Source organism: Jaculus jaculus, chromosome 16 (genome assembly GCF_020740685.1).
Source record: "Jaculus jaculus isolate mJacJac1 chromosome 16, mJacJac1.mat.Y.cur, whole genome shotgun sequence".
Taxonomy (NCBI): domain Eukaryota; kingdom Metazoa; phylum Chordata; class Mammalia; order Rodentia; family Dipodidae; genus Jaculus; species Jaculus jaculus.
Genome location: NC_059117.1, coordinates 29,735,039 through 30,023,396, shown reverse-complemented (window position 1 = coordinate 30,023,396; position 288,358 = coordinate 29,735,039). Strand labels below are relative to the sequence as shown.

Genomic DNA, 288,358 nt, shown 5'->3' with positions numbered 1-288,358 from the left:
GCCCTCGAAGCAACTCACCCAGAAAACAGAACAAATGACACACAGAGAAAACTCAAATAAATACACAAAAATTGCTATTTTGTCAACACATTGTAAGTTCATGTAGAAAATCAGGAATAATTATGGATGCAGTGCATGTTGGCTCACATCTGGAATCCCAGCACTGGGAAAGCAGAAGCCAGAGGACTGATATAAATTCAAGGCCAGCCAATGCTACAAAGACCTTGTCTCAAAAGACAAAACAAAAGTAATTTGATTGCCTCATAAGCCCAAATAAAAAGTAAATGCTTAAAAAAAAAGAAGCAGGACTGGAGAGATGGCTTAGCAGTTATGGTGCTCGCCTGCAGAGCCTGAGGACCCAGGTTCAATTCCTCAATACCCACTTAAGGCCAGATGCATGTGGAGTTCATCTGCAGTGGCTGGAGGCCCTGGAGCACCCATTCATCCTCTCTCTTTCTCTCTCTCTCCCTCTCCCCCCATCTCCCTTTCTCAAAATAAGTAAATAGCATTTTTTTTAAAAAAGCAATCTCTGGGGCTGGAGAGATGGCTTAGCAGTTAAAGTGCTTGCCTGCAAAGCCAAAGGACCCAGGATCAATTCCCCAGTACCTACATAATCCAGATGCACAAGGTGGTGCATGCATCTGGAGTTCGTTTCCAGCGGCTGAAGACCATGGTGCATCCATTCTCTCCCCCACTTCTCTCTCTCTCAAATAAATAAAAATAAAAAAAAAAATAGGATGTATGTCTTCTGTGTTTCAGATATAATTTCTTGGATTGTCACTAAAATATAAACATTGTTTTATCCAAAAAATGGCCAAACACTTCAGAATTTAATTCAGAACAAAATGCAAATTCTCAACTCTCTAAAATAAGTAAGTATTAATAGCTATAAGCTTTCTTAATATTAAGTCTGAAGAGCACACCGCTAAATTCTGAGCCAAATATTATTGAAAGAAGCCACTGAGTTCAGTTTTACTGAATTTGCAGGAGAAAACCAGGACTACACTGAGCTCGCAGGACGCTGCATCAGGTCATATGTTACCCCGACAGACACCCTTCATATTAGATGGGCAAACAGGCACCAGGCTTTCTAGAAATCGCTTTCTGGGAATTAGTTTCCTTATGGTGATATTAAATGAGTAGCAACCACTAAGATAGTAATCAACAGTAAGAAAAAGCAGCACCAGTTTAGGGTTAAAAAGTCCTGATTATTATTATTATTATTTTTTTTTTTTTTGCAAAGGATACAAAAAACAGCAACACTTGGTGGTGTTTGACGGCTCCAATGAGCCCCACCAGTGCAATGAGAAACAAGAAGATGCCCACAGCGATGACCACGCCCACCACTCGCAGGCTGGAGATCAGCCCAAAGCCGATGCCCCAAGCAGCAATTCCGATCAGCAACAGGCTCACCAGCTGGGGAAAAGAAAAAAGTTGTTTGTGAAATGCCAATAGCAGGTTCCGTACATCTCAGGATCATACACACAGCTGCAACCGTCCATCAGTAGCCACAAGAGAGCGGTTTCAGAACCCCCCACATATACCAAAGTCAAGTTCCATTTAAAATGGTGGCCTATTTTCATAGACCCTCGGTACATGTACACTTCTGTAAACCTCAGAACACCTCTGCATGACACAAAGTAGCTAATAAAATGCCAGTGCTCTGCCAAGTATCTGCTGCACTGCATTGTTAAGGGAAGACCAGATAAAAATAATTGCCAATGTTGCATTTTTTTTCTGAATATATGTGGTCCAGTGGGTTAAATCCATGTATGTAAAACCCAATAATAAAGAAGGTTTGCTGAACATACACGAGGGGTCTCAGGGGATGGTGCTGGGTTTGTTTGTTTTGCATGTTCATGTCTGTGTGATGTGTGTCCATGTGTGTACGTATATTCATACATGTATGTGGATGTGCATACACATGTGTCAGTAGAGACAGGTGGTCGACATGAAGTTATCACCCTCAGTCATTCTACTTAATTCTTTCAGGGTTTCTAGTCAGCAAGCCCTGCCTCCAACTCCCCAGTGGTGAGATTTTAGGTGTGTGCCACTGTACCTGACACGTAGGTGCTGGGGAAGCAAACTCAGATCCTCAGGCATGCACAGTAAGCATATTACCCACTGGGCCATCCCTCTATCCCCATATAATGCTGGCTTTCATTAAGATCCTTTTCTAAAGAATACAAGACTAACAATTATCTAGAAAAGAAATGTGGCGCCCCACAGGTCTGGTTCACGAAACCTACACGCATTGCTACTTAAGCTGTTGAGGTGAGAGTGAACGTACAACTGGGCACCCACACAGCTCGGCCTGCCGTTCAGTCTGTTTATACAGAAATCATCTTCTCTTTCAAAGCCCAGTTGGACTGCAGCCTCCTCTGTCCTCCCACTCCCCATGTGGCTGTGCCAATCTCTCCCTCCGCAGCGATGTGTGTTCCCTGAATGGGGTTCTGCCGTGCCCCTCTCGCTGCTCACACAGTCTGCTTTCACACCTGTCTCCAGGAGACAAGACAAGCTGAGAAGAACTCTCACCTTCTTACCTCTGGGTATGTCCAAAACTTATCACAGGCCCTGAGCCGTGGGCAACACCCACACAGTGTTCACACAACTGCTGTTAAGTGAACTCCCTCCTGTCTACGTCACTGTCTAGACCAGCAGGACTCACAGAGGGCTGAGAGGCCATTAAAACAACAAGACGCACAGTCTAAGAAATCTTAGCTCTTTAGAATGAAATAGAATTTGAACAAGAAATCATTTCATACTCCAATCATTTTATTTATATTTATCAAACACTAACAGAAGAACTTAGAAACCATGGCTAATGTTTAGGATGGATAAAATGCAAAGTTAAAACTGAGAGATAAAAACAAAACTGCTAAATATTGTGCATACATTTATATTTTTATCCAAGATACTCGTGTCCTGCCCAAAGATTAAAACCTGAGAATACAGGAAACCACGTGTAGCGTGGCAGAATGGAGTTACAGGGACGGCCTCCTCCCGTTCTCGGCGCTCCTTACCGACGGGCCCTCGGCCGATTTCACTTTGGTCACCCGCTCACAGCCCTCTCACAATTTTAAACGGCTCTGGGGTGCGAACAAGTCCTCCAGCCCTTCACAAGGTAGCTGGTTTCTGATGCTGTAACATCTAAATATAACACATTTCCTCTCACGCGCTGTAGATGGCAGAAGCCTGCAGGAGGTGTGAGGAAGAGGGGCCTCGCTCAGCGCCGCTGCGTCTCGGGAGCAGGCCCCGAAGGTGGTGCGGGGGCACACAGAGCAGAGCGACTGGCTGCGGGAGTTAGTGGGTCTCCAGCAAAATGGAGCCAATAGAAAATACCTATGCATATATCTATTTGAAGACAAGAAAGGCTATAAAGAATTGGCTCCAGGGCTGGAGAGATGGCTTAGTGGTTAAGCGCTTGCCTGTGAAGCCTAAGGACCCTGGTTCAAGGCTTGATTCTCCAGGACCCACGTTAGCCAGATGCACAAGGGGCACACACATCTGGAGTTCGTTTGCAGCGGCTAGAGGCCCTGGAACGCCCATTCATTCTCTCTCTCCTTTATCTATCTATCTGCCTCTTTCTCTCTGTCTGTCACTTTCAAACAAATAAATAAATAAAAAATAAACAAAAAAATTAAAAAAAAAAAAAAGAATTGGCTCCACAAGATGGCTTAGCGGTTAAGCACTTGCCTGTGAAGCCTAAGGACCCCAGTTCGAAGCTCAATTCCCCAGGACCCACTTAAGCCAGATGCACAAGGGGGTGCATGCATCTGGAAGTCGTTTGCAGTGGCTGGAAGCCCTGGTGCACCCATTCTCCATTCTCTCTCTCTCCTTCTCTCTCTCTTTGTCATTCTCAAATAAATAAAAACAAAAAAAATTTTTTTTAAAGAACTGGTTCCACATGCAAGTCAAAAATTTGGAGGGCATATTATTGAAGACTCCACATACTTGGGCTGCAAAGCCACTGAGAAATCTTGCTGGAACTGAACTGATAACCTCCTCCATGTGAACCAGCTGACAGAAAGCTGGAAGAAGCCATTCTACATGTAGTTCAATGAGAGAAAGAGATACCACCAGTGAAGATACTCAACAGTGGACACTACAAGCCTTATAATAGGCCAGCCAGGCCAAATGAGTCAACAGCAACAATAGTGGCACATCTATCATGGTGGAAACCAACTGCCCTCCAATTGGACTGGAGGCCCGCTCCATGGAGGAGAACACATCTCTGATACTGAAAACTTAAAACAGGGGTAATCATAAGCCCTAAGGGTGTAACATCTGCTGATGTCTGGATAAATGTATATACTATGCTTATCAAACTGCCCAGTAAGCACTTCTCTTAATATTCATACCCTTATATTAACGCTACTCTCACTTTGGGTAGAGAATCTTCTCCTTTCAGATGGCATTGATCTTGGGATGACTCAGAAGGTATCATAGTGCTGGAAAGAAGTGACTCGAGTACTGAGTAACATCTCAATCACACCTTTCAAGGCTCAGGGTCTAATGTGGAAGAGGTGGCGGAAAGAATGTAAGAGCCAAAGGAAGGGTAGGTCTCCTTACAATGTGCTCCCTCCAGACAGAAAATGGCCTGGATATCCATGACCTCATAGCGCCTGACACTACCTACACAAGACCATCATAGGAGGAATAGATCATGACATCAAAATAAAAGAGAGACTGATTGAGATGGGGAGGGGATATGATGGAGAATGGAGTTTCAAAGGGTAAAGTGGGGGGTAGGGAGGCTATTACCATAGGATATTTTTTATAATCATGGAAAATGTTAATAAAAATTGAGAAAAAAAAAGAAATCCTCCCCCCCAAAAAAATTTAGAGGGCAGACCAGCAGGCTAGACTCTCAGGCAGAATTCCTTCTTCCTTGAGAAGCCACAGTGGATGCTCTTAAAGGTTTCCACTGACCAGAATAGTTCATTCACACAGTCTATGAAGGCAAGCTTGATTTACTTAAGGCAACTGGCTGTAAATGTCGGTCACAGCTACAAAATACCCTCAAAGTACTATCCACACTAGTGTTGGACCAAAACACATGGGTACCAGAGCCTGTCTCTAAACATCCATGAAATTAACCGTCCACCCACCAACATCTAGTAATGGATGTAAAGGTTATTTACACATTTAGTTAAACTCATGGGGCAAGACTATCATTACTGTGTCCATGGTTTGAGCCCTTTGTGTGGTGGTTTGAATATATGTGCCCTGCAGACTCAGGTGTTTTATTAAAACCTGTAATTGGACCTCCAGCTGACTGGCTGAAGGAGGTGTCACTGAGAGCGGATCCTGGAGTCTAGCCCTGAAGTGTGTCTGGGAGCAGATCTGAATTCCAGCCTGAAGGCATGCAGAGAGCTTTGAGCTCTGGAGGGGGAAGCTTGCTTTTTGGTGTTGATGGCTGCAGTTGTCTCTTTCTACCTGAATTTATGAAGGAGAGCCAGCTTCTCCCACCACTGATGGAACTTCCCCTGGATCTGTAAGCTTGATGTAAATCCCTTTCTCTCTCCCATAAACTATGTTTGGTTTGTATGTTCATCCTCAGCAACATGAAACTGACTACTGCACATTTAGAGGAAAAAAAATCAGAAGCACAGATAACCTTATATACAAATTTTTCTAATCCCTTAGTTTTAAAGAGTCCTTCCACATTCATTCCAAATCCTTACATTAATGAAATTTGTAAACATTCAAGACCATAAGGAAGTTAAACATTCTTGTACATTTTGGGGCTGTTTTTGTGGGGGAGAGACAGGTGTCATTCTAGCAGCTCAGGCTGACCTAGAACTCACTTTGTAGTCCAGAATGGCTCCATCTCAGCCTCTCAAATGCTGGGATTACAGGCATGAGCCACCATGCACAGCAGCAGTTAAATATTCTTCTTCTTCTTATTATTATTATTATTAGAGAGAAAGAGAGAGAATACAGATAGAGAATGGGCACGCCAGGGCCTTCAGCCACTGCAAACGAACTGGTGTGCATCTGGCTTACATGGGTCCTGGGAATCAAATCTGTTTCCTTTGGTTTTGCAGGCAAACATCTTAACTGCTAAGCCATCTCTCCATACCTAAATATTCTTAAACATAGTACTAACTACCCATAAACAAATGGTTATGGTGCTAAAACCCAAAGATAGGACATATCTCTTAGAAGTCAACCAAAGTTCTTTTCAGAGGACTGAATATTTGTTACCTGGCTTTGGAGATGACATGGTCTCTGCCACAACTGTTCAATTGTGATATTGCACACAGAAGCAGAGATGTACAATGCGCAATGCACAGCAAAGGCTGGGTTATAATACCCCCACCCCTGGGTTTACATCTTGTTTTGTTGGGGAGTGTTTTGTTGGCTGGCTGGTTGGCTGGGCCTTTTGGTTTTGAGATAGTCACATAGTCCAGGCTGGCCGCATATTTACAATCCTCTTGCCTCACTGTCCCAAGTGATGGGATGGGATGATAATGTGCTACCTCAACCAGCAACACCTGATTTTTAAATAGTGAAATGTGAATTCATATACTTTTCACATTTCACAAAATATTCTTCCTCTGATTTTTTTTTTTTTTCTCATTTAAAAATGTAAAGCTGGGCTGGAAGAGATGGCTTAGCGGTTAAGCGCTTGCCTGTGAAGCCTAAGGACCTTGGTTCGAGGCTCAATTCCCCAGGACCCATGTAAGCCAGATGCACAAGGTGATGTATGCATCTGCAATTCATTTGCAGTGGCTGGAGACCCTGGTGCACCCATTCTTTCTCTATCTTTCTCTCTCTGTTTATCGCTCTCAAATAAATAAATAAAAATAAACAAAAAAACTTTTAAAAAATGTAAAGCTACGGCCATGATAGTCCATGCCCTGAATCCCAGCACCTGGGAGGCAGAGGTAAGAGAATCACTTTGAGTTCAAGGCCAGCCTGGGACAATAGAGTGAGTTCCAGGTCAGCCTGGGCTAGAGTGAGAATCTACCCCAAAAAAGAAAACCAAAACTGTAAATCTACTGTTCACTATCATGCTATACAAATATAGACACTGTGATGGCCTTGGGTCATGGGTTGTAACTGACTTTTGTTCTCTAAGTCACTAGAAGAAAGAATTCCTGCTATATCAGGGTTGTTTTTTGTTTGTTTTTTTAATTTGAGAAAAGTGTTTCTTACAAAAGGGCAACATCACAGGCTTTTACAAAGTGATTCAGAGTACAAGTCAGTTTAAAAAAAAAGTAGCTAGAAAGTGAAAACCAGCTTCTGTGGTCATCAGCCTGGGCAGCAAAGGGATGGACACTAAAGACGACACTACTTAAGGGTCTCAGAGGAGAAGCTGGTCATAAATGCCGCCGTGTGCGTCCTTATGAGGAGGACAGACGGAGGCTCCCTCCTGACACCTTCACGTCTCCGCAGCTGTGGGAGAAAGGTGGTTTCAAGCCCCCCGTGCTTTCGCTGGCTTGCACAGCAGGTGAAGGGAAGAGACAAAGAGACAAAACGTGGGGAAGTGTTGGCTGTTACAAGGTCGGTCTGATGTTTGACCCGCAGTGAAGTCTTTACTGGCGAGCCACAGTGAAGCACTCCGCAGCCTCAAGAGCCCCCACGCAGCAAACTAAACCCCCAATGTCGGGAGGTCCAGGGGGAGAATCTGGTCCCTACTTGGTCCATCCTTTTGCGGCCATCGACATCCTTCAGCTGATGACTACACCAGTGCTCTGCCTTTCTCTCATTAGCATAGTCCTTTGTTCTCTTCATAACCCCCCACTATGAGATGGGGGTCTCACCATGCCTCCTAAGATAACTCGAAGCCCTGGGATTCAAACAAACCTTCAGGGCAACAGGAGTATACACCAGTGTGCCCAACTCCAAAAAAATATGTTCTGCAATCAGAGGGTGGGAAGCACAAGTCTCATTCTCTGACTGGCCATGAGGCTCTCACTAAAAATATTATTCAGAACATTCACAAGTATCTCTGTTCTTTTTGTTCTCCTTTTATTTTTGATAAGGAAAGGAAAAGGCTGCTTCCTTCTACAAGCCTGTCAAAGGAACCCCTTGCCAAGTTGACTCTGCTGTGTCTTCAACATGGTTTTCAGTCTACCCTGATTATTCCAACAAGGCGGCATTTAAAAACCACTGAAGGTTTTCTTTTATTCCTCTTAAGAGGAACAGTGGTTTAAAACAGGTACCGTGGTTTAAAACAATACCATGCCAGGCGTAGTGGTGTGCACCTTTAATCCCAGCTCTCAGGAGGCTGACATAGGAGGATCACTGTGAGTTCAAGGCCAGCCTGAGACTACACAGTGAGCCAGGGCCAGAGTGAGACCCTACCTTGAAAAAGCCAAAACACCAGCTTACTCTAGGCGATGGAGGGCAGAAATCCAACATGTATCTATCTTCAGCTGCATAGGCTCCAGAAGCTCCATCTGTTTTTAGTTCCTAGAGGCCCTTGTATTCCTTGACATCAGGCCCCTTCCTCGGCCTTCAAAGCTAGCAGAGTGTCAACTCCACACCACGCAGACCCCCGCCTGCTCCCTCAGTACAACTCCTTTGCTGACCGGAGCCTCCCTGCCTCTCCTAAGGATCTTAGTCATGTAAGGCTTATTCAGATAATCCAAAATAACTCCCATTGTGAGAGTCTTGATTTAATCTAATCTCAAATTCCTAAAACTAAGATGCGGAAGCCTTTAGGGACAAGAACAACAAAGCCGTCCACAGGGGATTTTGAAAACATGTAGAAGCTTTCCTAAGCAGACACTAGTTGGGGGGAAGCTGAGGCAGGAGGACTGCCAAGAGTTCAAAGCCACCAAGGGCTACATAGCAAGTACCAGGACAGCCAGAGCAGTCAGAGCTATGTACGGCAAGATCCTGTCTTTAAAAGAAAAAATTTTAAAAGGGGACTGAGGATATGGCCCAGCAGTTAAAGGTACTTGCTTTGCAATACCTAATGGCCCAGGTTCAATTCCCCAGTACCCATATAAAGCCAGATGCACAAAGTGGCACATGCATCTGGAATCCATTTACAGGAGGCTCTGGCACACCCATGCTCTGTCTCTGTCTTAAATAAATAAAATATTTTTTTTTTTAATTCCTGCACCTGGTGTGGTGGTGCACACCTTTAATCCCAGCACTTAGGAGGCTGTGAGTTTGAGGCCACCCTGAAACTACATGATGAGTTCCAGTTCAGGCTGGTCTAGAGTGAGACCCTATCTTGAAAAAAACAACAACAAAAAGTTCCTGCTGCAATACATTTTCAAACAATGAAAAGGGTTGTAACATCTTATTTTGATATGCAGCTGAGCACAGAGACCCATGGGAATTACCACTGACCTACAATGAAAGGACAACTTGAAAGCCTATAGCACTCAGCTGACAGAGAGGCCGCCCTGAGGAGGAACGGAGACGCCTGCATAGCTGGGAACTGCAGACAGCTATTTTCCCAGTGTTGGAAAAAGAAAAGAAAAACACCCAACAAAACCAAAACACCAATGACTACACATCTAGGGAAACCACAAAGGCAACTGAGTTTCTTTTTAAAAGTCATCTGCAAGAAAGAAAGGTACCAAGGCTCTTCAGAGATCAGCTGCATGCCACCCCATTCACTAAGCAGTTCAGATGAGAACACATCACCCACTGTAATGGCAGTTGAGAGAGGAAAATTCAGGAAAGATAGATACTTCCAAATCCCAGCCTCCACACCAGCACCAAATTTTCAAAATTACAAATTTTAGGGCTGGAGAGATGGCTTAGCGGTTAAGGCATTTGCCCATGAAGACAAAGGATCCAGGTTCAATTCCCCAGGACCCACGTAAACCAGATGCACAAGGGGGTGCACACATCTAGAGTTCATTTGCAGTGGCTAGAGGGCCGGGCACACCCATTTTTCTCTGTCTCTTTTCTATTTCTCTCTGCAAATAAATAGTTTTTCTAATTATAAATTTTAGATCAGGGGAAGTGACTCAGTTGGTAAAGCCCTTTTTGTACAAGCATGAGGACCTGAGTTCAGACCCTTTGTACCCATGCAAATGTCAGGTAGGCATGGTAACCCACCCACAATCCCAGTTCTCAGGAGGCAGAGACTGGAGATTCCCCAGGGGAAGCTGGCTAGCTAGACTAGCTAAATCAGGAAGCTCTAGGTTCAAATGAGAGCTTCGGTCTCAATAAATGAGGGGTGGAGTGGTCAAGGAAGACAAGAGCATCAACCTCCCACCTCCATTCAGGTGTGCACACACAAACACACACCTGCATGACTGCACCCACATGCACACCACACATGCACATACAAATGCAAAAAAAAAAAATTATAAACTGTCACCAATCAAAATCACAAAGCTCACTGGGAGTGGTCATATAGGCCTTTAATCCCAGCACTTGGAAGGCAGAGATAGGAGGACTGCTATGAGTTCAAGGCCAGCCTGGGACTACAGAGTGAGTTCTAGGTCAGCCTGGGCTACAGTGAGGCCCCTACATCAAAAACAAACAAACAAAAAAGAAATCACAAAGCTCCTAAGAAAAAGAAATGCATGAGAAATACACAGAGCAATCTGAGGGCTCCCAAGAACCTAACATAACAGAAAGGAAGGAAACCAAAAAGGCAATACCTTAACTAAAGTAAAAAAAAAAAAAAAAAGGAAAAGAAAAACTTGAAAAGCAATCATTTTTAAACACTCAGACTTAAAGAGAAGTCAAATAAAATAAACCAGAAGAAGAAAAAAGATAAAGATGAAGAGAAATCAAAACCCAACCCTGAAACCAGGCATGGTGGCAGATGGCTATAGTCCCAGAATTTCTGGAGGCAGGGGTAGAAGTGAGTTCGAAAAAGCACCGTGGCTCACCTTAGCTGCGAAGTGAGTTTGAGGCTGGCTTGGAGTACACGAGATTATGTCTCAAAAAATTAGAGGGCTGGAGAGATGGCTTAGCAGTTAAGGTGCTTGCTTGCCTGTGAAGCCTGAGGACCCAAGTTCGATTCCCCAGTACCCACATAGACCAGGTGCACAAGGTGGCACATGCATCTGGAGTTCATCTGCAATGGCTTAGAGGCCCTGGCATGCCCACTCTCTCTATCTGTCTCATGCTCGTTCAGTCGCTCTTGCTCTCTCTCTGTCTCAGCCTCAAATAAAGTAAACTAAAATATTTTTTAAAGGATAAAAGTGTTTCTTAAAAAGAAGAAAAAAAGGACAGTTCCCCAGAAAATTGACTTGCAGTGCCATTCTCTCTTGCCATCTGCTGCTGCTTCTCCCTCGCTCGCTCTCCCTCTCTCAAATAAAGAAATAATACTTTAAAATTCTGGAAAATGAAAAATACAGGAGGGCTGGGGAGATAGCTCAGCAGGCAAAGCCTGCAGGCCCAAGTTTTATTCTCTAGTACCCATGTAAAGCCTGATGCACAATGTAACATACGCACCTGGAGTTTGTCTGCGGTGGCTGGAGGCCCTGGCGCACCCATTCTCTCTGTCCCTTCCCTCCCTCTTTCTCGGTCAAATAAAAAAATAAAATATACTTAAAAAATTTTTAAACAGAAATCACACTATGGTCAAAGGTAGGAAAGGAGACTCCAAAAGGCCTAATCAATACATGAAAGCTATTAACTAATAAAAAAAAAATTAAGTCAATGATACATAATCTCCTATGCAAAACCAGGCCTGACACTACCAAAGGCAAGGGAGCCTAGAACTCACATCCAAGCAGAAGCAAGAGGTCCTCAGGCACCTTACAGATCATGAGCCGGGCCGCAATGTGGAAGATGCACACTCCTCACAAGCCCAGAGCTGTTTCCCTGTGAATCCTCGAGAGAAAGACACACAGCCAGCCAGCCCCACGCCAGGACACTCCTCTGTTACAGGGGAGAAAAAAAAAAAAACAACAAAACAAAAGACCAACCTCAAACATGACAGGGGTTCCTAACACTGCTATAGTCACATTATAGAATAGATTGTCCTCTGTTCCTGTGAAATCAACAAACTTCAGAAACACAAAATAATAAATAAAGACAAAATATGTGATCTATGTCAACTTCCAAACACAAAATGACAACACTACTTTCTGTGGGTGATTTGTATGAGACTGTCACAGATGTCACAAGCATGCACGGGGACAGGATATCAGGAGGAGAAACGGGGCTGCAGAAGGACCTTCAGCATTGACACCTTAGGCAGAGAGACAGGGCAGGACACTGCCTGTGTGAAACTGAGTTAATACGCCCATAGGACTCTACCATATTGTTTCTTGTGCAGGTGAAATATTTCCAAATTAATAAAGTACATAATTTTAATAGCGCTTTCTTACAAGCGCAATGAGTCTAAATTCTGCTTTACTTTTCTCCATAAATTGATCTAACCTGTCCCAACCAGCCTTCTGTTTCCCAAACCTAGCAACTTCAAATGAAGATTTTCTCTGTGTGAACATGAGCTTCTTGGAATGAGCCATTTTTTGATTAAACTCCAAAAATACAATGGCTTTTTTTTTTTTTTAATTTAAAAGGCCGAAACCAGGGGCTGGGGTGGTAGGTCAGTGATTAAAGCCACCTGCTTGTAAGTCTGCTGGCCCAAGTTCAATTCCCCAGCATCTATGTAAAGCCGGACACAAAGTGACACACACATCTGCGATCCTAACATACTGGAGGTAACGGAAGGTGGAGAGCCAAAGAAATCCAGAAGCTCCTGGGCCAATCACACTGGCACATATACAGTGGCAAAATCAAATGAGCGCACACCTCAACAACACAGCGGCAGGCTGGGAAGATTGCCCAGGGCCTACATACAGGTGCCCACAGAGACGCACCTGTCTGGTGTTTGGATAAGACACCCTCACAGCTCACTTTCTGTGTGCCTCTTTCTCTTTCTCTGTCTCAAATAAGCAAAACTATTTTTAAAAAAAGGACACACGAGCCGGGCATAGTGGCGCACACCTTTAATCAGCACTTGGGGGGCAGAGGTAGGTGGATCATCATGAGTTCAAGACCACCCTGAAACTATATAGTGAGTTCGAGGTCAGCCTGGACTAGAGTAAGACCCTACCTCGAAAAACCAAATAACAAAGAAAGAAAGAAAGAAAAACACACACCACACACAGCATTTTCAAACACCCTGAGGCTGTCCTCTGACCTCTACATATATGTGGTATACACACACCATGCATATACAAATAACAACAAAAGTAATAAAAACATGTGTGCTTGTATACAATTGGTATTTCTAACACATAACAAAAATCTACCAAATATTCATAATTAACTTTTCAACCTGGAAATAACACTGAAGAGCTGGGAAGATGGCTCAGCAGTTAAAAGCACTGGCTTGCAAAGCCTGGCAGCCTCGGGTTCAATTCCCCAGTTCCCACATAAAGCCAAGATGCACAGAGTGGTACATGTGTCTGTAATTTATTTGTAGCGGCAAGAGATTTTGGTGTGCTCATTCTCTCTCCTCTCTTCTCTTTCTCTGCTCACATATAAACAAATAAATGTTTTTTAAAAAGAAATAAAACTAAAGATTTCTAAAATGCCTCTAAGATTCGATTATCAGTGTTTAACTTTTACTAAAATGGAGTCTTTTGAGGATAATAATGAAACAACTTATTTCTAAGTAGTGATAATTACATGTTACCACTGGTAATAATTTTGAATAGAATGAGATTACAAGTCCCAAACTAGTGATCTAAAAATTATTCACTCAAATAAAATTAATCCTAAGTGCATAATTAAAGCGTAAACCCATCACTGTACCTTGGTAGACAAAGCAACTGTGAAGACTTTTGTTCAAGTATAATAACAGTTTCCTTATTATGAAACCAATTGTAAGAGAAAGTAAATTTAGACCCATGACAAATAGTTTCCTTCCTCTGGGAGACAGAAGGCTGATAAAAACAGGTTATGGATCTGTTAACTCCTGGATAGCACTGTCTTTATGAGCAGGAAACACCAACCTTTCCTGTTTTCTCTCTACAACAAAGCAGACCTGATCATGTAAAAAGAGATTTTTAAAAGGAGTTAAAAGAGCCATAATGGAAAAGGTATACAACAGTAAGATTATAAAAGTGTCTAAAATTGGCACAGCTTCCCGGGACAAATTCTCAGGAGGTGGCAGCAGTAATGATGACAGTCCACCTGAGAAAGGACGCGGCTCACAACAGCACAGCCAAGAGAACGCTAAGGCCCCAAGGTACTGACTGGGTCAGTGGCCTTAATCGGTTCCCTTCATTTTTCAGGTGAGGGCATTCGAGTGGCAAAGTAAATATGCCAAATAGACAGTAATAGATTGTGGAACTTTCTGCTTAGTGTATTCTTTTCTCCCTATAGGACTGTATCATTGTGCCTAAAAACACATAATTTTTTACATAAAGCCAACAACTTTTGTATATACATACACACACACACATAATTAAGCTGTAATGTATGTATACACACACAAAATCATACAATATGTATATTTTTTTCAGACAGGGTTTCATGTAGCCCAGGATGGCCTTGAACTCCTCCATAGCCAAAGATGACTGAACTTTTTTTCCAAGTCTTATTATATAGCTCAGGCTGGCCTCAAACTTGCTATGTAGCAGAGGATGACCGTGAACTTCTGACCTTCCTGCTTCTACCTCTGGAGCGCTGGGATAACGGGTGTTCGCCACCACACCAGATTTATTCAATGGCTGGGGATGGAACTCAGAGCTTCATGCATGCTAGGCAAGCACTCCATCAATGGAGCTACAATCCCAGCTTCACAGATACAATATTAACAGGATAAACCATACAATGTATAGGAAATGGTAGTTTCTTGCTGTGAGCCCCATCAATACATTGAGATAGCATCTGTTTAAGGCCCTATGAACTCTGGCTGCACAGTGATGTGTACAAGTACGGCAAGATCTTCACATGTGACCAGTCTCATCAGTTACATGCCACATGCTAGCTCATTCTTTTGAGCTTTTCTTTCTCTGAACGAACTTTTTCCCTACTCCCACAGACAACCACAAGCACAAAGCACACGGTGCTTTCCCTAGAGTAAGGGAGCAAAATACTCAACTAAGGGTGAAGAAATAGCCTCAGATCACTCTAGTCAACAGAAACGTTTACACACACACACACACACACACACACTTTATGATCTAGATTAAGTATTAAAAAGTTAACCACTACTACATTGATCCAATCAAATGATGAAGGAGGACATGACAAGAAAGGTGAGGAGACCTTTGTGTGTGACAAATATATTCAAGATCTTGAATATGGTGATGGATTTCTAAGTATACACATATGACCAAACTTATATGCTAGACTTTAAATACGTGTGGCACATTAGATATCAAAAATACCTTAATAAAGCTAGATGTGGTGGCACACGCCTTTAATCCCAGCACTCAGGAGGCAAAGGTAGGATTGCCGTGAGTTCAAGGCCACCCTGAAACTCCATAGTGAATTCCAGGACAGCCTGGGCTACAGTGAGACCCTACCTCAAAAACAAAACAAAAAAAAACACTTAATAAATCTGTTAGCCACCAAATAGCAAAGCCTTACCAGGAAAAGCCTTTAGGGCACTATCTTCCTCCTGGCATGGGGTGATGCTGGTGCCTACAGTTTGTAGATACAATGAGGTGCCAAGAAGAAATCCCCACAGTCGGGTGAGAAACCAGATGGAGGTTGGGCCATGACAACCTGCTTTGGTTGGATACCTGGCCTGGGGTACTTACTTTGGACTTCTGCACAAAATTGACAAATTTGAGAATATTAAGGCTTGGCATGGCTAGGCTCCTGTTATCTGCAAGGGGACTCTTCCTGGTTGCTAGGTTCTGAAGGTGTCCCCCCTCAAAAGTCTCAGTCTGCCAGTGTATATGTTGATGGTATTTGGAGTTTTGTTTTGCTTTTTGCTACAAGGCCATTTGGGTTGGACGAGGTCTTGAGGAAAGGCTTCTTAAGAGGAAAGGGAGCTTGCACACTCCGCTCGGGCGAGGTGGTGCCTCCCCTCCATGCGACCACACATGTCAGGTGCAGCCCGTAACCATAGGCATTCTCCCTCCAGAGCCGTGAGGAATATTTTCCTCATAAATCACTCAATCCCTTGTATTCTGTGATAGCAGCAGAAAATGAAAAGAGATATAGTGGCCTTTTTCTTAGTTTACTGCTGTGCTGGCCATCCTTTTAATTTTATTGAGAATCTTATGTTTTTATTTTTAATTTTTCAATTAATTTTTTATTGACAACCTCTATAATTATAAACAATAAACCATGGTAATTCCCTAGCCCCCCCCCCAACTTTTCCCTTCACAACTCCACTCTCCATCATATCCCCTCCCCCTCTCAATCTGTTATTGAAAACTTTAATACATGAACATAATGTAATTTGATCGTATTCCTTTCCTATTACCCTCTCTTGGCCCCCTCCTCCGCCTCTATTTTGCTGGGTACCTCCTCTTTCCAATTAGTCCTTCTGTTTTGATGTCTCATTCTTTTTGTCCTCCTCCATTCTCAATTTCAAAATATGCTGTCTCCTATGTTTTTCTTTAAGGATAAAGTCTACACTCCTACGGTCTCAAATCGCAAATGATGAAAGCCCTGGATTACCTCTGGCAAGTCATTAGCGACCAATTCCCCCCACCTCAACCATACTTGGAATTCTTCAGAGAAGCCCTCTACACTTTAAATGCCATATAATGAAGGCAGTGTTGGTCTTATATTTATTTCCAGCACCTGGCTAAGTGCCTAGTTCAGAAGATGGCAATAAAAAGGCTCTTGATACTCCTCCTTAAAGTATGAGCAAATGTTTAGTCACAGCCTGTACAATATTTAAAGTAAAGAAATTCAGTCTGATAATGTCTCAAATGATTACCTATCCACATTATAAACAGAATCACATTCTCTCATCAACTATCCGCCACATGCCATGAACACGATTAAGACAAGATTCAATTGTTTCTAAACCAGCTACATTTTTTGACCATTAAAAATTGGATTAGGGCTGGAGAGATGGCTTAGCGGTTAAGCGCTTGCCTGTGAAGCCTAAGGACCCCGGTTCGAGGCTCGGTTCCCCAGGTCCCACGTTAGCCAGATGCACAAGGGGGCGCACGCGTCTGGAGTTCGTTTGCAGAGGCTGGAAGCCCTGGCGCGCCCATTCTCTCTCTCTCCCTCTATCTGTCTTTCTGTGTCTGGCGCTCTCAAATAAATAAATAAATAAAATTGCATTAGAGGGAGCTGGACATGGCGGCACATGAGCCAGCACTTGGGAGGCAAAGGTAGAAGGCTCGCTATGAGTTCAAGGCCAGCCTGAGACTACAGAGCGAATTCCGGGTCAGCCTGGACTAGAGTGAGACCCTACCTATTAAAAAAAAAAAATGGATTACAGGGTTGGAGAGATGGTTTAGTGGTTAAGGTGCATGCCTATGAAACCTAAGAGCTAGGTTCAATTCTCCAGGACCCATGTAAGCCAGATGCACAAGGTGGTACATGCATCTGGAGTTCTGCAGTGGCTAGAGGCCCTAGCACACCCATTCTCACTCTATCTCTCCCTGTGTCTCAAATAAATAAATAAAAATAAATCTATGAAAATGGATATTATAAAAAAAAGAAATAAAAAAACAAAAAAAAGAAAAAAGAAAAAAGGGAAAAAAAAAGAAAAGAAAAAAGAAAAAAAGAAAATGGATATTATAAATTAGTTATTCAAAAATGTTTTGGCCAGACCATAGTGGTGCAAGTCTTTAATCCCAGCACTTGGGAGAATGAGATTGGAGGATGGCTGTGAGTTTGAGGCCAGCCTGAGACTACCTAGTGAATTCCAGGACAGACAGCCTGGGCTACCCCAAGTCCCTACTGACACCCCCCCAGCACCGCTGCAAAGAAGTCTGTTAGCACTAAAGCAAGAGCAAAATTGTGATGGTGGCACATGCCCATAATCCCAACACTTTAAGGTAAGAAACAGAAGGACTACTGCAAATTTGAGGCCAGCCTTATCTATAATAAATTCCAGGCCAGCCGAGCTATATAGCAAAACCTTGCCTCCAAGTAAATAAATAAATAGTTTTTTTTTTTTAAATCTCGTTTTTTTTTATTTTTTTTTTAATTTTTATTTATTTATTTATTTGAGAGCGACAGACACAGAGAGAAAGACAGATAGAGGGAGAGAGAGAGAATGGGCACGCCAGGGCTTCCAGCCTCTGCAAACGAACTCCAGACGCGTGCGCCCCCTTGTGCATCTGGCTAACGTGGGATCTGGGGAACCGAGCCTCGAACCGGGGTCCTTAGGCTCCACAGGCAAGCGCTTAACCACTAAGCCATCTCTCCAGCCCAAATAAATAGTTTTGATGGGAGTGGAAGACAAGAAAATTTAGGACATTAAAGAGATGGTAGAACTGTACATGCTGAACTGTAATAACCTATGACTACCTTCCTCTGTGTGCTTCAATTTGAGAGCGACAGACATAGAGAGAAAGACAGATAGAGGGAGAGAGAGAGAATGGGTGCGCCAGGGCTTCCAGCCTCTGCAAACGAACTCCAGATGCGTGCGCCCCCTTGTGCATCTGGCTAACGTGGGACCTGGGGAACCGAGCCTCGAACCGGGGTCCTTAGGCTTCACAGGCAAGCGCTTAACCGCTGAGCCATCTCTCCAGCCCTGCTTCAACTTTTTAAAATCCACATGTGCATATCTGCATGTATGTGGGAGGGCACTTGTGAGTACATACATGTGGAGGGCAGGGGACAAGCTCAGGGGTCTTTTCGCAATAATGTCGACCACCATTTTTGAGAAAGGGTCTCACACTAGCCTGGAGCTTGCCAATTAGGCTACACTGGCTAGCCAGCGAGGCCCCTGGGTCCTCCTGTCTCGGCCTCCTCAGCACTACAATTACGCACCGCCATGGATGGCATTGTACGTGGATAGCAGGGATTGAACTTAGGGCCTCGTGCTTGTGAAGCAAGCACTTTATTGACTGATGTATCCAACCAGCCCTAAACTTTATAATGTAGAAAACTGAGGATCATTTAAAATATATTTTTAATTTATTTAAGATAAAGAGATTTAAGAACAAGCCACATGGAAACTGACTGTTTTTGCTAGCTGATAACATCTATGTTAAAAAAAAGAGAGAGAGAGAGAGAGAGTTACTTTAGACAAACATATCTTGTGGAAGTGGATAATGTTATACCCAGACTGTTATCAGGAAAATTTCAGTGCCAGGGGTGAGATACCTTCCAGTGAATTATTGACCAGGGAGGTCCCTGATGTCCCCAAAACATTATAGGCTATTGCCAAGGCTCTTGGTCGCCCACCAGAACTAGGTGGTAAGATCCTATACTGAAGACTGCACATGCTTGGCTGGCAGGTTACTGAGAAGTCAAGTTAAAGCTGAGCTGGAAGCCTCCTACCTGCTACCTAGCTGTCAGGATGCTGGAAAGAGCTACGCAGCCTGTTGCAGAGAAAAGTCACCAATGGTCTTAACCAGCAGGCCAATTGCTGCAACGGTGGCATGTCTGTTATGGGAGAAACCAACTGCTCTCTGATTGGATTTGAGATCTCCTCCATGGGAGGGAATTTCCTGCCTGGTACTGTGTAAACCTAATCAAAAGCCTATGGCTGGAGGGTTATAAACCCCCTGGGGCAGGGACTACTACTGGTATCTGGCCAAATGGATATATTCTATGCACCAATATATTATATGCCCTACAAATACTTATGTTTATGCTAATGTAGTAATGCTACTCTCACTTTTGGTTAGAAAAGCTTATTTTTTCAGATAGCAGTGACCACTAGGAAGACTAAAAACTCACCAAAGAACTGACAAGTGACAGTGGAGTGCTCAGCACTATCATAGCCTCCAAGGCTCAGAGACCATCATGGAAGAGGTGGTGGAAAGAATGGAAGAGCCAAAGGAAGGGGAGAAGTGCTTATAATAGTGTCTTCCAGACACAAAGTGGCCTTGAGATTCATGACCCCACAGTGGCTGACATTGCCTACCCCAGGCCTGCATCATGGAAGGGAGGGAAAGGATGACATCAAAATAAAAGCGAGACTAGTGAGCAGAAGGGATTCAGCGTAGGGGATTTGGGAAGGGGAAAGGCAGAGTGGCGAGAGGCACCTATAATCATGGTATAGGCTTTGTATTTATGGAACTTGTCAATTAGAAGTTTAAATAAATAAAATCTGACAAGAACAAAGAGAGAGAGGGAGAGAGGATGGGAGAGAGAGAGAGAGAGAGAGAAGACAGGCATGCCAGGGCCGTTTGCCTCAGCAAATGAACTTGGGCATCTAGCATTAAATGGGTCCTGGGGAACTGAACCTGGGCTGGCAGACTTCGCAAGCAAGATCCTGTAACTGCTGAGTCATCTCCCCAGCCTCTAATGAGTACTTTAAAGATCAAACATGTCATTTTCATAGGATACCCAACATCTGGACAGAGATGTGAAAGTGCTATGAATAATCTCAATACTGCTAAATTTATCCTTGAACCCAAAACCTCAGTTCTTTTTCCTTTACCATTCTTGAAACGACATTAAAAGCCTGAAGTTTTCTTATATACATTTCTCTTCATTATGGTTCTCCATTGCATCAGTGATTTCTTTTTCTTCCTAGGCCAAAAAAAAGCAATGCATATAACTCCCAAAAAGAAATTATATAAAAGGAATTTAACGTAAGGGACCCTGGGCTGGAGAGATGGCTTAGTGGTTAAGCACTTGCCTGTGAAGCCTAAGTACCTGGGTTCAAGGCTCGATTCCCCAGGACCCACATTAGCCAGATGCACAAGGGGGTGCACATGTCTGGAGTTCGTTTGCAGTGGCTGGAGGCCCTGGCACACCCATTCTCTCTCTCTATTTGCCTCTTTCTCTCTGTCACTTTCAAATAAATAAATAAATAAATAAATAAATATGAAAATGAAAAGTAAGGGACCCTGACTGGTCATTTTTTGTTGCGCCCCTCCCGCCAGCAGGAAGAACAACAACAACAGGATTCTTCTCAAGCACACTTTATTGGGAGCTCCAGACTGAAAGAGAGAAGGACCCTGACCCTACAGAGCCCCAAGCTTATATACTAGTGGTCAGATGATTGTGCAGTGTCGTCTGATTGGCATAAGTCTCATCAGTTGACTATGCATCACCCAATCGGGATAGGTGAGCAGCCATGTTAGGATAACATCATGTGCTCATGCACAGACAATTAGGATACAAAAGCAGTAAACAAGCTGACACAGCAAAGCCTGATAAAGCCAGCAAGGCTTCCCACAGTAGCTGACACAGCAAAGCCTGATAAAGCCAGCATGGCTTCCCACAGTTCCCCCTTTATAAAATTGTTTTGAACCTCAGGATACCCGATCCAGGACCGGCCCTCATGATGGCCAGTCCGATCAAGGGTAGAGCCCAAGACCAAAAGCCTGCTTCAGCACCTTCCCGAGTGCAATGGAAAAATTCCTTCAGGGTGCAAAGGCTGCTCATGCAGGAATGTAAGCCTTCCAAGGTGCAATGACAACAAGGTCACTTGGTGTGCAAAGGCCTTACAGTAAGCAGGGTGGAACTAACCATTTTGTAGGCTTGCCAGCCACACTTGTGGAGATGCTCCTTGATCCAAGGCCATAAGTGCCTGAACAATCTTTATGTTATCCTGGTGACGTTGTCGTCTGATTCGACAGATAAGCCAGAGACAGAACACCATACCACACAAAAGGGCTGCTCCGAACATAGCCATCCCCACCCATTCCTTAAAGAAAGAAAATGCAGAAGATAACCAAGAAGTAAAATCTCCCAAAGAGATTGGCTCTAAATGAGTTCCATTCAGCTGTACAATCTGGAACAGTAACTTCCGAGATAGCTGTTCTCCTTCACGCGTCCAGTTTCCTGCCAAAAATTCAGCTAGCTTGCGACTCTGATTAAAAGAAGCAGTAAAATTAAATTGTAAAGGAGTAATACACAAATGTTGATACTGAGACACACATCCAAGTTGTATTATTTTATATAATTCCTCTACTTGATTTTGCACCAAATCTACTCTTTGATTGACTAGATGAATACCAGCAAGAAGGTGTGTATTAATTGCTTTTTGTGTTTCTAATGCTGTAGAAGTCTTTTCTACTATATTATTAACAACTTCCACAGTTTGGGCCTGAGATGTCATGGCAATAGCAGCAGTAGTTGCTGCTGCAGCTGAAATGACGATGGCGGAAATGATTGCTGCAGTAATACCAAAATCTCTTTTATGACGAATAAGTCCTACTAAAGGAAAGGTATTTGGATCCGCCTCTACTGGAATGGGGACAAAAGTAGGTAATTTTACTATTAAAGCTAGATTAACTCTAGCATTCCAGCACTCTGCAAGCCAACATGTGATATTTCTACAATCTATCAAAGAGATGTTAGTGCTAACATTTGCTGTCAGAAAAAAGAATGGAGCTTGTACACAAATTGAGGCTGGATTGAAGCTACTATTAATCCATTGGTGATTTTTATTTATGTCTTTAATATAAATTTTATCATTTATATTAACTCTAACTGCTGAAACATTCCATAATGCATGTTTAGTTCCCAATAATCCTGCTAAAGCTGACACATCTGCCATTGCACCGGCCTCATTGGACAGAAGCCATTTATACCAGGGCCAACCAGCACTATTACTAAGAGTATCATCTCCTTTACTTTTAAATTGGTAACGCCTTAATGGAGGGGTCATTTGAAATCCCTGTAAGATCTGTTTCTGGATTTTATCTGAACTCTGACATGGAGTAAAAATCGGAGGAAATGCATAATTAGGTTCACACCAGGGAGCACCTTTTACATTACTAGCATTTATCTTAAGATTGGGCTGTCTAGAAGGGACAGTCACTTCACTCTGTATCAATAATGTGGTAATATTAACATTTGTAACATTACCTCCCTCTCCTGACCCATTTTGTTTTTTCTTAGTAATCTGAGTTAAAGTTGCAAGTATTATACTCATATCAACTTTAGACTTTTCTAATGGGTCCTGCCAAGCACTAAGATTTTGTTTTTGTAATACAATACATGGGGGAGCTAGGTTCTTATTACCCTGGAAAAAACACAAAGTGCCATTCAGATGAAAAGAAGTTTGATTATAAATTGTTGGTGTTTGTATAGGATCCCTGATGTAAGGCATTTCCCCTTGGCAAGATGTGGAAAATAGAGTAGGTAAGACACTAGAATATGAATGAACTGGCATAGGGACAGGCCATGTTCTGGCCACAGCCCAAAACTGCATCTTAATTCCCTTTATCATCATCGGCAGGAACAGGCTCAGGATCATCAGTAGTAATACGGAGGTTGTCATTCCTTGTTGTCTCATGACGCACGATTCGAGTCAACCGCTCTGGCACCCAGATAGGATCAGCTTGGCCCGGTACCGCCGCTCCGTGTGTTGAGTTCTGAATCCTCCCTCGGAAGTATCCTCAGGGGTCCTCTCAATTGGCCGTTTGTTGACAAGTTCCCGGGTTTCGGCACCACTTGTTGCGCCCCTCCCGCCAGCAGGAAGAACAACAACAACAGGATTCTTCTCAAGCACACTTTATTGGGAGCTCCAGACTGAAAGAGAGAAGGACCCTGACCCTACAGAGCCCCAAGCTTATATACTAGTGGTCAGATGATTGTGCAGTGTCGTCTGATTGGCATAAGTCTCATCAGTTGACTATGCATCACCCAATCGGGATAGGTGAGCAGCCATGTTAGGATAACATCATGTGCTCATGCACAGACAATTAGGATACAAAAGCAGTAAACAAGCTGACACAGCAAAGCCTGATAAAGCCAGCAAGGCTTCCCACAGTAGCTGACACAGCAAAGCCTGATAAAGCCAGCATGGCTTCCCACAATTTTTCCAAGGTTAACTCATTTGAAATGGCACAGCTGTACCAACCCCTCCCTACCCTATTCTTCTTTGAAACCATTCTGAGAAACAAGAAGTGGGGTTACATGCAGAACAGCCTTGCCCTGACGTCTGCATTCAGTAGCTAATGCCAAATTTATGTTAGGGCTGTTCTAGTTTCTCAGCCAAGACCGACAATTGGGGCATGGTCTTCATTGCTGACGCATACAGAAACTGAAAGTGCGGTGAAAGCACTTTTCAATGACTTCCTCATGGCTAAATTCAAGAATGAGTCTTAGCCTGCTTAGCAGCACTTGACCCAGAGGACCAAAGCCATGTCCTAGACACACTTGTACTGGCTTTTTGGACAGGAAGCTCCACCAGGTTTTCCTCGTACCTAGCCAGTGACTCCTCCTCGGCCGCTTTGCAGAAAACAAATGCCTCGACTGTTAGACCTCTTCACGAATGTCACTGCTTCTGTCCATGGGCCACTGCCCTTCTCTTATTATCATCAGCAACTTACTGACGACAGCAAACCTCAATTCTGTTACCAGTATTCTTTAAACTGACAATGTCCTAAGTTAAATCGGATAGCCTTAAGCAGGCGTGGTGGTGCACACCTTTAATCCCAGCACTCCGGAGCCAGAGGTACAAGGATCACCATGAGTTTGAGGCCACCCTATGATTATATAGTGAATGCCAGGTCAGCCTGGGCTAGAGTGAGACCCTACCTCAAAAAAAAAAAATTATATATATATATATATACACACACATACACACACACACACACACACACACACGTGTGTGTGTGTGTATAATGGTCTTTTCATCCAAAGCCCAAAGCTGCTAGTCTCACTATGTGACAGCTCTGCTTGGGTAACCACTAGCATGACATCTAATACTGAACCTTCCCAGTCCCTTGACCAGCAACTCCATCCTTAGGCCACAATCATGACTCACTTGTCACTAGTCTCTTTCGCTCACACCCCACTCTATCAGAAATCCTGATGGCCTCACCCTCAAGAGATCCTGAATTTGTCAATTTCTTTCACTTTCAGTGCTGACACTGTCCCAAGCCTCTCGTTCATGCCTAAATGACAGCGATAAATTTGTGACTGCTCTTTCTTCCACCGGCCCATCCCTACTCTATTCTCTTTATAAGGGACATGAGAAAAGAAACCCCCCACCCCCCCCATCTCCACTATCTGATTTCTGTCTCTTGCTGCCTGACACCTGGGAATTTTAGTGTAATTAACCAGACTACCTACAAAAGAACTGTATTTTATACAGTTTATACTGTATAGTATAGTGAGATCGCTATATAGCTAATGACCTCTGCCTTACGTCCAACCTCCTTATAATCTAAGTAATGAACCCTTTGATCAATGTGACATCTCCACCAGCATTCCCTTCTCCAGCTTCAAGCCTGCACAGTGATCTAACCTAAGTCTACTCTGACAGAACAGAATTGGGGACTGGGAAGGTAGATGAGTGGGGTAAAATGCCAGGCAAGCATAAAGACCTGAATTCAATCTCCAGTACCCACATAAAATGCAGGCCACGATGATGTGCACTGTAATCCCAGTGGTGGAGAACTGGAGACAGCAGGCTCCCAGGAGCTCACTGACCAGCCACTGCAGTGGAGCTGGTGAGCTGAACAATACGAGACCAGGTGGACGCCATTCCTGAGGGTGAGACTTCCACTCCACCACACACACACACACACACACACACACACACACACACACACACACACACTGTTGCAGTCCGGTTCGCATTGCTGGTAGAAATCACCCAACCAAGAGTAGCTTCTGGGAAAAAGAGATTTATTTTGGCTTACAGGCTCCACGATGGCAGGGGAAAACGATGGCATGAGCAGAGGGTGGACATCACCCCCTGGCCAACATAAGGTGGGACACAGCAACAGGAGGGTGTGCCAAACACTGGCAAGGGGAAACTGGCTTTAATACCCATAAGCCCGCCCCCAACAATACACTCCCTCCAGGAGGCGTTAATTCCCAAATATCCATCAGCTGGGAACCTAGCATTCAGAACACTTAAGTTTATGGGGGACACCTGAATCAAACCAACACACACACACACACACACACACACACACGGTGGGAGCAGGAACGAGCAGAATTCTATGGACAAGAAAAAGAAGTATACCAGCGGCACATACTTTCCCTAGGAAAAAAATCCATAGATTTTTACCTATACCTTACCTACAGATTAAGCAGTTTCTAAGACCCAAATCACATGCAGAGCTACTGCTGGGGTACGCAGGAGCATACGAGCCCAGAGCCTCACACGTCTCTTCAAGTTCATCGCTCTACTGTGCTTCATCAACACAGTAACACTGCTTCACTGTGACTCCTCATGAAGTTCTTGTTCGTGGTCAAGGTCAAGGATGCACCTGAGTAGAGGTCTCTGGAGCGCTGAGGAAGGTTCCTCCGAGCGCACTGCCCACAGCACTGTATTCCCACTGCAGGGACAAGTCCAACGGCCAGATGACCTCTTACATAAACATCGACCATGCCATCCCTCGGGCCCAAACTCACCCACAGCTGTCCGCTTCACTTGCCCAAATCCCAGTCCCTGGAATCTCTCCGGGCCTCAGAACTCCTCCAGCGGCGTTTCCTGCCACTGCACTGCTTGCGCTCTCTGACAGAGGCCCTCCACCAGTCTTTTCAAAGGCCATTATTCGCCTGAAACACTGTCCCCAGCCATTTGCCATTCATCTGCTTCACATCTTGCCTAAAGCATGCTCCAGCCAGGCGGGCCAGGTGTGAGCGCCGTAGATAAACCATGGCCTCGCTCTCCCAGACTCCAGTGCCCCGGCACTCTGCATTCCCATCACCCCACTTCATTTGTCTGTGTGACACCTGTTCTGTTCTAATATGATGCCTAACATGAGCCTCTGCTTGCCATCTGTCTGTTCCTACCACGTGAGCTCCAGGAAGCCAGGCCATTTTCTTTTGTTCTCTTCATTGCTATTGGCCCTCAATTAATACTTAGGATTGCAATGAATAAAAAGAAGAAAATGGGGGTGGAGAGATGGCTTAGCAGTTCAGCGCTTACCTGTGAAGCCTAAGGACCCCCGTTCGAGGCTTGATTCCCCAGTACCCACGTGAGCCAGATGCACAAGGTGACACATGCATTTGGAATTCGTTTGCAGTGGCTGGAGGTCCTGATGCACCCATTCTCTCTTCTCTCCTCTCTCTCTCTCTCTCTCTCTCTCTCTGTCGCTCTCAAATAAATAAATAAAAATAAGCCAAAATAACTTTTAAAGAGGAAGAAAATGACTTTGCCTTCTACGATGCTTTGACTCATACCATAAATTAATAACCCCACACAATTACAATTATAGTACAATTTACAATTCTAAAAGCTCTTCATGTAACAGGCTGCAGGAAATTGTTAGAGATATTTAAAAGACCAGCCATGAATTGAACAAAATATCTCAAGAAGTATTACATTCTACAGTGGATAGAAAAAGTAATTCTGAAGCAAGGCGTGGTGGCGTATGCCTTTAATCCCAGCACTCGGGAGGCAGAGGTAGGATTGCCATGAGTTCAATGCCACCCTAAAATGACAAGAGTTAATGCCAGGTCAGCCTGGACCAGAGTGAGACTCTACCTCAAAAAGCCAAAAAAAAAAAAAAAAAACCAGAAAGAAAGAAAAAAGAAAAAGTAATTCTGGGCAGCTGGAGAAGATGGTTTAGTGATTAAGGCCTTAGTGGTTAAGGTTCGCCTGTAAAGCTAAAGGACCCTGGTTCGATTCCCCAGTACCCACATAAGCCAGATGCACAAGGAAGCACATGCATCTCGAGTTCATTTGCAGTGGCTGGAGGCCCTGGGGTGCCCATTCTCTCTCTCTCTCAAATAAATAATAAAATATATTTTTGTAAAAAAGTAATTCTGGAGAGATGGCATAGTGGTTAAGGCCTGCAAAGCCTAAGGACCCATCTTTGACTCTCCAGTTCCCACATAAGCCAGACGCACAAAGGTGAGGCAAGTGCAAGGTTGCACATGCCCACTAGGTGGCCCAAGCATCTAGGGCTTGACAACTGCAGTGGCTGAGACCCTGGCATGCCAATTCTCTCTCTCTCTCTCCTCTAATAAATAAAAATTTTTTTAAAAAAGTTAAAGAAAAAGTGACCAGGCCAGGTAGCACAGAATTTATAATCCCAGATGTTATGGGACCTAGATTATAAACAGTCTTGGGGAACTACAGTGACTTAAGCTTCTGTGCAAGTGAAATGGGGAGCTGTTGGTAAGTTTGGGACTGAGTGGTGGTATGGCCTGATTTTTATATGAAAGATCTGAGGCTCAGGAAGAAAGATGAGAAGTTCAAAGCCGGGCTAGGCAAGTTGGTGAGACTACAGTGTCGCAAATAACAAGTAAAAGTAGGGCTGGACATATAAAGCACAGAGGTCAAATGTTTACCTAGCACACACACAGCCACAGGTCAACCTCTAGCACCACTGATTCATTTTCTAAAGATGTCTGGCTGTGGACTGAGGTGTAGCTCCGCGGCAGTGTGCTTGCCTCTTTTGTTCAAGGTCCTGGGTTCAGTCCCTAGCACTACAAAAACAATAAATCAGTTGTGCTCCCAGACTTTTTTTTCCTTCTTTTTTCAGTGGTGGAGATTAAACCAAGCTTTCATATGCTCGGCCAGTAAGTCATCACTGCTCTACACTTTTACTTCAGTCACTGTAATATCATTTTACACACGTTTTCCTTCTGGAAGTTTTACCTGTGAAGGGAAGCAGGCATCCCATTCTTGAATCTGCAAATTCAAGAAGTATTTGGAAGACGTAAGCTCTATGTTAGAAAAATAAAACAAAGCTGGGTGTGATGGCACATACCTTTAGCCCCAGGGAGGCAGAGATAGGAGGATTGCCTTGAGTTTAAAATCACCCTGAGACTACATAGCGAATTCCAGGTCAGCCTGAGCTACAGTGAGACCCTACCTCAAAAAACCAAAAAACTAAAGAAAGAAAAAGAAAACAACTAAGAACTATACACAGAACAATACAACAATAGAAAACTAAAATCCCAGGGCAAACTATGATCTCTGCTAACAAGCCAATGGCCTAGCAAGAGGGAAACGGGCCCATGGCTGTTCATAATACAGAGCACGGGATTGGTCTATGGCAAAGACAGTAAAATCTACACCACCAACTTTAGTTCTTAGTGTCACCTAGCACCAAGTAGAAAATTAAATTTAAAAATAAAGATCACAGGCTGGAAAGATGGCTTAGTGGTTAAGCGCTTGCCTGTGAAGCCTAACGATCCCACTTCAAGGCTCGATTCCCCAGGACCCACGTTAGCCAGATGCACAAGGGGGTGCATGCAGCTGGAGTTATATTTTGCAGTGGCTGGAGGCCCTGGCGCTCCCATTATCCCCCCCCCCGTCACTTTCAAATAAATAAATAAAAATGAACAAAAATAAAGATCGCATTCCCTTAACCTCCAAGTTAGTATAGGATGGCAGTCACATATTTGGATGCCAGACAGAAAATGTGAAAGCAAAGATTTCTTCCTGAATGTGAAAAATCTAGAAGACATTTCCCAGAACAGAGACAGGCACAGTATTGGCAAAGACATCAAGGCAGGAAAGAGGAAAACGTGTGGGCAACTCAAGGCAGTTGAATGACGTGCCACAGTACTTAGCTTTACTCTCACAGAGCTTTGGCACGTTAGCACTAATGGGCTTGCTAGTCACCTGACTCTGTGGAATGACCACCTGGGCATGAACTCAGGTGAAATACTACAAAGAAGGTGAGGGATCAAACCTGGTCTGCCTTCATGAGAAACTCAAAACATGTCTGAACTGATGGCATCCACTGCACACTGAATTTAGGACAACCAGATGTTCAAATCCCAGTTTTCCACTGTTTCTTTAGAACCATCTTTAATAATTTTGTATTTAAACTCTGTGTGAATAAAAATAAGATCAGGGATGGAGAGGTGGTTTGGTGGTTAAAGGCATTTGTTTGTAAACCCTGACCACTCAGGTTCAATTCCCCAGTGCCCACGTAAAGCCCGAGGCACAAAGTGACACATGAGTCTGGCATTTGCAGTGGCAGAAAGACCTGGCATACTCACGTGCCCTTCCCTCCCTCCCTCCCCCCACCTCTCTCTATCTCTCTGCCTCTTTCTGTCTCTGTCCAAATAAATAAATAAATATGTAAAAAATAAGATCATTCCAAGTGAAAAAGCACAAAGATGATTCTGTAATGATATTCTTAATGTAAAGTTAGAAAACTCAGCACAAAAGTAGATTTAAGTATCAGCATAATGATGTCCTTTGAAAATTCCAGGTTCAGTTCATAACTGTGGTGGTTTACAGTGACTATCGACTTTTCAGCATGTAGCATCTCCTGAGAGATTAGGCTGGCCTCTGTGCATGTCTGTGAGGCATTATCTTGAGTAGGTTAATTAAGGTGGGAGGACCAACCTGAACTGTGGGTGGCACAATTCATTCCATAAACTGGGGTCCCGGACTACGCAAACAGCTGGCTGAGTAGGAGCCTTCATCACCGCTTTACTTCCTCCCTGCTCATGTGAGGTGCTGACTACTCATGCCACGAACCCTCTGGAACTGAAAGCTAATTAAGCCCTTTACCTTCCCTATGCTGCTTGTAGTCAGGTACATTGTCCCCAGCAAAAGAAGGCAATTGATACAATAGTGAATCGTTTTCTTAAAGTGAAAGTAAGCACTCAGCAACCAACTAAATACCTCCAGTGGTTTGAATGACAGAACGACACTACGTATCCAATCACATATTAAACTATTAAACTCGGGCTGGAGAGATGACTTAGCGGTTAAGGCGCTTGCCTGTGAAGCCGAAGAACCCAGGTTCGCTTCCCCAGTGCCTATGTAAGCCAGATGCACAGGGGGCACATGAGTGTGGAGTTTGTTTGCAGTGGCTAGAGGACCTGATGAACCCATTCTATCTTCCTCTCTCTCTCTTTCTCTCTCAAAATGAATAAATAAAATATTAAAAAATATATTAAGCTAGAATAATGGGAAGAGCCAGGCATGTTGGCACATATCTATAATCCCAACACTTGAGTGGCAGAGGCAGGAGAATCTAAAATTCCAGGCCAGCCTCAGGCTATATAGCAAGACTCTGTTTCTGAAAAGCAAAATAAATACACTGTGATAAACTGACAAGTGGCAAATTCAATTGTTTGAAAGGAACTGCAGTAAGTAGATGTTCCTTTGGCTGAGGTACTAGTGGTTTATTTTTATCCATTTATTTTAGAGATTTTAAACAAAAATTATAGTATACCAACATTCTAATGACCAGATTAGGACTCAAAAATGTACAGCTAAATCTAAAATCTGGGGTCTGGGGATACAGGTCAGTTGGTAGAGTGTTTGCACTGTATGCATGTTTCCTAGGTTCAATCCCTAGCAAAATACACACACACACACACACACACAGAGAGAGAGAGAGAGAGAGAGAGAGAGAGAGAGAAAGAGAGAGAGAGAGAGAGAGAAATTCTAAAATTCAAAAAATACAATTCCATAGTTATACTTAACACAAACACATTTAGTCATTTTTCTTATAACTGAAAGGCTATCATTTTTATTTTGTGGATAAGAACTCTTGCCTTCCAGGAGCCTGTTGACTTACTAGGAGCCTGTACATGTTAAAAATCCCAATAGCAACCGGGCGTGGTGGTGCACACCTTTAATCCCAGCACTCGGGAGGCAGAGGTAGGAGGACTGCCATGAGTTTGAGGGCACCCTGAGACTCCATAGTGAATTTCAGGTCAGCCAGGGCTAGAGTGAAACCCTACCTTGAAAAAAAAAAAAAAAAAATCCCAATAGCTTGCAAAATCTTTCCATTACAGCATGCAGGCTTATAATTGAGAAGTTTAAAATATTCCATCTTTTAATACTTGAAGCTGTAGGAACTAAAGTTTCTTTCTGTAGTATATCCAAAGCATTTTATACACATTACTTTACCTTCACTTTAATTCTATGATGTTCAAAAAATATCAACTGAAACTGAAGATCAAATAAAATATGCATTTTGATTTACAATTGAAAAAGCTGTTTTCATCCTATCTAGGGATTTTCCCCATAAATTACGAGAATGTGTTTGCATTTAATCTAATAGAAAATACCTCCAAATTTTACACATGCTAACATGCAAATTAATTTGTCTTAAAATGATATAAATCAGATGAATTTTTGATGCTCCACAATAACTTTTCTTTCAAAACAAGAAAGATTTAGAGGGGAAAATTACTTTTGAAAAATATTTATTTATTTATTTACTTGAGAGAGATGGAGAGAGAGAGACAGAGAGGGAGAGGCAGATAGAATGGGCATGCCAGGGCCTCTAGCCCCTACAAACGAACTCCAGATACATGCACCACCTTGTGTGTATGGCTTATGTGGGATCTGGGGAATCGAAACTGGGTCCTTTGGCATCTCAGGCAAGCACCTTAACTACTAAGTCATCCCTGGAGCCCATTATCTTAGTTTTCTAAAATAATTTTTTGGAGGGCTGGAGAGATGGCTTAGTGGTTAAGGCACTTGCCTGCAAAGCCTGAGGACCCTGGTTTGATTCCCCCAGAACCCACATAAGCCATACACACAAGATGGTGCATGTATCTGGAGTTCCTTTACAGGGGCTAGAGGCTCTGGCACACCCATTCTCTTCTCCCCTCTCTCTCTAATAAAGAAAATACTTTTTTAAAAAGAGGGTAAGCTGGGCTGGAGAGATGGCTTAGCAGTTAAGCGCTTGCCTGTGAAGCCTCAGGACCCCAGTTCAAGGCTCTATTCCCCAGGACCCACGTTAGCCAGATGCACAAGGGGGTGCACACATCTGGAGTTTGTTTGTAGTGGCTGGAGGCCCTGGCACGCCCATTCTCTCTCTCTCTCTCTCTCTCTCTCTCTCTCTCTCTCTCTTTCTCTCTCTCTGCCTCTTTCTCTCTCTGTCTGTCACTGTCAAATAAATAAATTAATTAAAATGATAAAAAAAAATAGGGTGAGCTTAATCCCAGCACTCAGGAGGCAGAGGTAGGAGGATCACTGTGAGTTTGAGGCCACCCTGAGACTACGCAGTGAATTCCAGGTCAGCTTGAGCTAGAATGAGACCCTATCTCAAAAAAAAAAAAAAAAACATAGGGTGAGCTAATGGTGGCAAGCAGTTTTAATCCCAGCACTTGGGAGGCAGAGGTAGGAGGATAGGCATGAGTTTGAGGCCACCCTGAGACTCCATAGTGAATTCCAGGTCAGCTAAGCTAGATCAAGACCTCACCTTGAGAAAAACAAACAAACAAACAACAACAAAAAAAGCTAGCATGTTCTAGGGAGAGAGCACACCATTTCAAAGGGCCTGCTTGCCAAGCCTGACAGCCTGGGCTCAGTTCCCCAGTACCCACAAAAATCCAGATTCACAATGTGGCACCTGTGTCTGGAGTTCATTTGCAGTGGCAAGAGTCCCTGGTATAAAAAACAAACCAAAAAAAAAAAAAAAAAATGGGGGCTGGAGAGATGGCTTAGCGGTTAAGCGTTTGCCTGTGAAGCCTAAGGACCCCGGTTGGAGGCTCAATTCCCCAGGACCCATGTTAGCCATATGCACAAGGGGCGCATGCGTCTGGAGTTCGTTTGCAGTGGCTGGAAGCCCTGGTACACCCATTCGCTCTCTCTCTCTCTCTGCCTCTTATCTCTCTGTCTGTTGCGCTCAAATAAATAAATAAAATAAACAAAAAAATTTTTTTTTTAAATAGGGGCTAGGGTTAAGGGTGCTTGCTTGCAAAGCCTAACAGCCGAGGTTCAGTTCCCCAGCCACCCACATAAAGATGAACAGGTGTTCCTTGCAGTGGCAAGAGACCCTGCACATACACACACAGAGATACATAAATAAATAAAAATTAATTTTTAAAAGCAGATAAATAAACTTGGCTACTTAGGAAGAAAAGTAAAAGAGTGTAGTCTAGCTGGGTGTGGTAGTGCACGTTTGTAACCCTAGCATGAGGAGGCTGAGACAGTATAATGGCTAGCTGAAAACCAGCATGAGCTTCATAGCCAGACTCTCAAAAAAAATTTTAAAAAAAGTAAAAGAGAAAAATTTGGAGACAATTTGGAAGTATGAAAATGCATATGCACACAGTAAACAAAGCTGCAGCATCTGTAGTTGGCATGGCACACGCCTGTAAACCCAGCTCTTGGCATTAGGTAATACCAAGGGGTAAGAGGATCACTGTGAGTTCGAGATCACCCTGAGACTACCCTTAAAAAGGGGGGGGGGGGCTGGAGGGATGGCTTAGCGGTTAAGGCACTTGTCTGTGGAGCCTAAGGACCCTGGTTCGATTCTCCAGGTCCCACGTAAGCCAGATGCACATGGTGGCACATGTGTCTGGAGTTTGTTTGCAGTGGCTAGAGGCCCTGGCGCACCCATTCTCACACTTTATCTCTCTCTCCCTCTTTCTGTCTCCAATAAATAAATAAATAAAAGTGAAACCTTTTAAAAAAAAAAACAACTCTGCAACTTCTGAAATTTCTTCCTGATTTTAAGATTAATCAAAAGTTATTGGGCTGGAGAGATGGCTTAGCGGTTAAGCACTTGCCTGTGAAGCCTAAGGACCCCGGTTCGAGGCTCGGTTCCCCAGGTCCCACGTTAGCCAGATGCACAAGGGGGCGCACGCGTCTGGAGTTCGTTTGCAGAGACTGGAAGCCCTGGCGCGCCCATTCTCTCTCTCCCTCTATCTGTCTTTCTCTCTGTGTCTGTCGCTCTCAAATAAATAAATAAATAAATAAATAAAAATTTAAAAAGTTATTTTCTGTTCCTTACATTCTTAGTTAAAATCCATATATATTAAAGCATTTATACTATATATTTTTATTATATACATAAAATCATACATGTGGTTTAAATCATATGACTAGTGATATTAAATCATTCATACATCAATATCGCATTCATATATTTATGTATAAACTGGCAGAGCTATTTTTTTTCCCTGATTGAGGGGATGGATGGGACTGAGTCTCCCTTTACAGCCCAGGCTGGTCTCAAACTAATGATTACTCTACCTCAGCATCCTGAGTGCTGGGATCACAAGTGCGCCAACACACCACAACGCCTGGCGGGCAGTGCAATTCTTTAAGTCATTTTTGGTCTTATTTTTCAGTGTTCCTATCTAATTAGGTCACCTACCCAACTGTTTTTTGTTTGTTTGTTTTTTAACTTTTAGTACGACTCCCTTCTCTGGGTAAGCAAAGAAGATACACTATAAAATTTCAAAATGTAGAGCTGAGAACACAGCTCAGTGGGAGACCACTTGCCTAGTATGTATAAAGTCCTAGGTACAACCTGATACCAGAGCAATGGGAACCTTCAAAATACTACGTATTTTAATACACTTAATTCACATTTCCTAAAAGTTTCTTCCATCAATCACTATGTACTGTTATTTTCAAGCTGTCTTCACTATTTGTCAAAATACTTTTAACTTAAAACATTTGGGCTGGAGAGATGGCTCAGCAGTTAAGGCATATGCCTGCAAAACCTATGGACGCTAGTTAATTCCCCAATACCCACATAAAAACCAGATGCACAAAGTGGTACAGGCATCTGGAGTTCATATGTAGCAGCTAGAGGCCCTGGCATGCCCATTCTGTCTCTCTCTGCTTGCAAATAAATAAATATATTTATATAATAATATGCCATATTACAGGGCATGGTGGTACACTCCTATAATCATATGCCTTGAGAGGCTGAAGCAGTAAGATCTCAAGTTCAAGGGCCAGCCTAGGCTATAAGAAGAACCTGTTAATCAGTCACTTTCCATGCCACCTAGAATCTGCATTTATATTCCGAATGATGTAAGAGATCCACACACTATTTCTACCTTTGCCCAATTCATTCACACCTTCTTTTTTGCTAATCCACAAAGATCTTACCCAATCCTAAATTTTATCACATCTAAACCCATATACACCATTATATTTCCCCAACTAGATCCTTCCCACAGGGTATTCATCCATCTCAGTGTGTATTTCTGACCCATAGGTCTCAGTACAGTGCACACACCAGACAAATGTTTACTGGCCAAATACAGTTCCTGAGATTACATGCAAAAAAGACAGCCAATAAGACACTTCATAAAATCATGCTGATTTTAAAGCCATTCAGCTTCTTGCTGTATTTTCCAGACTGGCAGTGTTTGCATATAGTAGGCACCCAACCAATACTTGCTGAGTGAGGATACTCAGTATCATTCAATGCAGGAAGGTCTGAAGCAAGTCGTCCTTTAAGCCCTTACGTCACAATTAAAGTACATTAAGAGACTCTGGCTTCTCCATTTTCTTCTCCACTTACAAATTGTTAACATATACTACACTAAAGGTTAAGTACTAGGGGGCCCCTAGTTATAAAAAAAAAAAGCAAGACAAAAATCAACAAAATCAACCATTAACCTTTTCCATGGCAAGTGTGAAGATGTTCTTTCCAACTTGACTTAGTGACCTGCTTTCTGGACAGATCATGAATACAAGCAAATCTCAGGTGCATCAGACCACTGTGGATGCACACAGTTCAGCTGGTACAGTCCCAAGTCCCTCAGAAAAAATGCTTCTAAACAACAATGATGACGTCTAGGGCAGGATGTGGCCTTTATACCTGCCACTCCCATATGCAATCTTGGTTCAGCTAATACTTTTAGAAATGACCTCAGCCCTGATTCTGCAGCCTTGGGTGGATTTCAGAGGCATTCATCAAGGTAAGATTAGAACCTGCAAAATCTCCTTTCATTCATGCCCTATGAAGACATGCCTTCCCAGTCCCCAAGCTTGACTTTACCTTAACCACGTTTTTTCATGTTAAAATGTAGAGGACAGCGTGCTAGGGAGACTGCAGAGTGCTTAAGGCACTTGCCTACAAAGCCTAACGATCCAGATCCAATTCCTCAGAACCCACGTAAGACAGATACACCAGGTGGCACATGCATCTGGATTTTGTTTGCAGTGGCTGGAGGCCCTGGCGTGTCCATTCTTTTTTTTTTTTTTTAAATTTTTATTTATTTATTTGAGAGTGACAGACACAGAAAAACAGATAGAGGGAGGGAGAGAGAGAATGGGCGCGCCAGGGCTTCCAGCCTCTGCAAACGAACTCCAGATGCGTGCGCCCCCCCCCCCCGTGCATCTGGCTAACGTGGGACCTGGGGAACCGAGCCTCGAACCGGGGTCCTTAGGCTTCACAGGCAAGCGCCTAACCGCTAAGCCATCTCTCCAGCCCATGTCCATTCTTTATATATCTGCTCTTTCTCCCCTCTCTCTCAAATAAAGTGTTGTTTTTTTTTTTATGTAGAGGATGATTATGCAGGAGCTAATTTACAGCCACACCTATATATGAAGTAATCTAGCTTCACCTGTCAATCACCCCCACCTTAAACTGCGGAACTTATTGCTGTAACCTATTTACAATACATAAGAAGCAGGTAGCCACTACCTTATTTTAAGACATGTCCCCTTATCCAAAAGAGCTAAGGTTTTAAAATGGCAAGCCATTTTTATAAACACGCAAATTTTCATTTAATAAGTTTTACTGCATAGATGTTGAGAATTAATAGAATGAAGGTCAATACTTCAGAACGGATATTAAATAAGCTTAACTAATAAAGGGAAGAGAAAGGAAGGGAGGAGGGTACTTAATAGGTTGATATTGTATATGTTAGTACAATGATTGAGATGGGGAGGTAATATGATGGAGAATGGAATTTCAAAGGGGAAAGTGTGGGGGGGGAGGGAGGGAATTACCATGGGATGTTTTTATAATCATGGAAAATGCTAATAAAAATTTTTTTAAAAAGCTTAACTATTTCCTTTAGAATGAACCTTTCTCCTTGTTTCTATGATATGCTGCAAATACAGATGGAAGTAATAATACCTTGAAAGCAACAGTACTTGACTTGAAAATAATTTACTTTAAAAAAAAAAGTAGGCAGGTGTGGTTGCATACATCTTTTGCTTAAAAAAAAAAAAACACAGAACGCATCATGAGTTTGCATGTCATCCTTGCACAGGGGCCACGCTAACATTCTCTGTATCATTCCAATTTTAGTATATGTGCTGCCAAGTGAGCCCGGTGCACACCTTTAATCCCAGCACTCCTGGAGGCAGAGGCAGGAGGATCGCCTCATGTTTGAGACCAGCCTGAGACCTACATAGTGAATTCTAGGTCTGCCTGGGCTAGAGCAAGACCCTATCTCAAAAAACCACAACAACAACAAAAAAAAGTTTATATTGGGACTGGCAGATGGCTCATTACTCAGTAAAAGTCCTTCCCGTACAAGCCCAAGCACCTGAGTTCTGATTCCCAGAACCTATGTAAAAGCCAGATGCTGTAGAGGGAGTGTGTAGTCCCAGCACACCGAGGGCAAGAACGGAAGCAAAGACAGGAGAATAGGCTGGAAGCTCTTAGGCCAGCTAGCCCATGAACAAGACTCAGCCTCAAACAAGGTGGGAGACAAGCCCACAGCCAAAAGGGGCCCTCTTACCGCCACATCAAAAGGTACATATTGAACATTAATGTATACAGACCTCTCAGGCAAGTAAGCATGGCGAGAAGGAGACATTCTACTTGTGTGTAAGCAGACACCGAAGGATTAAGTGTCTGGTGAGCAGATGACTAAATCATTGACAAGGGGAAAAAGCAGAAGTCAGGGCAACAAAACAGAGAGAGAAAGAAGTTCTATACAGGCCATCAGTGCCAATAGGAGAAAATATTTCAAGCAGTGATAAGCATTTGCATAATACACACTATCATAAGCATGTCTCAATGAGACGGGTGAATTTCCAAGTATTCTAAAGCTTGACTTGGACCTCCAGTTACAAGAAGCTCTATCACCAGGTGATAGAATTTTGTCTCCCAGGTCTACCATTAGAACCCAGGTTGACCAGAGTCCTCGAACTAGCCAGAAAAAGCAGACCAGACGCTGTTGGTTCCCTGCTTCAAAGACATCATGTTCACATACAAAAAAGAAAAACAATAATAATGGTAAAATGAGCTGCCAGGGACAGACCCACAGGCAGCCTCTCTAGTCCAAAGATGTAACCTAAGCTCACACAGATGGCCAGGCTCTCCTAATGCAGGGGAGCTGGGTTTGCTTTCTGGGTGGGGGCCTCAAAGCACCAGGTGTATTTATAGAAGGGAACATGGAGACTATGATGGAGGGATGATGACAGTGGAGGAAGTTTCCTCCGCCCAAAGAGAGGGAGACTGGAGAAAGTTCTGGATTCCACAGCACACGTTCTACTCTGGACCCACCAACTACCAGTTATGAAAACTTATTAAAAAACCCTTTTTGTCTGTTACCGTATAAAATTTAAGACAACTGCCCTGGTATGGGATGGGTGACAGAATAACCAAAAAATGTGTATGCAAAAGCAGGATGAAGGGGGGGGGGTTAGTTATCATAGCCAATCAATAAACGTCAGCTTGTCTGCCAGGATTTAATGCCTTAAAAATCAAGAAGGGCAGGGTGGCGCACGCCTTTAAATCCCAGCACTGGGGAGATAGAGGTAGGAAGGTCTCTGTGAGTTTGAGGCCAGCCTGGGATTACAGTGAATGCCAAGGTAGGCCAGGGTTAGAGTAGACCCTGCCTCAAAAAAAATACAATAAAATAATTTTTAAAAAAAGAGACTACAGTGTTAAAAGTCGGAGGCCTAAGTCTGTTTCACAAGGGAGGGATATAGACTTGGGAGACTATTCACTGGAATACTTCGCTTAAAATGGAGTTAGGCTATTGATAAAGGTGGGGAGGGGAACGCATGAACTAAAGCATGAGCAAGCCGGGCAGACATCATCAGAAAGCCGTCCCTTTATGTAAGCACGAAACAAAACTTCGGGAGCTGCGGATATCCTGCGAACCTGCTCGGTGGCCTCGATTCAAAGGACACGAGCAGCGCAGCGCCGGCCGGGAGGGCACGCCATCCATATGCCTCCCGGTCCGCTTCGGGCCACGCCGTTCTGCAAAAGTGTCCCCGAGCCCCGGGCGGCTCTCCAGCCCTCCAGATGGGCTTGCAAGCCGGGAGTGAGCTGCAGCAGGGCTCGGGGTGGGTGATCGGGAAGGTTCGGATAAATGTGGTTGGTCGTGGGGGGGAGACCAGGAGGTGGGGAGGGTGGGGGCGGGGTGGAGCAAATGCGGCCGGCGAGAGACCGCGGCTGCACAATGAGAGCAAGGGAAGGAGACTGCGACAAGCGGCGGGTTCGGGTCCCGGGTGGGGACGGACGGCGAGGATGGGGATCGGGGCGGGGCAGGTGCACCGCGGCGGTCCCCGGGCACCGAGCCGGGTACTCACGGTGTACAGCAGGTTGAGGGCGCACAGGCAGTTCTTGGAACACGCGAAGCCCCCGCAGACCATGTCGGCGGCGGGGCTGGGCGGCAGCTCGCGGAAAAAGACAGGCCCGGCGGGAGGCCGCTTTGTCTGGTCTTCGAGGCCTGCCTGGCCCGGGGCCGGGGCTGTGCAGCGCACCGCACGCACGCACGCCCGCCGCAGCCGCCGCCGCCGCCGCCGCCGCTCACAGCCGCTCTGGAACCTGCGGCCGCCGCAGCCCCGGGCGCCACCGCAGCCCCGCCCCGCCGCCCGCCTCGCCCCGCGCGCTGATTGGCCGCGGGCCGGGAACAAAGGTAGCGATATGCAAATCAATGCGCTCGGCCGGCGGCTCCGGGAGGGGAGGGGAGGGGAGGGGCGGATCTGGGCGAGGGGGAAGGGGGTCGCGGCCCTGCCAGGGGGGAGCCCGAGGCCCGAGGCTGGGGACCCAGGCCACGCGGTCGTTTGCAGGTGAGCCGCACAGGGCGGGGCTCCACGGAGGCTGCGAGGGATGTGACTGCGCCTCTCCGGTCTTGGCCCCGGCGGATGACGTGGCACCATTTTGAATGAGGTTTGCTTTAAAAAAAAAAAGAAAGAAAGAAAGAAAATTAAGCACCTGGCCTCCTTTGAATGAAAGAAGGAAGGAAGGAATAAAAGAATGACAGATTCAGGAGAGAACGAAATGGTGCAAATGAAAGGAGGTAAATACGGGAGACGCTAAAAGGAGAGAATGAAATTTCTGTTTCTCTCCGAACATAGGTAAAGGGATGTGGCCCGATTGTGACAGGTTTCCAATCAAGAAAGCTTTATCCTATACGGATTTGCAAAATATAAATAAACCTTATAATTCATGCGTGCCAAAGAAAATGCAGAGTGGTTATTTCTGTGGTTCAGTCCTGAATTTCAGTAAGCACGTTTGGTACAAATGATAGATGGAAGGGGGAGTTGACTTCTAAATAACAGGTTCTCAGTTAATTCACTATCACGTTATTGCTTCTGTACTATGGAAATGGAGCCATGAATCCTCGGTTCTTCACCTATAATTACAATACTCAGCAGGGTATGGTGCGCAGGCTTTTAATTCCAGCGCTTGGGAGATAAAGGTAGGAGGATTGCTGAGAGTTCGAGGCCACTCTGAGACTAATGAATTCCCGGTCAGCTTCAGCTAGAGTGAGACCCTACCTCAAAATAAATAAATAAATATAAATAAATAAATTAGAATATTAAAAATATGACAAGCAAATTTGATACACCCTGGCACAGAGGAAAAATGCAATGAATATCAGCTAGGATTAGGAGATCTAACCTGTTTTCTTTTTTTATTCCAGGTAAGGTATCACTCTAGCCCAGGCTGACCTGGAACTCACTCTGTAGTCCCAGGCTGGCCTCAAACTCACAGAGATCCTCCTACTTCTGCCTCCTGATTAACCGCTAAGCTGGGATTAAAGGTGTGAACTACCATGCCCAGCTTGATTTAACATGCTTTCTAAATTTAACATGTTTCTAGATTTAACATGTTTCTAAATGCACACTATGTTCAAGAGATTAAGCTAAACCTACAGTAAAGACTTAGTCATTTTATAGTACCTTCTGCCAACAGAAAATCTTAGAGATTTTCTAACATATCATACATCTATCAAGCCTAAAGTTCCATATTATGTGAATTCAAACGCTGAATGTATAAATAAAATACTTGTTGAAGCAAACAAATTAAAATAATTCATCATCAATGGGCTGGAGAGATGGCTTAGCGGTTAAGCGCTTGCCTGTGAAGCCTAAGGACCCCGGTTCTAGGCTCGGTTCCCAGGTCCCACCTTAGCCAGATGCACAAGGGGGCACACGCGTCTGGAGTTCGTTTGCAGAGGCTGGAAGCCCTGGCACGCCCATTCTCTCTCTCTCCCTCTATCTGTCTTTCTCTCTGTGTCTGTCGCTCTCAAATTAATTAATTAATTAATTAATTAATTAATTAATAAAATAATTCATCATCAAAAGCTGTGCTCCCTCTTCCAGCCACTTCTGCCCTTCTCCAACTTCACCACACCAAGTAGGCTTCACGGATTCTGTCATTTATAAACCTCACTATCCTTTTATATATACCCAGAAATATTCGAAAACTTGATTGGGAAAAGGATCCTCAAATACAAAATTACACTTTGATACTTAGCTTTCTTTTTTAATATTTTTGTTTTTATTCATTTATTTGCGAGAGAGAGAGATACAGAAATAGGCAGGCAAACGAACTCCAGATGCATGCACCCCCTTGTGCATCTGGCTTACGTGGGTCCTGGGGAGTTGAACTTTGGTCCTTTGGCTTTGCAGGCAAGTGCCTTAACCGCTAAGCTATCTCTCCAGCCCCTTAGCTTTCTTTTTAAACTCCATAAATGAACAAAAGTGAGGTTGGCAAGAAGAGTCTGAGGCACTCACAACCCTGAACCATTTTCTGATGGTAAATACCTACTCAGCTTAAATCCTTCATACAGACAGCTGAGAATTCTGAAAGAGTTGGATGGTCAAGAAAATTGCATCTAGGGGCAGGTCTTAATGATGTGTGCCTGTGATTCCAACACAGAGAGCAGAGGCAGGAGGATTGAGTGTTCAGGGCCAGCCTGAGCTACACAGTGTAATCTGTATTAGGGGAATAAAAGCGAAGCAAAGAAGAACTGATTTAGGTCATTACTTGATTGCTTTTTACTGGCTGAATCCATCTGAAATATGAAGACAGGCTTTATGAATCAAGCTTTCATAGAAAGTTCTACATACCAATTACGATCCTTTCATGAAGGTGTGAGTCCATTCCATGTGTGTCAGCCTCAGCAGATTATGCTAATGACCTGCTGAGGTCATTGTCCCTGATGCTGTTTAGCCGTTTGGGCCATTACTCCTTGATTTCATTTGATTCAAAATCAGAACTGGTAGGAAAACACTTCTTAGTGAATAACGTTTTTAAGTGACAAAAATTGGTTTAGAATGAAAAGACTTTTTCGCAATGAGGCAATTGCTAAATCCACTTCTCTCCCTTCCCGCCTCCTTCGTCTCCTCCTGGCCTCCTTTTTCTCCCCTTTCTTCCTCTCCCCCTTGCTCTTCTTATTCCTTCTTTTTCCTGATTTGTTTCTATTAATGTTATTTTGATTTTGTTTTATTTCTTCTGAGACAGAGCTTTTACTATGTAACCCAGGCTAGCCTGAAACTGGATCCTCCTGCCTCAGATTTCCAAGTTCAAGGGCCGTGACACTCAGCTTTTCTGGTGTGTTTCTGAGTCTTGACAACCAAACACTCTTATTACATTAGTTCAGATCTTTAGAGAGGTCAAATGCCAAGAATGGGTTAGTGTGATAGTTAAGGTGTTGTCAACTTGATCTGTTAGTAATCCACAGGCTGCTTCTAGGAAGGATCAACTAAAGGAGGAGGTCTTTCCCCCAGGGTGAGCCCTTCCTCCAGAGTGGGCAGCCCCGCTGAGAGGGGGACTTGATATAAGGAAGCTCTGGGTAGAAGAGTCCCTTTTTTCCTTCCTTCCTTCCACTTGGCTGCCGGAGCTGCTCCCTACCTTCTAGCGTGGATTGAAGACCAGTGCGGACTAAAGACCAACATCAACTGAAGACCCGCGTGGATCAAAACCCAGCGGCTCCTCAGGAAGCCTCCAGGCTTTCCGGCACCATCTGCAGTGCCAGGTCGGGACTGCTGAGGCATCTGGCCACGTGGACTGAGCAACTACCAGGTTCGGTGATTCTCGGGCCTGCAACTGCTCTTGGACTACTGTAAGCTTATCCAATAAATCCCCTTTTAAAATAATTCATTCTAGCAATTCTGTTCCTCTAGAGAACCCTGCCTAATACAGTTAGAGATACAAGAGATAAATTGGGAGAAATGTCACCTTGAGGGAGCAATAGGAAACTGGGAGTTCTAGGCAGCCTTCCAGTGTGATACCTATACAAGAAAAGGGGAATGAGGGACTGGGAAAGGGGGCAGAAAGGACAGAGGAAGGAAGGAAGAGTATAAGAATGTGGTGAGGTTTTTAAGAGCACAGGCTGCTATCGGTTGTATAAAGTTACAGGCCTACTTCCTCCCCACCAAGATTTCATGGGTTGAAACTGAATCCCCATTGTGAGGTTTTATTAAGAGGATAGACACTCAGACATAGGTCCTAAGTGTAGAGCCCCCACGATTGTATCCCACTGGCTTTATAGAAAGAGGAAGAAGAATGCCTCCAAAACATTATAGGCCATTGCCAAGGCCCTTGGTTTCCCACCAGGAATAGATGGTAAGACACTATTGCTGAAGACTCCACATACTTGGGCTGCGAGGCCACTGAGAAATCCTGCTGGAGCTCAGCTGATAACCTCCTCCATGTAGACCAGCTGACAGAAAGCTGGAAGAAGCCATTCTGCATGCAGTTCAATAGGAGAAAGAGAAATCAAATACTCAACAGTGGACACTGCAAGCCTTATATTTGGCCAGTGTGGTGGTTTAAATAGATGGCCCCAATATATTCAATTTTTTATTTGTTTGTAGTTTGCATCTGTAGCCACCTGGCTGGAGGCAGTGTCATTGGGTGGATCTTAAGGTGTGGCAGTGGGTTTCAGATTTTAATCTGGCAAAGTGTGCCTAGCTGGAGTTCCTAAAGTGTGCTATGTGGCTTTTCACTTTTTGGCTTGTGCTTCTATCTCTCTGTGAAGAAAGCAGGTCAGCTTCTTCTGCCATTATGGAACTTCCCCTGGATTTGTAAGTTTCAATAAATATCCCTTCCTCAATAACTGTGTCTGGTCTGGAAGTTCATCTCAGTGAACCTAAAGCTGTCTGCTATAGCCAGCCAGGCCAAATGAGTCAATGGGTGCAATAGCGGCACATCTGTCATGGTGGAAACCAACTGCCCTCTAATTGGACTGGAGGCCGGCTCTATGGGAGGGAATACATCCCTGATACTGAAAACTTTAAACAGGGGTAGTCATGAGCCCTAGGGGTGTAATGTCTGCTGCTGTCTGGCTAAATGTATATACTATGCTTATCAAACTGCCCAGTAAGCATTTCTCTTAATATTCATACCCTTATATTAATGTTACTCTCACTGAATCTTCTCTTTTTAGATGGCAGTGACCTTGAGATGACTCAGAAGGCATCATGGTGCTGGAAAGAAGTGACTGGAGTGCTCAGTACCATAATATCTCTATTACACCTTCCAAGGCTCAGGGTCTAATGCAGAAGAGATGGTGGAAAGAACGTAAGAGCCAAAAGAAGGGTAGGGCTCCTTACAATGTGCTCCTCCTAGACACAAAATGGCCTGGATATACATGACCTCACAGTGTCTGACACTACCTACACAAGACCATCATAAGAGGAAGAAAAGATCATGACATCAAAATAAAAGAGACTGATGGAGATGGGGAGGGGATATAATGGAGAATGGAGTTTCAAAGGGGAAAGTGGGTGGAGGGAGGGCATTACCATGGGATATTTTTTATAATCATGAAAGTTGTTAATAAAAATTTGAAAAAAAATGAGTAATTGGGAGAAAAAAAAGAGAGAAAGAAGTGCCAGAACTGTTCATGTATGCCTTTAATCCCAGCAGTGAGTTGAAGGCCATCTTGGGACTACAGATGAGTTCCAGGTCATCCTGGGCTAGAGTGAGACCCTACCTAAAGTCAAGGCCACACAGATGCATTGTCTCTGGCCTGTGCTGCCCAGGAACTCCACAAAGAAGGTAGTCACCACATGCAGCCTCTCCATCTAAACCTGCACAATGGAAACCCAGATAAACCTCTTTTTTTTTACTAACTCACTCAGCCTGTGGAGTTGAGCTACTAACAACAGAACATGAACCAACCAAAACAATAGAATGTCTTTGGACCAAATTCAGATGTCTCAGAAATCTTGCATACCTCCCTACGGTGAGCTGACCACTCTCAGACATTCACTAACCATCCCCACAAATGCTGTGACTGATTTCACAGTGAGCATGGGATTATGTTCCCTGCAGTAGACCGGAGAAGTCCACTTCCTTTCCCTTTCTGTATGTCCTACATGTCTGGAGTTCATTTTCACTGGCTGAAGGCCCTGGTGCACCCATTCTCTCTCTGTCTATCTGCCCTTCTCTCTCTTTTTTCTTCTCTCTCTGTAAACAAATTAAAAAAAAATTTTTTTAAAAATGGGCTGGAGAGATGGCTTAGTGGTTTAGGTGCACTCGTCTACAAAGCCTAAGGACCCAGGTTTGATTCTCCAGGTACCTCGTAAGCCAGATGCACATGGTGGCACATGTGTCTGGAGTTTATTTGCAGTGGCTGGAGTCCCTGGTGCACCCATTCCCTCTCTCTCACTTGCTTGCTCACTTGCTCTTGCATTTGTTCTCTCTCTCTGACTCTAATAAATAAATAAAAATAAAATTTTAAAAAAAAAAACTTCATGAGCTGGGGAGGTGACTCACTGGTTAAAGGTGTTTGTTTGCAAAAACCTGCCAGCCTGGGTTCAATTCCCAACCACCCACATAAAGGCAAATGCAAAATGGCACATTCACTTTTTGATTTTTGTTTTTTGTTTTTTGCTTTTCAAGGTAGGGTCTTGTTCTAGCCCAGGCTGACCTGACCTGGAATTCACTATGTACTCTCAGGGTGGCCTTGAACTCACAGCTGTCTACCTTACCTCTGCCTCCCAAGTGCTGATATTAAAGGCATGTACCACCATGCATCGGGGCACATTCATCTTTAATCGCAATGTCCCATTGACAATGGGAGGCAGAGCCAGGAGAATCCAAGACTTGTGCGCCAGCTAGTCTGAGTTCCTTTGCAATGGCGAGAGACTCTGACTCAAAAAAGGTGGAGCACAGCCACCTAGAAGTTGTCCTGTGACCTCCACATGTTCATCATGGCACAGGAGCCCCCACACACTTAAAAAAATAATAAAGAATAAAGTTTTTGAATAACTTCATGATTTAGCTTGATAGTTGTTTTTTTTTTTTTTAATTGTGTGTATTAGCCGGGCATAGTGGCACACACCTTTAATCCCAGCACTCGGGAGGCAGAGGTAGGAGGATCACCGTGAGTTCAAGGCCACCCTGAGACTCCATAGTGAATTCCAGACAGCCTGGGCTAGAGTGAGACCCTACCTCAAAAAAATGTGGATATATATGCATATATGCGTGTGTGTGCGTGTGTGTGTGTGTGTGTGTGTGTGTGTGTAAAGGTGCATGTGTAGCCGGGCCTGGTGGTGCATGCCTTTAATCCCAGCAGTTGGGAGGCAGAGGTAGGAGGATCGCTGTGAGTTCGAGGCCACCCTGAGAATACAGAATGAATTCCAGGTCAGCCTGGACTAGAGTGAGACCCTACCTCGAAAAACCAAAAAAACAATAAATAAATAAAAATAAAGGTGCATGTGTGCACAACATGAATGTGGAGGTCATAGGACAATTTCAAGGCTGTAACCCTCTCCTTGCACCTTGTTTTTTTTTTTTATTTAATGTGCTTTATTTATGTATTTTTTGTTTTTCATAATTATTATTAACGACATATTTTGTATGGATGCATCATGCGTTGGTACCCTCTCTTCCCTCTCCTGTCCCCATTCTGCTGAGGACTGTCCTCAGAGGGGCTGTGGGTTGGGCCATCTGGGAGCAGCAGTCACTTGTTTGGGGGGGGGATGTGAAGCTCTGGACCTGATGTCACAGCATATGGCTCTTACAATCTTTCCGCTCTGCCCCCGCCCACTTTTTCGCAAAACTCCCTGAGCCCTGGCGGGTGACTTATAAGTCTACTTCAGTGATTGAGCTCTGAGGAGCCTCTGGATCTCTGCTTTGGTAGGTGTTGAGTATCCTCAGCGTCTGTCTTCTGCACCCCGGGGCCGATTACCAGGTTCACGATGGAAATAACACTCTGGCTTATCTCCCCAGTTCCTCTGTGGTTTCAGCTGTGGCTTGGCTGAAATGCGAGGGGTGGTTTATCTCCTCGGTCTCACTACCTTCTGAAAGAGAACAGATTCTCCAACAGAGAGTGAAGTCAGCATAATTTAAATGGGATAAACATTATTAATTTAGGGATAATTTGATGTATGTAACCCCTCTTTTAGCCAAAGACGAGTTGTACCTTGTTTGACAAGGGGTCTCTCTCACTGTTGCTTTATTTGCCCCTGGGAAGGCCAGCTTGGCTTCTCCTGAATTCTCCCGGATGGCCTTCCCTCATTGCCCTAGAGTATTGGGACTACACACGCATGCCCCACTGTGTATGTGGCTTTATATGGATGCTGGGGACTGAACTGGGGTCAGCATGCTGGAGAAGCAAGTGGCTTTAACCACTGGACCATCTCTCCAACCCCCTCAAATGTTTTCAATCATCATCATTTGATTTTGTTCAGTGAATCCTAAACAAAACAATTACTCACAAACCCCTTCAGCACTGGTAATGATTCTACCAAAATACTTTCTAGTGTTCTTGGACATGTGAACACAAAATTAAATAAGCATAAACTGGTTCATGCACAACTTATAGTCACATAAAATGTCAACAATATAGTGGGCTGAGGAGATGGCTCAGCAGTTAAAGGCACTTGCTTATAAAGCCTGCTGGCCCAGGTTCAATTCCCCAGCACACACATAAAGCCAGATATACAAAGTATTTTCAGTGCCCATATGCCTCCCCAACTCTCTCTCTTAAATAAATAAAATCTTTTAAAAATGTCAGTGATGTAGTAAATTTCAAATTCTATTGTTCTATATCTAAATCTTAGTGTCATATTTCCATATCCATCAAGATATTATTACTAGACAAATTGCCCATTTTTAAAATGTCAGTGGTCTTCAGTGAAATTGACAGGGTTAAATTATTCCTAATGTCAAACTTTTATTACAGTTCTAAGGTCCATTGTTCCTCTGAGATTCCTCTGTGCACGAGGAGGATGAGACTTGCTGCCATAATGATTCGCAAGCATCTGCATAGAACGAGGCACAGGCAGAGACTCACCTGCCCAAGCCTGAGACACAGAAGCTGCCCATCGGCAGTCTCCCTCCTTCCACCACCAGCTCTCTCTCTGGGTTCTGTTACCCTATTCTTTCTGATGTGATGCCAGACTTTCGCAATTAAATGCAACGCATTCCTCATTCCTTCAATAATACTCAGTCTCCCTTTTGCTAAGCAGGATGTTTAACTCCTCGTGCCAGAAGACTTCAAACCACAGCTCAGTTTTTTAAAATGTCTTTCTTCAAACACAAATCAAGTTGGAAGGTTGCTTTTTCCCCCCTTCCTTTCTTACTTTGTGTGTGTGTGTGTGTGTTTTTTGTCATATATTCTAAAGTACATGCATATGCATGATTATCTTGATATATATGATCTCAGCATTCACATTTCAATTCAGAATTCCAGTAAGTGGGAGTTTTTGTGACATACTCAACTATGGCAACATGGCATACCATTTCAAGGCCCAAAGAGCCCGAGGTACACACACATGACCACTGACCACTTACAGAGGGGAAGCAGTAAGCTTTAATAACAGATTAATGTGCTTACCTTGTATCTCTTCTAAATCTTCTTTTAAAAAAATAATCTTTTTAAATATTTTATATATTTATTTGAGTGAGAGAAAGAGAATGGGTGTGCCAGGCCTTGTAGCCACTGCAGGTGAACTCCAGACTCACACGCCACCTTGTGCATCTGGCTTACTTGGGTACTGGGGAATCAAACCTGGGTCCTGAGGCTTCACAGGCAAGTGCCTTAACTGCTAAACTATCTCTCCAGCCTGCCAACTCTTCTTCATACTACATTCTTCATAGTACGATGCACCAATGAGGCATCCGTTTACACTGAATTTATAATATTTGCAATATTTTACCGTACATCTACCATATTTGGATTCTGAGGCCTGGATCTATTTCCTTTTCTTTCTTTCTTTTGTCTTCATTTCTTCATTTATTTATCTTGTGTGTTATTGGAGATTGAATCCATGACCTTATGCATGGGAGGTAGATGCTATACTGTTGACCTATATCCCATCCCTGTGTTTTCATTGTTAAAATTACAGATCGGTATGTGTTGTATTAATTTATCCAAAAATTATTTTAAAAACTACATGGGGGCTGGAGAGATGGCTTAGCAGTTAAGCGCTTGCCTGTGAAGCCTAAGGACCCCAGTTCGAGGCTTGGTTCCCCAGGTCCCACGTTAGCCAGATGCACAAGGGGGCGCATACGTCTGGAGTTCATTTGCAGAGGCTGGAAGCCCTGGCGCACCCATTCTCTCTCTCTCCCTCTATCTGTCTTTCTCTCTGTGTCTGTCACTCTCCAATAAATAGATAAAATAAAAAATTAAAAAAAAAACTACATGGGTCTTTTATCTAAAAGCCAATAACACAATCTTAATTTATATATTAAAGAATGAATGAGAAGATGGAAGTAAGCCTAATATTTATAAAGGTGGTTAAATGTTTTTAACTTTTATTAAAAATTTGTTATGCCTTTTACTTATGAACAGCTTACAAGACCTGTAAGTTAGAAATGGTGCTGTCTGATTCCATTTTGAGTGTGCTGGTAATCCTTCAAACTAGGAAACAACTCAAATACACGCCAACAGCAAAAATAGATAGCTAAATCCTGAAAACTTATTGAACAAAAACCCACCCAATGTCACATGAAAATAATATAGTCTCCTCCACTTTCTGGCTATGTCTTAATGAGCACAGAGCAGAGAAAAAGGAACCAGAAATACATGTGGGTATTGTATAATTCCATTCACATAAGTAAACATATATATGTTAGTGCTAATATTTAGAGATGAAACTATAAATAATAGTGAGGCATTGGGAACCACTAAAGCCTAGTGAGAAGTGTTCATGTTGGAGGGAAGGGAATGTGGAAATAATGACTGGGGAATGACCAGAGGGGATTCCTGGGTAATGAGACTGTACCTAGATTACGCTGTAAAAGAGATAAGTAATTTACAGCCTAATGTACCAATAATCTGAACCCAACTTCAGATTACATGAACAATGCTTTTATAGGAAAAAAAATAGATCGCCTGCATGTTCTTTCAAATAGTTCCCCACACTAATTTTTCTTGAAAATGGTACTTATTCACTAGGAAATGTAGCAGGTAAGATAACTCTGTCATTCTCTTCAGATCATTTTTGTATATTAGCAATTACTACCCAAAGTGCCAATTTTGTCTTCATGGTATTTCTGGCAAAGGCTACTGGCATAATATAGGAAAAAGAGACATCATTTCTGGTAATAAAAGTATGTCAGTGTTAAATCATATCTTGTTTACACAACTTTTTTTTTTAATTTTTATTTATTTATTCATTTGAGAGCGACAGACACAGAGAGAAAGACAGATAGAGGGAGAGAGAGAGAATGGATGTGCCAGGGCTTCCAGCCTCTGCAAACGAACTCCAGATGCGTGCGCCCCCTTGTGCATCTGGCTAACGTGGGACCTGGGGAACCGAGCCTCGAACTGGGGTCCTTAGGCTTCACAGGCAAGCGCTTAACCGCTAAGCCATCTCTCCAGCCCCTGTTTACACAACTTTAAATACCTTAGAACATACTTACTGTTGGTACTTTCCCAAAACAAGTACATGGTAAGATATTTTAAGACTTTATAAACCAATTGGAAGATTTTATTTTTAAACACCTTTCTGATGTCATTGAGAGTTTCACAGCATATACCATTCTGAGTTAGAAATTATTTCTGGTTAAAATCTAGAAATTTTTTTTCTCCATTACATTTTATCTTTCAGTGCTATTGAAAAGTCCAAAGCCATTCTAATTCCTGATTAATCCTATGTAACAATTTGTACCTTTTCTTTCTCTTTGGAAGCTTATAAAAGCTCCTCTTTGGCTGCTGGAAAAGATATAAATGTGCAAAAAAAAATTAGATATAAAAATAAATGAAGGGAAGAAAAAGGAAGGGAGGAGGGTACTTAATAGGTTGATATTGTATATATGTAAGTACAATGATTGAGATGGGGCGGTAATATGATGGAGAATGGAATTTCAAAGGGGAAAGTGTGGGGAGGGGAAGGAGGAAGTACCATGGGATTTTTTTTATGTTTATTTATTTATTTGAGAGCAAGAGACAGAGAGAAAGAGGCAGTTAGAGAGAGAGAGATAGAGAGTGGGCGCGCCAGGATTTCCAGCCACTGCAAATGAACTCCAGACGCGTGCGCCCCCTTGTGCATCTGGCTAACGTGGGTCCTGGGGAACTGAGCCTCGAACTGGGGTCCTTAGGCTTCACAGGCAAGTGCTTAACTGCTAAGCCATCTCTCCAGCCCCGGATTTTTTTTATAATCATGAAAACTGCTAATAAAAAAATTTTAAAAATGTGTATTTAGTGGAAAAACAACCAACTACAATATTTATTTATTTAGGTTTTGTTTTGAGGCAGGTTCTCTAGCACAGGATGACTTAGAACTCACTCTAGCCCAGATTGGCCTGAATCTCACAGTGACTCTCCCACATCAGCCTCCTAAGTTCTGGGGGTTAAAGACATGAACAACTGTGTTCACCTTATAACTTTTTTGGGGGGTATAAGTAATTGAGGTAGGGCCTCACCCTAGCCCAGGCTGATCTGGAACTCACTCTGTAGTTCCAGGCTGTCCTCAAACTCATAGTGATCTTCCTACCTCTGCCTCTTGAGTCCGGAATTAAAGATGTGAGCCACCACACCCGCCTCTCTTTCGCCTTACAATTTTTAAACTAGATAAATCACATACAGCCAAGCATGGTGGCTTTTATTCTCAGTACTTGAAAGGCTGAGATAGGAGGAGCACTGTGAACTCAAGGTCAGCCTGGGCTACAGAGTGAATCCCGGGTCAGACTGGACTAGAATGAGACCCTGCCTCAACAAAACCAAGATAAATAAATTAGTAATTTTAATACAAATCTTCCTAAACTCAGAAGGTAATTATGCAGTCTTTATTAAGTGCCTTATAATAATATAACTAGCTGCCTCTTATAGATAAGTAACATTAATACATTTCCCCACATTTTTAGCAATTTACTCTTTAATATCTTCTTTTTTTTTAATTTATTTATTTATTTATTTGAGAGCAACAGACACAGAGAGAAAGACAGATAGAGGGAGAGAGAGAGAATGGGTGCGCCAGGGCTTCCAGCCTCTGCAAACGAACTCCAGATGCGTGCGCCCCCTTGTGCATCTGGCTAACGTGGGACCTGGGGAACCGAGCCTCGAACCGGGGTCCTTAGGCTTCACAGGCAAGCGCTTAACCGCTAAGCCATCTCTCCAGCCCCAAATAATATCTTCTTTATAAGACAGTTTTCTCATAGATTGTAACAGAAGCAGAAAGCCAAGACAGTCTTTCTCCCAACACAACTGATAAAAATTTATTTTGGGAGCTGTTATAATGTGAATCTGAAATGACCCACACAGGTTAGTATTTTATACACTGTTCCCTAGCTGGTGGCCCTGTTTGGGAAAGCTGTAGAACTTCAGGAGGTGGGACTTAACTGGAGGAAATAGGACACTAGGGGGCTGGAGAGATGGCTTAGCGGTTAAGCGCTTGCCTGTGAAGCCTTAGGACCCCGGTTCGAGGCTCGATTCTCCAGGACCCACGTTAGCCGGATTCACAAGGGGGCACATGCGTCTGGAGTTTACAGTGGCTGGAAGCCCTGGGGCGCCCATTCTCTATCTGTCTCTTTCTCTCCCTCTCTCTCTGTCACAAATAAATTAAAATGAACAAAAAATATTTAAAAAAAAATAAGACACTGGGAAAGGGCCTTGGAAGGACACAGTGGGTCCATGGTCCTTGTCTTGCTACCTGCTTCCTGGCCTGCCATGACGTAACAGCCTCCACCACATGCTTCTGCCGCCATGAAGTGCACTGCTGTGCCATGCCTTCCTGACATAGTGGATTGAACCCACTGAAACCGTGAGCCAAAATGAATCTTTCCTCCTGTAAATTGTTCCTGTCAGGTACTGTTACCACAGTAACCAAAAAGTAGCTAAAAAACAAAGCCTGAAGGTATACCTTAGTGGTAGACCACTTGCCTGTCATGTGTGAGGAGGCCCTGGGTTTGATTCTCCAATACAAAAATGATTATTTGTTACATTATTGCTATTATTAGTATTATTTTGGTCTTCCTATGTAGCTCTGGCTGGCCAAGTGTTGACTACATACTTTTAATCTGTAGCAATCTCTAGTCTCAGCTTCCTGCCACTGGGATCACAGGCATGTGCCACCATGACTGGCTGACAACTATGTTTTTTGGTAGTATTAGAGATTGAACCTAGGAGTTAACACCACCACACCTAGCTTTGGAATTTGGAATTACAATTCTTTTTTTTGTGTGTGTGTGTGTGTGATTGTTTTTCAAGGTAGGGTCTAGCCCTAGCCCGGGGTTAACCTGGAATTCAATATGTATACTCAGGGTAGCTTTGAACTCACAGTGATCCTCCCACCTCTACCTCCCCAGTGCTGGGATTAAAGGTGTGTGCGACCACGCCCAACTGGAATCACAATTCTTTGTAGAAAATGCCATGGAAATCCAGGTGTGGTGGCACACACCTTTAATCCCAGCCCTCAGGAGGCAGAGGTAGGAGGATCGCCGTGAGTTCGAGGCTACCCTGAGACTCCATAGTGAATTCCAGGTCAACCGGGGCTAGAGTGAGACCCTATCTAGAACCCCCCCTCCCCAAGAAAAAAAGAAAATGCCATAGAGGCCGGGTGTGGTTGTGCACGCCCAGACTGGATGGGTCCAACTTACATATGGGGTTCCCCTTTTCTTGCATTCTCAGGACTTTTCTCTGTGGTCTCCCTGCACAGCGCCTCATTGTTCTAAGACACAGTAGAACCTGCTGGAATTCATGAAGACGAGCCTCCGCACAGGCATTGTGTCACCTCTGCTATACTCTGTTGGACAAATTAGTCATAGTGAGGCAGGATAAAAAGACAGAAAGTTCTTGAGACGTGGAAAAGAAAAGGAGTCTGGTTAAAGCCTCTCACAAGCTTAGAATCACAGATAACCAGCACAATTAACATTTGCTGTAAAGATTGCATGTGTAGAGACAGTATCCCTTTTCTATAAAGATCTTTCCAAATAAAATTTAGAACTAGCAATGAGCCATGCCTAAAAGTCTGAGCATACACAATGGTGAATGTGGCCTTATTCTTTTCCCAAGTATTTTCTGGAATTTACACAAACAGAGCTATTAACTTTTGTTTATACTAAAAATATCTTAACTTCCCAGACAACTCTTATGATCTAGGGTATAATCTTATCAACTGTAGACCTGCCCGGTGTACCTCAGGAGCCACCCTATGATCTCATTTAAGTCTCTCAACAACCCCTTAAAGATAATAACTTTGGGGCTGGAGAGATGGCTTAGCGGTTAAGCATTTGCCTGTGAAGCCTAAGGACCTCGGTTCGAGGCTTGATTCTCCAGGACCCACGTTAGCCAGATGCACAAGGGGGTGCACGCGTCTGGAGTTCATTTGCAGTGGCTGGAGGCCCTGGCGCGCCCATTCTCTCTCTCTCTCTGTCTCTTCCTCTCTCTGTCTGTTGCTGTCAAATAAATAAATAAAAATAAACAAAAGAAACTTTAAAAAAAGATAATAACTTTGGGGCTGAAGAGATAGCACAGCAGTTAAGGTGCTTGCCTGCAAAGCTTAACGACCTGAGTTTCCCAGTACACACTTAAAGCCAGATGCACAGTGGCGCATGCATCTGGAGTTAGTTTGCAGTGGCTGGAGGCTTTGGCACTCCCATTCTCTCTGTCTCTCTTCTTACAAATAAATAAATAAAATATTTTTAAAAATAACAGTAGAGCTGGGCATGGTGGTACACACCTTTAATCCCAGCATTTGGAAGCACAGGTAGGAAGATTGCCATGAGTTCAAGGTTACTCTCAGACTACATAGTGAATTCCAGGTCAGCCTGGGCTAGAGTAAGGCCCATCCTCAGAAAAACAAAACAAAAAATAAATAAATAAAAATTTAAAAAAAGATAATAGGATTGGAGAGATTGCTCAGTGGTTAGGGCACTTGCCTGCAAAGCCGAAGAACTCAGGTTCAATTCTTCAGGACCTACGTAAACCAGATGTACAAGATGGTGCACGCATCTGGAGTTCATTTACAGTCTCTAGAGGCCCTGCCAAGGCCATTTTCCTTCTCTATCTGTCTTTTTTCTCATAAATAAATAAATGAGCAACTATAAAATATTTTTCAAAAAGATAATATCTTACTGTCTTGCTTCCCTAGAGTGTGTGTTCTACAAAGCCCTAGGACTTCTCAGGTTTTAGTCTCAGATGTCACCCAACCACTTGTACCATAATCTTCTAGTCAAAACCAAGTAGTACAGCGAAACATAGATTTAAAGGAAGGAAGCTATGCAAAGACTGGAATAACACTGAGGCCCAGCTATGAGATTAGCCATCATACAGATTTCTTTCCTTCTTTCTTTCTTCCTTTCTTTCCCTTTTCTTTTTTGGTTTCTTGAGGTAGGGTCTCACTCTAGACTAGGCTGACCAGGAACTCACTCTGTATTCTCAGGGTGGCCTCAAACTAACAGTGATCCTCTTACCTCTGCCTCCCAAGTGCTGGGATCAAAAGTGTGTGCCACCATGCCTGACACAAATTTCTTTTTTAAAAATATTTATTTATTTGAGGGCTGGAGAGATGGCTTAGTAGTTAAATGCTTGCCTGTGAAGCCTAAGGACCCCGGTTTGAGGCTCCATTCCCCAGGACCTACGTTAGCCAGATGCACAAAGGGGCACATGTGTCTGGATTTCATTTGCAATGGCTGGAGGCCCTGGCACGCCCATTCTCTCTATCTATCTGCCTCTTTCTCTCTCAAATAAATAAATTAAAATAAACAACAAAAATTTTTAAATATGTATTTATTTGAGAGAGAGAAAGAGACAGAGTAAGAGAAAGAATGGGCACATGCCAGGCCCTCAAGCCACTGCAAACCAGCTCCAGACGCATGTGTCACCTTGTGCATCTGGCTTTACATGTTGTGCTGGTGTGGTGGTTTAATTCAGGTGACCCCCATAAACCTAGGTGCTCTGAATGCTAGGTTCCCAGCTGATGGAGAGTTGGATATTAATGCCTCTGGTAGGCAGTGTATTTTGGGGGGCAGGGTTGTGGGTATTATAGCCAGTTTCCCCTTGTCAGTGTTTGGCACACTCTCTTGTTGCTGTTATCCACCTTATGTTGGCCAGTGGGTGATGACCACCCTCTGCTCATGCCATCATTTTTACAAATTGGCACCTCACCTGGTATTATGGAGCATAAGAAATACGGGGGTGGGGGGGAGGTCACTAAATTTGTAACACTGCCTTGTGGTTTGGAAACGGCCATGGGCAGTGTGAAGCCGTTGTTTTTGGATGTCCATGGACTGTGGGTTGCAGGGGAGGCCCAGTGGAGATGCTGGGACTAGAGATGGCTGCTGAGGAGAGCTGCTGGCTCTGTTTGAAGTTTTCCTGGACTGTGAGTAGCCTAGCTGAAGGGGCAGAATTGGAACTCCAGAGACTTATTGCTGTTTAGAATTATCAGTGTTGGAGATTTGTCACTGACTAGAGTTGTTGGACTTGGAGCTAAAGAGTTTGATGTTTCTGTTTACCCTGCTTAAATCTTGTATTGGTTGAATATTTCCTTACTGTGCCCAATGTCATCTTTGGCAGTGTAAATGTTTATCCTATGCCATTATGGGTTTTTTGAGGGGTTTCTTTTTTGGTATTATGGCTCAGTTAAAAGATCTTAGACTTTGGGAATGTTTGAACATCACTGGGATTGATTACAAAAAACCTATGGAAACTTTCAAAGTTGGACTGAATGCATTGCATTTTACATCATGGATTATTATCAGTTTATGGGGGGGGGCAGGGTCAGAATTAGGCATCCCCCATAAACTTAGGCATTCTAAATGCAAGGTTCCCAGCTGATGAAGATTTGGGAATTAACACCTCTTGGAGGCAGTGTATTGTTGGGGGCAGGCTTATGGGTATTATGGCCAGTTTCCCCTTGCCAGTGTTTGGTACACTCTCCTGTTACTATTATCCACCTGTTGGCCAAGGGGTGATACCACCCTCTGCTTATGCCATTGTTTTCCCGGCCATCATGGAGCTTCTCCTCGAATCTGTAAGCCAAAATAAACCCTTTTGTCCCCACAAGCTACTCTTGGTCAGGTGATTTCTGCCAGCAATGTGAACCTGACTGCAACAACTGGGAATCAAACTCAGATCCTTAGGCTTTGCAGGCAAGTGCCCTAACCCCTGGGAAATCTCTCCAACCCCATCATATAGGTTTCTTTACAATTTCTGCCACTGCCCCTGTGTGCCTCATGGAATGACCTGACTCAGTGGAGACAGGAGTTTTCCTGGACGCCATTCTTGGATGGTGCTGGCAATGATGTATCAATATATGGATGAAAGGAGAAAGAGGGAGCTGATGGGGAGGAGAAAGTAGAAAGAGAGGGTGATCAAGTGTATATGACATGAAAATAAATACAAGAGGGGACCATTGGAGGGTTAAAGGGCCCAAAAGATAGGAAAATATAATAATATGTATGAAACTGTCACAATGAAATGCATTACTCTTTTTGCAGAATACATAATTCTATCACACTTCATTCAAACTAACAATTTCCCAATTCAATTTATCCTAAAAAAAAACCCAAATGTGTTGATAGTCTCTAGAAAGCCACCTGGCAGGAGAAGAAACATGGCAGAGGAGAATTTGACATAGAGTAAGTTGGCAGTCTTAACTAATTAGGACTAGAGTACCTTGCATTTGCAAGTTTTACAAAAACACTGGGCTTTGCAAATGCAAGGGTAGAATCCCTCTCACACTTTATAAGAGACCTGATTATACTCCGGAATCCCTTGCTGTCCTCCACCTCAAGGCGCTGACTCATTTCAAGTAGCTTTCTTCAAACGTGCTTCAAAGCATCTGTAACCAAGTTTCTTACCACAAGTTTTAGTATCCTTCCATCTAGTCTCTACCCAGCATTAAGTGATCACTCTGGGCCTGGACAGAAGGCTTAGTGGTTAAGGCCCTTGCCTGTGAAGTCTGAAGACCCAGATTTGACTCCCCAGAACCCATGTAAGCCAGATGCACTTGGTGGTACATAAATGTCTGGAATTCGTTTGCAATGGCTACAGTCCCCATTCTCTCTCTCTCTCCCCCCACCCAAAAAAATAAATAACTACAATATTTAAAAAAAAAAGAGTGATCATTCTGTAATCTAAATCTGACTTAAAAATCTTCAAGGGTTTTTTGCATTTTAACAGTTTCTTAATGACTTACAAGGTTTTTCAAAGCTTGGATCTTACCTATCTTTCAGAATGAATCTTCCAGTCAACCTTTGGTTACTCTTTGATCTAATAACATTGAAATGCTTTTTCTTTCTTTCCTTTGGTTTTTCGAGGTAGGGTCTCACTCTCAACATTGAAATGCTTTTAATTGCCTGGTGTTGCTTTCAGTCTGTTCTTCCCTAATCACCATGTCTGTGGCAAACAGTGCATTAGTCAAGATATGGAAGGCTAACACTTAGAAAATTGGACTCTGAAGTTGTGTTGTTGTAATAGTGCAAAGTCTGTTCAAACGCGTGGAAAGCTGAGAGTCAGAACAGCTGTCCTTGTGCTGACCCAGCAGCAACCCAAGCAGCTGCTAAGTCATCACACAGTGGGAGGGAGCCTGGAGAACACACACACACATGCACGCACACATACGCACATGCACACACACACGCGCCGTGCGTGTGATCTGAAATCTCCTGCCTATAATCCCAGGATTCTGCAGGCTAAGGGACCACTTGAGTTTGAGGCCAGACAGAGCTATAAAAGTAAGTTGCAGGTCAACCTGAGTCCCTGCCTCAAAACAACAATAACAACAAAAAATGCTCCCCTCAAAAGTGCTGGGCGTGGTGGCTCATGCCTTTAATCCTAGCACTCAAGAGGCAAAGGTAAAAGGATTGCTGAGAGTTCGAGGCCACCCTGAGACTACATAGTGCATTCCAGGTCAGCCTGGGCTATAGTGAAACCCTACCTCAAAACAATAAAAACCACAACAACAAAAAAGTAATCCATGGACTGGAGAACTTGCTCAGTGGTTAAGGCACTTGCCTGCAAAGCCTAACAACCTGGGTTTGATTCCCCAGTACCCACATAAAGTCAGATCCACAAAGGAGAACATGTATCTGGAATTTGTTTGCAGTGGCTAAAGGCCCTGGCACCCATATTCATATTTTCTCTCTCTCTCTCCTTGCAAATAAAATATTTTAAATGTAATCCACAAGGGTCTTGAGGCATGATCCAGTGATTATTTACCTAGCATGTCTGGGTTCATTCCTCATCACTGGGATGGGAAGTGATCTTACGCGACTTCTGCTCGTTGTACCTTGGCTGGAATAGTAAGATGGGTAGGGTAGGCAGTGCCACCAGGGGTGGTATACACTTGCAATCCCAGCATCCAGGAAGCTGAGGCAAGAAGGGGATGGTACTAGTTTTAGGAGGACTATATGGTTTTTAGTGTAGAAAAACTGAAAGGCATAGAGCTACAAGTTATGGAGACTTAGTGTATCTGAGCTCTAGGTACAATGGAGCAGTTCACGTAACACACACACACAGTACACTCAGACATCCACAGAGCAGATTTCATGACCCTCAGTAGTAGCTTAACATTATCTTTGGTTTGTTTATGTATGAATACTGGTTGTTCCCAAAATTCTCAAATTTGAGTATTCTGGTAATGTCTTACATAATTTCATTTTTATTTCATGTATTAATGTTTGTTGAATTTGTAATACCATCTTAAGGAACATCAGGTTTTTTATTTACTATATTAAGTTTAACAAGCAACAATAGTACATGATATCCATCTTTTAAACAAATTTTAAACTACTTTTAAATTATTTGGATAAAATTACAACTAATAAAAACCCCTGGTCAATTTTCAGAAAAGACCTGTGGCAATTTTCTAACTTACTACTTTTTCTCTAAAAAGTTGCAAGGTATTTAGTCTTATTTCAAGGTTTGAAGATTGGTTGATCCTGATTTGTATATTAATATTGAAATTATTCAATTAAATTTGAAAACTAGCAGGGAAAAAATTTAGTTCAGAAACTGCTTCTATAAACTAGGTATCAAAAATTCTCACAGTGGGCTGGAGATGGCTTAGCGGTTAAGCGCTTGCCTGTGAAGCCTAAGGACCCCAGTTCGAGGCTCGGTTCCCCAGGTCCCACGTTAGCCAGATGCACAAGGGGGCGCACGCGTCTGGAGTTCGTTTGCAGTGGCTGGAAGCCCTGGCGTGCCCATTCTCTCTCTCTCCCTCTATCTGTCTTTCTCTCTGTGTCTGTCCCTCTCAAATAAATAAATTAAAAAAAAAATTCTCACAGTGATTGAGATGGGGAGGTAATATGATGGAGAATGGAATTTCAAAGGGGAAAGTGCAGGGGGGAGGAGTATATTACCATGGGATATTTTTTTTAAATTTTTTTTTGTTCATTATTTATTTATTTATTTGAGAGCGACAGACACAGAGAGAAAGACACATAGAAGGAGAAAGAATGGGCGCGCCAGGGCTTCCAGGCACTGCAAACGAACTCCAGACGCGTGCGCCCCCTTGTGCATCTGGCTAACGTGGGACCTGGGGAACTGAGCCTCCAACCGGGTCCTTAGGCTTCACAGGCAAACACTTAACCGCTAAGCCATCTCTCCAGCCCTAGGGATATTTTTTATAGTCATGGAAAATGTTAATAAAAATTGTGAAAAGGAAAAAGAAAAAAAAAAGAAGGGGAAGGGAGAGTTCAAATGAGTCTGACCTATATAGACAAGTTCAAGGCAAGACTAAGATGCATAGTGAGACCTTGTATCAACAAACCAAGCCAAAGCTCCAAACTCTGCCACCACCACAACGACAAAACCAGTGGCTGGGATAATTTGTGATCATCAGTCACCTCGTCATAACCATCTCAATGACTCGCATCCCAGCTTCTCCCAAACCACCATCATCCCCATCTTCCCCATGACCCAGGTCCTCACCATCTCTAAGACATAGTAAACCCCGTGAAAGGAAGAAGCAGACAGGTGTGGCAAAAAATTTTGTCCTCTTTTAGTAAGTAGCAAATTCCAGGTATCTAATGAATGTTTGCTGAAGAAAAAAAAAAAAAAGTAAACAAAGTATTTAAGTTATAAAATGTGTATTACGAGGCACAATCACCTGAAATGAATTATGAAACTCACTTATACACATTCCTTTCCTTCACTTGTTGCTGTTTGGAGGCGCTGGGGCTCTGAGCCAGGTCTCTGCACTAGCTCCATACAGCCACGGCCCCAGTCATTAATTGTTTTCTTTTTTGCTGTTGTTTGTTTGTTTTTGTTCTCCCCTCCCCTCCCCCCCCCCCAGGTAGAGTCTTGCTCTAACCCAGGCTGACCTATTCACTATGTAGTCTCGGGCTGGGATTAAAGGCATGTACCACCATGCCCAGCTCAGTCCTTAGTTGTTTTTTTTAATTATTATTATTATTTAGCTATTTATTTGAAAGAAGGAAAGAGACAAAGAGAGAGAGAGAGAGAGAGAGAGAGAATGGGCATGCCAGGGCTTCCAAATACTGCAAAAAATGAACTCCAGATGCATGTACCACCTTGTGCATCTGGCTTACATGGGTCCTGGAGAATTGAACCAAGGTCCTTTGGCTTTGCAGGCAAATGCCTTAACCACTAAGCCATCTCTCCAGCCCCAGTCCTGTTTTTTGATAGGAATTTGAACTTCAGCTCCTCCTGCCTCTGTTTCCCAAGTGTTTTACAGGCATGATCGTCATGCTAAACCACTTTGTTTTAATTATTATTATAATACTCCTATGAGATTCAGGTTACTTCTGTTAAGAATTCCATTAAAAAAAAAAAAAAAAGAGCCGGGCGTGGTGGCGCACGCCTTTAATCCCAGCACTCGGGAGGCAGAGGTAGGAGGATCTCCAAGAGTTTGAGGCCACCCTGAGACCCCATAGTGAATTCCTGGTCAGCCTGGGCTAGAGTGAGACCCTACCTCGAAAAACCAAAAAAAAAAGGAAAATAAATAAATAAATAAAAGTTCTTTTTAACAAAAAAAAAAAAAAAAAAGAATTCCACTTTAAAGATCATGAAGTGGAGGTTTAGGGATTACAGAGGGTTTGTTAATAGAGCAGAGCTGCTGTGTTCTGATCCTAGGTTCCATCCTACATCTGGGCAGAAATGGGTTAATGCTGCACGGTTGAGTTGCAGAAACCCTGCACATTCCAAAGGAAGGGCCTTGAGGACTGCACTTGGCCATTTCCCTGGTAGTGACCCCTGCTCTTGGAATCTTCTGCCTAAATAAGTGTGAAGTGTTTCGCATACCTGAAGCCTTGGACCATGCGGTATTTACGGCGAATGCCTGTTGCTCCGGTGGGGAGCTGGGCCAGCGGGATTAGCATCTGAGCAGCTGCGGTCAGTCCTGCCGGTGCTTTCAGGATACGTGAGTGTCCTCCAGCAAGACACTTGCCAGCAAGGATGGAAGAACTTTCTGAGTTTATAACGATTCGTAAGAATTGTCAGGCTAGTGCTGGGAGAATGATGTGTATGCCACGGGATTCCAGTGGGGTGGGACAGCTACTCGAATTCGGTTATAGTCTACTCAAGGCCTTTCCCTATGAGTCTTTTCTTCTGCTCATTTTCTTTCTTTTTTTTTTTTTTAATACTCATTAGGGGCTGGGTGTGGTGGCACATGCTTTTAATATATTTTTTAAATTTTTTATTTATTTATTTGAGAGCGACAGACACAGAGAGAAAGACAGGTAGAGGGAGAGAGAGAGAATGGGAGTGCCAGGGCTTCCAGCCTCTGCAAACGAACTCCAGATGCGTGCGCCCCCTTGTGCATCTGGCTAACGTGGGACCTGGGGAACCGAGCCTCGAACCGGGGTCCTTAGGTTTCACAGGCAAGCGCTTAACCGCTAAGCCATCTCTCCAGCCCTCTTCTGCTCATTTTCATCTGTATCTTTTCATCCTAACAGACTGTCAGCAACTGTGTAGCAGCTTTGATATGGCCTGTGAACTCTTCTTTTGAGCTCTACTGAGTCGGCAAGCCTGAGCACAGGCTTGAGGAACTTCCAGCACGATCTTTACTATGCCCTGACAACAAATGCTATCTCTCGCTCTCTTCTTCTTCTTCCTCCTCCTCTTCTTCTTCCTCCTCCTCCCCCTCCTCCTCCTCCTCTTTCTCTTCTCCTTCTCCTCCTCCTCCTCCTTCTTCTCTCTCTCTCTCTCTGTTGAGGCAGGGTCTTGCTTTTGCCAACACTCACCTGAAAATCACTCTGTAGCCCAGGCTTGTGTAGAACACACAGTAATTCTACTGTAGCCTCTTGAGCACCATGGGCAGAGAAAATAAATATTTTTGTTTGTTTGTTTTTGTTTTTGTTTTTTCGAGGCAGGGTCTCACTCTGGCCCAGGCTGACCTAGGATTTACTATGGTAGTCTCAGAGTAGCTTCGAACTCATGGCGATCCTCCTACCTCTGCCTCCCGAGTTCTGGGATTAAGGGCATGTGCCACCACGCCCGGCCCAAATGCTTTTTAAAAATAATCTTTTAGGTCTGGAGACATTGCTTAATGGTTAAGGCTCTTGCATTAAGTGTGAGTAACAAACATCAAAAATATCAGGAGACATTGCCAGGCATTGTGGCGCATGCCTTTAATCCCAACACTTGGGAGGCAGAGGTAGGAGGATCACCATGAGTTCAAGGCCACCCTAAGACTACATAGTGAATTCCAGGTCAGCCTGGGCTAGAGTGAGACCCTACCTCGGAAAACAAACAAACAAAAGAATCAGCAAACATTAAAGTCATATGTGAGCATAAATTCTCAAGTCATAATGACAAAGCCATATTCTCAGTGTAGCTAAATTATACTCCTCATCTCTGCTCTTAGGTAGAACTTTTCTAAAAAGAACTTTTTAAAAGTTGTTTATTCTTCTATGTGTGCATGCACATGGATGTGCCAGGGTCTCTTATTGTAAATAAATGCTGGACACATGCACCACATTTTGCATCTGGCTTCATGTAGGTGCTGGGAAATTGAACCTGTCTTTGTAAGGAAGTGCCTTTAACCACCGAGCCGTCTCCCCAGTTCCAAGTAGAACGTTTTTGTTTTTGTTTGTTATTTGTTTGCAAGAAATGCTTATGTTAAATAGAGAGCAAGAGGAGAGTATGGACACACCAGGGTCTCTTACCGCTGTCACCAAACTCCAGATGTATGCTGCACTTTGTGCATCTGGGTACTGGGGACTTGAACCGAGACTATCTGGTTTGCAAGTAAGTGCCTTTAACTGCTGAGCCATTTCTCCAGCCCAAAAACTATTTGTTTTAATAGTGGTTACTTGAATAGTTAACCATGAGACTCATAGTTAATAGCCTGAGTTTTACTTATGAGTGTAGTAAGTACTTATATATTATTGTTATTGATGATGTTTTGGCTAAATTTGTATCTCTGGATATCCTAGAACTCCAGACCAGACTGGCCTCAAACTCAGTGCAGTCCTCAAGCTTTGGTCTCTTGAGTGTTGGGATTACAGGTATTCTGTAGGACAAAAGCAGGTCTGGGGAAGAAAAAGCTTATATGTTGTTGAGTTTGAATGTAAACTGTCCCCAATATACTCATGTGTTTGAACATTTGGTTCCCAGCTGTTGGCATTATTTGGAAAGGTTAAGGAATCTTATTTTTTTCTTTTCTTTCTTTCTGTTTTTTCTTTTCTTTCTTTTTCTTTTTTCTTTTTTTTTTTTTTTTTGAGAGAGCAAGAGAGAAATGAGCAGAGAGAGAGAGAGAGAGATTGAGAGAGAATGGGTGCTCCAGGGCCTCCAGCCACTGCAAACGAACTCCAGATGCAGGTGCCACCTTATGCATCTGGCTTAAATGTATTCTGAGATATCGAACCATGGTCCTTGGGCTTTGCAAGCAAATGCCTTCACCACTGAGAAATCTCTCCAGCCTGGTTATGGAATCTTTAGCAGGTGGATCCTTGCTGTGGGAAGTGGGTCGTTGGTGGGGGAGGGGCATAACCAGGCCCTCTTTGCTGTTCTTCCCCTGCTCGCTGACCTGTACAACGTGATGCCAGCTACCTTTTCCTGCCACCACGCCTCCCTGATATGAAATCTCCCCTCAGATCTTTAGCCAAACTAAACCGTTTCCTTCCATACTTCTGGTCATGTCTTCATTCACAGTGCTAAGAAAATAACTGAAGCATATATCTTAGTTTATAGCCTGAAAAGTGACTAAAACTGGATCATGAAGGAGAATGTGTACCATATAAACCAGCAGCCAATCTCCTGCCGATATGGATATTTCTTTATAAATAGCCAATAAGAGCACTTGAAACTTACAATAGTGCATAGGTAACCTTAGGCTATAATATGGTGAGCAAGAAAATCAAGTCAGTGTGGTTAGAAATGATGTGGCAATGTTAACCCATAAATCTCATGGATCAACAAAACTAGAGTTGATTTCTTGTTTGTGTGCTCATCAGAGACAGGAATGCTTTGTGGCCCACACCATCTCTGGGTCCAGTCAACAGTGACTTCACCTTCTCATTATCTCATTACAAAATTCCTAAGATCATCATATTATAGGGAAGAGCATGAAAAACTTGTACCTGCCCTTAAATATCCAGTCACTCTTCACAGTTCATTTCTTTTCTTTTCTTTTCTTTCTTTCTTTCTTTCTTTCTTTCTTTCTTTCTTTCTTTCTTTCTTTCTTTCTTTTCTTTTCTTTTCTTTTCTTTTTTTTTTCCTGAGGTAGGGTCTCACTCTAGCTCAAGCTGACCTGGAATTCACTATGTAGTCTCAAGGTGGCCTTGAACCCATAGCGATCCTCCTACCTTTGCCTCCCAAGTGCTGGGATTAAAGGCGTGTACCACCACACCCAGCTGATTTATTTTTAAAAATATACTTTTTTGTTAGGCTGGAGGTATGGCTTAGTAGTTAAGGCATTTTCCTGAAAAGCCAAAGGACCCAGGTTTGATTCCCCAGGACCCACGTTAGCCAGATGCACAAGGGGACACATGCATCTGGAGTTCGTTTGCAGTGGCTAGAGACCTTGGTGCACCCATTCTCTCTCTCTCTCTCTCTAGCTCTCTCCCCCTCCCTCTTTCTCTATCAAACAAATAAATAAAAGTAAAATATTAAAAATATTTTTATTCACTTATTTTCAAGAAAAGAGAGTGAGAGAGAAAAAAAAAATACACGTTCGGGCCTCTGGCTGCTGTGGCTGACAAACTCTAGACACATGTGCCACTTTGTGCATCTGGCTTCATGTGGGTACTCGGGAATGGAACCTGGGTCGTTAGGCTTCGCAGGCAAGCACCTAACAGCTGAGCCATCTCTCCAGACCCACAGTTCATTTTCTGAAGTAATTATTGTCAGATCGTCTGGAATTGTCCTGAGAACCAAACATAGTGAGTAGTAGTCATCTCTACACTAGATGCAGCACAGTCCAACGCGTCATAGCACTGCACAAAACTCCTTGCTGGGACAGAACTCCTGACCAGAAGCAGCTTAGAGAAGGAAAGGGTTGGTTTCTGCCTTACAGCTTTGAGAGGAAGTTTTATTATGGGGGGAAAAGGACACCTAAGTGTCACATGTGCACATCAGCAGAGTGGTTTAGAGAGGGTAAGCTGGCCAGCCCGGGCACGTGGGGCTCGATTACAGAATCCGAAGGCCATCCCCACTGACTCGCCTCCTCCAGAGAAGCTCTGCCTAGCTGGGAATCCAGTATGAGGCTTAATCATAAAGACTGGAGGTGATGGGACATTTATACTCGGACCTCAGCACTGACGCAAGCCAAGTCCTCCGTAGCAACTGCTAGCACTTACCCATGAGTGTGTCGTACATTATGTTTGGTGGGATTTCATTGAATATATATTGCCCACTCTGTTGAGTGCTAAGCTAGTCTCCATTTATTCTTGCAGCCACCTTCTCCCTGGCTAAGAGAAGCACTACTTTACCAAAGCAGCACGTGTGACTCAGCAGAGTTGAGTTACCCATCTGCAAGGATGGGCCTCAGGTAGCTGCTTACAGCAGGTGGATGTAAACCAGGGAAGGCATCACCAAAAGAAAACCAATCTGAGATGACATAGAAGGCATAGCCAGTGGAATGAAGAAAAATGGAGCCCAACCTCTTGGATTCACAACTATGAAGCAGGGTCCTTCCTTGCGGGTAAATGAGCCATGCATGTCTTCACAAGGCTGCACAGTAAAGACTCAGATCCGAGCTGGGTGTGGTGGAACATGTCTACAAACCTGGCATTTGGGAGGTGGAGAATGGAGAATCAGGAGTTGTAGGCCAATCTTTTGTCTACATAGTGAATTCAAGCTCAGGAGATCTTGTCTTAAAAAGCCGGGCGTGGTGGCGCACGCCTTTAATCCCAGCACTTGGGAGGCAGAGGTAGGTGGATCACCCTGAGTTCGAGGCCACCCTGAGGTTACATAGTGAGTTCCAGGTCAGCCTGGATTAGCGTGAGACCCTACCTTGAAAAACCAAAATAAATAAAATAATAATAATAATAATAATATCCTGAAAAGATCTACAGATCCATAATAAACAAAAATTTGAAATAGCTATAGTGAAGTGACCAATGGTACTGCATTCAAAGGTCTAGATAACACCAGGTTTAATCCAAACAGGGATTAAAAAAACAGGTTTACATGGAAACACATGTGCTTGTGATCTTAAGCAGCCTCGAATTCATGGCAGTCCTCCAACCTCTGCCTCCAGAGTGCTGGGATTAAAAACACGCACAACTCTCGGCTCCCTTTCTTTTGTTGTTAACATAAGTTATTAGCCAGTGAAAAAGCAGGTTTTCACACAGCTTATTTACAATATCATCAATTTTGACAAACTCGCCTCCCACAGCCTTCTCTCCTCCATCCCTCCCCTAACCCTGCTGCATCTTTCCACTCCCAGTATTCTCACCTCTGCCAACATCTCACTCTCCCCTCCGTGGACCCTTCCTAGCTTACGGGCCTCTACTACTTACTTTTACTCCAGCTCACATACAAATTTAAATATTTGAAGCCACATGTGAGAGAGAACATGTGTTTGGCTTTCTGATCCTGGATTACCCCATTTCGTATAATCCTCTCCAGCTCCATCCATTTCCCTCAAAATGTAATTTCCTATTTCTCTACAGCTGAATAGACCTCCAGTGTGCAAATATCATTCATCAGTTGATGGACATTTAGGCTGGATCTATTTGGCTTACATTTGGAAGGAAAAACATTAAAGTGTACGTTGAAGGGTAGGATGTATGTGTCACATGTTAAATTTGGTTTTTGAGGCTGGGGAGATGACTCGGCACTTAGAACTTGCTTGCAGAGACGAAAAGCATGGGTCCAATTCCCCAACACCTACATAAAATTAGACTTAAAGTGCCATGCCATCTGGCATTCTTTTGCAGCATCAGGAGACCCTAGTACCCCCACCACATGTACACGCACACACACACACACACACACACACACACACACATTAATTAATTAAAATTTAAAATATTTAAATAATCACGAAATTAAAATTCTTTATTTATTTTTTGTTTTTATTTATTTATTTGAGAGAGGGAGAGAGAGCAAGAGACAGAGAATGGGCTCACTAGGGCTCTAGGCACTGTAAACGAACTCCAGATTCATGTGCCACCTTGGGCATCTGGCTTATATGGGTCCTGGTTCTTTGGCTTTATAGGCAAGTGCCATAACCACTAAGCCATCTCCCCAGCCCAGAAATTAAAATTTTTTAATTCAACACTATACTCAGTAAACAAAGGTCAAAGAGGCAGAAAAAAATAAGAAAAAGGAGGCGGAGGGAAAAGGGAAATGGTATAAAAGCATGTTACCTATACATATGAGACAAAGAATCAGAGTAATTTTGGTTGGGACAAAAAAGAAAGAATCATATTTGTTATATTTTCTGTCAGCTACTCAGATTTAGAATAAAGCCCACTACAAAATTAGACAAATATTTGTTTATAACAGGTACAAAAGGAAAAACAGCTGAGTAGACAGAGTAAATGGGAGAAGATAGACAACCATAGAATAATGAGCAAGAATAAGAAACAAACAGCACATTCCTAAAATTGTAGAGGAGAAAGTGGATGAATAGAGCAAAAACAGCAAGAATGAGAGCCGGGTGTGGTGGCACACGCCTTTAATCCCAGCACTCAGAGGCAGAGGTAGGAGGATCACTGTGAGTTTGAGGCCATCCTGAGACTACAGAGTGAATTCCAGGTCAGCCTGAGCATGAGTGAGACCCTACCTCAAAAACAAACAAACAAGCAAAAAAAACCTGCAAGAAAGGGTAGAAGAGAATAGAAAGGGTCCTGGGCTACATGGTTAACCTGGTTTGTATGTTGCATCTCTAAAGAAATGAGGGAGCCTCTAAGAGGTCTATTATCTTTGACCTTTGAAATGCTGACTTATTGATGAAAGTCTTTCCCCAGGCTATTTATTCTTTGTTATAGGGAACTTTCAGGAAAAAAAAAACCTGGCAAGAGCAGCTCAACAAGGGGGGAATTATCCTTTGGTTGAACTGACAATGAAAGATGAGGATGAGGCCTTACCCGTCTTTGGCTATGCTTTCTTTAGAAGGAGTAAAAGACGCTGGGTGAACCTTACATTGCTGGAATGAACTTCTAAACCAGGCACAGTTGTGAAGGAAGGAATATGTATTGAAGCTTACAGATCCAGGGGACGTTCCATCAGGGCAGAAGACCCAGGTCCAAGCAGAAAGAGAAAAGGCCACCACCAAAAAGCAAGCAGGCACACTTTAGGAACCGCAGGCAGTATCTGTAGACTGGAGTTCCAGATCTGCCCCCACACCTTAGCGCTGGACCCTAGGATCCACTCATTGTGACGCCCTTTCCAGCCAGGTGGCCGCAAATCTAAATTACAAATTTTAATAACATCCTGAATATATTGGGGAGGGGCATCCATTCAAACTACCACATTGGGTATCTGCTATGTCTCCTTGGAAAAGAAATGTCGGATCGTAGCAGTAATGCTGTCCTTTCCATGTGGCTCTTCCTGATTGGCTGATGTCACTTTCAGCCACTCGTGCATTGTGGACGTCTCTGAGTGTTCATTATTAGGAGTTCACTTAAACCTTCAAATTGGGCCATTTATTAGCTCAGTGTGAATTTTTGTGTCGTTGTCCCAATTCTGGAGATTTAAAACCATGTACTAACGAATAACTATTGATACAGGCATGCTGGGTGTTTTGGGGAGCAACAGAGCTTTGCTCAGCTCTTGGCTGTAACTCAGGAGTTAGGGTGCCAGATGCTCATGGCTGCACAAACATCCACTGAGTCATTGGCATATGGGTTCTTGTCTTGTGAATTTCAACAAGTGAAATCCATAATCAGAGTGAAGTTTAAAAAGGTTTTATTATAGAGATTATAGGCTGAAGAGCAGAAAAGAAGGCAGAGCTCCTGCTATAAGGCAGGAAGGGGTTCCCAGAAAATGGAAAAGCCCACCTGGAGCCTCTGATTGGGGTCTTTTAAGGGTTTATACTGGGTGGGGACCGAGTTGGTCCGTTCAGCCTCCATCTCAGGTTTCCACGAAAGGGAGTCATCTCATATCTTAACTTTCTCTTCTAGGAAAGAAAGAGGTAAGGAAAAGCCAGATTCCCCTCTGCAGCCTCAAGGGAGTTCCTTGCTTTAACTTTTGGGGGGACCATGCCATCCCTAAACTGTCTTCAGTACTCAGGTAGGGGAAATGATTGAAGGAATAGCTGGAGAGGAAGGGACTGTAATCATTGCTTATGTGAACTCTAAGATTCAAGAGAACAAGAGACAAAAAAAAGAGCGTGAAAAGCCAACATTTAATTTTAGTGCTCCTCCCCTTCTTAGATAATAGTATGTAATCCTTGTTGCTTGTTAGAATCACTGGGGCATCTTAAAAGGAAGAAAAAAGAAAGAAAAGAAAACCTCCCCAGATTTTCATTCAGTTGCTTCCCTGAGGATCCTAGAGTACCAGCTCTCTCTCTCTCTCTCTCATTCCATTTTTACTGATCACCCAAGACTGATGAGCCTTTCAATGCAGCTGAACTTTTGAAGTACACTGCAGTCATTGCTCCCTCCCTTCCCACCATGCACTTGCACTTGTCTTTGAAATATATATATATTTTTGAGCTGGGGCTTGAACCCAGGACCTTGTGTATGTTAGGCAAACATTCAGCCACTGAGCTATTTCCTTGGCCTCCATCTTGGAAATATTCTTAATCTCTACAGACCATCTCTACAATGGACTCTTCCTCCGCTACCTAGAGACAGACCGCAGCCCGACCCTTTCTTGTGAACGTTTACCTTTTAGCAGCATCAATCACAGGTTTCTTTTGTTGTTGTGTTTTGTTTTGTTGTTATTGTTTTGGTGCCACCATTGTGAAAGGCAGGATGATAATGGCAGTGGAACCCCCTGGTTAGTGGGTAGTTTCAGCTTTGCAAGGTTAAGCGGGTTCTGGAGATTGGTTGTACAACAATGTGAATGTATTTAACACATTGAGATGTTATACTTTTATTTGTTTGTACCTGTGTGTGTGTGCACATGCATTTGATGGTGGTTTTAAAAATTTTTATTATATATACATTTTTTCTTTTATTTATTTATTTTTCCTTTTTGGTTTTTCGAGGTAGGGTCTCACTCTAGCTCAGGCTGACCTGGAATTCACTATGTACTCTCAGGGTGGCCTCAAACTCACAATGATCGTCTTACCTCTGTCTCCTGAGTGCTGGGATTAAAGGTGTGTGTCACCATGCCTAGCTTTTTTTTTTTGTTTGTTTATTTTTATTTATTTATTTGAAAGTGACAGAGAAAGAAAGAGGCAGAGAGAGAGAGAGAGAATGGGCATGCCAGGGCCTCCAGCCACTGCAAATAAACTCCAGACTCATGTGCCCCCTTGTGCATCTGGCTAACATGGGTCTTGGGGAATTGAGTCTTTAGGCTTCACAGGCAAGAGCTTAACTGCTAAGCCATCTCTCCAGCGCCCCCTCTTTTTGAGACAGTATTGCTCTGTAGCCCTGTCTGGCAAAGCTGGCCTCTAACTTGCAAGATTTATTTGGTGCTTGTGTGTGTGTGTGTGTTGCAGTCAGGTTCACATTGCTGGTAGAAATCACCCAACCAAGAGCAGATTGTGGGGAAAAAAAAGAGGTTTATTTTGGCTTCCAGGCTCAAGGGGGAAGCTCCATGATGGCAGGGGAAAACGATGACTTGAGCAGCAGGTGGACATCACCCCCTGGTCCACATAAGGTAGACAACAGGAACAGGAGAGTGTGCCAAACACTGGCAAGGGGAAGCTGGCTATAACACCCATAAGCCCGCCCCCAACAATACACAGCCTCCAGGAGGCTTTAAGTTTCAAATTGCCATCAGCTGGGGAACCTAGTGTCCAGAACACCTAAGTTTATGGGGGATACCTGAATCAAACCATCACTCTGTGTGTGTGTGTGTGTGTGTGTGTGTGTGTGTGTGTGTACGCACAAGCACACACATGATGCAGCATTTGGAGGTCAGAGGACAACTTTCTGGTTGATCGTCACTTTACACTGTGTTTCGAGGTAGTCTCTTATTGCTGTTTCGGTTAATGGCCAGGAATTTCCCCCATCTCTTTCACTGTTCTTGCCACAGGTGCACTGGGGTTGTGGAAGCCCAGCCCAACTTCTGGCTTTATTACGTGGTACTGGAGATCTGAACTCAGGCACTCAGAGTTGCATAGCAAATGCTTTATCCAATGGACCATCTCCCAGCCATTAACATCTCAGTTTAATTTTTTTCTAATTAATTGATTGTTTATTAACATGCAAAGAACTTATATTTCATTATTGAGTTTTCACACGAACATTGTTTCTGTTCCCCACTTCTTTCCCCTCCTGCCGCACTCCCTCTCAACATAGACTCTTGTCTGCTTTCATAGCACGTGTTTCCTGAGGTCCTTCCCCCACTTCTTATCTCTTGTTCCCCGTTCGTGATCATACTCGGTTTCACATCCCCTTATTTACATCCATACCAACATTAAAAGTTAGAATCCACGTAGGAGGCATGTATGAAAACAGATTCTTAATTGCTCTAAGGGCTGTATTTATGATAAGAAAGGAATTTGATGCTTTTGCCTTATGGTAGTATAATTACTGAAATAACAACTACATTTTTCTAGTTACTATGTATTTATTTGATTTCAATATATTTAATTTGGCAAATATTTAAATTTGATCTAAGTGACATGAGTCCCAACATTTTAATTTATTTTTATCTTATTTATTTTTTGGTTTTTCAAGGTAGGGTCTCACTCTAGCCCAGGCTGACCTGGAATTCACTATGGAGTCTCAGGGTGGCCTCGAACTCATGGCAATCCCCCTACCTCTGCCTCCCAAGTGCTGGGATTAAAGGCATGCACCACCACGCCCAGCTTTTATTTATTTTTTAGAAAGGGTTTCACTATGCATCCTAGGTTGGCCTCAAACTCACAGTCCTTCACCTCAGTCCTCCAAGCGCTTTGATTATAGGCCTGAGCTCCCATGTCTAGCAATTCTCAGGCATTCATGGTCTCAGTGCATATTTAATAGGATTCATCCCTTGGTTAAAAACAAATCGTGATCATTTTTAGAATGTTCATAGTTTAGATATTATATCCTATGTTCTTGAAAAATTTAAAGGAAATTTTATGCAAATTTGACTGAGTGACTAGCAAGAGTTTTTTAAATTAATTTTTTATTTTATTGTCTATATATTATAACAGGCTATCCTCTTTTATCCCTTTGCCTCAGTTCCCGTTACTCTGGAGGCCCTCTTCAGTATGGTTGTGGTACTCACTGTGGAGTCATGAAGGCCTCATTCCGTCCCTGTGGGGTAGGGGGAGTGGGGACTATATTGGAGGTTTAGGGGGTGATATTGGAGGTGTAGCTGGTAAAGATTTTCTCCCATTCTGTGGGATATCTGTTGATGGTTTTCCTTTTCTGTATAGAAGCGTTTTAGTTTCATGAAGTCCCAGTGGTTGAGTGTTGACCTAATTTCCTATATTCCTCAGGGTATTCCTACTCACAACTGTGGCTCTTGCTGTTTTTCCACTCCCTATTCCACAATGTTCTTTGAGCCTTGGCAGGTCTGTTGGCAGTCTGATTTAGGGTTGAGTTCTCTGTAGCCTCTGGATTTCTGCTTTGAGAGGCTTAGATTGATCACTGTATCTGTCACTATCACCCTAGAGGTTGTTGTCAGGCTAGCAGTAAGAGCAGTGCTCATGTTGCTGCTTCCTCTGCAATTTCTCCTGTGCCTTGGCAGATGTGGTAGAGGTGGAATATTTGTGGTGGGAAGTAAGATATCTTCTCATTTTATTGATGAATCTTGGTTCTCTTCCGTTTTCTATGCCATCTGTAAAATAAGGCAGATTCTCCAAATAAGAGTGAGAGTATCTTGGATTAAAGGGTATATTCAGGGCTGGGAAAATGGCTTAGCAGTTAAGGCACTTGCCTGCAAAGCCAAAGAACCCCAGTTCAATTCCCCAGGACTCACATACGTCAGATGCACAAGGTGGTGCATGCGTCTGGAGTTTATTTGCAATGGGTGTAGTCCCTGGCATGCCCATTCTCTCTTTCTCTGTATCTGTCTCTTCTTCTCTCTATCTCTCTCAAACACATAAATAACTAAAATATTTAATATATATATATTTTTAAAGGGGATATTCAAATTTGTTTGAGAAATTCTGAGTGTGTGTGCAAGCTCACTTATATTCGCCAGAGAGCAGTGGAGGCTGCTTTCTGAAGTCTGGGTTTCCAAACTATGGGATTCTGACTTGGTTTCCAACACCAGATATGAATTCTGTCCCACTGAGTGGGCCACATGTCCAATCAGAACAGCTGGTTGCCTACAGAGGCTGCTTGCCACTATTGAGCAAGTGTCACTCCTTGTCCAGCCGGTTGATTATGGAGTCTGCTTATTCATGCTCTTGGTCACCATTGTCTTCCAGTGTCTCTAATAGGGTTTTCCAGCACTATGAGGGCTAGCCAGGTAGTCTCTGTATTATTTAAGTGGTGAATTACATTGATCAATTTCCATATGTTGAACCATCCCTGCATCCTTGGGATGAAACCTACTTGACAGAGGTGGATGATGCTTTTGATGTGTTCTTGGATTTGGTTTGAGAAGATTTTATTAAGAAATTTTGCATCATAGTTCATTAGGGATATTGGTCTATAATTTTCTATTCTTGTATCTCTGGCTGGTTTAGGTATTAGAGTAATGCTGGCTTCATAGAAGGAGTTTAGGTGCTTTCCTTCTTTTTCAGTTGTGTGAAATAATTTGAGAAGAAGTGGTTTTAGTTCTTGACTGAAGGTTTGGTAAAACTTAGCAGTGAATCTATCTGGGCTTGGACTTTTTTTGTTGGGAGTTTTTTTAATTACTTTTTCAATTTCGTTAGAAATAATAGGTTTATTTAGGAAGTCTATCTGTTCTACTTTTTGTTTTGGAAGGCTATATGAGTCAAGGAATTCATCATTTCTTTCAGGTTTCCAAGTTTGTGCAATATAGATTTTTGAAAAGTGCCCTGATAATTCTTCCAATCTCATTGGTGTCAGTTTTGACATCTACATTTTCATTTCTAATATTGTTAACTTAAGTCTTCTCTCTCTTTTATTTTCTTTCAATCAGTTTTGCCAGTGATTTATCAATCTTGTTAACTTTTTCAAAGAACCAGATTTTGGTTTTATCAATTTTGTCTTGTTTTGTTTTTCAAGGTAGGCTTTCACTTTAGCTCAGGCTGACCTGGATTTCACTATATCGTCTCAGGGTGACCTCAAACTCACAGTGATCCACCTATCTCTACCTCATGAGTGCTGTGATTAAAGGTATGTGCCACCATGCCTGGCTGGTTTCATAATTTTTAAAATTGTTTCTTTATTTCTAATTTGTTGATTTCTGCTTTGATCTTGATAATTTCTTTCTATCTGGTACTTTGGGCTTGGACTGTTGTCTTTCCAGCACCTTCAAATGAATATTTAGGCTATTTATTTTAGATCTCTCTATTTTTGTAATATAGGCATTTAGTGCTAGAAACTTACCTTTCAGCACTGTCTTCATTGTGTGCCATAAGTTTTGGTGTGTTGTGTTTTTACTGTCATTCAATTTGATAATTTTATTGATTTCCTTTCTGATTACTTCACCAACCCGTTCATTGTGTAATAGTGAGTAGTTCAGTCTCCAGGAGTTGGTGTGCTTTCTGTTGTTACTGCTGTTACTGATTTCTAATTTTAATGCATTGAGGATGATATAATGCAAAGAACTATGTCAATTTTTTTGAATTTGTGGAAATAATGGTTTGTGACCTAATATATGGTCTATTTTGGAAAACTTTCCATAAGAAGCTCAGAAGAACATATATTTAGTATAGTTAGGGTGGAGTGTTCTTAGATGTTTGCTAAGTTCATTGGTTCTATGATATTGTTTATCTGCATTGTTTCTTTGCTTCTTTTCTGCTTAGACTGTCTGTATGTTGATGATATTGGGGTGTTAAAGTCCCCTACTATTATTGTATTGGGATTTATATTTGTTTTATTGTCTAGTGGTGCATTATCTTCTTGCTATATTTTTCCTTTAATGGGTATTAAGTAGCCTTCTTTGTTTATTGCTTTTGATTACTTTTGGTCTAAAGTCAATTTCATCAGAAATCAGTACAGCTACTTCTTGCTTGCTTCTTGTTTCCATTCACTTAGAAAATCTTTTTCCATCTTTTTACCTTAAGGTGGTATTTATTTTTAATTATAAGTTGGGTTTCTGGAAGATAGCAAATGGATGGATCCATCTGTTTGATCCAGTCTATTAACCTGTGTCTTGATTGGGGCATTGAGGCTATTTATGTTCAGAGTTATAATTGTGTGTGAGTTAAATCCCTGTTACGTTGAAGGTTGTGTGGAGTTTAGTGTTTTCTTGGTTTTCGCATGCTTTATGCCACTATAGGTCTGATGCTTCTTTTTTTCTTTTCATGTGCCTGTTGGTTCATCTGAGTGTGGAGTATTTCATGCAGTATTCTCTGTGGGCTGGCTTTATACTCAGGAAATCATAAAGCTAGTTTATATTGTGAAAGATTTTTCTTCCACCTCCTATTATGTGGGATAATTTTGCTGGTTATAGCAGTTTGGGTTAGTAGCCATGGTCTTTTAGCTTTTGAAACACGCTGTTCCAATCTCTTCTAGCTTTAAGAGTTTCCACTGAAAAATCTGAGCTAATTCTGATGGGCTTTCCTCTGTATATTATGAGCTGTTTTTCTTTTACAGCTTTTGACACTCCGTGTTTTCTGTGCTTAATGTTTTGATTATCATGTGATGTGGGGTGCCTCTTCTCTCGTCCTATCTTTTTGCAGTTCTGTGCTCCTCCTGTACCTGGATAGCTCTCTCTTGTGTAATGATCAGAAAATTTTCATCAATAATTTTGTTGAAGATATTGGCCCCTGTTTCTTCTCTTTCGTGTATGCCTATGATCCAAACATTTTGTCTTTTTAAGGTGCCCAAAGGTCCCTCATGTGCTGTTCAGACATTTTTTTGAACTTCACAGTGTTTTTGGAATCCTGATCAAATTCTTCTGACTTGTCCTTGAGTTCTGAAATTCTGTCTTCCATGTGGTCTATTCTACTGGGGAGGCTTTCTTGGAAGCCTTTAAAGAGGGTTGTTGCATTTCTGCGTTCCGTTGTGTTTTTCTTCAGCACTTCCATCTCTTCCTTGAATTCCATTTTCTTTCTTTTTTCTTTCTTTCTTTTTTTTTTTATTTTGCTTTATAGAGCAAATGTTTTATTTAATAAGTTATGAAATGTTTTCCAATTGGCATTTGATTCCAGTTTGGCCTCCACCACGTCTATACCTGTGGTCCTTTCACAGTGAGCTTTGTCTCCTCTGGTTCCCACCAACACCTGTTTCCCCAGCTGCCATACCTTGGTGCTAGGATCCCCTTCACTACCCCCCCCCCGTACCCTCCCCACCAGGCACCCAGGGCGGCAGCAACCAAGTTCTCAAGAATGAGCAGCAGAATCGCCAAGTCAGCAACTGGGACCACTCCCATCTTTGGCTTTGCTGTGGACAATGGCCCTGGTGCATTAACTTCATCCCCAGGCCAGGCCATTTTCATTTTAAGGTTTTTTTTTTTTATATATATTATTTATTTGAAAACAGGGAAAGACAGAGAGAGAAAACTCAACCCCACCCTCCACACCCCCATCCCCATTTTCTTTTTTCTCTTTGGTTTTTCAAGGTAGAGTTTCACTCTAGCCCAAGCTGACCTGGAATTCACTCCCGAGTCACAGCGATCCTCCCACCTCTGCCTCCCGACGCTGGGATTAACGGCGTGCGCCACCACACCTGGCTCCCCTTTTCATTTCTTCATTTGATCTTTTTATTGTGTCTTGGCGTTCATTCCTGCACTTGGATCCGTCCTCACTGAGCTTGTTCCATTGGCCCATCAGGTCATTTATTTTTTTGATTCTCTTCAAATCCCTTTAGCCTTCTGTTGATCTGTTTTTGATTGACTTTGATTTCATTAAGTTGCTTTTGGAGTACTGTCGCCTGATTCTCTTTGGTTTTCTTCAGCCATCGATTGACTTGTTCTTGTTAATTATCTTCCATTCATCTATCCTTTGAGTTCATTTTATTGCATTTCTTCTTAATTCATTGAGCCATGCTTTGACTTGTAACTATTTTTGCTGCTTTTCTTCCATTGCCTTCAGCCATTCTTGGAGTTCCTGTTGAATTATTTATTCCTTGTCCAGTTTTTTCCTATTCAACCGGGTGTTTGTTGATGGTCGCATTAAATTTGTTTAAAATACTTGCTGAGATTTCATTTTGAGCCTCTCTCTCTTGGGTTTCCTCTACACTTTCATTGTGGGAAAAAAAGAGGTTTATTTTGGCTCATAGGCTCGATGGGGAAGTTCCATGGTGGCAGAGCAAACAATGACATGAAGAGCAGTGGACATCACCCCTGGTTCACATAAGGTGAAGGCTTCCATTGTGGGATGAGTTAGTCTTGGTGGGGTTCCCCTTGCCTGGTGCTGTATGCGATTTGTTTTGCACTGAGGTCTGCCCACCTCTAGATCAGCTGTCTTACCGAGGATGCAGCAATAGCAGCTCTTGTATAGCTCGTGTTAAGTGGTCTGGTCTAGGTTGATTACGACTGGTGTGGGACTGAAGACTGTACACTGAATTAAGGCGGCTGTGCTTGAGCCTAAAGAGGGTCTACTGTGTGCCTGCTACCTCGCAGCAATTCTGTGCAAGATCATGGGAGCCTGGTGTTGCAGTCTGGTTCACATTGCTGGTAGAAATCACCTGACCAAGAGCAGATTCTAGGAAAAAGAGATTTATTTTGGCTTACAGGCTTGAGGGGAAGCTCCATGATGACAGGGGAAAGCGATGGCATGAGCAAAGGGTGGACATCACCCCCTAGCCAACATAAGGTGGGCAATAGCAACAGGAGAGTGTACCAAACACTGGCATGAGGAAACTGACTATAATACCCATAAGCCCTCCCCCAACAATACACCGCCTCCTGGAGGCATTAATTCCCAATTACCATCAGCTGGGAGCCTAGCTTTCAGAGCACCTAAGTTTATGGGGCACACGTGAATCAAACCACCACACCTGGCTTGCCTGTTGACCAAGCTAGGTTCTGATCTTTCAGATCTACTCGCTGTCTGGCTTTCTGGACTGAGAACAGACAGATTCAAGCTTCTCCTGGGCACTGGAGCCAGTTCAGTTGCCTCTGGTTTAGCCCTTTTTCAGATATATTTTTTTTTCTTTTTGCAGGGGCTGGGGGCATGACTTTCAAGCTGGGTGTAAGAAGTAGAATCCAAGTTGGTCAGCTGCTCACCTTTGACCTTCCCCTGCCTTTAAGCCCCCCAGGTATTTGTCCTGGTATGTTGTCTGGCCCTGATGCAACCTCTGGACTCAGTGCAGTCTCACAGTGGCACACAGCCCTGCTTCCCTCTGACCTTCCACTGTTTCCCCCCTCCCCTCCAAAGTAGACACCTGAAATGGCATCAAACCCTGGTGAGCAGCCATGGTGCTTGGCCCAGTCTCCCACTAGTGCCCAGCCCTCAGCATAGAGGTTTTGTATCTGCTGTTTGTTTTGTTTTATTTTGTTTTGTTTCAGGGTAGGGTCTCACTTTAGCCTAGACCAACCTGTAACTCTGTAGTCTCAGGCTGGCCTTGAACTCAGAGCAAACTTCCTACCTCTGCCTCTCAAGTGCTGGGATTAAAGACATGCATCACCACTCCTAGCTGGGGAACAAGTTTTTCCTTTTAATATCTATTTATTTATTATTTATTTATGTATTTGTGTGTGTGTGTGTGTGTGTGTGTGTGTGTGTGTGTGTGTGAGAGAGAGAGAGAGAGAGAGAGAGAGAGAGAGAGAGAGAGAGAGAGAGAGAGGGAGAGGGAGAGAATGGGCACACCAGGACCTCTAGCCCCTGCAAACAAACTCCAGATGCACACGCCACCTTATGCAACTGGCTTACAAGGGTTCTGGGGAATAGAAGCTAGGTCCTTAGGCTTTAAAAGCAAATGCCTTAACCACTAAGCCATCTCTCCAGCCTAGAGAACTAGGCTTTTTTTTTTTTTTTAACTGCTGTCTTAACTCAGGGCATTCTAACAACATATCACAGCCTGGCCGGCCTAAACAGATGACAGTTGTTTCCCACAGCTCTGGAAGCTGGGAAGTGAGATCCAGGTTCTGCAAGGCTGTTGCAGAGAGTGCCCTCCCTGGCTGCGTTCCCACCTGGTAGAGGAGATGTAGTAAGCTCCCTGGTGTAGCTTTTTAATAAGGACGTTAGTCCCATCATGGGAGTCACCTCTGATGACCTGGTCTAAATTTAATTACCTCCCAAAGGCCCTCTCTCCAAATACCATCACCTGTTAATAAGGATTTAAGCATATGAATTTGGGGATACATACACATTCAGCCCATAATATTTATGTAAGTCTGCTATGACAAGGTAACATAAACTGAGCCACTTAAGTACCCACCATTGGTGGGGACTGGACAGATGGCTCAGCGGTTAAAGACACTTGCTGACAAAGCCTGCTAGCCTGGGTTCAATGCCTCAGCTACTCATATAAAGCCAGGTTCAAAAAGAGTGCAGGGCTGGAGAGATGGCTCACTAGTTAAGCCACTTGCTTGCAAAGCCTAATGACCTGGGTTCAATTCCCTAGTACCCACTTAAAGCCAGATGCACAGAGTGGCACATCTAGCTGGAGTTTGTTGTGAAGTTGTGACTAGAAGTCCTGATGTGCCCATTTTCTCTTTCTTTTCTGTCTCTCTCTGCATGCAAATAAATATACTTTTTTAAAAAGAGGTGCAGACATCTGGCATCTGTTTACAGCAGCCAGAGACATTTGTGCCCCCCACATATACATAAGAATATAATTTATTTATTTATTTATTTTCATTTTTTGTTTTTTTCAAGATAGGGCCTCACTCTATCCCATGCTGACCTGGAATTCACTCTGGAGTCCCAGGGTGGCCTTGAATTCACAGTGATCCTCCTATCTCTGCCTCCTGAGCACTGGGATTAAAGCCGTGTGCCACCATGCCCAGCAAGAATATAATTTAAAACATTATTATTATATCCCAGTTATGATGGCTGAAGGTCTGGAATGCATGCGTCAACAGGAGACTTTCCATCATGTGACGCTTCCAGCCTGAGCAGCTTGCCGGCAACCTTTGCCACTTATTAACTTCTACTGCATGACTCCAATCTCTGCCTCTGATATCTCCTGCACTCCTGTGTGCAGCCATACTAGATGGGGAACCAGTGTACTCAACATTGCAATGGCTTTGTTCTCAAATTGATTGATTGTTGGATATGAAATATTACTTAGCATTAAGCATTCCTAGAATGAATATGAGGAAATGATTTTATATTCTTATGAAATTTAATATGTGATGTTATCTAAGTTTTCTCACTTCTTATCTGTTATGGCTAACCTTCATTAACTTGATTGGAATTAGAATCACCTAAGAAGGGTAGAGAGATGGCTAAGCGGTTAAGGCACTTGCCTGCAAAGCTGAGCAATTGGGGTTTGATTCCCCAGTGCCCAAGCAAAGCCAGATGCACAAAGTAGCACTGCATCTGGAGTTCACATGCAATGGCTAGAGGCCCTGGTATGCTCATTCTCCCTCTCCTTCTTTCTCTCTCTCTCTCTCTCTCTCTTTTTTTTTTTTTCCAGGTGTGGTTGTGCATGCCTTTAATTCTAGCACGCTGGAGGCAGAGGTAGGAGGATCACTGTGAGTGCAAGGCCACCCTGAGACTACGTAGTGAGTTCCAGGTCAGCCTGGAATAAAGCGAGACACTACCTCAAAAAATAATAATAATAATAACAAGGTTAGAATCACCTTGGAGATGCACCTCTGGACGTGTGTGTGAGGGCGCAGATGGGGAGGGCATGGCAGTGAGGAGGCTATAACACAGGGATGGATATTGATATGAAACTTTCTCCTTTTTTATTCAGTCCGGGACCCCAGTCCATAGGAGAGTGCTGCCCCATTCAGTGTGGCTCTTCCCCCGTCAAACAGACACCTCTGTGGAAACACCCCACAGGAACTGACTGGTTCATTCGTGACCCCGTAGTGATTACAGATACCTCCACTGAGGAGGGACCTTAAGGGAATGGTAGTGGCAAAGAAGGGACTTAAGGGGATACCTGATGGTAATATGACCTATTTGTAATATGTTCGTACATTAACGTTCCCAATTAAAAAAGGGCATTTAATTTTGCATAAAGCAGCTTTCACGACAGAGCTTTATTTAAAAGTCACTGCTGAATGATTTATGTACCACTTAGGGTATTAAAATGATCTAGAAAGAACTGGCAACTAATCTCTTACAGATTTGGCTCCATAGACATAGTAACTCAGGGACCATTCAGACCGCTTCCTGTCTTTGAGTCTGAATCCAGCTTTAAAGAAAACCGCCAGCTAATGAGGTCTCCAGTGAGATCAAAAGCTACTGGAGATGCTGGAACTATTTTTAAATGTTCACTTAATGTCCAGAGAAAGTCAAAGCTCTAGGTTTTATCAGCTCAAAGGAAAACTGGTGAGGCCCATACCCATGGAAATTTTTAAGACCTAAGTAATAATGTCAGCAAAGAAAGAACACTCAGTTATCTAATGCCAAGGCCCTCCAAAGCCTTGATGACCAGGTTAGCTCTGAGCACATCAGAGACCTAATCTAGCAAACTCCAGCCCTGCACAGCTGCTCTGGGAACTCCTTGAGAACACAGAGTTAGAAGATATCTCCATGGGCCCTAAGATGGGTTAGGGCATGGTGGCTCATGCCTATAATTCTAACACTTGGGAAGGAGGCAAGAAAATCAAGTGTTCAACGTCATCATCTTTGGCCATATAGTGAGTCTGAGATGAGCCTGGGCTACCCGAGACCCTGTTTGAAAAAATAAAATCATCAGTAACAACAACGTCAAAAGTCAATCATCCAGGGCTGGGGAGATGGCTTAGCAGTTAAGGCACTTGTTCAATTCTCCAGGACCCATGTGAACCAAATGCACAAGGTGGTGCACATATCTGGAGTTAATTTGTAGTGGCTAGAGGCTCTGGTGTGCCCATATCTCTCTCTCTCTCTCTCTCTCTCTCTCTCTCTCTCTCTCAAATAAATAAAAGAAAGGTAAAATATATTTTAAAAAATCAATCCAAATGAGCCACACAGGCACTCACCATCACCGCCGCCCCTCTTTGCTCTATTGAAGGTGAGTGAGAAGTGTTTGCTTCCTGGGTGTCCCTGCAGTGTGGCTTCAGTTGGTGAGGGTCCCTTCATGGATGACAAGTCCTGGGAGGAGTTGCAGGAGTGGCCCTCCAGGTGTCCAGGAAGCAAGCCCGGTCCTTGTAGATAGGGCTGCCTGGGTCCTGTGGAGGAGGAGGACACCGTTGCCCCAGCTCAGTGGCAAGTGAGCACTCAGTACAGCTCTAGGGACTCTCAGACAGGACACTGTCCCAAATCTCTCAGCTTAGCTTTAGGATTTATATATTGAGCAGAAGAGAAGCTACAAAGTTACAAAGTGAGCCTCATTTGGAAGACTAAGTTCCCCGCAAGGGTGCTTAGAGGTACTTAAATGCTAGACATTTATCATACTAATAACTGGGGGCTATCTCCACAATGCACGACCCATTTTCATTAACAAGGAGGGTCTAATGGGAGGGGGTAGATCACAGATGAGCCTAAATAATGGTACCAAACTGCCTGTATTCACTGAAATGAAAACTAATAAATTAAATTTAAAAAAAAAGCAAAAAATAAAAGCATTCACTTTGGAAAAAAAAAAAAATCACCGGGGACATATTCTGACATCTTATTTTTGCCTATAAGAATTTCAATTTTTAAAATTTTATCATTAATTTTTTTGGCTAGTATTCAAAATAATGGGTCTCATTGTAACATTGTTATATATATATATATATATATATATATAATTATAATATATTCTTAAAAAAATGCATATCCTTGCCACAAATTGCTTTGAAGAAGATCGCTGTGCTGATTGCATGCTGAGATAATTATTCTGTATCACCACTTAGGGAACAAGATTTTTTGATAAATAAAAAAAAAAAAAAAGGTTTTTTTCTATTTATTTACTTATAAGAGAGAATGGGTGCACCCGGGCCTCCAGCCAATGCAAACTAACTGCAGATGCATGCGCCACCTTGTGCATCTGGCATGTGTGGGTACTGGGGAGCAGAACCTGGGTCCTTAGGCTTAGCAGGCAAGCACCTTAGCTGCTAAGCCATTTCTCCAGCCCCAAAAGCTAATTTTTTGAAGTCTCTCTGAAGATGACAAATTCAAGCATGAGATTGAATTAAAACTCTGTGGGCTTGCATTGTATCCCAGTAACAGTGTCTGTTTAGTGTGGGTAGGGGGCTGGATTTAGCCCTCAGCATCCCCAACACCCAAGGGGAAAAAAAGGCAAACCTCTTATTTAGCCAAGCATATTGAAAATGTTAGTCTTTAAAGGAAAGCAAATAAAGAACACGATGAGGTGTTACCTTATATTCATAAGGACTGCCGCTATAAAAACAAGCAAAAAAAAAATGGGAAGAGGGTTGGCACTGAAGTAGACAAGTTGGGAACCTCGTGTACTATTGGTGGGAGTATAAATTTGTGCCATTGTCATGAGGAATGCTATGGGGATTCCTCAGAAAACTGAAAAGGGCTCGTCAGTCCTGACCCAGCAAGTCCACTTCCATTTATTCAAAAGTACTGGAAGAGGCGTCTCAAAGAAACATTTGTACATCTATGCCCAAGCAGCATGATTCCCAATAGGTAAGCCATGGGATTAACAAAATGTTCACCAATACATGAATAGATAACAAAAGGTATATACATAAAATGGAACATTGTTCATCCTTAAGATGGGAGAAACAACAAAATGAATGGACCTTGAAAACATTATGCTTAAGTCAAATAATCCAGTCACAGCAAGACAGATATTGAATGATTTCAACTATATATGTAGAGTAATAAAATTCAAAGAAACAGAAAGTAGAATGATGGTTACCAGTGGATTGGAGGACTGGGAAATAAGGAGTGACTGTTTGGGCCAGGCGTGGTGGCGCACACCTTCAATCCCAGAACTGGGGAGGCAGAGGTAAGAAGATCGCCATGAGTTCGAGGCCACCTTGAGACTAGATAGTTAATTCCAGGTCAGTCTAGACCAGAGTGAGAACCTACCTTGAAAAACTAAAAACAAAAAACAAAACAAACCACTAAGCAATCTCTCCAGCCCATCAAATGATCATATTAATTCACCGGAGGGAGAAAGGATCAGAGAATTCTTATTTATTTTGGAGAGAGGGTCCTACACTGTAGTTCAAGTTGGCCTGAAACTCACTATGTAGCCAAGGCTGTCCTGGCGTTCATGGCCATCCTCCTACTTTCCCGGGACCAGGCATGAACCTGCACACGCTGCCACTGGCCCCTTTTTATAAGGAGGCTCTCTCATTCATGAAGGCTTGGTTCATGTTACCCAATTCCTTCCAAAGGCTCTGACTCTTAATACTGTCTCCTTGAGAGTTCATATTTCAACATTTGAATTTTTTTTTTAATTTTATTTGAGAGAGACAGACACAGAGAGAAAGACAGATAAAAGGAGAGAGAGAGAGAACGGGCACGCCAGGGCTCCCAGCCTCTGCAAACGAACTCCAGACGCGTGCGCCCCCTTGTGCATCTGGCTAACGTGGGACCTGGGGAACCGAGCCTCGAACTGGGGTCCTTAGGCTTCACAGGCAAGCGCTTAACCGCTAAGCCATCTCTCCAGCCCAACATTTGAATTTTGAAGAGATATCAAGTCAATCCATTGCAATGGGTAGAGTTTAGCAAGATAAAAAATTTCTGGGTTGTAGTGCACGCCTTTAATCCCAGCACTTGGGAGACAGAGGTAAGTGGATCACAGAGAGTTTGAGGTCACTCTGAGACTACATAGTTAATTCCAGGTCAGTCTGGAGAAGAGTGAGACCTTACCTCAAAAAAACCAAAAGAAAAAAAAAAAAAGAAAAAACCCAAGATCAAGATATATCTATATGTGTGTGTGTGTGTAATATATATGTTGAGATATATATATATATATATATATATATATATATATATATATATATATATATATATATATATATAAAACAATAACAACAGTAATAAATCAAATAATGAGATAGTCAATGTTTTGCCATGCATTTTTCAACATAGTAAAAAATATTATTTAAATATTTTCAAAACTTGCAGTGTAATTAAATAATTGAATTTTCAAATGATTCCTTAAATCTTGAAGATGGTATTATGAAAGTATTAAAAGTATACTGGGACCTTTTTTTCTTCTGTCTTTGTCTTTGAGGAAGGGTCTTTAGCCCAGGCTGACCTGGAATTCTGTAGCTCCAGGCTGGCCTTGAACTCACAACAATCCTCCTACCTCAGTCTCCTGTGTTCTGGCATTAAAAGCATGTGCCACCACGCCTGGCTTATCTTCAGACTTTTAATATTCTATGCCTTGGGGTTTTCCCTTCATTGGTGACTGCTGGTGTGCATAATTAGTGAGGTTTATGTTGTCTGAAGTAGGTCTACTTCAACCCCATGTTGCAAATGAAAACAATGTCATTTGGCAATGCTGGATGTCTTAAAAGTTTGTTTCCAAAAATAAATAACTAAATAAAATCTGGGCATGGTGGCCCGTACATTTAATCCCAGCACTTGGGAGGCAGAGATAGGAGGATTGCTGTGAGTTCGAGGCCAGCCTGAGACTACAGAGTGAACTTAAAGGTCAACTTGGGCTAGAGCAAGACCTACCTCAAAAAAGTTTGTTTGATTTGAAATCCATTTTAATTATTACAGAAATTCATATTATTCTTGACAATGAAACAATGGCATGCCATTAGATTCCTAAGGTAGAATTAGAAACACATGGTTTTGCACAGTAAAAATTAAAAAAAAATTTTTTTTCACTAGTTATGAAAAAAATTGACTCCATAGGAGAAAGAAGAGAATGTGGGCATGGCAGCACACCCCGGCGACCTAGCACTCTGGAGACTGAGGCAGTGGGATTGCAAGTTGGAGGGCTGCTTTGGCTATATAGTAGGACTCTGAGTCAGGGCGTTTCAAATGTGCATTTCATGAGAGGCAGAGAAAGTAGGTGGGGAAGGAAGGGGTGGGAGATGCAGAAGGGGGATAGGACAGGACAAGGTGGGAGATAAGAAGGGAGGAAAGGAGAGGGGAAGATGCCAGGACAAGGTATTTACATGTAAGACCCAAGTGTACACTATTGAAAGGGGTTGACAGAAGAATCAGAACTCCTAAAACTATTGTGCGTCTGAGAAAGAACTGTATGAGTTTAACTTGCAAAGCCTTACAAAGAAGAAGGCTGCGGGATACTCTTACTTAGATGACTCAAACTTTTTTTTTTTTTTTTTAAATTTGGCTAAGTGGATTGCAACAGAATCAATGAAGTCATAGTCAGGAATGATCGTAAGGTTGATGAGGAAATTCAAGCTCCTAGGCAAACATCATTTACACTGTAAGTAAACAAATAGAGTTCTCTTAAACAAATACTGCTTTCTGTAGAACAAAATGGTCCTAAGGTCAACAATACTTAAAGCATAGCAGATAAAAGCAAATGTTAGCTCTACATGTAAAAAAATACAAAACATATTTATTTTAATATATTTACTTATTTGCAAGGGATAGACAGAGAGAGGTGGGGGTAAAGAATGGGAACGCCAGGGCTTCCTGCCACTGCAAACAAGCTCCAGAGGCACGTGTATCTTACTTTATGTGGGTACTGGGGAATTGAACCCAGGCTGTCAAGCTTTGCAAGCAAGTGCCTTTAAGTACTAAGCTATCTCTCCAGCCCTCAGTATATGAAATTTTTGTTTGTTTTTCAGGGTAGGGTCTCACGCTAGCTCAGGCTAACCTGGAATCCTCTATGTTGTCTCAGGGTGGCCTCGAGCTCAGGGTGATTCTCCTACCTCTGCCTCCTGAGTGCTGAGATTAAAGGTGTGCGCCACCACACCCGCCCAGCCAGTATATAAAATTTAAATATCAGGAGGTAGTTTCTTTTCTCTCCTGGTAAACAGACTGTTATACCCCACTTTAGGGGAATGTGGAACCAAACCCATTGTAACCATTTATCCTTCCCCCTTCCTGAGCACCTGACTAACCTGGCCTTTATCTGGTCAACTGTTGAAGCCTCCTTTCCTTTTTCCTTTCTAGGTTATCTTTTGAGACCTTTGCCTAGAACGTTTTCACCTTTAACTTATTAAGCAAGGCTGGATTAAAGTACCTGTGTTTTTCATTCCTTTTCTTCATTTGTTGTGAGTGAGCCAAGCTTGTGCTTTTTCTTTTGTGTACTCATGGGGATGAAACCAAGGTCAGTCCTCACATGGGCTTAGGACTCACCTGCTCATTCTGCTCAGCAGCTTGATAATTGTATGGGGGACAATGACCCCAAGGGTGCTGTCATTGATCTCTGGCTCCTGTGGACATGTGACTTTCCACAGCAAAAGGAGCCTTGCAGGTAGCTGTGCTTTGGTGAGGAACTGGAGGTGGAGAGGGCACCTGAGGTTACCTGAGTGGCCTGCTGCAATCACGAGGGATTTAGGACAGGGAGGGCACACCCAGACACCAGGGAAGCAGAGAGATGCAGGAAGGGCCGGGAGCTAGGGCAGCCTCTGAAAGCAGAAGATGCCAAGACTTGGATAACTTCCCTAGAGCCTCTGGTGGAACAGGCATGGCTGTGGTGACCCATTTCACATGTGTGACATCCAGAATCGTAAAATGAGAAACTGGCATGTCGCTCCATTGGGCTGCCTCCTTGGTGGGATCTGCACACTTGCATGGGAAAATTCCTTTTAGGGGGAACAGTGGTCACAGCAGTGGCTGGTTCCCGTGGTTATTTCCTTGAAAGGGAGCAGAGACCTCACTGAATTGTGTCACTTGAGCTCCCTTGTAGCTAGGTTTCTCCTGCATGGAGGACACACAGGTTAGAAAAGGTGATTTGGTGCAGCAGACACATGAACTCATTCATTTTAATGGCGAACAATTTAGAGGAACAGTTCCAAAATGCTAATATCTATACCTAATTAATGGTTTTAAATTTAACTGTGGTTCATCACTGCTACATCTATTTATGTTTCCTATAAATCTGAACAGAGTTAACTCTCTCTAAAACCTTACAGAAAATTCAAAATCCAAATTGATATAAAACGCTTGCCAACCACAGTCCTCCTTCCTAAATTAAATATCGATCTGGGGTGTTTACTCCGACTACCCTGGCACCTCCTTGGTGCAGAGCGCACATTATCTGCGGCGTCGCCTGCGCTTTCACGCACAATTGGGAACGTGGCTCTTCTCACTCGCTGGACTTCTTGTTTGCTTTCTCATCCTTGCCCTCATCTTGTCTGACTTAAGGATGGGTGGCCTTCAGCCGTATGTGTGTGCGGATACCTTAGCGTTTTCTGCTAACATCCCGCTGAAGGATGACCTGAGAGAGATCAGATTTAAAAAATACACAAAAGCACCAAGTTGAATTTACATCACTGGTTATTACGACTCTACAATGTAGTGCCGTCCATTCCCAGAAACGGTTGTTTTCTCCCTTCCTTCCTATCTTCTTTGTTATTATTTATAATTTTTTTTTAAAAAAAAGGTAAGCTGCGAGACTGTTAAAAAGTTAAAGCTATTTGAGACGATAATGATTTATGCATTAGGCAACTCCAAATCAGATCAAGATCTGGAGCTCCAACATGGAGAAGTCACAGACAGGAGAAATAAATCCAAGAAAAATTCAGCCGAGATCCACCCATAAGTGCTGCAGGGCTGCCCCCCCCCCCCCCCCCCCCCCCCCGCGTCTTTGAGCGTGTTAGGCTGGCCCATGGGCTCAGAAGTAGAGGGGTTTCCTTGTCAGGGAGCCAGGGGTGCATCTGTGGGATCTGGACCTTCTAGAGAGCCACAATGGCTGAAAATGGAGGAAATGAAAAAAATGGCTGCTCTGAAGGCCAAAACCCGTCATCAAATTGAGGGCAAATCGTCTAACAACAGACTTCAAAGTAATAGTGGAAGCACTGAGCAAATCTAAGGCAAAAATTATGGAAATCAGTGCAGATAAAACTGAAATCAGATGCTCTTCAAGCAAATCCCTCCCTGAAGTGACTGATGAGTGTTAAAATGATGTTTTAAAAAAGATCTGTTTAGGGCTGGAGAGATGGCTTAGCGGTTAAGCACTTGCCTGTGAAGCCTAAGGACCCGGGTTCGAGTCTCGGTTCCCCAGGTCCCACGTTAGCCAGATGCACAAGGGGGCGCACGCGTCTGGAGTTTGTTTGCAGAGGCTGGAAGCCCTGGCACGCCCATTCTCTCTCTCTCTCCCTCTATCTGTCTTTCTCTCTGTGTCTGTCGCTCTCAAAAAAAAAAATAAATAAATAAAAGATCTGTTTATATTAAAAGCTTTTCTACTGATGCAACCCTTGATGACAAAAGAATGGCTGGAGTTTAAAGAGCAAATGCTAAATATTCAGATGAGAAGAACATTGCACAAAACATTTAAGGAATCATTATCTGCTGTGTTTGATGGCACTCGCTCAGCCAAGAAGCTCGTAGAAACCCGTGGCCAGAAATACAAATACTAATGCTTTTTAAGGACGATTGCTTTAAAAAAACTGAAAAAAGAAAGCAAAATAAAGTGGATGCTAAATGAAGAGCCAAACACAATCAAGAAGGAAGACACAAGTTAGGGAATGTTGAAATGCGATCTCCAGAAGGTAGGCTTGGAGGCTTCCTGAAGTTTTTGAGAGAGTTACATGATTAGACCTATAGAGAAGACTTACACATCCTTTTCACAAATCATGGTGAAATAAAATGGACAGACTTTGTCAGAGGAGCAAAAGAAGGAATAATTCTTTTTAAAGCAAAAGCAAAGGATGCACTGGAGACAGCCAAAATGGCAAATAATGGTAGTCTACAATTAAGGAACAAAAACATGAGTTGGAGCCGGACATAGTGGCTCATGCCTTTAATCCCAGCACTGGGGAGGCAGAGGTAGGAGGATCACCAAGAGTTAAAGGTCACCCTGAGAATCCATAGTAAATTCTAGGTCAGTCTGGGCTAGAGTGAGACCCTACCTTGGAAAACAACAGAAAGCAAACAAAACAACAACAACAAAATGTGAGTTAGAAAGTATTAGAAGGACATGTGGAAAAAGATGCACTGAAAAAAGTTTTAGATGATCAACCGGAATCCCCACGCAAATGGAAGGCAAAAGGATGCAGATTTAAAGGAGAAGGAAAGGGAAATAGAGTTGCCTATCCTGGGTCTGCTAAGAGAAAAATTCACTTTCAGGGCAGGAGAACAAGACTTGATAGTGATTCTGAGCCAAAGAAAAGAGGAAGAGATGACAGAGACAGAGGAGAGCCTGCATCTAGAAAGTGGTTCTAGAGATGGGTAGTGTTGCAGTCTGGTTCAGCATTGCTGGTGGAAATCATCCACCCAAGAGCAGATTCTGAGGAAAAAAGAGATTTATTTTGGCTTACAGGCTTGAGGGGAAGCTCCACAATGGCAGGGAAAAACAATGGCATGAACACAGGTTGGACATCACCCTCTGGCCAACATAAGGTGGGCAATATCAGCAAGAGAGTGTGCCAAACACTGGCAAGGGGAAGCTGGCTATAATACCCATAAGCCCACCCCCAACAATACACTCCCTCTAGGAGGCATTAATTCCCAAATCTCCATCAGCTGGGAACCTAGCATTCAGAATACCTAAGTTTATGGGGGACACCTGAATCAAGCCACCACAGGTAGCTTAGTAAAGAAATGTCTTATTCATCTTAGTTAGATTTTAAGTTTGTTTTTGGGGGCTTTTGAAAAGAAAACCAAATTAGGTCCACTTCAATGTCTACCTGTATAAAATTAAAAAAAGTCTTACTTGTCTTTTTGTTGTTATTCAGCTGAAAAAATTTTCAAATTTATAGTCTGTGTGTTCGGATGATTCAACTATGAAAAGGAAGGTGAGTCCTCTTAATTGCCTTTGTAATATGAGTATGTATTAGTACAAACTTGTAAAATATATACTGTATAAAAATAAAAATTGAAAAAAGTTTAGTTGGTTACAGTTATATAGTTGCCTTTTTTTGGTCCAGCCTGTTGGGAGTCCTTGTTATATAATTATAGTTATGTAATTTTCTAGAACACACACATTTTTGTTGGTTATTTTGGCTTAATTGAACTTAAGCTCAACATTTTATTTATTTATTTTTTGTCTTGTTTTTTCGAGGTTGGGTCTCACTCTGGCTCAGGCTGACCTGGAATTTACTATGTAGCCTCAGGGTGGCCTCGAACACTCAGCGATCCTCCTACCTCTGCCTCCCAAGTACTGGGATTAAAAGTGTGTGCCACCACGCCCAGCAGATATTTATGTATTTATTTGAGAGAGAATGAGGCAGAGAGAGAATGGGCTCACCAGGGCCTCCAGGCACTGCAAACAAACTCCAGGCACATGCACCCCCTTGTACATCTGGTGGGTCCTGGAAATGGAACCGGGATCCTTTGGCTTTGTAGGCCAACACCTGAAATGTTAAGCCATCTCTCCAGCCCTTCAACATTTTTTAAATGCAAGTATTTACTTAGTTGAACTTAAATTTAACCTGTTTTGTCTGCCTAAGCATTCTTTAAGGCTTGGGATCTCTCCTTTTATTTATTTTATTTAATTAATTCATGATTCTTTTAAAATATTAATTTATTGACTTAGAGAGAGGAGAGAGAGAGAGAATGGGCACACCAGGACCTCTTGCTGCTTTAAACAAACTCTAGACACATGGGCCACTTTGTGCATCTGCTTTTATGTGGGTAATGGGGATCAAACCTGAGTCATCAGTCTTGCAAGCAAATATTCTTCAAACACTGAACCATCTCTCTCCCCCTTCTTCTTTTTTTATTTTTTCAGTCTTTGGGAAGGAAACTTGGCAAGACCTTTAGATGCTAGAAAAGTACTCTACTATTAAGCTACATTTTCAGGTTTACAGTCTCCTTTTAAATTTATTTTCAAAGTATTTCTCAAGGAAATGAAAATGAATGTATGTGTCCAAAACAAATGTACTCAAGAAAAAAAGAAAACATGTATCCAAAATAGACCATACTCCTTAGTTGGCTATTATGTTCAATAACTCAGATTAATGACCTAAGATTTTTAAAAACAAAAGCTAGGTGTGGTAGAGCATGCCTTAATTCTAGCACTCAGGAGGCAGAGGTAGGAGGATCACAGTGAGTTCAAGGACAGCCTGAAACTACATAGGGAATTCCAGGCCAGCTTGGGCTAGAGCAAAATAATACCTTGAAACAGCAAAAAACAAACAAACCCAAAACAAATTAGAAATTGTTTTATTTTACAGATGGCAGAGAAGGTTCAGGAGATTAAAGATCCATCAACACAACAAGAAAAGATTGCTGTCTGCCTGCCATAAGATGTGCCACCTCTACCATATCTGCCAGGGCCCATGAGAAATTGCAGAGGAAGCAGCGAGATGAGTATTGCTCCCACTGCTAGCTTGACAACCAGCTCGAGGGAATAGCAACAGACACAGTGATTGATCAAAACATATGGAAGCAGAGACCCAGAGGCTTCAAAGAGCTCAACACTAAACCAGACTGTTAATAGACCCACCAAGTCTCAGGGACCATGGTAGAAGTGGGGGCAGGAAGATTGTAAAAGTCTCAGGGTGGGTAGAAATATCCTGAGGCACAGAGTTCCCTCCACCCCAAGAAGGAATGGACCTTATTTACCTAATAGTTATTGGCCCTCAGGGAAAGTGGGACAGGGGGCAGGGGAGGGGGGCCTATAAGGCTACAACCTTTGTTTAAAAAAAAGGAAATAAATAAATAAAAAAAAAGACTGGAGAGATGGCTTAGCAGTTAAGGCTCTTGCCTGTGAAGCCTAAGGTTCCAGGTTCAGTTCCTCAGGATCCAAGTAAAGCCAGATGCACAAGGTGGCATATGCATCTAGAGTTCATTTGTAGTAGCTAGAGGCTCTGACATACCCATTTTCTCACCCACCAGCTCTATCTGCCTCTCAAATAAATAAATAAAATATTTTAAAACATTAAAAAAATAGAAATGTAAAGCACATTGTCTGTAGTATGCCATATCTCACAGCAAATGGATCATTGGCATTTGGAAACAGTATCCTGCAGTGTTCTGAGGCTAGTTGGAATGTGGCTATGTGGTCCTTGGAGCTGGTCTTTCACTTTGTTCCTACTATTTGGCCCTCTTTGTGTAATTTCCTCCTCATTTTCCTATTGTGAAGATACGTTAGAAGGAAGAATGGTCCCTAGGACGAAATCAAGATGCTCACAGGGGACTCTGATGTGGACAAGCACATCTGGTATGTAAGACAGACACCGCTGGGTGATCCTAGGGGCTCACTCTCATTGCCTTTCCTACCTCTGTGGAGATGTGACCCAGGCTTCCTGCTTAGGCCTGACAGGCATTCCCTCACATGATGAAACTTCCTGTTAAATTGGTAATCTAAAATAATCCCTTTCCTTCATATAAGCTACTTCAGGTCACCAGCAAGAAGGTAACTGCCACACTTACAATTTAAAAGGGTAAGATGATCACTAAAATGAATTTTCTCAATGTAAGATTCAATAAGATACACATAGTAAGGTACTGAGTACAAAAGCTATATGTTAAATGTAAAGACACAAATAGGTTGGAAGTCAATGAAGATGGGGCTGGGCATGTAGCTTAGTTGGTAGACTGCACGGGTAGCATACAGAAAGCCCTAGGTTCGATTCCCAGTAACACATAAACTGAGCATGGTGACACGCCCGTAATCCCAGCACTCAGGAAACTGAGGCAGAAAGATTCAAGGTTCAAGGTCATCCTAGCTACAAGTTTGAGGTCAGCTTTGAACATATGAGACTCAGACTCTTAAAAAAAAAAAATAACAAAGCTGGGCGTGGTGGTGCATGCCTTTATTCCCAGCACTCAGGAGGTCAGGAGGTAGAGGTAGGAGGATCAACGTGAGTTTGAGGCCACCCTGAGACTACAGAGTGAATGCCAGGTGAGCCTGGGCTAGAGTGAAAAAAATATTGAGAAAACACACAAATCACAATTAAAGTTAAAAAAATTGATCAAGCAGATGGATACTTTATTATTATTATTATTATTATTATTATTATTATTATTGAGGTAGGGTTTCATTGTAGCCCAGGCTGACTGGGAATTCACTATGTAGTCCCAGGTAGCCTCAAACTCATAGCGATCCTCCTCCCTCTGCCTCCCAAGTGCTGGGATTAAAGGCATGTGCCACTATGCCCAGCTTGAAATGGATACTTTATAATCATAAAGATTTTAGTAATATTAAAACATCAGTAAAGGTACAAAAATTCTGAACAGTACCATCAACTACTGTTGTGGGGGCTGGTGTTGCACAAGTAAGACCATTGACCCCCAGAAGGTGTGGCAAATTTATATTGGACAAAAAGAAAGAAAAAGAAGAAAGCTGGTGTACCAGGTCTGCATCCCAGAGTTCCTGATCTCATGATCTCAGGATGAAGCTCCCAACTGCTGGGAGTGTCAGCTTTTATTGGAGAAAACCACAAGATGTTCATTTGTAAAAACAGGATGGAAGTTAAAATATAAAGTTAAGTGGAACTGAGGCAAGAAACAGAGAGGTACAGGAAGGTCATGGTACGTTGCACAGAGGGGGTCATCCCACTTCTTAGATAACAGAAAACACCTGCATTTTGCAATAAGACCTGTGATAAGGATGCCTGAAACTTCTTTACCTGTCAGGAAGATCAGCTTGGGTGGTGGCCTGGATGTCTAATCAGGCCTATTGTGTCCCTTTAGTTCCATTTATCACTACCAAGACCTCCCTGATACCCATTGAATGCTCCACCCAGCAATGTAGATTGTTATGCAGTGTTTTCAAGTGTACACAACACATTAATCAAGGTAGACCATTTGCTAGACTATAAAACAAGTGTTGGCAACTTTAAGCCACTGAATTCACACCATGTATGTTTGTCGAAAACAATGAAATTAAACTGGAAAGCAATAAATAAAGTGCTAGAAACCTCAAATATCTGTCAATTAAACAATGTGCATAATGCATGGGTCATTGTTATTGTTTGTGATAGTTAGCAGTCGTTTAGCTTGTACACACTTTGACATTGAAATGGCCCAATCTTCTTCCAGATTCTTGTCTTCCACCCGAAGAATGCAGGGGACAGACAGACAGGGTAGGATGAACAAACATGGAGAGACTTATTTACACAGGAATACAACTTGATCAGAACGGGAGGCAGAGGTAGGAGGATCACTGTGAGTTTGAGGCCACCCTGAGACTACAGAGTGAATTCCAGGTCAGCCTGAGCTAGAATGAGACCCTACTTCAAAAAAAAAAAAAGAAAGCATTGAACTCTCAGGTCATAGTTCCAGTGAGTTACCAACCTAGAGGGTACGAAGGTGGTACTGAGAGTTTTGAATTCTAGACTATGTTGGTGGTAGGGTACCCACTGTGAGGTAGCCGTGGAAAAGGAGGATACAGTTTTAACTGTTGGTGGCATCAGGTTGCCAACTCTTAAAGTTACCTTTTTGTTGCTGAGACAAATATCCCACCAGGAGCAGCTTATAGAAGGAAAGGGTTTTTTTCAGGCTTACAAATTCTAGGGGGAATTTCATTATGGTGGCACAAGCTGGCTCACTTCATACTATGAATGCAGAAGAGAAAAGTGAGCAGGGCTTGAACTTAAAATCCACCTCCAATATAAATTTTGGGGCAATTATTTGGCATTCTTTTGCAGCATCAAAAATACCTGGTGCTCCTTCACACACCCACACAGGAGGGTGCCAATAAATAAATAAATAAATAAATAAATGTATTTTTTTAAGTAAATGTATTTTTAAAACACTGTAACCCTTGGGCTGGAGGAATGGCTTAGCAATTAAGGCATTTGCCTGCAAAGCCAAAGGACCCAGGTTTGATTCCCCAGTACCCATGTTAGCCAGATGCGCACAGTAGCACACGCATCTGGAGTTCATTTGCAGTGGCTAGAGGCCCTGCACCGATTCTCTCTTGCTTCCTCTTTTTCTCTGTCAAATAAATAAATAAAAATTAAAAATTAAAAGAAAAAAACTGTAACACTCAACAATAGCCTCTTGGTTGGGATCTTACTACCACTGAAAGTTCAAAGCCTTGAGCTTTCACTACCAACTTTATACCTCTTTGTTTGGCGTGGTGGTTTTAATGTATATGGAAACTTTTTTTTTAAGTTTTCAGCAGATGGAGTCCTGCTGGAGTAGGGGTGTCACTGGGGGAGCAGATCTTTTTATTAATTGATTAATTAAATTAATTTTTAAAGATATAGTCTCCCGCTAGCCCAGGCTGACCTGGAAATTACTCTGTAGTCCCAGGCTGGCCTCAAACTCACCATGATCCTCCTACTTCTGCCTCCTGAGCACCGGGATTAAAGGTGTGTGCCACTACACCAAGCAAAAATATTTAAAAAAAAATTATAACCTGGAAATAAACCTGTCCCTTCCTCCAGCTGCTTCTGGTCAGGTGTTTTCCTCAGCAACGAAACAGTAACTGCTACAGCTATCTCATCTCCTATTTGCCTGTGCCCAGAAAACACCTCCATCTTTTACTATTCTCTTGTTCTAGTATTCCTCACTATTAACCATAAATGTATTTTGCAATAAGTTTCAAATACTCATTTCCTAGGGCCACTGTATGTCGAAGAGCTGCACGTGTGTGACAAATGTGCTTCTGGGCTTATTGGTGAGTCTCCCAGAAAGAAGAAGGAGAAGAAAAAAAAAAAATACCCTCAATATACTTTCATTTAGTTGTTCAATAAGAAGAATTCAAAAGTTGAGAAAAATCAGCTTTTAGAGGTATTCCCACACACTTAGGAATGAGTTCATATCAGCTACGAGCTATTTCTGTACCTCAGTCTGAGTCATACAGCCACAGGACACTGTCCTTTATCATCTGAAGGGTGTTAGGTCACCTGGTCACGAGGTATACTTTGTCTTTCTCCTTCATTCTCTCTTTCTGAAGTCAATCTTAAATTAGCTTCCAAGGACAGTGAAAATGATCTCTCTCCTGAATCCCTTAGCCTATATCAATGCTAGTGCTCCCTAGGCTCTAACTGCACACTCTTCTTTGGTTTCTGTAGAGACAAGGTGACCAGGATGGGCTGACACCTGAAGTTTGTAAGGTTAGTGGCTCCTTAAACTAAGGACCCATCAGAATAGCCAGGGGAGGTGTTAAAGTTGATGGCCGAGGCCTCTCCTTTTGTGATCTAGCAAGTGTGCAGTGGATCGTGGCAACGTGCATTTCTGGCTCACTCCTGGGTAGTGATGCTGGTCTGAGGACTACACCTAGAAAACCAAAGTTCCCTGATCGAGGGAAAGAGAAGGCTGACAAAGAGTATAGGCTGTACTCAAAGGATTTAATGTGTTACAAGAAGCTGAGTTGACAAGCCAGGATGATGGCTTCGTGGATAAATGTGCTTGTCTGCAAAGCCTACCAGCCTGGGTTCAGGTTCCCAGCACACCACGTAAAGCCAGATGCAAAGCGGTGCATGCCTCTGGGATCCCGATGTGCCTATCAGCTTGCGGGCCAGCTGGTGCGATGCATGTTTGCAGGGTGGCAGTTTGGGTGCAGCTGCAGGAAACCCTGTCTCAAGGAAGGTGGAGCAGATACCTCAAAGTTGGCCTTTGACCTCCACATCTACACACACACACACACACACACACACACACACACACTACAAATTGAAAAAGTTATTTCTAACCCTGTCCCTCTTAAGACCATTTAAGCTGGGCATGGTGGCACATGCCTTTAATCCCAGCACTCAGGAGGCCTAGGTAGGAGGATCACAGTGAGTTCAAGGCCAGTCTGAGACTATGTAGTGAATTACAGGTTAGCCTGGACTACAGAGAGGAGAGAGAGAGAGAGAGAGAGAGAGAGAGAGAGAGAGGTCCTACTTTGAAAAGCCCCCCCACACACCACCATAAAAAGGAGCTAGGTAAGTGGGCCATACCTATAATTCCAGCATTCAAGAAGCTAAGGAAGGAGGCTCTTAAATTTGAGACAAGCCTGCGAGTACACTGTAAGAATATCTCAAAAGAAAATTATCTTAAGATTTCAGATTTTCAGAGGGCGCTTGGGAAAGTGAAAGTTGAAGCTATGAAAGTGCAATGGCTTTTGAGCCTCCACCATACTGTCATTCCAGGAGCAGGTTGCCTCAACATGTCTTTTCAGCAAGGAACGAAAAAGCCGCCAGCCCCGAGGTTCTCAGTGTGCGGTCACTGGGCTAGAAACAGTTACACCCACCAGGAACTTGTTAGAAAGGCACATCCTCGGGACCCACTGCAGAGATCCTGAGTCAGAAACTCTGGGACTGTTGCCAGCAGCCTGTAGTTGACAAACCCTCCGCATGACTTGACACACACTGAAGCTGGAGAGCTAGTGCCCGGGTGAGATTGGAATTTGGGGATTCTTTGAGAGCAGTGGAACCTTTCTCAACGCTTGGTTGGGATTTTAGCCGGGGAGTCAGGGTGCCAATCACAAGCAAAACTTACCACGGAGTCAGCAGCCTCCAGGCTTTTGTCTTGTGAACTCAGAGACTGAAATCCTCAGGCCATAGAGGGCGAGGGGACGGAGGACTTGAGTGCAGAACTTAAGAGGAGAGGAGCAGAGCTCCTGTATAGCAGGAAGAGTGCATGGCAATCTGCACGGTCACTCTGGACTGGGGTCTTTACTGCACGGGGGATTACCTGGTCAGTCCCCTTCCAGGTATCTAGGAGCCTTGCCGGCTTAGTCACATCCATATGCCTGGTTAATAGGAAAGGTAAAACTTTTTTAAGGACAAAAAGAGACAATTCAGACTCCTCTTCTGGTATATCTTCTTTTTTGGGGGCGGGGGTACGGTCTCACTTTAGCCCAAGCTGACCTGGAATTCACTATGTAGTCTTGGGGTGGTATCAAATTCATGCTGATCCTCCTACCTTTGCCTCCAGAGTGCTGGGATTAAAGGCGCACACCACCACACCCATCTTCTTCTGGCCTCCAGTAAGGGGAAGGCTATTGGAGGCCTCCTTTAGGGAAAGGAGTGAGGAGAAACCAGATCCTCCTTAAAGGCTCAAGGACATTTCCTGCTTTTAATCAATTTTCCTTTCCTTTAGGAGTCCTGCTAACCCCAAACTGTCTCATTAGGTAGGAACCCAGTTTCCACTTTCTCCAGGTTGTGGGACATGGACTGTGGACCTCAGTGGGCAAGTGTGTTCAGGACTTGCAAAGATGGTGTCTGGTGTACAGTCAGGTTAGACAATCCACATAGCTGAGTATTTGTGTGTTGTCTGTTAACAAAAAATAAAAGATAGTGTCAAGATTGTTCTATCAACAAACATTGAAACTGTTCTACTGGCTGTTTCAGAGAATGATAATCAGTGATGTTGCATTTCTACTAAGGGCATTAATCCAAATACTAAGTAGCACTCAGGCCATGATCTCAAAGCTGAACTCTTTCAAGGAGGTAGGGTCTTGCCCTAGTCCAGGCTGACCTGGACTTCACTATGTAGTCTCAGGTTGGCCTCAAACTCACAGTGATCTTCCCACCTCTGTCTCCTGATTGTTGGGACTAAAGGCATGTGCCACCATGCCTGGCTTAAATGAAATCTTTAAAAATGCATTTTAATTCATTTATTTGCAAGTAGAGAGGGAGAGAGAATATGAATAGGTGTACCAAGGCATCCTACCATTGCATATTGAACTCATGGTGCTGGATGGTCATGGTGACATAAAACTTCCACTGAGTCAATGGCCCCATGGTTCTTGTCTCATGAATTCAATGAATGAAATCCATGTAGCAAAAAGGGTGCGATTTAGAATGATTTTATTACAGAGCTGAAGAGAAGGCGTAACTCAGGAGTGGTCACTGAGTGGGGATATGGTGGCTCAGACTGAGGTCTCTCTTATGGGAATAAGACTTTACCGGATGTGGGCATAAGCTGGTCAGTCCAGTTCCCATGCCAGGTGTCTAGGCACCTGGCAGTCTTAGAATCTTATACCATGTTTCTGGACTCTTTTTTGGGAAAAAAAGGGAAGGAAAAACTGAATCCCTGCCTTATAGACTCAAGGACATTTTCTGGTTTTAGTCAAGAGAAATAACAAACAGACAAAAAGCCCTGTTTGCTTTTGAGGCCCCGCTAATCATAAACTGCCTAGCCAGTATTTGTTTCTTCTCTGTCTCTCTCTCTCTCTCTTTTCCATTTTTTTTTTTGTTTGTTTGTTTTTGTTTTTCAGGGTAGGGTCTCACTATAGCTCAGGCTGACCTGGAATTCACTATGGAGTCTCAGGGTGGCCTTGAACTCATGGTGATCCTCCTACCTCTGCCTCCTAAATGCTGGGATTAAAGGTGTGCACCACCATGCCTGACCCCTCTTTTTCATTTTTTGAGGTAGGGACTTGCGCTAGCCCAAGCTGACCTGGAATTCACTATGTATGAACTCATGGCAATCTCCCTACCTCTGCCTCCCAAGTACTGGGATTAAAGGCGTGCGTCATCATGCCTGGCTTGTCTCCTCTTCTTCATCAATGTCAAGGCCCTTATTTTATTTTACAATTAGGTGAAGTAAATAGCAAGTATTAAGTGACTTGCTAATTAGCTAAACAACTCATTAAAGGGCCGCTGGCTGGCACCTTCAACCTCAAACAATCAGTTCCAAGGTCACGTGTACCCCAGCACTCACAGGCGGCCATCAGAAGGGAGGAAGAAACACAACCGGCTGAATCCACAGTATGCTGACTGCTGTTTTAAGTCTGTATTGCAGGCTGGAGGGATGGCTTAGCAGTTAAGACATTTGCCTGCAAAGCCAAAGGACCCAGGTTTGATTTCCCAGGACCTATGTCAGCCAGATGCACAAAGGGGCACACATGTCTGGAGTTTGTTTGCAGTGGCTGGAGACCCTGGCACACCCATTCTCTCGCTCTCTCTTTCTCTGTCAACTAAATAAATAAATAGTTTTCCTAAAAAAAAAAAAAGTCTCTATTGCCTTTATAGAATCTATTTAAATTGTGACTGCCTTTCAGAGGAGGAAAGGATGACTCGTTCTCTTTCTCTCTCTTTTACTCTGTTGACCAGGCTGGTCTGGAATCTTGACAATCCTCCTGTCTCATCCTCTTGAGCGCTGACGTTGCCATGCCTGTGGATGGGGGAAGCATGGACTCCAACATTCTCTGTGAAAATAAGGCTCTGGCTTAGGCATCATTCTCGATGTGAAACAGGACAGTCCAACATTGTGGTTCATTGAAACACAATATTCTCAGTGCAGTGTGGTAGTACATAGCTGTATCCCAGCTACTTGGGCTGCTGTGGCAGGAGGATTTCAAGTTTGAGGCCTGACTGGAATACATAGTCATGTCAAGGCCAGCCTGAGCAACCTAAATGTAACTGAGAAGCGATGAGCTTGTAGCTTAGCGGTAGACTAGGGCAAGCGAGACCTCGGGTTCAATCTCTAGCACTGAATAAAAAAAACAGCAATAACAAAAGGTTTTTATGACTGCTGCTCATGTGGCCTTGCTGAAGGAGCTAGTCACAATGATTATAGGTCAATGTGTTCACTTAATCATACACCAGGAAGTAACTAAACCCAGAGAGAAATGCAAGGTCAAAGGAAATTGAATATAAGAAGGCATTAACCAAACAATCCTATGTGCTCATCCGTCTCACACACAGGCTCTATGCTATCAAATTCCAGCATTATAACTATCTTTGACTGGAAAAGGTTTAGGGCTGTAAGAGTTCATGAAGAAAGTAATGTTGGGGTTCTTCATTTGATTACTGATTAAACATGTAGGGCTTTTTTTCCCCTCTAAATAACTGTTGATACATAGAAATTTATGTATTTTTAAAAGCAATGTTTGGGGGCTGTAGAGATGGCTTAGCAGTTAAGGTGCTTGTCTGTGAAGCCTAAGGACCCAGATTTCATTCCACAGTACCCACATAAAGCCAGAAGCACAGATGGTGCATGCATCTGGAGCTCGTTTTCAGTGGCTGGAGGCCCTGGTGTGCCCCCCTCTCTCTGTCTTCCTCTCTCTCTCAAATAAGTAAATAAGTTTTAAAAAAGCAAATTTACAAAATACTTTACATGAAACAATAATAATTAAGTATATCCCATTCATATCAATAACAATTATGTTCTATTTACAATTTGAAGGATAGTAACCGTATTAATATGTTAAAGTGTTATAGAGTATTATTAAATAGTAGGAAGTAAAACTGGCATAGAATGCAATAATGCAATTTTTTTTTTGTTTTGAGGTAGACTTTCACTCGAGTTCAGGCTGACCTGGAATTCACGATGTAGTCTCAGGGTGGCCTCGAGCTCATGGCGATCTTCCTACCTTTGCCTCCTGAGTGCTGGGATTAAAGGCGTGCGCCACCATTCCTGGTTTAGAATGAAAGTTTTTTGAAAAGAATTTTGGGATTGAAGAGGTGGTTCAGTAGATAAAGAACATGCACACAAGTATACACATACCTGCACATATGTGTGCCCACACATGTGAACCCATACACACCCATGCACGCATACCATACTTACACAAAAAAAAGATTGTAAGAGCTATAAAGTGAGTAGGAAAAAAAAATATATATATATATATACATCTCCTCTGGTGGTTTGAATCAGATGCCCTCCATAAACTCATGTATTTTGAATGCTTGGATTGCAGTTTATGACAATTTGGGAGGTGGAGCCTTGCTGGCAGAGGCGTGCTGTTGGGGGAGGACTTAGGGGTGTTACAGCCAGCTCCCTTTGCTAGAATCGGGCTCACTTGTCCAACTGTTGCGGCAGAGGTGAGGTCCGGCCTCTGCGCATGCCCATGCTTTCCCCTGCCATCACGGAGCTTCTCCTTGAGACAAAATAAGTACTTCCTTTCCATCGCCTGCTTGTGGCCAAGTGCTGTGTCCCAGCAATAAGGGAACTCAGCACCATATTTATATGTTTAGTTTTCTTCCAAAAGCTCTCCAATATTTTTCAGAATTAACCTATATTATTTATTTGCAAGGAGAGAAAGAGGGGGAAGAGAGATGATGGAGAGAGAGACAGAGAAAAATGGTTATGTGCCAGGGCCTCTTGCCACCACAGATATACTCCAGATGCATGTGCCACTTTGTACTTTTGACTTTACCTGGGTACTGGGGAACTGAACCTGGGCTGGCAGGCTTTGCAAGCGAGCACCTTTAACTGCTGAGCCATCTCAGCCCTAGGTTTTTAAATTGTAAAGATATATGCTTTGTAGTTTGGTTGGTTTTCTTTGAGGCAGGGTCTCACATGGCCCAAGCTGACCTCAAATTTGATATGTAGCTGAGGACAACATTGAACTCTTGATTCTCCTGCCTCAACCTCTGTAGTGCTGAGATAGTTGCAGGAGGTGCGAGTGGGATAAAGGAACAGGATTGCAAGCATCTACATGCCAGGAAGCAGGATATTTGTGTGGACACAGAAGCAGCCAATTCATATCCAAAGGCTGAGCCCTGAACACAATGGGGCATTGCCTTTTGTACATATTAGTCTTTGCCTGTCATAGAGGGTGATACTTACATTCCAGTTTTTTTTTTTTTTTCTCCAAGGGAGGGTCTCAGTCTAGCTCAGGCTGACCTGGAATTCACTATGTAGTCTCAGGGTGGCCTCTAGCTCTCTGAAATCCTCCTACCTCTGGCTCCCAAGTGCTGGGACTAAATAGGCTTGTACCACCATGCCCGGCCTGATTCTGATTGGGTACTATGAACCTGTTAAGCTGAGTTTACTAAAAAGAAGAAAATCAGGGCTGGAGAGATGGCTTAGTGGTTAAGGCGCTTGCCTGCGAGGCCTAAGGACCCATGTTCGATTCTCCATATCCCATGTAAGCCAGACACACAAAAGTTTTAAAGATACTTAGTTTTTTTTTATTAGACACACACAGAGAGAGAGAGAGAGAGAGAGAAAGAGAGAGAGAGAGAGAGAAAGAGAGAGAGAGAGCAAGAGAGCGAGTGAGAGACAGAGAATGGGCACAATAGGGCTTCTAGCCACTATAAACTAACTCCAGATGCATGCACTGCCCCTTGTACAATTGGCTTTATGTGGGTACTAGGCAATTGAATCTGAGTCTTTTGGCTTTACAGGCAAGTTCCTTAATCACTAAGCCATCTCTCCAGCCACCCCACTTCTTTGATTTCTTTTTTAGATAGGGTCTTGCTTTAGCCCAGGCCGACCTGGAATTCATTATGTAGTCTCAGGGTGGTCTTGAACTCACAGCTATCCTACCTCTGCCTCCCAAATGAGGGCACCACCACGACAGGCTACTGCTTTTTTTAAAAATCTTACTTTTTTATTTTTTGGTTTTACAAGGTAGAGTCTTGCTCTGGCCCAGGCAGACCTGGAATTCACTATATAGTCCCAGGATGACCTCAAACTCAGCAATGCTTCTACCTCTGCCTCCTGACTGTGTGGACTAAAGGCATGTGCCACCACACCCCACTGCTTGATTTTATCAGTTTATTGAACCATCATAGATTCCACTTACCTTTGGTGTTTGTCATTCATTTCAATATGGAAAAGCTGCCAAGCTTATTAAGGTCTTTTTATTTTAGCTTGTGTATCTCTGTGTACATGTATATATGTATGTGTACATACATGTGGATGCATGCATATGTGTGGAGGCCAAGGGTGGATCTTTATGTCCTTTGTCTTGGAACTCTTTTTGAGTTCTAAGAAATGACTTTTGAATTTTGTTTGTAATTAGCAGAGAGCTGTCGCCAGCTTATTTTTGAGATAGGCTCTCTTGCTGAGCCTAGGGCTGATTCGGGAAGACAAGTGAGCCAGCCAGCCCCAGGGATTGGTCTCCAGCCCCCCAGCACCCCCTTGTGGTGCTTTGGATCAAACCTAGGACCTTGGGCACTTTCCCAGAGCGGGATCCCTGACCCTGTTTATATTATTTGAATGTTAACCACAAGTTAATTTTGTGTATCTATGTAGTCTCTCAGAGCTGTGTCTACATTATCCCTGAGTGCTGGGATTCAAAGGACAGTGAGTTTCCCTTGTGCAATTTACATGGTCAGTGTGAACAAAGGAACAGAAGTTAAGCCATACCATTTCCATTATTAGGTTATTAAAGATGGCTGTTTTTCTTTTCTTTTTTTTTTGGGGTCTCTCTTCTCTCATCCATCAAGCTGGGGAAGTCTGCTTATGTCATGAGGATACTCAGGTGCCCTATGTGGACTCTCTGGTTAAGAGGCAGGAGGAAAGAGGGCACACCAAGTGACTAATTTTGGAAGCAGACCCTGAAGCCTTTGGAAGGAGGCAGCCCTGGCTCACTACTAAGTGACTGCAGCTGTCGAGGGTCTGGGCCAGGTTCCTGATCTACAGCAACTGTGACATCACATAGGTTTACTTAAGCCACATGTTGGGATGAGTTATTAAATAGCAGTAGCTCATTAACTTGACAACTTTTATTACTGCACGTTCTACTTTAGAAAATAAACAGAGAAAGTTGTCTTTGGTTTAAGGATTAAGTTGTTATTTGAGCATGTCCTTACATGCCTACGTGCCTGTTTACCTTAAAATCTCTATCTCAAGCTCTGTGTGGGAAAAGGTGGTTAAGCGATATTCCATATTTGTGATAAGAGTTGAGACTAGATTTCCAGATGTTTTAAAAATAGAAGTGCTGAGGCTTTGTTTTTTGTTGTTGTTTTTATTCTTGGTGCTGGGGCTGGAACTGTGCTTTGTGTATGCAAAGCAAGTATTCCACCATGGAGCAACACTGCAAGCCAGCCATGCCAGTTTTAAAAACATGTCTGTCTGCTGGAACAGTAGAAGGGGATGCTTGCTAAGGACGGGAAAGAGGAAGGGCATAAATGTGAAATACTGAAGATGGGGCATCTTGCTTACCAACTCGCCCCATTTCTGAGTGTTGTTCGAGTACCTTAGAAATGGAGACAGTCAAATATGCTCAATGTGGTCTTCGTAGGCTTTACCCATGTTTTCGAGATTTTGTCACAAATTGAACACAATTTATAGTATATTGTCTGCAATATATTCAATTATTTTAGAAATCAGCTGATTAGAGGAGACTTACTTTGATTTGTGGAGCATGCCTGCATGGAAACTGGCAAGAAACACTTAGGAAATTAGTTGACAAAATTTGTTTACAATGATTTTTTTTTTTTTAAACTTTTGAGGGCTGGCCTCAAACTCAATGAATGTGTTGAGATAAAAGGTGTGTGCCACGACACTGGGCCTAATTTAATTTGTAGTGAGTTTTCAACTCAACAAGCATAATGCACACTCTTCACATTTTCAGCCTTCTGATAGCTCAGAAGGCATCTAGATAATGGAGACTTGACCATATTCGGCTCTGGTTTCCTCTCAAGGACCATCCCATAAGATCATCACTTGACAGAATTGTCCCTTGCTTAGTACCATGTGTTGCCATTGCAAACAAACTCCAGATGCATGCGTCACATTGTGTACGTATCTGGCTTTGTGTGGGTACTGGGGAATCAAACCCCGGTCATTAGGCTTAACAAGCAAGCGCTGTAACCACTGAGGTATCTCTCCAGCCCCCACTTTATATTTTTAGAGTTAAATCTGTGAATTTTCCCCGATGGTGAGCTGTATCAATGGAACAGGATCCTTACTAAGGTAATCTAACTCAAGCAGCCCCTGCTCTCTGGCCGTGTAACCCCGCCTCCACCTTTGGGTACGTGTGCTTGACTTGCTAATAACCTTTCTTGCTGCCTTATTTTCTGTATGTCTTTTCCAATTCTTTGAACAAGATGGTAACAACCATACCTGACAAGAGTACTTTCCACAAACAGAAAACTGTAACCACTTAACTCGGGATAGGATCAAAATGAATCGGAAATGCTACTTCTGTGAGAACTCACCATACAGACATGCTCTGGGGAATATAAGCAACGATTTTTGAAAAGCCATTTATTTTAAAAAACTGGTTTTGTCAAATCACATACACGAGCAGAAACACAACTACCAAAGTGGCCCTGTAATACAGACACCAGTGGGGCGATCACCACACAGTACCTGGAAATACGGCTAAAAAAAGGAGTCAGCTGAGTGTTTAACTTCAGGTTCCTACTTGACCCCTTGTTGAATGGCTTTAGTTAGCATACAGTGAGAGGTAGAGTCCCAAGTGTATTAGCTGATGCCTCAGGGCTCCATTTAAAAACAAAACGAAAATGAAAACCATTTCCCCAGTGCACAGGGTGGCCTAGCCTATGTTTATTTCCTTTGTGAAGACAGAAGCCAAGTTTCTCATCCCCAGGGGCTTCAGCTCTGCCGTGTGAGGCGTTGTGCTTCCTGTGACTTAGTTTTCCTCACCGTCCGATTCAGATTCTAGGGAGAAGAAAGAGAAGTCAGTATTTTCGGACAGGTTCCTTTTTGAGGAAATTATGAAGAATTTCTAATCACTATTCCACTTCCACTCTTGTCTTCATCCCAGGACAGTTTTACCATGTATTAGGCAAAAGATGTATGCGAGCAGATAGTAAGCTCCTGCTCTTACTGACTTCAAAGTGACTTCTTTAAAAAAAAAAAAAATACATTTTTGTTTATTTTATTTATCTACTTGAGAGCAACAGAGAGAGAGAGAGAGAGAGAGAGAGAGAGAGAGAGAGAGAGAGAGAGAGAGAGAGAGAGAGAATGGGCACACTAGGGCCTCCAGCCACTGCAAACGAATGGGCCCCCTTGTGCATCTGGCTAATGTGGGTCCTGGGGAGTACAGCCTCGAACCGGGGTTCTTAGGCTTCACAGGTAAGCGCTTAACCACTAAGCCATCTCTCCAGCCCCAAAGACTTCTAAACACATACACATACTTATTTTCAGAGACTATAACCTCTTTTAATCTTTGGATTATTTAAGATTTAAAAAATAAAACCCTGGGCTGGAGAGATGGCTTAGCGGTTAAGCGCTTGCCTGTGAAGCCTAAGGACCCAGGTTCGAGGCTCGGTTCCCCAGGTCCCACGTTAGCCAGATGCACAAGGGGGCACACGCGTCTGGAGTTCGTTTGCAGAGGCTGGAAGCCCTGGCGCGCCCATTCTCTCTCTCTCCCTCTATCTGTTTTTCTCTCTGTGTCTGTTGCTCTCAAATAAAAAAAAAATTATTTTTACTTAGGGGCTACAGATAGTATTTGTGGAATATCCAAAGTTCTTAAATGGAAGCATTAACTACCTTCTTCTGCATTTTGCAGCCACTCCACAAATTTCTTCATCTGGTCAAGAAAGACACTTTTGCCCTTGGCAACGTGGGCTTCTTTGTACCACTTCAATATGGCTTCTTCGCTCAGAACATCAGCTGCGATTTGAAAACAAAAATTGCAATTTCAGGTGCTACATCTTAAGAGAAAGCAAACTCTTTTAATAGTAAAAAGCCGAGGGTGGTGGCCTGGCTCTGTAATCCCAGGACTGTGCAGGTAAGAGACAGGAGGGTCTTAGGTATGAATCCAGGCTGGGTTACACAGAGGCACTGTTTCAAGAAATAAGTCAAAAAGAAATGAAACAAACATAAGAAATCCACCTGAAACTTGCCAGCAGGCACAAGCAGTGCTAGTCTCACGGCTTAGCAAATGCTGCAGGCCCGGCCGGTGACGGCACGACAGGATGCACGCTCAGTCAGGAGCGGGACGACACTGGGCTGCTCTGCTGGCAGCAGCCGGGAGTATTTTGTAATTTTGCAAGTGAATCAGCAGCGCCAACACTTCAGAACACTATTTCCTGCCTAGTTCAACCGTATCTGGAGTAAGGAGCAGTGTCAGCCAAGTGTGGGGTGCACACCTCTAATTCTAGCTCTGAAGAGGTGGAAGCTGGAGAATCGGAAGAGCCATCCCAGGGAGCAAGTGCACTTGAGGGTGGCTTGCCTGGGCTTCCTAAGACCTCGTCTCAAGAATAACAACAAAAAGAGAGAAATGGTGATGAAGAAAGTTACACATTAAACGGCTGTCTTTTAAAGGGTTTGACTGTTTAGAAGACAATGGCAAATGGAAAAAAAAAAAGAAGACAGGATGAAATAATGCCAACAGAAATTTGATATAGAGATTATCTTCTTGGACCTTTTTTGTGGGATCAATACACGTATAGCCCAAACTTCAAACATCCTAAATTACAACAGCACTCTTTTTCCTGTACTACAGTTAGAGAAAAACAAAAACATTAGATGTCCTCTAAGTTTCAAACAAAAAGTCCCAAGTATTACCTAAAACTCTGAACCTTCCAGGGTGTCTTCACTCTCAAGCTATCAATTGAGAATGTTTGAAAAAGGGGAGTATGAAAACAACAGCCTACATACTCTTCCAATGGCCTAATGAGTTATATTTTGGGATTTTTGAAACAGGAAATGAGATAGCAAAGGCATTAAATGACTTGTTATTGCCCACGGCGGGTGTTCAATCCATTATAAACACTGAAGAATTTCATGCCACATTGGTAAGTCAACAGAATGACATATTTACAATTAAAATGAAATGTGACTTGTGGGTATGGCTAAACATCGGCAGCATTTTCATTAACTTTTTCTTTTCTGTTGGGATATTGGCTGATGTGGTGAACTGAGGAGAATGAGCTGACTATAGATAGATGTGGTCAGTCTTAGGAAAGTTTACGTTTGGGGGTAGGGTCAAAATTGAATACACCTTATTTTGTAAAGGAAGTAATTCTGGATTTATTCATTTATAAGAACTGGATAGTATGAAGGTGCAGCCTCAGGCTTACACCATCATTCTTATCCACTAAACCTTGTGTTGCTTCTCATTCCTCCTTTTATTTTACACACAGAATGAAAAATATTTCCACCACTGGCTGTCAAAGCCCCGTTTTTGTATACGGGAGGAGCAGGCAGCTGTGGCCTCAATCAGTGACCTGCTACTGTCCAAGACTGTCTTGTGGAGGTTGTTTTTCCAGAAAGCGAAGTAATTTTTAGAGTTCCCTATATAACTGGGACTATCTTTAACATGCTTGGGATTTAGGCTGGTAATTTCCAAGCTGTTTTGATCATGTATCCCTCACAATAAATCCATTTTTAGCATATATGCTCAAGATATGCACATTTTTGGGTACACATATCTACTCTGGGACTACTATTATTATTGTTATAAAAATAGGCATAGAATGCAAGGCGAATATAGTTAAAGGAAAACTGTTTTTCCCCCATACATGAATGAATTTGAAGATGATACAAAGAACATGCTACACAGCCAACTTAGCCTGCTGCTTAGTGCCATGGAGGCTGGCATCAGACAGTAGAAAGCCCATTCCTGTGTTTTATTGCCCCACAGAGGCCAAAAGAGGCTATGCACTTGCTAAAACGTGTCAGGGACAATGCTTAAGGACACAGTACAGGGACGGATAAAACACATTGTGCACCTAAAATCAGATAATCAGTGCAAAGCTGATTTCTTAGCAATTAAGAACCCAAGCCAGGCATGATGGCCCATGCCTGTAATCCCAGCACTTAGAAGACAGAAGTAGAAGGATCGCTGTGAGTTTGAGATCAGCCTAGATTAGAGTGAGACCCTGCTTCAAAAAAAAAAAAAAAAAAAAAAAAAGTTATTTTAGTAATGTTTGTTTGAAGAGCATGAACATCAAAAAATTCAAGGTGAGGGCTGGAGAAATGGCTTAGTGGTTAAGCACTTTCCTGTGAAGCCTGAGAACCCTGGTTCAAGGCTCGATTCCCCAGGACCCACGTTAGCCAGATGCACAAGGGGGCGCACGCGTCTGGAGTTCATTTGCAGTGGCTGGAAGCCCTGGCGTGCCCATTCTCTCTCTCTCTTCTCCTCTCTGTCACTCTCAAATAAATAAATAAAAATAAACAAAAAAAAAAATTCAAGGTGAAAGTCAATTTTTGTTTAAAAAAATGCTGATGTTTTGGTGGTCCCAGCAACTGAAAATTGACCAGGTTCCCACAAGCTAGGCAAGTGCTCAACAACTGAGCTGTCTTCTGTTGTTTTTGCTTTGAGGTGGCCCGGGCTAACCTTGAACTGAAAGTTCTTCTGACCTCAGCCTAAGATTATAGACCAGAGCTGTCACACTTGGCTTTTTTATCTTTCAGTGTGGTCTTGAATTTATGACCCTCCTGCTTCACTCAGTATCCCAAGGAGCTGGAAACTGCAGGCATGAGCCATCATGTCCAGGTTAAAAATGATAGAAATGTTTGAGGAGAAGAGGGAGGGGCATTTTCTTTCTTCCTAAAGAAAAGTGGTCAGCGGGATTCATCACCGAGTTTTTGCTGACTCACCAGCACTACTTGTTAGGAAGTAATCATCAGTGAAACCAGGTAAGAGGAAGATGTCCACATCCAGTGCTTCCTCAGATTAGCGTCTAGTCATTTCCCCCGAAATAGCCAAGTTCACGTCTAGTGGAATCACGTGCATCCTCTGAGAGCCCCGTCTTGCTTTGCCTTCTCTACTTACACTCATTCCTATATACTTTGTGTACACGTGTGAATGAGTCCACCAGGGCCTCTCGCCGTTGCAAACAGACATCATAAGCCTGCACACCTTTTTGTGTCTGGCTTATGTGGGGGGCCTGGGAACCGAACTTGGCCAGGCAAGGCTTTCCAGCCCTCCTGCCATCTTCCCGGCTCATGTGAGGAGACCTTCTTTTCTCTGTTGCCCACCACTGTGGACACACTCTGTACAACGTTTGCTTTGGCAAATGACTTAGGGACTATTAATTCTTTGTTTTCTTCTAAAACCCAAAATGCAGGAAGTTGGGAAGTATTTTGTTCATCTAATCTCAAGCACATAACTCAGGCTGGCCACACAGTGTGCATTCAATACGTGTGTAATACACAAATACATTAAGTTGAACAAAGCTAAGTATTTCTCAATTTCAGATGTGGGTACTGGTGAAGATCAGAGATACCATGCTGTTACAATGGGTTGTGAATCACTAAGCTTTACAACATGTTAGTCACTTATACAGTTAAGCCTAAAACTATGTCACTTAGAACTTAGAAAATTCAGCTTTTTTTTTTTTTATTATTAACAATGTCACGTAGGGATACAAGTCAAAAATAATTTCTCCTCAGAATACTGGGAGCATTTCCTGAGAAGGGCATTTTTTTTAAAGAACAAGAATTAAAGAAAAAACCCTCCTTTTAGAATAATTTACATGATGGGCAGAATTTAACCTATGAATTTTCTGCAAATGAGAAAATGCATAATAGAGATAATAACAGTACTTGAGAAGGTGATTTTATATATAGACCTACATGCTGAGAATGTAGCATTTATGTCAGGATTAAAGTTAAAGAAGTTATTTTGAAAAGTGAATAATGCTCCTCCCAGAGCTATGGGCTGGAGCGGCCTGGAGCTCCACTAGCGGCTTTGTTCCTCCCTTCACCTCAACAGGGTGACCCTGGGGCTGCCATTCAGCAGTTTCCAAATCTGCTCCTGGAACCCAGCATGTGAAAGAAATGGTTGTGGGCATGATGCACTTTATAGAGATTTTTGCAAGGTGACCTCCCACAGTTGGTTTGTGAACGTTCACTTGTTTTATAAACATCTGATCTTGGCTAAAAAAAAAAAGAAAAGTGAATAATACTATGTTGAAAAGTTAGTAGTGGGTTCACTGTTTTCTCTTCCTTCCCTAGAAATATAAAAACCTCTATTTTATTCATAGTTTTTAGTGTTGAAAAGAATTACTGATAGTATGTATACATACTTTTTGAGACAAGGAACCATCAAGGTTGGTTTTAGAGTTCACTTTGAGAAAGGAGCAATGATTTCTATTACTTTTTTGAAAATTTGCTCTCCATAAAATGTTCTTTTTTTTTCCCTTAAGTTGAGAGAAAGTATGAAAATACATAGGTACACCAAGGCCTCAAGCTACTGCAAATGAACTCCAGATGCATGCACCACCTTGTGCATCTGATTTTACATGGGTGCTGGGGAATAGAACCGAGTTCCTTAGGTTTTGCAGACAAGAGCTTTATCCGCTGGGCCATCTCTCCAGCTCCAATTTAAAATTAGCAAAGAGATGAATACTGCTAGATAAAGAAACAGGTAAGACTAACGATTACAAAATGGATGTGTGCGCATGGAATTAGAATGCAGACTCCCCAGAGTGTGTGTTTCTGCAGCTCTGTAGGTGACTCCTACATACACTGGGGCTGGAAAGGAGAGCCATCAACTCACTTTACGTCAGCTTTGTAGGCACAAGCAGCTCAGAACAGAAGTATTCAAATCCTTCTAGAAACACACAAAGTACATGGCTCCACCATAGAAGTGTTTGTTGGGTAAAATAATGTCAAAGTGCAAAAGTGCTCCCCATAAACTAATGATGAGGCAAATGACACTACACTAACGCTCTTAACAGTGATGTGAAACAACTGTTCTTCAGGAACTCCATGTTCAGGAGAAAATGCAATGACTTTAGTCAAGAAAACAGACCACGTATAAATCGTGTACAAGTTGCCTAGAAAATACTACTATTTAGTTTTAACATCTCAATGAGGTACTTCTGGTCATAAAGAAGTTTCCTGATTTCCTTTCCAAAAATAAGTAAAATAAAACTGATGATGACACCCTTCCACACTGTTCCCAAGCTCACACTGGCCACACAGAGCATCATTTGCGCTTACTTAGAAGCTGGCTACTGGTTCGGGACAGGCCTGGGAGGGGCCGGCGGCTCCTGATGCTCGCTTCCTGGGTTATAACTTCGGGTCACCGTCTCTTCATATTTCACGCTGAAGAATAACAACTCACATAGTTTTATTTCCTCCACTAATAGTTGATACAAGAAGCATCATATGGAAGGGTGTTGGCTTTACTGAGTGAAATGAGAAAGTGCGTACAGTGCTGTGAAAAGCTTCTGCTACCTGCTCCTGCTGCCGTGGGCTGAACCTTCTGGAAACAAAATGCATCTTTCCTTCTGTGAGCTGTTTCCATCACAACACTATGGCCACAGTGACACAAAAGATGTAAGAGAATACAGATGCCATTACCAGTGGCATTTGCTCATTAAAAAAAAAAAAATGATTTAAATACACTAATGAAATGGGATCACCTGCACGGGAGATTCAAGCTATGGTGTTTCAGCAAAGAGTTCTGGTAAGAGATTGTTGATTATTTAGTGAACAACAAGAAAGCAAGGAAACTGTGTATTTGGGAAAACAACAGTTTACTTTTATTCTAGTGGAAAGACTGACTACTCACAAGCAAATGGAGAAGCTATTCCACAGGCCCAGCGTCAGCGTTAACATGGAGCTGCTGGGGCTGCAGTCAACAGAATGGCCGCTGAGTATTGGCAATATCACCCACGAGCCGGCCTCTGCGGGACACTCTGGGTACCATTTAGTGAGCTCCAGCTTTGAGGCACTGTTATTTATTGACCACATCCAAAATGAAATAATTGTGGACAACATCAAATGGGATTAGACAGTTCTAACAATCTCCTGCTGAAAAGTTTATTTTTGTCAAATTCTTTACTGCTTTGTAAAAGACATTACCCAAACACCTATTAGCAACACAAATACATTTAAAGAATCTGGATAGCCAACTAAAACCACTGTACTTAGTAATTAAAAAAAAAAAAAACCTATTAACCAACAATAATACTTCCAGAATCTAAATTAAAAGCAATTCTGAAAATACAAAGGGAAAATATTTACCATGTTTTTTTTTTATACTTTAGTTTTGCTGATATGCTACTTATGTATTTTTTATTTTTTTTGAGATAGTCTCTTAACCCAGGCTGGCCTATGTAAGCAAAGATGACTTCTAATCTTCATGAGTACTGGGATTAACAGGCATTCACTACAACGCTCAGTTTATGCAGTGCTGGGAAGCGAACCCAGGCCCTTGAGCATGCTAGGCAAGCACCATACCAAATGAGCTACATCCCCAGCCCTTGGAATAACCTCTAATAATCATTTCATAATGCTCAACATGTATCTCTTAATTGCTGCTGCTTCTCCTCATACAACTACATAAATCTGCGTCAAACAAAAGTCCTGGGCTGTTTTATTTTAAATATTTTTTTGTATAATGTAGGTATAGAGACTGAGATCAGCTAAAAGATTTAACATTCATTTTTGGTGCCAGTTGCCATGGCAACCCAAACTTTATAAACACAATGAAATGACAGCACATGTGAAAACCTAAAAATAACCACTGCCTTGGAAAATAGGGGAATGGTTGGGCCAAATAACTAAACTGCCAAGTGAAAAAGGCTAATGAGTTCAGTCATTTTCAAGTTAGCTTTACAGAACCTCCAAGGATCTGGACATCATATATACAGCATTTCAACAGCCATTGTTATTAGAGCTAATTGTTACACCTCAGAAACTGACATAATTATCTAATATAATTACATTCTTCCACTATATCCAAGAAATAATAACCTGTCAATCCCTAGTTTTCTGGCAGTTTTCACCAGTAAGCCGTGCCCAGGACCCGGCCAGTGCATGCCTGGTATGCGTAGCTCCCCCCGCCCCACTCTTTCTCATGGTATGGCTGCCTCACTAAACTCCTAGTTTAGTGTCTTTTCTGTTCCCCATCAAGAGCATCCTGTGACCTCCTCTGCCTTTCCCCCCTTCCTGGCTCTCAAAGTCTTCACGGAGCAGTAGCACTGTGTGAGGGCAGAATGGACGGTTACCTTTATAAAAGAGAACCACGATCTTCTGGAAGGCTTTCATGAAGTGGATATTGTCATAGCAGTATTCCTGAACCTTCTGCAGGAGGATCAGCTCTGACTGGCCTTGGGAGCTGAACACAGCGAGCAGGGGAGCATATTGCTGGAACAGAGAAGACGTCAGAGCTGTGCCTGTGGGAAGTGTGCAGCCAACCCTGTTGGCCTCTACCAGCAGTCTGGAGGTGTGCTTAGGACACATTCACATTAGATTACCTTCTTGTCATTATTATGCCCGCCAAAGTGAGTTGCTTTTACAGTGCTTCACTAGATTTTGCTCATTGTATACTCTACAAAGAGACCAATGATGAGACTCTGTCTATATAAGATTAACAATAGTGTCTACTATGTGTAATGGGTGTTCTTAAAAGGAAACCACTCCCCCCTCCCCCCAAAAAAAAAGCTGGGCATGGTAGCACACGCCTTTGATTGCAGTGTTCTGGAGGCAGAGGTAGGAGGATTGTTATGAGTTCAAGGCCACTCTGAGACTACAGAGTGAATTCCAAGTCAGCCTGAGCTAGAGTGAGACCCTACCACGAAGACCCCCCCCAAAAAAAAAGGGAATCACGCCTTCACGCTCTATTCATGTTCTGATGCAATGAGGCGGCTCTGCCCTTAGCTCAGTGAGATTCTCCTTCCACAGACAGCCCAGATCTACAGGCTGCCTAGTGGTTTTCTTTCTGTTGTTCCCTTCATCTCCTGTGTCCTTGGCTTTCTGTTACTGATGTAAAACTATTGCTTTTCCCAGGATATGTTCATTTCAAGATTTCGTTTGTCCAAGGAACCTTTTCTGGTAATGTACCTTACAGTTTCCTCAGTTCTCTGACCTCAGATATGGGAAGTCATCTTCTGTGACCACCCAATTCACATTCTGACCCCAACCTCCCAACTCCAGAGTAAACTCTGAAATCCAGATCTAAAGACATTTGCTTTAATTTGGTTAGTTTTGTCAAAAGAGAATAAGGAGTAAGCCAAGAGTTAGATCATACTTCCCTTTAATGTATACTACTGTACTGATATTTCTTTTTTTTGGTTTTTTGAGTGCTGGGATTAAAGGCATGTGCCACCACGCCTGGCCTGTGTGCATATTTCTGATATCATTTTTATTGAGAACCCACCTGCAATACTACGTATGTCTTTACAGCTGAAATGTTTCAGGAAGTGGCAGATTTGCAAAGGAAAAAAAGAGAAGTATATGTTCTGGGAAACTGCATTTGGGACCAATTTCTAACTATGTTTTTTATTTTGTTTTTGTCTTTTCTTTTTCTCCCCCACAAGGTAGGGTCTCACTCTAGTCCAGGCAGACCTTGTTGTCTCAGGGTGGCCTCAAACTCAGCGATCCTCCTACCTCTGCCTCCCGAGTGCTGGGATTAAAGGCGTGAGCCACCACGCCTAGCTTGTTTTTGTCTTTTTCGAGATAGGATTACATGTAGTTTGGAACTCCTACATAGCCTTGAACTCCTGACCTTCATGTACGGGGATCACAAGTGTCACCAGCACAGTTGCCTTCCTGCGCCACGCTCTGCAGAGGTGCCAGCCTGCCCCTGAGCCCGCTGTTACCTTCAGGTGCTTAAGAGCTTGTTCTGCAACAAGTTCCTCCTTCTTGTTCCATTCAACAGCATTCATTATACAGGTCCACAGAAGCCCGATCACTGCTGTTTCAGGAAGATCATTCCTTTTCATTTCTTCTTTGACATAAAGCACCACCTACATTTCACAGAAGAGGTCAGAAAGAAATAGGCAGTGTCCACCAAAGGGTAGGGGGGATGAGAAACACTGTGCCAAGGACTGCCATTCCTGGCACATATCACATTCTCAAATTACACAGGGAAAGAAGAGCATAATGATATGTTATTTCAGGAGACTTCTTAGTCCAAAAATTCAGACTTACTTTGGGCCCAAGGCTGCCAGCATGGAATAAGAGAGGGGCTCTGTTTCATGGGTTATTATTACTCTTGGAAAAAAAAAAAAGGCGTGATCCTCATTGGTTCAGTTCACACCTGAGCCAGTATGACATTCTTTGGATTTGAAGACGACAAAATTGAATTCTTATCTCTATCTTCCAACATTAAACATCTTAATAAATAATGTCTTGGGCTTTTACATGTCTATTCTCTACAACTTTCTCTGGGTGACTTCCATGTCCAATCTCAGTGAGGAGACAACTTTTAAATAAATAATGAATTTCAATGGCAGTTTTTCTTTCTTTGATACATGTCAAACTGCAATACCTAGCAGGTTACTTTCCTCTTTCAAGTCATATAAATAGACTTTCAACCCCAACAGAATGGACCATAGGTCAGCTTAACTATGTGCTTGGAGCAATATTCATTCATGCCTTCATCTTTTTGAGATATAATCACAAATTAAGGCTAAGGCCTTAAAAGTGATGAAAAGCCATAGTGTGTCAAGTTATGCTACTGTGGATAGTTGTACAGCTCTCTCTACCCTTTTGTTTGAGACAAAAACTACTGCTTTCAATACTATGGTCCTAGATTACAGAATGAGAACAGTGGGTGCAAGTGGCTGGACAACTGCAGTCCCGAGCTCTTGGTGGGGCACTATGAAGAGTGGTAATATCCTTATAGTTAAGAATACCACACTGGCTGGGCGTGGTGGCGCACGCCTTTGAGACAGCCCAGCACTCGGGAAGCAAGAGATAGGAGGATCATGTGAGTCTGAGGCCACCCTGAGATGATATAGTGATATAGTCAGCCTGGACAAGAGTGAGACTCTACCTCGAAAAACCGGCCCCCCACAAAAGAAGAGAGAAACACCAAACTGGTTTTTGCTATTGCCTTGCTTACTATGAACATATGCACAGCTCTGGTTTGAAGAAATTCTGCTTAGTGCACTGCTGACTCTAACACAATGGGACTTAACATTTGTTGCTACAACATCTCCACCTGGTGGATAACTTATCACGCAAGAAGCCCCGCAAAGCTTAGATAGAGCAGGCTGAAAATAAGCTGAGGGGAAAAGAGGCGGGCGAGGTGGCACATGCCTTTAATGCCAGCACTCGGCAGGCAGAGGAAGAAGGATCGCTGAAGTTCAAGGCCATCCTGAGCTACAAGACCCTACTTTGAAAAACCAAAAAAGCAGTTAATTGCTTTATAATATGACACACAGCTATTGTGAATGGACTAAAACAAGTCACTGGTTCAAGTAGTTTTTTCTCACGACAGAGGTCCAAAATTCTTCAAATATAAAGCCTTGGGCTACAGCTCAGTGAACGGCACACTTGTCTAGCAATCATGAGGTCCAAGCACCACAAAAATAAAGACACCCACATACTCACAGGCAGTCATGCACAAGATGCCTGGTATTGACTCTAAACACTATTAAATGCTAAACCAGGTTAGAGAAGCTCCAATAACAAAATCACTGCATGGGGCTATGGTGGTTTGATTCAGGTGTCCCCCATAAACTTCGGTGTTCTGAATGCTAGGTTCCCAGCTGATGGAGATTTGGGAATTAACGCCTCCTGGAGGGAGTCTATTGTTGGGGGTATTATAGTCAGTTTCCCCATGCCAGTGCTTGGCACACTCTCTTGTTGCTATTGTCCACCTTATGTTGACCAGGGGGTGATGTCCGCCCTCTGCTCATGTCATCATTTTCCCCTGCCACCATGGAGCTTCCCCTCAAGCCTGTAAGGCCAAAATAAACCTCTTTTTCCCATAAGCTGCTCTTGGCTGGGTGATTTCTTTTTCTTTTTTTGGTTTTTCGAGGTAGAGTCTCACTCTAGCCCAGGCTGACCTGGAATTCACTATGGAGTCTCAGGGTGGCCTCGAACTCATGGTGATCCTCCTACCTCTGCCTCCCAAGTGCTGGGATTAAAGGTGTGCACCACCATGCCCGGCGGTTGGGTGATTTCTAACAGCAACATGAACCTGACTGCAACAGGGGCATTCTGATAGGCAGTGAAATCTTTAAGTCATTTGTCAGAAGTAACTATCATTTTCTGTAGTACCCTAGAATGCAATTAAATGGAGCATTCTGAATAAGCACTCAGAGCTAATTTAAATGACAGGAACAAAAGCATTAAATATATAGTAATAAACATAACAGCAGTCTCTGTAATGGAGGGAAAACTTATGCTACACACCCATGTAAGCTTTCTTTCTTTTTTCTTTTTTTGGTTTTTAGAGGTATGGTTTCACTCTAGCCCAGGCTGACCTGGAACTCACTATGTAGTCTCAGGGCGGTCTTGAACTCACAGTGATTCCACCTCTGCCTTCCAAGCGCTGGGATTAAAGGTGTGAGCCACCATGCCTGGCTAGCTTTCTTAGTGGCACACACATACACATGTACATATACCAACACATATGTTTTACAGTGGTAGGGATGGAACCCAGGGCCACATCCCAGCTTTCCATCTGTGTCTGTCAAGCCTGCCCATGGTCTCTCACCTCCTTGATTGGGCATTCCTGAGACAGTCGCTCTTGAAGTTCCTTCTGCAGTTCCTTCCTGGTGCCCAGGGACTGCTGCACTCGGAGGAAGTCTGACAGCTCCTTCAGCCCTGCATCAGTGAAGTACTTAGCAAAATGATCCACACTCTGTCTGTTCACTGGAAAGAGTTCCTAAGAGAGAAAAGACAAAAGAAACTGTTATGCTACAAGCTACTCAGGTTAGGACAGAACTGTATTAATATGTACGTATGCACCTCATTCAGTGAGAAGAACAAGGACTGGTGACCAGAAGGAAAAAGTCTAACATGTTTACTGAGCTAAGCGCCTGTTACCGTGAAGCAGCTTTATAGCAGGATGTTGAGCTGCCCCATAAACAAATGAACTTGGCTCATCTGAATAATCAGTTTCATTTTAATAATCAATACCAGGAACAAATTTGTCAAATTAAATGTAATCATGACGAAAATGTAATGGTATTTGAATAATATTTAAACTGAGAAGAGAAAAAAAGTTGATTTACAGTTTCCTTAATGATGAGTTAACAGACAAAGGTGTGTTTTATTTTTTGGTGGGGAGGGCAGGGAGAGAGGATGTACTGGATGGATAGTGTATGAGCGTGCCAGAGCCTCTAGCCACTGAAAATGAACTCTAGATGCCTGTGTCACCTTGTGCATCTGGCTTATGTGTGTACTGGGGAATCAAACCTGGGTCCTCTGGCTTTGCTGACAAGTGCCTTAACTGCTAAACCATCTCTCCAGCCCCAAAGTGTGGTTTAGTAATGTTGAAATGGTGCTAACACTAGGGTGCTTGGTTGGGTGCCACAATATGGCATGGAGAATTTTGTCATTACATATTAAAGATGGTGGTTTTCAATTAAGTTCTGTGAAGACCTGAATTGAACCTATTGCACCAACTCTTCAGTTTATTACATAATTCTGAAGCACTTTTTCTCTTAAAAAAAAAAGAGCAAAACATTGCTGGCTTCATATTTTCATCACTTCATTTCATTTTACCTACGCAGCCTGGCAGAATCTCAGTAACGCTTAGTCATGAGCTAATCTTGTGTGAGTTCAACACCCAACTATGAAATTAAGGCAGTTTTCAAGCCTCTCACATTTTTCAAACTGCTGTCAAGTCTAAAAGGCAGACCCAAAATTTATACTGGCTAGATTCACATATCTAAAGGTGGCATGATGCCAATGTAAGTTTCAGTGGGCAGGGTTGCAATGGGGTTGCCACCATGGAAAAGAACCTACCAAAGGGCTTCAATGCCAGGACTTAATTTCAACATTTTCAGAATTATCATCCTATAATTTCCCCCCAGTCATATATTTCAAATTGTCAGAATAGCTGGCAGGAGCACCTATCAAATAAATGTACGTTCAAGTTAAAGCAAACTTTTCAAAAAGGACAGAAATATATTATTAGTATTTTCACTATCACTTAAGATCTTTCAAATTTAGGAGCTAATTTTATCTTATGGAGTTTCTTCTGTGAATCAAGATGGACTAATACCTTTTCCTAAAAACTGTCTAGTTGAAGTTTTCTTTCCCCCTTTTTTTTTTGTTTTGTTTTGTTTTGTATTTTGTATTTTGAGGGCAGGGTCTCACTTTAGCCCAGGGTGATCTGGAACTCATTCTGTACTTCCAGGCTGGCCTTGAACTCATAGTGACCCTCTACCTCTGTTCACAAGTACTGAGATTACAAGCATGAACCACCACACCCAGCTCAGTAGAATTTTTGTATGTGATAAAATAAACAAAGAAAGTTTAGAAATTTATCCAATTTATACAGCCTGAAATATTTTAAGACAGAGACACTGGAAATCAAGAAAACACCGACTCTATTACTCAGTGCTGACAGTCAGAATTCTTGGCAGGAGTGTGACAGCCGAGTGTGAGGTCAAGTTATTCTGATGTAACTTTCTGGTTCAACGCCTCTGAACCTTCGGAGAAGCGTCGCCTCATCACACACGACTGCCCCGACTACTGAGAATTTGTCTTTGTGACGCGCCCCACACTCTCACCCCTTTAGTATTTCCCTACATCATTCGTGTTCTTCATGGCATCTGTCGCCTCTTGTCCTTTTTTTCCCATTTGAGACAGGTTCTCATGAAGCTTGCCTGGCCTCAAACTCATGGTTGTCTTTCTTTTTTAAAATATGTTTAATTTATTTTAGGTGGTGGTGGGGGAAATGTGTCTCTAGCCCTGCAAACGAACACATGTGCCACCCTGTACATCTGGCTTTTTGTGGGAATTGAACCTGGGTCCTTTGGCTTTGCAGGCCAAGCATCTTAATTGCTAAGCCATCTCTCCAGCCCTTCATGGTGGTCTTTCTTTTCCCTTCCCCGGTGACAAGGAATGGCTTCTCCTGCTGTCTCTGAGTTGTTACGACAGCTTTCTTTTTTCTTTATTAGAGTACCTCATTGATTGTTATTCCTCTGAACAGCTCAAGAAACTTGTTATAAACTTCCTGAAGAAATGAAACTGTCCCCGAGAATGTAACTGATCCCCAGTGACTCATCCTGGTTGAGCCCACAGCTGTTGCATGTACACAAGGACCCTGTCCTCACCCAGCTGGCGATGTGAACACTGGGAAGAAACTACCCTCACCCTCTGCTTCTCACTCCCAGGAATCACACCTGTAGATGACGTGTGTCTTTTGAAAGAGAAATGACTTTTTTACATGGAGTGATCTTAGCAAGGCTATGGCTACTTATGAAGCCACACTTGGAACAAACTCCAGAGGCATGTGGCCCCCTGTGCATGTGGCTAATGTGGGTCCTAGGGAATCAAACCTGGGTCCTTTGGCTTTGCAGACAAATGCCTTAACCACAAAGCCATCCTTCCAGCCCAAGCAGGTTGATTTTTAATGCGCTTAAGGACTACAGTTCAGTCACCGTGTCCCTGTTCTTTGAAGTAAATTAATTTTTAGTGATTGGAAATTTGGTGGAAAATTTAGAATATTTTTTTTTTTGTTTGTTTTTCATGATAGGGTCTCACTCTAGACCATGCTGACCTGGAATTCACTCTGTATTCTCAGGGTGGCCTTGAACTCACAGCAATCCTACCTCTGCCTCCTAAGTGCTGGGATTAAAGGTGTGTACCACTATGCCTGGCTGAAAATTTAGAACTTTTAAGTTTTCACAAAGAAAAGGGCCATTGGAATAACACAAGAGAGGAGGTGCAGGAGGGGCAGAGTATTTCAGTTTTAGACCTGGCCTCTGAATTCCAGAAGAATTTTACGTGCAGATCTCTGTCCCTGCACAGCTGCTGCTCACACTGCAGCAGAAACGAGCGCGAGCAGGTGTGTCGTGAGAACACAGCCACCTTCCTGACTCCGCTGAAAGAGCAAGGTCGAAGAAATAAAGATGCAATTAGTTACCGGGATCATGGAAGCCATGAACTTAACTATAATTAACTGTTTTTTCAGAGGAAGACTCATTATACTCTCATTTTGTTAGCAAATTATTTAGCACTTGTCAGATGACATTACTGAGATTCTAAACAAAATTTATTACAGCTTTTAAATTTACTAGTTTCTTGTGCTGGGGATTATACCAAAGGTTTTGGTATGCTAGAAATGTGTTTGCCATTGAGTTATGCCCTTATCCTTACCCCTCCTAAGAAAGTTTATATGCGGATAAAATGCTATGTCCAATAAACTTCCAAGTTTGAAAGCTTCTATATCTCTATAATGCTTGTGTCAGTTTCTTTTATGTTTATTTATTTGTAAGCAGAGAGAGCCAGGCTCAGAAAGAGAGGAGGCAGGCCAGTGCTTCTAACCACTGCAAACAACCTCCAGATGCATGTGCCACTTTGTACGTCAGAATTTTATGTGGGCACTGGGGAATTTCGTGTTACGCTTTGCAGGCAAGTGCCTTGACCACTGGGCAATCTCTGTAGCTCTCCCTTTCACTATTGTCTATTAGAAGGAAAGAGGGGGGTAAAGGAAAAGGGGGCACTCCAGGCCTCGTGGAAAGAGAGGGGGTAAAGGAAAAGGGGGCACTCCAGGCCTCGTGGAAAGAGGGGGGAAAGGAAAAGGGGCACTCCAGGCCTCGTGGAAAGAGGGGGGAAAGGAAAAGGGGCACTCCAGGCCTCGTGGAAAGAGGGGGTAAAGGAAAGGGGGCACTCCAGGCCTCGTGGAAAGAGAGGGGTAAAGGAAAAGGGGCACTCCAGGCCTCGTGGAAAGAGAGGGGTAAAGGAAAAGGGGCACTCCAGGCCTCGTGGAAAGAGAGGGGTAAAGGAAAAGGGGCACTCCAGGCCTCGTGGAAAGAGGGGGGGAAAGGAAAAGGGGCACTCCAGGCCTCGTGGAAAGAGGGGGGTAAAGGAAAAGGGGCACTCCAGGCCTCGTGGAAAGAGAGGGGTAAAGGAAAAGGGGCACTCCAGGCCTCGTGGAAAGAGGGGGGTAAAGGAAAAGGGGCACTCCAGGCCTCGTGGAAAGAGAGGGGTAAAGGAAAAGGGGCACTCCAGGCCTCGTGGAAAGAGGGGGGTAAAGGAAAAGGGGCACTCCAGGCCTCGTGGAAAGAGAGGGGTAAAGGAAAAGGGGCACTCCAGGCCTCGTGGCACTGCAAGCACCTCTATTTGCTGAGCCATCTCTCTAGTCCCAGTTACTTTTCAGGTCACTGTGACCACCGGGAAGGAGGGTTTATTTTGGCTCAGTACGGAGGAAGACTGTGGTCATGGCCTGTAGGCATGGTGCCAGCAAGAGTTGTGAAAGAGGCATGCCAGTGCTCCACTGGCTGTTTTCCGTTCTCTGCATTCAAACCAGCACCCAAGCCCATGTTGATTCCCGTATTCAGGAAAGATAGTCCTCATTCCCTTAATCCTCTCAGGAAAATTCCTTGTAGGTACATCTAATGTAAGTCCCATTCGTGTCATGTTTTTTCTTTTTTAACCCCATCAACTTTACTTATTACTGCATTTCTTTATAAAAATCCATTAGGGGCTGAAGAGACGCCTTAGCAGTTAAGGCGCTTGCCTGCAAAACCAAAGAACCCAAGTCCGGTTCCCCAGCACCCATGCAAGCCAGGTGAACAAGGTGGGCAGAAGCATGTGGAATTCGTTTGTAGTGGCTGGGAACCCTGGTCCTCTCTCTCAAATAAATAAATAAAAATATTTAGCAGCCTCTAGCATCTCATGGTCAGCAGGCGCGGCTGGGACCCAGAAGAAGGCCGTCACTCATACCCACTCCAACCTCCAACGAGATGTACTTACAAGCAGCCTCTTGTCTAAGTTGGCTTTTCTCAAGGAAGAGGTAACAGAATTGGCATCTTTTTCTGCCATCCAGGCTTTGAAAAGCTTGACAGCAAATGAGGCTGCAATGCCTGTTTACAAACAGAGACAGAATTTCATTCTTTGTACAAGCACAACCACTTGTGACAAGCTGACATCTCTCACAGGCTTTCTGAAACGGGCCCTGTTCATTATGCGCTCGCTACACAAACACACTTGCCAAGGAAGCCTGCGCCTGACCTGACCTGACGGAGCTCATGGTGCTTCACGGTGAAGGTCAAGGGCCCAGACAATGACTGGGCATGCAACAGGCGTTAAGATGGAACAAGTTAATGAATGTGAACTCACAGTTCATGAATCTGTTTAAAATTCTAACCTTTATCATTATTTACTTATTTTTTGAGTCAGGTTTTTGCTATATATTCCCAGGCTGGCTACACAATTTTCCTGTCTCAGCCTCCTAGGTCCTAGAAATATAGGAGCGTACAAGGCTAGTTTAAATTCTGATTCTTTAATAGCACCCAACAAAAAGTCCAATTTGTAAAAATAAGCGAGTCAACAGAAAACAGGCATTTTGAAGTCCAGCACAGTAAATAGAGACACACTGAGTGTCACGTCCATAGACAACAACCAGCTTGCGGCTACGTGATTCCAGTGAGGGAAGATTAAGAGCCCACTAAGCACAGCCAGGGAGGATGAGGACTCATATATGACAAATTACCCATATTCTTGATTTTAAAAAACTGAAAGGTTGTTTCACATTAAATATATTTTCCCCACTGAAGTACTATCTCACTGTAGCCCAGGCTGACCTTTAATTCAGAACAATCTTTCTACCTCTGCCTTCCCAGTGCTGGGATTAGGAATGAGACACCTTGTCTGGCTTCAAGGTACACTTTTCTCAAAGCTCTATAGTAGTTATGTAGATATTTAGATGTCAATCAGGAAACCACTCAATCACATAACCATGTTTGCATGATGCTTATTCCTAAATATAAACCAACTAATGTACCCTTTTATTGGTTTTTCAAGGTAGGGTCTTACCCTAGTCTAGGCTGACCTGGAATTCACTCTGTTTTCTCAGGGTGGCCTCGAACTCATGGTGATCCTCCTACCTCTGCCTCTCGAGTGCACGAGTATACAGTTTTTCTATGAATACTTCAAATTTCTTTTTTTTTTTTTTTTAATTTTTATTAGCATTTTCCATGATTATAAAAAAATATCCCCTGGTAATTCCTTCCCCCCCCCCCCCCACACTTTCCCCTTTGAAATTCCTTTCTCCAAAATACTTCAAATTTCTAAATTGATGTTGCACTCAATGAAGAGTTATGGTATAGTTGTACTATTTAATGGAGACACCCCCTCCCTTTTTTTGGAATTTTTTATATCTAGGGAGATAGAGAGGGAGGGAGGAGAGAGAGAATTGGGGCACCAGGGCCTCCAGTCAGTGCAATTGAACCGCAGAGGCATGTACCATCTTGTGCACATGTGCGACCATCCATGTGTGTGTCTCCTTGTGCATCTGGCTTGCATGGGATCTGGGAGGGAACACGGGTCTTTAGGGCTTGCAGACAAGTGCCCTAACCGCTAAGCCTTTGCTCCAGCTCCATTTAGTGCATTTGAAGGTTTTGCCTGCTATTGGTGGTATAAACAGTCTTATCTCCTTATGTCTTTCCAAAGAGAACTTCCATTTTGGTCAAGCCAAAACAAATGGCTCCACTTCCGGCACCGGCTCCTTATGCATGACTAGATCAGTGACCTCGACAGGCCAGCACCGGCCACATGTCGGCCGATCAGCTGAGGGAAAGATCTACATTTTTCTAAGAGTGATTTTTTTTTTAATGCTATGATAATTTAGTATTACTAATGTGCATGTTTTAAATGCAACCTTCTTTCTGTGTATAAAATATGTTGAAATGTCACCAATTCTCTTCAGGACAAACACAAAGATTCTGATATTAACAATGTACTAATGACTACAGAATCCAAATTATCATAAACCAGACCTGTATTAAGCCAGATACTGTAAAAGAAAAATCTCTGAACAAGACCACCTGACTTGTGACTTAGCATAAGCAAACTGTAGTGCCATCACTATGGACATGAACGGGGCAGGGGCTTTTCGTATGTAGGAGGAAAACGCAAGTTGTCAGAAGAAACAGATGTTCTCATGAGAGCTCTTTAAATTTACTTTTATGGAAAATAACTGTGTTATTGTTATAATTTGAATACCATTATCCTCCTACAGGAAAACAGCCCACTTTTGTTTGATTCTTAAATCACTAGAGTCCTGCTTGTCAAACTTCATGCCGTGAAGTTAACCTCAGTCTTTTTCTGCGGCAGCAATCTCCACTTCTGAAATTATTCAATGAATTACCTTAAAAAATGTGACCATGGGGGGGGAAGGGCTGGAGAGATGGCTTAGGGGTTCAGGCACTTGTTGGCAAAGCCGAAGGACCCAAGTTTGATCCCCCAGTATCCACGCAGAGCCTGATGCACATGGTGGTACAGGTATCTAGAACTCGTTTACAGTGCCCAGGGGCCCTGGGGATGCACCCATTCTCTCTCTCTTAAATATTTTTTAAAAATGTGACCAAAAAGAGCATCTAATAATGGGTGCCCCACCCTCCCCTGTTCTCTTAGATCTCACAAGCCCACTCATTTAGACAAAGTATTGCTATGAGTTTCAGGTTGGACTAGAGCTAACTACAGTGCCCACGTTGATACTGAACTTACTTTTTTTCTAGTTCCCTACAATAAACATGTAGATTGTTTTTACTGCTTGAAGGTGTGCGTGCGTGCAAACACACACAAATGCACGCATGCCCACCCACACCGTAATGTGGAGGACCTGCAGCAGAGGAAGTTGAAAAAAGCTACAGGTATTTTTTTAAAAAACTATCTCTGGAGCCTGGCGTGGTGGCACATGCCTTTAATCCCAGCATTCGGCAGGAGGCAGAGGTAGGAGGACTGTGAGTTTAAGGCCACCCTGGGCTAGAGTGAGACCCTGCCTCGAGAAACCAAGAAAAAAAGAAACCCAAACAAAACAAATCGACTATCTCTGGGATTTCTTTTCCCTGGCAGGTTAGAAGGCCTGAGCATGATAAATTACCTTCTTTGACTAAGCTGTCAGTGAAGAGACTGGTGAGGATGGTGGCTGGAAGGGTACCATTGCCCAACAGGATCCCAGACAGCATGGCCAACTTTGTCTGCTCTGTTTCAGAAAAGGCTTTAAGGAAGAGGAGAAGCTGTGGGTCAAACAAAAGAAATCATGTCTATAAATCAAAGGACCAAAGTGGGCAAAGCATGTGCAGGTGGTGGTAAGGTGGAAGGCCATTCACAGAGCACAGCTATCACACGCAGGAAACACACCAGCTCAGTCACAGAGAGACACCGTTGAAAGCGATGCTAGTGGACACAATACTTTTCCTCTCAGGTCATTCACACATACCCATGGTATGGAAAGGAACATTTTGAGAACAGTGTGTACAGATATATAATTTACATTTGGCAATATGTTTTCTGAAATACATTGACTTTCACATTTCCCACATTGTGTGACCACTTCCTCCTCCCTTTGATGTACACAGCTGTTTTCTTTGGTAAAGAACAGAATTCTTATGGCAAAGAAAACACAGCAGGAAAGACTCCATATGAGGTAGAACTGAGGGAGAAAAGAACTGAGTTCTTAAAATACTTAGACCTGAAATGCATTATTTCTTGGAACATGCAGTTTTGCCATCATCGGCTTTAGTGATGAGACAAAGGTAGAGGAGGCTATAAACAGGATTTGGGAAGAGAGGGGAATCTGGGGAACTGAAGAGGGGGCAGAACTCCAAGGAACAATGCAACAGTCAAGCAATCTACAAAGCCCATTCAGAATTTTAAGAATTTTTATTGGCAATGTCTTTCCTTTTTCTCATTTTCTGCTTCATGCTGTGACTTTATTGTAATATTTTCTCCCCTTCATTTCTCAGGAATGGCACTGTAATTCCCCAGGTATTGCGATGCCTTCTAACTCACCCAGTTTGTAGCATGGGAGTAATATGCTAAAGAGTTACAAATTAGAGTCAGAAACATGCTAACTTTAGTGAAAAGCTGGACTTTTTAAAAACAGCTGATCTGGTTGCTTACTGGAGGGTCCATTACTATGTTAACTGCCTATGTTTGTCATTCTAAAACAACAGAATCTAACTTTGCTCTTCCACAGGTTTTATTTTATTTTATTATTTGAGAGGTGGGGGGGAGTGAGAACGTGCACACACTAGGGCCTCCAGCTGCTGCAAACAACCAGTTTCTGCGTCTGGCTTACATGGGTCCTGGGGAATTGAACCTGGGTCCTTTGGCTTTGCAGGCAAGAGCCTTAATGGCTAAGCCATTTTTCCAGCTTTTCCACAGATTGTACACAGTGGTGCATGCACTGGCTAGAAGTGCTGGGGTGCCCATTCTTACTTTCCCTCTCTCTCTGACTGTAATAAATAAATAATCGTTTAAAAAAAAGTGTACACCGGGCTGGGGAGATGGCTTAGTGGTCATGCGCTTGCCTGTGGAGCCTAAGGACCCTGGTTCAAGGCTCGATTCCCCAGGACCCACATTAGCTAGATGCACAAGGGGGTGCACACGTTTGGAGTTTGTTTGCAGTAGCTGAAGACTCTGGCACGCCCATTCTCTCTCTATCTGCCTCTTTCTCTCTTGTTCTCAAATAAATAAAAATAAAACTTAACAAACAAACAAAAGGACTCAGTAAAACTATTATTACTGATCAAAACACCTTGTCTTAAATACTAATTTTTTTCCTTCCTTTAGCTAATGATATGACCCATCTTGTAAACTGTTTATTGTGAGAGTGTCCATTAAAACCTCAGCATGCACTTTCACACTACCACTGCATCTGTAAACTTTGTATCTCTCTCCACTCTACCACATTAGGCAGGTAGGCATTATATTTGAATTTTTACCTTCTTCATTTCATCTTCAAATGCCTTTTCCAAATACTTGTATCTCCTGATGAGCTTATTGAAGACCTAAATACAAAACAGAACCATTAAATTATATTAACAATTACACATGATAAATAATATTAAATGTAATGTAAGCAAAGCCATAGAAGACCTGCACCAATATAGGTAAATGTGCTATGATATAGGGACTATGGCTGGTTCAAAGGAGTTCCCACAGCCGGGACTGGCTGTGTACAGTGCGGAGAAGCAGCAACAACAAACCCAACTAGTGTAACTCACTCAAGGACAGACACAAGAATGTAATATCGTTAGTCCCAGCACTCAAGAGGCAGAGGTAAGAGGTCAGCCTGGGCTGGGGTGAAACTCTACCTCTAAAAATCAAAAAACACCAACAAAAGTAAGGCTGGGGAAAGAGACTGACTATAGGAAAGGTAGGGGGAGGGCTAATCAAAATCTAAGAGGGTATGAATAATTCATATGGAAACCTACTTTTCCAGACATTGGCCCTCCCAGAAGCCATAGTTGTTACTAGAAAATTTTCAGTGCTAGGGATGGGATACCTTCCAATGAACTGTTGGCTAGGGAGGTAGGTCCCTGATGACCCCAGAACATTACAGGCCACTGCCAAGGTTCTTGGTTTCCCACCAGGAATACACATTAAGTCTTTATTGCTGAAGACTCCACACACTTGGGATGCAAGGTCACTGAGAAATCCTGCTGGAGCTGAGCTTAAACCCTCCTCCATGTAACCAGCTGACAGAAAGATGGAAAAAGCTAAACTGTGTGCAGTTCCATGGGAGAGAGAGAGAGAACTCATCAGTCAAGATGAAACATACTGGATACTTGCAAACCTTAAATTTGGCCACCCAGACCAAACAAGCCAGTTGGTGCAATAGTGGTATGTCTTTTATGGGAGAAACCAACCATTAATTCCCATGGGAGGGAAAACCTACAACGGGGGAAGGGGCATGATGGAGAGTGGTGTTGCAAACGGGAAAATTGGGGGTGGGGGAGAATCACCATGGTTTACTGTCTGTAATTATGGAAGTTGTCAATTAGAAAAAAGTAGTAAAATAAATACTACAAAAAAGGGAAGAAAAGGACAAAGGTAGAGAAGCCAAAACATAAGGTTGATAAAACTATGATTTTTAATCTGTGAGATTCAGAGGTTAAATAATGGCTTATGAAGGGATGAGAGATATGATGCACTGTGGAATGAGCAGAGTTCAAGGCTGATTATTCTCTTAGGTCGACCACAAATATGCATTTGTGGAGATGAATAAAAAAAATAATCCATGGCACTAGCAGTAAAGAATGGCAGGCTCCACCACCCAGAGCTCTGGAGCAGGGCTGACTGGCATTCTCCACTCTTCTGTTAAGTGTGAGATGTTTTTATTGAAACAGGGATATAAAACTTGATTATTTTTATTTATTTAAAATCAGAGAAAGAGAAAAGAAACACATGCTCACACAGAAAATGGGTACACCAAGGTCTCTAGCTACTGCAAATGAAGTCCAGATGCATGCATCACTGTGCACCTGATTTTATGTGGGTACTGTGGAATTGAACACTGGTTGTTAAGCTTTGCAGGCAAGTGCCTTAACCACTGAGCCATCGCTCTAGCCCTTGATTACTTTTGGTAGCATTGGAAATACTGAGTTTCTGTCTCTCCTATCCATGTGATACATTTTTACAACTTTGTGCATTTAACTTAACATGGAGCCAAATTTTCAGTAAGCTTTTATGCAGAAAGATCAGTGGCCCCAGCAAGGAACAAATATGCAGTCAGAAAAAGAAATACATTGTATTACATTCTTACACATTTGATTTCTAGTTTATCCTAACACTTACATATACCTTAAAATGATTCTTAGTAGGAAACAGTTCTCACTATTAAAGAATTATTACCTAAAATCTCCACAGGGAAAGCTCATACAAGGAAGCAAAACCCGTCATTCTACTAAAGCATTGTTTAATAAATATGAAATGCTATCTAAACTAGCATGTGATCAGAAACAATATTATCAATGGCTACGAATGCTAGTAATTTGGCTTAGCATGCCCTACATATTTTAATACCTGAGACATTGTAGCATCTGGTTAATTCCCAAGGCTTCACCATCTCATGCAGAAATAGCTATAATGAGAAAGCTTGTCCTACCTTTACCTGAGAATGGTACTGTGGTATTAGGTATTGGGCTAAGGGTTTTGAACAGCTAGACAAGTGAACTGATTCTGAAGCAGAGCCCATAATCAAATCAGAATCAAAACAGAGCACCCTGTCATAAAACAGAGCCCAGATGTCATAATCATTTAGGCCTAATGATCTAACTTGTGCCAACCCAACAGAGGCAAAGTGATATATCAAATTATCTAGTATCTGTAAGTACGGCGAGCTTGAACCTTCCTTTCCATAAGGATTTGTTTCTTCTCCTGTACAGCTCCGTCTGTATCCTCTCCTAGTGGTATGTTACTCATTTTAGTACTGACTTTACAGTCCTTTGTTTAATCTCCCCAAACATATCTGCTCACCTTTTCTTTCTTCATAGCTTTGTTGAATGAGCCACTTCACACATGCACCAGCCTGGCTAAGGTGAAGACCAGCAATTACAGTGTTACAGTGGTGCCCCATGGTCACCCTGTAGCCCTTATAGGTGCCAAGTAAAAAGGACATTAAAAATTTTTTTTCTTTTTGCTATTTTTTATTTGTTTATTTGAGAGTGACAGACAGAAAAAGAGGCGCAGAGAGAGAGAGAGAGAGAGAGAGAGAGAGAGAGAGAAAATGGGCGTGCCAGGACCTCCAGCCACTGCAAACGAACTCCAGACGTGTGCACCCCCTTGTGCACCTCGCTAACATGGGTCCTGGGTAATCGAGCCTTGAAAGGGGGGTCCTTAGGCTTCACAGGCAAGTGCTTAACTGCTAAGCCATCTCTCCAGCCCAAAAAGGACATTTTTCTGAAGCTTAAATGTCTACTGTCTTATTATAAATGTGACAAGGTGTTTTCTCATATTTAAGAGTTACCCAACAGCACTACATCAACAGTGCCTTTAGAGTTCATTCCCTCAAGCTTGTTCCAAAGCTTTCCTTCTAACACATGCACTTGGTGCCACGCCCCACCTGAGCATAGTTGCGGATGGTTTCATGATCTTCGTTTGCTGAAAACACACAGTGGTTGGTCATCTTGGTCTTGTCACCATCATCTATGCGTGTCCCTCCAGGGGCTGATGAGACAAAAGAAATTCCAGCTAGGACAACACTGAAATGCCATGAGCATTCGTAGAAATACCAATGAAAGCAATGCAAGTAGACGGAAAATGACTCATAAAGTTTCATAGAATGTATGTGTGTAAATACAGACATGTTGCTATGTATTTAGGATTCCAGTGTAATACACACTGCTGAGTCTCTCAGGCCCTGCCCGCAGTGTGGAGCACTGCTGTTCCACCCTTGCGTTCTCTGGGTCCTCTCACTGTTTATCTGGCCCTTTCCACAGTGTATCGTTAGCCACAGATGCGAAAGGGTAACTGCTGCTACCCAGCAAACTGAATCCCACTTCTCCGGGATCAACTGGTGCTCTCCCTCCTTAGGACACGGCTTTCTTTCCAGGCTTAGTAATTCTTTGCTGGACTTCATTCATCCAGCTGTGGGATTGACCAGTACTAACTCATGGATCTTTTATTGGGATTGCTATAGAAAACCTTTCCTCTGTCACTAATCCTGTCACACATACGTGGTTGTACAGTGTGGAATGACTCATGAACATTTGTGTTTATTCACCTCGTAACCACCTTGGTTAGAACAGTGTCATACTCTGCCTTATCTATTTCCTTGTAGAATAAAGGTCCCAGAATAGAGAGTCCTTTTTCACTATAGTTGAACTTTCCATATCATATCTCAGGCCCATCCTGTGAGATTCAACAGCAGCTCATATCAGCACTGGCTGAGCACAGGGGCAGTATCCGAGCACTGTATCTCTGCCTGCTGAGCACACTTCGCTGGGCTGAGGGTGGGCTTGAGCAGGCCAGATTAGAGTACTATCACCGTGTGCTTAACAACTATTTGTGGCATGTAGTCTCCCATCAGCTGGAGGGCTAGGCCCCAAGGGGACAATATTTGAAGCTGAGGAGGGAAATTTTATCTACTAGCCACTTCTACGTCCTTGATTTAATTTGTGATTTTGGACTTTGGTTGAAAGGGTTATACAACAACCTCTGCTAATAAATACAGACAAATGAGTTTTTTTTTGTTTTTCTTTTTTTTAATTTGAGAGAAAGAGCATGCCTACACTAGGACATTCAGTCACTGCAAACAAACTCTAGAGGCCTCCCCCCCCCAGTGTGCCAGTGTGAATGTGCAACACTGTGCATTCATGTCACTGTGTGTCTGGCTTATGTGGGACTTGGAGATTAAACATGAGGTCTTGGCCTTTTCAGGTAAATAAATCTTTTATCCACTAAGCCATCTCTCCAACCTGACAAATGAGAATTCAACTGAGTTGCACTTTTCTTAGCTTACTGCCTACTACTTGGGATATAGACTTTGGCAAACAGATTTGACAGTAAATTACTCTTAGGAAAGTCAGTGTCTTCAGGAATCCATTTTGCCTCAATTAATTTGTGCACTAGATTTAATTAGCCCACTTAATGGGCACAACCACCTGGAACAAAACTGTATTAAGATGATAATCTTCTAAAACTGTTGGACCAACTATTTGCATATGACAAAAATAATTGAACTGCAATACCTAATTTGAAACTGCAGTGTTTTCCTTGAAGAAAATTGTTCTTTCATTCCACAGGAGAGAATACAGCCCTAGTACTGAAAATCTAGTTAAAAGCCTATGGCTGAGAAGGTCATGAGCCCTATGGGTGTTCTCCAATATATTCAGGATTTTATTAAAGTTTGTAATTTAGATCTGCAGCCAATTGCTGGAGGCCGTGTCACTGTGGGTAGATCCTAGGGTCCAGCTCTAAGGTGTGGGGGTGGATCTGGAATTCCAGTTTTAAAATTTTGCAAAATGACCCAGCACCTAGATTTCCTAAAGTGTGCTTGCTTGCTTTTTGGTGGTAGCCTTTTCTCTCTCTGCTTGGACCTGTGAAAGCAGGCCAGCTGCTTCTGCCATTATGGAACTTCCCCTGGATCTGTAAGCTTCAAGAAATATCCCTTCCTCCATAACTGTGCTTGGTCTGGAGGTTCATCCCAGCGACCTGATGCTGACTACTACAGGGCATAACAACTGCTGTTGTCTGGCAAAATGCATACAGTATGCCCAAACTGCCCTCTAATTTTTAGGTTTATGACCATACATTAATGTTTCTCTCATTTTTAGTGAGAAGCTTCTCTTTTCAGATGGTACCAACTCCTGGGATGACTCAAAAGTCACGCTAGTGCTGAAAAGAAGTGACAGCGCAGCATTTATCACTGAGAAATCTCTATCACCCTCTCCAAGGATCACGGTCCATTGCGCAAAAGATGGCGGGAAGAATGGTAAGAGCAAAGGAAGGGGAGGACTGCTTTCAACGCTGGCCTCCAGATACAAAGCGGTCTTGATACTCATGGCCTCACAGTGCCTGACATTATCTGTTCAAGACCTTCATAAACAGGAGGGGAAAAAATGATGACATCAAAATAGTAGAAAGACTAATTGGAAACAAGGGATTCAAAAGAGAGTGGACTTGGGAGGGAGATGATGGGAATGGTGAAATTATCATGGTTTATAGTCTATACTTATGGAAGTTGTCAGTAAATATGTTAGAAAACTGTATTCTTTCATATGACTAAAATATGTTAAACATGAATAATATGGCCATGGACTGCAGTTAGATTTAATGTATTAGAATCAAGTGTTACTTAGCTAGAAGCAGCATAGAGCTGACAGATCAATATGGGAGGGATGCAAATTTTTGAGGGTGTCATGAAAATTCCTACACACTTCATCATTAAACAGTGGGATTACTTGAAAAAAAAAAAAAGTACCTGTCCTGTTAGTAATTGCACCATAGTTCTGGATTTAGGGGCATACAAGGTGGTATAGCCTGGGCTAAGTAAGCTATACTAAACACCCCCCCCCCACGACTAAAGGAAAGCAAGGTAGGAGTATCTGAGATCACTTGCTACTGAAAGTACAACACAGTTAGAACATCAGGATTTCTATTGTCTTCCTGGAAATGGGTGATCTGTACAAACAAAACACCACATGACTGACTGATGCAGTCATGTATGATTGGTCATGCTCAAGTGGCTGGGAAGGTAACTCAGAAGTAAAACCTGCAGGTCCAGTTCAATTCCCAAGCCATGCACACAAGCTGGGTATCTGGCCTTCGTTTGCAGTGGCACATGTGAGGGCGCGCATACTACACACACACACACACACACAAACAAATAAAAATTAAAGCAGGAACGTGTGGGAGATTATTCTTGGGCTGGGCAATGGCTAAGTGGTTAAAGGTACTTGCGTGCAAAGTCTGAAGGCCCAGGTTTGATTCTTTGGCACCTACGGAAAGCCAGATGCAAAAGTGCCTGGCATTCATTTGTGGTGGCAAGAGAGCCGGGTGTGCCCATGCATGCATACACAAATGAATGAAAGAATAGAAGAAACCCGATAATAACAAGACACCTAAACTCATGGCATGGGAACTGGTTTTTCCTGATCTTTTCCCCTAAAGGAATACCCCTTCCCTAGAAACCTGACAGGAAGAGCACCTGGATACCTGTCACAGGAACTAGACTGACCAGCTTTTCCCCCTCCACCCCTGCCCCAGTAAAGCCTGAACTCCAAGGTGGTAATTTTCAGTAGTATTCTAGTTGTTGGGACTCTTCTATATAGGAGTCCTGCCTTTTCTCCTTCTCTTAAGCTCTCTCTCTCTATATATAAAAATCATTCTAATTTATTAATTTGAGTCAGAGAGAAAGAGAGAATGGGTAAGCAAAAGCCTCTAACCACTACAAATGAACTCCAGATGCATGCATCACCATGTGCATCTGGCTTATGTGGGTCCTGGGGAATCAAACCTGGGTCCTTTGGCTTTGTAGGCAAGCACATTAACTGCTAAGCCATCTCTCCAGCCCCTAAAAGAATTCATTGTAAACTTCACCTTCTATGGTCTGTTGATTTCATTCTTCAAATACGTAAGGCAAGAACCAGCAGACCACTCAGTGGAAATTTTGTGTGACTGTGATTATGTCACCCCATCTCCCAAGCTAAAGCCTAATAAAATAGCTGAAAAAAGATCTATTAATGTCAAAGTCACCTCAAATTACCCTATCAGTTTCCTTTCACACATGCAGCTAAAGGTGTATACAAGTTTAGTGGAAAACAGCACCTTAACCACTAAGCCATCTTTCTACCTCCTTTTTAAAAACATGTATTTATTCGAAACACACACACACAGAGCAAGAGAGAGGGAGGACATCACAGTTTTAGAAAGAATATATACTACAGTACAGACAAGCACAGTAGGTGAATGGTTAGATAGAAAAGTGCCCCATCTAAGGGAGAATGGGATCCTTTTAAAGAAGTTAAGAAAATTTACTTGGTCTTACCTAGTGGGCCACTTAAGGTGTGGAGTTGTAGTTCTAGTTATCAAATCTAATCAGTGCAAGCTTACAAGGATTCTATTGGTTGGAAAAGATACACAACACACATGTACGTGTATACTGTAAGAAGATGCTGTGATGTATGGCTTACCAAGCATACTGCCAGCCACCAGGATGTCAAAGAGTGTGTCTGCATAGCGACGATAATCTAATCTTGAGCCTGTTGAATCCAAGAATTTGGCTACAGCTTCAAGGTCATCACCAGCTTCATTAAGCCCCTGGACAAGTGTATCCCTGAAGACTGTGGGTTCGAATTTCTCTTTTTCATCTGAAATGAATAGTTTATTTGCACACTGTTATAAATTATCTCTTTATATCACTCCATGTGCATTCATTCACATATTCTCCTCAAGAGACTGGCCATACATTCCCTTTGTTCATAGCTCTTTACCTGATAGTGTTAATAGTTAGAAATTGAAAAGTAATGGAAGATTTTTCAAAATCAGATTTTCATGGTTGGAAATCCCTTCTGTAAGCAATTACTTAGCAAACTGTATAATTATGTACAATGAGACCACAAAAACATTTTCATAAATACCAAGTAACATTAACGATAGTTCATTTGTAGGCTAGCCCAATTTAATTTAATAAGCATAGCCATAGGAGAAAAAATACAGCAACAAGTGAACCTATTATTTTATCTAACATTGAGAAAGAAAATTGTTATGAACATAGGACAAAATGGAATCAGTCAGGATTGAGAGGGAGCAAACAAAGGATCTCTCTTTCACACAGTAACTGTGCTGAGGATTTTGGAGGGCATTTTTGCTAATGGAAGTTATAGTTCTTGCTTTACTAGAAACCAAAACAAAACACTAAAAATATGTACTTACAAAGTGAGAAGAGTAATATTCTTTTATAAATGTTTGCCTTAACAGTTGATAAATGGATTTTTTTCAAAAAATAATTTTTATATTAATTTGTTTGAGAGAGAGAGGGAAAAAAGCAGACTGGGGGGGGGGGGGAAGCGTGAGAGAGAACGGACACTCCAGGGCCTCCAGCCACTGCAAACGAACTCCAGACACAAGCACTCTCTTGTGCATCTGGCTTACTTGGGTCCTGGGAAATTGAGCTGGGATCCTTTGGTTTTGCAGGAAAACACCTTACCCACAAAGTCATCCCTCCAGCCCTGATAAATGGATTCTTATAGCTAACTCCCTTCAATCAATTACAATGCCACACATATAGACTCATTTATTATATAAACAATATTGTCTTTGTGGATCATTTGCAAAGGTTTCAGAGATTAAAAGGAAGCCTGATGTTGTACAGGTTTTTGGAGATGCCACATGGTGTGGCAGGGAGGGAAGTGTGTGGCTAGAAGGAATATTGGTCTAAACTCCAGACAACTGTCTCATGCAAGGCAGATTTGGAGCCAAGCCAGAGTTGGAGAAGAAAAAGGGGTAAGAAGGGAGAAAAGAATGCTACAAAAACCTAAACATAGTTATGGAAATTACTTTATCAATTTCATGGAATTCACAGAATGAAATGGTGAGCTTCTAAGTAAAGGGTTTCGTCAGCAACCGGCCCATGACTGACAAGGTACCAACATAAGGTGTGTTCATTACCATGGAATTACAGAACATCAGACATAAAGAGCTACCTGAAGTTTCTAGAATAGGCAAAACAAAAACAAACAACGCATACACAGGTCACACCATGCACACAGTACCAAGAAGCAGACTCATGAGCTGTTCAGCATTTCAGGAACAATTGGGCGCAGAAACCAGACTTGTAACAAAGTCTGGAAGAAGACACTTCCTAAATGCGAGGTCTAATGTTTGGCCAGACTAATTACTCAAATCAAAACATCAAAGGCTAAGGAATGTAAAATAGTTCAGGGTTAAGTCATGAGACCCTACCAAGAAAAAAAGACTGAAGACTATATCTGTGTAGCTTAGGGAGACACCACCCTGCCCAGAACAGTATTCTTCATGAACACAATGGTGACATAAAAGAGATGCAAGGATTCCTTTGGCATGCTATCATTGACAGTATTGTATTAAGAGCTTGTGAAGGGCACTACAAAGTCACTGGGAAATAGAGCTCACACCCTTGTCTTGCAAAGGAAGAGCAGGGAAGGAAGCCCTCAGAGGTATGCTGGTGGGCGAAGACATCCGCCCCCTCAACTTACAAAGCAGGAAGCATCTCGCTGCCAACAGAAAAACCAAGAAACAGCTGCAGGAGAATGAGATTCGGTTACAAGAGTGTACAAACCAAGTGCATCAGTGAGATGTGGTCCACAAGGTCTTGGGGCAGCAGACACCCTGGTACTGACACATGTCTCACAGAACCAGACGTTTTGATTTCCACACAATGGCTACTTACAGTTGTCTGGAGAAAGAGTGGGTCACAAGTGGCCAATACCACTTACACCAGCACCAGAGCCAGGGGAATGGTACTCCCGGTACCAGTCAGAGCCAGGATGCAAAGACACATCAAGTAGCTGGAAAAGTACTCGTCATAACAAGAGGGAAAAGTCCTTTTTCTAGCTTAGGGAAAACATTATGTGGCAAACAAGATGAATATGGTGACAGCAGAAAATTATAATTAGGTCTTGTGTGGAGGAGGGACAATGGCTAAGAATTCTAGAGGAACATTACGTAGAGCTGAAGAACAGAATAATCTGCTCTAAACTAGATGGACCCACTGCCAAGGAGAGGAAACATCCCCTTCACTCCAAAGCTAGGCAAAGCAAAACTCTCCTTCCTCCCTAGGAGACAGCTGCTCTCTCCTCTAATCTGGGGACACAGGAAGTAAAAACACCACAGGCAGTCTGTGCAGGGGGCTCTTCCCCCAACCACCGTGATGACACCACCATATGGTTAGGATGTCAACTCAGGCCACATTTTGATGATTTGACAATTACAAATTGATGCATTGGGAAAGTGGGTAAAAAAGGGAAAATCCAGGTGGTGCCAAAAAAAAAAAAAAAAAAAAAAAAAAAATCCATGCTGAAGGAACAGGAAAAACCAAAGGAGAAATTAACATTAAATGCCCAGGGCGTTTTAATGAGTGATAATGCATTAGGTCAAAATGATCTCTGACAGCCTTATAGCTTGGAAATCTTAACAAATTAAGGTAGCATGACAGTCACTGATAAATCTGGAAAAAAAAATTCACCTGCATTACCCCAATCAAGAGGAATAGGATAGGAAGCAGCTTAGTGGTAGAGAACTTGTTTCTCAATATCCAGCACAAAACAACAACAAAAAACAAAGAGAGATGGAAAACTCCTGTACAAGAAAATGAAAATGACAAGGACACAAATGAAAGCTTGATGAAACAAAACATTTCATTCAAAGACATCTTTCCATCTGAGATATCTGTGTTCTATGTAGTCTGCATTTCATTTGAGGACAAGTTAGGATAACTAACAAAGCAAGTCATTGCTACCTATTTCCATTTGGTAGTTTAAACCTTGATGTGGGAATCACAGAATTAGTAGCTCAAATATATGTTGTGTTGGTCAACCAGACAGGGGACAGTGAAGAATTAGCCATGATGGCCCTTGTATAGGAACAGGCCAATTCTTGACAGTCACCTAGCCAGCAAGTTATCTCACTACATAGCTCGTTATCGGAACTAATAACTGATTACATTATCACTTGTCAACTTGTTCATGAAGTGACAAACAACAGACCCTGTATCTCTTCATAGAGGTAACTGAGGTATACCAGATGCACAGAAGAAAATATTTTTAAGTGCAGATACAGTCTATGTACTAGTTACTAACACCAGTCATCATAAAGCTGTTGAGTTCTGTGCTGTTAGGAACCAAACTCAGGGCCTCGTGTATGCCCATACCCTTAGCATGGCAGACCTAACAGGGATTGTAAACCAGTAGCAGAGGTGAAATGATAGGGAGGTAACACTGAATAAATACATGGCTGTTATGGATGCCTGTAATTTTTCCCCTCTGTTTTTTTTTTTAATATTTTGTATATTTATGAAAGTGAGAAAGAAACAGCCAGATAGAGAATGGGCAAGCCAGGGTCTCCAACTCCAGACTCATGCACCACCTTGTGCATATGGCTTATGTAGGTCCTGGGGAATTGAGCCTCACTGCTTTAGCTTTGCAGGCAAGCACCTTAACCACTAAGCCCTCTCTCCAGCCCAACAAAAACCTTTTGGGTATGCCTTGTCCTTTGGGCATCTTTGGGTTTTTCTAGTAAGTTTCATATCAATTTTTTTCTACTTTATTTATTTGAGAGACACAGAGGGAGGGAGGGAGAGAGACAAAGAGAGAGAAGAAATGGCAAGCCAGGGTCTCCATCCACTACAAATGAACTCCAGGTGCATACATGCCTTTGTGCATCTAGCTTATGTGGGTACTGGGAAAATCAAACCTGGGTCCTTACTTAGGCTTCATAGGCAAATGAATAACAACCACTAACTAAGCCATTTCTCCAGCCCATAATTGTTTAATGTTGTATATACATGTAAGTGCACCTATCTATAAGTCAGAGGATAATCTCAGGTGAGGAACACTGTTCACCTTCTTGAGACAGGGAGTCTGCAGGTCACCAGTGAGGCTGGACTCACTGGCCAGTAAGACAGATACATACCTGTCATTTTAACCTGGGTACTGAGGATACAACTCACGTCTGCAAGGCAAATACTTTACTCACTGATCTATCTCCCTAGCCTATTAGTCAAAATATTTATATATATAAAAGGACACAATTGTACAAATCCAATAATATAAAAAACTACATTTTGTAGAATTCGTAACAGAATTGTACAGAAGTACATTCATTCTGTGTGTGTGAGAGACAGAGAGAGAGAGAGAAAGAGAAAAGGGGGGGGGGGAGAAAATGAGAATGAACATGCCAGGACCTCTTGCCCATGCAAATGAGCTTCAGATACATGGGTACATTACTTTGTGCATCTGGGTTTGCATGGGTACTGAGGAATAGAACCCTGGCCAGAAAGCTTTGCAAACCTGCACCTTTAACCCCTGAGCCAGCTCCTCAGCCCCAATACTACACTATTATTATTATTATTTTATTTATTTATTTGAGAATGACAGAGAGAGAGAGGCAGATATAGAAAGAGAGAGAATGGGTGTGCCAGTGCCTCCAGCCACTGCAAACGAACTCCAGACTGATGCACCCCCTTTGTGTATCTGGCTAACGTGGGTCCTGGGGAGTCGAGCCTCGAACCAGGGTCCTTAGGCTTCACAGGCAAGCGCTTAACCACTAAGCCATCTCTCCAGCCCTATTATTATTATTATTGGCTTTTTGAGGTAGGGTCTCACTCTAGCCCAAGATGACCTGGAATTCATTCTGTATTCTCAGAGTGGTCTCAAACTCATGGCAATCCTCCTACCTCTGCCTCCCGAATGCTGGGATCAAAGGCATGTGCCACCATGCCTGCCCCAATACTACATTTTTATGTGAAATAAATTACAAAGCCAGCAATTGATGTAACTGACTACATATATAATCATGTTGAAAAAGAAGCCCTGGTTGTCTTGTCTCTGACTCCTAAGTGGTGGGATTAAGGGCATGTACTACCTTTCCTAGCTGCTAAGTAATAGGAAATATATTTTTACATTAAACTGGCATATGAGTGCTGGGGAGATAGCTTAGTAAGGACCTATGTTAGATTCCTCAGAACCAACATAAGCCAGAGGCACAAGGTGGCACTTGTCTGGAGTTCACCTGCAGTGACTAAGGCCCTTGTGTGCTAATTCTCACTCTCTCATAAAAATAAAATAAATTAATTGGCATACAAGCACCTTAAGCTTTGCTAGGAGGTAGATTTAATACATACTTCCCCTTCGCTCCCCCTGGGTGCTTTTGGAGCACAATGTGGACCTGAACCAGAGGCAACCCTGCTGAGAAACAGAGTGAAATCTAGTTCCACACTGAAGGCTGATGGCAAGCGCCAGGTACTAGCTGGATCACGCCTGCAGTCTGACAACATTGTTGGGCTCCTTGGCTCAGTTAGAATACATGAGCATCACACACTGCACGCTGAGCTGGAGAACCACGTGGGAGCTGAGCATGTGCTGTGATGGTGCTCTCCCCACCTCCTTCCGGGCATGCAGACACCCTCATTGTGTCCCCGGGCACTGTAACAAGGTTTCAGAACTGTATTATTCATTTCTGGTAATGCTTTGGAAATCACACACCTCATTCTTTCTAAAGACTGCTTTAAACAATGAGACAATGGGGCACACTCTTTAGCATGTGGGTCTGTTAGCTGCTTCCAGATCTCACTGGAGAACAGTGGGACACAACTTCTAACCCTGAGATGAGGATTAGGGATTGCTAGAGTGAGACAATACCTTGAAAAATAAAAAACACAAAACAAAAATAGAGAAGGCATAAAACACAGATATTATACAAATCAACTATGGCTTTACTGTCTTTATTATATTTATTTCTCCATTTCTCACTATGCCTGGAAGCTTTCCAGCAGGTAGTACTGCTAAGTTCATCCTGCCTGTTACCTAGTGCCTTTGCAAGGTCTTCCGATCCAAGCTTTGGACGCTAGTGGAGCCTCTACTTTTTCGACATAAGTACTCTCACTGCTCAAGCCTCCAGGGAGGATTTAGACTACAGGTGTTCAGTAATGTCACCGGCAGAAAGTGGGCTGCCAGCGAATCAATTCAGCAACCAAACTCTGCCACAGGGAACGATACCGCAAGAGCGCTATCTTTCCGCAGAACTCTTTCTTTATTTTGAGTCATTCCTCATTCTTTTCAACATCAATTAACAACTCATCTCATGTTTCCCCTTTGAAACAGTTTCCCTACTTTCAGTTCAATTATTGTTATATGAGGACATAATTGTGCAAAACTGAGTAAATATGAAATCATCACATTGAAAATAGTCCTTTTCACAGACAGCACAGATTTGAAAAAGTTTACTGGCCTCATCGAGCTGGGTACACAGCTAGAAGGAAGTTCTGCCACGACTCGCCACTGAATTTAAAGGTTATGGGTAGCAGATTGAATCTGACATCCCTAATTCTGAACAAGCAAAGAACTCTCCTCTCTAATTTATTTTTACCCTTGTATTCATCACCAATACCTTCTCAGAAACAAGCAAAAAAAAAAAAAATCAACCACAAATGTTTATGCTTTTTGTTTTTAAAGCAGCAAAGTGTATCAGTAGCCTTTGTTTTGCAGTAGCAGATCCAAAGGTCAGGCAGGTAACCAAGCTGTCCAGCACTGACCACACTGTAGACACTGGTAGTTCTATGCCCTAGACACAGACCTCCAGATGCCACTCAGAGCTCCACAAACCAGTGAGGCAAAGGGAACGTAGGACATCGTTCAGATCATTCTCTTTCATTCTAATGAACTGAGTATTGTTAAGCATTCGCTCACATACACAACGTAACACAACCTACCCCTTTTCCGAGTTTTGAACCGCTGGCCTGTTAGCACTGGCTTCTGATGCTTATTCATAAAATTTCTGAAAAAGAAAATAAGAGTTTATCGATCTTAAGCAAGCTTCATCTAAGCAAATGTAGACAACAAGGACATGTCCAAATTCAGCCATACACAAATAGTTTTAAAGTACAGGACTAGCAAAATGTTTCAAGTTTTCTAATAACCAGTGTTGGCTAAGAACATAGGTAAGTCACTCACTGACATGGACCTCAGAAGAGATTCAGGAAGACTCCGTGCTATATTTGCAAGGGAGCATATAGTATTTATTGATACTTTCACGCATATACCCTGGTAGGGACTTCTCCTATAGTTATAGCCACACATGAATACAAATAATGTGCATGCGTGAAAAGATTTAGTGTCAGCATTGGAAACAATGCAGCATTAAACGCTCATGAGTCTGGTTCGATAAGCTATAATTTACTTGCTGCACCGTGCCACTTTACAAAAGAAGGAGCCAGATCTAGCTGCCATGTATTGCAGGCACTGGCTTTATTTCTGATTCTGAATGTTGACTTGACATCTTTTTCCACCACTCAGAGTTGCAGCCACACTGCCTTCTACTTACTTCTACAAGAACAAAGTCCAGTTTCTGAGGTTCTGGTCCTGCCTGTCTTTAGGTACATTTCCACCAACTGTTCACACTGCAGCCTCTCTGAATCCATTCAAATTCCTCCTTTGGGACTAATAGAAACGCCACTTTTGCCCCAACTACTTTTCTTTTTTATGCATGGCTTTTAGCATGGCGATTTCATTATCTGTTTGTGGTCTGCTTACCCCAAAGTGTATGACCTCAACGAGGGCAGGGATTTTCCAGGCCTTACACAATTCACCACCACCTTAAAACTAGGCAAAGTGTGATCATTTAACTATGAAATAAGCTGTGCATTGATACGGACTGATTATAGAGTGTGTAGAGAAAAAGCAACTTGCACAGGAGAATGCAAAGTGCAAGTTCAGCTTAGAGAGTAAGTATGTTTACTGTATAGGACAATTTTGGCCTAGAAGACATGAGAAATGGTCAAATTTGCTCCATAAGACCTTTATTCAAGTGAGAATAAGCTTCCTGGTATAAATATAGAAAGTGAAAAAGTACCTAGATTGCTTCAATTTTATGAAGGCCAAATAATAAATTATTCAAACAAATTATAAGTTAGGCTTTGAAACCATTAAGAGTTTGGGTCTCATGAAAGCTGGAAGGAAAGATAAAGGCCAAACAGCCAGGAAGGTTTGCTGTAGACAAACATGCAAGCACCCGATGTCTTTATTGTACATGTAATTAGAAAAAAATTAACATGTGACCACTCTCAAAAAATCTTAGTTTTGAGCCAGGCATGGTGGTGCATGCCTTTAACCCCAGCACTTGGGGCAGAAGTAGGAGGATCACCAAGAGTTCAAGGCCACCCTGAGACTACATAGTGAATTCCAGGTCAGCTTGAGCTCGAAAAACCAAAAAGTTTTGGTCAAGAATACAAACATGGGGAATTCCCTAATTAACTCCATCTTTGTACTTTGTTTCCATTCTTTTCTGTTAATCAAGAATCACCAAACATACTACAGGAAAATTCTCTTTAAAACCTTTCACTTTTATCTAAACTTCAGTCATAAATATAGACGTTTTCTTCAGAGTCCAGTTGAGGGGATCTGCAGACTACACCTTTTATATGTATGCTCTTTTGAGTTATGGGGCACAGTAACTAGTTAACATAAATTTGTTTGCAAAGATTTATAAACACCTTTGAAACTTAAAGCCAACCAATCAACAAACACAGTCCATGTAGTGAAAGGCTAACTGAAGATACTCTCTTCTGCAAGAGTATCTATCTATCCCTTCACTGTTACTATTTGGGGCTGAGGCAGAGCTACTCTAAATTTAGCTCTCCATGCTACATTATAATGTGCTCCCAGGAGGAAGCCTTTATAAGGTATTCACTGGGCCCCCTATAAACGCCTGGCTGAAGAGAAGCCAGGCCTTTAAAAAAAAAAAAAAAGGAGCTAAGCCTGGGGAAATGGTGAAGAAACAGTGACAAAGACGATTCTGTCAGGCCATGCTAAAACCCTACATTTGCTACACTGTATTACAACTGAAAACACATGCTACAAAAAAGAAAAATCAAGAGTTTAACTGAATTGCCAAAGACAAATTTATTTAGGACATACAACATATGCATCACTGTTGGGCCCCCACTGGACAACAAACCAGGGGTGATGGCCCAGACTTGGAATCCCAGCACTTGGAATGCAGACAGGAGGGGATCTTGAGTTCAAGGCCAGACTTGGCTAAAGACAGACTCTGTATCAAAATAAGCAGACAGAATAAACCCTAAACAAAATGTACCTCCACCCCAAACCAGATCAACAACAATAACAACAAGATCTGTGTAAGCCAAACACACACAAAAGCCCCTATCCCACCAAAATGGAACAGCCCTGTGGTTTAAAATAGCACTACACTCAGTGTGTGGCCAAGACTGGTATACTTCCATAATCTAAGGCTGAGGTAAGAAGATCAAGAGTTCAAGGTCAGGGCTGGAGAGAGGGCCCAGTGGTTAAGGTACTTATTTGCCTACAAAACCTAAAAAACTGAGTTTGATGCCCTAGTGCCCGCATAAAGCCAGATGAACAAGGTGCCGCATGTGTTTGGGGCTCATTGACAGTGGCTACAGGCCCTGGTGCACTCCTATTCTCTCTCTTTCTGCTTGCAAATACACACACACACACACACACACACACATATGGTTCCAGGTCAGCCTGGGCTACACACTGAGGCAGTGTTTCAAAAAGGACAGAAGTATGTGTAATAGCAGATGAAATGGTTTTAAGCATTTCATGTGTTATTCAAAAGACATCCCACATGGTAACAAAGAGGATCACAACCCTATTAGATGCTTAATCCAAAATTGGGAGCTGATTATTAATGAAGTAAATGCTTGAGATAAAAGATGCCATTGGAATATAAATCGAAGAGTTTAGTGAAAGCGTTTTAGGTCTGTGAGATATCCTACACCCCACCCAACTCCATTAATGTACCTGTCCTAGTGTCCACTGCATGGATGGGTCTCAAAGCACTAACCCTGCTAGAGAACCAGAAGGGCTTGTGTGGACTAACTCACTCCTTGGACCCTGACTTCTCCGTCCTGCTTGGGGTTGATTCATGTTCTTTCTTTCCTTTTTTTGAGGGATCTGATGGGCCACAAAAGGACTGACTCTTCCAGGGAGTGATTATTTGCACTTAATAATCTGAAGGCCAACTTTTGACATTTTACATAAAAATGATATTGATACAGCATCAACTTTATGAACACATATCCTATCAAAGGGCAGATAAAATATTTTAGATTCTATGGGTTAAATAGTACTATTATAACTGTTCTAATTTAAAAAACAGGAGCAGAATACTATAATTTGTTACTTAAAAATAAATGGACAATATATAAGTGGTTATTGCTGTATCCCACAAAAACTTTATTAGTGAAACAGTTTATGAGCCAGACGGGGTCCTTGGGTCAGATGTGAGCAGTGTACCTGACTAGGCTTGTGGAATGGAGGAACTGCATGCCAGAAGACAGTGTGTGCTAGCATGACTGAGGAACTAAATGTTTAATTGTTTCATTTTCATTGTTAGAATGGGTGTGCCAGGTCCACTTGCCACTATAAATGAACTCCAGACATAGGCGCCACTTTGTGAATATGGCTTCATGTGTGTACTGGCCAAGTGAACCCAGGCCTTTAGGCTTTGCAAGCCAAGTGCCTTTAATAGCTAATCCATCTCTCCAGCCCCCAAAGAATATAAAATTTTTATAACTTTTTATTATTATATTGAGGGGGGGGGAAGATAAGAGTCAGAGAGAGAGAGAGAGAGAGAGAGAGAGAGAGAGAGAGAGAGAGAATGGGCACACCAGGGCCTCCAGCTGTGGTGCACTGACTCCAGAGGCCGTGAGCACCCTTGTGGTGCACACGCAACAATGCGCTCTTGCATTTCTGCTTCTGGCTCCATGGGACCTGGAGATTCAAACGTGAGTTCTTAGGCGTCACAGACAAATGCCTGTGCTCTCTCTCCAGCCCAAACATAAAATTTTAATTAGTACTTTTCAAATTCAGTAGCTCTGAAGATCACCTTGCTCAAATTACATGGCTCTAGGACTGTAGTAAGCAAGAAAAGGCATTTCAATGCAAAGAAACCTCTTTCTTCAGTCAATATTGCCTGGGAAGGAAAGAACTTAAAAGAATCTTAACCTCCAAAGCAGACAGTGCCCTGTACAGACAGAACACCAACATGCAAAACTCAATAAGCCCAAACTGTTCTCATGAAGCACTTTAAGTTTATTTGTAAGATTGAAGAATTACCTTTGATTACATGCCCTAAGTGAGATAATTTACCATAAGAACTAAAAATTGCCCATAATTACAAATGATTCTCAGTACCATTAAAGACAGAACTACACAAAACAGGATAATAGTGTAACCGAGTTCTCTCAAAACAAGAAAAAAAACTGAATTGACTTTACAAGTTAGATTATTAATACACTAATACAGTCAACTAAATACATGCCTATAAATATATGCCTATATCTATGAGATTATACATTTTGTTACACAGTATGTCAATGGACTGAGGTGCAGGAGGTTCTTAGTCTGCTGAAGACACAAGAGAGACCACAGAATCAGATTTATTACAACCACAGAGAGCAAATGTACATTCCACAGATGCAGGAGTGGGCTAACCCAAGAAGCCAGCAGACGCAATAGAGTCTGGATCTGCTAATTTTATAGGCAGTTTCTATATATGTGAAATGGGTGGTGTACTCATAAGGTAGGTGACCCTGGCTCACACCCTTGCCATGGCAGACCAGATTTCCCATGGTCCTACTGAAAAGCCCCCAACATGTGTCTAAAGCGCAATGCTGTGATGAAGCCAGGGTCCTTTTAAGACAGGACTTCCACAGCGTGCATGCATAATGGCTCGGCATCCACCAAGGGGTACAGTGGAAGTAAGGCAACAGAAGCTTCGGGATGTTTAACTAGAAAGAGATTTGGAACTTGGTTACTCCTCACGTCTACCCCTTTGCCTTACCAAGCTTAGTCCATCCTCAAGAAATATCGGCCCTTGCAAACTCCTAAGGGAGACAGGGCTAAGGGGGTACCTAGGTCCTACCTACGGGTACAATGTCTTTGTTTTCCACATTGGACCAAGGCTGGTTAGCTTGATGGAGAGGGGCAGGCTATTAGGATTTTAAGGTCAAAACTTCCCTTGATTCAGTTCCTGCTCCTGCCTTGCTATCCTCACCCTGATGAACCTTCTCCATGAAACTGAAAGCTAAAATAAACCCTTCCCATCTGTAAACTGTTTCTGGTAAGGTACAAACCTAAATAGTCCCTGAGGAAGGGAGTAGAAGAATCAAAAATCGGTCTTTGTGGGAGAGCAGGGTACTGTGCAGGTCCCCTACCACTGAGGGAGGAGGTACACACAGACATCAGTTCCATGTTTAAACACACACACACACACACACACACACACACACACGCACACATACATACATACATATATATATATATACATACACACACACACACACATATATATATATATAGTTCTATATATATATCTACATATATATCTCCTCCTGGTTTCCATAAGCAAATTCCTGTTGTATCCACTCAGATATGGTCCTTGGGAGTATCAATGAGATTTGTAAATACTAAGGAATCCTAAGGGTCCCAAGGGTTAAGTGATGGGTGAGCGTCAATATAACACTCACTTATTTGAAGAACTAAGAATATGGGGAAACTATCATCTGAGGTCTCTGAACAGGAGCTGAATGAGGAGAAAGGGTTGAGAATAACAAGTAAAGCTAATTAAATTATACAGTACTCCAGTTTCTGTGCCTATTCATAAAATCTCCTGAGAAACAGATATAAAAGGAAAGATATGTGCAGGATAGATTTTAGTGACATCATTTTTATTACTGCCCCAACATAAAGAGTGGTTTTATGCATATACTTCAATTCATCAAATTTACCCTCAGGTTCCCAAATATGATTGGTTGAATTATATACAAAAAATGTTATCAAGGACCCCAAGAAAATCCTGGAAGTTGTGAGAAACAGAAGCCAGACATGGCAACAATTCTTGGTGCCCAAACCAATAAGCCTAGTACTTGGTAGAAAGACTGTCACATTGGCTTAATGGGTCTTGGTCTTCCTAGCCTTAATATAATGATGGGGTTGAGTATATGAAAAGCCTTTGCTATTGTTTTAGAGAGACCACCATGGACAGGAGGCCAATGGCCTCTTCCATTTTGTTTCTTTGGAGAAACAGTCCAGCCAACACTTGTGCTGACCTGATAAACTTGTGACTGTGTCTGCAGCAAAGCACAGTACAGACAGCTGGGTAATGCAATGGGTGACATCTCATATTGGACCTGCAGGTCAGGATCAGAATGAAAAGCATGAGCACTCCTAGAAGCAGGCAAAGGACAGGGACAGGGGTAGCAGGGAAGGACAAGCCCGAGTCAGTTTTGGACTTATCTCTTTTGAAGAGGAGCCTGACGTCTTTGAGGGCATTCTACATTTCTTCTGGAGTTGGCTGGGGAGGATAAGGGCTAACTTGAGGCAAGCAGACCCAGTGACTTCAAGGCTTTAATTCGATGGTAGTTGGGATGTACAGAAGAACTGATGGGGCCCTTGCCAAATGGGCTGCAAAACTGAGTGTTGTCTTTATGATTTTATGGTAACCAAGTCTCTTGGGGCTGGAAAGGGCCAGGAGCAAGCAGAGCCCGATTTCTACACTGTTGATGAGCTTGTCCTGGATTTACAACACATTAAAGAGAAGACTGAGTTTCTAGGTCTCTCAAAGACCAGGAATAATTTAGATTTGCGTTGATCAAATCCCCCACAATGCAAGTGCGAGCAATTTAGCCAGCTCTTTATAGTCTCTGACTGGTCTCTCTAAGGAGGCATGTACATGGTGTATATTTCCAAATGTGACCTGTGTGTGTATAGAATGTTTGAGCGCATGAGCACGTTTGCTGCACTGTGTGTATGTAGATCAAGACACCCTTGGGGTGTTTCTCCTCTCCTACCACCTTTTTGAGACGAGGTCTTTTTTTCTTGCCATGGCTGTTAGCGACTTTCTGGATTCTTCTGGTCAACCTCCTATTGCCCTAAGCCTTTATATCCGGCTCTATGTGGGCGCCAAGGACAATGGAACCCAGATCAGCAGGCTTGCTAGCAAGCGCTTTGAACTGGTAGCTGCTGAAGTCTCCCTGGTCCTGCCTGGTTTCGACCATTAGAAATGTGGAAGGTCACCTCACTGAATTGATTAGGGGGGAATTTGGGGTCCAAGAGCCAACATTTTGTAACTGACTGAGAACAGGATCCATAGTTCTATATTTTCTTTCAGGTTTTTTTAAGTAGGGTGAGATTTTTCAAGTGGCCCCAGAGTTATCTCTTTCACTGTTTATTAGCAAATCTCATCATATCTTCTCCCTAGACACCTAATCATAATGCCTATAGTGGTCATGCCATTTTGGCTGTGGAAAATTCCAAGTAGGGAACAGATCAGGAAGTGCCTGCTGCCCTATGGGGATGCCCTGGGTCACAGGATGTTATTCATGAGAATCCTGCACAGCAGCGCTCCATATATGGCACTTCTCATCTGGAGAGCAGCAATGGGAGATGAGGAGAAAAAGATCTTCCCATGTGCAGCTGAAGGTGCCTACCAAATTTCTATATTACTGAGTATAGCTCTCATGGGTTTCAGAGACCCTCTCTGGCCTTTCTCTGTACTCTAACATCAGTCACAGAGAAAGGAATATGGTCCCAAAAGATACGTTATCTTCCTGCAGCAATCTTGTAAGGGGCAGGGTAAGGAGGGGGGGCTTCTGGGAGAGGTGTTAGGGAATCTTCCTGAGGGATCAGATATGTCCTTAAAGTAGAAAAGACTTGGTTGGCATTGAAGTTTAAATTTCTGGACTCAAGTCATATTTCCACACCCCACATAATAGTCTAGAAGGTACTCAGCCCACTGAGGAAAAAAAAATTAACAGAAGACATAAAGGAGACCACAAGAAGCCTGGTTTATTACAGTGAAAGAAAAAGCAAAAACACACTCCAAAAATGCTGAAGCTAGCTAACTCAGGAAGTGGGCAGTCTTGAAAGATCCTGAGTTTGCTAACTTAACAGAGAGACCTTAATGCATGTCTACGGTGGCATATTTATGAGGTGGGCAACGTTTTTCCCCTCTGCAAAGCATGGCAGACTGGATCTACCCTATAGAGTATTTCTTCCCGAGGTCCTCCAAAATATAAATCAGAGAGCGTTTGGAGAATACACCTTCATGTTCAGCTCTGGCACCCACACCCACATATCTGGGGACATGTACACGTGCGCGCAAGCATAACACACACACGAAAATAAATAATTTACAAACACTTTCCAGTGAGATATGTTCACAGTGGAACCAAAATTGTGCTGAGCAACTAACTGCCTTTTAAGGAAAGGTTCAAGGAAAGGTTTATCTAAGCCTGAGGGAATTGTGTTGTTTATAAAGGGAGAAGGAGGGAGTAAGAGAATGAGAGAGTGAGAGAGAGCATGCCAGAGAAAGAGAACTATCAATTAACTGATAAAGCTCCTTTTCGAGAAAATCAAGACAGCATGATAAAGTTAGCATTTCCACATTTCCAATACTATTTGCTATCTTAAATGTATTACTGTACCTAAGTTTGAATGTTGACTTTTCAGTTCATTTTAAGTAATAGCAATATTTCAAAAAAAATCACATGCTAAGTATCCCTGTATAAATTACGGCAATAATCCAATGTCACTTATTTCATCTCAGTGAAGCTAATTTCAAAAATATTTAAGTGCAGGTTAAGTATAGAATGCTTTAGCTTTACCTCTGGACCCACAGTTTGCACTTAAGGAGCCCTGAGGACATTCTGAGTGCCTTATCTGAGCCCGTGCACTTTCCCCTGATGAAATCTCTCTCAGGTTCCCCAACCATCACCATCAAATTGACCATCCTTGCTCAAAGTGGTCCAGAGTCCTCTGTCTTGCTCATATTCTCTCCGAACACTTAGATCTCATCATATAAACACTATCCACACCACAGCTTTTAGAAAACCCATCACACGAATATGGCTCAGGCATTTTAATAGAAAATGGCTCTGAAGCCTCTTGCCTAGGTAATATTCGTCTACACAAGTTCCGACTACTGACAAAAACTGCACACCAGAAACATTTGAAATTGTACATCTATAAAATTTTAAGGAAACAATGGCATGAAATAAGGATATGTCCAGTGAATGCTAGGATTAAAGGTGTGTGCCACCATGCTTACCAAAGTATTAATCAGTGAGCAAAGTAGTTCTCATAGTCTATAATACAAACAGATTTGATCTCTCCAGTGGTAATTTTGTGTCCTATGATATTCGGTGGAAGACTGGAAGACAAAATGTAAGATACAAGGAAACAAGAAAAGAGGAAGCTGAGTACCAGCAGATAAAAGTTTTCCCACTTTAGGATGCTAAAACAATAAGCTGAACAAGAGAGGCACTAAAGGAAAAGGAATTTTAAAATGTATGTTTCAATTTAAAGTGCATTGTTAAAAATGAAGTCTAGGGCTGGAGAGATAATTTAGTGGTTGAGGCATTTGCCTGAAAAGCCTAAGGACTCATGTTTGACCTATCTAGAACATTCTCTCCTAAGATGGTCTTTAGTTTTGAAAAATGTCTACACCTAAAAAAAAAAAAAAAAAAAAAAGGCAAAGACCAAAGAGTGGTTCCAGATTAAAGTAGAAGCAAATGGTCATAATTTCTACAAGAATGACATCTCCACTAAATTCACTGAATTTTGTCGTTACACTGTGGTGCTGCAGGACAAACATCTTCAGAAAAGCACAGCGAAGGAACAGGTAAAGGCACAGTGTGTTCAACCTGTCTCATCATTCAGACATAAAAATGATACACAGACAACAGGAAGGAAAACACAAAAAACCACTGATGGGTCTAGGCAGAGACATGGTTCAGGAAGCTGACAAGGCCGAGGAAGCAGAACACCCTAGGGGTCCTGCCTTTTCTGAGCTTGCACAGAGGGTAAAGTAACCTCCCACATTCCACAAAAGTCTCAGTTATTACGTCAGAAACACCTCAGCTATCTGGTGGAAAAAAAAAAAAAATCAAATTAGCCAGGCATGGAGGCTCATGCCTTTAATCCCAGCACTTGGGAGACAGAGGTAGGTGGATGGCTGTGAGTTCAAGGCCATCCTGAGACCACATAGTGAATTCCAGGTCAGCCTGGGCTATAGCAAGACCTTAACTGGAAGAAACAAAAGCAAACAAAACATCAAATGAACTCATGACATGAATGTTTGTAATGAAGGCATTATTTTGGTATTTTTTTTTTGCATGTCTTTACTGAAGATCTACTTGAGATCATATCTTCCTACTGGCAACCTAGATTACCCTAAACACTTGGCATAAATCAGTGATGAATTCCTTAACCATTCTGAACCGCCTGCATGATTTCTGTCATGAAATATTGTTCTATAGTTCTGTCTTGATTCAGGAGAAATGCAGAAACTGTGAAGTGTAACATTACTAAAGATCACCATTATAAAAAGAATAGCCAAGCCAGGCATGGTGGCACACACCTTTAATCCCAGCACTCGGGAGGCAGAGGTAGGAGGATCGCTGTGAGTTGAGGCCACTCTGAGACTCCACAGTGAATTCCAGGTCAGCCTAAGCTAGAGTGAAACCCTACCTCGAAAAACAGAAGAAAAAAGTTATGTGTGTGCATACGTGCAAAATAAGAGAAGAAATTCTAACTTCCACTATTTCAATACAAATACCTAGAGGGAAAGTTATGATTCTCAGAAAACTTTAAGCTCATTCTAAAGGTTTAATGTTCACTCTAATTGTTGGGAAAAGCAGGTAGTGACTTTGAAGCTAGCTGGTGCTCCTAGTCAAAAATAAAAGTGTGCCTAATCACCTGACTAAGAAGCGCACTCTTGTTCAGAAGGGTGACGACTACAAAGCAATAATCCCGATTCCCACGTATGACATTCCAAGGCAATAACTTACCAAGAGCAATTTCAACTATTCGCTGCCTACTGTGATTAGTGGGAAGTATAGTATCAACACAGTAAGTATGTATTCTCACAAAGTGATGATGCTCAAGGAGACCCATGTCTTCCAGTTCTTCAAAACATTAACATAAGGTCGCCTAGTTCATTAATGACAATGCATTAAATGCTTTGGTTGTTTGATAACTGTGTTGTGTAACATTCAATCCTGGAGAAAGAGGCTCTGACGTTCTGAAATTTACAAGGCTTAAGAAGTAAACTGGAGTTCATTTGTAGAGGCTAGAGGTCCTGGCATGTCCATTTTTCTCTATCTCTAACTCTTTCTCTCTCAAATAAATAAATAAAAAAAATTGTCTTTAAAAAGTGCCATGTGGGCTGGAGAAATGGCTTAGCGGTTAAGTGCTTGCCTGTGAAGCCAAAGGACCCTGGTTTGAGGCTCAAATCTCCAGGACCCACATTAGCCAGATGCACAAGAGGGCACATGCATCTGGAGTTCGTTTGCAGTGGCTGGAAGCCCTGGCGTGCCCATTCTTTCTCTCTCTCTATCTGCCTCTTTCTCTATCTGCCACTCTCAAATAAATAAATAAAAATGAACAAAAAAAGTGCCATGTGTTACTCATTTTATAAGCAAAGAATAACATGGTAGTTTCTATAGCCAATTAACATTAGATTTTGAAAACTAAAGAGATTACCACAGTGAGGGCAAAGCAGCAACAAACATCTCGGTATATATATAGAAGGTAAAAATGAGGTTCGCTTCAACCTTTCCTTCTGATCTCATGTCCTACCTAGCTCAGTCCCATTGAAATGACTGTTTTAACTCTTTAGAATTATCTTATTTAACCTTCTAGGAAAATGTGCATATATTAGTTTCACATTAAACTACATTAAGTAACAGACAAAGGTAACACTGATCAAGGCTTCCTCATCTCCAATGTTCGTTCATCCAGAAAAGTGTTACATCCCTGTTAGATAGCTGAGCAGACGTTGAGCCTTAGTACAGGGAGAGAGACTGTTCCCTATGTTTACTTTCCAGCAAGATGTGTGAAGCTCTGGGGCACGCGTGCACAACAAGGGCTGCCCTAGGAGCTAAGGAGATAAGGTCAGCAAGCAGTAGAATGCTTAGTGCCAGAGAGAAGGTCAAAACTGTAGAAGTGTTCATGCCACCAGGCCATTTGGCAAGTCCTGAAGTGTATCCCTCTCCTCAGAAGGCTTTAAACAAGGCAGGAAAACAGCGTTTTGGGGAAAAGTGATTATCAGTAGGAATGTGTACTTGTGTGTCCACGCAAGTGTGTGGATATGCATACCATGCAGGTTTCATGTGCGTGTCAAAGGGCAACTTTATGCGACTTTCTTCAAGAATGACAACTACCTTTTTATTTATTTGAGGGGGGGGGCACAGAAAGAGAGAAAGAAACTGGTGCGCCAGGGCCTTCAGCTGCTGTAGACAAACTCCAGATGCGTGTGCCATCTGACTTCCATGGACCCTGGGGAATTGAACCCGAAACCTGTGGCTTTGCAGGCAAGTGCCTTAACTGCTAAGCCATTTCTCTAGCCCTCCTTTTGAGACAGGGACCCTCGCTGACCAAGTAGACTGGTCAGTGAGCCCGAGGTCCGTCTGCTTCCCCCGCTCTGGGAGTCCATGTGCGGCCTTTTGTTCCATGGGCTTTAGGGACAAAACTAAGGGGCTCATGCTTGCAAAGCATGTGCTCCACTCAATGAGTCAGGTCTCCAGCCCAGTGTGAAAAAGGTTTCATTTGGTAACAGACCTTCAGGAAGCTCAAAGACAGGAGTGGGCAGAATGCCAAACAATCACTCAATTGTTACTTCTCACAACGAAGAAACTCCTGCCCCATCTTCCCAGAAGAGGACCTGCCTGAGCCTGTCCAGCACAAGCAGTTTTATTTAAAGCTACACACACACACACACACACACACACACACACCGATACCAATTGCACAAATTAATCTGCATGTACTAGACAGACCTTCAAAGTCCACCCGAACAGTGGGCACAGCACTGCAGTGATATGGGACAGCATTCATCAACGCAATTTTGTAGGATTCACTCACACAGTAAATTTAACTAGAAAGGAAAGGAACAAGCAAAAAATCAAATGTCAGCTGCATGTGGTGGCACACGCCTTTAATCCCAGTACTAAGGAGTCAGAGGTAGGAGGAGTTCGAGGCCACCATGAGACTACATAGTGAATATTAGGTCAGCCTGGGCTAGAGTGAAACCCTACCTCGAAAAACAAAACAAACAAGCAAACAAATGGTACCAACAAAATAAAGCGAGTATAATGTTACAAGCTCCCTCAATCTTTCTCTCTCTCTCTCTTTTTTTTTCAGCACTGCTGGCTATGGAACAGAGTCTTATGTATGCTGAACAGAAGCTCTACCACCAAAGCTACAACCCTGAGTTCAAACTCCATAATGAGGGCTGGAGAGATGGCTTAGTGGTTAAGACACTTACTTGTGGAGCCTAAGGACCCAGGTTCAATTCCCCAGTACCCACATAAGCCAGATGCATGAGGTGGTACAAGCATCTGGAGTTCATGTGCAGTAGCTAGAGACCCGGGTGTGCCCATTCTCTCTGTGTGTGTCTCTTTCTATCAGATAAATATTTTAAAAAACTATATAATGAGATTCAGATGCGTAAAGAATCACTCTTTTACCTGTTTGCCAGGTCTGCTACCAGCTGACAGAGAACAGGCAGAAGGGACCACTTGGGACAAGCTCCTGGTGCTCGCTTTCTGCCAGGTGGAGCGCTGTCCCATGCACTGACAAAATACTTGCCAGTCCAATGGCACAAGCAGTGGGACTACATCTCTAATATGTCAGTGCACACCATGCCATGCATTTGAGTTGTAGTGGATTAACTGGGTTGGTTGATGTTCTTATATTCATTATCCTGTTTAACTTACCATTAAGGAATGGAACACTTTGAAAACTATGACTCTAAACTAGGCTCTCAGCTACCCCTTAGAGAAGGCTCAGAGATGTCGAACCATACTGAGGTCATGCATTTCGTTATGGTTCTGGTGAAACAATGGACCAAAGCACCAAGATTCCTGTCCACGTAGAACTGACCTGGATGGAAATGATCTATTCCTGATGTACTCAGCACTTTCCAATGCAAGTGCAACTGCACAGTTGCTATGCTGTCTTAGGACGACATTTATGACTCCTGAAGACAGCTTTCCCAGTATTTGCCTCATAAATTTTTATAGTTTTGAATTACATAGAGTAGAACATAAATATTAATTTAAAGTGTAATTCAGGGGCTGGAGAGATGGCTTAGCAGTTAAGGCATTTGCCTGCAAAGCCAAAGGACCCAGGTTCAATTCCTCAGTACCCACGTAAGCCAGATGCACAAGGGGGGCATGCATCTGGAGTTCATTTGCAGTGGCTACAGGCCCTGGCATACACATTCTCTCTCATCTCCTCTCTCTCTGCTTGTAAACAAATAAACAAACAAATAATTTACAGTGCAATTCAGCACTTGTGCAAATTGAATTAGCGTGTGTTGCCTCAAAAATGACAAATAGGGGGCTGGAGAGACAGCTTAGCGGTTAAGCGCTTGCCTGTGAAGCCTAAGGACCCCGGTCTGAGGCTCGGTTCCCCAGGACCCACGTAAGCCAGATGCACAAGGGGGCGCACACATCTGGAGTTCGTTTGCAGTGGCTGGAGGCCCTGGCATGCCCATTCTCTCTCTCTGTATCACTCTCAAATAAATAAAAATATTTTTAAAAAATGACAAATAGTTTTCTACAGAGTTCAACTAAGGAAAATATCCACTTATCTTTATAGAATGGATGCAACCCAAGTACTTCCTCTTAGTGACACACAAGTATTAGGAAATTTATGGCTCCATGATTTCTGTGATACTACAGGATCCAGTGTTTAAATTGTTTCCTGCAGGAGATCAAGCCAAATCACAGCACAATACCCATCCTCCTAATTTCAAGCAACACCCTTCTCTTCAAGGCAATAGTTTCCTTTACACCATCAACTTGGAGACCTCTTTCCTGCTAATAATACCCACATTCTACTACCTTGCACACCGAGAAAAACATGCCGTCCTCTTTTTCCCCTTAGAAATGATCATAAATCTAGGAAGCTGTCCAGAACAAGTTGAAAAATATTAGTCTTTGTGTGACTATGGAAGATAAGTGTATGATATATCAAAATAGTACACTTTATATTAGCTCTACAGATTGTCTGCAGTGACACATACTAGTAAGAAATGCTTTTCTTGAAGTTTACTTGGAAGGCCTTAAAAACACTGCTATATCCAAAAGAAAAGCCATAATTTTTGATATCACACAAACTGATTATATCCCCTTCTTACAAATATTAATAGTCCCAGCATTAAAAAATTAAAGATAGCTTGAGCATTATTCTGTCTTTATGTTAACATGGGGCATGATTTGCTCCTGTTTCATCACATTATTTTCCTTTGTCATTGATATCAACAAAAAAAAAAATCAAAAAAAATACCCACTGCTGAAAATGAAGAAATAACAGCATCATCTCTTTGGCACTTAACAATGGTTCATTCAGGGATCTACCTCCAGCGTCGGTTTCAAGACGGATAGCTTACAAATATGACTGAGCAGTTCTGGCACTTTACTCCACACTTGCCAAATTTAGAACAGGCCAAATCATTCTATTTGGCGCCTAACTACCCAAAAGGTACTTGAGATGTGTCCTCAACATGCAGATTTCAGAGGTCTAAGATGAAAGTGTTTGTATGTGGCCAGCTAATGTTGATATGCTCTCTAAAACCCCTTCAAACAAAGCCTGGGAACTAATGTTATAATAACATTTGTATTTCTAAAATATAGAAGAAAAAATTGGCTGTGCTGGGGAGTCAACTTAGGGCCTCGCACACTCTGAGCATGTGCTCCCCAACCTCCAACTTCAGAAACACAAGCTATGATAAAGTTTCAAGAATCGGAAAGCAGAAATCCAAATAAGCACTCCATTCAGCAAAGCCTGTGTAAGAACTTCACACACATTTGAGAGAGACCCAAGGGAAAGAGATACAGAGAGAGAATGGGCACACCAGGGCCTCTAGCCACTGCAAAAGAACTCCAGACACATGCGCCCCCTTGTGCATCTGGCTTAAAGGGGTCCTGGGGAATCAAACCGAGGTCCTTTGGCTTTGCAGGCAAATGCCTTAACTGCTAAGCCATGTCTCCAGCCCTGCTTGAATATTCTCATCCTAGCAATCTCATAAAGGTTTTGTACTGTCTTGTGTAGAATGTCTTCTGAGACATGGAAAAAAATCAGTATCTCCACTTCTTTCACAGGTGGTTGATTTTCTCATCTGCAGTCTCCAGACTTGGATGTAAATTACTTTGTGCATTTCCAAAAAAAACATGGAGAAGAACTGCCAGTGAGATATTCATGAACTTGTGAAACATGGTCAGAACCATGCCATTTTCTCTTCAGTTAATTGTGTTGAGAAGTTAAAATGTGATGTGTTTACAGAGACTGATGTGTAACCATGTTAGCGCTTAAATGAATAACTACAGAAGCTAGATTGCAAGTATAAATAACATTTGTATTTGTATGATTTTCTTATATTGTGTAAAGGGAAAGAAATGAGAAAAAAAGAAAAAACAGCAATTTCTTAGGGGCTGTAATGCTTCCATATTTTCCTCTTAAAAACCTCATTCTGGCCCAGCATGGTGGCACATGCCTTTAACCTCAGCACTGGGGAGGCAGAGGTAGGCCACCCTGAGGCTACATAGTGAATTCCAGGTCATCCTGAGCCATAGTGAGACCCTACCTCAAAAACAAACATTCTGGAAAGTGGAGAGAACAGTACAAGGAAGCTGTTACCCAGCTTCACATCTAGTAAGTCAAATACCAAGGAAAATTCCCCTGAAAGATCCAATACTCATAACTCAATATGAACTATAACTCTATAATAAAAAGTATTGTCTTAAAGCACAGAGCAAGAGACCAGGAGCTTGAATGGGGGAATCCAGGAATGCTTTACCAAATTTGTTCTATGCAGCTTATCAACATTTTTTCCCCCTAGAAGATAACATTCCTTAAGGGTGTCAAGAAGCTTAAGACTCCAAACATGTCAGGACTTTCTGCCCTTGGTGATGGTTATGAGTAGTATGTAATGCCGCCTCAGCTCACATTGCCAGGAAGGATTAGTCAAGGAGGGAAACAAATCCACCTAAAATAACTTTGAGATCAAATGAATTCAACTCAGCAAGTACCGAATATCCATTAAGTGCAAGATACATCTTGAGAAAAGTCCATCTGGTTAGCTTACTGTCTAGGAGAAGAGCCCCAAACAAATTGGAAAAAAAAAAAAAAGTAATAAAATATGAAACAAGCGTGCTTGCTAAATAATTTCTTTTCTTATGGATGCAGATCCAGAAGTAATGATGGTAGTTTGAAGGATTCAAGGGGTTGGCTAAGATAGGAGAGAATTAGAAGATGCCAATAATGGTAACAGTAAGGATGTCACACATCAAATGCCATCCTCTGGCAAGAGCTGGGTTTGAGGGTAGTGGTGGTAGGGAGAAAATGGATGAAAAGGAAAAGGGAGGTAATTCCAGGAAGGGAAAAATAGGAACAAAGAGGTGGAACTTACTGGCAGGTGAGGGAAGCAGCAGTACCGTGACCTTAGGGCAGAGCCTGTGTAGGAGGGGCAGGGTAACTGGATGTGCCTGCTAGGACCACAAGCTGGAACCACATTCAATGGCCAGTGGACAGCCAATAACGGGATGATGGGTGGCTCCGTGTTTACTGAAAGTTCCTTGAAATAGCCAGATGAGAGGTGAGAAAGAGGCCAGCTACTTAGGAATCCAAGGCAATGGGCCAGCGGGGATCTAGGACAGTCAAAGATGGAGAGGTGGCAAGATGGATATAAGAATATTTCACACATTTCAGAAATTACTATTTTAAAAAGGTGAAGACAGATCCAGGAGAAAGTATCATACACACTTTATTATACCACAGTGTTAGTTATGTCCTCAGTTTTGAAAAAAAAAAGTAGAAATAGAAAAATATGCTGCATGTCCATAAAATATTTCAAAAAAGATACTTAAAAATGCATTACCTGTGGGAAAAAAAGGGACTAGGGAAGGAAGAAGCAGGGGAGGTTTTGTATTTTTGGCACTTGGGATTTCATGTATGCATTAAAGATCAGATAGTCAGAAGAACACATGATTCCCCCTTAGTGCAAAACATAGGAGAATATTGAAAGAAAAGGTTTTCAAGACAGATCAGCCAATCTGGGTTCTAATTCCAGCTTTGACATTTTCTAACAGTGAGGCTGTGGGCAAATTAACTTCCTTCAGTTTCTGTTCTCTTATTTGCATAAGTAGGGATAATACTGGCTAATTCCTGGGTTATCACAATTATTAAAATAATCCTATGCAAAGCATCTGGGACACAATTAACCAGCATTTATTATCAACAAAATTTCCTGAGTGTGAATATATCATATGTTAGCTCATCAGCTAATCTTACTTCAACATTAAATGTTCACACTGTACAGAACTATTAATGTAACTATTAATGTAACTCAGTTAATGAACCCTCTCCATTAGGGATGTTTCCTAAATGTGAACTGTACATATGGTTTATCTGCATTTTGGGGGTGGATGTTAATGTATCACATATTCAGGGGATTAAATACCAACCACCTATCAATAAAACACCAAGGAAATAACACCATAAGTTGCCTCGAGTGAGGCAAACAGGTGTGACCTTCAAGTAACCATGGCCCAGATTTGGCACAAGAGATGGAAACACTGGCGATGAAATACCCACTTTTGCCTATGCATCTGCTGCTGAGAGGTGAAGTCACACACTGAGGTTACTTCTCAAGCGGTTTCTTAGCTTTGTAGGTTCCTTTTGCATGAAGCCGTATAAACCAACTGTAACCGTGGCCATAACAGCACCGTAAGGGTTACAACACACTGGTCACTCTCAACAGCCCTACTACTTGTTTGAACAACTATATCATTATTAAAGCATCATCAAACAAAAGTTTCTTTGTTTCACAGGGATGAATAATTACAAACCGTTTTTCATGTGAGATGTGTGCTGGGTCAGATTTGCTTCTCTCTCCTGAAGCTGGGGGGGGGGAGGGAGAATGGAAGGTGGGTAGTCGAGGTTGGGGAAAGATTATTTTTTGTGTTAATGGCATAAAATAATGATGAACATCTTCCCTAGATTTAAGAGCGGTTACAGAAAGCTTTAAGCAAAATGAAAGTAGAAGACCAGAGGAAAAATCTTCTCCCTTTACATATGCGCACTGTGGGAAGAAAGAAGTGTTCCTGTAGATGCTTACCAAAAGCCACCTATACAACTAATTCAATTATTTCTTTTTGACAAGATGGGCCTTGACAGAAATCTCAATAGTAGTCTGTTTAGAAACAATAGTGAAACAGTAAAGTGTATTTCCTGAAGAAGCCCTGACTGCATGTTTGAAGGGCTAGCCACATATTTTGGCAACCATTAAAGCCACAGAAAGGTATACCCATGTATTTACCCCCTATCTACCTACGGTGGAAGCTCAGGCTACACATCACCGTCGAATGAAGGCTGGATTAAGAGGTTAATCTAAGGCTATATATAGAGAGCCACAATTTAATCTCCACCCTCTCCTCCCTATTTCCATAAATCTCAAGATCCAAGTTACAAAGTACTGGAAACTCTCCCCACAGGGAAGAAACCCCCTCCGCTCTTACACCACCAAGTGTTTAGTGCAAGTATAAATTAGTCTTAAACATCCTTTAAAAAAAAAAAAAAAAGAGAGAGACCGTGGGGCGACCAGGTTGGCTTTTTTTTTTTTTTTTTCCTTCTCCAGCTTCCACAGAGGCCAGGAGATGACAAGCAGTGGGGAAGAGAGCGAGGCTTGGAAAAAAAAAAAAAAAAACAAAACAACAACTACCTTCTCCGAGTCTCTCACCACGAGCTCACCTCGCTCTCAATGGGGGCTCTCCAAGCCTGGAGCCCCGAGCCCCAAGCGCGGGCCTCCCCGGGGGTGGGGAGAGGTGGGGGGAGCAAGCCGCATCTGGCCGTGCCACGCACCAGACCATGTGCACCCGCCACTTCCACCACCGCGTGGCCGGTCCCCGCCCGCCCGCCCGTCCTCCCGCCCGGCGCGCGCGCGCTCCCAGGGTCGCCTGGGCCGGCCAGATGTGACGAGGCGAGGGTCCATCAACCCCGGGCCACCGAGGACAAGGCACAGGTGGGGGAGGCGGAGGGGCGCGGGGGTGGGTGGGGGTGGGGTGGGCTTCTCCACCGAGAGAGCAGGCGGCCGCCCCTGGAGGCACATGCTTCCTTAAAGCCCCGTGCAGCTCTCCAGCGCGGAGGGAAGCTCCCGGCCGGCAGGCGAGCCCGGCTCACGCCACCCCGTTGCAGGCTTCCTCCCCCCCACCCCACCCCACCCCACCCACGGCCCACCTGAGCCGCCCCTTACCTGTCCGAGGAGGGAGCGACGACGCGCGAGGCTGGAGGCTGCGGCGAGTCCTGCGGCGGCGGCGGCGGCGCTGGTGGCGGCGGCAGACAATGGAGGAGTGAAGGACAGACACATTGACATCGACACACGGAACCAGGCGCAGCTCCGCCTCCCGCCGCGGCTCCGCCCGCGCCCCGCCCCCTCGCCGGACCACTTGACTCCCGGGGATGTGGGAGAGGTACAACGAGCGCGGAGTGGGGGGGGGGGGCGTTGTGTACGTTCCCCCCCCCCCACAACAAAAAGCCACTGATGGGCATGAAAGTGTCTAGTAGAGAATTCTAAATATCACGTGATCTGTCATGCCTGGATTACTGGGGATGAGTGTGGGGAAACTGGGAAGAGGAATTTTAATTTCTCCCCCTCCGCTTTTCTCCTTTTGGTTCCGACAGCGTAAGCTGATCCAATCGGAGTCTCCCGCTCGCAGCTCCTCCTCCCGGGCGGACCAATGAGGCGCGAGGGTGGGCGGAGCCTGCGGCCGGGCCTGCACAGTCCGTGCGTCCTCCCGGCTCGCTCGAGCTCGCTGCAGCTTGCCGGCCCGCTGCTGCCCAAGACCACCACCCCCCCCCCCCCGCCCCCAGGCGGGCTTCGTCGCAGTGACCCACTCCGCATCTCCTCCCCCACCCCAAGTCTCACGTCGCCTCGTGGAGGGTGACGTGCCCCACGCAGACGCACCTTTCCCCTTTGTAAATCCCTTCCCCTTCAAGCTGGCGGAAGCCATGGGCCACATCAAGAAAGGCGAGCTGACCGAGGAGGAGAAGGAGCTGCTGGAAGTTATCGGGAAAGGTATGGGTGGGTGTGGGGATGCGGCCCGGGTCGCTGCCCACCTGGCTGGTGCCCGCGGGATCCCTTGGCTGAGGTTTCTGCGGGGTTGGCAGCTTGGGATGCGCATAAAGGGTTTTTGTATTTTTGTATATACATATATATATATTTTTTTTTTGGCGGGAGGACGGGTGTCGGGCGGAGAGATGGAGAGAGAGAAGGGTCGGTGCTTCCCGAGCGGAGGTTGCAGAGCCTCGTTCTGGGAACCCGCCTTTTGGATACGTCCAGATTCCCGCCTCCCTGCGCATCCCAGGCGCGCCCGGGTGATTTTGACCTCCGTGTGTCTTGGAGACGTGGCCTGGCAGTGGCAGGTCCTTAGGCGAGTGTCTAAAGGGCCCTTTCGACGTCCCCGAGGCCCGAGGAGCTGGACCCCTGGCGGATCCCTGCCCCACCCCCCCCCCCCTGCTGCGGGTCGGGGCGCTCCCTATGGGACCGGGGCCCGGAACTCTCTCTGTCCAGTGCCGCGTGCGTCCTCGGCGTCCAGATGCCCAGCGGCCAGGCGAGGAAATGGGCGACATGCTTGCTGCCCACGGCCACCCCGGGGCCCTGCTGCGCTGCTGCGGGCCTGTGGTCGCGCTGCCTGGCGCTCCGCGGCGCGTGCCCCACTTCCGCTTAGGGGTTGGAGGAAGGGAGCCTCCCGGGCGAGCCCGAAGCCATGTTCCCCGCGCCCCCCCCTCCACCCCCGGTCGGCCCCAAGAGTGCACCGCCCAGAGGAGGGCCCCGCCGAATCCTCATCCCTGCTACCTGGCAGGTGACCGCATGCACCCTTAGCACTGTCACCACGCTGGGATGAGGATGCGGGGGCGGGGGGGGGGGCTTGCGGGCATGAATAATGTGGTTGTTTTAAATTCATGGATGAGGGAGCCACGTCCACCCACGAACAGCAGAGCAGCCAGACATTGTAGCATAGGGCTCTCCAGTTTCCAGCTTTGCAAGTAGCCAAACTCTAATCTAGGACCACCCGAGGCTGAGGCAGATATATTATTCACAACAAGGAAAAGCAAAATGTAAAAAGGTTTAAAAAAAATTAAGTTTAAGCTTACTTAACAGGTGAGCTCATTCAATTCTAAATAAATCATAGCCAGCTTTCTCATGGTAAATGGTCTTTGCTTGACATGGTGGGATTTTGAATTGTTTTTTTGTTTGTATGTCACACTTCTCAGTGACCTATTTTTTTTTTTTCTTCCTGTGCCTAGGTAATTTCTTCCTGCCTGAGATTGAGTTTAGTGCACATGAGTTGTAGCTCTGTGCCGGATAATGTGGGGCAAATAGCCGACAGATCACCTCACGGTCCTCCAGAGATAATAATTCTGATATGAAACAGGCAACAGCAACTCCATGAAAACCAGGGAGCACTTGAGAAATAGGTTTCTCCAAGGGGAGATGAGAGTTCTTGGCTGTAACCTGAGGCATCTAGTTTTTATTCTGAAGATCATATGAAAATTAATATACATTTTGTCTTTGTGAGGATACTTCTAACCTCACCTCGTACATCAAGCTTTTGAGGATATAAATGTTGCTTTTCCTCTCTTTAGTTGGTCTAAGCCAATAAAAGAAGCACAGAAGTAGGTTTAGGTGTGTGATTGATTTTTGTCAAATAAAGGTTTGTGGGACATCATAGCTCCTTCAAGAAAATGAACAGGAGACTGGAAAGAAATTAACTGTAGCCTACACTGAATGTCATTACCAGCCATGCATAATTCAGAGAGCTTGTCATGTATTTTTATATTTAATTGTGATGAGCTAGAAATTATTGCATGTGAGGCAGCGTATGCTGGTGGTTAACATGCAGGTCTGGTTTGGAATCCTACCTCAGTCATTTATTAGTGGTGTGGCCTTGTGCCAGGTTATTTTCCTAAGCTTCAAGTTCTCTATGCAGAAAATGGGCATAACAGTACCTACCTCAAATGTTGTGGAGATGAAGTCAATATAAGAAAATTTTTGGCCAGGTGTGGTGGCGGCGCATGCCTTTAATCCCAGCACTTGGGAGGCAGAGGTAGGAGGACTTCCATGAGTTTGAGGCCACCCTGAGAATACATAGTGAATTCTAGGTCAGCGTGAGCTAGAATGAAACCCAAAGAAAAGAAAAGAAAAGAAAATTCTTAAAAAACTGTGTCACCTGGGACTACAGAGAAATATAATCCCCCATTTATGAACAAAACTTCATACAAATCTATTTCAAAATACATGTTATAGTTAGAAGTCTCTTATTTTAAATGTATTTATAGCTTCATTTCAATGATTATATCAAAATCTCGATATTGTCAAGGCACTCTCATTATTTTATATGGTTATATTTATATATAAACAATATAGCAGTCAATAAGCCAAATCGGGCTACAGAGATGGCTTAGTGGTTAAGGCACTTGCCTGCCAAGCCTAAGGATCCAAGTTCTATCTATTCCCCAGTACCCATGTAAGCCAGATGCATAGAGTGGCACATGCATCTGGAGTTGGTTTTCAGTGCCCAGAGGCCCTGGTACACACATTCTCTCTCTCTCTCTAACATAAATAAGTAAAATATTTTTTAAAATAACCCAAATCATTTCTTCAATCTTTAATTTGGATATAGATACCTTAAGACATCTAACTGTGAATATTCTGCACTGAAGGCTGACAGTGAGTGTCCTCACATTAGGGCAAGCTCTTAGCCTTTTTTAGAGTTCTATGAGAGATTCAGAACCACCTCTTGTCTGCCAAAATACTGCTTTATTAGATAAATTGATCAGTCCCACTTTAATGAAACGGGTTATATGTTCTATTATTTTTTTATATGAGCTAGTTGGAGAAATTAGATAAAAAAATCATTAATATTTCACTAATTTAACTTTATTGAATTACAATGAAGTTTGGCCCCTTGCATCTCCTCAACAGTAAGAATTTGTTATTATATCATTGAACACCTTTCTTTACCAGAATGAAACAGATTATTGTTTGAACTTACCTAGTAGAAAGTAACAATATGAAAAGAAAACTTGTATTATGTTACAGAGCCCCCCAACAGGTCAGAAGTCACTCATAAAGAGCAGAGATAGGGCTGGAGAGATGGCTTAGTGGTTAAGTGCTTGCCTATGAAGCCTAAAGACCCCAGTTTGAGGCTCAAATCCCCAGGACCCATGTTAGCCAGATGCACAAGGGGGTACATGCATCTGGAGTTCGTTTGCAGTGGCTGGAGGCCCTGGCGCGCCATTCTCTCTCTCTCTATTTGCCTCTTTCTCTCTGTCTATTGTTCTCAAATAAATACAAAATAAACAAAAAAAATTAAAAAAAAGGAGCAGAGATAAATTTTTGGTTGTTTTTGAGTTATTTACAGGAAGAGAAGAGAGATAAACCTTTTTTTTTTCCCCTTAGGTAGGATTTTACTCTAGTCTAGGCTGGCCTGGAATTCACTCTGAATTCTTAGGGTGGCCTCAAACTCACAGCGAACCTCCTACCTCTGCCTCCAGAGTGCTGGGATTAAAGGCATGTGCCACCACACCTAGCTTAAACTTGTTATAATTATAGGGGGAGAGGAGACCAAAAAACACAGAGATAAGTTTCTTGTCCACAAGAGACAACCAGGGAATGAAGAACAGTATTTTGTTTGTTTTTTGAGTTATTTACAGTTTTGGGTGGACTGGAACAGAAATTATTTAAAAAAATAAAGTATGTAGTTGTTTGTTTACATCACTTACATTTTTTGTAACTTTGTCTCATTCAAAAAATTCCCACAACAGTATGTTGTGAAACATGGACAGTCAGGATTAACCTTCACATTTTTCTGCTATATTTTATGCCTTCTTTAATTTCTTCTTAATGTCATGAATTTTGGAATACCAAATTAAAAGCAATCACATGTTTCTGCTTGGGATATTATACTAATATATCTTTTTGAAAATCTGTTTTCATTCTATAGAAGCTCAATGTTATTTTCTCATCTGGGTCTCTGTATTTCAAAAGACCACAGCTTGAGTTGTCTGCATGTATGGTGTGTGGGGGGGGGGCATGCACATGCATGCACACACACACACACACACACACACACACACAGATGTGGTATAATAATATGTATTTCCTCTCTGCCCTGGGGTCCTGACCCCAAGCTCTTAAAACCCTTCTCATCTAAGCACTAGAGTTTTTGAGTGTGTGTTTTTGCTCTAATACTTGGTCTTTAGCCCTGGTTCCTGGAGCAGTTCCTAACCCTTTGGAATTTCTTAGGTGACAGGAGTGACTTTTGTTTAATTAGTTGATTCTTAGCAGACTCCTTCCTGAATAGCATCAGAACAGGGGCTGGTCTCCCCACATACTACAGGAAAGGGAGAGAGACAGGAGCTTCAGTTAATAATCCACTATGCCTGTATGGAAACCTCAATAAACATCCCCAAAATACCAGGTTGAGAGAGTTTTCCCAAAGAGGACTCTGGGCCCCTTTCCATGTACTGGGCCTGATTGGTCTCTTCCACTGGGCTGTTCATCTTACCCTCTGTAGTAGTCTAGCTAATCTGTAGGGAAAGGTGAGTATAGCGTTTCCCAGAGTCCTGGTAAGGAAGACGCCCCTTTCGTGTGATGAACTGCTCGGTGTGCGGGTTGGGGCAGTCTGCATGTAGTGTCAGAAGTATTGGAGTCAGGTAGAAGGCCGCCTTTTCTTTTCCTTTACTTTTCCTGACTTGCAGCACACTTTATCTTCTCTGTTTAAACTGTTCTCCGATATGACAGATTAACTTTAGGTTGCTGGCCACGGGGCAAACATTTCTATAGAATCAGTGGCCTGTTCTCCAATGAGATCCAAGTGTTTATGATTGCAATTCCCACCTTGTCCTTAAGTGTGGCAGGATGGACATGCTCACAGGCCCTGTGCTGTCTCCCTTTACTCCATAAGCAGCAGATGGCCAGAGAGAACATATCTTCCACGAGTTCTCAGTGGACAGTGATTCACCTGAGGCATCTTCCTGAAGGATGAAAGCAGAATTTGCACACATTCTCAAAAACTTCCCCTTCTCTTCTCTTGCCCACCCAGCCAGCGATGCCCACTGCCTGCATGTGCAGCACAGGGTCAGAAAAACGAACTCTACAAAAACAGCTACTGTCACACTCCAGAAGCACGTAGATCATTCTCATGACATTTTCCCAGCAGGGCAGTGTTTCCATTCACCCGGGAGGCATTTGTATTTCTCCTGTGTGTGGTATGGAGCAGTTGGAGGACTTGCCTAAAAAGCATAGGGGCGAGGAGCGTGGAAAGGGAGAAGCTCACTGGCCTTCATTCTGCACCCATCTTCTGCTCTTACTCTGCACTTCTAACAGAAGTCATTACGTTACATTCTTGAACCGTGGCTCTAAGGAGAAGGGATAACCTGGTGGAGGGTTGCTCCTCTTCTCCCTTTCCAGGCTGATGTTTACCTCGTCCTTACCCCCTGAGAACACTCAACTGCATTGTTCTCTTCTTCCCAGTCAACCCAGAAATTATTTGGCAGGACATGTGGTTGTCTTGGATTGGTGATGAGAATAGTGACTTGGCCTTCTAAGTAACCTCTTGCTCCTGCCAGAATGTCCCACGGAAGACTAGAAGATCCCCATAATTGTGGCCCAATTGCAGCTCATTTCCAGATTGAGGGAAGACTCGCGGTCAGGTTTAATTTTGATCGCTTTCAGCAGGGCTGATTGAATATTAGTCAGACAGTGCTTTTTGGCACGGCACCAGGCTTTGCACGGAGCTCTCCCCCAAGCACTTCCAAACCACGCACGCTGTTGTAAGAGTGCCGGTGCTCAGAAGACCCAGTGCCGACAGATCTTCTAAATTCTGATGCAGTTTGAATTCCAAGTATTACATGGACTCAGGTGTAAGTTTTAGACGTTGCTTTGGTTTAGATGGCCCTTAAGATTTAAGTATTAAGTCTTGTTTATAGTCTAGTATATTATTGCCAAAAGGGAAATGTGGCCAAATTAATATCATTTACAGTCAGTAAAAGTAAAAATAAGATGGATCTATTTCAGTTTGCATAAATCTCTTTCTCTGTGTGGATACATGAGATAGAATGTGATTGTGTTATTTCTTAGTGTCCAATATGACCAGTGACCCCTTAAAGTTTATTGACTTATTCTTGAGCTTTTTTTCCCTGTTGTAGTAACATATATCCTTTTACTTTTCATCACTTTTGTTTAAAGGTACTGTCCAGGAAGCTGGAACACTATTATCTAGTAAGAATGTTCGTGTCAACTGTTTGGATGAGGTAACATTATTAATACGCTATTTTATTGTTATAAAAATGCTGACAAAATCTTTCAATAAAAGTTGTTGTCTAGATGCTTGTTATGTTATAGTCTCTAAATCAAATGTAATCAAGCATTACAAAAGAAAATTGAGCACCTAAAGCCATGATTAATCTTATGAGTAAGCAAACATGAGAAAATTAAGCCTCCCTTCCTGTTTTTCTTTTTCCCCTCCCTCTTCTTCCTCTCTATATTCTTTTGCTTGATTTTTTTTTTTTTTTTTTTTTTTTGAGATAGGGTCTTATTACTATATAGTGGCCTAGGATAGTCTTGAACTCTTGGTCCTTTTATCTCAACCTCCCAACCTCTAGGATCCAATTCTGGGATTATATATGTTCATAATCACTCCCACCTTCTTATCACATCATTTCTTATAAAATGAGGAAACATGGTCTTATATACTAATGGATTATGTGTTACACTATTTTATGAAGGAAATGTTAGCTGACATTCAGTAAGTTCACAAATGTAGTGTGTTAGACTTGAAAATAAAATATAATCTTATGAAACATACCTTGTTTTTTCAAACTCTAAATAATTATTAACTTAATGAAGAAATAGAAATATTTCAAACTAGAGCTACATTTATTAAAATCTAGAACTTGGGCTGGAGAAATGGCTTAGCAGGTAAGGCACTTGCCTGCGAAGCCTAAGGACCAAGGTTTGATTCCTCAGTACCCCCATAAGCACTGGGTGGTGCATGTGTCTAGAGTTACTTTGTAGTAACTAGAGGCCCTAGTGCACCCATTTTATCTTTTTATTTCTCTCTGTCTTTCTCAAATAAATAAATTTTATGTTTTGTTTTGTTTTGTTTTTCAAGGTAGGGTCTCACTTTAGCTCAGGCTGACTTGGAATTCTCTATGTAGTCTCAGGGTGACCTCGAATTCACGGTGATCCTCTTATCTCTGCCTCCCGAGTGCTGGGATCAAAGGCATGTGCCACCACACCCAGCAATAAAATATATTTTCTAAAATCTAGAACTTATGAAAAGCTGTGTGATGTGGCTAAAGTATATTCAGAAGTTTTGTAGTTTTTTTTTTTTTTTTTTTTTTTTTTTTTTTTTTTAAGAAGGAGACTTTTTATTAGCATTGTTACAGGCAATGCATTACATGAGCTGATCCTCAGTGTACAACCCACCCAAGCTGCAGAGGACAGGCCAGCAGAGTGAATCTCTTATTGTACACAGTGCAGAAACAGGGCCACCCTGAATGCCAACAGAAGATTGGAAATCACTTTACAAAAAGTAAATAAAAATAATGCCTTTTTTATTTAGAAAAGTGCCAGCTCTTGGGCAGCAGAGCATCATGTGGTCACGCCCCAGCTGGGCAGTGGGCAAGACCCCAAGCAGGCAGCCCAACCTGAGTATCCAGAGGCTTCCCACTGTGTACTCATGTGGGAACACCCTGCTCTCCTGTTTCCTTCTCCTAAGTATGTAACCTACTGATCAGCCGCCCTTCATCAGTCCCAAGTGTTCGGGTCAGAGATTCCCTTTTGTAAGGCTTAAATCTGAGTAAAGAATGAAGAAACCAAACACCAAATCTTAAAACGTTGAATGAGTGGAGCTCATGCCAATTCAGAAATGCACTCCTGCCCTCCCCTTAGAGCTCTACTTTGGTAATATTAACATTTAACCAGTTAGCAAAATTAACACCATCATTTTGGTAGTTACTCCTCTGTGCATAGTAAGTGGTGCAAGATGAACTTCACATTTGATAAAGCAGATTTGAAAACAGCTTGCCAGAAAGTGTGCCTCCCCTCCACACCTATCTAAGCTCGGGGACATGAGGACAGGCCCCTGTGTGTCTGTGGTGCGCACGCCCACCAGGCTAAATGGTCTGGTAGCCAGCGTGACTCCTCTTCCTGCCGATGAGGTAGGCGATGAGGACAATGAGGACCAGCCCTGCCAGGGCGCCACCCACAGCAATGGGGATCAGCATGTTGTTTCCATCCTGCACACACTCTTCCACAGACCCAAACCTGTCGCCTTCAACTTTGAAAGCCTGGACCCAAATGCTGAAGACATTGAGGGAGAACTCCTTGGTGACAGGGATGTGCTCCTCAGTGCTGCATTTGTACGAGTTCCCAATGGTGGTCTGCAGGACTCTCAGTGAGCTGTTGACAGCTCTGAACGTGGGATCTCTAGCATCAGGAAGAGTCATATTCAACTGGATTCCTTGTAGGAAGTATACACTAGAACTTGCATTCATCCCAAACTGCAACACCAGGACATTGCCCTTCTGGTTCTGGTTCCTCAGGCTCAGGGTTACCAACTGGGCACTGCAGCTTCCATCAAACAAAGTCTCATTTGGGTTGATGTTGAGCACTCTGGTCACAGTCGTGTTGTCCTTGTGCAAGTAGGAGATGTTCAGCTGCAGTGCCATACTGGCCAGCAGGCAGGTTCCATTGTCACCAGTCATGTTATACCTGAACACTGAGGGATTTGTGGGCACAAGTGGTGGTAAGGGGCTGGGTGGTGCAGTGGTTGGGGAAGGTTCATCCTGCTTGCAGCGAGTCTCTTCCTTGCTGAAGGTGCTATTCGACAAATAGGCCTGGATGGTGGTATCATGGAATGTGATGATCACATCTTGCATTTGGATCTGCATAGCACTGACGCATCGGTACTTTTTGTCTATATCTGCCTCGATGTCACTTACAGACTCCTCCACCTTGATATCCTTGGAACTTGCATTGGGGAAAATTTCTGTGTCTGACAAGTTGTAAGTAAACTTCATAGCCTTGACCTGGTAACGTGTTACATTTCTTGCAAAGGCGAAAGTCAGGGAATATCCTTTTCTAAAACCAATCGTGAGGATGGATTCAGAAGGATTTTCTCCACAAGAGCTGTTGCTAATCAGTACTTCTGCAGAGGATGGCAGAGAAAAGCTTGCATTCGAGCAGCAGCAGGAGCAGCAGAGGCCGCTGGACGTCGCCGAGAGTCGTCATGGTGCGACGCACCCGGGGCCGGAGCGGGCGGCGGTTGCGCGGGCGTCGGGTCCGGCGGAGAGGCGGCGTCCACCGACTCGACAGGAGCGGCAGGCGCGGCGCCGGCACCGACGAGACCCCGCGGCCGGCAGCGCCTGTCACGTGAGCCTCGCCGCCAGAAGTTTTGTAGTTTTTATCTTGGTATTTTTAATTTTTTTAGTGTTATGACCTTTCGACTCATGAAATTATATGAATAAAATATACCAGAAAATTAGAAAAAAAACAAGAAGAAATGGAATAAAACAAGAAATGTAAAAAAGCGGTCAAATGTAAACAAACAAAATGAAAATAAATTTCAAAGGAAAAGGATAAGTGTTTACAGTACAGTCTTCCAGACACAAAGTGGCCTTGACATTCAGTGACCTCACAGTGACGGATGCTACCTACATAAGGCCTGCACAATAGGAAGGAAAAAAGAGTGATGACATCAGAGTGGAAGAGGCTGGAAAGAAGATGGGAGTTAGTGGAGGGGGATTTGGGAGGGAGGAAAGGGACGGTGGTGGGAGCAGGCTGTGATCATGGTATGTTGTCTATATTTATGGCAGTTGTCAATAAAAAGTTTTAAAAGCCGGGTGTGGTGGTGCACGCCTTTCATCCTGGCACTCAGAAGGTAGGAGGATTGTTGTGACTTTGAGGCCACCCTGAGACTACAGAGTGAATTGCAGGTCAGCCTGGGCTAGAGTGAAACCCTACCTTGAAAAACCAAAAAAAAAAAAAAAAGTTAAAAAAGATCATTTTGAAATCATCACAGTTAAAAGCTTTTGTGAGCCAAACATGGTGGCACATACCTTTAATTTCAGCACTTGGGAGGCAGAGGTAGGAGCATCACCGTGAGTTCGAGGCCATCCTGAGACACAGTTAATTTCAGGTCAGCCTGAGCGAGAGCAAGACCCTACCTGGAAAAACAAACAAATGAAAAAAACAATTTTGTGTTTCAAAGGAAACAATTAGGAAGGTGGGAAGATAACCCATGAAATTGGAGAAAAAGTTTTACAAATGATAACTAATTAGGGATTATAGCAAGAACATATAGAACTACTGTAAATTAATAATAAAAGACATGTAGTATGGGGGGGGGAATGAGCAAAAGATTGAAATAAACCTTGCTGTATAGATGATAGATAAGTGATATCAGGTGTGGTGGCATGTGACTGTAATGCCAGCACTGGGGTGGTGGAGTCAGGTGGATCCCTGGGACTCATGGCCCAGTCAGTCTAGCCTAATTGGTGGGCTCCAGGCCAAGGAGAGACCCTGCCTCAGAGGAGGGGGATGATGGTTTTTATTTTATTTTTCTTTTTCAAGGTAGGGTCTCATTCTGGTCCAGGCTGACCTGGAATTAACTATGTAGACTCAGGGTTGCCTTGAACTCACGGAGATCCTCCTACCTCAGCCTCCCGAGTGCTGGGATTAAAGGCGTGTGCCACCACGCCGGCTGGATGATGTTTTTGAAGGTGACACCTGATGTTCTCTGATCTCTACACACACACATGCACATACCTGCACACACACACCACATACACGTGGATTAAAAAAGAAGATGGGCAATGACCAGTAAATACATGGAATAACCTTCAGCTCCACTAGCTATCAGAGAAATGCAACTGAAGCCACAGTGAGATTCGAATAATTTCATGCTCACTTAACATGACTGTCATCTGAAAAGAGATATTTACGGAACCCTTATGACTACTTTCCTAATTTGGGCAGAGATGAGCATTCACCATTTGCTTTCTCTATGATACCAAGTTACTCCATATTTATATGTATAATATATGGCATTTTAAATTTGATTTTATTACTTACCATAAACATGGGGTTACTGTCTGCTAGTAGATTAGATGGGTTTTTTTGAATTACTCACTTCCTTTCCTTGATTTCTACATTGAAGTATTACTAAATGTCAAGCAGAAAAATTTATAGTATTATTACTTCATATCTGCATGGAACATCAAAATGTATTAATACCATTTATTTTTTTCTTGGCTCATTGAAATGCTTCCATAAAAAGTAGCATCACAACCAAGATAACACATAGTAATCATTACACTCATAATTTATAATTTCCCTTTGCCCTTTCCTAAATTTAGATAACACAGAACTGAACTAAGCGTTACGAAAGTAGGGGTGGGACCCAGTTCTCACAATTAAGAGTCTAGATTTATTACCACAATGCCCAGGGACATCAGCACAGCAATGAAAATGATTTGTGGAAAGCTCACGAATGGGGATGACAAGCAGCAGGGCCCGACGACACAGCAGAGGATGCCCTTGAGAAAGCTCTGCCTTTGTAGAAGGAAGTTCTCACTGGTTGGCCCCAAAACACAACTCCCTAAGGTGGGAAGGAAGAAGATACCATTAAAGTGTGAGGGACAGGAATAGTTGGAAACAAAGGGAGGCTGGAAGGTACAGGGGTGCAAATGGCTTAGCACAAGAGGAGCATATGTAATGTAAGAGCCAGATCACGCCAACAAGGAAAGGGTTTGTAAACGGTAGGTGTGTACTTTCAGGACTGTCCATTTTTCAAGCCAGGTAATCTGTAGTTGTAGGATGGGATTGCCTGATGGCTGACTACCTTCCTGTGTGGAAGAACAGAAAAGGTTGACTCCTCTAAGTATGTCTCCAAAAGGAGGAGTGTGTGTGTGTGTGTGTGTGTGTTTTCTTGATTTGATGTTGGACGTGAAATGTCTGATAAAAGTACTGCCACAAGCTCTGTCCTCAGCCCCGAGTCCTGTATATTTGTAAAAGAAGCAGCTGGTTGCTCCTTCACGGCAGCCGTTTTGATGGAGCTGTGGCCTCCCTCTCACCTTGTTCACTGTCCTTTCGCGTAAAGCCTTCGTCACCCCGTAGACCATCACCCCAGGCTCCCAATCCACCCTGCAGAGAGAGGTGTGTGTGTGGTCACACAGTCCATTCTCTGCGTAAAGCACTCCTTTGGAAGCCTGTTTACAGGAGATTCTGATTGTCCCCTCTGTCCCCCATACACTTCTAACATTGGAATTTTCTGTTTCTATAGAAATGTCCAATTAAGTCAGGTTCATCCCAGCCCCCTGGGAGGCAGAGGTAGGAGGATGTCAGAGGGTTTGAGGCTACCCTGAGACTACAAAGTGGACTTCAGGACAGCCTGAGCTACAGTGAGACCCTATCTCGGACAAAAAAAAAAAAATATCCAATTAAGAGAGTCTTAACATTATACACTTTCCTCATTTTTCCATTCTTTCAAAGAAATACTGATTCTATTGGGTTACCTCTGGTTTCACAATCTGAATTACAGGGATATAGTTCTCTTGTTAGTAACCTTTAGTACAGCATGTTGACAGATGATAGTGTTAGTACAGGATAGAAAGACCAGAATTATGAGAACATTGATTGGACAGGAAAGAAGCCCCTTGCCCTGTAATCCAGCTTGTATTCCCTTCTGGCCAAGAGTCAAGAAACTTCAGGAGAGAAAGCCCAGATTCCCTACAGAGATCATCATTTCCTGAGGACCTGTCAAGCAAGGATGTTTAAAACAACAAATGTACTGTGCTTGCTTGACCGGACTGCTGTGACCTTGGGTTTAACCATATTAGCATTCCTCCCTCATACCCAGATCTAAACAATACACCTCATAAACCACCTTAAAATTTCATTTACGAAATAACATTAAGATGGACAAGTCAGCTGGCTCATATATTTGACTTAATTTTTAAACCTTGCTTAATCTTTAAGCCATATTTTAAATAACCTTTTGGGCAGTGTAACTTAGCCACGGTGCTACGTGTGCGCAGTGATGAGGTGCTTCTTAGCCATGGTGCGTGTCTTAACCACAGTGCTACGTGTGCGCGGTGACGATGAAGGGCGCCTTAGCCTCGGTGCTACATGTGCAGAGTGATGATGAAGGGCGCCTTAGCCTCGATGCTGCGTGTGCGCGGTGACGATGAAGGACGCCTTAGCCTCGGTGCTACGTGTGCAGAGTGACGATGAAGGACGCCTTAGCCTCGCTGCTACGTGTGCACGGTGACGGTGAAGGACGCCTTAGCCTCGCTGCTACGTGTGCGCGGTGACGGTGAAGGACGCCTTAGCCTCGCTGCTACGTGTGCGCGGTGACGATGAAGGACGCCTTAGCCTCGGTGCTACGTGTGCGCGGTGACGGTGAAGGACGCCTTAGCCTCGCTGCTACGTGTGCGCGGTGACGATGAAGGACGCCTTAGCCTCGGTGCTGCGTGTGCAGAGTGACGATGAAGGACGCCTTAGCCTCGCTGCTACGTGTGCGCGGTGACGATGAAGGGCGCCTTAGCCTCGGTGCTACGTGTGCGCGGTGACGGTGAAGGGCGCCTCAGCCGCGGTGCTACGTGTGCGTGGTGACGGTGAAGGGCGCCTTAGCCTCGGTGCTACGTGTGCGCGGTGACGGTGAAGGGCGCCTCAGCCGCGGTGCTACGTGTGCGCGGTGACGGTGAAGGGCGCCTTAGCCTCGGTGCTACGTGTGCAGAGTGACGATGAAGGGCGCCTTAGCCTCGGTGCTACGTGTGCGCGGTGACGGTGAAGGGCGCCTTAGCCTCGGTGCTACGTGTGCAGAGTGACGATGAAGGGCGCCTTAGCCTCGGTGCTGCGTGTGCAGAGTGACGATGAAGGGCGCCTTAGCCTCGGTGCTACGTGTGCAGAGTGACGATGAAGGGCGCCTTAGCCTCGGTGCTACATGTGCGCGGTGACGATGAAGGGCGCCTTAGCCTCGGTGCTACGTGTGCAGAGTGACGATGAAGGGCGCCTTAGCCTCGGTGCTACGTGTGCACGGTAACGATGAAGGGCGCCTTAGCCTCGGTGCTACGTGTGCGCGGTGACGATGAAGGACGCCTTAGCCTCGGTGCTACGTGTGCAGAGTGACGATGAAGGGCGCCTTAGCCTCGGTGCTACGTGTGCAGAGTGACGATGAAGGGCGCCTTAGCCTCGGTGCTACGTGTGCGCGGTGACGATGAAGGACGCCTTAGCCTCGGTGCTACGTGTGCAGAGTGACGATGAAGGGCGCCTTAGCCTCGGTGCTACGTGTGCAGAGTGACGATGAAGGGCGCCTTAGCCTCGGTGCTACGTGTGCGCGGTGACGATGAAGGACGCCTTAGCCTCGGTGCTACGTGTGCAGAGTGACGATGAAGGGCGCCTTAGCCTCGGTGCTGCGTGTGCGCGGTGACGGTGAAGGGCGCCTTAGCCTCGGTGCTACGTGTGCGCGGTGACGATGAAGGGCGCCTTAGCCTCGGTGCTGCGTGTGCAGAGTGACGATGAAGGGCGCCTTAGCCTCGGTGCTACGTGTGCAGAGTGACGATGAAGGGCGCCTTAGCCTCGGTGCTACGTGTGCGCGGTGACGGTGAAGGGCGCCTCTCCTGGGAAGTTGGCACCCATGTGGTAGACGTGAGCTGTCTTTCTCCTAGGCGCCTCTCTCAAAGCCTGTGCTTAACTCTAAAGCACATATTACCCCTTATCTTACTTAATAAGCTCACTAATTTTCTTGACTGACTGACTCATCCTGAGATTCTTTTCTGTGATGTCAAGGATCCAGCTTTACCTGAATGGAGGCTGTCCCCAACGGGGAAGGTAACTCCTCGGGGTACTGGCAATCGCTAAGTCTACTCCCCACCGGTGCGGACAGTTTGTACTAACAATAAAAGTCTGGGTTCACCAGTAACAATTCCAATTATGGTAGCATTCTGACAAGTAGACAATTACTTGTTTTAGGACGTTTACCTCCTAAATAAGGCTGGCCACTGGCACTCATAAGGCTACTGAGAAAATTCACTTCCATTCATTTTTCTACCAAATACTATTAGGTACCTAGTTCAAAGAAGGTTGGGCATTTCATTTGATATGGAGGCTAAACAATTTTGGTGTGAATTCTGTCAGCTACTGCTCAGAATTTAGATAATCATATATGTGATCAAATCTTAAAGTGAATAAATGCAAGTGATTTGAGAATCCTTGTTTTTTAAACTAATGCCTCTATGATAATTATTTCCTGTACCTTGTTCTTATTGGCAGTAATTTATGAAAAAAATTCCAGTGAATTTATTTACTTAATACCTGTGAAATAACATATTACGGATAGATAGATATAGAGATATAGATATATAATTTTATACTTTCTTCTTGATAGGCATTCTGTTTGTGGCAAGTTTTGTTGTTGTTGTTGTTTTTGCCATGGTTTGCTTTTTTTTTTTTTTTTTAATTTTAAAACAGGGTCTCACTTAGTTAACCAGGCTGGGCTTGAGCTCACTGTGTAGCCAAGGCAGACCTTGAACTTTCTGTCTTCCTACCTTAGTCTCCTAACATTAGTTCTTCTCTCTCTCTCTCTCTCTCTCTCTCTCTCTCTCTCTCTCTCTCTCTTTTTGAGGTAAAGTCTCATTCCAAGCTGACCTGGAATTCACTCTGTAGTCTCAGGATGCCCTTAAACTCAGGCAGTCCTCCTACCTCTGCCTCCCGAGTGCTGGGTTTAAAGGCATGCACCACTACACCCAGCTAATTTTAGGGTTTTTTTTTTTTTTTTTTTGTGTGTGTGTGTGTGTGTTCATTTGTTTCTCCAGGAGCTCTGTTATGTTTGGTATAGATGAGAACCTTGAGAAATCCAAGTTCTGAAAACATCTTTTGAATCTGTTTGCTAGTCTACAAAAATAGCAAAGGTGTTTCCTTCAGTTGAGGAGAGACACAAGGGAGGAAATTAATATTAAAAAATGTTTGACAGGCTGGGGAGATGGCTAAGCATTTAAAAAGGGCTTGGTGTACAGATGCTGTTGGCCTAGGTTTGATTCCCCAGTACCCACATAAAGCCAAATGCACAAAGTGGCACTTGTATCTGAAGTTCATTTGCAACATACACATATTCATTCTCTCTCTTTCTGTCTCATTTAAATGAGAGATATATAAATAAATAAATTTGAGATTCTGGGTATGCCAATGATATAAATAAATTAAATAAATTCAAAAGAGAGTGAGGGAGAGAGAGAATGGGCATGCCAGTGCCTTTGCCACTATAAATGAACTCCAGATGCATGTACCACATTTTGCATCTGGCTTTACTTGAGTACTGGGGAATTGAACTTGGGGCAGCTTTGCAAACAAGTGCCTTTTAACTGATGAGACTCTCCTCAGCCCTGTGTAAAGATGATTTTATAAATTTGTGTTTATGTGCATAGCTAAGAAGACGTAAATACGCATAACTAACAATAAATCTTTCCTTACTATTAAAGAATGGAATGACTCCTCTAATGCACGCAGCATACAAAGGAAAACTCGAGATGTGCCAGTTACTTCTGCGACATGGAGCTGATGTCAATTGTCACCAGCACGAGCATGGATACACGGCCCTCATGTTTGCTGCACTTTCTGGTGAAATTTTAGCATTTACTCTGTTAGCATTAGTTACCTAGGCAAAATTTTATATGTGTGTGTGCGTATGGGGAATATATTTAAAACTAAATGCAGTTTTTACTGTCATAATTTTCAGGTGAAGTTTTGTGGAAAAGAGTAGTAAGAATTAATTTTTAAAAGGTCTAGTGGCTGAAGCAAATTGTGTAGTTGGTTTGGTGATCTGCTTCATTCGTGGGTTAAAACCAGTTGCTTCTTGGTGTTGATAATATTTTGGTAGACCGAGAAGCTCTGTCCCTTCTTTCACATTAGCTCCTTTGGTGTTCTGTATCTTTGTATTTGGAGGGAATCCAAGCACTCCTTTGTTCTCTGGACCAGACAGCTACTGTTACAGAGCTGGCTTCTTGCTTCACTGCAGTTATCTGCTTAATATACTCATTCAGTTAGAAACTTACTCTTCTTTGTGTTAGTATAATGAAATCATTTGAGAAAGACCATCTTAAATAAGGTTTATCTGTGATTGTTGAAATTCCTTAAGAAAATACATATTATAATTTCTGATTTTGAAGGTAGTAATGCAGAAGCATTTCTAAGCAGTATATAAAACATAAGCTCTAAAAGGGACAGAATTGATTAATGTAATTACATACATTTTAATAGTGCAATATATGAGATACACAATAAATAGTTAAATGACAAAAATGAAGGAAAATACTGATTGCTTATCTTAATTTTATTAAAAGTTCTTTGGGGTTTGGGCTGGAGCTATTAAGCTGTTAAGCACTGTTAAGGCACTTGCCTGCAAAACCAAAGGACCCAGGTTCAATTCCCCAGACCCACATAAGCCAGATGCACAAGGTAGAGCATTTGTCTCGAGTTCGTTTGCAGCAGCTGGAGGCTCTGGCATACCCATTAATTCTTTCTCTTTCTCTCTCAAACAAATAAATAAAATTTAAAAAAAATTTAAATTTCTTGGGGGCTGGAAAGATGGCGCAGCGGTTAATGTTAATGTGTTCCAAAATGTTAATGACCTGGGTACAATTCCTCAGTACCCATGTAAAGCCAAATGCACAAAGCAGTACATGCTCTCTCTGTGCTTACAAATAAATAAATAAATAATATGTTTTTACAAAAAGTTCTTAGAAATCAGCAAGAAAAGGATAAATACTGTAATAGAAAGTCAGAGTAAAAGAAAAACAGCTCTGATCAGCTGTAAAACACTTTGAGCAGTAAACAATTGAAAGCAGAACATAGTCGTTTAAACTTGTATTGACAAAAGTTAGGACAGAAACTGGGCGTGGTGGTGCACACCTTTAATCCCAGTCCTTGGGAGACAGAGGTAGGAGGATCACTGTAAGTTGAGGCCACCCTGAGACTGCATAGTGAATTCCAGGTCAGCCTGAGCTACAGTAAGACCCTACCTTGAAAAACAAGAAAACAAAACAGAAAGAAAAGAAGTTAGGCCAGAAGCAATGCGCAGGAGCTTGCTTGCTTTGTGGTGAGGAGCGGTGCAGCTAGTTAGTTGCAACCTGGAAAGTACAATATACATAACCTCCAATCCACCCACATTTTTCATGCCATGTTCCTAAGAAAATTATGGGTCAGACTTACAAAAATGAGCGGAAAATGCTGCTCACTAAACGTAGCTAATAATAGCAGAATATCTACAATGATTTGAAAGAGTGATGATAAGCTATGAATGTTGACATAAAAAATGTTCAGAAATCTATTAAAAAAAAAAAGAAAATGTTCAGAAATCTAGATCTCCAGTGATTTATACTCCAGAGCCTACAGACGAGAGGTATAGAATGAATCAGTGACTATTAAAGGAGGATTTCTGTTCACTTTTCTCTGATTTTTAATGTTTTCATATCTTTGTTTTGATTTTATACTAAGCATTGTCATTAGGGAAATACACTGATTTATTTTAAAAAGTGATACTAAGTTCCAGTCCATGTTTGCATTGTATAGTTTGCTTTCCAGAAAATTGGGCTGATTGTTAAGTAATTCCATAGCTTTTGACTTATAACTGTGATGTACATTTTAGAAAAAAATGAAAACATCTCAATGATGAAAATGTCGGTAAGAGGAGGGAAGGGTACATGCAGATAAATTTTATTTATTTTTTAAAAATATTTTATATATTGATTTATGAGAGAGAGAGAAAGAAAAGCACCTAGAGAGAAAGAGAGAATGGGTATGCCAGGGCCTTTAGCCACTGCAGACAAACTCCAAACTCCAGACACATACACCTCCTTGTGCATCTGGCTTACGTGGGTCCTGGGATTCGAACCGGGGTCCCTAGGCTTCATAGTTAAATGCCTTAACTGCTAAGCCATCTCACCAGCTCCATGCAGATAAATTCGAAGGAGGCTTTAAATTGTGCATTCTGTAGGGTAAACAAATGCATTTCCCTTCACTGAAGGTAATAAAGACATTACGTGGGTGATGTTGGAAGCTGGGGCAGAGACAGACGTTGTCAACTCTGTAGGAAGGACAGCAGCTCAGATGGCAGCTTTTGTGGGTAAGTTTTTGCTATACTTTCACACTGGATTATTCTCAAAGTTTCCTTTCTGGAAGAAAAGTACCATTTTGCTTCCCAAAGTAGAAATACTGCTTATTTTTTAAAAAAACAAAATGTTCATAGTCCACTCTGTCTAACCTAATGAAATACCTAAGACACTGGAGAAAATGAAGAGCTATTTTGAATTCCCACTTTGTAGGTAGGTAGGAGTGGTAGGGACATTTGCTTGCACTCAGTTGCTTTGAACAGGCATAATTTATTCCTTTAATGGAAGTAGTTGAACCTAATGATTAAGAATCTGAACTGTGAAGTCAGCAGTCCTGAGTTGAAATTCTGGCTGTGCCACTTAATGGCAAGGTACTTAAGGATTTTGCCTTTCAGTTTTCTCATTGTAAAATGGTTACATGGTATTTTAAGGATTAAGAGAGATTGTTGACTTCAAGGTCTTTGTATGTGGAGCTAAACAAGTAGCATTGGTTAGTGTTGTTAATAATAATTAGGACAGTGATGTAATTCTTTCTTAGGAAGAGATATTTGATAATAACTTTCAGTGGCTCCATTGTTTTCATCATCCACAAACATTTATTTTGTGTGCCCAGTCATATTTGGCATGTGAACCCTATTATTTGACCCAGTGACGGGGTGTAGGAGAGGCTGTGTGACTGCTTCATCATAGGTAGTTTTGGACTCATTGAACTGGTAGTTAGGAGTAAAGATAGAAACAACTGATCATTGGCAATGAAGTGAGTTGGTCTTGTGTTAGCCAGTAATTCATTAACAAATCCTGTTTTGTTTTGTTTTGTTTTGTTTTTGGCAAGGGTCTCACTCTAGCCCAGGCTGACCTGGAACTTACTCTGTATTCCAGACTGGCCTCAAACTCAGATTGATCCTCTTACCTCAGCCTCTGAAGTACTGAGATTATAGGTATGAGCCAACATACTTGGTTTATTCAGTAAACTCTTAATGCTCATAACCTACTGAGTAGTAACTGCCATTCATTTAGCAGGTCATTTTATGACTGCTGTAGAAAGAACTTTTCAAGGCTGGACATGGGCATGGTGACGCCATCTTTAATCCCAGCACTTAGGAGGCAGAGGTATGAGCGTTATCATGAGTTCAAACAAGCAAACAAACAAACAAACAAATAAAAAAACCTTTGAGGGTCAGACATAACTGCTGAGTTTTCCCTCATAATATTTATTTTCCATAGTAATAATCCTTTCAGTGGTATATATTCAGGATTTATAAATTAAAAACCAATAAAACTGGTATATTTAATCATCTCACAAAAGAATTTAAATAAATTGCCAAGTAAAATTACATTTATGACAATAAACTATAAATATGTGCTATTCTCACATAAATTACTAAATTACAATGTCAAAATATTCTAAGTACTACTTACACTGAAAAAGGTTTATCTCAAAGAGTCAGTGCCCTCCAGTGTGCCCTGCGGGCTCAGCCTGTTTGTCATGAGTGGTGGTCACTTCCTGGCTCAGGGAAGTGGCTTAATGATCTGTAATACTAATTCCAAATTCATGGGAGCAAAAGCATTCTAATACATTTCGAAAAGAGGCCAAGCTTTTCTCAGCTTTAAGGGGAGGGGAAGTCTTATTTAATACCATCAATAATTATAATAAGATTTTTTACATAGAGCATATTCCAGTTGTGTGTAAATACAACTGAATGTCATTGGGAAGTATGTCTGTCATCGATGTGGGGTTGGAATGTATTGGAAGCAATTTTAGTGATAAAACTATACCACTTACTCCATTTTTCTGTCAAAAGGTCAACATGATTGTGTGGCTATAATCAACAATTTCTTTCCTCGAGAGAGACTGGATTATTACACTAAACCCCAGGGACTGGATAAGGAGCCAAAACTGCCCCCAAAGTTGGCAGGTCCGCTGCATAAAATTATCACCACAACGAATCTTCACCCTGTCAAGGTAGCAGGCGTTTATTGTATTTGCCTTTCCTTTCAGAATTGCTTCAAAGTTTAAATTGCTCTTCATTGCACGGGGTCATAATTATCTTGGCCTGAATTTTGTAGCTGGGGAGTTTGCCATTGGCTCTCTTGTCAGGTTGATTGATCTCAGGAGTGCTCTTGGCTGAAATGGGAGTGGGGAAGGAAGGCACCAGAGCAGGAGAGAGGGCAAAGGGGAGTGCCAGCCCAGCCTAGCTTAGTCTCATCCCTTGGCAACTCTGCAGTGGGCATGGCTCCAGACATGAGGGAGGCAGGCTTCCATGTGCTTAGTCTGTCATTGGTGTGGGCCTGTACCCACAAGGAAAGCATTGCAGATGGGAGGAAGCAGGTGTGAGGACAGGTCTGCGGAGGAGGAGGCCCTTGCTGGGCCCTTTGCCAGGGCTCAGAGTGGCAGCAGCCCTGGTCACAGGGGTGTAGGGGGCGCAGTGAGCACTCACACAGTCCTTGTCCTTTTGGGAAGTGCTCTGAAATATAACCATGCACGTAGCTGACATTGTTGATAATACAGTTCTCCCGACAGTTGAACCAAACGCAGTGTGAAATGTAGACCAGTACATGAATTACTTAATAGGGAAGCTTCAGGAGCCGTAACTATTCTCACAGCCACTTTCTTCACCTCATTTTTTTGTGTTTATGAGTGGAGTATGTGTGGTGTGGTTGTCTGTCTGTATGTGTGCAGATGTGCATGCCATGTTTGTGCATCCGAGGATCTGGGGTGCCCTTTTCTATGGCTCAACCACATATTTCCTTAGACCCTTAACCCAAAGCTGCAATTTTCTGGTAAGTCACAGTGATGCTTTAGTCTTCACTGCCTATGGACTGAGGTTGCAGACATGCATAGCCATGTCCAGCCTTTCAAAAACAAAATATTTATTTGAGAGAGAGAGAGGATGGGTGTGCCAGGGCCTCTAGTCACTGCAGGCAAACTCCAGAGGCACAAGATGGTGTTTGCATCTGGAGTTCATTTGCATCGCTTAGAGGCCCTGGCTCTTACACACATACCCACACACCCACCAATCTGAAGCAGATGAAGAAGGTGGCACACTTGTAGCAGCTGAAGGCCCTGGTGTGCCCATTCTCTCTCTTATCCACCTCTTCCTTTGTCTCTCTTTCTCTCAAGTAAAAATAACGTTAAATTTTTTTAAAATTCTGAAGAAGATGGACTTTAAAAAAGAAAAACACAGGCTGGGAGGTGGCTTAGTGGTTAAGTGCTTGCCTGTGAAGCCTATGGACCCTGGTTCGAGGCTCTATTCCCCAGGACCCACGTTAGCCAGATGCATATGGGGGCGCATGGGTCTGGAGTTCGTTTGCAGTGGCTGGAGGCCCTGGTGCGCCCATTCTCTCTCTCTCTGTGTCTTTCTCTCTCTGTCTGTTGCACTCAAATAAATAAAAATGAACAAAAAAGGAAAAAAAGAAAAACACCCATGGCTCTTTTGTTCCTACATCTCTCTCCTCTCGGTCTCAGTGGAGAGGAGAAGTCTCAGGAACAGCAGCCCCCCTTGCAGTGGGGTGGGGTCAGGCTGGGTGGGGCAAGTTCTCCAGGGAATTGTGGAGACCCTGAACGTCACACTATACCTAACAGTATATACTTTGATATGAAGAGTTTCCCTACGTTCTGGTTCTGGGGTAATCTTTGACATTTGCATGCCACCCACTCTCTTTCTGTTAAATGCCCTAAGAATTATTCTACCATCAGTTATCTGTAAAGATGTACATGTATGTGCGTATGTACATATGTATTAAATTAGATTAAGTACCTATTTATAAGGCAGTAAATTATAAAGGTGTATACTAAAGTAGCCTACGTACTATTTTTTGGAGCAGTAAGTCTCACAAAGAGGCTGTTGTACCTTCCTTCAGAGCAGACCTTGCTTTTTGTAGGATTAGTCAGTTTCCTCACTTAAAATCCTTTGTTTTGTCCATACTTCGGATACAGAAGCTGTTCAGTTGCTTTTGTTGGGTTGGCCCACTTCCATTGCATCACCCCTTTTCAAGCTGTCGTGGTTCTTCAGAGGGAGTATTATAAAACAGTGACAGACAGCTTCTGTCTAACTCAAACACCGTTTGAAAGGAGCAGGAGAATTCTCCGCAGTACCAGCTCCCCTTCCACTGCTCTGAACGCAGTGCGGCTTCGCGCGTGTCTAGGTTACATGGCTGCCATAGCAATCGGGATGTGTTTGTTTTCAAAAGAGACCTGAGAGTTGTCCTGATGCTCAGAAAATAAAGGTCATCCAGGAGAAAAACAAAATTGCTGAAAAACAAACCTGGCAGCAGAGTTGAGCAGGGCAGCTAAAGGGAGCATGAAGCAACTGGGCATTAAGGCGACTTTCCAGCCCAGAACCTTTGACCTACCTTTTCTTTTATCTTACCATTTTATTATTATTATTAACAACATATTTGTATGAATACAGCATGTGTTGGTAGCCTCTTTTCCCTTGTCCCTGCCCCCATTCCATTGGGGACCCTCCTCAGTGGGGTTTTAGCTATTCCACATAGGGTTGTGGTTTATCTGTTGTGGGAGCAGCAGTCAGTTATTTTTCAGGGGGGGGGGGAATGCCTCTGGGCATGATGTCGCCACCTGTGGCACTTGGAATCTTTCTGCCCCCTCTTCTGCAAAATTCCCTGAGTTTTAATGTAAGATTTTTGAGCCTAATGAAAAGTAGAGGGAGGGGATGGGATCTTAAAATTAAGGATTCAAAATGCCACCGTATGGACATATTTGCCAGCAGTTCTTTGAGGGATGGGATTCATGTAGCTTTTATGCTGAGAGGAATATGTTTACTTTCTGTAATGAATAACAAGGGTTTATCGTGTGATATATTCCTGATGCTGCGTGGATGAAAGGGAGGATGCTGGTGGGAGTCTGCCATCGTGTGCGGCCTTGTCAGTGTTTCAGGAAACTCCTAGTAATAGTGAGGGATTTATCACAGTCCCTTGTAAGTCTGTGCGCTGTTTTGTTAAAAAAAAAAAAAAAAAAAAGCCTTGTTAGCTGGGCGTGGTGGCGCACGCCTTTAATCCCAGCACTCAGGAGGCAGAGGTAGGAGAGTTGCCATGAGCTCAAGGCCACCCTGAGACTACATAGTGAATTCCAGGTCAGCCTGAGCTAGAGAATGACTATAACTCGAAAAGCCAAAAACAAAAAAAAAAAGCCTCAGATAAGAAGCAAATAATCTTTGTTCTATTAGAGATTTTTAAATGTTTATTTATTTATTTATTTGAGAGAGCAACAGAAAGAGAGAGAAAGAGGCAGAGAAAAAGAGAGAAAATGGGCACACCAGAGCCTCCAGCCACAGCAAACGAACTCCAGATGCATGTGTGACCTTATGTATCGGGCTTATGTGGGTCCTGGGGAATCGAGCCACAAACCGAGGACCTTAAGCTTCACAGGCAAGTGCTTACCCACTAAGCCATCTCTCCAGCCCCTTTTAGAGATTTTTTTAAAATATATTTTTTAATTTTTTATTTAATTATTTGAGAGCGACAGACACAGAGAGAAAGACAGAGGGAGAGAGAGAGAATGGGCGTGCCAGGGCTTCCAGCCTCTGCAAGCGAACACCAGACGCGTGCGCCCCTTGTGCATCTGGCTAACGTGGGTCCTGGGGAACCGAGCCTCAAACTGGGGTTCTTAGGCTTCACAGGCAAGCACTTAACCGCTAAGCCATCTCTCCAGCCCCCTTTTAGAGATTTTTAAAAAAGAATTTTCACTACTGAGTTTAAAAGCTTAAATATTGATGCTATATCTAAAAATATCAATCAAACAACTTTCAATGATTACAGTAAGCAGAAATATTACTGGGTAATTAGTGAGACTTACCACAAATTGTTTTTACATTTTTGTTAGTTTATTTGCACGTATGTGTCTCTGTGGTCATACCAGGGCCTCTTGCCATTACAAATGAATACCAGACAATTGTGCCATCTTTTGTGTCCAGATTGCCCAAGTGACTTGGGAATTGAACCTAGCTGGCAAGCCTTGATAGCAAGTATCTTTAGCCACTGAGCCATTTTCCTAGCCCCCATGCATTAATGCTCGATATGTTTTGGTAGGAGAATAACATTCACTTGGATTACACTTAGTGTTAGATTTTAAGAAAATATTTGGCAATACATCATTTTAGTAGTAGTGTTAAAATAATTTCTAACAGACATTGAATCTGTATTAGATTCTAGGTAGGAGGCTGGGCACAGCTTTAATTTCACCTCATAAATGATATCTTCATGTTAGAAGAGAAGAATGTAATTCTTGAGCTCTACCTGTCATTCCTTGACAGTTAATTTGCTGTGACGGGCGCTTAGCTGACCTGCTCTGGGCACGCATGTTTACATTACTTGACAGTGCTACTCAGTTACCAGTTATCTTTATGAGTGTCCATTGCAGGCTCACTTCAGGTAATCTACTCTATAACGCAGCCAATAAAGAATACTGCTCATTAGAGGAAATTGAGCTTAGTCTGTGCACACCTAGGGGATGTTGCACTCATCAGGTGATGAAGTGTGGGGCACTAAAGATGGGATATCCTCTCTATAGTTACCCTTTGCAAAGGTATTTATGATTTCCCTTTGGACTTGCTCCTTATTATAGGTGATTGAACTCACCTTAAAGAAGATTTGCACAGAAAAATGTTTGTAGTTAGTTGGAAAGCAAAACCCATCTTGTTTTTAGATTTCTTTCTGTTAAAAAAAATAGAATTTCCCTATAATTACTAAGAATGAGAATTTTACTTTTGCTGTCTATAAAATTACTGTTTAATAAGTTAACTAAATATAGTAATTGCTCTGTGATTTCATCCTGTATGTTAACATTTGTTCAACTATGGCATAGCTATCTTTAGTAAAAGTGCTTCTTGCAGAGAGTAAAACCTTGTTCTGTGAGAGACATATCAACACGCTGGTGTGGGTAGATGGCAGATTACATTGTACCCTTGGGAAGAGATTCCATGGCATCAGGGTCCTTCTTTATTAGCTTTATAACATCAGTCAGATATCAATCAATAGCAATTTGCATTCTAATTTGCAGTAACTATGATTCTGTGAAAAACTTTATTTGAAAATCTTGAATCAACTAAACTGACTTCTGAATTTGCACATGGAAACATCTGAGTTCACTGGAATTTCTTCTAGATTGTGATGCTTGTGAATGAGAACCCTCTGCTGGCAGAAGCAGTAGCCCTGAGTAAGTGCTACAAAGTGATGGACTTGATTTGTGAGAAGTGCATGAAACAAAGAGACATGAATGAAGTATTGGCCATGAAAATGCATTATATCAGCTGTATCTTCCAGAAATGCATTAACTTCTTAAAAGATGGAGAGAATAAGCTGGACACTCTGATCAAAAGGTACTGTTTTTACTAAGTCATGTACAAAATATATTTTTGTTTTGTTTTTTTTAAGTCAGGGTATTTTTCTCACCCTGGCTGTTCTGAAACTTACTCTGTAGCCCAGGCTGGCTTTGAACTGAACTCACTGGCAATCCTCCTACCTCATCCTCTTCAGTGCTGAGATTAAAGGTGTACACCTCCATGCCTTGATTTTTTGTTGTTACTACTCACTTACTCATGAAGACTTCATGGTCCTCAGAGACTAATTAATGCACGTAATATTATATGGCCAGAAAATGGACCAAGTCCAAATGTGAGATTAAGTATATTATGCAGTAGGTTGCTGCTGGGCTCATGACACTCAGTCCATCTCTGTCACCATTCCTGGCTGATCTGTGTCTTTTCCTTGCCCTCTGACCACCAGGTATCAAACTGACCTGTAGCTTTACTGAGAAAAGTGAACTAAGTCACAAGGGTGTGACTCATCGAGACTGTTCCTTTCTCCCTACAAACAACTGGCATGGTAATAAGTAACTAGCTAATCTGATAGCAGGGCTTCGCCTTTTATAGTGGGGGTCACCCTTGCCTATGATCCTCAGATCCTGGAAACATGATAAGGCCTAGCTTACTTCTAAGGTTGAGCAGTTCTAAATTGAGTTCCTCATCATAATTTGAAACTCTTAAATAATAAGAAGCTAAAAGTCACTGCTTTCAGCTAAGAGGGGATTACTTTTAGTGATTCATCTTAAACTGTTTTAAAAAATTGATTTTCAGCTTGTTAAAAGGCAGACCTTCTGATGGCTTCCCAGTGTATCAGGAAAAGGTCATTCGAGAAAGTATCAGGAAATTTCCGTACTGTGAAGCTTCTCTCCTCCAACAGCTAGTGCGAAGCATTGCTCCTGTTGAAATTGTAAGTAAGGCCCGACTGTCACAGGTAGCATGGGTAAGGACAGTTCTGTCTTTACTATAGACTTTCACTGTTAAAAAATAAAAATTAAAATATATATATATATATATGTATTATATATATGAAAATTGAATAGGTTTATCTCCTAAATCTATTTTGATATATCCATTTCTCCTCTTATGATTTCATGATGTAGGAAAGTAGACAGCTATAAGGGAAACTTAGATTTTTAAATAACTTATGAAACTTGTACTGGTGGGTACATTCCCAGTATGTAACATAGACTCACATATGCATACCTATATATGGTTACAAGAATTACAAGTGGAAAGTTTCTTTCTTTCTTTTTTTTTTTTTTAATAAGGTCTTATGTAGCTGACTAGCCTCAAACTTGGGATTGAAGATGACTTTGAACTGCTGATCCTCCTGCCTCAACTTCATGAGTGTTGAGATTGTGGATCTGTACAACCATACCTTGTTTGCTTGGTATTGGAAATTGACCTCGGGGCTTCATGCACGATAGGCAAGCACTGTCTCAACTGAGCTACATTCCCAGCCCCACGGTAGAAGAAAAATTATAGTAGGTGAATTCAGATTGATTAGCTAAGGGGATGGTGTCTAAACAGTGGAGCATGGCTGGTGAGAAACAAAAGGCTGATGATGGTTTCTGAAAATAATCCCTAAGTATGTCCCCACTCCTTGCCTTCCACCTCATTGTCTCTGATTAGAGATGTTCCTTCCTTTATTTTAAAAACGTACGTACCTTACTCCCATCAGAATGACTAAGTGTTGGTGAGGATGTGGGGAACAGGAACCTTCATTCACTGCTGGTGGGAGTGCAAACTTGTACAACCACTATGGAAAGCAATATGGAGACTCCTGAAAAAGATGAAAATAGAGCTACCAACTGACACAGCCATTCCTCTACTGGGCATCTACCCTAAAGCTTCCACTCTTCTCTGAAGAGATATTTGATCAACCATGTTTATAGCCACCCAATTCACAATAGCTAAGAACTGGAATCAACCCGGCTGCCCATCATTTGACGAATGGATAATGATGTGGTTCATATGCATATACAATGGAGTTCTACTCAGCAGTAAGGACAAATGATATAATGAAATTTGTAGGAAAATGGACAGTCTTGGAACAGATCATGCTGAGTGAATTCACACAAGTACAGGAAGACAAATGCTGCGTGTTCTCCCTCTTCTGTGGCTCCTAACCTGGAACAGCTTGAGTTGTAGACAAAACCAACAGGAGCAGATAACAGGGATGGAAGGGTTTGGGGGAAGAGGAATGGGAGAGTTGGGAGAGATACACACTAAACTAAACCCAAAAGGAATTAGTACTGTAAAAACCTTATTCCTGGATAGCAGACTAAAAAATATAACCCTCAGTAGGAGTATGTGGGTATCGTCTGATAAGAAGGTCACTGGAGAGGGAGGGATAAAGGCCAATGCTAAAACATTTGGCTCTGGCCTGCAACTCCCAGTACCAGAAATCAGTTACAACCCACATTGAGCTGTTGATTGGAGAGACCTACAAGGTCCCCAAACCAAGACAGGCTTCTGTTAAAGCACTTGATCACCTGCCTGAGGTAAAAGGTAAGACCCTATTGTTGAAGATGCCACATGCTGCCTGCACAGAGCATCAAGACATCGGGCTTAATTTGGTAGGAAGCCAGTTCCCAGATACTTAGCCCCTACGTGAGCTGCTGGGGGAAATGGCCAACAACATTGTGTGCTCGCAGGGGACACTTACACACGCACACACACACACACACACACACAATGTATACTTCCCAGCTATAGGAAGTCAATTTTGTCAGCTTTATTGTGCTTTTAAATTACAAAGTGTCCATTTGTGAGATTTGTTTAAGTCATATTTTATTTTATATCTTCCTCACTTTGAATAGGTTTCTGTCCTTAGCAATACCTATCCATTTTTTTATATACATTTCAACCAAATCCTTTGTATCAGGTATCTTCTCATTGCTGGGACAAAACACCCAACCAGAAGTAGCTCATAGAAGGAAAGGGTTTATTTCCAGCTTACTGTTTCAAGGGGAAGTTCCATAATGGCAGGAGCAGACAGTTAGATGTCCCATACTCATTAGCAGGAAGGAAGTACCAAGAGCAAGCTAAGTAGAGCAAGTGGGGTTGGGCTGTGAGGCCCCAAGGCCCGCCCCTGGTGATACCCTTTCTAAGCAAGCCTCCACCTCTTACAGCATTCCCATTTAGCATCACCAGCTGGGCATTAGGTAATTACACATTCTATATGTAGACTATCTCATCCTTTACGAGCTTTTATAAAAATAAATATTTGAGAGGAAGAGACAGATAGAGAATGGGCGCATCTAGGCCTCTGACCACTGAAAAAAAGCTACAAACATATGTGCCATCTTGTTCATCTGGCCTTATGGGCTACTGGAGAATCCAACATGTGTCTTTGGCTTTGCAGGTAAGTGCCTTAACCTGTAAGCCATCCCTCCCCCCCCCCCCTTTTAATGCAATTAGCTATTTGGTGTTTTAAGCCTTTTTGTTTGTTTGTTTTGTCTTAGTTTGTTTTCAAGGCAGGGTCTTACTCTAACCCAGGCTGGCCTGGAATTCACTCTGTATCCCAGGCTGCCTTGAACTCACAGCTATCCTCCTAGTTAGTGACTGAGTAACTTAGATGAGAGTTTGCGTGATCACTTTACTCAACCAAAAGTAGCAGAACAGAGCTGGCATAATGGCTCAAGAATGGACTGGGGACCCAAACAGTGTCCTCTCTTTCCACCCAGTGTACCTCAGCCACAAAAGTTTGCATAGCCTTTCTTCTGTTCATTCGATTACAAGGCATTTAACACATGCTGTGGTCTACATTCCCCTCCCAAGCCCAGAGGAAGAATAGGAGGTCTGCTGGTAAAGAGAAACACTCCCTGGGTCATAGCCACTCACAGTTGAACAAGAGTCCGGTGACACAAGTGTTTCTGACACACTTAAACACTATTGCTCCAAACCGTATTTTTCTGTTGGTGAAGAAGTTGGGAGAATTGCTATCAGAAAAGCCATGAACCTGACTACTGTGTAGATTTTCTAGCAATAACCAGTGGTAGCTGGCATTCTACCTCAAGAGAGAAAATAAAAGTAAAAATAGCAATTCCTAGTACTTTCAAAATGTACTTTCAAAATTCTTAAAATGTTGATACAATTTCCTTTTATGTTTATGAAAGGGAATGGAACAGTTTAATGGTAAATATCATATTTAGATTAGACCAGTATCAAGTAGATATTTTTAAATATGTAAAGTAATTGAAATGCTTAAATGGTAGCCAGCCTTTAAGAATATGAAGGTTTTCTTGCTCCCAGTTCTCAGAAAAGAAAATAAAAACTGAGCTCATTGTTCTATATCTGAAGTCACCATAGACTTACTGAATAATACTAACAGAAAAATACTTTTATTCTAGAATAGGGCTGATTTTTTTTTTTCTGTTTATAGACTTACTTGCCATATGCTTTGTATAGAAAAGGTATTCTTCAAAGTCTGTGTAATCAGTAACCTTAGTGACATCTTCCCTTGCATGTGTAGACAACATGTTCATAGGAGACACCGCTGTGTCCTCCTCTGGCGATTCAGTGGACTTTTCTCATCTTTGTGCCTGCTCCAGGGCTCCGATCCCACCGCGTTCTCTGTCCTTACCCAAGCTATCACGGGTCAAGTGGGTTTTGTGGATGTTGACTTTTGTACCACCTGTGGAGAAAAGGGAGCAAGTAAAAGATGTTCTGTTTGCAAAATGGTAAGAATGGAGTTCTTTTTTTTTTCCTCCCTTCCCCCTTCGCCCCATAACCCTAACCCGCCTTGCACACCTTCACTGCTCCCCAGTATCCCTCTTTCTGCTTTCATGTCTCATGCACACTGCTGCCCTCCCTCACTTCATCAACACCTCTTTTTCCCCTGTTGTGGTCTCCTGATTATATTTTTCTTTACAGCTTAATAAAATTTCACTGTCTGTCTATATATAATATATATACATATGTCACATTTTCATAATTCTTTTATCTGATGATAACCATTCTGTCTAGAGTGAGATGGAATCCCAAATTAGTTTTTTTTTAATTAATTTATTTAAAAAAGCAACAGAGAAAGAAGCAAAGAGAGAGAATGGGCACACCAGGGCCTCCAGCCACTGCAAACAAACTCTAGACACCTGCACCACCTTGTGCATCTGGCTTACGTGGGTCTTGGGGAATCGAACCGATGTCCTTTGGCTTTGTAGGAAACACCTTAACCGCTAAGCCATCTCTCCAGCCCTCCAAAGTAGTTTTTAACTTAGATTTCTCTGATGGCTAAGAATGTTAAGGTATTAAACATTTTTTTAAATGCTTATTGGGTATCTGCGTTTCTTCTTTTGAAAACTGTGGCCTATTTGTTGATTGATTGCAAGATTGTTTTCCTTAGTGTTTGGTTTTTGTAGTTCTTTATAATATTGTAGATATTAAGTCCCTGTCTGAAATATAGCTGTCACAGGTTATCTGTTGACTCTGCTCATTGGTTCCTTTGCTGTGTAGAAACTTTAATGTTGTATAATCTCACTTGTTAATTCCTGATGTTATTTCCTGTGCTGTTGGCATCCTATTCTGAAAGATCTTACCTATACCTTTGTCTTGAAGTGTGTTTCCTATGCTTTCGTCTAGCAATTTTAGGTGTGAAATTTCAGTTGAATTTTGTGCAGGGCCACCAATATGGATCTAACTTCATTCTTTTGCAGGTAGATACTCAGTTTTGCCAGCACCATTTGTTAAACTTGTTGCTATCTCTTTTTGTTTGTTTGTTTGTTTGAGGTAGGATCTCACTCTAGCCTGGGCTGACCTGGAACTCAGTCTGTAACTATAAGCTGCCCTTCCACTTCTGCCTACCAAGTGCTGGGATTAAAGACATGTGCCACCATGCCCAGATTTGCAGTGTATATTTTTGATATCTTTGGCACAAGTTAGGTGTCAGTTGCTCTGTGGGTTTATCTCTTGGTCCTTTATGTTCTTATGTTGGCCTGCATGTCTGTTTTTGTGCCAGTACCATGCTGTCTTTGTCACTGGCACTCCGTAATATAATTGAGGACAGATATTATGATGACATTACCAGCGTGGCCTTTTCTGCTTATGATTGCCTTGGTAATTTCTTATGTTTCCATATGAAGGTTTGGATTGTGTTTTCTAGTTCTGTGAAGAACGTCATTAAAATTTAGATGAAGATGGCATTGAATCTGTAAATTTAAGATTATTTCTAAGACATGTTACATCTATTGAGTTGTGTGTGTTGAGCCAGCCTCACACTTGGTCATGATGGATGATCTTATTATTAGTGTGTTCTTGAATCCAGTTTGCAAATATCTTTTTGTATTTTATTTTTCATTATTAAGAACATATTTTGTATGGATGTATCATGTGCTGGTACCATCTTTTCCTTCCTCCCTGCTTGCATTCCACAGGGGGTCCCTCCTCAGTGAGATTCTCCAACAGAGTAAAGTCAGCATAAGTTGTTAAATTGGATAAGTATTATTAATATAGGGAGAGTTTGATGACTGTAGCCCCTCTTTAGCAAAGGCTAGTGGGAGTTAGACACTGGAGAGCATAATTTTTTTCTCTATAGGATTTAGACCTGCTTCCAGTTTCATATAGGGGTTCCTTTCCAGTGAGCAAATCAGAAAGCCATTGATTACCCACCAATGAGTTGTGAGTTGTTTTTCTCTTGCTGCTTTTAGCATTCTGTTTTCATAGTTAAGAGTTTTAACTATGATGTGCCTTGGAGAGTTTCTTCTTTGGACTTGTCTGTTTGATGTTCCGTGAGCTTCTTGTATCTGCATGGGCCTCTCTTTTGCAAGATTAGGAAATTTTTCTTCAATAATTTTGTTGAATATATTCTCTATGCCTCTGTCTTAGAAATTTTCCCCTTCTGGTACACCCATGATCCAGGTGTGTGGTAGTTTCAATAGATGGCCCCCAATATATTCAGTTCTTTATTGTTTGTAGTTTGCTTCTGCAGCCACCTGGCTGGAGGCAGTGTCACTGGGTGGATTTTAAGGTGTGGTGGTGGGTTTCACATTTCAATCTAAAGATAAAGTGTGCTGTGTGGCTTTTGGCTTGTGCTTCTCTCTCTGCTTGGTCCTGTGAAAGCAGGCCAGCTTCTTCTGCCATTTATGGAACTTCCCCTGGATCTGTAAGTTTCAATAAATATCCCTTCCTCCATAACTGTGCCTGGTCTGGAAGTTCATCTCAGTGAACCTGAAGCTGACTAATACAGGGTGTTTGGTAATTTTAGGGTATCCTAAATTTCCCTTGAATTCTTTTCATGTGAGTTTTTGAAGTTAGCAAACGTTTTATGACTCCTGATCAATTTCTTCTGTCTTGTCTTCCAGGTCAGAGGCTCTGTCTTCCACATAAATGACTGTTTTAGTGAAAAGGTCTATTTGATTTTTGTTTTCTGTTGTGTTATTTTTGCATCGCATCCATCTCTTTTTTAAAGTAAGGATTTCAGTTTGAGGTCTGATTTTTTTGATGCTTCCTGGAGTTCATTCTTGCATTTGATCAAGTTTTCATTAAGATTAATCAGGTGGTCACTGAGATTCTCTATTTGTTGACTCACTTCAATTCTTTTATCTCCCTTTTGAGACTTCTTTAGTTTTCTTCAATTAAGTTAAGTCTAGTGACAACAGCTGAATGTTCCAAGAGACGATTCTGCTCAGTTTCATTTATGCAATTGTTGGTTTTGATCCTTTGCTTCCAGTTCAGTAATTTTTTTAAAAAAAATTATTTTTATTTACTTATTTATTTGACAGAGAAAGAGGGAGGGAAAGAGAGAGAGAGAATGGGCATGCCAGGGCCTCTAGCCAGTATAAACAAACTCCAGATGTGTGTGACCCCTTGTGCATCTGGCTAATGTGGGTGCTGGGGAATCCAACCTGAGTCCTTTGGCTTTGCAGGCAAGTGCCTTAACCGCTAAGCCATCCCTCTAGCCCTCAGTAATTCTTTTGATCAAGGTCACACAGATTGTTGTGTTTTCATTTTGGGATTCAATTTCTATTGTTTTCTCTATGATTTCATTGGATGCTTCCATTGTGGGACTAGACATCCTTGGAGATCTCAGTTTTCTGACTTTAATTTTTTTTTTTTTTTTTTTTTTGCATTGTGGTCTACTCATCCCAGGGAAAAGTCTTTTTCTTTTTCTAAATTTTTTTTTGTTTATTTTTATTTATTTATTTGAAAGTGATAGGGAGAGAGAGAGCGAAAAAGAGGCAGGTAGAGAGAGAGAGAGAAAGAGTGAGTGAGAGAGAGAGAATGGGCACGCCAGGGCCTCCAGTCACTGTAAACGAACTCCAGTTGTGTGCACTCCCTTGTATATCTGGCTAACATGGGTCCTGGGGAATCAAGCCTCAAACTGGGGTCCTTAGGCTTCACAGGCAAGTGCTTAACAGCTAAGCCATCTCTCCAGTCTCTCTTTTTCTTTTTTCAATGGATGTTCCAGAGCCTCTAGCCACTGCAAATGAACTCCATACACATGCACCACCATGTGCATCTGACTTACATGAATCAAACCTGGGTCCTTAGGCTTCACAGTCAAGTACCTTAACCTCTAAGCCATCTTTTCAGCCCAGAAAAGTCTTAGTTTACTGAGGAGGAAGCAGGAAATTGTCCTTGTAGGATTTTCAGTGAGTGTTCTGTTTTAAATGTGAATGGGATTGGAGCAAGATGGGGCTGTAACCACAGATGTGCAGGTCATGGAGACTGCAAAGGGACCCCGGGAACTGGGGGCCGTGGCCTACTCAGTCCACATGCAGGTACTCTTCAGCATAAGAGAACCAAGCGTTAGGGAACCAGGGGCTGGGAAGCTGGGGAGCTAGGGTCAAGAGGCCAGCTCCCACAGTGGCCCAAGCGCCCTGTGGCTCAGGGTAACAGGGATTTGTGGACCCAGAGGCCTGTCAATCAGGAAGGCAGAGCAAAAGGCCTGCTTCCACAGGACACATGCAAGGACCAGTGGCCCCAAGCCAGCAGCAGAGGTACCAGGGCCAGGGAACTGAGAAGTGAGGAATGAACCGGGACCTCTGGCCACCTTTCCACTTGCACACCCCAGAGCAGGGGATCCGAGAGGTAGGGCTGGCAATTATCCAAGAATGGAGTTATTTCAAATTTATTGATACATGGGTAAGGTTTTATCCAAGCTGACTGTTTAATATTGAGTAACAATTGACACTCGTTTTCTCTTCAAAGAACTTACTTGTTTGAGAGAGAGAGAGAGAGAGAATGAGAATGGGCACAGCAGGACCTCTTGCCCGTGCAGATGAACTCTGGATGCTTGCACCTCTTTGCATCCTGATCCTGCTTTATGTGGGCATGAGGGAATTGAACCCAGGACATCAGGCTGTGCAAGCAGTCATGCTGAGCCATGTCTCCAGCCCTGGCATTGCTTTTCTAATAAATCTAATGCATAAAAATATTGCATTTAATCTTAAAAAGTAGTTGGAAAGGAAAGTGTCTGTTTGCCTTAGTTTCCATTTTTGCCACCCCACAGAAAAATGTTGTGACTGGATGAATATGGGAAAATAGAAAGTTTAACAGGCGAGAGGATAGAGGCTGCTACCAATGGACAACCTCCATTAGGACAATTCATAAGTACACAATCTCAACTCTTTATAATGATTTTTCTATCTTTTCATCAACTCTTCATTTTAAACTAAACTTCTGTTAACACACTATCATACTGAGGGGTCTACACTTAAACTTCTCTAGAATTATTTTGTAAAGCTCATATCTAATCAGTGTATTCTGCTTACATCCCGGCATTACACGCTGTGTCTCTGAGCATTCACTTAGTCCCACGGGGTGATACTGATCTGTGGATTTCAAGGCAGGCGCCTTCTCCGTCACCTGCTGCTTCTCTACCTTTTCCTCCCTTCATCACTCCCTAGATGTATTTCCTGCTGTGTGAAGTAAGGCTCGCCTTGTGAGAATGGCACTGTGTTGTTTAACTATTGCTACCTAAGAAATCCCTCTCGAAGCAGTGCTGAAATGCACAGTCATTCATTCTTTCTCAGTGGGGGCCAGGCTGGCTTCAGCTTGGGCCTCTGTGCACGCTTTCAGGACCAGGGAAGAGACACAAGCAGACAACTAGAAACACACAAGGGCTGTGCTTTTTTGTTGTTGTTTGTTAGTTGGTTTTTCGCCTAGTAAAACATCTCACTATGTTGCCCAGGCTGGCATTGAACTTGTGATCCTCTTGCCTCTACCTCCCAAGTGCTGGGATTATGTGAGTCCCTGTGCCTGGCCATAGCATGTTCTTACCTTACCATTGATCTGAGTCTTGTAAACCGCTTGTTATACATTGTTGCTTTAAAATGTAAATTAGCAGGGCTGGGGAAATGGTTTAGGGGTTAAGGCATTTGCCTGTGAAGCCCAAGGACCCAGGTTTGATTTCCCAGGACCCAGGTAAGCCAGATGCACAAGGGGGCGCATGCGTCTGGAGTTCGTTTGCAGTGGCCGGAGGCCCTGACTTTCCCATTCTCTCTTTCTCTCCGCTACTTCCTTTGTCTCTCTCTCAAGTAAAGAAATAAAAAAAATAAATAAAACATTAATAAAATAAAATAAAATGTAAGCTAGTAACTACAAATCCATTATCAGCACACTGCATCACACAATCAGATAGCATGAGTGGAATCTCAGCATTTTTACAGAATTGCTCTTGATTTGATGTCATTGTTGTGAAACCACCCAATCATAACTCTTACAATGAGAACAAACTTGTGATTGCTTTCAGGTAATCTATTGTGATCAGACCTGCCAAAAAACACACTGGTTCACACATAAGAAAATCTGTAAGGATCTAAAGGCTTTGTATGAGAAGCAGCAGTTGGAGGCCACCAGAGAAGAGAGCCATGAGGAGAACAGTATGTATAAAATCCCCAAGCTTCTGCTTCTGCTTCTGAGGTGGAGTGGAGAATTGGTGACAGTGACATCAGTACCTAGGACCCAAATTGTCTCTGGGGCCCAAGGAAGTTCAAGAGTGACCATCATGACTCAAATGTGTCCCTTTGGGATGCTGAAAACAGACACAAGGGTCTGAGGAATATGGCTTATTCCACAGTCTGCACTAATTCAATCCCAGAGTGATGTGGAACTCTTTATGGAAAATCTCTTAGGGAGGACTTTAAGGCCTTTGAATAAGGAAATAATCCAATGTCCCCTAATGTTTGCATTTCTTAATTAAGTTTTGACACTATGGATGAAATTACAGAGTATGTTTATAAATTACAGATCATTGTAGATTGAAAATATTGATTAAATTTCTACAAGTCTTAGAACAGTGAGTTCTGTAGTATGCTTTTTCTCTCTTCCTTCCTGAGATTTGGTGACTTACTGTTGGTTGAAACAGTGACATCCTTCAGCAGTGATTCTCAGGGTGGTATGACCATAGACTGATTCTTATGGTGGAGAGGAGACTTGCCCCCAGCCCTGCACTCTGAGAATATAGCCCCCTTGTGGGGAACATTGTCTAGGTGGCTGATCCTTGCCATTTTCACCTTGGCCCATGCAGGGAGAATGGTCTTTTTACTACTTGGTGAAGAAACACTTGTGGCGTGGCAGACACCAAATGTCCATTTTTAAAAACTATCAATAGGGGACTAGTTAGGCTTCCTGGCTGCCTTGCCTTCTCTGTACCTTATTATTATTATTTTGTTTTTAATCTTGTATTGAGGACACAGTGGCATCTGATTATGTCCTAATAAACTATCATGAGAAAACTCACACACCATTCTAAACGCTGTAGACAGCTCTGAATGCACAGATGTAGGGAAGCCTTACTACCAACATATTTCATAGATCACCGATAACCAAAATCAGGCAGTTACCTACTCAAGAATGTCAAATTAATGAAAAGGAAAGCTGTATTCGGGTGTAGATTTTTGTCAGCCCCAAACAGGTACAATGTAGACATTGGCATTGGAGCCAAAGTCTTTGGATCAGAGCAGACTCTGCTGCTGTGTAACTGACTGGAGCCCAGAGCAAGGACCCAAATCCCTTCCTTAGTTTCACCCCTGGTGAAACAGTTACAGTAATTGTAATAGGGATAATAATCTAGGCTGTGTAGTCATGAGAAGTAGATGTGCCGGGCATGGTGGCGCACACCTTTAATCCCAGCATTCGGGAGGCAGAGGTAGGAGGATTGCCGTGAGTTTGAGGCCAGCCTAAGACTCCATAGTGAATTCCAGGTCAGCCTGGGCTAGAGTGAAACCCTATCTCGAAAAACCAAATTAAAAAAAAAAAAAAAAAAGAAGTAGATGTGAAGCCTTACCAGATTATGAGGCACAATGTAAGAACAAAACACCTATTTTTTTTTCTTTTTATTAGATGGCAAACTTGACGTCAACTCTAATTGTGTCAGCGAAGATCAAGCAGAAGCCGAAACTGCCATCCCCCAAGAGAATTCCAATCCAGGGGACTCCGCGGAGGGAGAGAAAGAGACTCTCAGAAGTGAGGCAGGGCAGACAGACAGACCGGACCCTCCTGCAGGTCCACAGAGCTCTGAGGAGTAAAGACTGCAGGCAAGGTGGTTACTACCCTGGCAGGTGGCTGGAAAAACCACGTGAATGTACCCCATTACTGTGACCCCTGCATGGTGGCCTGATGGGATCACACATCTATAAACAGGAGCTTTCAAGCAAAGCTCTGCCCACCATGTCCTGACTTTCTGTTGCTCTCTGTTCTGTCATTGAACAGGTATTCCTATAGAAAATGTTTTCTTTCAAAATACAGGAAAACATTTCCAAAACCAGGCATGGTAGTGCACACCTTTAATCCCAGCACTTGGGAGGCAGAGGTAGGAGGACCAGCTAGGATGACAGACTGAGTTCTAGGTCAGCCTGGGCTAGAGTGAGACCCTACCTCAAAAAAACCAAACCAAACCAAACAAAAAAACTGGTAGAAAAAAATATTTTCATTTCCTTCATAAAGGAAAATCAATTCTGTGAAAGAACAAATCCAGGCTCTAGGGAAGAAAGAGACAAGCAGGACAGACTAAAAGAGACATGGTGTTCCATAAGGAAAAACCTAGAGCCACAGGGGTGGAGTGAATCATAAATTATATGTGAATCAAATGCATATAAATAGTGTTTACAACACTGAATTTATATTTATGGCACTGTAATAGATTGAAAAAACGGTATATATGGAAAAAAAATCTTTGTCATAGTTCATAGCTGTGTAGAAATTATTCTGAACAGTCTGAACCTTGTTACTTCCCGCAGCAATATTCTCTCTACAGTAATTGTACCTTCGGAAAAGTCACGTCCTCAGAAAGAACACAGCCAGTGTGTCCCAGCACGTGTGCTCAAAAGGCCCTGCTTGCAACGTGTGATTCAATGCTGGCTAGCCATGCTGCATACACTCTTCCTATAGAGTTAACTCACATGCCATACTGCACCCGAAAGGCTGACTTGCCTTCTTGTAAGCTTTTCATAGGCCTCTTCCTGTCCAGAAACTGTGATTTACAGCTGTCATTTCAAGAATGTCCTAGCCTGTGTTTTTAGCATATGTGGTATTTAAACAGAGCTAGAGTACAACGTCAAGATCGTGCTGTTTCAAGTGTCGTCTGTTGGCTTTGAAATAAATTGTGCCTACTAACAATGGAAACTCTTCAGCTCTCTTTATTTATCATATCAGGAGGTGGCAAGTATTAAAGACTATGACAGATCATAGAAAACTTAACAAGTCTTTGGGAACAAAATGATAATTGTCTTAATGTGTGTAATTGCAGGTCAGAATAACCAGAATGCTCACCTCTGTTTTTTTTTTTTTTTTCTTTTCTTTTTTCTCACTCTAGTAGGCTGACCTGGAACTTACTTTGTAATCTTAGGGTGGCCTTGAACTCATGGCAATCCTCCTACCTAAAGGCGTGAACCACCCCACCCAGCTTATATTTGTTATTTATTTATTTATTTGAGATAGAGTGAGAGAGCACGATGTGTGCACCAGGCCCTCTAGCCACTGAAAACCCCAGACTCCTGTGCCACCATGTGCATCTGGCTCGTGTGGGATCTGTGGATGCAAACCTGAGTCCTTAGGCTTCACAGGTAAATGCCTTAACCACTAAGCCATCTTTCCAGCCCTGCTTACCTCTCTTTGATGATCAAATTCTTATATCCTGTTGATTCTCCTCTTCCTTTTAATTGGTCACTTTTCTTTCAGTAAACACACACACACACACACACACACACACAGTTTTCTTACCATATGCTACATTGTTCCAGGATGACGTCATGTCAATAATCTCTAGATTAACCATTAAAATAGTAAAAGAATGTACAGCCCATTGTATTTTATTTTTAATTCCACAATCACTAAAAGAATGTCATGTAAAATTCACAAGTTCTACTTACTCTTCCCAGTAAAGCACAAATAGAATCTTGTCTCACTTGCACGAAGAAAAACACCTTCCTTGCAGTGCATTCTTCCGTACTGTTACTCTCCTCCGCAAGCTTGCCAGGCACTCTATGAAGGACCTCGGAATATGGGCCTCCCTAAGGGACTGGACGTCATTATGAAATAGCCACTGGACTAAGAGGTAATCACTATATCAAAATAAATGAACCAGCAAAGAGTAAGAGAGCATGTTGATTTCTTCTGCCACCTAATCCTTTTTTGTTTGTTTGTTTTTGTTTTTTGAGGTAGGGTCTCACTTTGGCTCAGGCTAACCTGGAATTCACTACATAGTCTCAGGCTGGCCTCCAACTCATGGCAATCCCCCTACCGCTGTCTCCCAGTGCTGGGATTAAAGGCGTGCGCCCCCACACTTGGCTTTGTCACCTAATCTTGAATGCCACACAAATCATTTTGGCCTTGCTATGAGCACCAGCACGTAAGTGGTCAAGTCATTGCTTTCCTGGCCCATTTTTCGGGAGCCACACCGGAACTTTTAGACCAGGTGGGTACAGGATCACAAGTGCCCACAGGTGAGGAGTCTGTAAATTTGGGGTGTGATTCATTATCGCTTAGAAGGTGTCACATCAGTCCCACTTCTCCAGTGGGCCTGTATTCTCCGAGGTTAGATCAGACTTGTGTAAGATCCTTGGAGATTGGTAAATGAATTTGAATTACCATTTATAATTTTGTCCCTCAACATGACAAATTTTGACTTCCGGTTAAGATGGCAGCGTAGGTACCACGCCAAAGCAGCCTGGGGGGAAAAAAGACCAAAAAGACTCAGCAAAATACACTTTTACTAAAAAGTGAGGTGCATAGGAAATTGAAGCGGCAGCGGAGAAGTAAGAGAGATCCAGAGCATCCAGAGCCCACACAGGCCGGCAAAAGCAGCCCCAGCAGCTCGGCCAACCGTGGCAGCAGCGCAGTAGAAAGCCGCCAGACTCGGCTCGAGCCTCAGGAAAAGCCAGGTGTGGGCGCTTCCCTCACACCGCGCTCTCCGCAACTTGGGAAACGTGAGGGGAGAGCGGCAGCGAGCAGCGGAGGAGAAGACCGCGAGGTAGAAGATCACGTGGAACAGCGAGAGAACCAGAGCAGCTGCGGCTCCCTCCCCTCCCCCACCGCCTGAGCCCAGCAGCATCCCGGGACCCGGCCACGCCAACTTGAGCCGACAATGGGACTCAAGCAGGAGCAGAGTTCGGCAGCAACATCAGCAGCTCCGGAACCGGTACCAGTGGCCCCAGCAGCAGCAGACCCAGGAGTGGCAGCAGCGGCACACCCCGCAGCAGCAGACCCAGGAGCGGCAACAACAGCAGACCCAGCATTGGCAGCCTGAGCAGCAGCAGTGGCTCCAGAAGTGGCAGCTACAGCAGCAGCAGCAGCAGCAGCAGCAGCAGAGGCAACTTTTGCAGCAGCAGTTCCAGCAGTGGGGGTGCTGATCTGCAGGGCCACAGTTGCCAGGCTTGGCTTGCCCCACAGGAAAAGCCAGTGCCCAGCTCCAGAAATCAGAACAGCAGCCCAATGACCCAGGCAGCAACTTGACTGAGACCAAAATCATCCAAGGTAACTGGGTTTGCACCAGGGAAGGGTCTCACTTGGTCACAAGCTGACTGGGATCCCTCAACAGACCAGAAATCTTAACCTCTATGTTGATAGAGGATCTGGTTGTTATAATAACATGACAAATTTTACTAAAAGCTTATCTCATTTCTTCCCTAACAGTGGGCTTATACCTAGGCCAATCCAAGGTCATTAGCTCATACCCAGAACTGGCATATGCCCCAGTGTTCACTGGGTAGATGGGTTGCATATTTATGTGGAGAAATACTATGCACTGGTGGAAATGATGAAATTATCAACACTGGAACCAAAATAGATGTGTCTTACAATGGCAAGGGAAAGAAGCCACACAAGGGTTGGAGAGATGGCTTAGCTGTTAAGTGCTTGCCTATGAAGCCAAACGACCCCAGTTCAAGGCTCTTTCTCAGGACCCACGTTAGTCAGATGCACAATGGGGCGCATGCGTCTGGAGTTCTTTTGCAGTGGCTGGAAGCCCTGGTGCGCCCATTCTCTCTCTCACTATTTGCTTCTTTCTCTCTGTCTGTCACTTTCAAATAAATACATAAAAATTAAAAAAAAATAAAATAAAAGAAGGAAGAAGCCATACAGTAGAGATTCATCTTTGATGACTCCACTTATGCGACTTTCACGATCACTTGGATAATAAATACACTGTACAGAAGTCACCGTAGTCGTTGATTCAGAAACTTTGGCAGTGACTGGTAAACAAGAAGAAGGGTACTTAAAAGTGCTGGTTATAGTCTATTTCTTGCAAGAATGGCATCTACACAGCCTTACTTTTTTAAAAAAGTGTTCCACATTTATAATTTGCAAACATTTCTATATGTGTAATGAATGAATATTAAACTTTATAATAAAAGTCCTACAGGCTAGCCATTATTTATCTCTCTCTTTTTTTTTTTTTTTTTTTTTTGGTTTTTAATATTATTTTTGTTTATTTGTGAGGAGAGAGAGAGGGAGAGAGACTATGGGCACACCAGGGCTTCTTGCCACTTCAAACAAACTCCAGATGCATGTGCCACTTTGTGCATCTGGCATTATGTGGGTCCTGGGGAATTGAATCTGTACTGGCAGGCTTTGCAAGCAGGTGCCTTTAGCTGCTAAGCTAGCTCCTTAACCCAGTGATTGTTTCTCATGACTGATATTTTTTGTTAGTTTTTGTTTCTGATTTTCAAGGTAGGGTTTCACTCTAGTCCAGGCTGACCTGAAATTCACTATGTAGTCTCAGGGTAGCCTTGAACTCACGGTGACCCACCTACATCTGCCTCCCAAATGCCGGGATTAAATACGAGCGCCACCACCCCCGGCTACATTACTGATAGTTCTTAAAATATTTTTAAATTATTCGCAAGTAGAGAGGTAAAGAGGAGACAGACAGAATTAATGGGTACTCTAGTGCCTTCAGCCACTGCAAGTGAACTCCAGATGCATGCACTACTTTGTGCATCTGGCTTTATGTACGTACTGGGGAGTCAAAACTCCAGCTGGTAGACTTTGCAGGCAGCACCTTAACCTCTGAGCCACCTCTCCAGCCCTCCATTGCTGACATTTCTGTTTACATTGGAAAGCATCAAGTTATACGATATGTATAATATGGTGAGTCGCAGGGAAGTTTAATACACAACTGAACACTGTTACAAGTTTTAGGAGCACCAAGGTTATCTCAGTGTCGTCGTGAGCATCTGACCAGGCTCTGTGCCTTCCTCCTCACCATACTTTTCCTCTCGTGTTGGAACCGTGTCCCAGTTCATAGTGGTAATGGCCATCACCGATCTCTTCATGGACCTCACAAACACAGCATCTTCAGGGTCATCAAACACAGTCCTGCATGGGGAGACGAAACTAAGTCAGGAAAAGTCAATTTGACCAACATAATCGTGCCTGCCTGGGGTTGTGTGTGTCCATGTATGTTGTATGTTATTGGGGATGGGACTCAGGGCCTCACGGGTACTAGAGAAGTACTGGATCATCCTTAGTCCTGAACTTTTTATTTTTTTTATTTTTTGACGCAGGGTCTTACTCTAGCCCAGGCTGACCTGGAACACACTCTGTAGTCCCAGTCTGGGCTCAAACTCATAGCAATCCTCCTACCTCTGCTCCTGAGCGCTGGGATCAAAGGCCTGCATCACCACACCTGGCCTGGATTTTTTTTTTTTTTTTTTATTTAGGAGGATAAATTACATTTTTCCCCTGTATTCTTTGTATAATAGCATTAAGATTGTGAGATTTACCACAAACGAACTTTAGACCTAATGGAATGATTTTTCTTGTGTATATATTTATATCTGTGTGTATGTTTGTGCTTGATATGTACATGTATGAGTGTGTGCCTGCCATGGCACACGTGTGGGAGTCAGAGAAGAGCCTTGCGGTGTTGATCCTCTCCTTCTGCCTTGTTTGAGACTGGGACTCGCTGGCCAAGAAGCTTCAGGATACTTCTGACTCTGCCTCCAATTGCCCTGGTCGCATTGGAATGACAGACCCACGAGCCACTTTGTGTCTGGCTTTACATGGATGCTGGGGATCTGCAGGCCTGCACACAGCAGGCATGCAGAGGAAATGCCTTTAGCCACTGAGCAATCTTCCTAGCCCATCTGGTTTACTTCTAAATGAGAGTGTCTGGATGTATTTGGGGATGTGGTATTACAGCTTAGATCTCACACACTCATTCATTTGGGGTTGAAAACTGTTAAATGAGATGATTAAGACACTTTAAGGCATCATGCATATGAAGTATATTTTATTATGAAGTTATTATTTCCATTATGCTATATTTTAGAAATGTGCATGAGAATATTTTTAAACATTGAATTCAAAGGTTTGTAAGTGGAAAAGTAATGACTTTTAAATTCATCAGTATTCATGAATTTAAAATGTTCTCTGCAGAATTAACGAAGTGTTTGCTTTTGAAAATGTAAATTCTAGTGAATGTAAAATGTTAATCTATATGAAAATTGCCTTTGCTGAACCTATTTAGAAGAAAATCAAGTAAAGTCCCTCATTTGGAATAGTTAATAGTTCTTAACAAGTTTTAATATCTTATGCATCCAATCGCCTTTTCATTTATTTCAAGTTATAATAATTACATTAGAAACTTAAATATGTCAACCATGGAAACAGCTGGAACACACTTGTTTTGGACTAACATCCATTTTTCCCATCTACTGAAGAGCTAATCATTTCTAGTTCATTAAAATCTATTTTAGGAAATAGGGATGATTCAGAGAGACAAAATAATTATGCAACAATCTGGCAATACAAACAAAGATATAAAAAACACTTACTTGTCTACATTATCCGCAAACACAAAATCTAAAAATAAAATTGTAAATTAGTATTTCTCAAATGTTTATTCAGCATTTAAAAATAATGGGATAGTGTGGCAAATAGAACCTTGGCTTTCTCATTTCAAGGTACCTTTCAAAAATGTCTTGTCACCTAACCCCAAACTGCAGTTTTTTCTTAGGGTAGGTTTTTGCCTTAGGTTTTTGGGGCAGAGTCTCTATTATAAGTCGCAAAACCCTAACAACAGGATGCTTCTTCAGATTGGCTGCCAACGAGAAAAACCCACGTGGGGAGTTTTCTAAGTAAGATAGTGATGTTCATGGGACCTTCTGATGCGCCTGTAAGTGAACAGTAGGAGAGATTTAGGACCAGCTCACCCATTTGGATTCTTGGCATTAACTTCAAAGGAAGAATAAATGAGTCCCAGATCATAAGAATCTCGCTTCCTGGGGGCTTTAGTGCTACTGAACCAGTGCTCAAAGCCAGGGCCTCTGGTAGAGTGGCCCAGCCTGACTCCGTTTTATCCTCTCCAGAAGGCCCGGTGCCAGGCCAGAGCAGAACTTAACAGCACCTGTTAAGTTTGTAAAGCCCACAGCCAGAGCACTTGCCAGTCCCAGCCACAGGGCTCAGGCCCTGGCTGCTTTTGAGAGCTCATGGCATCACAAGCGGCTGCCCCAAGTTTCCTGGGACTTCCAGAATTTTCTGTGCTCGCCCAACACCCCCTGTCACTCCAGTATTGTTGAGATACAGCCGGAAAACAAAGGTTACAGATATGGAAGATGTACAAAAAGATACTTTTGGCATATATATATGTACACATTTTGCAATAATCACTGTAAGCTAATTCATAGTCACTTCACACAGCTTCCATTTTCTTTTTTGGGTACATGTGTGGTGAGAAGAACTGGTAAGAGATACCCTTTTAGCAGGTTGTTAACTGTGGCTACATTGCATTAGATCTCCAGAATTTAGTCATCTTGCATAATAGATACTTTGACCCACATCTTTCATCTTCTCTTTCCAGTCCCCAGTAATCACCATTTGGTTTCAGTGAGTTTGATTTTGGATTTCATATGCAAGTGTGCTTCTGCATTCGTTTTCTTTCTGTGTTATTTCCTTTAACACAATGTCTTCCATATCCACATGAATGTAATGGCAGAATTTTTGCTGTTTTCTTCTACATTTTTACTTCCAACTCACACACGCATTTCTCTTACAATGAGTATAAATCATAAAGGAAACAGGGGGCAAAAGTGAAATCTCCCTTTGATCTGTCCAAATCCTTTTACCAAAATATGATCATTAGGCCTTGGGCACATTGCTCAGTGGTAGAGTGTTTAGTGTGCATGAAGCCCTGTGTTCAATCCTCAGCACCAAAAAAAAAAAAAAAAAAAAAAGCATGGAGAGTTTTATATGTCTAGACTGTGTGTACACAAGCTGGAACTGAGCTGGACACTCCCTTTCTACTGGCTAGCTATCACAGTGCTTGGAAAGTGTCATGCAAACTGCTGGGGAGTGTGGTGGTTTGAATACATGTCCCTCATTGACTCCGGTGTTAAACTTCAACCTGTAACTTGGATCTCCAGCTGCCTGGCTGGGGAGGTGTCACTGAAGTTGGACGGTGGAGTCTCGCCCTATGGTGACACTAAACTAAGGTCAGATCCAAATTCCAGCCCAGAGGTATGGAGAGCAGTCTGAGCTCCAGGGTCCTGCTTGCTACTGGTCTGTGCCGGTTGCTTTTTTTTTTTTTTTTTTTTTTTTTTTTTTGTCGGCTGTTTGGTTGTTTCTCTCTGATTGGATGTATGGAAGCAGCTCCTTCATCCATTGATGGAACCTCCCCCCAGATCTGTGAGCTTGAAATAAACCCTTTACTCCCGTAAACTGTGTCTGCTTTAGATGTTGATCCCAGCAACATGCAGCTGTCTACAACAGGGAGAAAAGTCATTAACAGTCTTAAATAGCAGTAGACCCTGAAAGCGTCACAAGTGTGGGCAGCCAGGCAAGATATGTCCACTGGCGCAATAGTGGTATGACTGTTATGGGGGTTACCAATTGTTCTCTGATTGGTCTTAAGTCCCATACCATGAAAAGGAGCTCATGGCTGGTACTAAAAACCTAGTCAAAAACCTATGGCTTGGAAGGTCATAGGCCCTAGTGGGAAAGCTGCTGTCATTGTTCAACTAAATGTATATATTGTGTCCATCAAGTTGTCCTCTAAGTATTTATGATTATGCCAATAGACCAGTGCTGCTCTCACTTTTGGTCGGAGGAGCTTCTGTTAACAGATGACAGTGACTAGGAGGTAGTCTCAGAAATTATCAAAGTGCTGAGAAGTGACTGCTAAGTGCTCAGCACTAAATGAGATAGCTCCATCACATTCTCCAAGACTCGGAACATTGCTGAAGATGTGGTGGGAAGAACATAAGCGGCAAGAGGGTGTGGAGGAGTGCTTTGAAATGCTGTCTTCCAGACGAGGGCGGCTGTTGCATTTATGACCTCACAGCAGCTGTCATTACCTGTACAATAGCAAGACCATCAACATGTCATCCTTGATGATGGAAAATGGCAAAAAAATGACATTGAAATAAAAAAAAAAACCCAGATTAACTGGAAAGCAGAAGGGATTTAGTAGAAGGGAGGTGGTAGGAGAAGAAATCAAGAACACTAAGGCGATTGGTGTGATCAAAATGTATTGTGAACATGTATAAAAATTGTTAGTAAAAAGTTTTTAAAAATTTTAAAACGTGGGGCTGGAAAGATGGCTCAGTGGATAAGGTGTTTGCCTATAAAGCCTAATGACAGGTTCAATTCCCTAGTACACACCTAAAGCTAGATGCACAAACTGGTACATGAATTTGGAGATTGCAGTGGCTGGAGGCCCTGGTGCACCCATTTTTCCTCTCTCTCTCTCTCTCTCTACCTCTTTCTGTCAAATAAAATCACACACACACACACACACACACACAGAGAGAGAGAGAGAGAGAGAGAGAGAGAGAGAAAGAATCAAACAAGGCCACAGCAGCATATTCAGTAGTTTCCCAGTGCAAGGAGACATGTCTACAAGGTCACTCCTTCCGACATGAGGAGGCAAGGGCCCCTATGTGGACGTTAGTGAGCAGAGAAGAATCGTGATGATCATTGGACAAATGTACGCATGTACAGACACCTGTTTTGATATCCATTGTACTTTTCCTGTTACAATTTTTTTTTTTCATAATAGCCAGTCACGGTGGCACAGCACTTGGGAAACAGATAGTAGAATCACTATGAGTTTGAAGCCAGCCTAGGGCTGCAGAGTGAGTTCCAGGTTAGCCTAGGCTAATGTGGAAACCCTACCTCCAAAAAGAAACCAAAAAAAATTTTTTGGGGGGGGGGTGTTGGAGAGATTGCTTAGTGGTTAAAATGCTTGCCTATGAAGCCTAAGGACCCAGATTTGGTGTCCCAGTACCCAGGTAAGCCTCTGGAGTTAGTTTGCAGTGTCTAGAGACCCTGGTGTACCCATTTTCTCTCCTTCCTTTCTCTCTCAAATAAATAAATAAGCTTGTTTTTATTTTATTTTATTTTATTTTTTCTAGGCATGGTGGCATATGCCTTTAATCCCAGCACTTGGGAGGAAGAGGTAGGAGGATCACCGTGAGCTAAAAGCCACCCTGAGACTACATGGTGAATTCCAGGTCAGCCTGGACTAGAGTGAGACCCTACCTTGAAAAACAAAAATAAAACCAAAACAATAAAAACTTTTTTTTCACAATAAAAAGTTGAGAAAGAAGTCAAGGTTTTAGTTGTATTATTTTTTCTTTTTCTGTTTTTAAAGGATAATTTATTTTTAATATGTTATTTATTTACTTGTAAGCAAAGATGAAAGAGAGAAAGGGAGGAAGAGAATGGGTGCACCAGGGCCTCTAGTTGCTAAGAGCAAAATCCAGATGCAAGTACCACTTTGTGCACTTGGCTTTACATGAGAACTGGGGAATCAAACCTGGATCATCAGGCTTTGCAGGCAAGCACCTTAACAACTGAGCCATCTCTCCAACCCTTTTTTTTTTTTCTTTTCCTCTTGTTCAGTATTAAGTGATAATTGAATTGGTTTTAAATACATATATATAGTTTTTTTGAGGTACTAGGTAATCAAACTACAGTCATTAGGCTTTGTAGGCAAGTACCTTAATGGAAGAGCCATCTCTCCAGCCCCTCTTTTAATATTTTGTTAATCTTATAACAATTTTTTTTATTGACAACTTCCACAATTGTAAACAATATCCCATGGTAATTCCTTCCCCCGACTTTCCCCTTTGAAACTCCATTCTCCATCATATCCCCTCCCCCTCACAATCAGTCTCTCTTTTATTTTGATGTCATGATTTTTTCCTTCTATTATGAGGGTCTTGTGTAGGTAGTGTCAGGCACTATGAAGTCATGGATATCCAGGCCATTTTGTGTCTGGAGGAGCATGTTGTAAGGAGTCCTACCCTTCCTTTGGCTCTTACATTCTTTCTACCACCTCTTCCGCAATGGACCCTGAGCCATAGAAGCTGTGATTGAGATGTTTCAGTGCTGAGCACTCTTCTGTCACTTATCAGCACCACGATGCCTTCTGAATCATCCCTAGGTCACTGCCATCTGAAAAGATAAGGTCCTCTAACCCAAAGTGAGAGAAGCATTAATATAGGGGTATGAACATTTAAAGAAGTGCTTACTGGGCAGTTTGGTGAGCATAGTATATGCATTTAGCCAGACAGCAGCAGACATTACACCCCTAGGGCTCATGACTGCCCCTGCTGTAGGTTTTTAGTGTCAGGGGTGTATTCCCTCCCATGGAGTGGGCCTCCAGTAAAAGTAGAGGGCAGCTGGTTTCTGCCATAACAGATGTGCCACTATTGCAACTGTTGGCTGATATGACCTGGTTGCAGTGTCCACTGTTGGGTATCTTCACTGGTGATTTCTCTCTCTCCCATTGAACTGCATGCAGCGTGGCTTTTTCCAGCTTTCTGTCAGCTGGTCTACATGGATATTTTCAACTCACCTCCAGCAGGATTTCTCAGTGATCTTGCAGCCCAAGTATGTGGAGTCTTCAGTAATAGGGTCTTACCATCTATTCCTGGTGGGAAACTAAGAGCCTCGGCAATTGCATGTAATGTTTTGGGGGCATCAGGGACCTCTTTGGCCAAGAACTCACTGGAAGGGATCGCATCCCTGGCACTAAAAATTTTCTAGTAACAATATATGACTCCTGTGTGTTCTACTGTCCAAAAAAAGTAGGTTTCCATATGACTTATTTATATCCTCTTCGATTTTGATTAGCCCTTCCTCCACCTTTTCTTTCCACCCTGAATGCACCTGATCTTGTCTTTTAATATTTTTATTCAATTATTTGAGAGAAAGAGAGAGAGAAGCCAAGAGCAAGAGAGATAGAAAGGGAGTGAGAGAAAGAGAATGGGCACCCCAGGGCCTCCTGACACTCACTGCCAGTGAACTCTGGATGCATGTGTCATGTTGTACATCTGGTCTTACATGGGTTCTGGGGAATTGAACCATTTTATCTTGGCTCATCTTTATAAAATGAGGTAATGTAACATAGTGAAAAATTCTCAGCTATTATCACTTCAAAGATTACCTTCTGAATTTTGCTGTCTTGTTTTTCCTTCAAGAATGAGTACTGACATTGGATCCTTCCTTTCTAATCTCTTTCTCTCTCAGCATGGCTCACACCTGTACTTTTCTTTTCCTGAGTTATGTTCTGGGTATATTCTTCAAAACTATTTTTTCCCAGTTAACATTTCCCTCTTCCGTTTGGTTCTCTGAAAATGTATATGTCATTTGGTAAAGTGCCATGAGGAAAAGGATTAGACTTTTGCATATTTCCTTTCTTCCATCTTTCCTAGGTTAGAGAGGCAATGGCTGATCACATCGCAGCCACTTTATAACCACAGGGCACATGAACAAAAGCCAAACAAAAGATAAATGTATTCTTGAACTTCATGCTAGCCTTATATTACCTTACATCAATTTTCTTTAATACACGAGAAGAGGGAACCCTTATTTATTTATATTTCTATTACATATAATAAATTATATTCCAACTAATGAAACATAATTGAAAATACTGTTATATTTACAAAATTTCTTTTATTAACATGTGATAAAAATTGTAAGTGCTAATTTGTAAAGAGTAAACTTGCAAGTGATCATTTGTTTCTTAATATCTTTTCTATGTAATCAAAACCTTCTACTTTAATTGAGAAAATTATCTGGTATCAGTGGTAATAATAATTACTTTTGCTTATTTACTGATCCTTTCATACTATGCTAGATACTGGAGAAAGAGCTCCAATGTATTACCTCACTATATCATATTACTTCACTTTACAAAGATGCGCCAAGATAAAATTACATTATTCACTGTAATTAAGTGTCAACTTAAAAAAAACCATAATATTAAAGTAACTAGAAGCTATTTCACTATATAGGTACTTAAGTTGTAATTGTTACAATACAAATTTTCTAAAAGCTTAAGGAGTTTGACTTTTATGGGTTTTTTGTTTGGTTGTTTTTCTTCACAATACCTGAAGGAAACTGTTGGACTTGTTTCTGCTTTAATGGCAATTTAGGGTTCCATTGCACATCTACTTTGCCTCCAAATGCTATTGACTGAATAATATGAGCTTTTTTATGATTGAAGATGCTAATCATTGATCTTCTTTCTTTTTCTGTAACTTCTGAAAAATACAAAACATAATGTTAGTAAATGACATTCAAATAGATAATGCAACGTGATTCAGAGTAGAACTGAATATGTTTTTTTTTTTTTTTCCCCCTTGGTTTTTCAAGGTAGGGTCTCACTCTTGCTCAGGCTGACCTGGAATTCACTATATAGTCTCGGGTAGCCTTGAACTCATGACAATCCTCCTATCTCTGCCTCCAGAGTGCTGGAATTAAAGGCATGTGCCACCACACCCAGCAAACTGAATACTTTTAAAGTTGTATTTAACTGAGCTATGTTAAGTGACCATCTTGTCAAAACAGATTTTTAAAGGGATTTCACAGTTATTCGCATGATCTTCTGAGCACCCAACAGATACTCTCATGTCATAAGGTGTGGTTCAATCCTACAGCCTAATGGGGGTGTCTGGTATCACAGGTTGGGGTACCCTGCATCTCCTTGCAGCTATCAGAGAGGTGACATGACCATGAGGTTTTGATATGTCCTCACGGGAAGACGTTACTCCATAATGCTCATGAAGAATACCCATGGAATTAGCAGTGTAGAGGAGTAGATGAAACTGTGCGGGGGGGTAACACTGATCTCAGAAATGTGACACATAATACACCGGGCTTGATGTTTATGTGGCTTATACAAAGCAAGCATGCTAGTTTACATACGATTCATGACTATACATTTAGAAAGTTATTGTTGGTTATGTCATCCTTAAAAATATAAACTTACTGGGGGTGGTGACACATGCCTTTAGTCCCAACACTCGGGAATCTGAAAATCACTGTGAATTTGAGGCAAGCCTGAGACTGCATAGTGAATTTCACCTGGGTTAGATCAAGACCCTACCTTGAAAAACTAACATATATATTTATAGAAATTGACCTTAGGAATTTAGGTCTTATGGGATTAAGTCCAATTCCTTCCTTTTATTTTTTTGTTTACTTTTTTAAAAAAATTAGTTTTTCAAGGTAGGGTCAAGCCCTAGTCCAGGCTGACTAGGAATTCACTATGTAGTCTCAGGGTGTCCTCGAACACTCAGTGATCTTCCTGCCCCTGCCTCCCAAATGCTGGGATTAAAGACATGTGCCACCACACCCAGCCCCCTCATTTTTGATGTAGGAAGTTAAGGTGCTAGAAAGCAAACTAATTGGTATCCAGTGTGCTGATGTAAGAAGAGGGATCTAAAGGAGAGGAACTTTCTGAGCTTGGCCAGTTGAGCTTCCAGTACCATAGTAGAGACACAGTCTCCCAAACTGGGACAAAATTCAGAGCACAGAGGTAGAAATGAGTAATGAGAAAGCTTCATTTACATACAGTTTTTCAACAGGATTCTTTCCCTTCCTTTCTCCCTTCCTTCCTTTCTTCCCTCCCTCCCTCCTTCCTTCCCCCTGCTCCTCTCTCTCTTTCTCTCTCTTTTTCCTTCTTTTGTGTTTGAGGCAGAGTCTCACTGTAGTCCAGACTAACTTGGATCTCACTCTGTAACCCAACTTGCTTCTAATTTATGGCCATATTCCTGCCTCAGCCTCTCCAGTGCTGGGAGCAAAAACATGAAAAACATGAGCCACCATACCTGGCTTTACAGTATTTTTTTTTTTTTTTTTTTTTTTTTTTGAGGTAGACTCTCACTCTAACCCAGGCTGACCTGGAATTCACTATGTAGTCTCAGGGTGGCCTTGAACTTATGGCAATCCTCCTACCTCTGCCTCCTGAGTGCTGCAATTAAAGGTGTGCGCCACCATGCCTCGCTTACAGTATTCTTTTAAAAGAGGAATTTTCAGATACTGTGCTCTTCTAAGACAGTTTTTCAAGTGTTTGTCTACAAGAAGGAGGAAGGAGGAGTCCTTACTATTTCGGTCAAGCAGCTCCACTCCTGGAAGGTGGTAGATTGTATATAAACGGTACAGTTTATATTGGCACAAAGGGTTTTGGTATAGACCTGCAGTGGAAGAATCCAAAGTACATGTCATATTTCAAAATTCCTTTCCTCCATCACTTGACAAGATGTGAAAAGTTGTAAAATTTGTAAACTATGTAAGGATTCATTTTCCACCATACAATTACCTATGCCTCCTATCAAGCCTCCAACCTCATTACTGACTACCCTTACTGATCTGGGGCAGCATTTAATTTTCTTATCTGATGAATTCATTCATTCATTCATTCAATAAATATTTACTGAATACTACTCACTACTAGAAACGGCTAGTTATTGGGGGCATATGATTCAAATCTGCCACAAATTTAAAAGTCCATGAATAAATTCTTCAAGGAAGAACTAGGAGACAACTCTATAGGAGACTTGAGGCTGTTTTGTTTTTGGCCTTTTTATTGGTAATTTTTGTTTCTACATATTTATTTATTTATTTATTTGAGAGAGAGCAAGCGAGAGAGAGAGAATGGGTGCACCAGGGCCTCTGCCACTGCAAACGAACTCCAGATGCATGCGTCCCCTTGCACGTCTGGCTAACGTGGGTCCTGGGGAATCAAACCAGTGTCCTTTGGCTTTACAGGCAAATGCCTTAATGGCTAAGCCATCTCTCCAGCTCTGTTTTTCCTTTTAAAATATTTTATCTCTTTATTTATTTGAAAGAGAGAGAGAGAGAATGGGTGTGCCAGGGTATCTAGCCACTGCAAATGTACTCCAGACACAAGTGCCACCTTGTGCATCTGGCTTACATGGGTACTGGGGAATCAAACCTGGGTCCTTAGGCTTTGCAGGCAAGGGCCTGAACTGCTAAGCCATCTCTGCAGCGCTGTTTTTTTTTTTTTTTTTTTTTTTTTTTTAAGGCAGGGCCTTACTCTAGTCCATACTGACCTTGAACTCACTCTGTAGTTCTAGGCTGGCCTCAAACTCATGGTGATCCTCCTAACTCTCTTGAGTGCTGGGATTAAGGGAGAAATTGAGAGAGAGGGCGGGGGAGAGAATAGGTGGTGTCAGGGACTCTAGCCACTGGAGATGAATTCCAGATGCATGTGCCACGTTGTGCATCTGGCTTTATGTGGGTCCTAGTGAATCAGACCCGGACTGTTAGGCTTTGCTGTTTAGTCATCCCTCCAGCCCCTTACTGATATTTTTTATACATTATATATAGTATATTTTGATCATAATCCCCAATCTCCTCCCATTACTTTCTTTTGTCTACTTCTCCTATGCCCCCTTCTTCCCACTGATACTGTTTCTTTCCAACTAGACCCTCTACTGTTTTGATAGCTTTTTAAAAAAAATTTTGCTTTCATCCATTATCCATGATGACATATTGATGGGCTCAGTATTGTTCAAATAATGGCAGCTGCTGGGAGGTCATGAATGCAATGGCTACTTTGTGTCCAGAAGACAGCATTCCAAAGCTTCCCTCCTCATCCTCTGGCTCATACTTTCCAAATTTCATATTTTTAAAAAAACTTTTTTTTATTGACAATTTCTATAATTACAGACAATAAGCCATGATAATTCCCTCCTCTCTCCCACTATCCCCTTCACAAATCCATGCTCCATTATATGCCCTCCCTCTCTCAACTAGTCTCTCTTTTATTTTGATGTCATAATCTTTTCCTCCTATTATGAGGGTCTTGTGAAGGTAGTGCTAGGCACTGCAAAGTCATGGATATTGAGGCCAGTATCTGTCTAAAATTCTTCTCCTTCTACTATGTCCTAAATTGTTATGTTTGATCTTTTCATACTTTCCTAAAAGTCTTGAAATTCCCATTCATACTTTCCTATTAGCTTGTTTCTCTCTAGACTGTATTAGATCTGCCACTTGGTCTTCTAGTTTAGATATTCTATTTTCTCCTTCATCCATTCTATTAGTGAGACTTTCTACAGAGTTTTTTTATTTGACTTACTGTGTTTTTTTTTAATTTATTTATTTGAGAGGGAGAAACAAGCGTATATATACCTCTCTCTCTCTCTCTCTCTCTCTCTCTCTCTCTCTCTCTATCTATCTATCTATATGAGAATGGATGCACCAGGGCCCTCAGCCACTGCAAACCAACTCCAGATGCATCTGCCACCTTGTTCATCTGGCTTATGTGGATCCTGGGGAATCGAACCTGGGTCCTTTGGCTTGACAGGCAAATGCTTTAATAACTAAGCCATCTCTCCAGTCCCAGTTCTAGTATTTCTGATTGCTTTTTCTTCAGTATTTCTATTTCCTTACTCATGTCTTGTATTGACATCCTTATTTCATTAAGTTGGTTTCTTTTGTTCTCCTTTAGGAATTTGTTTTTGTCTTTGATTTCTTTGAACATAGTTATAATCATTCTTTTGAAATCTTTGTCAGGCATTTCATCTAAATCAGTCTCATTGGAGGTTATTTCTGATGGATTTATAACTTGTGGAATTATATTGCCTTGAATTTTTATGTTTCTTGACTTCTAATGTAGAGATTTTTGCATCTTGCATTAATTTGATGTTTGGGGTTTCTAACTATCTGGCGTATTCTTAGATGTGTAAATCTGATGTTATATTTCTTCAGGGTAGGAGCTTAAGGTGCCAGGTGTGGCTCTTATGTGACTTGCAGAGTAATAGTAGAAGTGACCCTAGGTGTTGGATTTGTCTGCTATTATTCTAGAATTCTAGAATCTGCAAGTATTATAGTGGGGTATGTGTAGCAAAATACAGGCAAATTCTAAGATTCCACTGAACATCATACACATTCAATTAAAACCAGCAAGGAGTATTGATGTAATTATGTGTTGCCTCACACCCTTAATTCTGTCAACTGGAAGCCTGAGATTTCTGGTCTGCAAAGGGTTCCCAGTCAGTCTGGGGCTGAGTGGGACCCTGCCCCCACAAATGACAGAAGGAAAAGCCAAAGGCACTATAAATTGGGAAGCAACAAAGGGCAACCCCAAAATACAGCATATTTAAGAGTGGCAAAGCTGGCCGTCAAGCAAATCTAGCACATAACCTGGCCTTACATGGAAGGTGTGATGAGCATTTCCAACACAGACCTATACCAGGCTTTGGGGCGGCTACTGACCTGGTATAAGAAGGTCCAGTTACCTGTTGGGATGGCTTTGGACTCAGCTATGCTGTGTGTCCGCTTGGGTCCCTCTTGACTGCACTGTGGGCTCGGCTAGGCTGGCTGGGTCAGTGAGTTCAGGTGCCTCACTCTGGTCACCTGTGCTGGGTGCTCTGTAGCTGACCTCCCTTCCCAGATCTCCAGTGGTTGTGGGTGTTGGCGGTTGGGGGACGGGAGGCTGTGGAGAGTGCCTGAAGTTGGACCAGAGCTGCGCAGCTGGCCCCTGAGACCCTCTTCCTCACAAGCTGCTCAGTGGGTCCCTGCTGGCTTCTCCTTCGGGTTTCTGGACTCTGTGAGGAGGCTGGTGTGAGTGCAAAGTCCCTTGGCCTGGCTTCTGTGGCTCAGGCTGAGCCTGGTGGCCACAGACGGGCACTGCAGGGGGATCTAGTCCTGCCTGCTTCTGAGGCTGCTAGAAGCTCGGGGTCTCTTCTGCTTCTCTGATGCAGTTGGCAATTCCTTGCACACCATCAATTTTCAATGGAAGAGTGTATTTTGCTGTTTTTCTACTTATCCACCCCCCCCAAGCTGCTTTGGTATGTCTAACTACACTGCCATCTTACCCGGAAGTCCCTTCAAATTTCTTATTGTCAAGTCTTATTGACTTCTGTTCCCCCTCCACTGAATCGCTTCTTTTAAATTAGTCGTCCCTCTTCTGTTTTGATATCTTTTTTTTTTTTCCCTCGTACTGTGCGGGTATTACATAGGTAGTGACAGACACTGTGAGGTCATAAATGCAATGGCTACTTTGTCTCTGGAAGACAGTGTTCCAAAGCACTCCCTCCTCCTTTCCATCTTCTGGCTCTTACATTCCTTAGGTGACCTCCTCAGCAATGTCCCGTGAGCCTTGGTGTATGATAGAGATGCCTCATTTGGTGCTGAGCACGTAACTGTCATTTTGTAGCTTTGTTTTGAATCTCCCCAGTCGTTATCACCATCTGCAAAGTACTACTGTAAGTGGGCAGAAACCTAAGTATTTAGAGGGACCTTTCATGGACACAATACATCCTACTAGCCAAGCAACGGCAGTAGCTCCCCTTGTAGAGTCCACGGCCTTCCAAGCCATAAGCTTTTGACTAAGTTTCAGTACTAGGCAGGAATTCCTTCCTGTGGAGCAGCCCTAATATTTGAAATATTTTTTTTCGGGGGGAGGGGCACCATGCTTCCAGTTACAAAAGTCAGGAGGAGGCCTGGCTGGGGGTGGGTGGAGCTGAAGTTTACTGTTCCATTAGATTCGCTCCCTGCACTTCACACCAGACGGATGGGAAGATGTAAATGCCCACAGCATCTGCGGACCTCAGTCGGAGGCAGAGGCACAGTTGTGGATGCTGCATCTTGTCTCTCTGTGACAAGACATAAGAGGCCCTGAGATCCTAGTGTGTAGAGCTTAGGATGTGTAATGAAGCTGACTTTCCAAGACCTGGCCAGACAAGGAGGCGCGCGAGCTCCTCGAGCTTTTAATGTCACAGTCCCTCAGGAATCAGCACCTGGACATTTAAAAAAAAAAAATCCCAACCACAAGTTTCGAGGGTTTTATCTTCAACCAAAATATTTTGCTTGTTTATCCTTAAATCATGTTAAACAGGGTTACTTCAGTACATTGTGAAACAAGGTTTATATGATTTCTAGTTTGGCATTTGAGCTATTCGGATTCTGCTCTCAAAGCCCTTTCTAGAAACTACTTCTGAGTGGTAGAGAGCGCAGAGCACCGCTAGATGGCAGTAGCATCAAGAGCTCAGGCGTGGCTCAACAAAACGCACCTCAATGTGCATCAGATTTAAAGGCGCTGCTGCAGACAATCCGCAAGATGCGGAGAATTTTCATAAGGCATGGTAATATCAAGCACTGGACACCCAGAAAGAACCTGATTAATATTTATAAAGTAAAGTTTGCAGCATAACAAAGATTGGGAGGGGCATGCTTACAACAAGTTAAAAATATGAAAAAAAAAATCAATAATGTGGATGTTCTCTCTCTGCAGGTCATAAAACACTGTGATACTTGTTGTATATACGAAGATTTTCTGACTAATCAAATCTTTATATTAAAGGGAGCCAAAGGCATCGAGGGCTGACACGTGGAGCATAATGAACAAAGGTTAGGAGAGTGAGGAAAGGAGACATTAACTGTAGGGCCAGAGACAGCACAGAGATTTAAGATGAAGAAAGTGTCTGTTTTGAGAGAATTGAGAAGGGAAAAAATAAAAACAGAAAGCTACCCAGATTTAATTGACAAAAATGGTTTGAATTTTACTCTTAAAAGAGAAGGAATTTTATGTGAAAATAAATAATTATAACTATGGGATAGGGAATTGAACGGATGTGTATTAACTCAGTACAACAGTCAGATTTAAAAAGATCCTCAGGGACCATAAGGGAGGCAGAGAAAGTAGAAGACACTCTACGGATACAAAAGCAAAGCACAATAGGTTTTAATGAAAATTTAGGAGGAAAAAAAGTCACAGACGTTTTATGTCGAGGACTGCTTTGTGGTTACTGTCTTGGGGAATCACAGCTGTCACCCCATTCTCCTGACTTACTTATCACAGCTGGGGGTCAGAGCTGCCTTCACGCACGTGATGTGCACGTGACGTGAATAGAAAATGTACCATCGTGGTTTAGTGATGTTCATTCTTGGGGTTCCCTTCACACAGTCTTCCCCCTGGCAGAACGTTGCTACTTCATGTCTTTCCTTGGCCTTTTCTCCTAATCCCTACTTAAGTAACTGTGTAAATTTAAAGCTCTAGCTACAGTTAAAGCATCACACCTGGGTTTGCAGTACAATCCTTCTTAACAAGGCACCTAGCTATTAAAAACCCATGTGATTGCTGGGGTGTTCATCTTTAAGCAGAATCTGCATGAGAGAAGGCCAGAAAAATCCAGCTTTTAGCCCAGCCTCTGCTGACATGACTTGGAAAAAACAAATGAACTAAATATTTTGGAAGACATTTCATCTATCCTACTTAACTTTTTCCCCTTAGCTCTTACATTTTTGAAAGAAGAAAACTGATTTTAGACTCTTTTTTTCCCACCTGTCTATGCTATTAATTAACATTTTGTATTTATGAGTTTTGGATGGATGCTACTAAAATTACCATATATTAAGTTTCTGAGATATGAAATCAGTTTCCTGTGTCTGTTCTGAAAGCTTTCGATGATGTATGGGTGCATTCCTGGAGAAACTATGAAGCAAAACTGCTTACACTTTTGCTTTCAATAGGTTAATACTATTTAATCCGCCTTCCCTTCAGGCTACTTATAGAGCACACCTCAGTGGCGCCAGCACTGTCTTGCTTATCTTCATGTGGGAGTCAGAGTCTAAGCAATTTACATTTACCCAACAATATATCAAAATATCTCTGCCACCTCACTGCCGGAGCTCGGGTGGGTGAGTCATATATGTAAAGCCACTTCTTCATGAAACAGAAGAGGGGAAATATCTAAATAACTGGCCTCCATTTTTAGAAAAACCTTTAAAGAAGAATTTAAAAATCAGCATGCATGAAAGCACCTGTAATTAATAAAGAAACAACTTGCTCATTTTATTAAGTGGGGCAAATGATAATAGGGAAGTTTAAACTCATACAGAATAGCTCATGTAAGGAAGATGAGCTTGTCAATCAAGGATCCCAGTTCCTAGATTTTTGAGGTCATAGGTCAGCATCTCTCTCCAATAGTTACACTATCTTATTTTAATTAAACATCATGGGCTGGGGGCTGGAGAGATGGCTTAGCCGTTAAGGTGTTTGCTTGCGAAGTCAAAGGATCCCAGTTCTATTCTCCAGGACTCACTTAAGCCAGATGCTCAAGGTGGCGCATGCATCTGGAGTTCGTTTGCAGTGGCTGCCTGGCATTCTCATTCTCTCTCTCTTACTCTCTGCCTCTTTCTCTCTCAAATAAATAAATAAATAAATATTTTTTTAAATCATGGGTTGGCCAAGTGTGGTGGCACACACCTTTAATCCTAGCACTCGGGAGGCAGAGGTATGTGGATTGCTGTGAGTTCAAGGCCACCTTGAGACTACATAGTGAATTCCAGGTCACCTTGGGCTAGACAGACCCTATCTAGAAAAAACAAAACAAAACAAACAAACAAAAAAATCATGGGCTGGAGAAATGATTTAGGAGTTAAGGCACTTGCCTATGAAGCCTAAGGACCCAGGTTCTATTCCCCAGTACCCAGGTAAGCCAGATGCACAAAGCAGTGTATGTGTCTGGAGTTCATTTGCAGTGTGACTGGAGGCCCTGGTGTGTGCCCATTCGTCTCTCTCTCTCTCTCTTTCTTTCCTCTCTCAAATAAATAAATAAAATAAAACAATTTTTTAAAAATCAGCGGGCCACCACACAACGCATGTTTTACTGAGTAAGGACCCACACCCTGGTTTTAAAAGGCGAGGGGCAGCACAGCAGGAGATGAAGGGCTGGGATTGGGGACATTCTCACCATCAGCAGCCCTGGAAGAGCTGATGGGCTCTTTGGGTCTGGTCCAGTATCTTGTTTGGAAGAGGTGGTTGTACCACCAAGGACACTGCAGATAAAGAAGGTCAGAAGCAGCTCTTCCCACCTGTAACCCCAGCACCTTCACCCCTGCATTTTTGTCATAAGCAGAGGATGGGCACCCGGGACAAGAGCAGAGAATGTGCAATGGTAGGGTCTGTGGAAACATGGAGCCCCTGACCCCTTTGGTTTTTCAGGGTAGGGTCTTGTTCTAGCCCAGGCTGATCTAGAATTCATTACGGAGTCTCAGGGTGCCCTTGAAATTATAGCGATCCTCCTACCCCTGCCTCCCAAGTGCTGGGATTAAGGGCGTGCGCCACCGTAGCTGGCTGGCTGGAGCCCCCCCTTGCAAGAGGGAAGGCTCGCTTGCCAATGATAGCCCTGGAAGTTCGGCTTTGAAGCAGGTATTACCTGTAAGGAAATGTGAGAGTCCAAGTGGATTTAGTGAAGTGGAGGCCACTTGAGTGAAATCAGAATGACATTTAAGAGCAGGAGACCCCAGTACGAGCTGGTGTTTTCTCCCTGGAGTGATCATAAAGGGGGGCAGTGAGACTACAGGGCCACTTAAGTCGTGATCCACGAAGTGGGGGTGAGGCATGGATTCTGACTCCCGAGCTTGCTGGAGGGGAAAGGAAGGGAGAAGGGGAACTGCAGAGGGAGGGTGTGGAATGACAGACCTCCTGGAGAGAAGCGATGGGGCCCCTGCCTGGCCCGGAAGCCGGGAATCCCTGTCTCAGGACCTCACACTCAGCGCTGGCTCTAGGCCGCCCACAAGCTCCCGGCCCTGTGTCTCCTGGGCAAGCACTTGGCAGTTGTTCTCATAAATGCCAGCGGAGGGGGCAGCGCTGACAGGGTTGGAGCTTTTCCCTCCGGGCTGTTTTCTCACCCTTGGAAGAACTTGTGATTGAAGTGGAATAATACTGCATTAGAGTTTTACATGGTTTTCTTACTTGAAAAGACAAAATTTGCTTTTGAAAATATGCAGTTTTCTCAAATTAATGAGCTGACTCTACTCTCAGATTGCGAAGGAGGCAGAGAAACAGCGTGAGGACATGACATTGCCACACAGATGATGCTGGGGGTCCAGTTAAGGCAAATGGTTTTGTCCATAGACTATCTGGAACCAAAATGGGGCAAGAGATCTAAGGATGAATATTTGCTACCAAGTATTTTCAGAAAGTGCTTTGCTTGCTTGCTTGTTTGTTTGTTTTTGAGGTCTCACTCTAGCCCAGGCTGACCTCCAACTCACAGCAATCCTCTGCCTCCCATGGGCTTGGATTAAAGATGTCTTCCACGACACCCAGCTAGGAAATTCATTCTTATATTTGAATTTGGCCGTAGTATTATCTTCATTAAAAAGAAAATGAGGAAGTTGGGCATGGTGGCGCACACCTTTAATCCCAGCACTGGGGAGGCAGAGGTAGGAGGATTGCCGTGAGTTCGAGGCCACCCTGAGACTACATAGTTAATTCCAGGTCAGTCTGGGCCAGAAAGAGACCCTACCTCGAAAAACAAAACAAACAAACAACAACAACAACAACAAAGAAATGAAAAAGAAAATGAGGGATGGAGAGATGGCTCAGCTGTTAAGGCATTTGCTTACAAAGTCTAATGACCCTGGTTGGATTCCACAGTACTCAGGTAAAGCCAGATGCACAAAGTGGCACATACATCTGGAGTTCTTTGCAATGGCTAGATGCCCTGGCGCACCCTTACTCTCTTCTCTGTCTCTTTTCTTATTGCAAATAAATAAAAATATTAATAAAACGACCCATGACAAGATTCCCCATTGAAAAAGCTTCAGTTAAAGCCTAAATGACACCACTATGATTTTAAGTGGAGATCATTTTAATTGGCCTTCAAAGAATAAGGGTGTTTCCTTCCCAGACCCCAGGCCTGAGACACTTCTGTTCTCAAGCACACCCAGTTCTGGATCAAGCAATAGGCAACTGCAGAGAGAAAGGGAGTGAATGGGCATACCAGGGCCTTACATGGGTCTTGGGGAATCTAACCTGGGTCCTTTGGCTTTACAGGCCAGTGCCTTAACTGTTAGGCCATTTCTCCAGTCCTGTTTATTTTTTAAACTTATTCCTTTTTTAAAAAACTTTTTTCTGAAAACTTTCATAACTATAAACAATAACACATGGTAATTCCCCTTACTTCTTAACACATTTCTTGTCAATACTGAAGCCAGTCACTTACTAGGTGGGGTTCAAAACTGGAGTCAACTAAAAGCATACCACTTACCCAGGAGCCAGAAAGACCAGACCCACTATGCATTCACCCTGCATGCTATATAAACTTCCTCTTTCAAGCCCAGACTTGAGTACAGCATCTGGAGCAATTCCATCCCAGACCCACAGTTTATGGAGGCTTCCTCCCTCTCCCACATGTGTGTTGGCTAATGGAGCAGTCTTGGCCCCCATCCTGTGTCTCCCCATGGAGCTGCCATTGGTACATTCCCAGCAAGGTGAAGGGTTTGTTTCTAGATGGAATTAGGTATATGAGTGCTGCTTTCTGAAGCCAAAGCAGCTTCGCTATGGAGGTGGCAATAAACATGAAGAGACTCAAAACTCATCAAGGCAGAAAGTAAGAGCTACTACACACTCTGCAAAGCCCAGGGAGCATTGCAGAAGAGGGAATGGAATGAATGTAAGAGTCATAAGGTGGGAAGGAGTACTTTGGGGCACAGTCCTCCTAACGTGAACTGAATGGTTCATTCATGACCCCACAGAGGTGGCAGATACGCCAACAAGACAGCACTGTTCTGAGCCCATCAACATTTTCACATGGAGGATGGACGAGGAATGACAGGAATGAGACAGCAAAACAGAAGAAGGATTATCTGGAAAGAAGAGGGTCCTCAGTGGATTGAGGGTTGGGGAGGGGGGGGCCATAGGAGAATAACAGGATGGCAACCACCAAATTACAGCAGTATGCTCATAAAGTGTGTGTGTGTGTGTGTGCTGGGACAATGGCTCATTCAGTAATGAAGATGGGTTTGGATCACCAGCTAGCACACTTGTAAAAGCTGTGTATGGTGGCACACTTAGAAGTCCAGCGCCAGGGACGAAGAGACTGGCAGATTCATGGGGCAAGATGGCTAGTCATCTAGCTGAAATGGTGAGCTCTGGGTTTAGTGAGAGACTCTGTCTTAATAAATAAAATGGAGAGAGAGGGATTGAGGAACATTTGAGGTCAACCTCTGTTCACCAGACACATGTGCACACACATTTCTGAGTAATCACTGACAGACACGTGCTCCCCTACCTGAACATATATACATACGTGCATACACCACGCAAATATGCACATATTGTAAGTGTTTGTAACATACATACATGTAACATGCATTTTTAGCATACTTCCTTAGTTGCACATCTTACCACCATGATTTAAAAACTGTTCATATCGGGGCTGGAGAGATGGCTTAGTGGTTAAGCGCTTGCCTGTGAAGCCTAAGGACCCCAGTTCGAAGCTCGGTTCCCCAGGTCCCACGTTAGCCAGATGCACAAGGGGGCGCACGGAGTTCGTTTGCAGTGGCTGGAGGCCCTGGCGCGCTCATTCTCTCTCTCTCCCTCTATCTGTCTTTCTCTCTGTGTCTGTCGCTCTCAAATAAAAATAAAAATAAAAAAAATAAAAATTTTAAAAACTGTTCATATCGGAAAGAAACCTCTTTCTCTTTGCTTATCAGCCTCTCAAAATAGTTACCTCTAATGTTACTCTCTCTGCAGATGGGCTTCTTTGGGATATCTCATAAAACAGAAACTATATCATATGCCTTAAAATTTAACTTAGAGGCTAGAGATATGACTCAGTGCTTAGGTGCTTGCCTGAAAAGCCTAAGGGCCTGGGTTCAATCCCCAGTGCTCACATAAAGCACGAGGTAGCCCATGTGTCTGGAATTCATTTGCAATGGTTAGAGGCCCTGGCGCACCCATTCTTTCCCTCTATATATGCCCCACTCTATCTTTCTCTAATCAAAAACTTTAAAAAAAAATAGGAGATAACATGAAGAACAGATTTAGACATACAAATCTTCTGTTCTTTTTCTTTTTCTTTTTTTGAGATAGGGTCTCACTCTAGCCCAGGCTGACCTGGAATTCACTTTGTAGCCTCAGGGTGGCCTCGAACACAGGGAGATCCTCCTACCTGTGCCTCCAAGTGTCGGGACAAAACTTGTGTGCTACCACGCCCAGTTGTTTATTTTTCTTTGACATGTCAAATCATTTCACACATAATTATTTTTTTATCTGTTACTTTCAAAATCCTGTCTTAAAAAGAAATTATATCATATTTTATGAATATCTATGTATTTTAGTTATAAATATAACTTCTCTAATTTTACACCTAAAAGTGGAAACATCTTATGGCTATTTCACTGCATGTGCATATAACAGAGCAGTGGTACTGAGGGTCTGATGGCTGCTTTACTGCATGGACGTATAAGAGGTCAGTGTACTGAGGGTCTCATGGCTGCTTTACTGCATGGGCGTATAAGAGATCAGTGTACTGAGGGTCTCATGGCTGCTTTACTGCATGGGCGTATAAGAGATCAGTGTACAGAGGGTCTCATGGCTGCTTTACTGCATGGGCGTATAAGAGGTCAGTGTACTGAGGGTCTCATGGCTGCTTTACTGCATGGACGTATAAGAGATCAGTGTACTGAGGGTCTCATGGCTGCTTTACTGCATGGGCGTATAAGAGGTCAGTGTACTGAGGGTCTCATGGCTGCTTTACTGCATGGGCGTATAAGAGATCAGTGTACAGAGGGTCTCATGGCTGCTTTACTGCATGGGCGTATAAGAGATCAGTGTACTGAGGGTCTCATGGCTGCTTTACTGCATGGGCGTATAAGAGATCAGTGTACTGAGGGTCTCATGGCTGCTTTACTGCATGGATGTATAAGAGATCAGTGTACTGAGGGCCTCGTGGCTGCTTTACTGCATGGATGTATAAGAGAGCAGTGTACTGAGGGTCTCATGGCTGCTTTACTGCCATGGGCGTATAAGAGAGCAGCGGTACCGAGGGTCTCATTGCTACTTTATGAGTGTGTAAGGAAGCGGTGGTACTGAGGGTCTTGCTGCTACTTTATGAGTGTGTAAGGAAGCGGTGGTACTGAGGGTCTCAGGGCTGCTTTATGAGTGTGTAAGGAAGTGGTGGTACTTAGGGTCTTCAGGTTCAGCAGTCCCTTTAGCTCCTTCATGGTGGCATCAATGTTGGTTAGCTCATTTTGGTGCAGCAGGAGAATGTGCAGCGAAGGCAAATAATGCAGGCCTACAATAAACATATTTGCATGATCGTCAACATTTTTAGAAGAGTTTTACTTATTTCTCTAATTGGCAAGTACTAATAACCATCTTTCCACACTGATTATATTTGATAAGGAGGCAGAAGAAAGTACTAAAGGTGATAGCAGAGGGAATGTCTATTAATGATGTCATAAATTCTGATTAAGTATACAACAGCAATAATTATCATATGGAAATATAAAGTATTTTAGAACTATATTTTATTTATTTATTTGAGAGATAGAAAGAGGCAGAGAGAGAGAGAAAGAGAATATAGACATGCCAGGGCCTATAGCCACTGCAAACAAACTCCAGACACATGCACCCCCTGTTATCTGGCTAATGTGGGTCCTGGAGAATCAAACCAGGATCCCTTAGCTTTGCAGGCAAGCACTTTAGCCACTAAGCCATTTATCCAGCCCTAAAGTATATTTTTAACCACTGGTTTGGGTTCATTTGCTTTTCTTAGTAATGATTTTGCTTGCTTGACTTTGAAGTTTGAATTACATTTTTCTTTTTATTTGGTTTTGTGGTGTGTATGTGTCCACCTACCAATGTGACTTAGATTTAAAATGCCAAGAGAACTTTATATTTATTTAGATTTACAAAATAGAAAATTTCACACCCAATTTAGTGCTTTCTTCCAAAATGCTCAGCTTTGTATTCATTCATTCATTCATTCATGTGTGTGTGTGTCCCCACAAGTGAAGAGCAGAGTAAAACTTTGAGGCATTTTTGTTCCACCTTTGAGATAGAGTCTCGCTGCCATAAACAACTGGCCAGACTGCAAACGGACGTCAGGCTAGAGCATGCAAGCTTTGTCTTCCTCCAGCTATCCTTCCCACTGCTTATTAGGGTCAAAGATGCAGGTGTCACTTTGCATTCAACCTCACAGGAGTGCTGCAAATTGAACCCAGGCAGGCAGGCAGGCTTTGCAAGCATGTGCCTTTAACTGCTGAGCTATCTCCCTAGGTCTTCATCCAAGCATTTTTGTGTAAAATGGGAAAGTACATATTCATATTCATTTTTGTTGTTTCTGAGTTTTCCCATAGATTTCAACATAAAAGTGGGATGAATTTGTGTGATAGTGGTGACATTATAGCTTAATTGGGATTATTTTCTATCTCGATATAAGATATTGTGCTGTGTATTACAATGTATGCTATCTTGATTCAATGACATATGAAATTAAAGAAATATTTTGTCCTGTGATTCATGTTTCATGATCATGATACATCATGACTTTTATAACTGGCTTGAATTGTGAGCTTAAAATTGTTGCATATTAAATTAACTTAACTCAGAGTACAAAATTAACTCAGTAAAAAATGGAATTTAGATGGTAAAAATTACAGCCAATAAAACATGTATGGCTACTTATATATTTTATATTTATTCATGTTTCTGAATATTGTTAAGATTAGTTTTCATAGAATCTAGTTTATGTCCAAGTGTGAAGTAAAATAGTAAAATTTATGTGAGAAGACATTTTTTAAAAATTTTGAAAATATCAAACATTGAATTAGAAAAATTTAACATTACATTTCTTAAAACAAAATGTGCATGAATATTTAAAAACATATTGCATCACATGGTTTCAATAGAAATGATAAAAGACATTTTTATCACTAGCAATTACCATGACTGAAAGTAGTCATTTAATTGAAAATGTATGTAATCAACAAAGAAAATTTAAGACATACCTTCTATCTCAAATATTGCATTGTTGTTCAAATATAGTTCTGTCAAACAATAGTTTCTAGTCAAAAATTCTATACCATTTAGCTGAAAATGAAAAAAAAGTAAGGTGTTTACAATTATAAGACAATATTTATAACTATTGTTATTTTCTGACATTTTAGGTTGGGTTTCAAGTCATGTGTCCGCTATGTAATTAAAAACTTGTTTTGCCAGTTTAGAAATAAACTTTTCTGAGCCAGGCGTGGTGGTGCACACTATTAATCTCAGCACTCGGGAGGCAGAAGTAGTAAAATCGCCCTGAGTTTGAGGCCACCCTGAGACTACATAGTGAATTCCAGGTCAGCCTGAGCTAGAGTGAGACCCTACCTTGCAAAACAAAAAACAATAAATAAATAAATAAACTTTTTGGACCACATTTGGGCCAAGCTCCCTTGCTTGGCTTTCAGAGCCTCTGTTATCTGGCCTGGTCCTTTCACTCTGCAAACATTTCACTTAGTTGCGCTCTGTATTACCTCGCTTGGTCTGACTGCAAGTACACATCCGTCCATCAGGTATGAGGAGCTAAGGGCTTTCTCCTCTGCTAATGCCGGAGTCATAATTTGTAGTTCAGGGTATACTATAAGAAGATCTTATAAAATACTTATTCATCAAGTATTAAGAACTCTCTAAATACTGAACATTTGCTCATGAGTGTAAATTTGGTTTTCTAGTGCTAGGTAAATAGAACTGCCTTACCATTTGATGAACAGATTTAGATAAATATATGCCACCTCACTTGGTAGTGAAGGTTTACTGAAAATAAATGCTCTTCTCAATTTTAGGAAAGCCATTTTAGATTTTATCCAAAGTTAGAAAGAACAGTTTTTGATAATTGTTTAAATTAATTTATTTTCAAGGAAAGAGTGAATGAGAGGAGGAGGTAGTGAGGGAAAGAGATAATGAGAATGGGTACCCCAGGGCTAATATAAACAAACTCCAGATGCATGTGTCAATTTGTGCATCTGGCTTTTACATTGGTCCTGGGGAATAAAACCTGGGCCATGAGGCATGGTGAGCAATCACCTTTAACCACCGAGTCATCTCTCCAGCCCCCATTTTTGGCAAACTTTGTTGAATTTCTTCTAGTATTGTCAACGTAACCTATGCTACAAAGGGTACATGAGGTTCCTCTCATCACTCCACAGGCTCATCTCTGGTCAGCACTCACTCAGCAGAACCTCCAGTAATTTCATCATGGCTTTCATTAAGGCCTGAGAAGACCCATGGTTTCCCAAGGTAGGAGAAACCATGCCCCAAATTGAGATAAAAGTCCCAGTTGACTGCTTGTTCCTTTCTACTTTTCTTCATGGCTACCTGGCAGGAACCCACTGCTTTTCCCTTTGCCATTCCCTCCTTGGATAATAACTATGCTTGACATCAATGTAGGAAAAGAATATCAGTGGAAATTGTGGTGTTTTCTTCTTCCTTTTTTTCAGTTACCTGCCAACCACACATTTATAGGATATTACGAATTAGTGAGGATTAACTTTCCTTGCATTACTAACACAAGAAGAACATTAATGAACTTGACAGCTTAATCTTGATTATACATTCATAGTTTCTCAAGAGCATTAATATGTATGGATCATGATTACTGCAATATTAAAATGTAACTGTATGTTGAAGTGAGGGGATGAATGAGGTAAGTAGAATGGAAAGTAAACTAGAATGGAAAATGTAAAACCACATCATCAAGAGCAGAAGTTGTTAAACGATGTGGTAAAGGGAAATGTTATGACTCAATATGATTTTAGAAAGAAAATGCCAAGGTGAATATAATGTCAAATGAATAAGTATATTGGCAGGAGATGGATGATGAAGGTGATACTCTAATTCAGAAATATGTAGAAGCCCAAATTGAAAAAAAAAAAAAAGACAATGGAGGAAGAAGGAATTGCAGGAAAGTAGGGCAGTTGCAAGATGCAATTCCTATAATTTAATTGATATGAAAATTTAGCAAGTTGTGAAAGTCAAGAACATGAGTTAGAAGATATGCTAAATATCCTGATACTCAAGTCATTATTCAAATAGAATGTTAGAAATCTATATGATTCATTATAAAGAAGACTCTTATGGTAGTAAGACTTACATTTAGTGTGACATTTCATGCATCACATTCAAAGCTAGGCATTTAACAAACAACTACTGTCTGTTACTTAACCTCCATTATTGTTTTATATAGCAATGAGCTCTTACATGTAATGTGAAACACTTATAAGAAACCACTGGGTTACTACTAAGGGAAAGTGTATGCCAGCATGAGTCTACAATGAACAAGTCTACAATAAGTGTATAAGGCATTCTTTTTTTTTTTTTTTAAGGGACAATCTTGCTAATTTACTAAAATCATATTGATATAAAGCCCTTTGTACATTTCCTTCTCCAGCACAAATATAGTATGTACTGCTCAGAAGTGGTTTCATCATTCCATTTCCAAAAGACAGTATTTCAATAAGTGTTAACAAAGGGGAATCTACAAAATGGGTTATTTACTACATCTACTTTTAACATACTTTGTTAAGGCATTCTTTTTAAAAAATATTTTTATTTATTTGTAGGGAGGGAGAGGGAAAGGAAAAGAATAGGCACACCAGGGCTTCTTGCCACAGGAAATAAACTCCAGATGTCCATTGTATATGTGGGTATTGGGGAATTGAGCCCCAGATGTTAAGCTTTGCAATCAAGTGCCTTTAACTGCAGAGCCATCTTTCCAGCCCTGGGTACTTTTTAGAACAGAGTTGTTCAACATCTACCACTACTGATATTCTGGATCAAATCATTCATTTCTTCTTGGCTTTGAGGCCTGGGCACTCATAGCATGTGTAGTGGCACCCCTCACCTCTTCCCCAGTGGAACCAATGGCACATACTATGTTGTGATGATCCCAGTTGTCTCTAGAACTGAGGAGATGACTCAGAGGTTGAAAGTACTTGCTTGCAAAGCCTTCTGGCCCTGGTTCAGTTTCCCAGTACCCGTGTAAAAGCCAGATGTGTCAAGTAGTACCTGCATCTGGAGTTCATTTGTAGCACCAAGGGGTTCTGGTGTGCCCAGTCTCTGTCTCTTGACAATAAATGAATAAAAAATTTAAGGAAAATTCTAGACCATGTCAAATATCCTATGGGGGGGGGATCAAACATGCTTGCACTTGAGGGCCGATGATTCAGATGCAAAACAGGACATTAAGCAAGATAATTCTGTGGACATTAGTAAGATTCCTAGAAAAGTACACACATGAGGAACCAGAAAAGCAAACCATATTCAAATACCAGTTAATACAAGACAGCAGAAGTAAAACTGGAAGAACTTCAAGACAAGAAAAATAGCAAAAATAAATACACACCTTTCAAAAATAACTCTTAATAGCAATTGCCTCAATGCTCCAACCAAAAGACACAGGCATGTAGACTGGGTTACAAAGCAGGATCCTTTAATTTGTTGCCTTCAAGAAACTTACTTTTCCACAAAAGATAGACACTTCTTAGGGTGAAAGGTTGGAAAACAGTGTTTCAAGCAAATGGACCTAGAAAGCAAGCAGATGTCACTCTCCTAATATCTGACAGGGGAGAGTTCAGACCAACATTAGTTAGGAAATATAAGGAAGGTCACTAGATGTTGATTAAAGGGACACTCCAACAGGAGGACGTTTTAATCCTAAACATATATGCACCTAACATGGGGCCTTCCAACTTCATCAAACAAATGTTGTTAGAACTAAGGTCACAGGTAACACCAAACACAGTTGTAGTGGGTGACTTCAACATGCCACCCTCAGCAATTGACAGGTTATCCCAGCAAAAAATAAAGAGATGCATCTGAATTAAATGAGGTCATAGAACCAGTGGTCCTAACAGATATCTACAGAACATTTCATCCAAATGCTGCAGAATACACATTCTTTTCAGCAGCCCATGGAACATTCTCTAAAATAGACCATATATTAGGACACAAAGCAAAACAAATACAGGAAAATTGAAATAATTCCTTGCATTCTATCTGATCACAATGGGATTAAACTATAAATAAATAGCAAGAAAAAGCTATAGACCATACACAAAATCATGGAAACTAAACGATGAATGGGTCAATGAAGAAATCAAGAAGGAAATAAAAAAATTCATAGAATCAAATCACAGTGAGAAGACAACATATCAAAACCCTTGGGACACAATGAAGACAGTCCTAAGAGGGAAATTTTATAGCTTTAGGTGACTCTATTAAGCAATTAGAAAGATTGCGAGTAAACAATTTAATGCTTCACCTTAAGGCCTTGGAGAAGGAAGAAAAAGGCAAACCAAAAATTAGTAAAAGGGAAGAAATAGTAAAGATTAGGGCAGACATTAATGAAATAGAAGCAAGCAAATAAACAAACAAACAAAAACAATATAAAGAATCAATCAAACAGAGTTGGTTCTTTGAAAGGATAACCAACATTGATAAATCCTTAGCAAATCTGACCAGAAGAAAGAGATAGGAGAGACACAAATTAATAAAACTAGAGAAGAAAAAGGTACCATTACAACATATACAGAGAAATTAAAAAAAATAACAGGGACATACTATAAGAACATGTACTCCATTAAGTTTGAACAACTGAAAGAAATGGATGATTTCCTTGATTTATACGACCTACCATTAAGTCAAGATGAGATAAACCATTTAAATAGACCTATAACAAGTATGGAGATCCAAGCATTTATCAGTATCTCCCCACTAGAAAACGTCCAGGCCCAGATGGATTCACTGGTGACTTTTACCAGGCCTTCATGGAAGAACTAATACCAATGCTTCTCAAACTTTTTCATAAAATGGAAAAGGAAGGAATCCTACCAAACTCCTTCTACAAAGCCAGCATCATCCTGATACCAAAACCAGTCAAAGATAGAACAACAAAAAAAAAAAAAACAGAAAGTTAATATGTCAGAGCCACACGTTGGGTCATGATACGCAGAGACATTTCTCCTCCCCATAACTGTGGGCTAACTCCACAATGCATGACCCATATACCTCAACAAGGAGGGACCAGGGGGAGGAGGTAAGACATACACGAGCTGAACAATGGTACCAACTTGACTGTGTTCACTGAATATAAAATTAATTAATAGAAAAATTAATTAAAAAATTAAAAAGAAATGATATTCCAGCCTTTTGCCTGGGATATGGAATTGATTAAAATAGCATCCAATACCCAGTGAGGTTGAGTTGTAGCTCAGTGGGACTGTTGCCTATAATCCATAGGGCTCTGGCTTTGATTCCTAGTAGCACAGTTAAGTATATATATATGTATGTGTGTGTGTGTGTGTGTGTGTGTGTGTGTGTCAAAGAAAGAGAAAATTATAAGCCAATCTCCCTCATGGACAAAGATGCAAAAATTCTCAACAAAATATTGGCAAACAGAATACAAGAATATATCAGAAAGGTTATTCACCCTGGCCAAGTAGGCTTTATCCCAGAGATGCAGGGATGGTTCAAATGATAATGGGAATACAACATACCAAAACCCTTGGGAAATGGATGATTTCCTTGAGACATGTTCCTTCTATTCCCAGTTTCTGTAGGACTTTTATCATGAAGGGATGTTGGATTTTGTCAAATGCTTTCTCGGCATCTAATGAGATGATGATGTGAATTTTGTCCTTCAGTCTATTTACATAGTGTATTACATTTATATATTTGCATATGTTGAGCCATCCTTGCATCTCTGGGATAAAGCCTACTTGGCCATGTCAGGGCTTTCAGCCACTACAAACTCCAGATACATATGCCACCTTGAGCATCCAGCTAATGTGGGTCCTGGGCCTTGCAGGCAAGTGCTTAACCTCTAAGCAATCTCTCCAGTCTGAGTTACTTTTATTTTTTTAATAGGATCTAAAGGTGAGCTATTCTCTTGCTCTTTAACTTTATATTTACAACTTCCATACACATACATACTACACCATGATCATAATCCCTACCACCCTCCCCTGTTGCCCCTTCCCTATTCCCCCTGAACTGAGTCTCTTCTTTATGATGAGTCTTTCCTTGTCCTGTTTCATATCATCATTCTTCTCCTCCTATTATGTGCGTCTTATGTAGGTTGTGTCACGCACCCCATGTATGTGAGACCATGAATGCCATGGTACATTGGATCTTGAAGACAATAATGCAAAACATTTATCTTTCACACATGTCAGAATGGCTTTTCACCAGAACAGATAAAATATAAATGTTAGGAAAGGTGGTGGTTTCCAATGCAAACTGTCCCCCAAATCCTTATGTGTTTGTGATTAAGCCTCACATTCTGTCCCTAGCTCATGGAGCCCTGCTGGAGGAAGGTTGCTAGTCCAGCCCCACTGCATCCTCACAGCCAGCTCACTCTCCCTACTTCCCCCCTGCTTAGGTGACAAGATGTGACATGCAGGTGTCAGCTCTGCTACACTTTCCCCACCATGATGACGTTCTCTTTGTACGTGAAATGTGGAAACAATACCTTTCCTTTCATGTGCTGTTTCTGTTCAGGTGTTACACATCACTCCTCTTTCCCTCCTTCCTGCCCCGGCAACAAGAGGGTAATGGATGCAGTAAGGATGTGAAGAAAACAAAAAATGGCACTCCTACACTATTCGTGGAAAGTGAGTTAGTAAATTAATAGAAAATGATATGAAGTTTCCTCCATTAAGCTGAATATCGAGAGTTAGTTAGTTATTACTCATAATCCTCTAACTTAAAAATATGTCCAATACCTGAATCTTTAAGAGAATAATCACTGAGGAGACTCAAGATGCATCAAAGTGCTGAGAATAGATAGTGGAGTGTGCAGCACTGAGATATCTCTATCACACCCTCCAAGGCTCAAGGAACCATTGCAGAAGAGGTGGTGAAAAGAATGTAGAAGGCAAAGAAAGGGGATAAGTGTTTTGAAATAGTGTCTTCCAGACGCAATAGCAGGCCATGCAACTTAAAAAAGAAAAAGAAAAAGAAAAGAAACTCCTACCAGAAACCCTTACCTAGGAATTATTGGAGAAATGAAAAGCATGATGCATACGAGATAGGAACAGGCAAAGATAAGCCCAGCATGGCAGTGAGGTGCCTGGAGCTGTACACAGACATGCAGAACAGGCACAGAGAAACTTCTTGAGGATAGTGGAAGTAAGGGAACACATTTAGGAGAATTGTTCTGACAGAGTTCTGAGTCAGGCACAAAAGAATTTTAAAAGTATACGAGTTTGCTAGAATATAAAATGGCTGGCTTAGCTGTAGTAAAATAGTTTCTTCACACTTCCAGAGCTAGATGTCTAAGGTCAAGGTATTGGCAGGAGGGCTATCTTAATTCTGAGGCCTGTCGACTTGGATGGTAGGGGCCATTCTCTTCTTGTGTCCTCACATGATCTTTTCTCTGTATTGTAAATAGGACTAGTGCTTCTTTGTGTATGCTGATCTCTATTATAAAGACACCAACCACATTAGATTAAGGACCACCCTAACTTCCCCATTTAACATAATTACTTCTTTAAATGCCCTATCTCCAAATACAGTTATATTCTGAGGAACCAGGGATCAGGACTCCAGCCTGTGAATACTAGCAGACACAATTTAGCCCATTACAACAATCAAGCATAAAAAAAAAATCAAACAAATATGAACTCCGGGGAATTAGAGTAAGTAGAATAAAGGAAGAATAGAATATAATACATGATTTAGCTTTGCAAAGCATACAATGTAGCGAGCGAATGTTGATTTGACACATATTGCAGTACAACCACATCAAGAGATTGGGAAATAGAAAGTATGTATGTGTGTGGTAGAAGTGGAGACAAGAAAGAGAAAAGATCTAAACCCTCATCGTCCATAGTGGGGACAAAATAGCTATTGTCTAAAAGTGAAAAATCAAGAAATAGCAATACCAGCATGTGACCAGCTGAAAGGCTATTAAGTACCAAATGCTGCTGAGAACTGAAAGGCACTATATCTGAGAAATGACAATGGGGCAACACTCAGGACTTGTTACTAAATTTTAGAACTAGCTAATTCTTTTAATTATTATGCTATATATAGTCTGTTAAATTCACAACATTCTTTTAAAGAAAAGTCCTAATGTGGAATATTACTATTTATTCTGTGACTGCTCGTGTGCAAGGGTTTTTTTTTTTTTTTCTCATTGTTTTGATTAGTGTTTCATGTGCACCATCTCATTTCTGTCATGACAAACTTTGATGTGGTCAAGAAGAATTCATATGCCATAGCTCACCAGAAGAAGCATAGCTCTGGGGAGAATATGTGATTGTCTAAACACTATCCACTGGTCAGAAACAGAACCATAGCTGTCCCTGGGCCCTCAGCACAGCATCCACGTATCAAATACCTACTCTGTTTCTCCTTCAGTTGCTTTAAATTTTCATCTAATCATTAGCTAATAGAATCCGAGAGACACTACAATTTCTGGATGCCCGGAATCTAAACCTCTTCCCTATAATTCTGGAATTTCCCTGTCAATAAAAGCCTACTAGGAATGAGAACTTACTTCCCACTGGACAAGGTAGTTGTTTTCCCAGACTTTCAACAGGTCGGGCATGGATGGGGCTGAGACTAATGCAATACAAGGGACCCACACAGGAACTATGAGGCAGGAAATAGAGAGGCAAATATGGGAAGGGGTCAATTCTGGGGTAAGCAGGCCAGAAGATGGCCTTTGTTTGTCACAGCGGCGGAAATAAGGACAGTGCTGACAGTAAGTGAGTCCTGGGGCTGCCGCGTGGACACCAACGGTGCAAGCTGGGGCTTCTGCTGTTGGTTGGCGAGTTGACAGTGTTTGTGGAAATGGGTTTGGTGACATGGTTCTGACCACAGCTCTCTTTAATCCTGACTGTCTACTGAACTTGACTCGTAAAGTCCATGCCATCTTTTCAATCCATAGCTTTTCTACTTCAGTCAGCAGGAGAATGCTTGTTAAGTGCTTTCTGTTACATGAACTGGTATTTAGGTGGAGAAAATTTCTTAGTCATGATGTCTGCTAAACAGAAACTAACATTTAACTAAATAAAGAAAAATGAAGTTCTGCAGAAAACATGACCAACTTACCCTCATCAAATTTACAATTGATGATCGAGGACATGTCATTTATGATTCACCGACAAATTGGGATTATTGCATTTATGAGAAAATTCTAGAGTTTAAATTTACTTATTCTTTCATTCAACAAACATTGTTGGGCTGCCACTACTACAAGCTAGACTGCAAAGTTCTATGGGTATAGTAGTAAAGAAACACACACACACACGTCCCTGCCTTTGTTGTAGAGAAAGATTAAATAAACAATGCATTACCATAAGTAGGTTGCACTTTATGTACTACGTGGCTAAGTAAACTTAGCCTGGAGATGGAGTGGCACAGGAAGGGATGCTGTGTTTCACTGAGCACAGACTCAGCTGGCCTCCAAGAGGGGCGTTGTAGTCAGGTTTGCATTGCTGGTAGAAATCACCCAACTAAGGGCAGCTTGTGGGAAAAAGAAGTTAATTTGGCTTACAGGCTCAAGGGGAAGCTCCACAGGGCAGGGGAAAATGATGACATGAACACAGGGTAGACATTACCCCCTGGCCTACATAAGGTAGACAATAGCAACAGGAGAGCGTGCCAAACACTGGCAAGGGGAAACTGGCTATCACACCCATAAGGCCACCCCCAACAATACACTGCCTCCAGGAGGCATTAATTTCCAAATCTCCATCAGCTGGGAATCTAGCATTCAGAACACCTAAGCTTATGGGGAACACCTGAATCAAACCACCACAAAGGGGTACTTAAAAAGACTTGACCGGTGGGATGTCAGTAAGGCTAATGTTTGGGACAAACTAGGACTGGCCTGAGAGTTAGGATGGTGTCTGGGGTGGCTGGATCAGAGTAGGTGACAAAGACCAAATGACAGCCAAGGCTGTCTTTGTGCAGGACCTTATAGGCGACCATAAGAAATTGGCTGCAAGCAACAAGGAGCCAGCTGTTTGTTAAGTAGGTGTAATTTGTTTTCACTTGAGATTTTGTGGATCTTTTTTTTTTTGCCATAATGATTGATTCTTTTTATAATTTTGTTTTATTTTTATTTGTTTATTAGAGGGAGGCAGGTTGAAAGAAAATAGATGTTCCAGGTCCTCTAGCCACTGCAAATGGACTCCAGATGCATGAGCCACCATGTGCATCTGGTTTACATGGGTACTGGGGAATGGAATCTGGGTCCTTAGGGTTCACAGGCAAATGCCTTAACCACTAAGCCATCTCCAGCCCCTGCTCTATTCTTACTGCTTCTTGGTGATGGAAGCCATATCCTCCCATAGGGAGCATTTTGACCATATCTGGAAATGTTTGTGGTTATTCTTTGAGGGAATCTCCTAGAACCTGATGGTTAGAGTAGCATCCATGGCCTCTGCTCATCAGGTCCTAGGAGATTCCCTCAAAGAATGACAACAAAAACTACCTTTAGTCACTCATAGGTAGACAGACATCTAAGCTTGTTCCATTACATAGTTATGATGGACAGAACAGCAATGAACCTGGGATAATGGCCTAGAGTCCTTTGGGTATGTACTCAAGAGACGTTCAGCTGGGCAATGTGGTAGATCTATCTATGTTCAGGGTTTGGAGGAATTTCCATACTGATTTCTGTAGTGGCTGTACAAGTTTACATGCTTACCAGCAGTGAACAAGGGTTCCTCTTTCCCCACATCCTCCCCAGCATTACTTGTCACTGATTTTCTTAACAATGGTCATTCACACTGGGGTTGATAGTATTTTGGCAGTTTTAAATTTACATTTAGTTTGATAGAGTCCTAGTAATATATGATGACTTATATAGGAGGGAAAAACTCAAGAAAAAAAAATGAATATACTTTCAAGACCTAAGTTCATTGTTATGATACTCCTACCTAACAAATTAGGACAGTACATTCATTTTTATTTCAGTCTAAAATATATATTTCATAAAAATTCCATACTAGATCATGAAATATAGGCCACTATGGCATGTTATTATCTCCCCTTTCCAATGTCTCCCATGTCCCCTCACTCTAGGTGACCTGCCAATGTGGGGCCCTCACTAATCACAGTCACTCCTCATTTCCTGTTCTAGAGTGGAAGCCGTAACATTCACACTTAGTAGCCTAATGCAAATACAGAATCAGCAGTATCTTGAAAAAAACTTAAGTTCCAAGTAATTTTTAAGCCCAACTGAAACTAACCCACAAGAGTGCTAATCTCACTTATCAGAAGTCCAAATAGTCTAAGATCCCCTGTCTACCATCTCCATGATTCATCTCTGTCGTTCTCTAAATTGCACATCATAGATTTTGTGGAAAAGTTCTTGTCTGCACATCTAGGCAAGAAAACATGAACCTTTCTTCTTATGTTCTCTTTTAGGAATAAAGAAACTTCTCCCCATGGCCTCCTACAGCTGTGCCCTCATGTCTCTATCATTATTGGTTATATCCCGTACTCTGGCTAACCCAGATCTTACCAGAGGATGGGTTATTCAGATGGGCTTAAGAAGTTTAAAATTCACTCCTGGAACTGGATGGGTCCACATACTTGAGAGAAATGGTGCAAGAGTATTTATCAAAACTCAAAAACCCAGGTTTGGGACAGACAGCCAGTAAAATCTTCATAAACCTCAGCAAATATCGTAGCTTGCAGAAGTGAACAAATAAAGATTTCCTCACTGGATTTGGTGGCTATGGCTTATTCTATTTTAAATGAAAGGTAGTCTAAGATATTCCCTAATGTAAGGATGATGCTGGTCAGAAATTCAGATCATTGTTGATAAAATGCCACAATTCTAAATATTTTGATCATATGTCAGTTACAATTTTTCATCACAAATCTCTGGACTATTTTATATAGTGGCATAGTATCTTCTTGGTGATTAACCTAGGATAATAAAGATTGTTTCAAAAACTAAATCAAAATATTACATAAAAATTTTGATAAAGTTCTGCTTGTTAGCATTTAGGGTATGAATTTATGTGTTTTCAACAATTAAAATCACATAATTATCATTATATAATTATGAAGTTATTACATGTATATAGTATATTTTTATCATATCAATCCCCTATTGACTTCTCATTTCCTTCCTACTCCTGCTAAACCATTTTTTCTCCAGCTATTCTCCTTCCTACTCTCATTTTTTTTTTTTTTACTATGATCCACTAAGTATAATTAGGGCTGTTCGTATGAGTTGTAGAAATTACATTCTTGTTGGGACAAAACACCTAACCAGTAGGAGCTTATGGAAAGAAAGGAAAGGGTTTAGTTTGGCTTCCAGTTTCCAGGGGGAAGTTTCATCATGGAAGAGAAAGCACGTCAAGAGCAGACAGCTGGCATCATATCTTCTTGACAACAGGGAGGAAGGAACAACTGAGGGTGGAAAGCAGTGCTGGACTATGACACCCTCAGGCCTGTCCCAGGTACACGCCTTCTCCAGCAAAGCTCTACCTTCTAGAGGCTCAATAAACTTCCCAAACAGTGCCACCAGTTGGGGATTACGTATGAGGCTTAACACAGGCTATAGGGGGCATTTTATAATCAAACCACCATGGGGGGGGTATTTAATTTAGGATAGGTAACTTATCTAGTGACTATATCACTAAATAATGTGATTACTGTGGTATGAATACATTAGCTCATTCACTTATCCCATGGGCACTTAAAATGTGTCAGGCATGACAGTGTTTCAGTGTTATGTGGATGCTTAAATATACTCCTTAAAGAACAAAGAAAGTGATGATGATTTCAGAAACAATATGGTTTGCTGCATGTAAGGATCAAGTAGGAGAAGCAGATTCAGTTTCTCCTTGCATACCCTCATCACCCTTCCCTCTTCAAAAACCAAAGAACAAAATGTTGATAGGACATGCCATCTCTTCCTCTCTGTGTGACATGTCTGTAGGTTGGCTGTGTGGTTAGAGGTCAGACAAGATCCACTCACAGAAAACCAAAAACATTTTTCAAATTCCTTAATTATACCTCTCCCTTTAGACGTAATGCCAACATCTGCATACGCTCTTTCTTCCTAAACGGAACACCACAAAGAGGCCACACTACAAACAGGGATTAGTCACTTCTGCCACGCTTGACAATTTCCATCTTTTTCTAATCAGAGGTCGCATGCTATGCTCCAGGATCGTTCCTGGCAGAGCGTGTAGGAGAGTTTTGAACTTTTATGCCCTCAAGTGGTACACTCACTCACTTTCCATTTCAGCCGTTAGCTGCCTGGGCCTTGATGGTATTAGTACTTGTTCGCCTAGAAATAACTTCAAGTTTAACTTATGCTTAGGTGGGAACCCCACCACAATAAAGTCTGTCAATGTTTGCAAAAAAAAAAAAAAAAACCCCAAAACAAAAACTTATGCTTGTAGTTAATACCAGAAGCACTTTCATTTCCCACCCAGTTAAAACAAACGACCAAAAAGGTGATGAAATATTGAAATGCTTTCATAAATATAGCTGTTTAAAGATTCGATGTGTGAATATGGAGGTCGACATAAAGGCAAATAACTGCTAGGGAAAAAAATGACTCTTGTGCTGGCCGGCATGTGCAAATCTAAATGCAAAATGCTGAGATTTAGTCACTAATGTATAGTGAACAAAATACAGGGTGCTGGAAAGCCACATTTGAAAGTTGGAAACAATCTTCTGACGCATTAACTCTAATGACTATCTGGTTTTGAATTTCAGTTGAGCTGTGCTCTGTTGTGTGGATGGAGCTGAAAGCCCCACACTTAGGCCATTATTGTGGGAGGACACTTCCTTCTAAACCATGGTCTTTTTTATGTTCTGAGACAGGGTCTTACTCTAGTTCAGGCTGACCTGGAACTCACTCTGTCACCTAGGCTGGCCTTGAACTCATGATCCCCCAAGCAAGCTTCCTAGTTGCTGGAATTAAAGCTATGCATCACCACACTGGGCTTAACCCTGGTCTTTAGTAGGAGATTTCAGGGCCATACTGACCTAGAGGCCTAGACTCTGTAGCTCAGAATGTGGTGGCCAATGTGTCCTGAGCAAGCTAACTTGGTCACCCTTGTTCTGACAAAAGGGCAGATGTAGTTGCTGGGGAGATGATTTTGGTGCACAAGCATGAGGGCCCTAGTTCAGATCCCCAGCACCCCCATTAATACTGAGTGAACATGGAGGCTTGCCTGTAACTGGGGAGGCAGGGATGGGCAGGCTGACTGGTGATACCAGCCAAATCGGAGAGCTCCAAGTTCAATGGAGAGATCCTGCTCAGTAAGTCAGACAAAGAGCGATTGAGGAGGACCTCCAACTATCAACTTGTGTCCTCCACATGTTTGCACATACATATGTGTGCGTATAAACTTGAGGTCCACACACATGTGAACAGATACATACACATACACTCAAAAAAGTAAACAAACAAAGGACAAAGAACTAATATTAGTCCCGGGGACTGAATATGGGATCACAGTAAGAAGTCTGGTCTGGTCAAAGTTCTTAATGTCAGACCTGGCATTTTAAAGCTACTGGAGAGAAATAAAGGAAACACTTCAAGATATAGCATGGACACCAAGCTAATTCACAAAAGGATAATCTCGGCACGAGCTAAGCCTGAGGACATGGAAGGCTGTGCACCTTGGGTAAAAAATCTTGAAGGCAGGAGCTCACACTTCTCCAAAGATTTCTTAATGAAATGCTCATGAACCAAACAACTCATGAATGTGATCCGTACTGATGGAGCTCAAGTCAATCAACGTGTGATTTTCCATGTGTTGGTAGTAACAAACATTCTTGAAATCGGCTCTAGCTCCCTATAGTTTTCTATGGATGAATCTTACATAAGAGCTGGGAGTACGGTTAAGGCAGTGTTCTCTCTCTCTAAGGAACCCCCTGACCCTCCTTTAAATCGTATTTTCTGTGTTGTGTGTTCAGTTTGCATTAACCCAAACACTGCTGGATGGTGTGTACAATATAGTATAGACCTAGTTAATAACTTTCTGAATAGGACTATAGTAGCTTCAGAAATAATAGCATGAATTTACAGCTGGGATTGCATGAATCTAAAAGAGCTTCTGAGACTGGAGAGATGGCTTAGCAGTTAATGTGTTTGCCAGCAAAGCCAAAGAACCCAGGTTTGATTCCCCAGTACCCATGTAAGTCACAGTCACAAGGTGACTCATGCATCTGGAGTTTGTTTGCAATGGACAGAGGCCCTGGTGTGCCCTCCCTCTCTCTCTCTCTCTCTCTCTCTCTCCCTCTCTCTCTCTCTCTCTCTGACTCTTTTTTCTATCTGACTATCTTAAATAAATAAAATTTGAACAAGACTGTAATGAGGATTGAAAATAATGTATTTGTATATACAAATATCACAATGAAATCAATTATTTTGTACAGTTAATGCATGCTAGTGAATATTTAAAAATGCAACAGTAAGAAAAGAACACTTCACAAGGGAATTGCAAATTGTTGTACTGCCCAGGTCTGGAGATCATCGGTTGCAATTAGAATTGGGGTAAAGTTGCTGTGAGGTCAGGAATGGCTAGTGGGAAGGAGTTGGTATTGGAAAAGTGTTTAGCTTTCTGTTGCTGCAAAGAGATTAAAAAAAAAAAAAAAGGTTCAGAGTTTCAGTTTTCAGTTTGTTGTTGGCCTAGTTATTCTTGAGTTTATAAGGAGGCAGAACATGTCGGAGAGGCTTGTGGCAGAGAGGGCTGCAAACAGAAGAGGGCAGGCTTTCAACACATCCTCAGTGATGGCATTATTCTCCACTAGGCTACCCTTCCTAAAGTTCCCATCAGCTTTCATTAGCACCACCCATTAGCACCACCAGCTGGCAGTCACGATGTTAACACCAATTCTGAGGGAGGCTGCAGAGAGACAAGAGACCCAGCAGGAAGCTTCTGAACCATCCACAAAGAGAAGAGACAGTTTGGAACACCTAGGTGTGCTAGAGGGTACAAAACAAAGAGCCTTGTTTCTCCCTTGCCTTTTCCTTACTTCCAAAACACTGCAGTCCAGACCAAAGCTAGAGAAGGCTCGAGGAGAGCTGAGGTGTGTGTGTGGGTTGGGGGGAAGTACCAACCATACCTGATTATGTCTTCCCAGTTAACAAAGAAGGCAGATGACCAGCTGTGGTCAGGTCTAGCTGGGATATGATGTGTGTGTGTGTGTGTGTGTGTGTGTGTGTGTGTATGTGTGTGTGTTTCTCATTTGTAAAGGAAGTGACAGTGGATAAGCGCATTTTCACTTATGAATTAGAACAGTGGCAATTACCAAATGCACTGTAATATTTTATTATTACCTAGGAATGGAGTCATGTGACTGTCCAACTTTTATCCCAGGAGCCTGGGGTAGAAATGATTTCCACTGAGAAGTTTTCACAGCACTTGGAAGCAGTAGTAAAGTGGTATTCAACATATATATATATATATATATATATATATATATATATATATATATATATATATATATATATATGTTGAATAAAGACAACACATAAGCTTCTATCAGACTACCACTTTACTACTATATATATATTAGGTATATATATATATATATATATATATATATATATTAGGTATATATATATATACATATACATATACATATACATACATATATATATATATATATATATATATATGATCTATCTCTCTCTATATATATCTGATATATAGATGCCAGATATATGTTATACATAGGCTTCTTACCTAAGTTTAAAGTTTAACATCAAAAGTAATATTTTTAAATATTAGTGCTATTAAAACACAGAACTAAGATATTTAAGTAATTTAAAATATAATATTACCTTGTTATGATGAAGCCATAAGTATTTTAACCTTTTAAACCTAGAAAGATCAATGACCTCTGTCAGTTCCCTGGAAAGAAAAAGAAGTGTGAACATTCGCAACAGTTAATTTTCTTGTAGCTGAGACTAGTCACAGTTCACAGTATAAGTATGCCATGGCAATAACCTTAAACCCTTCTCTCTGTTCTTTAAAAATTACTGGCACATGTATCTAATAATTTCAGAAATTCCATCATTTAACTTCATTCATTTGGATTAAGATTTTGTCAGCTTATTAAATCTAATGCATGTTTAAAAGAGCATTTTGTCACCTTAGCTGAAGTTTACCTCTCATAGTTGCCAAATTTATTTCAATTTAATTTCAAAGCCCACTTTACTTGGGAATAGGACAGAGAGAAACGGAAAGTGAAGAACAACACTAGACTTTCCACTCAGTGTGCAAAACAGAGCTGCCTCCTGCTTCAGCGTCACAGGTCTTACTTGAGGTCTCAACTGGGGTCTCTCTTTGGGATTGGTCCTGACCTTGACCATACAGGATTTAGGAAACAAAGATCGTAGGGCACCAAGCAACAAGAGATTGAGTAGCAGGATTCATTAATAGCAGGGTAAATGAATTGCCTATCCTTGAACTCTGTGAGACTCCAGTGATCCAGGTAGCCTTGGTCTTTACGGCTAATGCACTCACATAACACAGAGGGGCATGTGGCGTGGCAGAATGGACCGTCCACACAGGGTGTGGTGGTTTGAATAGATGGCCCCCAATATATTTAGTTTTTTTTGTTTGTTGTTTGCATCTGCAGCCACCTGGCTGGAGGCAATGTCACTGGGTGGATCTTAAGGTGTGGTGGTGGGTTTAAGATTTCAATCTAAAGATCTGCAAAGTGTGCCTAGCTGGAGTTCCTGAAGTGTGCTGTGCTGTGTGGCTTTAGGCTTGTGCTTCTCTCTCTGTGTGTGTTTGGTCCTGTGAAGGCAGGCCAGCTGCTTCTGCTATTTATGGAACTTCCCCTGGATCTGTAAGCATCAATAAATATCCCTTCCTCCATAACTGTGCCTGGTCTGGAAGTTCATCTCAGCGAACATGAAGCTGTCTGCTACACAGGACAGCACTTCTGAGGAGAGGTGGCTGTTTGACTGAGTGGCCTGGAGTTTTCAGATCTCCTTTAGTTCTCAGAGGAGAAACTGTGGCTCCCAAGCATGTGCACATACATGCATTTTTTTTCCTATCAAACACTTAAATGGAGCACATACTGTGTACAAGTCACTTATTAAGCACTTTGAAGAATACTAATGTTAATCGTTATTATATATTAGTTCATTTATGGTGACAGCTCTCATCATTCTTTTTCCCCTTTTGTTTTTTCAAAGTAGGGTCCCACTCTAGTGCAGGTTGATCTGGAACTCATGCTGTAGTTACAGTTGCTTTTAGTCTTGGAACTGTGAGGGACTAAAATTTTCCTATCTTGGGGCTAGAGAGATGACTCAATAGTTAAGGCACTTGCCTGCAGAGCCTAATGACCTGGATTTGATTCCCTAGTACCAATGTAAAGCCAGATGCACACAATGGTGCATGTGTCTGGAGTTCACTTACAGTGGCTAGAGACCCTGGCATGCCCATTCTCTCTCTCTTTCTCTGTCTCTATCTGCTTCTTTCTCTCTGTGTTAACTAACTAAATAAAATGTTTTTAAATTTTCCTATCTGTTTTGCATATGTATCTAGTGGTGTGTGTGTGCGCGTGTGCGTGCAGACCAGTGCACCCCGTGTGTGCATGCAGAGGCCGGAGGAATCTGTTTCCTTAAGATGCAGCCTCTCGGTCCACCCTGAATGAACCCTAGTGATTCTCTGGGTTTCTGCTCCCCACAGCACTGAGGTTACAGGTGTGCGTGTCCAGGCCCAGCTGTTTTTATGGGTGCTGCAGAATCCAACTCAAGGCGAATCAGCCACTCATGCCTGGGAATCAAGTTTCTTACCTGCTGAGCCATCTCCACAGTCCCAAGTTTCCTAATTTTGATGAAAAAGGATCTTGTTCTGTAGCCTAGACTAAGAGTTCATGAGCTAGCTCACCCTTGCTGCTCTGCCATGGGGACTGTCATCTTAGTCAAACATACTTCAGGCTAAGGGGACATTAGATCTCTTCACTCCAAAATAGTTCAGTCTTTATAACCTCCAAACCAAGATATTCTACAAAGTTCTAAAGTAATTATCATACCTAAGGAGAGTAAGTTTATTTCAATAATGTTATGTAATAAGGCATTTATATTAAAAGTATCCCATTGGCCCTTTATTTCTCTCTCTTTTCTTTTTTCTTTTTCTTTTTCAGATTTTTTTTTTTTTTTTTTTTGAGGTAGGGTCTTGCACCCAGGCTAACCTGGAATTCAGTATGTAGTCTCAGGTTGACCTCAAATTTACAGTGATCCTCCTACCTCTGCCTCTGGAGTACTGGGATTAAAGGCATGTGCCACAGTGCCTGGCCCTCTCTTTTTGAGTTAAGATTTCACATAGCTAAAGCTGGCCTCAGACTATGTAGCTGTGCCTGGTCTTGAACTACTGAATTCCTGCTTCCATCTCCCAAGTGCTGGGATTACAGAGGTACAGCACCATGCCAGGTTTATGTAGTGCTGGGGATAAAATTTAGGGCCTTCTGTCTGCTGGACAAGAGCTCTACCACTGACCTGTACCCACAGGTCTACATTTCTTTTCTGGCTTGTTTAAATCTTGAATCTCACCAACATATATGCATTGCATTCAGTTGACATAACCCTAATGTTTTATCTTTTAAAATTTGGATTAGCTACTTTATTCCTTTTTGTTCCATTAACATTTCCATTACGAAGAGTCCAAGATAATTATCTTACAGAATGCCTTTCATTAGTTTGTCTCCATTTCCTAATGATTAAATTCAAGATAGATTACTTCTCAATTATTCAATTATTGCATTACATCAGAAGGTAAACGATGTCAGTTTGTGCCAAGTTCTGCTATTTGGTTAAGGTGGTACCTGGTAGGTCTTGATTGTAAAAGTGAAAATTTTTTTTTTTTTTAAAAAGCATTTATAGAGATGGAGAGATAGCTCACAAGTTAAGGCACTTGCCTGCAATGCTTACCAACCAGAGTTCAATTTCCCAGTACCCGCATAAAGCCAGATGCACAAAATGGTGCATTCATCTTGAGTTTGTTTGCAATATCTGGGGGACTTGGCATGCCCATTCTCTTTCTCTCTCTCTCATTGAAAAAAAAAAAAAACTAAAAAGAATTAAAATTATATTTATTTGCAGGGGGTGTGAGGAGAGAGAGTGAACAGGTACAACTCCATAGGCACATTCCACTTTGTGCATCTGTTTTTATGTGGGTACTGGGGAACCAAACATGGGCCTTTAGACTTTTCAAGCAAGCACCTTAAATGGCTAAGCCAGCTCTCCAAGTCCCAAAGCGCAAATTTGATAAGTGAAAAGTAATTCAGGGTCCAACATGGATTTTACATCGATGCTTTGCTCCCAACCATTACTTATGTGATGGCTTTACCATCAACTGATGATTCCTGCTAGAATCAATGGATTTTAGACTATAAAATGTGTCTAATGTCCTCAATCTTGAATGAATTACTGTAAAGAGTACTTGCTCTGCTCTCTTTTTTCTTGTATTCATTTTGTCCTCCATTCTCTCTGGATTTACAGTTTTCCCCTAATTCTTATTACACACAATAATAAAATTAAAGTGAATTATATATATATATATATATATATATATATATATATATATATAAAGCCATATGTGTATATATATATATATATATATATATACATATATATATATATACACATATGGCTTTTAACAAATAATGTAAAAGTAGTTTATCAAAGAGATTTGGAGTTGGAGAGATTGCTTAGTGGTTAAGACTCTTGCCTGCAAAACCTAAGGACCCAGGTTCGATTTCTCAGTACCCATGTAAGCCAGATGCACATGGTGGTACATGCCTCTGAAGTTCATAGGCTAGAGTGGCTAGAAGCCCTGGCACACCCATTCTCTCTCTCTCTCTTTCTCTAATAAATAAACAAAAATTAAAAAAAATTAAAAATATTTACTTATTTGAGAGAGAGGCAGACAAAGATAGAGAGGAGAGAGAGAGAGAGAGAGAGAGAGAGAGAGAATGGGTGTGCCAGGGCCTCTAGACACTGCAAACAAACTTCAGACTCATGTACCACCTTGTGTATCTGCCTTACAAGGGTACTGGGACATCAAACCTGGGTCCTTAGGCTTCACAGGCAAGTGTCTTAACTGCCAAGCCATCTCTCCAGCCCAAAATAAAACATTTTTAAAAAGTTTTTTAAAAGGAGATTTTATAAAGAGAGTATTTTCAAATAAATGTTTCAAGAAATTAAAAATAATAAAAGAGTTCTCAACTGACTCAAATTGAAGACTTATTTTGAGGGGGGGGGTTCGAGGTAGGGTCTCACTCTAACCCAGGATGACCTGGAATTCACTACGGAGTCTCAGGGTGGCCTTGAACTCATGGCGATCCTCCTACCTCTGCCTCCCGAGTGCTGGGATTAAAGGCGTGCGCCACCGTGCCCTGCAAATTGAAGACTTTTCACACATACACTTTATATATTAGAGTTTCTGAGCATCTCCCTGACAAAACATTTGAAGCTTGTATGGGCAACTTTCAATAGGAAATCCACACACATTCCCTATCACTGTAGATCTGCAATCTTTCTGGAAGGAGTCCTTGGACCACAGTGCACTCTCACTGGGCAATAGCAATAGCAATAGCAATAGCAATAGCAATAGCAATAGCAATAGCAATAGCAATAGCAGTAGCAGTAGCAGGTTACCTTCAACTCTTCCCAAGACAAATAATAAGAATGCTCACTGCATGGGAGCACCAAGAGATCTCAAGCCTAGCTTAGGATTGCCTATGAAATCCAATACATCAATACATCATTTACTGAGTCAAGTTATCTTTACTATTTTATTTATAGTATTTATGGAAGGAATAGAGGAATGAGAGGAAGGGAGGGAGGGAGGAAGAAGAAAAGAGAGAGAGCCTTATAATTCTAGAAGCTGGGAAGGTCAAGGTCAAGGAGCCCACATCTGTACTTCTGGCTATGCCATCACATAATGGAAGGTGTGCGTGCATGTGTGTGTGTGTGAGAGAGAGACAGAGAGAACCACAAGTTCCTCTTTCATAAGGTGCTCACTCTTGAAGTGGTGAATACATTATGGAGATGATCACAATAGCCCATTGTTGCAGTCCGGTTCACATTGCTGGTAGAAATCACCCAACTAAGAGTAGCTTCTGGGAAATAGAGGTTTATTTTGGCTTACAGGCTAGAGGGGAAGCTTCACGATGACAGGGGAAAACGATGGCATGAGCAGAGGGTGGACATCACCCCCTGGCCAACATAAGGTGGACCACAGCAACAGAAGGGTGTGCCAAACACTGGCATGGGGAAACTGGCTATAAAGCCCTTAAGCCCGCCCCCAACAATACACTCCCTCCAGGAGGCATTAATTCCCAAATATCCATCAGCTGGGAACCTAGCATTCAGAACACCTAAGTTTATGGGGGACACCTGAATCAAACCACCACACCCATGACTAAAAGCAGAGCCCTTATCAATTCTGAATGGTCATGCTTCTCACCATGATTTCATTAAGGATTAAGTTTCCATTGCATAAATCTTGGGTGCATACATTTAAACCAGGGTCATTGCTATCAGAAAGCAAACTGGCTACAGAGAATGTCACTTGTTGGACAGGGAGTCCAATCCTTCTGATCACTTCCTCTTCCTCATATGCCTAGATTCTATGTCAGAGACTGAAATTGCTACAATACTCCTTTCATATGAGGGAGGGGTTTTTCCCATTTGTTAGCAGAATTAATACAGAGGTTATAGTGTACTAGAAATTATTATAATAAGAGAATAACGGGTCATTATTCCAAGTGACAATAATAGTATTGACTGTTACAATGATATTGAGTGTTGACTATGTACAAGAGTCCCTTCTAGCTTCTACTGACTCATTTGATGGTCGCAACAATGCTGTGAATAAGATCATATCATTAGTCAAGGGATTAGGATAGAGCTAGATAATGTAAAAGATATTGTCATGGTTGAGATACCTTCCAAAGAGTTGTAAATCAGGGAATTTAGAGGTCCCTAAAACAGCACATACTTAAAATGGTATGGGTTATTGCTATTGCTTTTGTTGGCACCTAAAACTAGACGATAAGTCTCTTTGGATGCAGGACATGAAGACAGCAAGCTGGAAGTGAGGTGGAAGCTTCATTCCTGCTTTCTGTGCACAAGGTTCTATGCAAGATGCTGGGGGAGAAAAGACATCAACACATCGACCCAGCTGTGGACCTTGTCTGCTCCACAACCCATGTGCCAGGCAAGATATGCCTGCTGGTAGAATAGTGGCATGAAGGTCATGCGCATAACCAGCCACTTCCTGGTTGGATTTGAGGGCTGCTACACAGCAAGAGATTCATGTCTGGTGCTATAAACCTGCCCCAGAGCCTGTGACGGGGAATATAGGCCCCAGGTGGTCCTATTTCTGTGGTCATGCTAAAGGCAAGCATGTCGAACTGTCTTCTCACTATCTCTATTTGTTCCCATCTATGAGAACCATTTGCGGCCTCAAAGAAGTTTCTTTCTGCAATGGGCACAGGTCAGTGCAGAGATGCATAACTGGCAAAACTTGCAGAGAATAAGTGACTATTGTGTGTTCGACCCTAAACAGGACATTCAAACTACCCCTCCAAGGCATAGGGAGCCTCATGGATGAGGGTTAGGAAAGAAAGTAAGAGCAGTGGGGTTGGGAGGAAGGCAATGTAAAGCTTTCTTTTGGGTACAACATGGTTGTTGCACTCATGAACTTACAGCACCTGTGGTTTCCTGCACAAGACTGAGCCTGTCAGTCTTTCCTCATGGATGTCCCCCATGCATGGGGTTATCAGCCCCCACTCCCCCTAGCATAGCTAATGGCAGCTAGCAGTTGTTGGGGAAGGGTGGAGTCACGGTGTTCAGTAGTGGAGCCACTGAAGTTGCCCATTCATCAGTAAATAACCTCCCACACAGGACTAAGCAGCTACTCTGAGGTAAGTCATGGGTTAAAAAAAAAAAAAAGCCATGAAAGTAAGATGGGGATTAGTGAGGAAGAAGAGTTTTAGTGACAGAAGGAAGAGAAAAAGGGAGAGCAATTTGGGGGAATAAGATCAAAATATATTATGTACAAGTATGAAAGTGTCAGAAATAAAAAAAGACATTTAGGGCCTGGAGAGGTGGCTTAGCAGTTAAGTAAAGCCTAAGGACCCCAGTTCGAGGTTCCGTTTCCCAGGGCCCACGTTAGCCAGGTGCACAAGAGGGTGCACACATCTGGAGTTCGTTTGCAGTGGCTGGTGGCCCTGGCATGCCCATTGTCTCTCTCTGTCTGTTGCTCTCAAATAAATAAATAAAAATAAACAAAAATTTTAAAAAGACTTTTAGTTATATTTGAATTTCAGAGGAAAAAAATCTAATGTTCCAAATAATATCATGGAAAGAATGACAATAAAAAATACATTCACTGTTTCTTTAAGATATAGATATTGCTGAATGTTCTGTGTTTATTTGCTAAATGTGGCCATCCTGGCAAGGAGATTACATAACATCCTATGATCACCCAGCCAGAGGAGGCAGAGGTGGTATTCCAAGTCAGCCAGGCTCAGTCCTTTTTTCAAAAACAAAACAAAACAAAACATAATTTTATTTATATATTTGCAAGGATAGAGAAAGAGGGAAAAAGAGAGAAGTGGCATGCCAGGGCCTTTTTTTTGTTTTTTGTCGTTGCAAACAAACTTCAGACACATGCACCACTTTGTGCATCTGGCTTTACGTGGGTACTGGGGAATGGAACCCAGGCCAGCAGACTTTACAAACAAAATAACTGCTGAGCCATGTCTCCAATCCCGTAATCTTTGTTTTTATCCATTTCAATCTCTTGCTTCTCAGCAGAAGCAGTGAACCACACAAGTGGTGATGTAATTAGATTTTGGTTTCCTACCTAGTCTTGAGGTCAGGGAAATGGAAAAGAACATTGGAGTCTATAAAAGATTATAACATGATAACTCTTATTTCGCCCTCAAGGTGCACTTACTTTTTAGAAAGGAACAGCTCAAAGACGTCAGCATCCCTCTTGCAGCCACATATCTTTAGCTGATCTTCAACTGCCTGATAACATATAATTAATCTGTCAAACCACATTCCAATGAGCAAAAATACTGAGACATTTGCAGTCAATAACAATATGTCGGCAAGAAGATCAAAAGAAAGGTGAATACGGAGACAATCAGTCTAAATTGATAAATTCCAACACTACAATTATGTATTATTTACCCATCTTTGTGGTTGAATTTCATTATTCTTAATCACAGGCAGAGATGTGTAAATAATTTTTAACCAGAGAAGAAAAAATATATGTGTACATATACACCAAAGCTAGGTTGTTGGTTCATTACAAGACAGAGTACCTTGGTCTTTTAATAATTATTTCTTCATGTTTCTTTATGTATAAAGAGTTAATATTTGGCATTTATAGAAGACACCTAGCGTCAGATTAGGGGTGGGGGTAGCAGGATAGAATGAATGTTTTCATAACAGTTTTTCTGTCGTTTACTACATCATATTTGAAACTAGTAAATTCTCAACAAGTCTCAAACAACTGAATAAATGTCATTTTTTCCCAGTAAAACAGTGTATTTCCCATTTATTCTCATAGGTTTTGTTTATAAAATACAAGTCTAGCATTATCTATTGAAGTGTGTTGCTTTTCTTTGGTAATTACCAAGAAGCATTTTTAGGTGATCTGACTTAAAACGATATGGGAAACTCAAGCCTGTCTATAATTTGCCACGAAAGGGCAGAGCTAACAAGACAACAACCAGAACGAAAGGTCTAACTGCTGTGTTTCTGGAGTCCACAAACATTGTAATTATCAGAATCAAAACATAGGCCAAATTTCTGTGGGGATTTGTTGTGGGTGGTAAGACTGTAATGTCAGAAAATGACTTATAAGGTTTTTGAGAACGAACTCACTCTTCAGTAGTGGACAGCAGAAGACTGGAATTTAGTGGGCTGAACAAATATATACAGTAGAGAGAAAGGTAAATACACTAGTAATGGGGGGCTGTTGCCAAGTTGCAGTTTCAAGCTTCTTTGATTTCTTGTCAGGCAGCTGACGCTAGGGGCTTGGAGAATTTACAGCCCCCCCCACCTCCTGCTTCCATCTTCCCATCAGTGTACTTTATTACCTTGCTATCTAAGCTAATTGTTGGGAACGCTCATTTAGCCAGGTTTAGGTAATCTCATTTTGGGTACTTCAATGTAAATGCTCAGCCTCTACCAGGCACAGCTGATCACAGCTTTGCAGAGCATTTGGGTGGTTGGGATGATTCAAAGTCGAATTAAATTTTTTTATATGCTAAAATTACATTTATAGTTTTAGCTTCATACACTCATTCCTCAGAAACACACAGGAAAGCATGCACAGAAAGATGCATATAGATCATTGTTCATTTCAGCATGCCTTACCTGTGGGGATATGAAATTTCTTGCTAATGAAAGGAACATAGGTTACATGCTAAAATTAATGTATATATTACAGATTAAGATGGGATCTCACAACAGATTAGCTATGCAGTAGTTAAACAATATAGAGAGATGGTATGCTTGTTAATTTCATGTGTTAACTGGACCAGAATAAGAGATGCCCTGATAGCTGATCAGACATTATTTCTGGGTCTGTTGGTAAATGTGTTTCCAGAAGAGACTGACATTTGAGCTATCAGACTGAACAAAGAAGTTGATCCTCAAGTGGGTGGACGCCACCCAATCCAGTGAGAGCAGTAAACAGAAAAGCAGAGACAGGACCAGTGCAGTTCTCTACTGGAGCTGGAACGGCTATCTTTAACTTCCTTCAGACAGCAGCACTCCTTCCCAGCCATCAGGCCGTGTGCGTAGACTGGAACTCCAGCGCTGGCTTTCTTGGGTCTCCAGTGTGCAGACAACAGGTTTTGAAACATCCAGTCCTTCACAACCTGGTGAGCAGTCCCTCATAATAAATCACTTTCTCAATACTTGTCTATCTCATTGTTCTGCTTTTCTTGAAAACCATAATACAGATGGATAGCTAGACATATAATGATTAAAAATATAAATGCAAAAGTGATTATTAGTATAACTAGTGTAAGATTTATTTTAAAATAACACTTATAGGGCTGGAGACATTGCTCAGTGGTTAAGGCACTTGCCTGGAAAGCCTAACGATCTGGGTTTGATTCCCCAGTACTGACAGAAAGCCAGATGCACATAGTGGCTTATGCATCTGGAGTCCATTTGCTGTGCCTGGAGGCCCTGGTATGCCCATTCTTTGTGTCCCTCTTCTCTCTTTCTGCTTGAAAATAAATAAATAATTAATTTTTTTTGTTTATTTTTATTTATTTATTTGCGAGCGACAGACAGAGAGAAAAAGAGAGAGAGAGAGAGAGGGAGGGAGGGAGGGAGAGAATGGGCAGGCCAGGGCCTCCAGCCACTGCAAACGAACTCCAGCTGCATGTGGCCCCTTGTGCATCTGGCTAACGTGGGTCCTGGGGAATCAAGCCTAGAACCCATGTCCTTAGGCTTCACAGGCAAGTGCTTAACTGCTAAGCCATCTCTCCAGCCCAATAAAAATATTTTTAAAAAATAGCATTTATGTAGTATAAAATGTATACACTTAACATTGAGTGTACCAAAGTTAAGGAATTTTGAAATATTTGAATATTTTCTACTAAACATATATTAAAAAATTTTGGTAATCAGAAATCAATGCCCATTTTCAAAATGTTAGCAACAAAATAAATTTGTGAAGACTTTAAAAATGTTAGAGATGAAAGGGGCAATCAAAAGCATCAGCATAAGATGTCCACCACTGGGCTGGAGAGATGGCTTAGCGGTTGAGCGCTTGCCTGTGAAGCCCAAGGACCCCGGTTCGAGGCTCGGTTCCCCACATCCCACGTTAGCCAGATGCACAAGGAGGCGCACGCGTCTGGAGTTCGTTTGCAGAGGCTGGAAGCCCTGGTGCACCCATTCTCTCTCTCTCCCTCTATCTGTCTTTCTCTCTGTGTCTGTCGCTCTCAAATAAATAAATAAAAAATTTTTTAAAAAAAGAAAAAAGATGTCTACCATTGGCATAACTACTTTTTTTTTTTTTTTTTTTTTTACCATGGTGGACTTTTTTATTCAACCCAAAATTTGGACCACCCGGTAGAACATAAGATCATCAGAGTGTCGGGAAAACAGAAGCATGCTGTGAAGTACCAGGTTTCCGTGAATCATGACGGGACAGTCCCAGCCTCCAGTCCGTCTGTCCGTCCATCCAGAGCCTCATTGATGATACGTCACTTCCTCTAAAGAACACAAGCCTGCTTTCCCTGGCAAGTTTTGTACTGTGGTAAAATGCACATAATTATACCATGTGCCATTTCTTCATTTTTCGCCTTACAGTTCTGTGGTATCTACACAAACCCCAATCGCATTGCCACGGCACCGGCACCACCATTTCCAGGACTTGTCACCTAACGATGAAACTCTGCTCTTGAAACTCTCCTCAATCACCGCTCCCTCCATTTCTTGGAAAGTTCCATTCTATTGCCTCCTTCTGTGAGTTTGGCTTCTCTAGATATGCCATGTAAGAATTTTCCTTGTGTGCATGGCTTATTTCACTCAGCATGGTGACTTCAAGATTTATGTGGTAGCATGTGTTAGGAATGCTTTCTTTCTTTCTTTTTTTTTTTTAAAAAAGCTAAACAATAGTCTACTGCATCTATATATTTACCCACCCATCAGTCAGTGGTCGGTTGGATTGAATCACTTTTTGCCTGATGCCAATATCATTACTATAAAAGTGGCTGTATAGACATTGGTATATGTCCAGACCTTCACTTCAGTGACGATATGGAAGTGGAACTGCTGGATTCTACAGCAACCCTGCTTAATTTTTTGAGGAAATTGCATACTGTTTTCTCTGGAGGCTATATACAACATTCTTTAAGATGAACACGTTTAAAATAATAGGTCCAATACGTTCTCCCAGTCGAATTATTGAACCATAAACTACTGAGTGATTAGTTCAAGCTGTGTAATTTAGTCTGTGACTGGCTGGCAAAGATAGCAACGAATTAGGCAAGATGCCTGATATCTATGAGCAAATCTTTGGGTAGGAGAGAGTAAGGGACAATAATGCTATAAAAGAAGGTGGCCAATGTTCAGGGCTGTAAGAAAAGGGAAACGTGTTCTGGCAAAGACAGTGGAAGAAGAAATTCCTGTTTGTCCTGGCGCTATGAGAATTCAGGGCAGGGCTAACAGGCAGAGCCTTAAAGAGAGAGGAGAAAAGCAAGAGGAGATTGGTGGAAGAGAGGAGTAAGGACACAGAAGATAAACAGCGTGAGGCACGTGGTACTCTACTTAGGCTGCATGGAAAGGCATGTGGAAGGCAATTGTGAGAGAAATCAGTTCAAAAAGATGCTTTGGGGCTGTAGTGATGGCTTAGCAGTTAAGGTGCTTGCCTGAAAAGCCTAAGGACCCAGGTTTGATTCTCCAGTACCCATGTAAGACACATGCACAAGGTGGCACATGTGTCTGGAGTTTGTTTGCAGTGGCCAGAGGTTCTGGTATGCCCATTCTCTTCCTCTTCCTCTCTCTCTCTCTTTCTCTCTCTACCTCTTTCTCTCTCAACTAAATAATTTTTTTTTTAAAGAAAGGTGTTTTGGAGTCATGTTATGCACTAACTTTGAAATTTAGGTTTGGAAATATGCTTTTAATCAGTGCCCAAATAAAATTTTTACAAGCTTTGGGAACTATCACTGAAAACCACACATTTAATATAAACTGTAACTTAAAATTAATGTAATATTATATGATCTACACACATATATACATACAAATAATAATTAACCACATGGTAAAATCCATGTAGGAAAGTTCACTGAAGACCTTGTGTTTCTCATGACAGCCACATCAATGCTTTAAAACTAATTCTTCATGTGAAGTCCTTTCAAAAGTATGTCTCCTCCTTCTCTTGTGGGGGCCTTGCCTTGGTGTCATTGTAAAAGGATGGTTTTAATTAACTATTAAGTAATTTGGCTTTGGACTCCACTGGAGGATAACAGGAGTATATGACAGTCTTTAAACTGGAGAATGGCTTCAGAGATGCTTCTAGGCACAAGGTGTACGCCAGAACTGCAAACAGGAAACAAGGCACCCTCTGCCAAACCAAGGAGAGCTAGCTAAGGAAACTGCCTCAGGGTGATGGGAAATGGGAATGAGCAGTGGATAAACAGGACATGGACTGGGTAGAGAGAAGTGAGAGAAACTGGTGGCCTGGAGAGATGGCTTAGTGGTAAAGGTGCTTGCCTACAAAGACAACAGATCTAGGTTTGATTCCCCAGGACCTACCTAAGACAGATGCACAAGGTGGTGCATGCTTCTGGAGTTCGTTTGCAGTGGCTGTCAGCCCTAGCATGCCCATTTCTCTGTCTGTCGGTCTGTCTGTCTATCTGCTTCTTTCTCTGTGTCTCAAATAAATAAAAATAAATTAAAAATAAATAAATAAATGATAGAAACTGATCAGCAGCTGGAGGCAGAGGAAAGAGTCACAGGGGATGAGGACGACAATGCGTTTATGTGATGAGAAAGGTGACCAGAAAGGAAGGTGAAATTACTTGAGACAAGCTGAGATTTTTTTGGTCCTGGTGGAACACAGAGGTGAAGGCGTCCACCAGAAAACTGCCAAGGAGAATGAATATGGATCTCACCCGAGAGTTCGGGATGGGTCTGCAGACCTGGAGAACTCTGTCAGCCCGAAGGAGGGAGGGGACCCATGCAAGGTCACGGTGAGCTTGTTGCTCAGTTGTCTGCTGCCTTGCCAGAGGGAGGGGACAGAGAATTGAGTGAGAGCCCTTATTTCTGCTGAAGGAGACCTCCTTACCTTGCGACTGCTCTTTAGGTACGTTTCCAGCGATCTATGCTTGCTGGAGAGGTCGGTGTGCCGCAAGGGCTTCGGGTTCCTGGCCATCAGGGAAATGAGGGTGGCCAAAGGCTCCGCAAATCCACTTAGCTTAGCCAGCTCATTGTTCCGTGACAGCGTTCCGTTATTCCCGTCGACTAAAAGCCAATCCGGACGAGCGAGGATTTGATGCCAAACCCTGACATTTGTGACGTTTGCGTGCCTGAGCCTATAACATTGTCTGCGTCTGCACAGGGTGACCCTGGGCTGTGGGATGCCAGAAGGATTCGACTGTGGCAGCTGGACCAGGGACCCCCACCCACTCCCCTCCCCCCCGCCCCGTGGAGGGCCGAACACCAGGCACCCAGCTAGCAGTCCACGGAGGAGGCGTAGGAGCAGCAGAAAGTTCAGGTTTCTAGAAAGTAGGTCTGTCTTTGAAGCTTGTAGAATGTAGCCGTGAAGCAGTTTCCTGCCAGGTCACCCGTGCAGCTTGAGCCAAATGGCAACAATTAATTAATTAATAAAAATAAAATAAAAATTTTAAACGAAAGTTCCTGTCTTTATATAAAATTTGATGGTTTGTTCATTGTGTTTTTTTTCAAGAATTTTTATTAAAAATTTATCATGAGGGCTGGAGAGATGGCTTAGCGGTTAAGCGCTTGCCTGTGAAGCCTAAGGACCCCGGTTCAAGGCTCGGTTCCCCAGGTCCCACGTTAGCGAGATGCACAAGGGGGCGCACGCGTCTGGAGTTCGTTTGCAGTGGCTGGAAGCCCTGGCGCGCCCATTCTCTCTCTCTCCCTCCATCTGTCTTTCTCTCTATGTCTGTCACTCTCAAATAAATAAATAAATAATGAACAAAAAAAAATTAAAAAAATTTTTTTTATCATGAATGGTCTGGAGAGGTGGCTTAGCGGTTAAGGCACTTGCCTGCGAAGCCCAAGCAACCAGGGTTGATTTCTCTGAACCCAGGCAAGCCACATGCACATGGTGGGTCATGTGTGTGGAATTTGTTTGCAGTAGCTGAAGAGCCTGGCATTCTTACTCTCCCCCCAGTCTCTAACAAATAAATAAAAAAATTATATATATATCATTATATCTTAATTTATATATATCTAATTAAGATATTTATTTTAATGCTGAGGTTTTGGTGCCCCTTGCAATTTGTATTGAAGCCAATGGCTCTCTTGCCTCATTGTAGAGCCAGAGCCAGGGTGAATATGGGCTGGCAGTCCTGAGTCTCTCCAAGATTCCAATGCATAGAAATGCATAGAAAAATGGAACTTCGTAACTGATTCTTTTTTTTTTTTTTTGGTCAAGGGCAAATACACAATCTTTCATCCACAGAAAACATGGATTGAAAGGCTGGAGAGATGGCTCAGCAGTTAAGTACACTTCCTGTCCAACACAAGGGCCTGAGGGGGCCTGAGGTTGCCTGAGTTCAAATCTTCAGAACCCACATAAAACAGCTGGGCAGGACCATGCAGGTTTGTAGCCCCAGTCCTGCAGGGGAACTGAGACCTGAGTATTTTTAAAACCCTACGAAGCCCAGAATTTAAAAAGACAGAGGGTTAGAGAGATGGCTCAGCAGTTAAAGTACTTTACTGAAAAGCCAAAGAGCCCAGGTTTGATTCCCTAGGACCCACGTAAGCCAGATGCACAAGGTGGATGGCACATGTGTTTGGAGTTTGTTTGCAGTGGCTAGAGTCTCTGGCATGCCCATTCTCTCTCTCCTCCTTCTTCTCTTTCTTTCTCTCTCTCTCTCAAATAAATAAGTTACTAAAAAAATTAAAAAAGGAAGAATGCTTTTTAAAAAAGACATAAAAACAGAGATAGAGAGACAGAAACAGAGACAGAGGTTCTGGCTCAAAGCAAGAACAGTTGGAAGAGTGATTGAACTGTTTACTCAATGTTCCACTTTGGCCTCAGCAGGCAAGTGTATGGGGTTCTACCAGGCCAGGCATACACGGCACACACCACATTATTCACATGGACACACACAAGCAAAACTGAAAAAAAAAAAAAAGGAAACATCAATTGAACAATTATTTGGCAAGTTTAACATTGAAATTAATTATCAGTTTTATATTTGTATATAATTTTGATTACAATTCTTTCCCATTACTTCTCTTGTCCCCTCTCCCCCACCCCCACTCAACTTCTTCTTTCCACCTAGACCCTCTTCTGTTTTGACATCTTAACCCCCTCCTCCACTATCCATGACTGAATGATGTTGGGTCCCATACTCTACAATATTCTGCAGGTCTCGTGCTGGTAAGCACAGTCCCTGTGCGTTCATGAATGCCATGGCTACGTCACGTCTGGAAGACAGCTTTCCACAGCACTTCTCCCATCCTCTGGCGCTTACATTCTTTCTGCTCCCTCTCTACCATTTCCCTGACTCTTGAATGATGTGACCCTGAATCCACAGCACAAACTATCCTGTAACCTCATTAATGAATTGGGTTCCCTCTCTCTTTTTTTTAAAAAAACTATTTATTGACAACTTCCATAAATATAGACAATATACCATGATAATAATCCCTTCTTATCACCTTTCCCTTTCCTTTCCCAACCCCTTCTCCACTAAATCCCTTCTTTCCAACCAGTCTCTATCCCACCTTGATACCATGATATTTTCCCTCATATTATGCAGATCTTGGGTCTGTAGTGTCAGCCACTGTGAGGCCATGAATATCAAGATCACTTTGTGTGTAGATGATAGCTTGTAAGCAGTCCTCCCCTTCTTTTGGCTCTTACATTATTTCTGACTCCTTTTTCTGCAATGGACCCTGAGCTTTGAAGGGTGTGATAGAGCTGTCTCACTGCTGAATGCCTCCACTGTCACTTCTTCTCAACAGTATGGTGAGTTTGCATTACCCCAGCGGTCAACACCACCTGAAAAGAGAAGGTTCTCTAACAAAAAGTAAGAAGCATATACATGGGCATAAGCACTAGTGTTTAGGGGGAAATTTGGGGGCAAATATATGTATTTAGCCAGATAACAGTAGTTATTACTTCCCTAGGAGTTATGACCTTTGGCAAGGTTTTCAGTACCAGGCATGTATTCCCTCCGGTGGATTGGGCCTTCAGTCACATCATACAGCAGTTGGTTTCCCACATAACAGAATGCCATTATTGCACCACTTAGCCTGGCTGGACAGCCATTAGGTTTACAGGGCCTGTTGTTTAACACCTTTGGTGACTTTTCTGTCTCTTAAAAGACGACATGCAGCGTAGCTCTTTCTAGCATTCTGACGACAAGTCAACAGGGAGAAGGTTTCCAGCTCAGCTCCAGCTTGATTTCTCAGTGACCTGTAGCCCAAGCATGTGGTGTCTTCAGCAATACGGTTTTACCATCTAGTTCTAGTGGACAACCAAGATCCTTATCAATGTTGGCCCTCTCTCTTGAGTCACTTTGGAGGCAGGATTCTGTTTGTGACATCTCCTCTTATATCAAGGCTTAACATACTGCAGTCAGTTCATGATTGAACTGAATTTGAGCCTGAAATTGAGGAATCAGATATAGTTTCTTTTTTTAATTTATTTATTTATTTGAGAGCGACAGAGAGAGAAAGAGGCAGAGAGAGAATGGGCGCGCCAGGGCTTCCAGCCTCTGCAAACGAACTCCAGACACGTGCGCCCCCTTGTGCATCTGGCTAACGTGGGACCTGGGGAACCGAGCCTCGAACCGGGGTCCTTAGGCTTCACAGGCAAGCGCTTAACTGCTAAGCCATCTCTCCAGCCCTAGTTTCTTTTTTTTAAATGGGTTAGGCTACTTGTATTTTAAAAATAGTATTGGAATAATGCATCAAAAATCATGGTACAGAAATAAAGAACACAATAGTTGAGGAACTCTACAAAGATTTGGAGTTGGGTTGAAGGTAGGTAATCTTTCACGTTGTCATGGAAGGAATGATAATCTGAGAACTTTGTAGTTTCTTCTGTTATTTTCCCCAAAATAAAAGTGAACAACAATGGCCTATTGTGAAATGTATGAAATAATTGGTTGGCCTCTTGTCTTACATTTGTTTTTGAGGCAAGGTATGACTCTAACCCATGTTGACCTGGAACTCACTCTGTAGTCTGAGGCTGGCTTCAAACTCACGGTGATCCCTCTATTTCTGCCTCCTGTGTGCTAGGATTAGAGGTGTGCATCACCATGCCTTGCTTTTGTTTTCCACTTTTTTTATGAGAGAGAGAATTGGCATGCTAGGGCCTCCAGCCCTGCAATTGAGTTCCAGACATGTGCACCACGTTGTGCGCATGTACGACCTTGTGTGCTTGCATCATCTTGTGCGTCTGGCTTATGTGGGACTTGGAGAGTCGAATATGAGTACTTACGCTTCACAAGCAAGCACCTTAACCTCTAAGCCATCCCTCCAGCCCTTGTTTTCCACTAAAAATTATTTTTATTTATTTATAAGGGGGAGATCATGCCTCTAATCACTGCAAAGGAATTCAAGCTGCATGTGTTACTTTGTGAATTCAGCTTTATGTGGTACTGAGGAATTGATTCCCAGTCATTAGTCTTTGTAGGTAAATGCTTTAACCACTTAGCCATCTCTCCAGCCTTGTCTTCTAGTTTTATGTCAATATATATTATAGTATTTCAGATGCTACTTATTAATATGATACATGGAAAAATGGAGATGTATACCACTTGTTCAATCTTGTACATTGAACAAATTTAATGTTTTAGAACTTTGTCCAAAATAGATTTACCAACATCTTACAAAAGTAAATTATTAACCAGGTAATTTCTATATTACCTTTTATTTATTTATATTTTTAAAAATCTTTTTTGTTTATTTTTATTTATTTGAGAGAGATAGAGAGAGAGAGAGGGAGGGAGAGAGAGAGAGAGAGAGAGAGAGAGAGAGAGAGAGAGAGAGAGAGAATAGGTGTGCCAGGGCTTCTAGCCACTGCAAATGAACTCCAGATGCATGCACCCCCTTGTGCATCTGGCTAATGTGGGTCCTGGGGAGTCGAGCCTTGAACCAAGGTCCTTAGGCTTCACAAGCAAGCACTTAACCACTAAGCCATCTCTCCAGCCCTCCATATTACATTTTAAAAGAAGCTCATCCTTTATTCTTTTTTTCTCAATTTTTATTAACATTTTCCATTATAAAAAATATCCCATGGTAATACCCTCCCCCCCAATTTTCCCTTTTGAACATCCTTTATTCTTAAATCTTTTTACCTTTTACTGAATAAGATGATAATAAACCTTATAGCAGCAACTTATTTATTGTCATTTCTCTTTGAGAAAATTCAATGACCATGGAAACTAAAATCATGCAAATTTAACTATGGAATATCAGAGATGGAGGACAATGAAGGCATGTTTTAGATAAAACTCATTTTCAGACATCCTCATATTGGTGGAATAGGTTTTTTTTTTTTTTTTTTCCTTTTTCACCAAGAAGTCTCCTTAGCAGAATAAACAGAGAGCTTTTATCTCTATGGGATGGGAATATGGCCTAAGGAACCCAGCTTGAAATCTTAAAAATTCATGTAAAATGTGTATTCGTCTTTATAATCAATCTTGTTTTAATATAAAAATAAAGTGGCTCCCCAAACTCTCCTCAACTCTTTGAGTAATATTTACACTGAAGCAAGACACCCTGTGTTTATCCCGTGGCTTCACCTCCCTGGCACGCTGCCATTGCCTGCAGGGTTGTGCATACCCTAGTTTGAAAGCACTCTCATGTCATGTATGTGGGTTTGGATAAGAAGAAAGAGCCCTGTGCACCAAGTCAGGGCATGTGGGGTTTAGCCTCAGCTCTGGCGTTAACTAGTTGTTGGCCAATTTCAAGTCATTTAATGTCACTGGTCTCAATTTTATTCAACAGTAAAATGAAGAAGTTCGAAGTCCAGTTAAATGTTTTATTGTTTAATCACACTATCTTATACAGATTGTATGTATTAAGTAAGAGAATTTTGAGGAGATATTAACCTTGAAAAAACATTGCATGTTTCAAAAATATCTTTGCAGTAAAAAGTGTGTGAGGAAAAAACTATGCATGTGAAGACTATTATTAAACCTATATGACTTTAAAATTGTTTAATTTTGTTTTGAATAATGTTAAGACCAGTTTAGATGCTATTTTTTTTTATTAGTTTTGTACTCAGTGAATAAAGTCAAATTGGTACCATTATTAGCCTCCTTCCTGTCCTCCCCCCTCCACAGAGACCCTCCCTGTTGGGGTATATGCATTGTGCATTGCGGAATAAGATATCAGTTATGGGTAGGAGGAAATGTCTTTGTGTATCATGACCCAATATGTGGCTCTGGCATTCTTTCCACCCCCTCTTCTGCAAAGTTCCCTGAGCCATGTTGGGTTCATTTTAGGTCTGCTTCAGTGATGAGGTTTGGGAGCCTCTGAGTCTCTGGATCTCTGGTTTGGTAGTGGTTGATTGTTCTCTGTGTCTATCTCCTTCACCCTTGTGCTGATACTAGGTTCACAAGGAAAACAGCCCTCTTACTTGTTTCCCCAATTATTCTTAGTTTCAGCTGGGGCCCTTTTGAGGTATGATGGGGTGGTTCTCTCCTTAGGATCTGTGTGTATCTGAAAAACAGAAGAAGATTCTCTGACAGAAAATAAAGTTAGCACAAGATAAATGGGATAACCATTATTTTTTTAGAGAGAATTTAATAGGTGTAGGCCCTTTTCTAGCCCATGATAGGTGGAAGCTTGTTAATGGAAAGCAGGCTCATTTTTGGATATGGTTCTAACTTGTTTCCCAGCTCCAGCTATGGGTTCTGTTCCATTGAGCAGATCAGTTAGCCAAACCAAGAGCACTTGGTTTCCTACCCTGGCTGTGTGCCACTATTGCACTAGTGTGTGCATCACGTCAAGTTGTTTGCTGCTAAGTAGGTTAGACCAGGAGTTGCTTGGACAGATATTGGTCATTTTCCCCCAGTTGCTCATGTAGCACCTTCTATCACTAGATGCTCTGACTGTCTGGGGACTGACTCTCTTCCAGCTTCCAGCCATGTCACTCCATGTTACATGCCAACAGCATATGGTGTCTTCAGCAGTTGAGTCTTACCACTGACCTTTGGTGGGTCATCAAGTACTCTGACAGAAATCTGACTTCTTTTGGGATACTTTGCAGGTCTCTCTGATCAAGAGCTCATTGTGGATGATAGCCACCTGCTGGTACTGGGATTTACAGGTCAGCACCCAAGAAGAGAGGAAAGAAATAGATAAGTATTATAAAAGAGATACAGAAATGAAAGAGAAGAGAATGAGAGAGAGAGAGAGAGAGAGAGAGAGAGAGAGAGGGAGAGAGAGAGAGAGAGAGAGAGAGGGAGAGAGGGAGAGAGGGAGAGAGGGAGAGAGGGAGAGAAACAGAAACAGGAGAAGATTAAGGTCAGTCTTCATTGTACACTCTCCAGGGCCTTGTGACTCAGGCATTCCCTCTAAGGGCCTGGTGAAGGTTCAAGCATTTGGTCTGTCTTTTAGGATGTAGAATTTTATGGTAACATTGCCATTTGGGTCCACATTTGTGTCCCCCACCCCCTTCCTTACCCTCCCCTCCCTTCCCACTCACCCTATTGTCCAGTCCTTGAGATGCTTGCTAGATATGTTGGTATCTTGGGTAGATTCAGGTTAGGAGCTGTAGATGAGTGAGACTATGTGGCGATTATCTTTCTGTGATTGGGTGAGTTCACTGAGAATGATCTGTTCCAGGTTTGACCATTTTTCTTCAAATTTCATTGTGTTGTTTTCCCTTGCTGCTGTGTAGAATTCTATCATGTAGATATACCACATCTTAGTTATTAATTCATCTAATGATGGACATCTGAGTTGATTCCAGCTCTTAGCTATTACAAATTGAGCAGCTATAAACATGATTGAGCACATCTCTCTAAGTTGAGGTGTGGAGCTTTTAGGGTACATGCCCAGTAAGGGAATAACTGGGTCTGTTGGTAACTTTATAGTCAGCTTTTTTAAGAGTCCCCATAAGCAATATGCAATATTGATGTTAATTTTTAAAGCAAGTTAAAAATATTTATTAGGTGGCTGGATAGATGGCTTAGAGGTTAAGGTGCTTGCCTACAAAGCCTAAGGACCCATGTTTGACTCTCCAGATCCTTTGGACTAGAGAGATGGCCTAGCAGTTAAGGCAATTCTCCAAAATCTCACATAAGCCAGATGCACAAGGTGATGCAAGCACAAGGTGGTGTATACATCTGGAGTTCAATTGTGGTGGCTAGAGTCCCTGTCATGCCAATTCTCTCTCTCTTACTTGTTTGTTTTCTCTCTCTCATAAAAATATATTTAAAAGTTTATTAGGTAAAAGTGATCATTACCATCAATTTCAGCTGTTCAGAGTAAGAGTAGAAGGAACAACACAAGAGCTTCAATTAATGTGTATTTCATATCTATGTATAAAGAGATGTACCTGATACCTGCTTTTGATATCACCCGATTATGACTGTATCTCTTTATACTATCAACAGATTACCATATCAGCTGCTTATAATGTCACTTGATTATGAGAGCACCTGATTAGGATGTTACTTGGTATCATTTATATGGTGATCAAGTGCAGCAGCTCTACAGTTTGCATTTCTGAGGCGTCAGTGTGTGGTGGGCTGACAGTGAGACACAAGTCTCTCTCCAACTCCGTCACAAACTTTACCATGAGGGTTCTGGAAGACCAGTGCCTACATGTAGTGCTCATTAACTTCTCTCAGCCAAGTACCCGTTCCCACTTCAACTAAGAGCCAATGCAAGCGAAGGAAGATTTGATGCCAAACCTTGGCTTTTGTGACACAGGCGTGCCTGACCCTGTACCATCCTTTGTGCCTGGCCATGTGATGCTGCGCTGGGTGACAGAATGGCTCCTGACAGACGACCTCCGATGTAGTCTTGGGAATTTTGGCTACTTCAGGACTATTGGCCTCCCAGGGTGAAAGGCTTGATGATTTGTTTTCTCTGAAATAGTCAATTGACTGTGGACTTCCTTGTCCAGACACTCATTCACAATGGTAGCTATTTACTGGCAGCCAGGGAGGAAAGGAAGATGGCTCTCCACTGGCTTAGCATCTCTGTGCATGTAAGGACCAGGAAGTGCTAGCTTTTAGCATGGCCAAGGCCAACCCCAGTGACCAAAAGCCCTGAATTTAGTATTGACTTAGAAAAAAAAAAACATTATTTACCAGAATGTATACTATTACCAAGACAATACAACAACAAAGGGACAGAATAAAGCTCAATCTTATAAAATTTAAGACATTAGTTATCTACATATTGTTTTGATTTTTCAGCATGTATAGGTTTTTCTAAAATTATTTCTACTTGACACATCTGAGGATACTGGGATTTTCTTTTCTACATTTTCATCCTTTTTTAAAATTATTTTTTCTGTTTTTTTTTTTTTTTTTTTTTTTTTTTTCCATTTTAGCAAGCGAGCAAGAGAGAGAATTTGTGTGCCAGGGCCTTACCCACTGAAATTGAACTCCAGATGCTTGCACCACCTAGTGGGTATGTGCCATCTTGTGCTTGCCTCAGCTTTGTGCATCTGGCTTACTTGGGATCTGGAGAGTCAAACATGGGTCCTTAGGCTTTGCAGGCAAGCGCCTTAACCAGTAAGCCATCTCTCCAGCCCCGTGTTCATCATTTTAAAGGTTAAGTTTCAGAAAGAATTTTCGTTATTAGTCTGGAGTAGTTTTAGACATGATTTCTGTTCATCGTGGCATCCAGAAGTCTTGGCCCAAGATTCTTCGTGGCTCTCATCAACTTCTAAGGCAGCAGAAAAAGTCTTAAAAGGGAGCTCCAGGAAGCCCAAGTCCCATGTATCACCAGACTTGGAGGGTTCAAAATGTTCTTTTCACTGCACGAGAGATCTATTTTAGATAATTTGGCACCCTTCATTTTTTTTTCATTCATTTAGTGAGGCAAGTAGGACAATTATTTGAGTCCCTACCCTAAACCACAAACTGCATAAGAGTCTGTGAGTATGAATAAGAGACTCTCCAAAGAATGCAGTTAGAAAGCAAATAGCCTAAGAACACACAGCCTTAAATGGACTTAATTGTGTTTGTGCTGCTTCCTATTGACTAGCTGTCAACTGCATCATTGAAGATGTTACTATTGTTTGCTTAGAGCCTAAAGTGTTTCAATTGCCTTCATACCGAAACCCAGTGTTAGTGACCACATCAACTGGGTGCTCGTTGTGGCCTTTGCTCAGCCCTCAGGTTCTGGCCAATAATGCTTTCATGTCCACTTCGCCACACAGAGTGCATCCAAGAGTAAAGTTCAACAATCATTTAATTAGAAGCACTGCAAGATGGAAAGTAGATCCAAAGAAGTGATTCCCATAAAAATTGCAATGGCACAGGGAGATTTATTTTTTTGCAAGTTTAGGATTTCTATAGTTGTAGGATATAATTTTTGGTTTATGAACTCATCGTTGGTTATTCCACAGAAACACCGCACAATAAGGGTAAGTTTGCCAAGCAGCTGGGCAGTTTTCCATCAGTTTGGACAGGAAGGATAGGCTGACAGCTCATTTAAACTCTGTCCACTTGCACTTCAACTTCTGATACGGGTGATTCAGTAAGACGTAAAAATCAAGTGAAGACCATCAAAACCTCATTACTTATGCAACGGATTGCTGCTGGCGGCTTTGACAGGCACATGCTATAAAAATGAATGGAAAGATAAGAGAAGGAGACTGATCGAAAGACAATAAGCAAAGCCAGGTGTGATGCCACATACTCTGAATCCTGGCACACACCTTCAATCCCAGCACTTGGGAAACAGAGGTAGGTGGATCACTGTGAGTTCTTGGCCAACCTGATACTACATAGTGCATTCCGCGTTAGCCTGGGCTAGAGTGAGTCCCTACCTCCCAAAACAAACAAACAAACAACCCCCACTCTCCCCCCCAAAAAAACAAGAAAGAAAGAAAGAAAGAAAGAAAGAAAGAAAGAAAGAAAGAAAGAAAGAAAGAAAGATAAAAGGGGACAAGAAAATAGTAAAAGTAAAAGACATAAAGGGGGTAGAAAAAAGAAGGAAAATATAGAACAGAGATGAAGGAAGGGAGAGGAAAAACAAAGAGAATAGAAAGAAGAAACCAAGTGAGAGAGAGAGAGGAAGTAAAGGAGCAGAGGGAACACACACACACAGCTATGATTAAGGCTTATTTTAATATCTTTTTGTTCATTTTTTAGTTATTGATTTGAGAGCAACAGACACAGAGAAAAAGACAGATCAAGAGACAGAGAGAATGGGTGCACCAAGGCCTCTAGCTACTGCAAACCAACTCCAGATACGTGCACCCCCTTGTGTGTCTGGCTAATGTGGGTCTTGAGGAATTGAGCCTTGAACTGGGGTCCTTAGGCTTCACAGGCAAGCGCTTAACCACTAAGCCATCTCTTTAGCCCTAGGGCTTATTTTAAAAATAACTTATATGTGTGCATGAATGATATGTGTGTGTATGTGTATGTGTGCAGGTTCATATGCCATGATTCTTGCCTTCCATCTTGATTGAGATAGGGTCTCTTTGTTCTTTGCCATCCCATGATCTTTTGATTCAATCCTCAAACTGCATTCACCAGGCTAGCTGGCCCATGAACTTTCAATTGTCCTGCACCCCTGAACTTCAATTAACACTTGCATGGCAAGTATTTCACCCACTGGGGCAATTCCCTAGCCCCTTAGTTTGTTTTTTGATCAAGACAAAGTTGTGTGGGCTGAAGAGATGGCTTAGTGGTTAGGCACTTGCCTGAGAAGCCTAAGGACCCAGGTTCAATTCCCCAGTACCCACATAAGCCAGTTGGGCAAGGTGACACATGCATGTGGAGTTTGTTTGCAGTGGCTAGAGGCTCTGGCATGCCTATTCTCTCTCTCTTTCTTTTTCTGTCTCTCTCTCAAATAAATAAATAAAATAAAATATTTTTTTTTTAAGAGGAAGTTGTGTTTGACAGGGGGAATCACTTCTCTGTCTTATGAACCTGACAATCAAAGCTCCACACTCCTGACATGAAGCTTAAAGGTGAGCATGTCATCTCAGCCAGCTGAGAGCAATAGCATCCCCATATAGTGTTATCAAATGGGAATTAAGGGCTGCAGAGATGGCTCAGTGGTTAAAGGCACTTGCTTGCGAAGCATGATGGCCTGGGTTCAATTCCGCAGTGTCCATGGAAGGCCAGATGCATGGAGTGGCACGTGCATCTGGAGTTTGTTTGCAGTGGTGGGAGGGCTTTGAGGACCTATTCTCTCTTACTTTCTCTCTTTCTGTTTGCAAACAAATAAACAAATGATACAAAAACATGGAATTAAGGGAAAGGAGCACTCCTTTCCTTGTGTTGAAATTGTGTGGCATCAACAGTAAAATTACTAGCTGGAGAGATGGCTTAACAGTTAAGGCGCTTGCCTGTGAAGTGGAAGGACTCATGTTCAACTCTCCAGATCCCATGTAAGCCAGACGTACAGTGATACAAGCACAGAATGTCGCACATGTGCACAAGGGAGCCCATGTGTCTGGAGTTCGAATGCAGTGGCTGGAGGTCCTAGTGGGCAAATTTTCTCTCTCTCTCACATACACACATTAAAAAAGGACCAGTCTGTTGGGCTTGCCTCGAAATAAATAAATTAATTAAAGTAAAACACCAAACAAAACTAAAATTAGGGCTGGAGAGATAGTTCAGCCACTAAGGTGCTTGCCTGAGAAGTCTAACAACGTGGATTCAGTTCCTCAGTACTCACATAAAGCCAGGTTCACAAAGTGGGGCACATATGTGGTGCACCCTTTCTCTCCATCTGTTTCTCTTTTTCTGTATCTCTCTCTGTTTGCAAATGAGTAAGTAAAAATACTTTTGAAAACTAAAATTGTAAGTGCTAACTTGATATTGGACGTGGAGAAGGCCTCCAGTGACCAGACTGCAAGTCCCCTCCTCCTGCTGATCACTTCCCCAAGCCAATCAACCCTCCTGATCCAACACACCAAATACAGTTCTGTTTCTCTCCAAATAGCAGGTTTTAGTCTCTGTCAGGGTGATGAATAACTCACACAGTCCAAACATATGCTCCTGCAGAACCAACGGGTCAGCTCCCTTTTGGTACTGGAAAGCTGCAGCCCTCAGTCCCCCGTGGGTCCCTCTGTTTGCTCACTTGGTTTTGTGGTTGCAGGCCCTGGGCTTTTGCGAACTGTTAACAGTGTCCTCACCTCTGAACTGCAAAGTAAAATGACTAACGGAAGGGACTGATGTCACTCATCCAGTGTCACGTGTCATATATTCATTCACTTGGCTGGTGTGGGATCCCCTTCCTCGCTAATGGGGTGGAAAGAGGCCATCAGAACAGACTGTGGATGTGAATTTGGTGCTGCCTGACGATGCTCCTAGATGGGAAGGCGCTGATTTGACACTGACCCACACAGACGGACTGGGAACTCTAGACAGGGGGACTAGCCGGTTTAGAATTCCTGGCTCTCATCACTCCTGAGCATCAGCTTTCCCTACATATATATTTTTTCTTAAGTCCCCTCTTGTGCTGTCACTAGTTGGATCAGGGCTTCTTTCAACACTATAAAGAGTTTAGTCGATGCAAGTAACAAGGGAAGGAAGCAGAGAGCAGAGAAAGCAAACTGGAAAGTCGGAAGTAAGACAGTTCACAACTACCTTGGTGTTACTTAGGTTGGTTTTATTGAATTGAAGTCAGTAAGTAAGTGGGGACATATATTTCTTCTGGAATTTGAATGCCTAGTTTTAATTATGTTCTCTGTCTTTTAGTCATTGAGTTAAAAGAGCTCTTCAGATGTTCTGAATATTGGACCTTTATGTATGAGTTACAAATATTCCTTCTCATTCTATAGGCTATCTTTACCTGATAATTTTGATAAGACTCTTTCTACATTTTCTCTAATTAATGCTAAGTAGTAGAATTTCTCCTATAGGTGTTATTGACTATTCTTTTTCTTTTTGACCTTATCTGTATATTGAGAGATTTTGATTAAAGAGTCAATGGATGATAACAGGGTCTGCATGACCTCCCTGCCCCCATGCCACAGATTTTGGTTTAAAGGTGGGAATCTATACTTGACCTTATAACCTAGCCAGAGGTACTGGTCAACTTTTCAAATTAGACAAGTAAGAATCCTTTCTGGGCTGGAGAGATGCCTTAGTGGTTGAGGCGCTTGCCTGTGAAGCCTAAGGACCCGTGTTTGGCTCTCCAGATCCCATGTAAGTCAGTCACAAGCTGATGCAAGTATGCAAGGTTGCCCATGTGCACTAGATGGCACATGTTGCTGGAGTTCAACTACGGTGTCTAGAGGTCCTGGCATGTCAATTCTCTCTTTCTCTCTTTCTTACACGCACACACACACAAACACACACACACACACACACACACACACACACACACACACACACACCAGTCTATTGGGCTTGCCTCCAAAAAAAAAACCCTTTCTTAAAATTTTTTCATGAAGTTACTAGTATATGAGCCTAGATACTCTTTCTTCATAGCGAAGCACTAGCAGAGGAAAGCAAACTAATACCCCCAGTAGGAGAGAGAGCCTGGTGGTTAGGGCCCTTGGTTCTAGCTAGTTCTACACCTTCTTTAACTGTTATGTAGTTATGCAAACTATATACTTCCCTTTTTAAAATCAATATTTATTTATTTGAGAGACACAGAGAGAGAGGGAGAGCGAAAGAGAGAGAGAGAGAGAGAGAGAGAGAGAGAGAGAGAGGGAGAGGGAGAGAGAGAGAGAGAATGGGCACACTAGGGCTTCTAGCCACTGCAAATGAACTCCAGACACACGTGCCACCTTGTGCATTGGGCTTACGTGAGTTCTGGGGAATTGAGATTGGGTCCTTAGGCTTTGCAGGCAAGTTGCCTTAATCATTAAGCCATCTCTCAAGCCCCATGTATTTCCATTTTGGTTTAAGATGATGTGCTTTAGATTTCTTGTACATTATATCAAAAGGATGCCCAATTCATGTGATGTAATCTCACTGTCTTGTGGGAATGTCTCATCCTGTGATAGCATTGTCATATTTATATGCCACTTCCTTGGAATATATCCTGCCTATGCTGATCCTGACTTTTGGTGGACTACCATATAAAATACCTTGCATCTGCTATTATCTCTCACCAGATTAAGAACTCATAGGAAAATAAAATGATTCCTGTTGTAATTGTTCCTTGCGCTTCCTCTTTTCAAGAAAATTACATTAAAATTATTGGCCCACTGCCAGCAGCTCAAAGTGCAGCTGCATTTTGTATATTCATTAAATATCATAACCCTGTTTGCAGCTTCTAACAGTCACTAGAATGGAGGCTATAAAAAGTGTATTTACTGAAAGGAATGTGTTGTGCAGTTTAGTGCAGGCTAGATGTAGGTGGTCAGGAAAACTGTTTTACTGCATTCCTGTTTTCACAGAGTAACTTCTGTCACTAACATGTGAATGCCATTCAAGCAAAGGAAGTCAGCTAAGAGCTTTATATGGCATTATTTGATATAATCCTTTCTGTAGTTTCCAAGTCAGATGGTATAATTAGCTAATCCACCTACCTATTGTGATATTAGGTGGTGAAAAATGTCATGCATCCTACCCTTGGTATAATTAATACATTCCTTTTCAATTTCCTTTTGTTGACTTTAGTTATATTTTGTATTACAGCTTTAGTAACTAGGATGTCTTTTGGGTGAAGAAAATCCCTTATTTCCGATCTTTGTCATTTATAGGGGGATGACTCAATGCACGGCCTGTGCTCTTCCGTGGCTGTTTGTCTTGGTGTGGCCCATGCTAAACCCAATTTCCACCAACATTGTGCTGTTCTCTGACATAAGCTCCTGGCATTATTCTGTTTTCTGTAGAAGTTCAGAAATTGTCTGTTATATAATCCCTTGACAAGAAAATCTAATGAGGTCATATTGAATTGATGCATTTGACAGCTTCTTTGCCTAGAAGTTCTAGCTCTCATAAGTCCAATTTTTCTTGTCCTTCAGATATTTTTCTTCTGCTTCATTTTTGTCATTTAATATTCTTATTTGAACTATTTTTATTGACTTTATCCTATGAATCATGCCTAAATTATTTAGCTATGGCAAATAACAAGTTCATGTTTTGTATTAACTACAAAGACTTAAGAAGCTTTGTCTAATGGGTGAAATGACTCTGGAGCTCTGGAGTTCCACATGTGAAGAACCAAGGGGAAGTTTTATTTATTTATTTATTTATCTATTAATTAACTTATTTATTTGAGAAAGAGTAAGAAGCAGAGAGAAAGAGAGAGAGAGTGACAATAGGTGCACCAGGGCCTCCAGCCACTGCAAATGAACTCCAGATGCATGCATCCCTTTGTGCATCTGGCTTACATGGGTCCTGGAGAGTTGAACCAGGATCCACTAGCTTTGCAGGCAAGTGCCTTAAGCCATCTCTCCAGCCTCAACCAAGAGGAAGTTTTAACACCTGCCTCTGGCTTTCTCTCACTTAAGGGTGACCTTCTAAGTTCATCCATGAGCGATCCTCATTGCTGCTTCCAGCAATGAAGAGTGTATGGTATGTAAGTCTCCCTAGTTCCCCATGCTCAGAACCACTAGCAGACAGCAGCGGTGATAAGGAATAAAGGCATTATCAGATACAGATAAGATTGTTTTCCCTTATAGTATCAGGATACCAAGGTATATTTGTTTAATCAATAAAGAAATGATTTGCCTCTATAAGCAAGAAGTCCAAAGGCTAGCTGGAAATCCTACAATATCCAAAGTGGGTTTTTTTTTTTTCCACCTTGAGTCTGGGCCACTTTGGAGAAGACTGACTTGAAAATAATTTTGTATAGGTGGGCTCTTTGTTTTTCTTTTAAAGTTACTATTTTGCTATCATAAAATAGCTAAAGCCAGGCATGGTGGCATGCCTTTAATCCTACCACTCCATTCAGGAAGCAGAGGTAGGAGGATTTCTGTGAGTTCAAGGCCAGCTTGGGACTATACAGTGAATTTCAGGGCAGCCTGGGCTACAATGACACCTTACTATAAAAACAGAAGAAGAATACAAAGCTATAATGATTCCAAATTTCCTATACTGATTGCCATGACCAAACTCACTGGGCTGCCCTCAGGCTGGCCCCCTTTCATCACGACATACGCTCTTACTGCTGTGTCTGTTCTCTGATCTCAAATTCTTGTCTCAGTTATGGACGTTTCCTAAACATTGGGAACTAATTTCTCTGTTGCTCCTGCAAGAACTCCTGCAAAGCCTGCAGCTGCTGCAACATCTCTTTCGGATTCTTTGTAACGACTTATGCAGTGATGCTTTGTTTAGGATCCCAAGAAATGAGTCATCCAACTTTCATGTTTACAGAAAGCTCCCACCCACTTGTCTAAGAAGGCTGGCCAGGTAGCTGAATGCTACCGGAGTCTGAAAGCTGCACATTCCAGTTGAGAGTTTCATTATTTCCGCTCCTTCATGTTCTTGCTCTGGATCCAATAGTACAGCTCCTTGTTCTGTCTCTAGCTAAAAGCAGACCCTACCAAGAATCTGTCTGGGCATGAGGTCCTTGACGCCTCATTGTCTGTTGCCTGTCAGTGGGAAAATGGCATGACAATGGAGCTTAGGGGTAACTCTCACAATTCATTCTGTCTATATACTTCACGTCCTTTGATGCCTCAAGATTTCTGGCTTCTCTGATTTGGCCTGCTATTTCAGTATTTATTATTTTGTTGTGTACGTGTAGTGTGATGAGTGCGTGTGCACATGTTTCGTGCACATGTGTGTGTAGGTCATGAGAACATCAGTTGTCCCCCTTCCATCACTCAACTGCGTGGTCAAAGTCCCTCGCTGATTCCAGAGCTTGCCAGGTTGGGGAGTCCCAGCAACTTTCTGGTCTTTACTACCCACAGGCCTGACGGAGGCTATAGATGTGCATGGTCATACACAGATGTGTATGTGGCTGCTGGGAAATTGAACTCAGATAGCCTTGTGCTTGCACAGCAAGTGCTCTTCCTGGCTGAGCCATCTCTCTAGCCCCTGGCCTTGTCCCTCAGTGAATGAAGATGCTCGCTTTATGTTCAGGAGTAGGTTGATGGGAAAGAGTACAGAATACCTAAGAACCACCGGAGATGGGAAGTGCTTGAAAAAGCATTTTCACTGTTGTAGGCTTATGCTTTTTTTTTTTTTTTCTTTTAAGCCTTTCTAGATTAGTTACTTCTCTCAAGCAAATTAAGGAAGGAAGAGTTTATTGTGGCTCATGGTTCAGGAGATAGAGTCCACTATGATAGGAAGCTCAAAGCTGTGTGGATCAGGAAGTAGAAAGAAGGAAATTCTGGTGCTTAGCTGGATTTCTCCTGGTTCCCTTTTAATTCAGCCTAGAGCCCCAGACCCTGAACATGGTGCTGCCTATGTCAGGACAGGTACATCAGCTACTCCCTAGTTTCTGGGGCAAAATACCCAACCAGAAGCAAACTTAGGGTGGGGAAGAATTTATTTTGGCTCACAGTTCTAGAGAGGAGAGTCCATCACGGTGGGGAAAACATGGCAGGAGCAAGGAACCAACATCACCTTGTCATATCAGCAGGGACAAAGGTGTGTGTGTGTGTGTGTGTGTGTGTGTGTGTGTGTGTGTGTGTGTGTGTGTGAAGGAAAGAGAGAGAGAGAGGGAGACAGAGAGAACCATAAGCATGGTTGGGTTATAAAACCTCAAGTCCTGCCCCACCCCATACTAGCGGTATACTTCCTACAGCAAGGCTCAACATCCTGGAGGCTGCACCTTAGTAATACCCTAGGTGTTTGTCAAACCTACCAAATTTACAAAGTTAAACACAATTGTGTTCCAGTTACTTCATGCTGGACCAAACACTTTTATAAGTGACTTATCCTTAAAATAAGGTTACCTTACTATTTAACATAAAATTCCTTGCTAGGGTGACATTTTGTTCTTACTGTACAGTTGTGCGAACCCCCAACATGTACCCAATGTAATCTCATTCTAGTTCTCAGCACTTTCCTGTATATTAACTTAACCAAGTATAATATAGAATTTAAGTCTCATCAAGGCTATACTTTGAAGGAGTACTTCTGTAATTTGTTAAAGAAAATGAAACTGCCTACTCTATTCTATATTTCCATGTCCTTTTCTTTCTTTAAAAAATATTAATTTGTGGGGCTGGAGAGACGGCTTAGTGGTTAAGCACTTGCCTGTGAAGCCTAAGGACCCCGGTTTGAGGCTCAGTTCCCCAGGTCCCACATTTGCCAGATGCACAAGGGGGCGCACGCATCTGGAGTTCGTTAGCAGAGGCTGGAAGCCCTGGTGCGCCCATTCTCTCTCTCTCCCTCTATCTGTCTTTCTCTCTCTGTCTGTCTCTCTCAAACAAATAAAAATAAAAATTTTTTTAAAAAGTAAAAAAAAAATATTAATTTGCAAGCAGGGAAAGAAATA

At 42.4% G+C, this 288,358-nt stretch overlaps 5 protein-coding genes, 1 non-coding gene and 1 pseudogene across 6 annotated transcripts in view; 2 read left to right on the top strand and 5 right to left on the bottom strand.

The window, feature by feature from the left end:
• Tspan13 (tetraspanin 13) overlaps nt 1–40,275 on the bottom strand; it is a 44,478-nt gene extending 4,203 nt beyond the window's left edge. Inside the window, exons 1-2 of the mRNA XM_004652842.2 lie at nt 40,097–40,275; nt 1,249–1,416 (exon numbers count right to left, since the gene is read on the bottom strand). Of these exons, the coding sequence (XP_004652899.1) occupies nt 1,249–1,416; nt 40,097–40,159 (231 nt within the window). The 5' untranslated portion in view covers nt 40,160–40,275. The remainder of the gene's footprint in view (nt 1–1,248; nt 1,417–40,096) is intronic.
• On the bottom strand, nt 37,774–37,879 carry LOC123455399. Its single transcript, XR_006633888.1, has one exon. It is a non-coding gene; the product is annotated as a U6 spliceosomal RNA (small nuclear RNA).
• On the top strand, nt 40,158–93,016 carry LOC101615028 (annotated as a pseudogene).
• Nucleotides 93,017–109,547: 16,531 nt separating this feature from the next.
• Nucleotides 109,548–168,536, bottom strand: Bzw2 (basic leucine zipper and W2 domains 2). The gene is made up of 12 exons (XM_004652843.2): nt 168,431–168,536; nt 147,840–147,904; nt 140,566–140,742; nt 135,996–136,099; nt 132,874–132,939; nt 131,028–131,163; nt 127,898–128,007; nt 122,682–122,852; nt 119,833–119,979; nt 118,240–118,378; nt 110,819–110,941; nt 109,548–109,984 (listed from the first exon to the last, which is right to left on the bottom strand). Exons 2-12 carry the CDS (start codon nt 147,895–147,897, stop codon nt 109,956–109,958), a joined length of 1,260 nt encoding a protein of 419 aa, XP_004652900.1. The 5' UTR covers nt 147,898–147,904; nt 168,431–168,536; the 3' UTR covers nt 109,548–109,955.
• A 432-nt stretch (nt 168,537–168,968) lies between these two features.
• On the top strand, nt 168,969–209,234 carry Ankmy2 (ankyrin repeat and MYND domain containing 2). Its single transcript, XM_004652665.3, has 10 exons — nt 168,969–169,252; nt 175,430–175,494; nt 185,725–185,863; nt 188,268–188,366; nt 190,155–190,315; nt 195,475–195,689; nt 196,446–196,581; nt 200,231–200,359; nt 206,368–206,497; nt 207,960–209,234. Exons 1-10 carry the CDS (start codon nt 169,186–169,188, stop codon nt 208,142–208,144), a joined length of 1,326 nt encoding a protein of 441 aa, XP_004652722.1. The 5' UTR covers nt 168,969–169,185; the 3' UTR covers nt 208,145–209,234.
• Nucleotides 176,988–178,470, bottom strand: LOC101604006 (lysosome-associated membrane glycoprotein 1-like; the record flags this gene model as incomplete). The annotated part of the gene is made up of 1 exon (XM_045136131.1): nt 176,988–178,470. A coding segment is annotated over one exon (1,110 nt), but the record flags the coding sequence as incomplete, so codon positions are not given.
• Nucleotides 209,235–213,265: 4,031 nt separating the features above from the next.
• Lrrc72 (leucine rich repeat containing 72) lies at nt 213,266–271,263 on the bottom strand. The gene is made up of 11 exons (XM_045135641.1): nt 271,202–271,263; nt 269,157–269,427; nt 268,941–268,952; nt 263,073–263,146; nt 254,933–255,002; nt 238,119–238,200; nt 236,291–236,401; nt 223,454–223,543; nt 221,456–221,608; nt 214,892–214,919; nt 213,266–213,431 (listed from the first exon to the last, which is right to left on the bottom strand). Exons 1-11 carry the CDS (start codon nt 271,261–271,263, stop codon nt 213,266–213,268), a joined length of 1,119 nt encoding a protein of 372 aa, XP_044991576.1.
• Nucleotides 271,264–288,358: the final 17,095 nt, after the last annotated feature.

Excerpts from the sequence above, each read along its gene's own strand:
- Lrrc72 (XM_045135641.1), bottom strand. The coding sequence starts at position 271,263 with ATGGCATTCATGAACGCACAGGGACTGTGCTTACCAGCACGAGACCTG. Across the intron at positions 221,609-223,453 it reads GGAGCTGCTTGACCGAAATA|AAGTTACAGAAAAAGAAAGA; the intron begins GTAAGGACTCCT and ends TGTATTTTTCAG. Across the intron at positions 214,920-221,455 it reads AGTCCAACAGTTTCCTTCAG|ATTTTGTGTTTGCGGATAAT; the intron begins GTATTGTGAAGA and ends TTTTATTTTTAG.
- Bzw2 (XM_004652843.2), bottom strand. The coding sequence starts at position 147,897 with ATGAATAAGCATCAGAAGCCAGTGCTAACAGGCCAGCGGTTCAAAACT. Across the intron at positions 128,008-131,027 it reads TGACAGCTTAGTCAAAGAAG|GCATTGCAGCCTCATTTGCT; the intron begins GTAATTTATCAT and ends GTTTGTAAACAG. Across the intron at positions 118,379-119,832 it reads AAGCTCTTAAGCACCTGAAG|CAATATGCTCCCCTGCTCGC; the intron begins GTAACAGCGGGC and ends TCTCTGTTCCAG.
- Ankmy2 (XM_004652665.3), top strand. The coding sequence starts at position 169,186 with ATGGGCCACATCAAGAAAGGCGAGCTGACCGAGGAGGAGAAGGAGCTG. Across the intron at positions 188,367-190,154 it reads TCAGATGGCAGCTTTTGTGG|GTCAACATGATTGTGTGGCT; the intron begins GTAAGTTTTTGC and ends TTCTGTCAAAAG. Across the intron at positions 200,360-206,367 it reads GATGTTCTGTTTGCAAAATG|GTAATCTATTGTGATCAGAC; the intron begins GTAAGAATGGAG and ends GATTGCTTTCAG.